This window comes from Atractosteus spatula, chromosome 8 (genome assembly GCF_055471065.1).
Source record: "Atractosteus spatula isolate fAtrSpa1 chromosome 8, fAtrSpa1.hap1, whole genome shotgun sequence".
NCBI lineage: Eukaryota > Metazoa > Chordata > Actinopteri > Semionotiformes > Lepisosteidae > Atractosteus > Atractosteus spatula.
In genome coordinates this window covers 42,473,789-42,682,547 of record NC_142713.1, presented here as the reverse complement: position 1 = coordinate 42,682,547, position 208,759 = coordinate 42,473,789, and the positions used below count along the sequence as shown (strand labels likewise).

The 208,759-nt window shown below is 35.3% G+C and overlaps 1 protein-coding gene across 1 annotated transcript; it reads left to right on the top strand.

The window, feature by feature from the left end:
- Positions 1–9,925: 9,925 nt before the first annotated feature.
- On the top strand, positions 9,926–180,214 carry LOC148829636 (copine-8). Its single transcript, XM_088923442.1, has 20 exons — positions 9,926–10,093; positions 45,657–45,697; positions 59,311–59,357; positions 63,114–63,217; positions 81,954–81,993; positions 91,846–91,922; positions 112,938–113,001; positions 119,122–119,225; positions 121,936–122,040; positions 129,146–129,187; positions 129,519–129,594; positions 135,897–135,950; positions 137,705–137,766; positions 153,199–153,245; positions 155,138–155,319; positions 162,313–162,440; positions 166,990–167,092; positions 170,198–170,255; positions 172,911–172,984; positions 177,632–180,214. The coding sequence occupies exons 1-20, from the start codon at positions 9,996–9,998 to the stop codon at positions 177,818–177,820; spliced, it is 1,695 nt and encodes a 564-aa protein (XP_088779568.1). The 5' UTR covers positions 9,926–9,995; the 3' UTR covers positions 177,821–180,214.
- Positions 180,215–208,759: the final 28,545 nt, after the last annotated feature.

Genomic DNA, 208,759 nt, shown 5'->3' with positions numbered 1-208,759 from the left:
TGTTGTGTGCAAGGGAAGTATATTTGCACAGCACACAGATCTGAACATGCTGCAGCAGCAAGTTTCTTTTGAACAGTTGGGTTTCTGGCAGCACACAGCCATAAAGTAAAAATGATGCTCTTAATTTGCAGTGTGTTAAAACAAACATAAGGAAACCTGTAGACCTTTTATAGAATCCTAGAAAGCTATTTTCTCATTATATTAATGCATTCTTTTAGTTGTATCATGATGCCTTTATATGATACAGAAATGCTACATGTTTCCTATTTAGTTAAGGTATGAGATTACATTTCAAAAGAAGAATAATAGATATACAGTATATCCCATTCCAAATACTGTACATTTGTCTGTAAGCAATGTGTACTTTGCTTTAAGACTGGGTTCTGTCCAAGTCTAATTGATCTTACAGTACATACAGTAGTACTTGTCACAGATGTCGGAAGGACGAACGTGGAATGATAGGAGAGCGAAAAGACCCTATGCGCAGCGGCAAGACGGGGGTTAGCCCAGGCTCAGCTGTTCAGGAAATGCCGTATAGAAACCTATGCCCCCAGGCAGCAGACGTGGGGCGACCTGGTGCTAGGCGGGTTTCAGGACATCCGAACATCATTGCTGAGCAAAGGCAGACTGAAAGACCCGGAAATATATAGCCCCAGAGAGAGAGAAACACCGGAAGGACAGCAGAAAACTGGAAATGAGAGACAGGACAGAGAAGGAGCGCCCTCTGGCTGCAGAGGTCGTGACAGTACTGTAGTATCTTTCATGTCTTATGGCCACAGAATGTCTAACCTTCGGGGGAGGGGGAGGGGGGGAATGTTGGTGGGGTTGTCTGTGTTGGTATCAACCAGAAAAACACACTGTACTAAATGTATGTTTCAATGCATTCCTGTGGTCTACATCTACATGGCTTTTAAAGGCTGAAGGCTAAATGGATGTCATTCTTGAACACATTCCTTTAAGGACATTCTGCTGTATTTTCTTCCCACTGGTAAAGGAAACAAAACCTAAAGCTTCTCCTGGAGTTACTGTAAAAACTAGAAGATAAAGTCAGAGCCTGATACTAGGGTGACAGAGCCCACGATTGATAGATCTCCTGGTATGAGCTCACTCCTTTTAATGGAGCCTGTGGAAGCAGGAAGCATGGTGAATAGAAATTAAAGAGCATGCTTAATGACAAACACAGGCAGGGGGTTGGGGAGGTGTCAGTTGTTTTCAATTATTGTGTACTCATGAGAAAAAAAAGATGTTTTGAAATATGAAAAGGCATTTGCAGGAAACGATTTATTTAGCAAAAGGAAATTATCAAACAAAATTTCCAAGAATGAAAATTGATTGCAGGCAAAGTCTAGATATTTCATTATTTCAGTTCTAAAAGAGAAAGAGCTAGTGGTCAAAAAGGTTATTTAGTGTCTTCCTTATATTGATGAGTACAACATCTTTGTGTGATTTCATGGAAAATATTATCTAGTTATTCAAGGCCTTTTAATGTTGCTGTTATAAGTAGTCTTTCTGAAACCATGAGCTTCAGTAAAATTCAGTACAGGTTTGTTATCAATTTTCAGGTTAAGAAAAAATGACTAACTTACCAATACCCATAAAAAATGGTGGATATTTATGTTGATTGGGCCAGACAATACACAACAAAAACAAAGTGATCAGGTGAAATAAAACCTTCTTGGCAAAGACCAGAAAAGAGACCATAAAATGGAAGCACTGGAGATCACTACTGTTTAAGATGTTCCATCCGCAACCTCCAGCAACCAAGACATGAAAACAATGTTCTTTGATTGGAAGGGTGTTCTGCTGCCAATATGGCAAACATTATTATAGGGGAATCTAATATCAGTTTGATTTGAAACAACTGAGGCGAGCCATCAAACAAAAGAGGAAGGTTTGTTACCAAAGAGTTTTGCTACTTTATAACAGTGTGCCTGTGTATACCTACTATGTTTCTGAGGCTGCAGGTCACAATTATAAAGTAATGTACATGTTTTAATAATTAAAAAAACTGAATGTTCACAATATGTATACATGCTGTTGCAAAAACTATTTGCCTGGAGATAAAATTTGTGAATCAAATAAAGTACTAATAAATATTGTAGATGGTTTATGGCTCCCATTGATTTTACACATTTATTCCTTTACTGTTTTTCATCTTTTATAAACCCTGACATTTCAGAATTATATTTGAGCCACCTACTGGTTCTGTATTGCCACTCAAGAAATAAATGTACTGTAGCTTGTATCAGCGTGAAGATACTGATAGTCTGGATGTTGAGTGCTAAATGCCAGCTCATGAACAGCAAGGCTGACTATTTTTCTTAAGGGTTAATAATAAAATATAAAGTAACTGCTAGGTATCTGAAGAGGAAAAATGTAAAAAAAAAAACAACAGCTGTTTTTGTTATAAAGCCTCTTTGAATCAATTTCATTGAACAATTAAACAATTGATGCAATTCATGAGGAAAGCTTAACAATTCACAATCTTGAAAGTTAAATGGATAACTTTATATTTTATTTTCCAAAAGGTGATTTCTTTGATAGAGGGCACCATAAAGAAATTTGAACACTACATTAACATTGTGGGAAACCTGTCACTTCTTATTATATTTCTAATATGCATGTTTGTGTTTGTTTTTCAAAGCCAGCTGGAAGTGAACATTAAATCATGCACCATAAATGTGTACCATAATTATTTCAGTATTTGTTGCAAAACAGTGCTGGCATATGCCATGGGCTCAGACATACTGATTTACAGAATGGATAGTTAAATCTATTTGGGGTCAATGAAAAACACAAATTAAGTTAAGAACAAAGAATAGATAATTAATAACTATATAGAGTACTATATTTTTACTGGCACAAATTTACTTTAAAAAGGGGGCCAGTAGTACATCTGCTTAAATATACTGTAGCTTAGCTAATGATTATTTTATGCAGTGTAATATTTTTGGTGTGACGGCTTTTTGTAAGTCTTGAGGTGATAAATCCCTGTTCAAGTCAATACTGTATATATATTGTACCTACCTGATTTGGAATAGCTACGTTTTTCACATTTTGACTAATGGCTACAAATCCTGCACCTAGAGATACCAGATTTCTAATTTTGTATAAGTGGACAATTACTACTCAGCTCACTGTCACGGCCCATGTGATATAACACGTTACATTTGATTTACAGGCCTAAATCATTTTGACATCTGTCAAGGGATGTTACAACAACTAACAAGCTGCTGCAGATCATTTCATTCCACTTCAATATTCTTAAAGTTAAGTGGCTATCTTAATATATCAATAAAATTATGACTCACAATCCAGCTCCTTTTAAAACACCACTCCTAAACTCTGCTTGTGTGATACCACCCGCCCACATTGAATGATACTTCAACAGCATTTGCAAAGGAAATGTTAAGGTGAAATTAGTAGAAAAATCTCTAATCACATATGTTTCTTGAGCTTGGTTAGAATGGACTGTATTAGTTTTCTAATAGGAACAGGGGGGTATTGCTTCTGATTACGTTATACACAGCTGACTGAACACTAATAATGTTTTAGTGTTAATATCAAATGCAGCACATTCAATCATTTAAAGGAAACTGTGGTTGATCAGTATACAGTATCTGGCATCAGTCTCTTGCACTATGCTTCAACTATGCACTGAGTACTCAAAAATAGTTTTTTTTCCCTTTATTTTTAGTTTTTATACCTAAATTACTTTTTCTGGTACTAAGTTATTTAAGTTTGTAATATTAAATCCACTATACCCACTATATCCAGATTGCATTTTTTATAATATTATATTCATATTTTCAGATTGTATGATAAGACATTGTATTTTGTTATGCCATATGTACATGTATACCATAGGTATATGAAAATGCCTTTCTGCCAATCCACATGACATTTCTGTAATGCTGCAGGAGGTTGGAAATGGCCCTGCTGCAGGAGATGCTGTTGAAGTCCAGGTGCAGGACTCAGTGCAGTTTCAGATGTTTTTAAGCGGGTAAGATAGTAGTGGGCTGAATGCAAGCAGATATTATGGGGTTGGTCCAAATAAAATGGTGTGCAGGAAAAAGAGAAGAAAAAAAAAGAGGGGCACTCACCTCCCAGCTGAAATAAAGAAAGTAAAGGCTGGCGAATCTGCACTAGAAAATAAAAAATAAAAAAGGAAAAGGATTTTTCTCTCGCACCAAGATGGAGACTGAATGAAAAAGGGAGAGCTTCTTTATGAAAATGATTCATCTGAGTTGATTCACATGCCAGATAGGGACCCAGATTCGCTCTTCTGGACTTCTTCCTTGCCAGTGGACCAGGTATTGTAACTGGACTGGACTCTGCATGAATCCAAGATGCATTCTGGAATAAGTTTACTAAAGTTCTCCACAGGAGGTGTAATAGTGGGTGTGTTAGTAGTGGTCAGTGCAGGTTTCAACAAGGGGCCTATATATCAAGGTGCCAGCTCATGAAAGGGTAGTTCTAACTAGAGGTGTCGGGTTGATAGCCATACCCATTGACCGGGACGATAAACTAGAATATTTTGTCAATGGCTTCTGGCTGCCTTTTTTTTGTCGCTCGATAGCCTTCTGGAGATTGGTTCTTACGACTCCCCACAGTAATTTTCTAGTGGCTTGATTAGCTGCTGTTATGTTAGTGGATTGTGTCTAAAGTCCTATGAGAGGTGGGTGCAACCCATATTAACATTCGAACAGAGCTTTTCCTGTGGAGGTATTTACCAGAAGGTTTTGTGAGAGTTCAGCCCAAGGTTAAAGGGGTGCCCAGTCAGTCATCTTGGAAAGCGGATACATGGTAGCAGAAATATGTTTTCTAGGTCCTGATGAACTTGTTCAGTATGATCGTTGGTCTCTAGATGGTATCCTGAGGAAAGGTCCATTCGTATTCCTAGTTTTTGACAGAAGACTTTCCAAAATCAGGAGACGAACTGAAATCCTCGGTCCTAAAGAATCGTGGATGGAAATCTACAAAGCAGAAATACCTCTTTGGTGAAGATTTCGGCTGACTATCAGATGATAGTTTAGGCAGGGGAATGAAGTGGGCAGCTTTGGAAAAGTGATTGACCATAGTGAGCATTACAGAATTCCCAAGGGTTCAGGGAAGACCAGTTATGAAGTATGCAAAAATATGTTGCCATGATAGGTCTGGAATGGGTAATTGCAGCTGCCTGGAGTCCTTGTTTCATTAGAAACTGGGCAATTCTTAATGAAGTTTGTCACTTCAGATCTCATGGATGGCCTCCAGAAATACCTGCCGATGAGCTCTAATGTACAGGGAAATCCAGGATGTCTGGCCAATCTGGAAGAGTGCCCTCATCGAAGGACCTCCTGTCTGGTTTGTGAAGGAACATATTGTTTGTTGGGAGAAGTGTCAGGGAACCGGAAGTTAGTTTTCTGAGGATCCTGTGCGTAGCCATGAATTCTGTAGGATGGAGAGGCAAACAATCCAAAATTGTAATCCAGAAGTAAGGTTGATAGGAGAAGCTAGAGATCAGTTAACCAGAAGGAGCCAAGACAAACCGAGAAGACAATCCAAAAGGCGAAATCCAAGAGACGAGATCGAAAAGGGAAAAGTTGAGTCCAAAAACCCGGGAAATCCAACAAGACAAAAACGCGCACTAGAAAACTCTAAAGGAGGCTTTTCAATAGTGAGCATGGTTTGGTGTGTGAGGAAACTTGAAATAGTGAAGGGAGAGGGACATGGTTGGATAATTGGTTCAGGAGTGAGAATCTGTGGAATATGGTGCCTGTGAGAATGTGATGGGTTCAGTAGGAATGAGACCGTGAAACAGTGGGTTTGGGAATGTAATGGCGTAATGGACGAGTGTGGGGCGGGACAAGAAGTATTTGACAGGGCTGATACTGTGGCTTAAGCTGTGACTACCTTCTGTTCAGCCTCAAGGGGTGTTAGGCCCACAATTCGGTCAGGCGGAATAATGGAGACTGGTTCAGATGGAGTATCTTCAGAGATGTGAATACAGGAAACAGCATTGGCTTTAACTTTTTGGTTCCCAGTCTTTAACAGTTGGTAAAATAAAACCAGGAAAAGAAAAGGGACCACAGCGCCTGTCGAGGATTTAGATGTTACAATGTCCAGAGATACTCAAGATTTTTGTGGTCAGTGGTCAAATGGGTGTTGGTACTAAAAGACCCACAAGAGCTAAATTTTGACTTCTCACTGAACCACATATAAAAGTGTTGGGAAGATGTGTAAACTACGTGTAGATCAACTATCTAATGGGGTTTTTGACGAGAAATTCAGGTGGAGGTCAAATTCTTGTGTAGCACTTCCACTTCCCCGTGCATTAAACCTGGCTGTCTGAACACCACTCCCTGGTTGAACACCACAGTTCCATGCATCTATTCCAGCACTCTGAGTACTACTTTGCCGTAGATGGACGCACCTCACATTTCGCGTTGTGGTGACCTTGCCATTAGGTTATGTTCATCTAGGACCAGAGCTGCTCTCACCTCTCTACCCTCAAAGCTCCAATTAAAACAAGGGACATTCACCATGCAGTCCACAGTTTTCTTTCAGGTCTTCTAATGTAAGCAACCACCCACAAACTGAGCAATGTGGTACTGTATCTATCTCCACTGAGGTTTAATCCCCCTTTTCCCTCTCCTCCTAATCTCATCTGCTCCATTACTCTACTTCCCTTTTTCTTTTTGTTTCTGTTTGAATGGCCAACCCAGTGCACCTATGGACCCAGTGTATAAAAGCTGTTTTGTATCTCACTATTCCCCAATCCTTTTTTTCGCTGTCTACCGCAGGAGCTCCCAGTTGGTGACTCCCACTCCGCCCAATGGATGAGAGAGCAAGAAGGCAGTCTGCACTGGACCCAGGCTTCCTCATTCACCCCCACAATGTCCCTAGCTGGTCCTAAGCAGCTACAGTACAGTGATGGGTTCCTGTCCCCTTCTTTTGAGCTCGTGCACAAATGGTTGCTAACAGCCTTCAACTTTTCCCTCTTCTAAAGCTTCCCCCCACAATTGTAGCTTATAGTCCTTCTCTTTTTGGGGATTCAGCTCAAAATATGTATTTAGTGCTGAGCTGAGTTCAGATAGCATCAGCTCTCTACCCTGTTCTGCATTAGTCTAGTCTTCTGGTCGCACAAAGTCTTTTGCCACCCACCACAATCTCAGTCTCAAACTAGCTAGTGCAGTTATCTGATACAGTACCAGTTACCACTCTTGCTTCTGCATCAAAATTCTCTTCTGGTCACCCAGCTTTTTCTGCTGCCCACTACAGAATCCAGTCCAAGTTAGCTGGTCCTGCATATGCTGCTAGCTACATGTGTTGCCACATATTTGCTTACTTGTGTCCTGTCACCTGCAGCACACAGACTTCTCAGGCACCTCATCTGAATTCCACTGAAACTGCAGCCGAATTGACTTGCTCTTCACTCAGTGTTAGAAATCTGCATCAGTATTTTGGATTCCTTGGGGGGAAAGTACTGAATACCAAAATACCAAGCGAGCTAACCTTTTGTTCGTCAGCTTGCTTCGTCATTATTAGAACTTGACTGAGCAGCTGAAATGGTGTCATTCAACCGAGGTTTGGGTGGAGGTCAAATTCAAATTCTAATGTTGAATTTCCACTTTCTCATTCATTAACCTTGCTGGCTGAACACAGCTCCCTGTTGCAGTGATTCTCCCTGGCTCATACATCCTCTGTGTGTATGTGTGTGTGTGTGGGGGGCATATGTTGGTTCTTTGTCCAGCACCATCATTCCTCTGTCAGATGAGTTAAACCCAAAGTACTGAGCAAAGTACTCAGCTCATTTAGTCATTATTAGAATTAAAAATGAACAGCTGAACTTGACAGAAGTATCTGTTTCCAAACTCTCAAACAAAGATACTCAACCCAACTTAATATTGTGCACAAGAGACGTTGGACTGTTTATTCTGGCAATGAAATATGCACACAGTGCCAGGATCTAATGGGGTTCACTGAACCTAAACATGGTGTAGCAGAAAGCCTGCATGAGTCGAAAATGTTGTATTTGCCAAGAAACATTTACATGGTCTTTAAAATTAGGAAGTGGCATGGCAAAAAAGTTACATTAATGACTTTTAAAAAAGAGCAATTTGGTAAACAAGCATTTTAAAATTGTATTTTTTTGCAAGTCATTGTTATAGCAGTTCTTGAGGCATTCAGTTAAATACTATGATGAATAATCCAATGAACACAACCGAGGGAGAAAACTTCTCTGTTTCTCCTGTCTGTGAGATGCTGAAAGCAACTGTTTTTTTTGCTCATGTTTTTTTAGGTGACTGAGTTCCACATTTAGCAGCTTTATGTTACAGAATATGAAGCATCACCTCCAGAGCAGATTCATGGTGATGATAAATCAATTCATCACTGTGGCCTAATCTTTCCACCACTCTGCTAAAAAAAGACTTTAAACACAGGATCTTTGACAACAAATATTTGCTCAAATAATAACTGTCTGCTGTTCTTGTAATGTAAGTAATGGAATAATTTGTTAAATTAAAAAAGCATTTTGAGAAGGTCAAAATTATCAACTATATACTATCCACAATTTATACTTGATTTTACAGTATGTTGTATTTGCTTACATACAGTACTAGAAGAATTGAAATTCACACAGACCTGCTAAAAGCTTTTGTCCTTGGTAGCTTTGAAGGAAAGAATTTAAAAAAATAATTGTACCAAGATAATTTTCATTTAAAAATAAGTAAAAATATATAGAGAAAAAAGCATGTTTTAGTATTTCTGAGGTTAATAGTGCAATCTCATAAACAACAATCCTGTACCAGATGCCTGTCTCGTTTCTGAAAAAATAACCTATTTTTGACATTAGTTTTAATTTACCTTGTTTACTCAAAAAGATCCAAATATATTGACTGAAAAATACAGTATTACAGTCAAACAGTATACAGTATTGTTTGGTAAATCTTATATTCATAAACCATTAAGTTCTATTAGATCTGCTGCTCACAGGAGCCATCCAGTGGCTGCAATCGTGCGTCTCTAAAGCCTTGTACCCGAGGCATGCTATTGATGGAAATAGTCCCAAGAGTTGTTTAAAGTGTAATTACCCTTTTTTGTTACAAAATCTACGAACAGTATCAGTATTGTATATTATCCTACAGTTTTAAACCTATTTAGATTCACAGAAGGGTGCAGACATTGTACAAACATTGCCCGTTTGACGTGGTATAAATCCAACACAAGTTCAGTTTAACATTTGAATTTATCTCAGGCTATCTGGCATATGAAATACGCTCCATACCAAAATGCTGAATAATGTTAAGTAACTGCATAGATTATTTTTTCCCGGGAGCCGTCTACTGTATATTCGCTGTGTATTTTATTTTCTGCATACAGCCACTCTGACGACTGAAGCCAGTTGTCTAAGCCACACCACAGAAAGGTATCGCTAAATAATCGGTCACAGACGTGCCTACAAACACATTTTATTGAAGAAAAAAGTACTTATGTTGTTTGTTTTTCTTATATTATTATCAGTACTGCTACCACTATTACAATAATAAACATGATACAAGCAACTGGTAGAGAGTAAAAAGAAACATTTTGTTTCAAATGTTTTTTTTCATTATGAAAAAACTCCTTTAAAGAACGACATGCAGTATTATTAAAATGTTTTTAAATTGTTATTGATTATTCCTAACATTAGCTTTGTGAGTCATGCAGAATGGTGATTTGTCGGCACACGCAGAGTTAAAATTCGCTGTCAGTCTTCTTGACTTTGTTCTCCTTGTCTGAAATCTCCAATGAATTTATTCAGATGAATTTTCCCTTTACCCCCGCTTCATTCCACTGTTCTAGCAGCTGCTGCTGCCAGTAGGCACCGGTGACGTTGTGTTTGTTATGGAGTGACATCACCCTGCTGCTCGCTCCAGCCTTGAGAGCTGATCTTCCTTCTCACATGCAAATAGTACTGTGTTACTTTATGAGATCGCTTCAGTTGTAGGGGTTGGTCAAATATTCTTACGATGAACAACAGCTTCATGAACATGGCGTCCATTGGAGATTTCGACCCGCTTAACGCTAATATTCCAGCCACCAAAGTTGAAATCACAGTGTCCTGCAGGTAAGTGGATCGTTCAAATTAACCTATTTTATGTACTTGCTACTGCTGTCGGATCTGCCACAGTGAGTGAGCATGTGCTACATTCCTGACTCTATGTCCTAGCAAAGGTCTCAAGTACACCAACTTTAAAACTAGTGTCCTAGTTTTAAATGATTGTTTTAATCTTATTTTAAGTGATATCATACTATAAGTGTATGAGGGAAAAAAAAAACATAATACTGAAACTGTTTAGTTGTGCCAGGAATTTTTTTAATTTTTCGAAGAATGTTTCCTCTTACTGCTCTTAAAGTAACAGTGTATACAAATTCAATAGCTACCAAACTTCCAATCCCTTGCGTTTAATGTAATTTACGTTTTTGGTAATACCGTGCTAGTGGCCTTACCTGCCTTACGGAAGTTTTTTTTTTGTTTTTGGATTGCTTTGGTAATAATTATCTAGTTGGTGCAGTGTATTGGGCAACGTTTTGACATTTCAATATTTGTAAACAAAATGCCGGGTATATTAATAGCTATTTCCAACTTTACTTTGATGAATTAAAAATTGAGCGATTAAATGTTTTGTATGGCGAGTATTTTTATTTTGTAATTTAAGAAAAATAACGAGCACAAAACTGATGGAATACCAAAGTACTCTTTTGGTACTTGTTGAACATGTGTTTATACAGCATATGCAGGTGACTGTTTTTTTATTCTACGTCATCTTGCTTTTTAAAACGCAGGATTGCTACAGTATGTGGCAACAGTAAAAGGTTACAGGGTTTTTGTGTTTAAAATATTTTAGTCCTTTAAATTAAATGTGCCATCTACTGTATATCACACAAACATATATTACTGACATGGTTTCAGTGTTTAATATGTGCTCACAAATACAGTGTGTTTATATACAGCATACAGTATACACTTACAGTACTCTGCAAAATTATGAGATATGCTGTTTCAAGTATTAATGGTGAATGTTTTATAATGTCTGATTTTGTTAGATTTTTCTCCTGAGAAAATATAATAATAAATTATCCTTGCTCCGCACATGTAATTGACTGCTTTATGTGTTCTGGCAGTAAGCTTCAGAAATAATGCGAAGGTGAGGGATGATTCACATTATATTCTATCCCATCTTCCCTGAAACATGGCATCCTGTATCCAAGGCTTCTTCTTTGAAGGAGCAGCTCTATTCAGGTTGCATAACACCAGAATGCAACCCTAAGCCCTCTGTCTTCATAGCTTGACATGAATGGAAAGAGGCAATATTGTCAGGTTGGTTGGTGGATTAGAGTGTAAAAAGGAATACTGCCATTTTTACTATAAATGTTGCCCATCATTTAACAACAGTATTACACAAGAACACAATTTATATTTCATTATACTGTATAATGCAACTGGGAATTATTATGCCTAAATACTGTATGTTATTATTTGTATGTAACTTTCTATAACTTCTAATAAAAAAAAATATTGTAGAATAGTATTTACTTATTATTCTCATTATTTCCATTGGTATATGTACCAATAGGACAGTGAGAATGTACATTCCTGATTACCCGAATAATGGAAGTTACTGCTTATTATACCGAAAGGTACTGTATATCTGTACAGTGATTCCTACTGTTATGAGTACCCCTGTTGAGGCAGAGCCATATAGAATTTTTGGTCTTACTTTAACGTGGATACATTCCACAACACTGGCTTGTTCAGTGTTCAGAATCTGACTGGTATGTTATTTTCTGAAAGGGAAAACAAACCTTTTTTTGCTATGCAACTCTTCAGTACTGCCTTCATACATACTGTAAGAGATGTTGTTATAAACATGCTTTTCCTTTGAGCGGAATGCTTGTAGTACGCCCGCCCCAGTGATTAACAGCATCCCACTGCTGATAAGTGCTCTCTGATTTAGGAAATTCCCTAACGTGAGAAGCATGCCACACTGCATGGCGGGCAGAGACGGGAAATCATAGTGGGCCCCTGTGGTTAGAATGCTTAGAGCATCATGGCTTGATGTTATTTTCATGGTGGTTGTCAGTAACTCAGAAACTGAATAATGTTCGCATTCTAACACATTAGGTTTTGTAGACCAAAAACAGAGAAACATGCCAACTTAATATCTCCTGTTCTGCAAGAAACATTTTGGCTTTCTTTATCATTACAGATTGAAGTTGGGAACACAGTAAAACAAACAGCAAAGATATTAATATTTAATAACAAAATAGAGTTGGCATTTTTAATATTTAAAGTATAGAATATAGTACCTAGTAGACTTTAAAAGACCATGTGACATGTTTTGGCCCATTTTGGAACCCAACTGGTAATGATTTAAAGCCATAAAAAGGTCTTGACATCTGGAGAGGACGGAACAGGTTACTCTTTCCACACCAGTTTCAATTCAGAAAAAAAGCACTGTCAAGTAAAAGATTTAATCATAAAAAATAATAGCAATATTAAATAGAATTTTGGATAAAACGTGAAATTAAAATGTGACAAAGGACAATACAGCATCAGTTGTAATTTAATGAAAGTTAAATGAATTTGCTCTCCGGCCTATGGCCAATTGTAACATCATTATGGTAATTATTATTTCACTTCCAGCTATTGCAGCTATTATAGCAAATAAGTGTGTATGTGCAGTAATTACTCTGGAGCATTCTCCTTACTGCACCAAGTAACACATGTGTGATAGCAGCCCTGGAGCACTGCAGGGATGTTGATGGAAGGCAATACCCCCATTGTTTCATTACTGAGTCCACTGTTTTGTCCTGATGTCTCACTGCATAGTTTTGTTGGTAAAAGAGCTGTTAAAAAGAAAACTGAAATAGTGTTGATTCAAGTCTGAAAGAGATTATGGTACAATTAGAACTGCAATAGTTAATAGTACAGGTAAGTTGATGGCAATGAGTTTTGAGGGGAAAATGAGGCTGTAAAGCTAAGTACCTAATTAGCCTGTTGCAAGGGCTCAACAAAAGGCAAGAGAAAAGAGTATGTCTGTAAGTTTGCAAAGAGTGGTTCAAAACACATTTGAAAATGGCACCTGTGTTTAAAAGGACTTGATAAACCATGTTAAACAAACCATTGGGCTGCAAGCTTGAGGTAACCTGTATAAAAATGTATAAAAGTGTGGTATACTTCCCAAGTATACTTGGCGTTAACTGCCCAACAAATTGAGAAGCACTGAATTAGTGGCTATACAAGATGATGATTTAATAATATCAATATATGAGTGTACAGTACCGGGATATAGGTATAAGATTCCTGCTTGGGATTCTTTACCACTATATTGCTTGAACAACTGGATGTGATCTTACATAATATTCCAAAAGTAATTCCACAAAGCTTTGATTGAAGGGTTCAGCAGGTTAGATCCAGGATAGGCATTGTGTCCGTCAGCTCAATCTTGTAATGCAGCACACTGTCATTAATGTTGCATTTGTAGTGGACTGATTTGACTGCCTTCCCTAATTTATTTTTACATTCCCCAAAAAAGACTCTACTGGATTCTGGAATTCTGGATGTCACAGTGGCAAGTACACTCTGAAGAGCATCTGTGACATGCTGTACATTACCTCACATTGGTAATGCAATTTATGAACACAGAGAAGACTAGTTTACTGTTATAAAACGATCAAGGTTTCTGTGGATTTCCATTCCAGCTATTGATTGTGGCGGTATGTGTCACGCCCTCTGCAGCCAGAGGGCGCTCCTTCTCTGTCCTGTCCCTTGTTTCCGGTCTGCTGTCCTTCCTGTCCCTCTCTTTCCCTTGGGCTATATATTTCCGGGTCTTGCACTCTGTCCTCGCTCAGCATTGACGTTCCGCACCAGGGCGCCCCACGTCCGCTCCCTGAGGGCATAGGTTTCTATACGGCATTCCCGAACTCTTTGCACTTTGAGCCCGGGCCTTTTTCCCGTCTCGCCGCTACGCATATGGGTCTTTTTCCGCTCTCCTGCTCCCCACGGTTAGTCCCTTTGGACGTCCGTGACAGAATGTTTATATTGAGAGGCGTCAGTCATCATTGTATAGATAACTGTTCATATACATTTGTATTGGAGATGATATCCCATTACCTTTGTCTAGGTCCTCATATACTTGTTTTTTATGTGCAGTATTTTCACTGGGAAGATACAGCTGTTGAATACATTTTCATTGGGAAAGAGGGCAAACAGAACCTAGCTAAATAGAGCAGTCACTTTATCAACATACTGTAGATGTACAAAAGGCTGTGGTCAAAGCACAGTGTCTGTTCATGTGCTTCTTTGTGTTGTGGTATATTAGTATTTGTCAAATAAGAGTATATATATTTTTATTTTATGACAAACTCTGTACTTTATTTGATTGTTTTTATCCAGTATGTATGTATTGAATAACTTCTGTTATGCTCTATACCTGTCTTCAGACTTGAATGGTTTGGAAGGATTGCATATATCCTCTTCCATTATGTATAGCAAATGCTTTCAAGATGACATTTAACCTAAAAAAAAGTTAACAGCCATTTACCCATTGACAACTGGCATATAAGGGTCTAAATAATGGAAATGTGCCATCTTTCCAAACAGAAATCAGAAATATATTTAAAAGTCATAAATCTAATGAAAAATGAATCATTTTTTAACTTTATTACCCTGTTAGCAGTTATTGTTTATGACTAGTTTTAAAAAAGTGTATTCTTCTGAAACCTGTCCTGTCACATTAAAGTGAGTGAACGCAGACAGCTTAGTGTTTTTACTTGCTTAATTTGAGATGCCTCTTTATGAGCACATAAAGAAAACATTATGTTCGCTAGATAATATTACGCAAATTAAATGGACTTCCATATGAAATGATGTGTAGCATGGTAACATGGACCTAAAAATAATATTTAATGACAACTGTTGTGTAGCAGGATTTGTAGGATATGAACAAATCTATTATGATGGCATAACCATCTGAATTTAGTTCAGTGTTAAAATCCATCAAGACAGGTGCTGCTCTGTTTCATTTGACGCTGTGGGACTGTGTTTCTGAGGAATCAGTGGGGAAGGGAGAGGATGTGGTTTGAACCCAGGTTTCTGGGTTCTGCAGTTTCTGCAGTGCTGGTGGTTAATGGACCCGTTTTTAATAATAATGAACAATGTTTGTTTCATCATTATTAATTTAATCAACATTTTTTGCCATGTCGTTTTGTAAAAGATAAGCATTATATTGGGACTCTACAGATGTCTAAGTCTGTCTAAGTATGTCACTTCCTCATTCACACTCATCTAATGGCTCATCAGCTGCCTGTGATCATTATTCTCAGTAATTTCTCCTTTTCCTGAAACAGCCCCTCTCATGTGATACATAATATTGTATATAAAATGTGGTATACTTCCCAAGTAAAAAAAAATATTACTTTGTCTTCATTTAGAACTTTAATATCCTTACTGTAAGCACCCCTGAAAGGTTAACGCAAGTTAACACATTTTAATAAATTATGAGTTATCTTCATTAAATTTGCTGTGATAGTGGTACATATTGCTTACATTGTATTTCCTAGTGCTAAAAAGAACACAGCTGGCCATTTAGTGAGTTCTTCTGATTGCTGTAACCCATATGGCCTTTCATTAAAAACCTATAGCCAGATCAGAGTATTTCACCATCACAATCATAAATAATGCAGACACTGTTCTGGGAAATATTTAAAGGTTTTTTTGGTTTTGCTTTTTCCAGGCTGGAGTTTAAAAATTCAATAGGCTGTATTTACTTTTCACTTCATTTGTTCCATCACTACCAAAAGTGATATTGAGGTAAACTTTACCACACTTACAGCGGAACAAAAAAGTCTGAAACAAAACAGCAGCAGGTTATAATTGTCCATTATAATTCTACTGGTATGACTCCTGCTTGACTCGTGAACATGGAAGTTAGAAATGCAATGTTTTCGCTTTTGAAGAATTTCCTTCCAAAGAAAAATACAAATAATCACAATGCAATATTAAACCTGTTGCATCTCTTCAATACTACTGAAATAGCTGTCTTTACCTGGTAGAGATCCATATATTCCCCACAAAAGAAGCCCCAAACTAGTGAAAACAAGAGGCAAATGTTTTAAACAAGGACTTCAAGTGAATTAAAATGTCAGGTGTGAACCTGAAAAAGGCACCACAACCAAAAGGTTGTGCCTCTTTTCTTCTCCTTTCAGCATGGAATAAACCTTTACCTGTTCCTTTGCAGACAACACATGCTGACACAGCTACCTATTTGAATTAAGTTGTGTTTAAAGTAAGTAAGTAATCAGTAAAAACAAAAAAGAGACTACTTCAGATTTTAATCAATGCAGTCGAGAACCATAGTTGTAGTGGTTACATTGGTTATGTTTTTTGCTTGAGTCTGGAAAATCTTTTGAAGTCAATATTTGTCTTTCGGCAGTTGTCCAGTTTTTTTTAAAGTACAGTTTCTTCCTCTGCTTATGTGTGGGTTACTGCTAAAATGTGAAGTTACACAAATAATATCATATGTTACTTATAATCCATTATAGTTATTGTGTATACTGTAAGTTGCACTTTTGAAAGAAGAGGGTATTTTTTGGTCGTTCAGAGGTGTTCAAAACACAAATCAGAGATTTTGATTGTTCAGTTAACTGAATGAATTGACTTGAATAAGAATGTGTCAATGTCTGAATTGCACACAATTTAATGCATTATACTGTGCTCAGTATATATTGTAGTCAGAATAAAAAGCACATGTAACAACTTAATTCGTTAAACTTTGAATTCTGAATTCACCATTAACCTCTTTTTAAGCTACAAATTTGCTAGTTTCTCTGGCAGTGTAATATTTTTCAAGAATGTGTAAGGTGTTACACTTACATAGAATAGTTTTAAGAATCCATAAATTGGTGATGTGTGAACTATAGGGCTCATACTGTACTGCAAGCATATACTTTTATTGGTTGAGCCATTGGTAGCCCCTATGTATGGTACTCTGTAATTATAGTTTTGAATCTGCCATTTAATTTACACATTTTAGTGTAATTTTTAGGAACATTTCCAAATATGTACCACTTTTAGTTTGCATCTTAAATATTATTAGTAGTAGCATGTTGCATAAGTCCCATATCTATGTCTGTTATATAGTTTATGAACTATATGTTATGTATGTAAAATACAGAACGTTATGTAAAATACAGAAGAAAATATTACATAATAAGTGGTAGATCGTCTTTTGTATGTGATCAGACCTTAGATGTAAAGCACTAGGAAGTAGTGTACTGGAGTTCACATTGTTTTAGGCCAGACCACACTTGGTTTGTAGTCTCAGTTCTGTGATAAATTCCTCCTTTTGTGGGATAACCAAATCTAACTTGAAGAATGGAAAACAGTATGTGGTAAATTTATAAATTAACTGTGATAAATATAATGACTTCCCAGGGAAATATTTTCCAAACAGACATTTAGCCCTTTAATTTCCATTTGAAACAGGCTGGACTTTTATAGCCTACTGACAGGAAAAGTACTGTGATGCTGTATTAAAAACAGAAATTTGATGAACTTCCTCTAGGCATTACAGGTCCATTAAATTTTGTTAGCCCTCTTTTAAAAACAGTAAGGTGTTCTGTGCTTTTGTAAGTTTCTAGCAGGGCCTCAACCCTTTTACAAGACTTCAGTTTACTTAACAGTTACTTACTGTATTTATTCAAGAATGATTTACCTTAATAATCTTTGCTGTCATCATAGTTACCTTACAGTGGAGTATATGTTACAAGTATTTTATGTAATTCAACTACTTATAGTGGATTGAAGCCAGTGCTTAGTTTACATAATAACTCTACATAATAAGCAACACGGACACCTCACTAATGTTTGCAAATGTTTTGTAATAATTATTAGTTTCATTTCTCTATGTGGTGTGTTATTTTAAACAATGCAAAAAAAGCACTATTTCACAGAGTGACAGTAATTCACAATAAATCATTTGACAGATTCTTGTTGTATTGTGTTCATGTATCTTGAATAGATGCTGCATCTATGGTAAGGTAAGCTTATTTCTGCATTGTTGATTTAATGGAATCGTTGCCTCACTAGGGAGCAAGTCATCGTATTTCTAGTGCTACCTGAAGGACAGTAAGCATTTTGCCCCTTACAATTTTGTTTTTCTGGTGCCTTGAAAAATCCATGAAGAATTAAGAATTATGAGTAGAGAAAGACAGTAGGTATTTACTCAGAAAATGGCTAGGGCTATAGTGTTCAGTGTTTCCTCAAAAAGAACTTCTGTCAAAGGGACAACAGCTTTCCCAGTGTAATACATTTTTCTATGTATTTATTTTGTAATATGAAGTTTAAAAATCCAAATAACATTTCACTCATGCAGCACTATCACTTTATAGCCTACTCTTGTCAAATCTCAGAAACTAAGCAAGGCTCGGCCTGATTAACACTGAGATGGAGATCCTCTATGGAAAACTGGTTGCTGTTGTAAATGTTGTTAATGGACCAAAAGGAGGCACTCAGAACTTCCAAACTAGTGCTCTGGTAATAAGGACACTGTTATGTAGGAAGTGCCATCCTCCTGATGAGGCATTGAACTGAAGTTCTGATTACTAGGTCATTAGAGACCATGGCTCTGTTCGTAAGAGTATGGGTGGTAGTCCCAGTGTCCTGGTTTAAGTACAGTTTTATGCTTTTATGAACTGGGCCTCCCCCAAGTTCCCTCTAAATTCAGATGTTGAATTATTTTCTCACTGACCTGATCTACCATAGCATGAGGCTGCTGGCAAATAAGGGTTGTCTTGTGTTACCCATGTGGGAGCTGTACTTCACTTCATTTTGCAAACTATGTATTGTGCTTGATGTGTGGTGTTTGTACTATGAGAAGCTGTGTAAATTCTGGTTAGTTCTGTAGAAAAAAAGGCTTCACATAGTGCTGAGGGGAGCAGTTGCTTTGTATGTATTCCAGGTGATAAGTGATAAGACAGGTCTGAGTAATTAGCTTGAGAACTGTGTAAAACTAACTAATTAAGAAAAGAAACTGCTGATGCTGGAAAGGCGTGATTTGAAATACTTTAGAAAATTAATTCACGTGCTGCTTTTAAAAAATTTAAATAAATGTGAATGAAAATGTATTATTTCTACAGAAGATGAAGTAAAACCATTTGTGTTGTAATGTTTTTAAACATACTTTTTAATTTTTTAAAATCTGGTCATAATTTTATTGCTTGTCACTGTCTTTGTGTATTTGTGTATTGTTTTATACATTACATTAGCTGTAAGCAGTAAATAACCTGATTCCTAGATACTGTATAAGAATAGATACTAGCAGGGCTGCCAGAAATTACTTAGCCCAAAGTTATCAAAGTACTGGACAATAAATGTAGCCTAATAAAGTGGCTTGTCAAGTGCTTGTCAACAGCCTGTTGTAGTTTAATCATAATAAGATACATGCTAACAAGCTTATTGGCTTCTATTACAAATCTAAAGGGGTGTATGAAATGTCAGTCAGTTCACAAGTGGAAAGCATGGTGATGTACCCACATCATCAGCAGGTGCTGGTCGAAGTATGGTCTTAAGAGTGAATTATTTAAAGGAAAGCATTTAGTTCCATGCATCTAAAATACTTTACATTCCTTCTTACCTCTTTCTCCCCATGCATCAGCAGTATTTATTGATGTTTGTTGCTTTGTAAGTTACAGTTTTGTTTTCTGTGTATTTCTGGCCATCTTGATATTGTCTGTGATCCAGTGCTTGCTTGATGTTCAAAGGCTGTTATTGGCCCTGTATAAGGAGTGCAATATGCACATTGTTATTTGTTCCTGCACATTCAGCACCATGAAAGTGCATTTGGAATGTGAAAAATTTGGAATATTCAGCAGAACACTCACATACTGTACGTCATTTCCTGAGAGAAGTTAAAGAAGACTTACTGTCATACACCAAGGAGTGTGTTCATGTACAGTAGCTTAGTATTTTGAAACACAATATGGCTAAACTTTTAATCCCTTCAAAATATAATTCTTCTTGATGCCTGCATTTAATGTCAAAAATTAGCCCAAAATGTACATGTAGGTGCCTACACAAAGCCATTTTCTTCTACATGCATAAAATAAACCACCTCATCTGACAGCCCTGGGTACAAGGCAAAGATATCTTTTGTCTGCAGACCATAAAGTACGTTCCAGAAAGATCTTAAAAACTGGCAGACTTTCAGTAGTGATACAATCCTGGCCAGTGGGACCTTAGTACAATCAGCAAGAAATCTCCAAAGTACTGCACATTCCAAACTGGTCTGTTATTAGTGTGTGCTTCATAAGTGGCTTGGGTGTCCCAAACCAAAAAAATAGCTGTATTGACACAAGGTATAATGTCAGGGAACTCCTCACAGTGTGCTTTTATCTGACACAACATGTAGATGTGCATAACCCTTGACCCATGAAAAGACAGCGCCCTGCTACCTGCAAGAACATGGTTATATTTTCGGATGTGTGTTCTTTTGACAATCAGTGCTAAAGTACTAATGTCAAGTGTCTGTATATGTATGGTTTTAAAACTTGCCATTTCAAGTCAATAAAATAAATGTCCCTTTCTCAAATTAAGGAAATACTTATTATTCAATAATTGTAAATATCCTCTTCATATACTGCATGCAGTTTAGTATAGAATAGAGTATAGAATACAGTTTAGTTTAGAATATAGTCAGCATCTTAAACAGTATACCCAGAGGAATTAGCATTAGCCTGGGATAATTACCGCCCTTTCCACACCCCTCTCTTATTATGGTGAGTCTATACTGAACTTAAAAAAATAAATAAAAAATGCATTCAAATACATTCTGATTTGAGCAATTCCAGTGCATTGCAGTGCTTCAGGTAACTTCCAGATTAATCTACAGGATAGCATGCATAAAATAATATTTCCAAGACATTTTGCATTTTAATATGTTCACATGCTAGCCAGCAAAGTGTCACTGTATTGCATTAAAAGCTTGGATGGAATGGAATGCTCAGAGAAAGCCATTCTAAAATTGGGGTCACATTTGAAGAGTTTCTCTCTGGTTTCTTTACATTATGTGATTCTTTGTCTAAACAGTCTCAGAGGATAATATTTCTTTCAAGTCTTGGAATGGCATAGGCATTAAAAAGGGCCTTTTTTTTTTTTTTAAGTATCATCATTTTTTCTTGGGTATCTGCAGTATGCAAAATAAATGTATATGTGTTGATGGATAATGAGTGAAAGAAAAGTGGTAATCTTAGCAGTTAATGAAGAATCTGGTCATCTTTAAAATGTATAAAATATCAATGTGGAAACAAAATAAGAAGGTGTTAGATATGCAAATATAAAATAAAGATTTTATCAATGAGCTGTTAATAAAATGATTAGTTTTTACAATACAAGCTTATAAACTTGAGGCCACCTCACAAGAGGCAAGTGTTTTGTTGTGACAGAATCACTCTAATGAAAAATCATCTGTTGCCTGGCAGGGATGACTGGTCATCAGCAAATAGAGCACTTGTCTTCTTGGTGACAAATCATTTATGAAATCAACCGATGAGAACAGCTGTCAATATCATGTAAATGTCATTCATAAGACTGAGAAAGAGAGCATCTGTGCTGATGGTAGAAGCTGATTGATGTCTTTGGAGATATTAATTCATTCCTACATAACACAAAAACTAAAGGCTGCCACTAAATAAAGAGAAGTGTACGATAATATAATAAAATGCATGCCAGTTGACTTTTGCATTTATGTATAAAATAACATACAGTACTTCAGACAGCAAAAAAATCCCAACAATATGCATAATTTCTTATTATTGTATTATGTATTGTATTATTTTGATGTAGTTTGCAGTACTTTATTAGGACCTGTGAAACTGGGAGTTTGCTATATACTGTAATATAAGAATGTGATTTCGAGTCAGTATAGCACTGAACGTATAGAAGCAGATTAATCATTTAAATCAGTGACATTTCATACACAGTTATCTCTGAAAGATTGAAATCTCTCAAGCACCCTTAATTCGCCACATGCTTATATATTGTCAAATTATTACATTTACATGATATATATTTTTATATTCTTCATTTGGGTGGAACAGTAGTGTATCAGTTAGCACTGTTGCATTGCAACTCTTGGGTCCGATCTTGATTCCCAACTGATTCCCAACTAACTCTAGCCCCAGGTTTTCGGGATAGGCTCGTCTTCCTTTCCCAGGAACATGATTTCCAATCTTTCCCAGGCTTCATGATTGGTGGTAAGGTTACCCGTTGTCTTATTGGGGTCGGGGAATTGGAATCACAAATATAGATTTTGGTAATTGGTAATTGGTAGATTTTAGTAAAATTGAAAAAAATATATTTTGCACAGAAATGTTAAGAAATTAAATTAAAAATCCATCTTTTACTGAATTGATAAGGATCCTAAATATTCTTTTTGTCTTTCTGATTACACACAATTTTTGCCACTCTTTTTCTTAAAGACTTACAGGTATAGTTACATTTTAATTTACATGATATAGAGATAGAGCCTTCAAGACTTAAGATTTCTTTGATAAAGTGTTAATTATGAAAAACGCAGACAAACATTCCTGAGACGTTTTAATTCCTTTGCAGACCTGTATTCCTTAAAGTAATATTACTGTTTGCTGACTTTAGTCTTTTAAAGCAATAATCAGCACAATTTGTTACAAAATTGGCCGGTGCAGTATATGTAATCTCAAATACTCACTTAGGAAAAGCAAGAACATAAATCTCATGCCTGAGCTACCAGGCATGGAAACACAATTTATACTAGCTGATTCCTTGAGTCTGTGAGTGCCTCACTATATTGTGTTAATGTAAGGGATTTCCTTGTAGCTTACGCATGAGTCAGCAAAGAAGGACAAATGGCAATACTTCACACTGGCATACAAAAAGCTTTGTACTGTATCATGTTTTTCCCAGCCTTTATCTCCAGAAATGTATAACACCTTATAAAAACTGAAAATCCCTGTAATTTGCTGAAGATATATATTTGTATTTTTTTTTAAAAAAGCAAAAACTTTTTTGTGACTCATGTTTTAGTAAGCCAATGCTGTTACCCAAGGACTGTTTGTGAATTTGCAGTCGTACTGAATGGATGACAGTGAGTTTGCAAAATGAAATGGAAACCAAAGAAATCCAGAATGAAAATTGAAAGCAGTTAATGGTTCTGGTAGACGTGTGCAGATGTCTTGCATATACACTGTTGTAAAATGTTGTAAAAGATAAAAAGGAAAAACTTGTGGAAATATATAAATTGGTTGATTCCATAAAAAAATCAATAGTCATAAAGTACAACTTAACGGATTTATAAAACTATGCCTTAAGCTTTTCAGATATTTCATATTAGGGTTTTGAAATGGCTCTGGAAGAGTTGGTTTGTTATCTATCAGTGCCATGACAGTGCTGTGTGCACTGATAAGGACTCTGTTTTTACTTTCCAGTTACTGTACATCCAAATATAAAAGGAAATCAACAGTAACTTAGAATAAAATGTTGGTGTTACTGATCATTAACATGTTTTTTCCCATGATGTATGCTGTGAGTGTTCAATAATAATGTTCCTGTGATGTTTGAATTTTAGTATTTTGCTATATTTCTTTTTATACTCATACATATGGCAGATAAGACCATGGATTTTCTGTTGTGTTTTGAGAAACATTCAAAAACAATGTTAAAACTAATTCAGGAAATGTTTGCTGTAGTAATAATAATTACTAATTAATAATTGCTTACACTAATATAGTGCTTTTCTGGACACTCCACTCAAAGCACTTTACAGATAATGGGGACTCCCCTCCACCACCACCAATGTGCAGCATTCCTGTAGGAATCAGATTTTACTTTCAGTTTGTTCCAGGCATAACTAAAGCTAAGCTTGCACATCAACATTAATTTGAGTGGCAAGAAGATAAATGTTTAATAATTGTGGCAGTGATGATGACATTCTAAAATCTGTATTTACTCAGCTATTATAATGTAGTTATGCTGTCTTAAACATGTATATTCAATTTTAAACTCAGGAAGTATTATTTTGGCACAGAAGTGAGTTGTCACCAGTGGGCTGGAAGTTTTCTGTAAGCAGTCAACAAATGGCACTTGGTACAATATTTTAACATCTCTCTGAAAGTTTCAATTGTGTTAGAAATTGCTGCATTTTCCAGTTTCCAGTTGGAATACTGTACCTTGCTGTTTGCTTTGCAGTCTGTTCTGCTTAACAAAGGTGATGATACTCTTATGGGACTTCGGATCTGTGGTGTATCTACATTTTTAGTCTTCTCATTTCTAAAATAACTGATTTCCTGAGGTACTCAGTAAATGCTGCTGAGATGCAGACAGCAATTATAAACACAATAGCAAAGTCAACTGCTTGGCATTATGGGATGCTTCCCTAACTCTTGATTAATACTCAAGTCTGCAGCTCTTAATACAGTAGTCTATGTATTTTTTCAGCCTTGGTTCTGGAGGATGCCTTTGTCACATGTATTAGCCTCTGTGCTGGGAAGTTAATGAGGAGCTTGTTTCACTGCACAATCATTCATGGACTGGTTTAACAACTGTTTAGTACAAGAACTGTAGTAAAGCGGTGCTTGAACTTGGCCTTTACACTTCTCTGAATCCCCCAGTTAAAAAGCAAACTCTTGCTGTACTTGCAATTTAATTATCCAAAAGTGAAAACCTTATCTCACTTGCTTATTTGTAACATTCCATTAATGGTTGAATGGTTTGTAGACACCATTCAACCATAAATGTTTAACATCAGAGCAGATGCTATTGTGGTGCTGCTTCATGCATTCCTGCACTTGCAACTATGGGAACAAAAAGCCAGAGAAAACATGCTTAATCGATTATGAACCAAAGTCCCGTGACAGTCACACAAGGTAGGAAAGAAGAAGCACTGTGATGCTGAGGTAGTAGAGAAGAAGCACTGTGATGCTGAGGTCAGGAATTCTTCTCCAGAGTGGTCAGACACTTCGGTATGTACTGGTCAACGATATCACACCTGCTCTCTTAATAAACTCAGATAGATTCAACTGAGAATGGGCAGGGTAGTCTGCTTAAGATTGGTAGATATGATTGAGCCATCACTAAAATCGACATTGTCCTACATCCCACAATACTGCAGAGACACTTGGACATTGCCATGGACAGATCAGCTCCCATACAGTAAGACTGTGGCTCCATGGTGAAGGCATAAGTCTGTTGTACACATGTCAGGTTTCTTCTGAATAGCTGGCACAAAACAACCAAGTCCTCCTTGTACATGATGACATTCCACCCATGTTGTGTTGCACGTGTAGACTATGAAGAGAAAATGTCTGTGACATCAAGAAGAAGCTGTGCTATCTCACCCTTGATTATGGGCAGGAAATGGGTTCTGCTCCTTCTTCTCCTCCCTGGAGAAGAGCTATGAGCTGCCTGATCGGCATATCATCATCATTGGCAATGGTGGTTGAGGTTCAAATGCCCTGTGACCTATATGGGCTACGTCTCCCCCCAAATCAAAACAATCCTAGATACCTGTTCTCTACCTTCAATCGATTGCTAAAGCCTAACTGCCCTACTGCATTACCTGTCTCATCCAAACTTTGCAACACTTTTTTTAGACTTTTTGCAACCAAGTCTGACAATATCCAGCATCACATTCTCTCCACCATGCTTGCCACTTACAGTACGCTTCTTTCCTGCATGCCTGTTTTGCTGATTCTTATATTATATATATTCTTATATATTTATTGTTTCTCTCAACTTGATACTGCATACAGTACCTGAGTAAATTGGTATTACTTATGAAACCCACTACCTGTCTGGTAGATACAATTCCTTCTGTTTCATTTCAATCTTGTTTTCCATCTCTCTGCACTACCATCCTCAACATAATTGATATTTTATCATGCCATATTTTTAATCATTTCTGTACTTTGGTGAATCTTTAAAGTAATTTATATTATCAGATGGATTGATTCATTTATGGTTAGTCTTATTCACATGGAATGTGGATGGTTGGTATATTTCTATATAAAGTGGATTCTTAGTGAACCAAGTTTTTTGTCTTGTTGAAACATTGACAGTTTGTTAAATAATAAATATATTTTGAAGTTTTGGAGAACAGAGTGTGCATCAGGTTGAGTCTGTTTTTAATGTTTTTTCTATGGACAGATCAGCTGCATCTTCTGGTTGTACATTCTCTTTTTCTATGTACTGTAATGCAGTAAGGATGAATATTATAGTAGTATTATATTATTAGTTATTACAGTACTAGTTACTATTGTACCGCTACTACAGTTACTACTTGACTGTGCACTGCTATAGAAACAATGTTATCACCTCAAACCTTACATCTTAGTGTGTTCAAAGTCATACACAGATAAAGATTAAGAGAAGTAAAATCAGATAAAATAGATGATAAAATAGATTGATGTAGAATGGATGGCAAGAGTTTAAAGTGATTTTGCTTGAAGCCGGAAGCACAGAACAGATACTCTATATAGTATATCCCAAATGGTTCAACAAAATAATTAGGACAAGTGAAAGAGAACAAGAAAACACTTTTTGGAATGATTATTAAACAGCAAAAACCAGTTAAAGAAAAGGAGTATAATAAATTGGAAGCACAGGTCAAAAAAATATGAGAAGTCCAGAGGGTGTGGAAAGGAATATAGCAGTTGAGTTTGAAATAAATACTGTATATATTTTTTAATTACTGAAGAAGAAAAAGAACCTGAAATGATAAAGTAAAATGCTTCCAGGACAATAATAGGAAACTTCTCTAGATTAAGAGGGAGAAGGTTGATTATTACACTCAGGTGTTGACAGTATGTCTCAAAATACATTGACGGCTCTTCCAAGTCACTCAAGGCAGGATTAGTACACATGAACTGAGGAATTGCTACTTTAGGACCCATCCATAAGAAGGCTGACGAAAGGTTGTAGACCAATTCGTCTGACTTTGGTTACGTGTAAAGTTCTGGAAACAATTATTTCCACAGTATCACCTTTATGGAAGACGAATCCTAGAGGATAGCCAACATGATTTTAGAAAAAGTAGGTTTTTGCTTAATCATCTTGTCAGAGTTCTTTGAATGAACAGCAACAGCAGTGGACACATACACAAAACATACAGTACAATATGATGTAACTTTCTGAACAGAAGGTAATTGTTCCTCATAAAATATTAATTCTCAAATGGCAGGAAGTAGGCATTATGAGATATGCATTTGTTTGAATAGAAAATTGGTTAATAGAAAACAGAGAATGGCGAATACTGTATGAGTATTATAGGGTAATGTAGTGTGGTACCACAGAGAACTAGGCTAGAACCCAGTGAAGCACAACCCCTAGAACACAAGTAGAATCTGCATGGAGGTCCATTTAAAACCGAGAACAGAAGGCTTTTCTTTATGCACCTGTTGTGGGAGCATGGAACAAGTTAACCAGCCATTTTGCTGAAACTAATACCCAGACTTTTATCAGGAAATGGCAGGATGAGATCCTCACATCAATTAACTATTAACTACCAGAGAGCTACTGTAGATGGGTTGTCTGGCCTCTTCTCATTTAGAACTTTTTTATGTTCTTCATGTTTATACCGTCACATTTGTAGTTCTTTCCAAATGTTCCTAACATGGCTTAGTGCATAGCTCCTCTGTTCACTTGACTTTAACACATTGCAGTGCCTCTAAGATGCACTGGATTAGTGTGAGTCTTTAGGAGTCACAGCCATGCCATGCAAACCTGTTAAATTCCCAGAGAGAAATGAACACTTTTGTGATTCCTGGTACAATCCCTGCTAGCAGTAAATAGAGGTCACATACTGTAAGATATTGGAACTTGTTCATTGAAAAAATTGATTCTCTTGGTGCTTTACCCTTTTTGATTTAATAATGGCTTTAAAATACTGTCATTAGTGCCCCAACATTATGTGAAGTCCATTTTTTCTTCCTGAGCTATAAATCAATCATCAATATTACGTGGTTTTTTCAGTAAAATATGACACTAGACTCAATTGTTGCATATTTAATGCCTCTCTTGTATATATTATTCAAGGAAGAATAGACATTTACCGGAAAGATCAAAATTATCATCATAGTTAAAACTCTTATGAAGACATTCAGCACCAAATGGCTTGAAGAAATGCTGTAAAAATGTCATATAATTCAAAAAAGTAGTATGTTAGAGACTAAGACTAAGGCTTGCATTTGATTGCAAATTGCATTTAAATACTAGAAGATTCAGTTCTGGACCTGGGGAGCTATCTGTGTAATGTTTGTGTTCTTCCTGTGTTCGTGTGGGTTTTCTCCAAGTGCTCCAGTTTCCTCCCACATTCCAAAGACATACTGGTAGGCTAATTCGCTTCTGAGAAAATTGTCCGTGATTGTACATGTCTGTGTCTGTGTTTTTGTCTGTGTGCCCTGCAATGGACAGCCTTCCCATTCAGGGTGTATTATGCTTATGCTCATCGCTTGTTGGGTTAGGCTTTGACTCTCCTGCTACTCTCAGTTGGAAGAAGCAGTTAGAACATAGAAGGATGGAAAGGCATTGTTTGTCTTTAATACTAGATGTCTCATTTACAATATTTTTAGTGCATCTACTACTAATAATAATAATGCTGCACAGTGGAGCTGTGTTTTGCAGTACTGCCTTGCAGTGCAGGGCCCTGGGTTCAATTCCAGACTTTGAGTTCTGTCTGTATGGAGTCTGTATTTTCTTCCCAGGTTCATGTGGGATTTCGCTGGGTGCTCTGGTTTCATCCCCTAGTCCAAAGACATACTAATAGCGTAATTGGCATTTGAGAAAACTGGACCTGGTTGGAATGTGTGTGTCTCTGTGTTTGTGTCTGTCTGTCTGTCCTGCGATGGACTGGTGTTCATCTAGAGTGTACCTTGCCTAGTGTTGCTTGCTGGGCTCTGGCTCCCCCACAACCTTCAAATCATTGTGTCCTACACCTGTGTTTTTAGGTTAGCACCTTACCCCACAAATCAAACTGATGAAAAAAGCAGGCTTAGGCACAGTTTTGCAGTGTTTCTGTTTGGGGCATACCACATTAAGTGTTTCACTACCTGTCAATTTCTGTTTTTGTTTCTTTATCACATTGTTATTAAAAAATAATAATTGAATATGGTAAAAATACAGCTGCTTAATTTAATATAATCATCCCTTCTGTTACTAACATCACTTCTAGACTGTACAAGTAAAGCCATGTCAGGGTGGAGCCTCTACAAATGTCTGTTGTGTAGGATGTAGAATAGGTGACTTGCTGGGAGTCTGTGAGCTTGCTGTGCTACACTGTTAAATTACAAACCAAAGATCCCTGACTAAGCAGAAGCCCATCTATATCCTAGCATTGCCTGACTAAATATGCATTTCCAATTAGGGAGTCACATCACACTCGAGATAGCACACTTGAGGTGTGAACAAGTAAACTCTAAACTGCAGGGCACGATCTGTGGTCTGGAGAGAGCCTTAGACCTGCTGAGGCACCCAAGAGCTCCGTATATGACTTTTTAGTAGTTCAAGAAAAGGTTAATCCTATGCTCAAAAGGGAAAAGAAGAATCATAACTTTTAGACTTTTGAGCTTGGAATTAACCTTATCTTCTTTCTTTGTAGCCATAGCCAGCACATGCTAAGGCACTTCCCCACTCAAACATTTTTAGTAGTTGCATGTGTGATATACTGTACAGTATACTACACTCTTCCATATGGTATGTTTCAAGGCAGCTGAATTAATCAATAAATGTTTGATAATTAATGCAATATCATGGTTGAGTCTATAGTCACAAACAGGTACCGCATGAAAACTGGTAATTGTACTTTTTGCTGCTTGTGGGAAGAAAAAGACGTAATGCTCAACCTGAAGCCTTTATTCAGACTATATAGTAATTGGGAGTGGCTTGTTTGAATATGAGCAGACTAGTGTTCAACTCTATATTTTATCTGTTGTCCTCTTTTTGCTGTATTAAGATATTTATTTCCTTTGGCTCTGTTAAGAACATGTGCCTGCAGGCAACACAGATGATTTGAAGCAGATATTTTAAAACTCAACACAAATACATTTGTATTGTTTTACATACTGCTCAGAATTGTTTCAGCTTAAATGAACATATGTGATTTGTTTACCTCACGTCTTAGTATCCCATCTGACAAACTTGAAGCATAATTTACATTTCCCTAGTTTATTCTAATAATAAGCATGCTGACCTCTTCAGTTAATATTATGGTCTTAAATATATAGATTTACTTGGCATGCTCTGCGGAAGTGTAACAGCTGATTAACTCATAATATCACTGACATGTTATCATTACTGAAAGCTATCCTCTTCCAGTAGAAAATGCAGACCTTTGTATGGTAGATGGTGCTTTTCTGCAATTCTTATTTCTGTTTTCAAGGTCTTTGTTGTTTTCTTGTTACTTCTGTTCTCTTCACAATGCTTCATATGAGAGTAGGCGTACTTTCTGCAGTCTTAACTTGGCAAATTCTTGTTGAGCTTCTCTGATTGCTACAGTAGGTAACTGAGAAAGTCTTTATACTGGAGACAATAAGTTATTATTACAAACACACCTTATTATGATGTATCTTTTAGTTTAATTATAGACTTTATGAGGATATATTTTTTTAAAAAAGTCAATTTGCTTTATGCTGTATGAAAGGGATCTATGCAGCTATGCTGTTGATGCAGATACTCTGGCTTCCTTCAAGAAAAAACTGAGAACCTGAGATCTCAACTATCTTAACTATCTAATTTGCTGAATAAGCTGAATGGTATCTGATCATTTGTAATCATTATGTTCTTATGTATATTAGTCCTTCAGACAAATGTATAAATAGTATATACAGTATGAACAGTATATAGTGTGAATTGTTGAGCAGCAGCAGGGCTATGATGCTTAGTAGCAGACTTGAGAAATGGAAGTAATAGTATTTCTTGCACCCCGTATATGGCTATAACAGTCGAGGTCACCAGAAGACGGTACACACACAGATATACAGTATACAGTAGCACTCCCCGTAGGACAAACAACATTATTAAAGTAGCATGTGGGAAACATGGTGAGGATAGCTGGCTGAGGGGTGACTCAACATTCACAGGCTCAACATAGCAAGAGCACATTTATAGAACAACAGAAAATGCAACTGTGTTATCATTCCACAGCAATTGTCTGAAATAGAACAAGTAAAGGTTTATTCTGTGCTGAAAAGAGAAGAAAAGAAACACAATGTTTTGGCTATGGAGACAGCCTTCTTCGGGTGTCTCATGCCTCTATTTACTTTAGAATGAATATTTATAAGCACTTTATAAGTCTTTCCTTTACTTTTGATGTGAAATTGATAAACATTAACAAATATTTGGTTTAAAAATGGCTTTTAGTACAACTATGCTACAAGCTGTCTGTAAATATTTTTATTAGGAGTTCAACCTTTGGTTGGGAATAGATCCTGAAATGTAACTCTCTCTAATGACATACTGTATACTGCATTCTTATGGGAAATTAGTATTAATTTTTGTGGTTTTGAACTACATGTCATTGTTCAGGAATACATCTGCCACTACCTGTACCCATGTGATCATACTTGGTTTCTGTGAATTGACGGTAATGCCTCTTTAGGAATGTGGACTGTCTTCTAAGCATTACTATGAGGAATATTTTCTCAGTCATTTGTGACGCATTTTCTGGATTGCTAAAAAGTTTGGCTATGGAATGCAAAGAACACAGTCTTGACATAAACAGGAAATAATGTGAAAGGAAGGGGAACAACAGAATGCTATTGTGCTGGAAAGTTTTCTGTACATGCTTTGCTGCTGTGTGTTTTTTGATAAATTAAATGTGGGTTTTATTTATGTGAAATTTGCAAGTGATTTCAGATCTTTGTGTTTAAAAGATATATGAGAGCACTGTAGGCCCTTGTCATGAAAAATTAGGACAGTTATCTTTGAAGAATGTTCTAAATTTCTTTCTAGCCACACAGCGTTAAAGCGTTTACTTAGATTAGAAAGGAAAAACAGTATAATACACAACACATCTAAGTTAGAAATGTATATTTTAGTTTACAAGTGTTTTCAGTATTGAAATTAATGAAAATATTAATATTCAGCCCTTGCATTCATTTGAAGAAAAGGTGTGCCAGCGCCAAACATTTTAGAAAAGAGGTGACCATTTACAGTATTTATCATTATAGAAAACATCTGTTGATATATTTTTCTTTCCCAAACTCAATGTGTAATAGCGGCTTTTACCAAAAGGTAATCAGGTAATTTCAACACAACAAGACTGCCATTTCTCATCATGTGGCACTCAATCACATAACAAAATGAATAATTGAATGCTTGTACATTTGGAGTTCTCAGAAGACATACCCTGTGAGAAAATTTTGTTGTATTATATTGTTCTGTTACAAGAGTACCTCAGTGGTACTAACTGGATACCTGCTTTTATTAGTATTACAGTACATTTAATAGTGACATTTTTGAAAAGCAAACACAGTAGGTTCAATTCTGTGTTATAAGTATTGTAGTATTTTCCTTACAATTTATGGAGATTTACATGTGGCACTGGATATTTAATTACTTTTAGTGCTGAGATGAGTGTCATGGTAGGTGCTTTATTAAACATTGTCTAGTAGTAATTATCTGGTTAAGGTATTCTCAGTTTTTTACAGAATGAATGGACCTTGACTAGTTCTGACTGTTTTAAGTATAATGGTTTGCAAAACAGTCATGAAGGAAAACGGCAGTTAAAAACTATTATTCTTAGTTATAAAGACATTGTGTATTATACTTTTTTATTCTGTGAGAGCAAATGAAGGTTTGGGCATTAAAAAAAAACAGAAATCTAGTTCAGTGAGATTGTGTAGCCACTAAGGAGAAATTAATGAGGTCATGGTACAGGAAATGCCATAACTGGAAAGTACCTTCAGGGATGTCACTTGAGTCTGGTTGCTGAAAAAACAAAGGTGTGATAGAAACAGTGCAACATGTTAGTGCTGTGCGGTTGCTTTGCCCATACTGCATGATAAACTGCTGTCATATAGAGGTTATAGGACAAATAAAGCTTAGGTATTTTTTTATTTCTTGTGCTTAATGCAAAAAGAAAGACAAACTGGCTTGTCCAGAATTTGCTTAAATAATATCTGCATGTTACATAAAATTAAAAGAGCATGACATACATCGTGAATTTGCATAACGCATCACTGGCAATTCTGTCAGAACAAATCAACCCTATTATTTAGGGCTCTGGCTGGATGATGGCTTTAATCTGGGTCTCTCATGGCAGCAGAAATGGATCTGGCTGGCTGATCTTAGTGCAGCTAAAGTTGGGAGCTTCTGCATTCCCACTCCTGCCATCAATTGATCTAGTCTTGATATTACATAAATAAAACTTTTGACTATTAAGTTCTATTGTGCTGGAGGGTGGTGTAAGCTTAGACTGCAGCTCACACAGTCAAATTCTTGTTGCATCAGCCACTTCAAGATCACAGGGGAGCTGGAGCCTATCCCAGCAAGCACTGCACACAAGGCGGAGTATACCCTGGATGGGAAGCCAGCCCATCACAGGGTAGACAGATACAGACATGCACACTCTCACACCAGGGTTAGTTTTCCCAGAGGCCATTTAAGCTACTAATATGTTTTTGGACTGTAGGAGGAAACCGGAGCACCTGGAGGTAACCGGTGCAAACGCTGGGATTACATACAGATAGAATTGAACCCAGTGCTGTGAGGCAGGAATGTTGACCACTGCACCAACGTGCTGCCCCATGGGGATTCCATGCTGTTTGATTGTACTTTGTGGGTCCTTAACCATTAAGGGGGATGGATGAAAGGAATTTGTGTAGGCTAGGAAATGTTAACTTTTATTTTGGAATTTTATATTGATAAACATGGAAAAATAAAATTGCTCCCCTAAAATATTATCTGGACAAATTAAAGATTTCTGATTAAACATAGGAAACTATAATTCCAAGGTTTTTTTTTCCTGTCAACATTTAGCCAGTAGACCATATGGAGCAGGTTTTCTGGAAAGAAATACAGGCATTTTTACTTTTGCAAATGTAGGCTGATACAGGGAGTTGCTGTGAATAACACTACTGAGTTTTGAGGAAATTTAAACTGGCAGGCAGTATGAACAAGATGTTTGTTAATTTGGCATCACTAACACTATCAGTCGCAATTGTGATGATCATAATAGATAAACAGGTTTAAATTAACTTGTATATTTACAATTCTATTTGTTAAGACACTGTCTCATATTTATGTAAGGGACTCTACATCATACAGATGTAGAAAGAAATGTAAGAAACTTCCACACCATTGTATCAACAGTGATTATCTGTAGCATTAACTACCACTGTACTATAAGTGGAGCTTTACACTTAAGAGAGTGGTAAATATTCTACCCTTTTCATTTTTAATGACTTTTATTAACGTTTTTGAAATCATTTAGTTCTGAATTTCACATTTACTCATATACTCATTAGGTTTTTTTTTCTTATGGATAATGGATGGATATCTAAATTTATTTGCTTTTAAAACTGTTTTACTGCATATTGAACTGTTGCTCATTTCAGCATTTATTAATATGATAGGAGTTTTGTCCCTCTCAGACAGGGCCAACTAATGTGAGCTGAGAGGTTTTACAGGTTTTTATGTAGAAATCACCATTTATTTTATCTTTCTCCCACCCAATTTAGAACAGAAAATTCATAATCAGGTCAGCTCACTGCAGCAACCCAAGGGGACATGCACAGGAGACATGAAGAATGTGCTCACACGTCCTCAGAAACAAGTGCTTGTCAGGCCCTCCACCTCTTAATCACGCCATGAGCCCACTTTGCAGAGTAGAGCTAGAGCTTTGCATGAATGACAGATGGCTCTCCATGACACTGTGAACATCAGTCATTGCTGCAACGTGGGACGCCAAGGGTACCTGACTGAATCAAGCCCACCCGACCGTGGATGTGCTCAGTCAGCTGTGCACCAACACTTGTGGAAAGTCAGTCATGATGAAACAGCCCAGATTTGAACCAGTGATGCCTGAACTGTAAGACCCAAAATAAGCTCCCAATTGGAGCCTTTACTGGCTGAATAACTCAGGAACTCCAACGTTAGTCTTCGGAATGCAAGGACAGATAAGTCCGTAGTCATCATGAATCATAAGTGCATTAAAAATTGAACCATCTACTTCTATTAGGTTAGATCTTTTGACAAAACTGGACCCTCCACATGCACACGCACATTTCCAATTACTGAGTACATGAAGCCACACATCTCCTGTAGCTAAGTACAATAAACAACAGAAATCTGGCAGGCTGAATGCTTAGATTCAATACTTGTAATTTATGTAAACTTGTTATTATATATACATAGAAAATATTTGTGTTAAATGATTATGGGTGTAACTTATGATTTAAATATACTTCGCCTTTGTAATGATTGGATTATTGCAAAACGTTTGCCCAAGTCTCCTCTGCTGTGCCAGGCAGTCTCCTGAGGCATTGTTTTGAGACACAAAGTGGCTTTGAGTTCCATGGCCTTACCTTCAGATGATAGAAGCCCTTATACAATGCTAATACACCAAGGATTGTGTTATCTTTTGCTCTAACAGTGAATTTTTATTTTGACACAGTAGTTTTGAAATACACCCTCCAGCATCTGCTGATGTACAATTAACAAAATTTTAGATTTGAATGGCAGAAAAAAGAAATTAAGAAATTAAAAGCAAAGGGTATTCTAATCCCATGTCCTGTTACCTTTGGTTTCCTATAGTTTTACCCTATACCCCCTGTATCACCTAACTGCAAACTTGGATGTTTAATTAGGGAAGCTGATAATAGTTGTGCTAGCTGTACATGGTTTTATATAGCCAATTAGTGGACACCTTGTAGCCTCAGAAAGCCATGCAGCTGGATGTGTAAGAGGATAGAAAAACCTAATTCATTATATCAGTGCAGTGAAAGCTAGCTGGTTCTGCTGATCCCCAGGAGACAGAAACTTCTCTTTGCTGTTGGTGAACGCCTTTAGTGCCACAATTTGTTGCTATAGTTACTCAGCCATAAACAGGGTTGCATGACTGTCATCAACAGCTTGCCTGCCAGTTATAAAACCATTAAGACAAGCTAGCAGAATTAAAACTGTAAGCAGAACATTAAAATAGGAAGAGGTGCTGACCTGTAAAGAAAGAGCCTTTTGGAACCTGAGAGGGAGATCAAGCTGCTTTTACAGTCAGCCTGTTTTCTGAATGAGAATTGCTGTGAAGTTTAGTCATGTTAGGTTTTTAGGTGAAATAATGTTGGGGAGAGTATGTAATAGAGCTATTGTCAATCAGGTCAACAGCAACTCGATTTGATTGTGGTTGTCACAGCAACAGTTGCTTTAACACTCAGGACTCTGCTGTCCTCTGTTGGAGTGCAGAACGGGTGACATTAAGATAACCTACAAGTTTGTTGAATGCCGGGGTGAAATGATTAAATGAAAATTTTAGAATTTTTTATACTAATTAGATACTATAAATATCTTTATTAAGAAAGGGTAAAAGGAACAAAAAACTATCATAGTTTGTTTGCAAAGCTCTTCATCTACAGTAGATATATGAAATATTATTCAGTGGAAAAAGTACTCATGAATAAATCATGAAGTGCACTTTTTAAATTCAAGTGAAATGTACAGTAACACTGAACATTTAAGCAGAAAATAATAGTGATGCAATCACATAAATTGTAAAAACCACAAACCTACCCTAAAAGCTTAACTGAAAGGATTGAAAAGGATCCTAAGACTAATCGTGGTACAAAACAAATTTACATTACAAATAACCTGCAATTACATTACACATATGCTTTTAAAGGCTACCATTTCTTTGCATTAAAATATGAGATTTTCTAACTAGAAATTTACAAGTGTTTGATCACAAATTTGATCTTTTTATGTGTTCCTTTTTTTGTCGTTAGGGGCTAATCTTTAGAAATAGGAATATAATTAAAGCATTCATAAAGTAGATATCACTTCCTCGTTTCCCATGAAATGTTCAATCATCCATTATCAGAGAGCCACCTACTGTACAGTATTCCTGGTATGTGGTGCTGCAACCTGCAAGCTATCCCAGAAGCACAGGGCACAAAGCAGGACTACACCTTAGACAGGGATGCCAGTGTATTGAAGAGTACAGCAATGAAATGGGTATTCACCAAATGTAACAATGCAGTCTGTAAAATAAATTGAAATGAAGATTTAATCATAAAGTATTAAATAAAAAAAAACTCTTGGATTCCATTTGAATGTCCTAACACAGCTCTTAGTATTATTTTGTTTACATGTCAGAGTAACAGACTTTTTTTTTCCCTGTCTGCATCTGTAACCTCTGTGAAAGGCTTAGCACTGGTACACAATCAGCAAAGGATAATTTAGTTTAAATTAAGCGCCCTCATTAATCCTGGTTCCTTTGATAAATAGCTTATGCTGTGTATTTTTTAAGCATAGCACATCAGTTACCATGCATTTAACTGAATAGCTGAACTATTCTGTATTTTCGCTCTTGCCATGCCTAATGCAGTTCAATTGTTTAATTAAAACTGTCATTGTCTTATACAACTACTGTATACCTATATCAAGTAGTTTATTTTAAAAATAAAATTAATTACAGTATTTAGAGGGTTCAGTGGTTAGCATTGCTGCCTCGCAGTCCTGTGGCCCTTGGTTCAGTTCCTGATGTGGGGTTCTATTTGCATGGAGTTTGTATTGTGAGTTCTCTCTGTGTTTACATGCAAAAACAGGTTAATTGGACTCTCGCCCTGGTGTAAGTGTGTGTGTCCATGTGTGCCCTGTGATGGACTGGCATCTTCCAGGGAGAACCCTGCTTTGTGCCCATTGCTTGCTGAGATGGGTTCTGGCTCTCCCACAACCCTGAATCGAAATAAGTGACTAGAAAAAGGATGGGTGTAAATTAATTATTAAGGTAAAATATATTTCAAAAGTGAAACAAAAAACAAATTTTACTTTTTTCCACATGCATTTACTTTCAGTCATTTATTCTTAAACAAAATACACATAGTTTTAAAATCCATGGCGGATGCAAACACATACAGTACATCATTATTTTTAAAAGAGATCATATCAAATAAAAGTTCAAAAGATAAGTAATTCACAACTAAATCACAATCTTCATGAATAAGTAAAACACATTAAGTCAAAAGACAAATCCTTTGTTAAAGTAAACTCTTTGTTGACATTTTGCAGTAAATCCACTTTGGTTAAAACCAAAGTATATTTAATGCAAAATGTTAAATATTCAGTTTAAAAATGCTATAAATAAATTTAAATTTCATACTTCAGAAATTTCAATAATTGCTTAAAATCATTGTCTTTCTATGTTGCCATTGCCTTTAGCAGGATTGTGTAGGCTTTGTACCACATATATAATCCTGATTATAGATGTTTGCCCGTACCTGAAACATTTGTGAGAAGTCTGACATTAACTGAATATTGTAACAATAATATTTTGTGTAATAGCATAAAAAATACCAAAAAATACAGTAGGTACTGTTGCTGTGTGTCAGATATTATGCTATACTGTTTATACTATACTGTATGTGTACTGTATGTACTATATCCCAAATTATATCAATGGGCCAATTTCCATGTGTCACTATAGGCTATTTACTTGTGAATTGATGACGCACATGTTCTGTACATTTAGGAGAAATCTCAAGGTAATCAAATTACTCCTGGAAAAGGTCAAAGTAAAGCTGAATTATAAATGAAAATGAGGTATCACAGTGAGAAAAAGTCTACTTCCACATCGAAATCTGCATTTTAGAGAAAAAAAGTTAATGAGCTCCCTACTATATATGACAGTCTTGGAAGCATACATGTTGTCCAACACAGATTTCTCTAAACCTTTCCCACCGACAATGTTTTAGTCATAGGAATCTATAATACCCCAGGCTGTACAGCTTCATTATATACAGACCAGATTACTACTGTAATAAGTGCTGTCTTTGATTGGTATTCCAGTTTGGTACTTGCTCAGTACTTACGGTATAGACTAAGTTTGTCGTTTATCTTCAGTGGATAGGTTTACAGGTCTGTATCATGAGAACACAGGAAAGTATGCAAATAATAGGAAGTAGTTTGATCCATCTAGCTGCTTTGGGTTTTAGCACCTAATTTATAAGTGACTTTGTTACTGCCTTTGAGGATTTCGACTACTTGAATCAGGTCCCCTTGTAGTCTTCTCTGTTCAGGCCAAAAAAGATTTATTTGTTTTAGCCTGTCAATGTAGGACATTCTTTTGAGCATAGAAATGGCATTCTTTTACCTGGTTGTTCTTCCCTGGACATATTCCAGAGCAAAAATCTCTTTCTGTGGTATGATGACGAAAATTGCCCATAATATTCAAAATAAAGTAATAATAGTGTATAGTACGACTTTAACCAGACATCCCTTCATTTCAAGTGTATGCTTTTAACTGTATACATTAACATTCTCTTTATTTTTTTTTTATTGTTTCCCAACATTGTATAGAAGATGAAGATAATAAACCAATGTAAAAAACAGTCATTTTCATTAGTTGCTTCTTCAAAGTCCGTTTCCCATTTTGTAGTTTATGTTGTTGCTACCTGCATATAATATTTCTTTATAGTATGTTAGATTTCCTTTTCAACGTCTTTCATTGCTATATACTGCTATTCTGCTAGATGTGAATTTGACTTAGTTACCAACTATACCAGAATTAGATAATTGACTTTCTGTTTTCTGTTTTTTTATCAGAAGCATTCTTAAAATCTGGATGTAGCATATCAAAAGCTGTGTTTCTATTACTGCTCTTGCTTATGCAAAGAATGGGTAAAAAAGTCAGAAATTAGAATATCTCATAATCCTATTTCCATGCAAATTATATTCTAATTTAGTTTGAGTAATTGTTTATATAATTTTCACAATTTTTTTGTTTTAGAATAAACTATACATTAGCAATTTTCATCTCAGTGGGTTTTGTTATTGTTTGAGTGACTGTTGGAAGAGCTTAGCTAATGGCCTATGAACATATTCTTTCTTTAAGTACAGTTGTTAGAACAGCATCAAGCCCTGGAGAATTGTTTATCTTCTGGTACATGTATCACCTCTGCTGCTTTTATGTTAATACTGTTTAATATAGAAGGTTGCCTTTACTTAGCCTGAGGCATGTAGTTGATTTCTTTTTATGAACATCAGAGGGAGATATTCATTTAATACATCAACCATTTCCCTTTCATCACCAAAACTTTTTCCATTTTTATTTTTGAGACACTTTTGTAATGCTAAAAAACTTTACTTATTTTAGCCTCCTTTGTGTGCTTTTTGTTGCATTTTTTCTCTCTTAGCATTTCTAGTATCCTACCTGTGCTTATTTTGTAGTTCATGATACTCCTTTCTATGATGAGATCATAATCATTTTATTAAGTTTTCTTCATCCATGTATTGATATTCTTAATTGATTTAATTAAATAATGTGGGGCTTGGATTGCTTACTTTTGGAATGAATCTCTTCTGTGATTTAACCCACTTGATCCATGAACTACTACTGTATGTTTTGCCTGTTCTTTTAGTAGTACCGTTGCATTATATACTGTTTATTGTTATAGCTTTGGGTGACTTGAGAAGTGTCTCTTAGATTTTAGATAAAGTTTGTGACACTGGGAAGAGGAAACACTTCTAACTTGAAAACGATGAGGATGTTTGCTGAGGTCTGGGGGGTCCGTGAGCAGAAACAATAGTAAAGTTTATCTTAGTATGCCTAGGCAAGTTGTGGATTAATGATTGCAAAGGAGCAGGGCAAAAAGACACAATATAAGTTCACTTTAAGAGAAGAGAGGAGAGGAGAGAGAAGTCCAAAGGAGTTGGTACTTGAAGCTTGTGCCAGACGAGAGCTCCTACTTCTTGATCATCCAAACCAAACCTGACTGGAGCTAAGTATTTGAACCTTATTAGAGGGTGCTATTCTGTGTTTTGAGAGAACTTGGGTTTCCTGGGTAAATGACACCTCACTTAGAAATGTCTTTCCTGATTAGGGTGCATTTTATGGATAAGGATATAGGCTCCCATTTATTTTGTGGTATCCAGGGTGCAGAGAGAGAGATTTAACTGTAGGTTGCTTTAGTTAGAAGGCAGCTCTTCTCTTGTGTGGCCTCTGTAAGCATATTAAGAGTTTAGTGCTTAGTAACAGTTTGGGGTTTTCTGGGTGACCAGAATGTCAGGCCTCTGAAACGGCTTGTCTGTAAATAATGTATATAATGTAACTTTATGTGTTTTGTTGTGTGTTGTGTCATAGTTTTAAAATAATTGTAACAATATAATGTAACTTGGTGTATTATACAGTATGTTTTGTGTCTCGTGTAGTTTATTGTAATAAATATTTGTTTTAGCCAAGTGTGCCTGGATTATTTCTCCTCTCAACAAAGCTTTGCCAGAGAATAAAGAATTCATGTGCCTCTAGTTATACCAGCTGCTCGGGTATAGAAATCATTTACAAGTCGGGGTGGTGCAGTGGCTCTGTGGCTAAGGATCTGCGCCTGTGGCTGGAAAGTTGCCGGTTCGTATCCCACAGCCGGCAGAGGAATCCTAAGCAAGGCCCTTAACCCCAACTGCTCCAGGGGTGCTCTATAATAATAATAATAATAATAAAAATAATTAATAATTGCTTACACTTATATAGCGCTTTTCTGGACACTCCACTTAAAGCTCTTTACAGGTAATGGGGACTCCCTTCCACCACCACCAATGTGCAGCATCCACCTGGATGATGCGACGGCAGCCATAGTGCGCCAGAACACTCACCACACATCAGCTATCAGTGGGGGGGAGACAAGAGTAATGAAGCCAATTCATAGATGGGGATTATTAGGAGGCCATGATTGGTAAGGGCCAATAGGAAATTTGGCCAGGATGCCAGGGTTACACCCCTACTCTTTTTGAGAAATGCCCTGGGATTTTTAATGACCACAGAGAGTCAGGAACTCGGTTTTACGTCTCATCCGAAGGATGGCGCCTGTTTACAGTATAGCGTCCTCGTCACTCTTCGTCACCTCTTCCAGCAGCAACCTTAGTTTTTCCCAGGAGGTCTTCCATCCAGGTACTGACCAGGCTCAAACCTGCTTAGCTTCAGTGGTATAAATGGCTGACCCTGTGTTCTGACCCCAAGCTTCTATCCCTGTCTGTTGTCTCATGGAGAGCAAGCTGGGGTATGCGAAAAGACAAATTCCTAATAATATAAATTGTATATGGCCAATAAAGTGATCTTATCTTATGTTATGAATAATTATTTCACTGATTGACTAAACTGCTCGGTCAATTCATGATTTTCTGTAGTTTTGTAACCCCCATTTGTAACAATATTATATATACCATTGTACCTTTGCTTTTGAATCCACCTGAATACCATGGTACTTTAAACAGTTACAATCACACTCAGTGACACCTGTCTACCATAAATTTCCTAGCAAGAGTTTTAAATAAATGTTCTCTGAAAATGATCAGATTGTCGGCCTGTCTTTTCCTTCACTTGTGTGATGTCGGTTGAACAGCATGTCTTGTGGTATAAAATTAATTGAACCTTTCGAAAAGTAAATGGAAATTCTTATTTTCATTACATTATTAAAGTTTGCCCACCTTGTTTCACAGCTTTCTCTAATTTATCTAACAAGTAAAAATAATAATAACAAAAGATCTTTAATTAGCATTTACATTCCAAATAAAAACTTTCTGTAAAACATTAATTATGTACCATTTAATGAGCATACTGTACATTTGAGGAAAAAGGCTATTCCAAACAATAACAATTTTCGCTAAAAATTTATTTTGAAAATCTCATTATTGGTGAAAACATATGAAATCAATATATGCAAAGCTGGTGTTTGTTATTTTGCAGTTTGGTTTCAGACCTTCCGGGTTTAAACACAGGAAGACTAAGAAACCCCTACTGCTCTGATTCTAAAATTCTAAAAATGTCTGAACAGAAACATCAGAAATTATAGTTTGTGCTGTTTTACTATATTGAATGACTTACAGAATGGGTACACATCATAGTTTCAGGATTCAGCACTATGATCAACTTATGCAACTGTTTTAGTGCTGTTCACATTTAAAACATGATAAGATATGTATTGGACCAGTCATTTAGAATTAACTTTCACAAAAAACACAAGTAATTACTTGCAATCAGACTTCCTTTCAAATGCAAAGTAATTTGCAGAGCATCCAAATTAAAGTGCATTTAAAATAGTACTGTTGGTAGGTATCATTTGTGATGTAGTGGGAAGAATAAGCAATTTGGAAGAGCTACAGTATATACGACTTTGCCTATGTAAACCATTTACCATTTTTAAAAAATGATTATTATTATTACTAATTATTAAAATGCTTAACTACCGTATATATAGAAAATGCCGGATGTGCATAATATCTATATAACATATTTTGACTTATGTTGGGGAACGTTCTGATTATATTCAAAAGCAATACAAGATATGTATCTACAGTATTTGCCAAACAATTGTGAAAGATATTAGAGTGCTTGGACTGACGTCTTCTACCCTACGGTCAGTTGTCTGCTTTAACAAGTGTGATGTTGTCTACCAAAATCAACATAACAGAACCCACTGCTGTTTCAGATAATTCTATAAAAGAATGATTAACTATCTTGAACAGAGAAGACTACAAGGGGACCTCATACAAGTATTTGAAATTCCGGAAAGCATTGAAAAAGTCAACCCAGTGGACTTCTTCAAACTAAAAAGTGAAATACGAACCAGAGTGGGAACCTCCACACAAGTAGAAACTAAAGCATGTGGAAGAGCATTTAAAAATGAGAATAGAAGGTGCCTCTTCTTCTACTCCCAGAACGAACAAACAAGCTACTCAGGCATGTACTGTAGTTGAAGCTGTTTGTACTTGAATGTAGTTTTGCTTCATTCAAAAAATGGCTGGACATCCTGAGATCCTGGGATCAATTACATACTACCAGTACTACCAGTACATACTAACCAAATGTGCTAATTGGCCCAAGTGGCCTTCTTTCAATTGAAGCCTTTCTTATACTCCTACAATAACAAATTTAAACTAATCAAGTCAACTTTATTTGTAGAAAAATAAGAAGTAAACAGCTCTGTCACTGTTTGATATTGGGGAATGTTGAAGATCTTTTTGTACTAACAGTACAGTGAATGTATTCAGTTTCTATTGATTCACTGTGGTACAGAGGAAGGATTTTTGTACACTCCAGTGTACAAAAATGTCTCGCAGATTCTAGTGATGCAGCTGGGGGAGCAACCTGTGTCAGCTGGAAAGTTCCTGAAAAAGTGACTTGAAGGTTGCTTTCTTCCAAAACTTTCATTAGGGTCAACACTGATGTCAACACTTTGAGGTCACTGCTAAGTTTTGTTTGCACAGTACATGGTAATGCTTCAATGTCACATGTAGTTATTCCTCTAAAAAACATTTTAAAATGTGTGAATAGATTGTGATCAATAAGGTCAAAAGATATTAGGTGATTCAGTTTCTCAAAACAAGCTGTGGCCAGCATGCTTCCTTTGCTACAGCATTGTTGACAGGTGAACCAAGACAAACATACTGTATTAGGATATATAGTTAAAATCATAGAATTTAAATGAAAGGATGCTATGTGATAATTTTACAATACATTACTTCGACCTTATTCAACTGCAACAGTTCTAATGATTTGAGAACTTCATGGAGCAGAATGGGCTGTGTATTGTCCCCTATTTTATTCATACTTTATACAGACAGCTGTAGAAGCCCCATTGAGTACAGACACATCATTCAGATTCATCAATTCAGATTTGAATTGTGTAACAACTTTAATTTAATGTGTGAAAAACCAAAGAGACGATCATTGATTATAGAAAAAAGACATCAGCTGCAAAACCAACAGTCATTGAGGAGCAAGAAATTGAAATTGTCAACAATTAGAAATATCTTGGGACTATTATTGTTTACAAAATTTCTTTTGAGGAAAACACGAATATAAGAAGAGCCAGCAGCGGTTGTTCTTACCACTTATTAATTGTTCTGTTTATTGTTCTGTTGCATGACATTTGACATCTGTGTCTCAGAGACCAGTGAACAGGTCATTTCTTGTCCAGGCTTTACAAGGGGAATGAGACAAAATTCTGCAACAAAGCCTTTGCGACCTGGAACGAAGCATATGATACAGCTTGTGTGGTTTACAAAAGTGGGACTCGTCTGCGACTTTCACAGTAGATTCTATGTGGATCAGCTTTTTCACAGACAATGTTCTTTAGCACACTGAATTAAGTTATGTCATATTTGTTCAATAAAATGTCAGTGCAAAACTTCAATCAGAATACTTTCCTAATAAGTCTGAAACCTGATTAATAGCTATATGTGAATGTGTCCAATCCTTTGCTTCAAAATTACAATTATAAGTATTATTGTATGGGTAAGAACATTTAATAAATAAATTGGTCTAACTAGATATAACTGATCTTAATCTATGGCTATTAAAAAAACATCATCCATTTCATTCAAACTATTAAATCGGTATTGTCAGATTTTATTCACTTTTTTTATTTAATGCTTCATTTTTCTTTCTCTTCTTTTTCAGAAATCTGTTGGACAGAGACACATTTTCTAAATCAGATCCAAGTAAGTGATGTCTTAGATTTTTTTATTAATATTTAATTTCTAAAATATGGATCCAGAAATGTTATCCAAAAGTTTAGTTCTTAATATGGATACAAATCCTTGCAGCCTTCCTAAAATTGTTTGCTCAGCAATTATTATATATTCCAACTACCATTGCTTTAGTTAAAAAATCTTGCATTTAGAAAACAAGCCTGCCGAGCAGACTCACACAGAGTGTTAATTGTAAATTTAAATGTACACGTTAGTCGATATTTTAAGGATTTTTTAATATATTATTTTAGATATTTATATGAAAGTCAGTTCTGTAGCTGAATACTCTGATGAGTTCAGAATGCAAACTGTTAACTTATGGTTTCAGTCAAAAAGATATGAGCAAAAAAAGAGCAGACAATGTAGTCCATACTACTAGTGTTAAAAAAGACAGGAATAATTTGAAAAGCAGAGAGAGGAAACAAAAACAACAAGGCCATGCTGTTCTTTTGAAGGTCATTGGAGAAGGAAGATTGAGTGCTACAGATATTTATAGGGAGCAACTGGTAGAATGTAGTGTGAAGGTGTTATCACAAATAGTAATAAATTGACCGAAAAAAAATATTCTGGAGTCAAGCAAGGATACTAGACTCTTTGTTGGTGCGGCCAACTAGTATCAAAAAGATTATTTTTCTAAAAAAAGTACCCCTGAACTTTGAATGTCTTCTGCAAAGTCATTTGACCAGATGTGATGTCATTTTGTCTATATGTGATTTGTTCTGCTCCGGAGATGGTTTTTACAAATGGTACTCGTCTGCGACTTTCACAGTAGATTTTATGTTGATCAACTTTTTACAGACAATGTAAATTAGCATTTTGAATTATTTTATGTCATATCTGTTTAACTGGTAGAATGCAGTGTGAAAGTGTTTTCACAAATAGTAATAAATTGACCAAAAAATAAAATATTCTGGAGTCAAGCAAGGATAAACTTTTTGTTGGTGCAAAGAAAATATCTCTGAAATTTGAATGTTTACTACAAAGTCATTTGCTTTTTACAAAATGTTCTTGCCAGTCCTGAAATGTGAAAATAATAATAATAATACCCTGGGATTTTTAATGACCACAGAGAGTCAGGATCTCAGTTTTACATCTCATTTGAAGGATGGCATCTTTTTTACAGTATAGTGTCACCATCACTATACTGGGACATTAGGACCCACACACAGGCTGTGCGGTGAGCCCCCCCTGCTGGCCCCACTAACACCTCTTCCAGCAGCAACCTTAGCTTTCTTAGGAGGTCTCCCATCCAGGTACTGACCACACTCACACCTGCTTTGCTTCAGTGGGTTGTCATTTGTGAGTTACAGGGTGATATGGTTGGGTTTGTATGGTATTGCCAGGTGCTAGTGGACTTTTGCAATAGATTGAGAGAATAACAGAGAAATAGAGAAATACTGAGACCAGCTTAGTGTTTATGCTCCCATTGTGTAGTGCGTCTTCAAATACTTCATAAAAATTATTAGATATGCTGATATTTTCTAAACAGTGTTAATAAAGTTGAATTTATTCTTTACTGGATATATTGTTTTGTTAATTACTTTAGATTACTTGTTTTAGGAAATAACCTTTCCTTAAAACTAAGAATTCTTTAAAATAAAGCCATACTTATGTGCTGTAAAAAGTCTTTTTATAGGATTTTTTCCCTTGTTTTTTTACTGATTATGTAGTTTTCCTTCATTAATAATTAATGTACCGTGTGCCTGTCACATACATACATTAGGTAAATCTTATTTTAATCATAAAAAATATGTGTATTAGCCCATTAGTGCTGTACAGTAATATTTTTCTTTTTTTTTATTACTTATGTGGACAGAATTATTAGTAATTCTGTATAAATAATAATTAGTAAACAGATAATTTTATTTTAGTTTTAGATTAAAGATTAGTTAAAAATATATTATACAAAGTGGCTTTAAGAACATATCATCTTTAAAACAAAATGTAAAAATAAAAAAGAGCCAGTAGTGATTTGAATAACTTTCAAAGAAAGATTACCTTGTAATCATTTCACTATAAAATGAAATTATATTAATAATAAAACACTGAACGAAAACGTACAAAATTACCTAGAAATACTTAAACTTATGTTTGTTCAATAATATAGTGTTCATTGTCTTTAATTTGAACCTTGTTTATAGAAAATGTTGTTAGCATGTGAAATCCTTCCCAAAATAACCACAGCGAGTGACCATGAATTTGAGGCAGAATGTGTTTATGAGGAAAGTGGAATACTGTTCTGTACCTTATGTTTTCAAAGTAGAAAATTATAAGCTACATAAATATATTTATATTCATTAATATTGTTAATGATGTTCAGAATTATATTTTTATTTTTAGCTAAATGTATTTCTCTTTAGTTACATGATTCCTTATTAATATTCCATATTAAATGGCTTTAAAAAGTAGGACAGCAGATTAAATGTAGCTAATGTTTTCACTAACATCACCTACTACTGCACCACAAGTGCCACCTACAATATCAGTCTGATTGGCCAGTAAAGATTCTTGGGACAGTACGATAAGGCAACCTGAATCGCACTGTGGTACAACACAGCCAGCTTACTGTAGCTGCAATGAGTTTTGACACGCATTTTGAATGGCTGCGTCTTTTTGTATTACAATGTGACATAACCCCTACAGTGGTAAAAAATCTATAAAGTATGATCTATTGCATAGTGCAACCGAATATGACAAAATTAATTGTTTTGTACATTATGAGGTTGTTTCTGAGTTTATTGCATATTCAATAATTTAACTCAGTAATTTAACTAATGGGATTTTCCATTTCATCAGCATCAGCAGCATAACTCATTAGCTTCACAGCTTCACAGCTTTAGCAAATTTAGCAAAGCAAAATTTCTCTACAAATTTCTGGAAACTAGATAAAAGAGGTTCACATTTAAGTAATCCCCCAAATTATTGCTTGTTATTAGAGATAAATTATTTATGTTTGGGAATTTGGGAATCACATTTTTAGTTTTCCATATTTTCCATATTTTAGTTGTGTTGACAGTATAATGGAAGATACCATATTTAGAAGTAACATGCCAGAAACAACATTAGAACAGTTACAATTTATGGTATTGCCCAAGAATCTGAAGAATTGGACATAAAAAGTACAGCAATTTTAAGGACAAAATCTGAAGTAGGTTTGGCTACTGTAATACAATTTTCCAAGTTTCAGTTCAGTTGGTGCAGTAGTTCATAATAACAAGATTTTGAAAGCATTATTGAATATGTGCATCCGGCTGCCAACTTGGTTGATGTGGGATCAATCTTTGTCACATATCCATTGTCATGTCTCTGTCACAACACGTTCCACGTTTGAAGGTGAGGGGCTACTGTATGTGGTGTTCAAAAAGTGTGAGTTGGAAAGTCTGAAAGAGAAAAGAAGACAATAATAATCCATATAATCATTTAAGGCTTAAACATTTGTAAACCAAAACTTTTCATGCTCCTTTCCAAAGAAAATGTATGTTTCTTTTTGTAGTTTGTTTGAAAGACAAGTTCTGCATTTAGTGTTTCTGCCTCACAGCTCCTGGGTCCTGAGTGTAAATTTAAATTTGGCCTCTTGTGGAATGTTCATGCTCCTCTGTGTGGGGTTTTTTCTGCCTGCTTCTACTCCTCCCATATTGGACCAGCTTACTGTCAAAAGTGTAGTCCTGCCTTGCACCCTAGGATTCCAGAATAAGCCCCACTTTTCTTACCAGGAAGAAGTAGCTTTATGATAATGGTTGGATGTTTGATAGACCCACTAACCTTAAGGCATAAGCAGATTGGTATTGTTGGCTTGGATTCATAAAGAAGAAATGTTGCCCTAAGAAGCTGAATTTAATCAGCTGAAAAAGGAGAACGACAGTTGTCAGTTTAATAAAAATAAATCCTGAAACAGTTTGTTTCTTTAGGGTAGAAAAGAACATGGATTTCTTTCATTGAGTTTTCTAGCAAGTTTCACACATGGAACACAAACAGAGCCTTGTATTGTTTCACTCATTTATATTCTTCCTGCATATTTTATGCTACATTTACTCTTCCTTGGTGAACATTACCTGATATTTTGCATATGGAATCTTAATATCTTTAGCTTTCTTCTTCTGTGGAGCCCTAATTGCTAGTATTTTCATAGATGTATATTTTTAAATAAAATCTTTAGGAGTATTAATCCCCTGTGTGGAAAAATATTCTTCTATTTTTCTTGGCAACTGTATACAGGTATGTGCTTTTTAATTCAATGTTTGATTAATTCCTAATTCCTTTAAAATCAATTCCTTAATTTTAAAACTTAATTAAAAGGGGTGTCAGAATTAAAGTACTAGTCCAGTTTTGTCTCCCACAGTCCAATGGCAAGGTCAACACACTGAGAAATTATTGCACTAATGCTAGAGGAAATGTTTTTTTCTCTGTAAAGTGATTTTTAATAAAAGTAATACCCAGTGTAAACAAATGTGGTGAAAATTAATTTGAATTAAACCACTAAATAGTGAGATGAATTTATTTGGTCAATTTCAAGCCACTAAGACTGGTTTTATGATTTTTGTTACAGCCAAGTTTATAATCACTGGGTAACTGATTTACACTATCTCTTTGAGGAAGTTTAAAAAAATGTTTTCTGCTCTTATGAGGTTGAATGGGTTTGTTATTGGTTTTAACCCTGTGCCAGTTTTAAAGCTTCAGAACTCCCCTCATTTAGGTATAAGTTACAATGTAACAAATTGGAAAAAAAAAGTTTTATATTGCGGTTCCCATCTGAATCTCTTTGGTATGAATTAGTCACATGCAGCACTACACGCTGATTAGGAATAAGGGAGGTATGATTGGTCCTCCTTAGCCAGTAGTGTGGCTGGAGATTAACCACCCATAAGATAGCTCTTTGCACCATTTATACCCTGAAGTAGAATATAACTGCTCAGGAAATCTCTAGGCTGGAGCTGAGGCTGGCCTGACATCATAAATTTAATCTGTAACCCACTTTGCCCACTGTACCTGGTTTTCCATTTTTTTCATTTGTTCCTTGGAGAATAAGCTCACCAGTGGGAGCTGAATGTATTTGTGGGGAAAACAAACCATGATTTTACTTTTGCATGTCTAGAAAACTAATCAGTTCCACAACAACTGAGAAATGTCTTCACAATATTATAATATTGTATATGGTAAAGTGGAGAGGTGAACAATTAATCTTCGGTGCTCACTTTAACATTGGGTGTTAAACTGTTCTCACCAAAATTAATAATTTAGGAGAGTGGTTTTGAATGAAAGTAGCACCCGGTACAAATGAGAAGTGGAGAAATGAACTCTGTTACGTCCGTGTGTGTGTCTGTATATTTTGGTTTTTTCCACTTCCTGTATTCAGCTACCCCCCCTTCCCATTGGTCCATCGCTACACCATCTTTGCCTTTGTAACATCATCTTCAGTCAGCTTCTCGACCAATCAGAACTCAACTTCTTCAGTATTTAACTTGGAGGTTTTCAGAACGAAGGGGCCTTTTCGCTTGACTTCGGTTCTGCTTGGCTCAGCTTTGGCTTCATTTCACTTTCGTTTTGCTTCGGCTTCAGCTTCGGTTCTCGTTGTGTTTGTAAGTTTCGCTTCGTGTGTGTGTTTTCATATAGCTTCAGCTTTGTTGGTTTGTGTTCGTCTACTTGTACTTTGTTTGTTTGTATTTTGCTTTATTTCACCATTACCTTGCCCAAACGTGTTATATCAACCTACTGTATTTTGTACCCTATTCCTTTTGTCTACTCTCATTTTCCCTTATTTGTATTCGTAGTTCACTTGTGTATTTGTGTGAAGTTTTGTGTAAAGGGTTAGTTAAGGTTGTCAGGTACATTGTGCAAACATAGTTGGTCTTTGTATTAGAAAAACTAGTTAGTACGGGAAAGTGCCTTTTGTCTTGTATGGTTTTGGGTATTTAGTGAAGTTTAGCCAGGGCGTTAGAAGACGCCGAAGACCGAGTGTTTTGGGTTTTGTTTTGGTAGTTAGGTCAGTTTCCCCTCACATTATTAGCCAGCTCTATTTTGTTTGTTATTTTTGTTCCATTGGCATCGCTCAAGTTCCTTTTCCCTGTGTGTTATTGTGTCCTGTGTACGTACAAGTCACTTATTCACTTTTAAAATAAATCCCTTTTGCACCAAACTTGTTGTCATGCTTCCTAAGTCCCTCACCAGAAACCCACCTGCATCCAAATCCATCATAAATGCTACACCCCTTTACCCCTAGACACTTGGGGTCATAACAAACTCAAGTAGAATGGTTGATGATCGATTTTGGCCAATTAAGTGCCACTGGCAGATGCTTGAAGATGCAATGGAACATACAGCAGGTGTGTGCGGGAGAAAAAAATGTTGATATTTGGAACCCTGAAACAATACTGCAGAAACTGTTGCTGTCTGTTCAAAGTGCACATCTTTTAAAGACAGCAAAATGAATGGTCTAACTAACATGAGCCTGCTCTTCGCTGTTGGAAATAGAGAAAAAAAATACTATATGGCAGACAACATTATGGAACAAGTAATAGGTTTATTCCATGCTGAAAAGAGAAGAAAGAAAACACAATGTTTTGGCCGTGGAGCCTTCTTCAGGCCCCTTTGTTTTGAAAACCTCCAAGTTAACTACTGAATATAATCTAGTGTATGAAACTGGAGCTGTGGTAGCTCAGACAACAAGGCGTCTAGGTCCTGACTATAAGGTCCCAGGTTCAATCCCATGTAGGGGCAAGCGATGTAGCTTGCTCTAGTTCCTTCCACACGGCTTCCAGGTCCATTCAGCCTGCTTTCCAAATGAGTACCAGGGGTTAATCCTTCTGGGGGTGATAGGCCGGATGGAGCGTGATGCTGACCACATCACCTCTACCTCTAGTGTTGGATGGTTCAGAAAAATGGTGGCCCTTGCCCCCTGTTCCCCATGGGCCTTTTTGGCCTGAAAAGGGACCTACCTACTCTATGAAAACAGCACAAAGGTATTACTTATTTGCCTTAAAAAGTAGCCACTGAATGTTCTTCATTACTGTTACATCATTACATAGCATTCACCAAAAATAAAATGAACTACAAATTAAAGTTGTCTGTAAAGTGATTGTAACTGACCCTATAGTACCCTCAACAAGGGCTGTCCCAAGGGCCTGCATGGACAAAAGACCAATGGGGTCAATTGCAACAAACTTGTGGATCTAGTACGACGCTACAGTAAGTTACTTACTAGCCAATATCAGGATCATCCCCAGTTGTGTGCTCAGTTACAAATAAAGATCCTGCAGAATAAAGTTGGAGATCAACTATGACACTATTAGAATTAAGAATGGTTGTTCTACCAAGCAAACTAAGAAGGGAGAAGAATATTTGAATTATTAGGACACATAAAATAATCTGTAGTTCAAAATTAATGTATAATTAGTACTTTGTCTTGTGTATATACTGTATATAGAATAATTGTGATAATTTAATATTAGTTTTAACTTTTTTTATTTTTAAGTTTATTGTAAAATACTCCAGATGAGTAGTTCAGGTGGGTAGCTGCGTCAGCATGCGTAGGCTGCAAAGGAACAAGTAATAGGTTTATTCCATGCTGAAAAAAAGAAGAAAGAAAACACAACGTTTTGGAGCCTTCTTCAGGTGTCTAGGTGTCATACTCCAGATGAGGGCATGTAACTATCAATGGGATGCTCTTTCAATTTCCATGAGCCACAATAGAGTACATTTGCTGTGGGTTTGAATTTGATTACAGTATGTGGCATATCATAGTGACTTTAACTTTCACCAATAAAGTATACTGATTCATACGGAGAAATTTTAGACACTTAAGTAAGCACATTGGTAATTAAATTTTTATCATCATCAACATTTATGGGTATACAAAACTGTAAAGATAAGTCTTATGCACCTTTTTGTGCTACATTTATTGCACTTAATCTGATTGCAACAGGGAATAAGCACGTTCTTTTCATTTTCCTTCTCACCTTCTTTCCATCTTCTGCTACTTTCTGATATATGCACTTTAACTCTGTAAACTATTATTATGTATATAGGTTCCATAGATGTACTATACATAGAGTATTTGCACAGACATACGACTACACAATGTTTTAAGTTTCAATACTTTCCTTTTGTTTTATGTCAATTGCTTCTTGTTTAATTTGTGGCTGATTCTAGACTTTTCAATTCTTAATGTTTATCTTCCCTATTTGTAGTCTGAAAAAATTATTCCCTGAAGATTGGCCTTGATATAAAGATTAATCTTTAAAAATACAAATGGCAAGACACTAATGAGATTTTCACAATCATCAAAATCACTTCACAACAAAAAGTAAAGGAAATCCATGCCTGAAAATTGTGCTACCCTTTGTTGCTAGCAGTAGAGGTACAATTATGCACAAAACAATGTCCCAATCTCACATTGCACAAAAGATCATTGAATTTTAGGTAACACTTCATTTGAAATTTGCTGCACAGTCTTCATAATCCTTTCATAACTGCTACACAACACATTATAATCGCATGCATAATGCTTTACAGGGACATGTGCAAATGTGGAATACCAGCAAATTCAAATGTGCAAATTATTTTACCATTGCATCATAGTAAATGCTATACATTATATACTGTATAAATCAAAATCAGCTTCTTAATGACTAAAATGTATAATGTTGTCTGTTTCTAATGTACAGTACTGTAATATAACAGTGTTTTGTTAGTAGTAGCATGGTTTCATGCTTAATATAAGGTGACTTATCTGAATCAGTGCACGTAGAGTATCTGCTGATATGCAAACAATTCAAAGGATGACTCCAGAGAACCGAGACATCTGTTGAAACTCCTGCCTGCTTTGGCTCTTGGAGTTCATATAACAGAGAAAACAAATTCCCCTGCATGTTTCACTAAAGCTCCAGGAACATGATGTACTGCATGCTGACTAGGTAAAACCCACACTGACTTTTATTTCAACACTCCTCTGAAAGGAGCCAGTGGCAATATGATTTTGCTGAAATTACCTTTAGGCAATAGGTAAAATGCTTCTTTAATATCTTTCCAAGCCTCAGAATCTGCCTGCAATAATGGCCATTATTTTTCACACTTTCCTTGTTAAGTCAGAGGCGACCTACAATACTTATATGTTCACTGTCTGTGGTATTTACAGGGGATCGGACACCCTGAAAAGAATATCTCCATCTTTTCTTCTTTCAACATGTGCAATTTCTCTGTAAACTAGCAAAGTACTTGCCCAATTACAAGTACTGTAAATTTGTTTGCAAATACCTTGCTTATACTGTATTAACAAGTTTAGAATTGGATACTCTGCTGCATTGGAAAAATGTAACTTAAAAAGTGTGTCTGCTGTACTTGATTTAATTGGTTCCTGATTGAACAGATGAAAGGACTCTGGTCTGATTTGCATGTTACAGTTAATTAGTTAGCCTGCATTTTGCCTAATATGCAGTCAACAAAAATAAATAGCATAATCATACCGTGTAATGGTTTTATGTAAAAAAATGTCAGTTTTTAAGTGCACATTAAAATACTTCTTTTTTCCTTTAAGACCCATAGAAACAGGGTAAGATAATTACAACAGCAGACAGGCTGTGAATGTGTGTCAAACTGTTGGCAGGTGAAACCCACTAATGAGAGAACTTGCAGACTGCTCAGTTCTCTGGGTATTAATGTAAATGAGAGGTAGTGTTAAGGAATCCTAAAATTCAAATCCGTTGTTTATTTTAATGATTAAAATCTAATCATTTTCAGTTAATGACACCACACTATTCGTCATACAGTATGCCTTATTTGTTAAAACTGTAAACTTATTTTTCAATTTGTTATTTTCTTTTTATTATGCTTTTCAGCCTTCCTTATTGCTTGAAAGTTGAAACTGGAAAGTTTTAAAACATCGATTATTTTTCCAGCATCCTGGAATGTTTGTTTAGTGGTGCTCTACAACCTATTTTGAAAACCACTGCTACTGTATATGTTTAAAGGAACAGTGCATATCCATAATGTAATGCAATGAAGTAGAAAAATACAAAAAAGAAATCTAGTAGTGGTAAAAAAAAATCTTATTTTTAATTCTTAACAAATACTTTTCTATTATCTTTATGCAAAAAATAAATGTGTCCAAATTAGATTATATTATATAAATAATGTATTTGTTCAAAGAGTAGGTGGTGTGTAAGCAGTTATTCATAAAGTTACCAACTGACCACATACTCATAAATAATTTATGTTTCTAATGACTCATGTGAGGCATATGAGAAAAAGGGGTGATTATATGTCTGTGGATTAATACAGTGTGACTGAGCTGAAGTGTAAATACTGGGACAGGTCTGAGACCTGCTCGTTTGCAGTATGTGTAAACTTTTATCCATATAATGCAAAACTATATTCTCACAAAACTAATTTAAAGGGAATACCAGTAAATTCATAAATACGAGGATAGAATGTTTGTGTTTGTTTCTATTTTTTGCAAAGCAAAAAATACTCTTGATTACATTCACAAATACTTTTTATGTGCAGTACAAGGTAGGTATTAAACTTAGGAGCTAATAAATGTTTGTTTGATTGTTTTGTTAATGTCATGTCCTGTTGTTTCAGTTGCACCTGCACTTAAAATGAATAATTTTAAGTCTCTAATCACAATTCAAGCAGATGAATTTATCAGCTTGGACAGTTTAGGAAAAGAAGTAGCTCTTGAGGAATAACAAAAGCCCAACCTTGTCTGCTCTTGCTCAACAGTGAGATGTGAATTGTATAGTACAAAGAAGTACAAAGAGATCTATTTATATATCTTAAAAGGAAAGTACTTGGTCTGTTGTTGAAAACAGGATACATGTTTCTCAGTGTACAGCTTCGTGGACGTCAGCCATACACCTGCAGAAGCTGGGACACCACCAAGAGTCTCTTGAGACCATGATTTCAGTCATATAAAGGCTGACAATATAAATACTTTTTTTTCAGTTAGAGACAGTTACCGTACCCTCCTTTTAAGATACAGTACTTTACAGTATACACCAGCTATGTAAACACATCAAATTGTATACATATTATCACTACTGTACGTACATTTTCATTGTATGTTTTATTTATATATGTTATATGATACAGCTGTATCCAGTAATCTAATTTAAACTGAGAAAAGATTTCATAAAAAGAACATAGATATGTAAGTTTTAAGTATGTAAGTACATATTCCATTTTCTATTGTACATGTCAATCCCATATACCAAGCTTTAGCTGGACAAGGACACTATACTTAAAGAATTGCAATAATTAAAATTAAACTATATTATTTAAATATTATAATGGTAGTTTAGGAATTTACTGTATATACTGATTTTTCTTGAAATATGGTACATTTTTTAAAAACCTCTGCATTGATGGACACCATATTTGAGGGCATGTCAAACTTTTATATGATGAGACATTTATGCTGAGTTCAAGTCTAAGTGTGCCGACACTAGCATCCAAGTCATGCTGGATTAAGTTGGTTCAGTTTGCAATTAAACTGTTTTGCAATCTTGCAAATAAAATGCATAAAACCAGTCACATAAAGCCAAGTCCAAGATATTTTCTTTCAGAGCATTTATTTAATGCACAGCTGAAAAAAGTTCATATTTCAATTAATATTCAAATGGGTCTAAAAAGGGTTAGATTTGATGTATTAAATATTCTGTGTGCTAAATGGCAGGTTCAAACAACACCATCAACTTAAATGTGTTTTAAATCAAAATGTTGTTGCTTATGACTAAAAAAACAAATAAAACCTTAAGATATCGCTGTGTGAAAACGTCCTTTCTTCTGTCGCCCAGGTGCAGCAGCTCTTTTTTCATTCCTGCCCACAGTGTGTTGACTAATCAGTATAACCCTGAAACTGTTTTTCACTTTTCAGTATTAATCACTTCAGTTACTGTCACGCTGAGCCATTCCCAGAAAAAAAAAACTCCATTCAAATAAACAAATAGTGAAGTGTCTCCGAGATAATAATGGGAAGCATTTAGACAGTAAAAAGGAAATGACTTGTGTATTAAATTAATATTTTTCTCAGATGATTGCCATGGATATTCCAACAACATATCAAAGGCTGAGGGAAGACAAAGTTTTGTATTAAATAGTATTAACACAGAAGAAGCAGAAATGTTATGTGCAATAGAAACACTTAAGATAAAAAATACCTACAGCCTGAAGATATTCTATGTGCTGTATTAAAGTAAACTAGATAAGATAAGATCACTTTATTAAACATCTACAATTTCTTGTACTAGGAATTTGTCTTTTCGCATACCCCAGCTTGCTCTCCATGAGACACACAGACACACAGTTATTCATAGACCGTATACAACAACTCCTCCCACAGTCACTTTAATGGGTAATATACGTGAAATGATTTATATAAACACAAATTCTTCTTAAGTAGCTTCTTCAAGCTCAGTTTCACATTTTATATCTATAGTTTATGATTTTGCTACCTGCTTGTAATACTGTGTAGTTCTCTAGTAAGTGTCATCATCTAGTCTTGAATTTTGTCTAAATATTTATTTCCTTTTTAGCTTCCATGGTGTTTGCTAATAGCCTATTGTGGTGTTAATGGCAAATTTCACTAGTTTACTAGCTGTATCAGTTACCCAGAAATGGTTTATACTTGTACATAGTCTGCAGCTATATGCTCTGCTTTTGCTGAGAGTGAGCTTTGTACATTCTAGGCTTACATTGATTAAAGAATTTCCTACACTGCAAAAAAGAGTTCATTCACTTTTTTGTGTGAAAGTCCTGTTGAGCTGCAAAGTTGTTTGAGCAACTGACACTCTTCCTCACTGTGTTTTCTGTTATCACTCCATGGGTCTCTATCAAACTCTGCTGTGTCCTCAGTCCTAGACAGTGGGTTGAGTGAGCTGGAGGATATAAGCTGCTGCCTGTGCTGTAATGACAGTCAGTCTACTTTAACTGAGCAGCAGAACTGAGAACAGCAGGCTTTTTTTTTATAGAAAGGCTTGTGGGAATCTGTAACAAGCTACCCAGCCATGTTGTCAAAACCGATACCCTGGCTTCCTTTAAAAAACAGCTGGGTGAAACCCTTGGATCATTTAGCTAATAGCAACCTTTCTTATGTCATTGCATGCAGCTCTTTGACTTTAAGACTAACTGCAATCCTGTCTACCTGAATGACATTTTCTTGTTTGAGATGGGGGAGTGGAGTATTCTTTCACAGCTGATAGAAATGATGTTTTAGTAGTAAGTGCAATGATAGGTTATGTACAGTATAGAAGAAACTGAACAATATTATTTTGAAGACCTCCTGTTAGAAGCAGTATAATAATCAAGCAGTTGCTACTTCTTTTTACAACTCACAGCTTACACAGAGGTCTTACCTGTCATATCATCAGGTATCTTTGAATTGAGGATGAAAAGGAATTGTTAGAGAACATGCATTTTGTTCAATGCAGTATATTTTTAAACTGCATTACCCACTGCATTAACTTTAGCACTTTTAAAACTTGCATATTGTTTTGTAATATTGTTAATGAGCACATACAATATTTTAAAAAATAATTTCATTTTCAAATAATGTGTCAATGGTGTTAATATTATGTTTTCTATTTTTGCAGTTTGTGTTTTATATACACAAGGAGTTGGCAATAAAGAATGGAGAGAAGTAAGTATAACTGTATTTACATTCCTGTGCAAATTTTTTTAGGCACCGAAACATTGTCATCTATAAGGGAGGGTCTTACAAAGACATCTCTCTCATTATACATTGTTATAGGAGTACAGGAAAGATTAAATAAATTATGTAACTAAATAAATTAAATAACAAAAAATCTTGTTAAGCACTGAAACGTGAGTGTAATGTGCATGTTACAATCATACTAGCATTAGATATGAACAAAACAGTTCCTTGAAATTATATAGCTCCAACAAATTATTTTAAAATAATGATTACAGATATAGTTGGCTCCTACAGATGCAGCCATTCAAAGTTCGCGGTACAAACCCGTACTGCACGCAACTATGCACGAGCCACCAGGCCGTTCCGCGGTACGTGATTGGCTGGCCAAAATGACCGACAGGGGCACTCGTGGTGCATTGGTCAGTAGTGAAAAGATTTAATCATTTAATCTCTTTACTGTGTACATTTTATTCCGCTTAGTATTGAATATTTATATAGAATTTTACAACTAAAGGGAAATTTTAGTAACTTGAGCATAAAAAGAGGAGCATAACGCATCTGAAGGTCATAAACGATATTAATTTAGGAACATAAACATATTATGTAAACTTTATATTGCTGGTATTGGTAATTTAAAGAAAAAATATGCACCAGTATTCTATTTCTCCCTAAACATTTAAAGTCTTACATGTGGTTATTTGGGAAATGTTTTTATGTGCTCCTTCTGACCATATTACTGTACGTTTATGTACTTTGTGAAAATTGATAGTTTTAACCTTTTCTGCGAATACGCTCGTTATCGGAGTAAACAAAAGCATACTTTTAGAATTTGATTAATAGGGAATATAATATGGAATCGCGTATCTAAAGAAATTAATAACAATATAATTATATTCTAAAAGTATGCTTTTGTTTACTCCGATAATGAGCGTATTCGCAGAAAAACTTAAAATGATCAATTTTCACAAAGTATATAAACATACAGTAATATGGTCAAAAGGAGCATGTAAAAATGTTTCTGAAATAATCAAATGTAAGACTTTGATGCTTAAAATGTTTAGGGAGAAATGGAATACTGGTGTGTATTTTTTCTTTAAACTACCAAGACCAGCCATACACAGTACAGTTTGCATACAGTAATATGTTTATGTTCCTAAATTAAGATCTTTTATGAGCATTTGAAAGGCATACTTTGTATGATTGGAAACGAATGCGTGATCGGATCAACAAAATGCTGTGGTGTTACTTTTTGTCAATGAAAAAATAAAGTCTTTTAGTTTATAAAGACGGTTACAAAGAATGTGGACCAGGGTAATACTCTGAGTTTACAGCTTGTCCAAGGTCATTCATTATTAACACTATTAGTAATATATTTGGTAAAGACTTTTATGCATAAAATATTTCTGCATAATTAAAATATTTATGATATATGTGGTAGGTTGTGTACTTTTGTCCAACTGAGCAATTGCTTTCATAAAATATACCAACTTTTTAATGTATAATGATTAACATGCTGTAATACACAGTTTAAATTTAAAAGTCTAAAGAGTATACAACTTAAATTCTTAATTGAATAAAGATCATTCCTCAGCAGTGATCGGGATTCAAAACCGGGTGTTTTCAGGTGACAGCTCAAATGCCGTACAGGAGAGGTTAGGCTTTATTAGCTCCACCTGGCGGTTTTACAAGGTGATTCCGGATACTATTAACATAATCTAATTTGCATGCGGTATATTGCGGTATATTGTGACACGCCCACCGCGTTGTACCGCAGCGTACCCCGCTCGTTTTGAATGCCTGCATCTGTATATAACATTTCTTGATTAACAATGACAGTTAACCATAGCTTATGGCAACTTGAATTTGTCTGCAATTTTTTTTCTCAATCAGACCTTCCATGCAGTTCTGAGAGAACTTTAAGATGAATAATCAGTTAACATGTTTTACAAGGAACAAACCAATTAAGATTAAGTCTGTTTTCTGAGGCTTTATGGAGACCAAAGGTTGTGGTTTCAAACAATATATTAAGATATATAAGCTTATTAAGATATGTTAAGCTTAAAAAATATAGCATGTTTAAAAAAGAAAGGTGGATTTAACAGCATTCCAGAGATTGAGATTTTTGCCTGTTTGACTCTTATTATTGTAGGTCTTTACATTTACCCATAAATATTCCAATACCTTTACATAGTGTTAGCCCTAAACAAATTATACAAAAATGTACTGTATGGGCAGTAAATGGAGAGTAGTGCCACAAATAAAAAAGTAGTAATAGTCCAAGCAAACCACATTAAGAGAGTGTTTTGAGTCTGTAATATCATCATAATTATACTTTTCTCAAGGCATGGAACATTCTATTTGATTTAATAAATATCACAGCTGAAAGGGGTATTTTTCATCTTTTATACTTGTCACTTATTTTTATTCTTTTGTCAGCTTTCCTTTTTGTGGAGATAAAGCATTTTGGTGCTCACTCCTAAATGTACAGTATGGCTTGAGGCCAGTTTCCATCACTTCAGACTCTCAGATCATCCCTTTGTTAAAAGACAGCCGTTTTGACAGAGCCCTGCTTTAAAACTTACATCTGGAAACTGTAACATACTATTAAATCAAATTTCAACACAGTTGATTCTGAAACAAAATGATTTACAAATTAATGGGTAATTCATTTCTGTGATCATTTATTTGTCAGTCAGACATTTTTTAAAATACATATGAAAACAATATTCATACCATTTGAACAGAATATATTTCATGCTGCACTGTCATGGCATGGAGCAGAATAGCTCTATTTAAAAGGGTAGTGTTTAAAATATATCAATAATTACTGTATAATACTTGATAAGGACAATTAAGAACTAAGTAATTATTAGCTGCTGTTACCAAGGGTCTGTAAGCTTGTATTACAGAATTCCTGCACTTTCAATAGATTTACATTTAATTAATTAACTAATGTATCTATTAACTAATGTACCCACTAACTAAAGGTTTTGGACTGCACTTCAGCAATTTCTAAGAAAATGGACTGTATTTAATTTCCTAGTAATCGTAATTAACTTCAGTGGAATTTTAGTTTTAAGTTTTTAGTGGAATAATTAAGACAAGAAATTGTCTTGGAAACCATAATGTAAGACTACTTCAATACAAGACTATTGAAACTTGTTTAGATAGCTCAAGTACAAGTGTGAGAATTTGTCAATGACTTACTGTATTGCTTTTTACAGATTTTTTCAAATACGAAAGTATATATATATATTTTAAATGTATATTACATGTTAAAAAAATTGTAAACATGTTTTCAGTACTTACCAAGCTGACATTGATTCTTTGTAAGAAAATTTAACTTGCATAATAAAGAAAATAGAAGAATAATATCTTGTGGGTAAACCATCTTTTTTTAACTAGACGATTCCATCCAATTTCAGTTTGAACATCCACTTTTTAATGTATTTAATGTAGCATTTCTTGATCGGTACCACTTTGTCAAAACACATTGTTCATATTTCATTGTATATTCTTGGTAAGAATGTAAAAATGTAATTTGATCGATACATATATGTTGTTTTATTTAATATTATATGTAGAAGTGAATTGAAAATGAGTACAGTCTTGATAACCTAATGATTTGAAATTAATTTTATATCTTCATGAATAGCTAATAAGCAGTCTTTGATCGAGGGTGAAACTGGAGATATGGTTCAATTTCAAAATTTTTTCATAAATCATTTTCTTCTTTCACAGTTTGGAAGGACAGAAGTTATTGACAACACATTGAATCCTGATTTTGTACGGAAATTTATTCTAGACTATTTCTTTGAAGAGAGACAAAACCTCCGATTTGATTTGTAAGTACTTAAATTATAAGTTACAGTGCATGTAATTTGCCATTACTAATAGATTTTGCTGCTCAGCAGGCCTACTCTGTTAAGAGTCTGTATTTAAATAACTCTCAAGAGAAACGAGAGGGTCAGAAAGGGAAACTACCAGTGCCTCAGAGATGTGTAAATAATTGAACCTTTGCAGTAGTAAATTTTAAATCTTATCTTCTTGTTGTCATGGGGATGGAGAATGATTAAGGACTGCAAATTAGTAAAGAGATTTTAGCTGAAAATTTTATTTGTTGTCCCACTGAGGAGGCACCAGAGTAAATGTAAACCGGGGTTGTTTTGAAGCATATAGGTAAGGTATTACTATTTCACGTGATATTAAGAGAATTAAACATTAAGTAGGAATACAATAACATAAAAATAAAAAACTAATTAGTTGCTATTTATATAGAGGTATCTTCAGTTTGCCACACGTTTCATTGTCAACACTTCATAAACAGTAACGATTCATCAACATTCATCAACATCTCATCATGAATTGACAACAGTTTGTAACTGACAATTTAATCAGCAGCAACAATACACCACTGGACTTCTCATCACTGAGAATTCCATTTAATTATGATGCCGACACTGTTAAAGGCGTTAAAAATCGATAGCTATATTGTCGCCAGTTATACACAGACACCATGCAAAAAACAAGTTTAGTTTGAATTTAGTCTAGAGGGCACTTCATAAATTAAAAATAGCATATATGCTATTACTTGCAAAGTTCATAAATGAAACACAGCAATGTACTGTAATTTTTAAGACCAATTTCCTCTTAAACTTCAATAAGGATTACAAAAAGTAAAAAAAGATTTCAAATATGAATCCTGTATTTCTTCAGGGCAGTAATACCCCAGGGTATTATTTGTTTATAATTTCTCATAATGCTTAGCTCTTAGCTCCAAGGATGTACATAGGCATGAAGGCACAACGAACGCACAATGGAAGTGAAAATCAGAATGTTAAATAAACAAATGTATTACTACAGATGATTTGCTTTTAAATGTTTTATTTGTGCATTATTATTGCTTGAAGGAACTGCCCAGTCATAAGCAGACTGTTATTTTTCTTGAGAAAATCAAATTGTATATGAAATGTGACGTTTTTGTTGTGGCTTCATAATAAATTGTTGGTGTGGCATTGTCATACTGTAGATATGATATATGATGCATTATTTAATGTGCTCATGGAAACTCCATCCATGCTGTGTGTGAATCCATTCCAGCTGTTAGCTTGTTTAGAGTGCTTGTTAACAAGGTGATTATGCAACACTTATATTTTTAATCCATTTGGACTTTTCCCTAGTATCTTATTTCTCTAATTTAGTTCAAGTTATTGTTTCCATAACCTTTCATGTAATAGAAGTAAGACTTAGTGGTTTATAATTACTTAGTTCACTTATGTAACCCTTCTTATGGGTGGGCACTACATGATCATTTTTTCATTCCATTACTACTACTGCTGTCTTGAGCTACTCTTGGAAGAGTTGTGTTTATGATTTCTGAATGAAAAGATATTTCTTTAAATCCAATTGGTATGATACCATTAGACCATGGGTATTTATTAATCTTCAATGCTTCAAGGTCTTGAAAACTTCTGCCTCTTTTATGCTAATACTATTTATAATAGAATTTTGTCATTTGAAAATAGTCATTTGTGATATCAGCCATTTCCTTTTCATTGTCTTGAGGTTTCCCATTATTGTCTGGGATATACTTATCATTATCATTAATGGTTCTTTTGCTGTTGTAGTAACTAAAGAACTTTTCATTATTTATTTCAGCTCTTTCTCTCTCTTGTACTTTCTATTACCTTTTTAAATCTTTGCTTGCAATTCATTATATGACTTTTCCTCAACTGAATCCTGTTGTTCTTTAATCATTTTGTAAAGTGCTTTCTTATCCCTTACATTTTTCCTTATTGATTAAGTGAATCACTTTATACTGTTTTTTGACTTAGACTTATTCACTCATGAGTTAAGTTTGTTCTGTCCTAGAAACAGAATCTTTATACGTTTGTCATCCATTCTACATCCTACATTCCTTCTGATTTTATAACTAATCCCATTCTCCTTCTCTTAAGCTTGGTCTCAATCCTTCAAAGTCTAATTTCTGTCAATTGTTAACTTCTGTTTGAACCTCAACCCATACAATTTCAAAATATTCTTCAACGCATACCATATTGTGATCACAATGTCATATTTTGTTAACTTACAAACAATAAATATATACATTTTTAATAGCAAATATTTTAAATCAATATGTCAGTGCTTGGACTGAATATGTTTATGGATGAAAAAAGATAAATGTTAGCAAAAACAGGAAAGAAAAAGCCAAACCGAAAATGTGGATTGTATAAATATTGTATCACATCCTTTGTTGGATTAATGTGACTAGACTCCAAGAGTTCTTATTTCTTTGTTGCCTTAAACCTGTTGGATTTTGGCGGTGGATACTGTTTGGCCAGAAGCTGGGATATACCTGTAATCTCTGACAATCTGACACAATAACTATTGACAACTTAAGTTCCCTCAATCTCCTTAGTCAGGTGTAGCTGATTGCGTCAACCACCTCCTGTGTGCTCAGTAAAAATTCTCTGATCTCTGGAGTGATGACATGAGCTGCTTTCTCATTATTCATCCTCCTCCTGAGTCACTTCTGGAAGCACAACTTATCAAGTAATATGTAGAATGAATTACATTGCATGCATGTGCTTAAAATAATATCAATTTATTTAATATTTTGGTTAATGATTATTTAATATGGAGTAGAGGTGTGATTTGAGTTAGTTTGCTTAATCGCCTTAAATCACATAGCTGAGAGTATGACAGCTTTCTGGGATCCCATAACATAGACATTAAATAACGTTTAGAGATAGAGATACAGAGATAAAAATAGAATATGAATAAGGATATGGTTAGGGTCAGAAAATGGGATATGAATGGTCTGATGGAAGTCTTAGTAATATTTGTAAGCTAACCAGTGAGAGTTAAGAGAACCTGATGCTCTGAAGAATATTGTTTTTAGTGAAGGTGACACAAGTGTACTGGAATGAAAACATCTGTACAAGGATAACTTGATGTCAGCACCGCTTCTAGATCGATGTTGGCTCCATGTAAATCCCCCTTGAAATCTGAGAATACTGATCAATGGAGAATCTTAAAGGGGAATTGGAGACATTTTACAAATCCAAGGGGCTGCAAACCCATGTTTTTGCTGCGTGTTTTAGGTAGGATTCTGGGACACTGGCAAGTGAGCCAGGGCTGTGGGTGGAAAAATTGGGGCAGCCCATGTTATGGACCGATACCAAACAACGTAGGTTGCCAATGGGGAGGAGGGGGAGAAGGACATCATGGCAGCTCTGGTGAGCATATTGTTTTCTATGGAGTATGTCCACTGAGGAGAACCTGGATAAAAAATCACACATGGTGGAAAACTGAAGATGGGACTCAGCTGCTGGAAAATTTGAAAGCCGACTGGTGTAGTTGAGATAGGAAAAGTTGGAGTCTGGAATGGTGAGGTCGACCACAGGGAGATTTGTGAAAGGCTGGTGGGATCAGCAAGATGGAGGGCATGAGAATTTGTGTTGGCAGCAGCTGCTATTGGGACCAGAAGATAAAAAGGAGGCAAGAATATGGATGAGACGAGTACTGAAGAGAATTGTTCAAAATACAGTGCACAGACGGATAACATAGACATAGACATTTATACAGAAGTGACCAAGATTAGGATTTTCTCTTTCCAAATTTGTGTTTTATTTTCTTTTTCTTTTCTTTTTCAATAAATTACTCATTAATCACACATTACTAAAAAGTACGATGGAAAACAAACTGTTGGTAGTCGCTTGTTTTCTATAGATGATCCAGAATCTCACCCAATAGTGAATGTCTATTGAGATAGTAAGCACTTTGTAGGTTGGTGGTACAGTAGGCCCAAAAAACTGAATTCTTGAAACAGAGTATGATTTTGAAGTTTGTTCCAAGACTGAAAGCAAAAACTACTAAACCTTTAAGGACAGAAGAACATAAGAATAGTTACAAATTTGAGGAAACCATCTAATCTCTTTGGCTGTTAGTTGCTATGTAATCAGAGAATCATTTCCAGCCTTCTGAAAATCTAAATATATATTTAGACATAGCAGATGATCCTCTGTTTTAGATCTTATTATTGTTTTCACAACCATATGAGTTATAGAATAAAACATATTGGTCTATAATTACTTGAATCAGATTTTGAAACCCTTTTTTGGATGTGCACTACATTAACAATTTTCTTCTTCATGGGTACCACCCCAGGTCTTGAGCAATTTTACTAAATTGTTAATTACTATTTATCCTGTCAATAAAAACAAAAACACTGAAACATTGTCACTACCAGTATGGGTTTGTCTTTATTTTTTCTTTCTTTATTATTTTATTTGACTTATTTTTTTGTTTTTTTACATAATTTATTGCTTTATAATATAGTCTGTAAACAGCTATTTACAGTTCCTGTCACTGATCAGATTGAGAACAGCTGTTCACGTTTAATTTCTAATTGGGTGGGTGTGTGCAAATTTTTGCTGTTGATTACTGTTCAGCAAATACAAGATACCTTTTAAATAAAGGTAACATCAAGTAAATCTTGTAATGTTTTTTTTAATTCTGTAAAATCCGTAATATCATAATGATGATAATAAACAATACAGCAGTGGTTTAGCATTCAGTTTACTCGTTGATCACTCATAACTCGTTTCAGTCTGAGGCGCAACTTCAAAGTCCCATCCTGTCTTAAGGTGTCATTCGGTGTTGTTTTAACACATTTTAATAGAATTTCACTGAAACTGTTAGTACCTCTGAGTGACTGTTGTGGTCAAAAATACTTTTTTTCATCCTGTCAGCATACAAAAGCCTCATACTGTTGTTCAGTTATTGCCACATAGATGAATGTCTTCATATGCCATTATTACCATGAAAATAAATTGGTTGTTTGCAAAATAGTGACACAATTATTTATAGTAAAGCTGTATTTCATATTATTTCCTGCCTCCCAGAACAGCCTTAGGCTGAAGTCATTTTGGAATATTTACCAGATCCTTGCTCTGGTTGTCCTGGCTGAATTTAAGACTTGATTATTATTAATAAACCTGCTTATTTTGTATTGTTTAGGTCAAATTATTTAATATATAGTTATATATAATATATATTTAATAGAAGTGCAACTCTTCAAATTGTAACTTAAAATATATAATAAAATGTGTGTGACATTTAAAATCAGAAGTATTTTTAACAGTTTGTTAGAAATATTGAATAGTAAATTTGCAGAGGATTAAGACATTTCTGTGTTCTTTTGTATTTTAAGGGCACTTAAATGTGTATCAATGATACTAGACATAATGCAATGTAATCTGGTGTAAGATGACCAGGGGAAGGGTCATTCATAACAGGTATTTTCGGAATGACCTACTTAAAATACTAGATATGGACCTTAGCAAAATGGCTGCCAAAAAGAATCAGCTGACCCGTATATGGAAAGGGTCTACCCTGAGAAACAATGATACACAGCTGAGCCGCATCAGGAACCGAAATATAAGTGCCCCGGAGGCAGTGAACAGGGCGGAAGCCGATAAGGTGAATCCGGTTTGGAGGAAGAGAGAGGAAAGAGGTTTATGTTAAAGATCGGACTAAAGAATAACAGACTACTGAAAGGAGAAAAGGTTTATGGTTTTTGGATTGCGGACAGTGGATAAGGATACATCGCGGATTGGCTTTATTACGGACTTTTGGAACTCGGATCGGATCAGGATTAAGGGAACGGATTACGGACTGGATTTGGAAGATAGTTGGAGGAAGAAACGCCACGAAACTCAGGAAAGAAAAGTGTGGTGTGAGTACTTCTCTCATTTACATAAACTTTCCCTCGGAGGCACCACAATTGGTGGAGGATGCGGGCATCTCCCGCTCGGGTTTGAGAATCGAAGAAAGCAAGTTTTTTTTTGTGTGTGGGTGTGGGTTTCGCTTTGCGTGTGTGGAGAAAAACAATGGAACAATTAATACAGCAATTGTCCCAGGCCACCCTCGCCCAATTTTAGGCTTTAAAAGGACAGCAAGAAGCTATCCAAGCGCAGCGGGAGGCGAATCAAATTCAAAGCGAAACTAACGAACGAATTATAGAGGAGCAAAAATTAGTACGGGAAGAATTGCACCGATTGAGGGAAGATATCGGGAAGACCCCAGTAGCGGGGAGAGACACCGTTCAGGCTGAACAAACTGAGCTACAAAAGATGACAGAGCTTGATGATGTGGAAGCGTATTTAACCACCTTTGAAAGAACTGCCTCTCGAAATGCATGGCCCAAAGAGCGATGGGCCGGGAGAGTAGCCCCTTATTTAATTGGAGAAGCCCAAAAGGCCTATTATGACTTAAAAGAAGAAGATGCAGAGAATTATGAGACTCTGAAAAGGGAGATTTTGGCAAGACTGGGGGTAACAATGGCAATACGAGTGGTCCGGTTTCACAATTGGAGATACCAAATGGACAAGCCCACGAGGTCTCAGATGTTTGACCTGGTACATCTGGCAAAGAAATGGCTCCAGCCAGAAGAATTAAACCCAGGACAGGTGGTAGAAAGGGTGGTGTTGGATCACTTTGTGAGGAGTCTTCCTGTTCATCTGAAAAGGAAAGTGAGTGATGGGGATCCCCAGACACTGGACCAGGCAATTGACTTAGTGGACAGACAGCATGCCACTGCGGCCTTGATGGGGGAAGAAAATGGGGAAGTTCAAAAAGAGGAGAGAAGAAGCCCCAAGAGTTCGGAAACTGAAATGAAGTATTGATTACTAAAGTACAGTAATTATCGGGGCCCGCCCCAATTTAAGAAATCCCTTCAAGAAAGGTCAGAACCGAGGCCACCACAAGGGAGAGCAACCTGTCAATGCTATAATTGTCATGAAGAGGGGCATGTAGCCAGCCACTGTCCTAGCCGGTCTGAACCCAGGCAAGAGGACACCAGAGAGGAAGCAAGGTGTGACTACCTCACGGCGAACATTCCGACCTGTGAGGAACCCCACGTTACTAAAATTAAGATAGGGGAAGGACCTGTCGAGGCCTTGCTAGACTTGGGAAGTATGGTGACCCTGGTGATCCCTACAGTGCTACCTGAAGAAACGGAAATCAGGGGCATGGAGGGGATCCCTATTACTTGCATTCACGGGGACACAAAGAGGTATCCCTCGGCAGAAATTAACATCACTACGGAAAGGGGAACATATAAATCAACGGTCAGGGTGGTGGACCAATTACCTTAGCCGGTGGTGTTGGGAAGAGACTGTCCCTACTTCCTCCAAATTTGGAGTAATGTTCAGTCAGCTAGGCAAAGTCCCCTCCCGGGTACTGGACACCATGTCAACAATGCTGTAGACACCCCAGGAGAAGCCGACCCACAGGAAGAAGGCCCCGGACTAGGAGATGAATTCCTGGATATGGATATACCGGACTGGGAGACACCAGAACATCGAGGTAGGTTCGGGACGGCCCAGTTGGAAGATGGAAATTTGAGACATGCATGGGGACATGTGAGGAAAATCGAGGGGAGGCTGTGTAATACCAATGGTTCCCTTAGTTACCCATATTTCATGGTGAAGAACATCCTCCTATATCAGGTGCAGAGGAGAGATCAAGAAGAAGTAGAACAACTTCTGATTCCACGGGCCTACCAGTCGAAACCTCAACTTGGCCCATAGCCACCCCCTGGGAGGACACCTGGGGTTGAAAAAGACAACCGAGAGACTGCTCGCTCGCTTCTTTTGGCCAGGTATATATAAAGCCATCGAGAAATATTGTCGGGAATGCCCGGAATGTCAGAAAACTGCCCCACAACCTTATTATGGGAATCCTTTTATTCCTCTCCCAATTATTGAAACTCCGTTTGAACGGATTGGGATGGATTTGGTGGGACCCCTGATCAGAACCGCCAAAGGACATTAGTATATACTGGTAATAGTGGACTATGCCACAAGGTACCCCGAAGCCATTCCCTTGAGAGCCGCCACCGCCAACAATATAGCTAGGGAGCTAGTACAGGTTTTTTCTAGGGTGGGAATCCCCAAGGAGATCTTAACAGATCAGGGAACTCCTTTTATGTCCAAAGTCATGCGAGACTTAAGTAAACTATTGGGAATTCATCAGATCAGAACTTCAGTATATCACCCACAAACAGATGGACTGGTGGAGCGTTTTAATAAGACCTTCAAAGGCATGCTGAGGAAGGCCATGCAGAAAGATGGTAAAAATTGGAATCAACTACTCCCTTATCTAATGTTTGCGATTCGAGAAGTACCGCAGGCCTCGACTGGGTTTTCTCCCTTTGAGTTACTATACACTCGGAGACCACGAGGCCTATTAGATCTGTTTAAAGAATCTTGGGAGCATCAGCCTTCACCTTTCCAGATTGTCATCGAACATGTCGAACAAATGAGAGAAAGAATCAACATTGTTGTGCCCATTGTGAAAGAAAACCTGGAAAAAGCCCAGGCCCAACAAAAGCAGATTTACAATAGGGGAACTATTGTACGAGAATTTCAGCCTGGGGACAAAGTTTTAGTATTGGTTCCAACCCCGGAATGTAAATTCCTGGCCTCCTGGCAGTGAGCTTATGAGGTGGTTGAAAAGGTGGGTCCGGTCAACTACAAAGTCAAGCGACATGACAAACGGCGTCCGCACCAGATCTACCATGTCAATTTATTAAAAAAATGGCATGGAGCAGAAGTTCTGCTCACCCACTTCTCCCCTGACCCTTTGGAAGAAGAAACAGGTGCTATAGCCGTGGGGGACCTGGCTCCGCCACAGAAGCAGGAATTACAAGAATTCCTATCGCAGAACAAAGATGTTTTTTCCAGGACACCGGGTCGAACTCACCTCATCCAGCATAAGATTATTACAGAACAAGGGAAAAGGGTAAGATTGCCTCCCTATCGAATACCGGAAGCCAAAAGGAAATTAATTAAAGAAGAGGTAGAAAAAATGTTAAGTATGGGAATAATAGAGGAATCCCATAGCAAGTGGGCTAGTCCTATAGTTTTGATACCCAAGCCGGACGGGACTATTAGATTCTGTAATAATTTCAAAAGGTTAAACGAGATCTTGCTGTTTGATGCATACCCTATGCCTCATATCGATGAGTTAATTGAGCGATAAGGTAATGCCCGATATATCAGTACGCTGGATCTTACAAAGGGGTATTGGCAGGTGCCACTGGCTGAAGAAGCTAAAGCCAAGACCGCTTTTGCCACCCCTGAGGGGCTGTACCAGTATCGGGTCCTACCATTTGGTTTACACGGAGCCCCAGCTACTTTTCAACGATTAATGGACCGAATACTTAGACCATATCGTGATTTTGCGGTCGCCTACTTAGATGATGTTGTGATCCATAGTACAACCTGGGAACAACACCTACAACACCTGGAAGCAGTAACGGGAGCTTTACGAGAAGCAGGATTAACGGCCAATCCCAATAAATGTTGCATGGGGGCCCGGGAAGCCAATTATCTCGGCTATACGATTGGGAGGGGAATGATTATGCCTCAAGATCGAAAGGTACAGTTAATCAAAAACTGGCCTAAGCTGTCTACGAAAAAGCAGATACAAAAATTTTGGGACTGGCGAGTTATTATCGCCGCTTCATTCCAGGATTTGCCTCCATTGCCGCCCCTCTGCATGACTTGACAAAAACAAGCTGTCCTGAAAAGGTAAAATGGACAGAAATGGGAGAGAGGGCCTTTCAGGACTTAAAAGCAACGTTATCTTCTCAACCGGTCTTACAGGCGCCGGACTTTAACAAGACATTCATGGTTCAAACGGATGCTTCCGATACTGGGGTTGGAGCCATACTGTCACAAGAAATTGATGGACTAGAGCACTCTATTTTATATATTAGCCGTAAGTTACACCCCACGGAAAAACATTATTCAATGATAGAAAAAGAATGTCTTGCAATAAAATGGGCTCTTGACTATTTAAGATATTATTTGTTGGGAAGACAGTTTGTTCTGTATACCGATCATGCACCATTAACATGGATGTTGAAAAATATGGACAAAAACGATTGAATCACCCAAAGGGGCCTTAGTCTTCAAAGGTTTCAGTTCCGGACAGTGTATAGACCTGGGAAAAAACAAGGTAATGTAGATGCCCTCTCCCGAATGCATTGTTTATTTTTTTTTAGACAGCCCGAGGACGGGGCTGATCTCAGGGGGAGGGTATGTAAAATGACCAGGGGAAGGGTCATTCATAACAGGTATTTTCGCAATGACCTACTTAAAATACTAGATATGGACCTTAGCAAAATGGCTGCCAAAAAGAATCAGCTGACCCGTATATGGAAAGGGTCTACCCTGAGAAACAATGAGACACAGCTGAGCCGCATCAGGAACCGAAATATAAGTGCCCCGGAGGCAGTGAACAGGGCGGAAGCCGATAAGGTGAATGCGGTTTGGAGGAAGAGAGAGGAAAGAGGTTTATGTTAAAGATCGGACTAAAGAATAACGGACTACTGAAAGGAGAAAAGGTTTATGGTTTTTGGATTGCGGACAGTGGATAAGGATACATCGCGGATTGGCTTTATTACGGACTTTTGGAACTCGGATCAGATCAGGATTAAGGGAACGGATTACGGACTGGATTTGGAAGATAGTTGGAGGAAGAAACGCCACGAAACTCAGGAAAGAAAAGTGTGATGTGAGTACTTCTCTCATTTACATAAACTTTCCCCCGGAGGCACCACACTGGTAATTAACCTTAAAGTTTTCTTGTTAGATTTTGCATTTATGAAATGTTAACTGATAAATTTTAGGAAGTTCTAAACATTTTTTTCAAATAAATATAAAGTATTGCTTTATAATATTATTTTGTCTTACATCAACAGCACATTAATATCGTGCTTTTTATTGTTTTGGCTGCAAAGGCGTAGTGTAATTTTATCATAAAATATGAAACATAGCATACAGTTCAGCATTTTGCACACATTAGTTTGCAAACTTTGCTCTTGAAGGATTCATTTAGATGCAAATTGCATCAATGGGAAAACTGCTATTCATGTTGAAGAGGTTACAGAATATCAGATTTTTTTTTACTTCCTGCTAGGTTATACACTGCTGCACTGAACCATTATGATTAGTCCTCAGCATTGCTGTTTATGACAAAACCCTTCCTAATATCTTTTTCATAATCCAAATCAGACATATGTCCCATCCTATCATGAACATATGGGCCTACAGCAAACAAATCAGGAAAAAGTTATGTTGCATTCTGCTTTGTGAAACATGAAACATGTTATTAAGGAATGTGTGTGCATCATAAACACAAGACATATCCCACAAAATGTAGCCCTTATTGTTTTTTTCAAAATAATTATTTATTTTCATGCCATGCTTGGAAGTACTTGGTGTTTGTTATTGGGAAGATTTTAGCTGAATGTTTGAGTTTGAAACATCTATGGAATGGACAGGCAGAAGCCGGCCCCAGCTGAATCCCCTTTAACAAGATGAAATGCCTCTAATGGAACCCCTGTGGTTGGCAAGTTGTTTTCTGGGAATTGAGACATTGCTGTAATCCAGTTTACTTCAAACAGACTTGGATAACAGCTGCCATGTCTTTTTTTCCCTTTCCCACCGCATATTTGCTTCAGGCTGTGCTTGACTAGATGTCCTTTTGCTTTACCTATCATTCTGTGATGTCGGTTTTTAACCAACAGATTGCTTCTAAGCGTGTGGCATGAGCAATTCTACAGTGTCTCCTTAGACTCACTTTCATCGTATAATATTAGTATAAACGAATGTATATCCACTGAAATCTAGCAGAACCTAATACCTCTGCTGCTGCACTTCATAATATTTTTAATCATTTATTATTAGTACTTTGAAAATTATTTTTCCTCACATGTTCTCAGTTATCTTAAATGTTTAAAAAGTACATAAGAATCATAAAACTCAGTGTGGGTTTGTTTTAGAAATTTAACAGGTACAGTACATTACCCTGAGGACCAACAATTATATGTATTAACAAACTAAAACACACATACAGTAGGCATTGGTTTCATGAATGATTGTTATTGATGCCTATTGATGAAAGAAAGCATAGATCAACATATTTACTTTCAGATAACACTCAGAACTGGAATGTAGATTTAAGATTTCTTTATTTGCCATATACAACAAGTGTATTGGAATGCTTACTTGTTCAGCTGTACCCAGTAACATTAGAGAGAAAAATAAAAATAGCCAAGGTAAATAATAACAATAATAGCCTGCTTGTTCATGTTAATCTCGCAGTAATGGCTGGAATTGCAAATAAGTACCACTGGTGTGATAGAAATATTGTAGCTAAATCTCAATACTCTTGTTATTGTAAGTTTTTAAAATAAATTTACATTTAAGTTTTATTTTAAGTTAGTAGTGGTGACTGATATCTAATTCAAAGGCTTCAGCTGCAATGAAGCATTGACTCTTTTCAAGCATGTTATGCTGTTGAGAATAGTTCTGTGAATTCTAATCAGAACTTTATCAAACCCTATAGCTATTAGTTTCATTGTTTCTTGTCTGTTTAAACAGTCACGATATATTTACATTATTGGAATACTCCATGTTCACCGTATCATCTATCTCAGAGTTAATGATTTGATTTTTTTTCAGAATGCATGAGTTAGATGTCCAACAAAATATGACTAATCCCATATACATGTAGACTGACTGTGACCTACTGCATTCAGAGCCAGGCTTGAATGTTGAAAAATGTCAGCTTGCATTAACATCAGTTTTTCCAGCAAATGAACTTGGCCATTAAAGACAGAGGATGTTTAAAGGGGACATGCATAGATGAATAAATACAAGAATCTCATGTATTTAGTACAGTATATCTTAAGTGCTTTTTATACTGAATGCTTTAATGGGTAGGCATATGAATTTGGCTTTATTCCCCATGCTAATATGATTATCATGCATTATTTTCAAGATTTCAACAGCATCATTTAAAATAAAGACAAATATCTAGAGAAGTTTGGCAAATTATTTTTTTGTTCTAGTGTATTCTTTGAAATAGGAGACTTAATAAAATAAATTTTTGCAATAAAACACGTTTTTGATTTTCCTTTTTGGGACCATAATGTTTTCTACAATACAGAAATAACACTAATCCTTCCTCACCCAAAGCCCTCTTCACCCATCCTCCTCAACCCTCCTTCGCATTTCTGTTTAATGAGCAAGTTTAATTATAATTTACAGTATGTCAGTGAACCCAGGGATGCAGATAAGTAAAATATTAATCCTACACAAAGAATTTGTATTACTAAATAATGAAAGTTCCCTTTTGTGGATACAAACTATGCAGTGAGATTGAGCATGCCTTGAAAGAAAACCCTGAAAAGACAGGTAATTAATAAAAGAGCTTGTGTGTTGTATAAAAAAAATTGTAAATGTTTGCATTGAAGAGCAAGTACAGTGTTGCTTGGAAATAATTTGTGGGAGATGAGAAGGATGGATGAATCTTTTTGCTTTTGAGGGTGAGTCATAGATTACTGAGATGGAAAGCCCTCTGGTAGTGTTTTGTGTTCGTAACAGCTCTTACAGCTGTATATATGGCTCTAGCTCGATTTCCAACAAACTGAAGGGTTAGAAATTTGAGACAAAAATCTTAAACAGGCTGCCTAAATCTGTGTATTGGCGATCACTAATTATAATTTATAAATTGTTTTAAAGGTCCGGTGATAGTGGTCAAAGTAGTTACTATTTATTTACTGTGTCTAGTTATCTGTCTAGCTATCTTTTTTTTACAAAGAGCACATGAGGCAAGTTTTCTCCTATGGGCAAACATTAATATAGTTTGCTTACTGTTCAGCAGTCAATTTGCTCTTAGTTTTTTTTTAGGAAAATAAGGATCTTAATATATATTTGTGACACTTAAGTCTGCATTCTCCATGTTTTCTTTACCTCTGGAAAAGTTGGTGAATGTTTTCTTTATTCAGTTTTACTGTCCCACTTCTCCGTGATTCTTCCACTTATGGTGGCTGCGTAAGAGGCAGTTTCCTAATGTTTCTCTGAGACAGGTATTGTAATACATGTTTGTGAGCAGTGAAAAGATGAGTCACAGCAGTAATGCCCTTTACATTAAATCTCTTAGGAAAGCTCTTGACTTTCCATTCAGCTTGGGGGCTTTTCTGGCTTGAATATTCCACAGATTGACCTCTTTTTAAAAAAGTATGGGTTGTGGCTAAGGTATCCTTGGTTTGATGAAATGAAATATTTTAATCTTTGTAGTTCATAGCTCTGGTAAAATGTAGTTACTTTTCTAAATCTTTACATATTGCATTACTTAATATATATACAATTATATTTTAATGTTATAGTACATGTCAAGTAAAAAGAATACTGTATATTTGAATCAAGTAAGGGCATAAAGCATTCAGAGATCCACATTGATGTAATGTTTTCCTTAATTGGGTAATTAATTCAGTAGTCTCTCCCCATACAGAACGCATCCTCTATACTTCCCATGCTATATATTACAAACTTTCAAGTAATCACACAATTTCTTTTAACTAAAACATCTACTATTCTATATTCTATTCTATCTATATTATTTATGTCACAAACAGAGGGATTTCAGTAAATTTGCACACTTATGTATTATGTGATTCATATAAAATAAATGAACCTTTATAATCTTCTGCTGAATTTTAAATCAAATGAAAATAGAAGAAAAGGATTTACATTGAACAAAGATGTATCAATTATATGCAAAGCTAAAGAATATGAAGTCATTCATGTGTGTTTTAACAATATTACTTTCATATTAAGCATGATAAATATTACTGACACCTACTGTATATATATATTATGTGGTTTGATCTTTATGTCCCTGGGTGGACCTGATAATGTCAGTAAATTGGTGACCATAGATTGTGAAGGTAAAGAGAGATCTCCCGATCCCCAAATAATTTAAATCACTATTTCATGCAGTTTTAATTTCATTTGCAGGGTGGCAGAATTTGGATAATGCTAAATGTGAATTGGATAAACAAATCTCACAGTGACAGATCTTCCAAGATTTGACTGTAACAGTACAGAGCGTTTTTCTTGTGATAAATCCTGGTAATACAAGCAAAATATTTAAAAAGTCTTTTGTCTCTTTAATATGTATTGTAAACTGTTTAATATGTATGTCAAATGCAATATTAATCTGAAATAGTAGGGTATAACCTCACAGTTAAAGTCAGCAGTATTCTCAACAGGATGCACATTTCTGTGCATAGCTACACTACAGATTAAGTATGACTATTAACTTACCTTTTCTTATGACTTTTTAATAATTATGTTTAATACATGAAGGGACAGTTATTTGCAACTGAACTGAATTCTGATAGTTAAATTATTATATCTTAATATAATACCAATCAAATGCAGTATATTACATATAATACTAAAACTATATACTGAACATTTTGGAATATGATCAATTATACAGCTCAAATGCATGGTTTCAATGAGCTATTGCAATGTTTAGATGAAAAAGGTTTTGCAAACAAAAATCTGCAGAGTTTATTGTTTTTTTATCTATTACCACTATTTATAAAAACTTCCATTTCAGCTACACTTGTTATAAGCCAAGAACATGGCTTCTCAACCTTTTTAAGTCTTATCTTAAATATGTGTCATAATGGTTGGGATTCACATAAAAAACAAAAACTGCAGAAGAAAGAAGCTGTAGTTACACAGACTATTTTGAATTAAATATAATACGTAGCTGCTGGTTACTAATTACATTAATAATATTACATTTACAGTAAATACAATATATATATATACAATGCTTACCCCCAGTAAGATACTAGGGGCTTGCTTCTGGAAAATAGTCACATCAAGACAGGTGAAACAGGTGAAAGGCTGACGCAGGGAGAAGCATTCAGAGTTGTTTGCATCTATTCCATCTCTACATTTCTATAACGGTTACAGATGAAACCCCTGACTCACACAAGTACAGTATATGGTAGTGAAAAGCAACAGAAATGTGATAGCCTGCTATGAGGGATATAAATGTTCATTGGCTGCCAGACTCCAAAATGAATCAAGGTTAAGTTATATGAACTGAAACTTCAGGCTGCTGTCAGCTGATAGTTCCATCATCTGGGTTTCCAACATAGTGGAAAATGCAAGGTCCATAGCAGCAAGATCCACTGGGAATCCTAAACCCAAAGATTTTCATCCTGGGAGTCTTCTGGGAAATATTCTAAGATTTTATTTTACAGTTGAATTAAAGGCTGAGACTAAGCTTTAGTGTCTTTAAAGTAGGGAAATTCTTCCAAAATCTAACTTTAAGTTAGGTTGTTTGTGTTATAGTGTGAGTTGCTTCATGAATTCCTAAAGTTAGTCAGACATCAGTCATACAGCACAGATTCTTTTTGAACTAAAATATTTAGCGGTTCCAGCAGGTCAAATATGTCTGATAAATAGGTATTGCACAAAATTCAACATCAAGGTAAAATTTTGCCAAATTGGACATTTTATCATCAAAAATGGCACACACTGTTTTTGTTCATAGAGGCAATTCTGCGCCTTCCTTCTTGAAAGTCTTCTTTCTTACTAAAACAAATTTCTTTCAGTTACAAATGCTTTGAGTCCATGCTCTTACACAAAGCAGCGACATACCTGTATCTGGAATTTAGGACATTGTTTATCATGTAATTTTCCTGCTTTATTACAATATCCAAGACTTCATATCATTCTTGTGACATTTTTTTCTGTCAGTCTTTCTTGATGTGAAAAACATTACATACTGTATACTACCCCTGTGGGGGTCTTTTTATTGAATATGTTTCACGTCACCTCTAGTTTCCCAGTCATGGATTCACCACTTTCTGTGCACACCCAGATGTATTTTTTCACTTGTCAGACATCACTCTGGTGGAGAGCTAATCTCTTAAAATAAGCAAAAAACAGAATTAGTGGACATCAGTAGATTCGTCCAGCTTTAGCCCAATATATTTGCCAGATAAATGTAGCTTCATTTTTCTTCTGCTCTCTAAAAATTCAAAGCAATGTTTTTCAGTAGTTTTTTTCAAAATAGTTTTTCAGTAGAATATATTCAGTGGTTTGAGTATAATTAATTCTGCAATTATTGTTATTCTTTGGCAGGCAAGCGTTTAATTTAAATATCCTCTCTTACCATGAATTGCAAATAAGTCTGATGAATGCTGGTGGGATAGTACTCTGACAGCCAAATGTGCTGGCTCTTTAACACGAACGAGGACATCATGAATTGTGAGGAATTCATGGCTTTCAGTCTATGGCTCCAAAAGGGAGGAATGTCTGCACTTGGGCACAAACTGGAGGTCATCTCTCATAAGACTACAGCTGGAGTGATCCACCAATGAAGAACAAGCCATATGGGGAAATGCCACTACACCTGATGACATTAAGTCCAAAAACCACCTGTTATGATGCAACTTCAAAAGTCTCCACACAGCAGGTTTTGATGCGCTGTAAAACCCTGACAACTTGACAGCTATCATGTGACTGTGATGACCACTGTCTGAACTGCAAATGAAGTGTATTTGACAGTAACTGGCAGGCTGAGAGACCTATGTTGTTTCCGTCCAGCACTCTGCAACAAGAGTAGTTTTGTGATGAACGCCGTATTGGAATTTTCTTCGGGTGCAGAAGTTGTGTTTCTTATCTTCCCTTTTCAGCACCGAATAAACCTTTACTTGTTCCTTTGCAGCCTACGCATGCTGACGCAGTTACAGTACCTACAGTACTTGAACTATTGGAATTTTGCCTGTGATCACCAAATATAATTTTGTTGAAACCACTGTATATTACCAAAATATTCAGTGTAGCAACTACAAAATGTGCGACTCCCTCTTATTGTGTGGCTTTTTTCCCCAAGTCCTGAGAATATGTATACTTTCCATTGGATAAGCCTCCTTCAAAGTGAGGCTAAGCAGAACTCTTCTGTTTTCCTGCACCAAACGGACATCCTCTGGGACAAAGCCAGCAGACAAAGATTGGAGTGACTGGATCTAGCATTCTTCTTCACACAGGGCTTTTAAAAATCTCATGTGTCTGTTCAAGCATTCTTAATTTGGATGAGTATACATTTGATGTTCACATTTACAACACTTTATAATTAAGTTATTATTATTCCAAACTCGTTTAAGTTTGATAAAAATTAATTCAGGAAAGTAATTGAATATTTGTCTTTCAAGAGTGTAGGAATGTTGATGTGTTTGAATGAGACTGATTATTTGTGAGGTTGACTAAACTAACGCAAGTATTATAATCAATGTATTTTATTTTTGTTTTCCTGATTATGTTTTGTAGTTCCTGAGTGATTGTTCAGCCATTTGTATCACGGCACTTTTATTCATTAACATATTTACTGTTGTTTTCGTTTATTTTGCACTTTTTCTCCATCTGTCCATCCATTTTCTAACTCAGGGCCCCAGCACTACAAAGAGAGAATACTAGCCACCATGCTACCTGCACATTTTGTTACTGTATTAAAAAAATGAATATTGTATTTTTGGAATCTGTGTGCTTTTTGTTTTGATTGATTGTTTCCTAGTTTACTGTCTCAATTTCTAATAGTTGTTATAAATTCAAACCATAAAATCATTACAGCACATCTGACATTTTGTTTAATAGATATTCTAACATTTTTTGTTTTTGTTTTGTTTTGCAGGTATGATGTTGATTCAAAGAGTTCAAACTTGTCAAAACATGTAAGTTCCCCTCTATGTTTGCTTATTTTTTTGTACCATCAACATTGTAAAATAGAATTTCTGTAATAGTATCCTTTCATGTGCTTGTATAATATTTAACAGATTCATTCTACAGTGTAGTTTGGTTTCATATTACTGAAGTTTATGATTAAATACTGTCATTTTTTTGCAGTCATGGACATAACTGAACACATAATGTAAAGGAATCTTAATGTAATAATCAAGAAAAAACATCAACCATATTTAATTTATTAAAATTTGGGGAATTAATGTGGTATTCCACAAATCTGTAAACATGCTTGCTACAAATAAAGGTGTCTAAGTAATTGTTTTTTTTGCAAAAATGTAAAAAAGCTTGATGGTATTTTTTTAGGTCCAGCACTAACATAATTATTCCTGAAATGTCAAATTTTCTCTGTAATGGTAGGAGCCTTAAATTCTTAGATTTTATTCCTTAATTGTCTAGTTTTGAGAATTTAAAAATTTAAAAATTGATCTATTACAGTATTTGTGTTTTTGCTCAGTGTTGCACAGGACTTTTCTGATCCAAACAGAAACAGAAGTGGCCTGTTGTGAGCTCTGTGCCCCGTTTCCTAGTTTAAATTCCCAACTACGTTAAGCAAATGCCGTCCCAATTTAGTGTAACCATGGTTAAAATGCTACACATTCTGCATGTACAAGTCCTATTTGTTCCAGAAAGTCGCTCCCTCTTTCTGAAACCTGATCGTAATTTCACCAATCTTTCACAACCCTTAGTGTTTCTGTGCTGCACTTTGAATATATATATAGATCAGAATTTTTCATATTACCATTTTTGGCCAAATGACTATGTCATTGAATGAATCTCACATGCCCCAAAATACTTGCTACAAAAGGCAGATTTGAAATACTGTATGTTTTCATCAGTAATGATCTTAAGATGGTCTATTTTAAGTTTGAAGAAAATCATTAACACCTCAGATAGAAAAAGGATGACTATAAAACATGAAAATAAAGATGTGGAAAAGGGATCAAAGCAACAAGTGTTGGGTTTCATTTTAAATATTAAATCGGTCATCTCAGAGTGATATACTGTATTAAAAAACAATACTGAAGTTACCAAAAAAATGATTTTCAAGAGGTACCAAATACATTGACTCGATTTCTGGCACTGGAATATTTGACCTAATGTTAGAAAATCTTTCTGACAAATCTCATTAAATTATGACTTACATTACCCATCACATTACACATTCCATTAGCTTTAGTACAGTGTAGTGTGATCATAGTCAGAAGGCAGACACAAGGTATTGATGACCTTAAAATGATGTCTTGAATCACTACCAATCAATTTGGAGTAGCATGCATTTCTGATGTTAGTCCTTGGCCTCATAAAGCCTAATTAATGTAGTGAATTTCCATTTGCATTCAAATTGACAATCTGTAGACCTTATGGGCTGTAGTCCTTCATTAAATGGTTGAGAGTTCTGGTTCTGGTTTAAAACCTAGTTTGTCTTTGTAGGGGACACACACTTTAGAATTTCTGACAATGTAGTGATTTAATTTAACACAAGGTATTTCTTAGCTAGAGAATAAATATAAAGCAGAGTTACCTAAGTTAATTGGTTGTTTTGGCTGTTTTAACCATTTGAGTTATAAGGATGGTTACGTAATATGAAAATTTACTATACAATTGCTAAAGTTCCTTATGAATCTAAGATGAAAATAGAGGGTTTGGTAATAATTTTCATTGGTCTCTCAGCATCTACCACCTTTGTTTTCTATCATGTAAAAGTTACTTTAGAGAAATTCATTCTAAACAATATCTACATATTGGCTAAAATGTCAGTTAGAAAATGTCTCTAAATTAGTAGATAAAATTAATTTTCAAACTACTTGATATTTCTGAATGCCTATAACCTTCACATTTTCAGTATTTACCATCTGAGTCTCATCAAACAACTGCTGAGTTTATAACCAGAATGATGGAAAAGAATCAAACTCAATGCAGATGTCATACAATATTTGTCTATATATTTACATACATATACTGTATGTACATATGTGTCTGCACACTACTGTACATGTCAACCACAGCAATGGAAAGATACTCAATTGTGTAGCTCCATACTTCAGCTTCAGAGAATACTAAACACTGAAGAACTCTAAGAATTTCAGTCTGAGTAAAACAGCATTTTCACAACAAGTAACCTTGTTCACATCCTTGTGAATTCAATTGCAATTACATAGAATTATAAAGGAATGGAATGAAATGAAACACTCCCATTGGCTCAATATTCCACTTTATTGCTCACTAATCAAAGGGTTAGTTCTCAAAACACACTCTACAATGGGCTGTTTAATCAATGACAAGAAGAGGATGCCATAGTTATAACTATCATAATTGTGATTTGAAAATGCTTTACCTAAGCTACATGGTAGTTATCAAAAAAACATACCCACAAATAACATTGACATAAAAATAGAACCTTTACAATTTAAAGACATCAGTTTGCTAAAAGAAACTGTGGTAGAAATACCAGTATTTGTGGTAGAAAATAAACAAATATCCAAGAGAAAAAGCAAAATATAAGAGACATTTGTCTGGCCATAAGGACCACAAAGCTGGAATCTCCATGATATACCAAAGTGATACTGCACAGGTGATCACCATAGGAATAGCAGATTGTTAATTTGATTAATACTGGTAAATAATACTATTATTAATAGTCTAAAGGTTAATATTTATGCATTAATTACTTGTGATTTGTGGGAATTGGGTATGGTCTTTTAATTAACTAATATACTCTATATTAATTACTTATAAAATCTAACAATTCATGGTTTTACATTTCAGTTTTATACTGTAGAATCAAATCATGAAACACATAATCTACTGTATGTGCTCAATTATTAATACATTGCCCATTGTAATTGAATCTCAGTTGGCTAAAGAGTTGAGAATATTTTAAAGTAGCATGAACATATTCAAAACATTGTGTAAAAAAAGTAATCCTAATTGCATACGAAATCTGGTTTTATATTTACAGGTTTAAAACTAATTTCTTCAAAAAAGTTTTAAAAAGTCTGATTGATGACACAGTGATCATTAGTACATTAATACAGCATGTTTGAATATCTTTTTCTTCAAAGATAATTTTTCACACCATTTTCTTAGTTTTATTTTACTTTAGGAAAACTAACCAAACATTAACTGTACTTATCAAAAAAATCATCTGAAAATCAAATTGGAAAGCTTTTCATTTTGCATTAATATATATGTCAAAATCTAAGATTTCTTATACATTTAGATGTGATAAAATGTGACTATAGGATGATGTATATGGATATATGCTCAAAACTAAGACATATTGTCATTGAAAGAATGTCAGTAATGAGCCTACTGTCACACATATTCAGTATGTATAACATCTCCCTGGAGAATTTAAAGCAATCACTTTATCGTACTGAGATTCTCAAATACTCCATGGTAATGCAATGAACCCACAGTTTCTATGTGTCCTAGGTATTCTGATACAAACTAAATTTGTCAGCATTACTCTTATGCAGTATTCATGTGTCAGCTTAGTCATACTGAAAAGCCATATACTGTATCTCCCAGCTAATGACAAACAATAAACAGAAAGATGTTGACAAACTATTATGGTTAATAAAGTTATGTGTTTAAATACAACGTATAATCATTTTGACCGAGACTGTTGATTTACATTTGCAAAGTATTGGAAATAGCTCCAATTCCAGCTTGTGATACAAATCTAAACACTTCATAAGATGTAAAAGTATTGTTAAAACCTTTCATTTGGCTCTGAGTAACATGATTATTTGCAAGAAAATGTAAAACAGGTGTGAAACTGAAATTTATTGATCATCTTCATCTTTATAAGTTCCAGATGAGCTGATCACCTTTATTTTTCTCATAGATAATGGAGAAAATGAACATGCAGACATTTATACAATGTGTATATATACACATTCACATATGCACATATAAGTATACACTGTATAAATATTACATCACAGTAGCTGCTCTAAATGTAGAACAAAGTAATGGGCAAATCCTTTTATTTTACAGTGCTTCTGCAGCAGAACCAAGGCAGGCATTTTCTGTTTGGTCTGTAATTGTTGGTCTTAACTGTATTAATAAAATATTCATACAAGAGTTAACCCCTTTATCACAAATTTATTCTAAATTTCTAAATCCTATTATTCATCAGAATTTCCACAAATTGGCAAATCTATGAAAAACATTTCAATAAAAATTATACATGAGCTTTATTGGAACAATATTCGCTCCCTCATATTTATTTTCTGTAAATATAATATAATGTATATATATAATAAAATATGTATAATTATAAGTATATGTTTTAGGTCCTAGGATGAGTATGTAATATTAAAACTGATTTATGATGTATGACACATTCATTTATACAGCTGGCAAAAAAAAAAAACTTTTAAGTGAAGATTAAAAATTGAAGCACCCAGGAGTGCTCGACTCTTTCTGTGTGGAATTGCTCGGTGAATAAAATCCCTTAATCCCAAACCACTCTGACTGGAGCAGCAAAACAGCAGCTCAGGCAGTGGGAGGTACTGTACAAATTCAAAGGAAAAAATCAAGCATACTGAAATCACATGGAGCAGTTTCAGATACAATAGTGTAGTTGAAGGCAGAAAAGCCCACTAGCATTGTGCTGCTGTGGACAACTTTGATTGTAGTGAGAGTAGGAAAACTATTTGGGTTCTTAAGTGATATAACATAGAAAACAGCACTGCCTTCTTTGAAGTGTAGAATGACGTTTGTTACTGTAACACTGTAGATGTGAATATTTTGTTTCATTTCTATGCCATGTTTTATATGTCCAGTTATATACTGTACATTTGTCATTATACAATGACTGAATTTCTAAGAATTCGATGTTTTGTTCCATTTTTCATGCATCTTGGTGTGTGCTGCTTTAAGACATTCCAAACCATTTCACATTCAAAAATATAAAACCCCCCGTGATGCCTCTTTACAAAGTGAAGCCAGGATGATATTCCTGATATTCCTTGAGATGTTCATCCCCTGTTCCTGCAGAATATCACTTTCATCTAAAAATACTGTATTTGATCAGTATTATGTCATAGAATAGAGAATTAATATCTTATGTGAGCACTTAGAAGATTGCATATTACATATGCTCTTGCAGATTCTTTTATTATTTTCACAGATGATTTTTCCAAATAATTTTAACCTTGATTATTTTATCTAACTGTATGCAGCTTTCACAAAATGTAATAATTATCACAAGAGCCTTTTGAAAATTTGGAACAAGCTGATTCTTTTAAAAACAGAGTTATAGTTAGGCAGATGAGAGAGGCGATAAAAATTCCCAAGTGTGACCAAAATGTTTACCTCTGGTACAAATTCTATTTCGTTTTTTTGTTTTATTGTAATAACATTCCAAGCCTTTTATCATACAATGATTATTCTATAATGTTCAATGCCTTGAATACATTATTTATGGGCTGTTTGAAGTCAAGAGGATGTAAAATCATTTTAGATTACATTCTGTATAGACAATGTTGGCATTTTTTTCGTTGTATCCTTACATACAGTACACTCCTTATCTAACATTAATCAAAGTATAAGGTACTGTACAAGGTTTTAAACGGTATAATATATGTCTGCTCAGTTAGGTACATGGATAAAAGAGAATGTTTAGAAATGTATAACATTTTTAAATTTCTGCCTTTTGTGGATGCCAACTAGATAAATTATTAACATCAATCTTGGGCTTTTGCTACCTGCACATTATTTTCATAAGCACTACATACTGTACGTTCCTCAGGTTAAAGATGAGATCATAAGATGGGTTACTTACAGGAGGCCATTCAACCCATCTAGCTCATTTGGACAAAAATAAAGTCTGGCATGCTCAGAATCTGTACTCTGATCAAATTTACAGTTTCTTGCCCCAAGAATTCCTTCTTTCAGTCATGTGAATTATTTAGCTAAATGTTTGTTTCCTTTTGATCTTACATTACTTCACTTACTGTACTGTCATCAAAATGTACTTTAGTGCTTTGTATGAAGCATTATAACTAAGTGCTCTATCATAGCCTTCTGGGATTAATCCTGTCAAGCATTTGTAGTGTTACAGTAAGCATTACAAAATTGGATGGTGCACATTGCAGGGAGCTCATTAGTAAGATTATCAGTTGTACATAACATCCATTCATTCTGCAGTGTACTGCAAGCTTAAACTGAGTCACTACAGATCACTGACAGGTTTAAAATGCATCTTAATGATAACTTTGTCGACTTTGTCATGTGCAGGGTCATTAATTTTCTTCTATTCCTTCTAAATACTACCAGATATTTAATACATGATTATGGATTGAGATACATTTGATTTGGAACTGTTTTTTTAAAAAGGATAAGTACTGTACTCAATATCATTCTCAGTTACACCCTAAAGTTGGTGTATAACAATCAACATAACAAAAACAATCAGAAAAATAAATAAGAAAAATTAGATAAGAAAAATAAAATCTTCTTAATGCAATAATTAGTGTGTAATAATTTAATTTCCATTTAAAGCATTGACTGTTTAGTTTTAGCATAATGATATAAAAACAGTATTTTTCCCATAAAGGGAAACTACTGTACTATATTTCGTCTTCATCTTGAACCACACTAGGCATTTTTCACTAGGCATTTTTCATTGTAACATGAAAATACAGGAAAATGTTGTAGTGAGTAAGTTAATAACAGAAAGTTGTAAGTTAGTGTAATTACATTTTAACCCCTATGAAACTATGCAAAGTCTCCTAATCCCACTAATCCTTTTCTGTTCAGTTTATTTATCTGCATGAGTAATTAGTAAATGATTGACCCTATTTTGACACAAAATATAAAATCCATATGCTTTAAATCTTTTAAATGAAACTCTTAGTGAAATAAAAATATGCTTATGCTCTTGGACCTCTCTGATAAAATAAAAAAATACAATGCTAAATTATAAAACAAGAATTAGTCAATTGAAGACTGCAATGAGTAGGTGGAGCTAATGGTGACAGTTCAATAAACAAATGCAAAACATAACCTTCAAAAAAGAAAAACACACCAGAAGTCCTCCAAACAATTCCTAAAAGCCTTATGTATACATTTTGTATGTTGATTGAGATATTTTGACATGTTGTGTGTTTTCTGGTGAATGTGTTCTGCAGCTCTTTGAACATTGATAATGTACAGCAGACTGCATGAGATGCCTTACGCCAACACTGTACTGTCAGTACTTTATGTATTGTTAGCATTCACTCTATAGAGTTTCTAATATACTTGACTTTGCATGCACAATCACCACAGAAAGCATTTTGAAGTTTATGCATCTTTTATTAATGTGAGTTATGAAAAGTCATCACATCTTCTTTTAGTGTTTGGATGGTTGTATGTCAAACAACATTCTTAATCTCCTGTTGGTATTAGTTGTTTTTGCGCATTGTTGTGTTGGACTGTGCCATGAAACATCTTTCCTCCAGGGGATAATAAAGCTTGAATTGAAGTGAAATATTGAAAGTTTATCTGAATGTATGTGAAAAACATAGAGCTGCCTTGCAAGTGGTTTCAGACCCTTCCTACTTTGTCCCATTTGTAGACAAAATGATTCATGTACATTTTTTAAAATTAATATTTTATTCAAAATCCAAATGCTTAAACTCAAGATTTTTAAAGGTAAGATAAGTTGCAGTAAATGTCAGCAAAAACTAAAGGCCCACTTTCTGTGGCCATGGTTCTCTCCAAGATGGATTCCTGACATTGCCATGCGTGCTGCTGTTGATGATGATTTGATCATTTAGTCTCTCAGTGCTGGAAGTCTTAGCTGGACCAACATCTTTGGACTATTCTGTCACTAACTAGCATGTTTTGAGTTCTGATGACAGCATTTGTTGTAGCGTTGGTCAGTTGAAACTAGTTGTGAAGGTGTTACAGCGTGAATTCATCAAATTCATCTAAAACGTGCAAGACATAGTTTTAGTTTCTGAGTGAACATTAAAATTATGTAAACCAACTGCAACATTCCAGCATTCACTATTCACTGCCTGATTTTCTCGGCAGTGAGTCATGGCATCTCTCAGATGAGTGACAGACATCATTGATGTATTGACATTTCCTGACATTTGTGCACTGTAGCATTTCATGTATGCCTGTCTCCAATTAATAAGTTATGCTGACAAAACCTTTTTCACATACAAAAATGTCCCCTAAATGAATTTTTAATTCTGACTGGCAAACAGTGATCTGAGTATGTATTGCATGCTTTCTCCTTAATGGGTTATCCCTATGCCGTTACAGTATGTTGGCATACTTTGTCCACATGTAACATTAGAAATAGAAAATAATTGAATGCAGTGGTCATAATGAAATTAATAAATTCTTTAAAATTGTTCAAAAACATTCAAAAACGTGTGGAGGATTGTTAAGGAGTAGGCTGTGCTGTAAAACATCTACAGTACTTGACCTGGTTGATCTTTCTTCATATTTCAGTCAATTCTGAGTTGTTAAAATTGATTTTGAGACATTTAACAGAGCATCTCTGCCTGTCTCTACCAATACTCATTACTTGTACTGGGAAACAGTTACAGCATACAGTATGCAAGCCTGTCTCAAATACATGTTTCTTTGAATTCTTTGTATTGGTTGTTTTCTTCTATGACAGTGGACTTCAATACTGATTGTATTATTTCTGTGTAGTAATGGAAAACTATATACAGTATGAGTCACAGAATATCAGGCTGAATATCAGAATGTCTCTGAATATCAGGCTACACACATGTGTTAAAAAAGAGACAGAATACAATGTTCTACCTTCCAGAAAACATCATTCATATATTAACACTGTCATTGCAAAAAGAGGCTCATGCATTAAAAGCAAAGGAAAACAATAATTATGTAAATTTAAAGAATTTTTTTTTAATTTTCAGTGTACATGATAATAAAACCCATTGTTGTATATCCTTTTCAGAGCCCAAAGAATAGATAAGATACAAAAACATTTTCAAATGTTACAAACAAAAGGCTTCAGCAAACAATTGCTAAGGTGGACATTGCTAACACTACCACAAGTAAAAATATATCATTCATAATAAAATGGCATCAAAAATAATGTATGTTTGTGGGTTTTTTTAAAATAAAGCATAGGATTTGTAGCTATTGATTAAATGTTGTTGGTTTTATTTTGATTAATTGATCATTCGTGACTGACCTTGATACACTTGAGTGACCTTGACTGTTGCATAAGCACTAAAGTACCTCAGTAGTGAGGGAGTAGATCTGCTCAAGGTGATGATGTGATTTAACTTGTTGAGTGTCAGGCAAACAAGTTGAGTGTCAAGCAAATCTACTAGCTAGAATGTAACGTATTATAGTCAATGTATATTTTAACTTTAAGTTGTTAACTGTGATCTTTTTAATCCCTGAGTGACCATCAGTATTGCATATTACAGCAGACTGTTTCACAGATATATTCTATTATGTTTGTTGTTCTTTTTGCATGTTTTGGTTGTACCAACAAATTGTATATTATATATATATTTAGAACCCGTGTGTGAGACTGTAAATTATTATGCGTGATGGGTTCTAAAAGTCGTCAAGTACTCTCACAATTTACTGTTACAATTTCTGATTGTTACAGCAAATTAAAACCCCCATCTCCTACAGAGTGAAGTGCTAAAGATTCTGTAATCAAGAGAAATATGAGTGACAGAAGGTATTATAACTTTATCTTACTGATGCTAAAAATGTAATTTGAGTGCCTAACATTTCAATGCGGGGAAAAGGGAGTATAACATGCGTCCCTGTCATTGCAGGACTTCCTGGGCCAGGCATTCTGCACCCTTGGGGAAGTAGTAGGGTCCCTAGGGAGTCGCATGGAGAAACCTTTGGTGTAAGTAATGCCTTGTTCTCTGATTTTTAAACGTAAGCATGTGCATGAACCACCCCCCACCTCCATTTCAAACATATTGTCCCAATTTTAGAATTTCTTTTGTTGTGTATCAAGTTAAATAAATAATGCCCACCAACCATAATGCTGATGAAGTCTCATTCGCAATCACTGAAATCTCACTCTACTTAATTTTATTAAAGTTAAAGTTTATTTCATGGATTTAGGTTGTTCTTGCAAAATATGTCCCAGTGGTAAAAATGTTATGGTGTGATTGTCAAATTTATAAATTTTAAAGCACCCAGAGTCTTCCAAGTGGTTTGTTTTTTAAAAGAAAAATGGACAGTTTGGAAAATTACAGGCTAACAGTAAACTTAGGTTTGTACTGTAGTTCAGCTATCATGGAAGATTTGATTTGTTGAAATAGAATGTTTGTGGGGTTCGACCCTGTGTAATTATTACAAACTCATAAAAGCTTAAAAAATAAATGATAAATTAGGAGCTTAGCTACAAGAAAGAATACCTTAAAATTTGAAAATTACCTTACATTTTCCAAACTAAAGGGAAAATTAACTTTGCAGCAATTTTGACTAAATTCTGGAATAAACTTTCTCAGTGTCAGAACAAAGTCATCTGTCATGGGAAATAGTGAGTTGAACCAAGAATGGAAAAAGCCTGACATTAAAAAAAAGTGTTGCTGCTGAGTTTTCTTTTGAAAACTGAATGCAATTATTATTACATTTTAATGAGGCAGTTGTCTCTTGCAGTTCATTATGATCTTGCCAATAACTTATAACTCACTATGTCATGTCTTCTAAAGAGCTGTGCTTTTACCCTTGTTATTTTTATAGAACAATTGTCATTTGGGTTCAAGAAATAATATTCCTTTCTAATAAACATTTTTATATCATTCTACCCTAAAGAATCTATTTCATAATAGAGAAGAACCTAATTTCAGTGTTGCTTTACAAAACAGTATGCCCTGTAAAACAGTATAGATATTTGTTTAATCTTTTCAATTTAAGCTGACTTTGTAAGATTATTTAAACTCGTATAAATGTTTACTCCTAGTTTAAATCTCATAAAGGTAAAAGAAGAAGCTCTGCTATTCTGCTTTAAATTATTAATCCCCACTACATTTGGAGGATGGTATAAGAGGTCTACTGCTGAAGAATAAAAATTTCCACAAATACTAACTTCATTGACTTCAGACACAATCTCTTCTCTAAGAAAGAAATACCTCAGAACATTCTGTCTCTCATATCTGTAGAACACAAAAAATTGTTTTTGGTGGCCCAGACCTTACAGGAACAGAGTAGATGGCTCAAGAAATATAAATCTGAATCTAATGAATAGTAGATATAATGTTTTACTGCTTTGTGCTGCCAACAGCCTGTTTGTTTATTTTCACAATTAACACCAATTTTGATATCAATTCTTTCTGTTGGTCATTCTCTGTGGTACTGAAAATTAAACATGTAATTAAAAGACTGTGAAGTACATTGAGTTTTCTGAGGCTCAGATACAGCCACAGAACTATGAGACTAGGAAAAGGAAAATAGGTTTAATCTATTTTAAGTAAAATAGATTCATTTGATGTAATTACTGCTAGCAAGGCCTTTAAATTATTGGTCTAATAGCTAATAGTAGTTTTTCTGCTGAAAATTAAATAATGATTATGGCTTATTATATAAAATAAAAGCAAACATACAGTAATACAAATACTCACAGCATTCCTTTATGAAGGGACCTCGCTCAGTTTCGAATGTATTGTTGTATAAAAGGTATTACTTAAACTGTATTTGTTTGTTAATGACTCTCTGTACTCTACATAATGTGTGATTATAAGATTGACTGAAGATCCTGCATTATACAGTACATAGGATCTGATGTATAAATGTCCCACATGGGCCATGACATCAGTTCTGTCAGACGAGAAACACTGTTGTCTTATGTGTTGTGAGCTTTCTTTTATCAGTTTATGGATTCATCTCATCCCAGATAGTGTTTCCTGCTAAAGCAAAGAAGCAGAACTCTGAGCTAATAAGATTAATGGAACAGGGTTACGTTAATTGCCTATTGATTTTTTTTTGCTTCAAATTCTGTTGTGTAAGCTACATATTGTTGCTACTTTACCTTAACATAGTTGAAGTCCCTTGGACTGAATATATCTTTACTTAGAAATTGTGCAGATCCTTCAATTAAATTAGGATGCAATTCAACTGAAAATTGTTTTGCCTTTCACAGAAAAGCTTCATTTTCATCAAATAAAAAAGCATCAAATAATCTTGTGATCCAAAAACCAAAAACAAACTCCAGAACACAAAGAATAGCATTTCTATATAAATGCCAAAGCATCTTAGGTAAATTAGAATCCACTTCTTTAAATTTACTGTTTGATTGGCAAATTTGATTTTTTAAATTTATCTCCAACTTTCTAAGATGATATTCTTAAGGTTAAAGATTTTTTAAACTACATTGCTTATACTTTGTAAATTCTGCTAGTCCACCTGCTTTGGGATCTATAAGATTAGTATAGCTTAAATGACGCCATCAGAGAGAAGCTATCCCTTAGGGTCTCCATCACTGGACCTGTTTTCATTATTAAGTCTCAAAGACTTCAAGTAAGAAAATGATTTGTCTTAATTAGTCAAGGTTGTGAAGTTTAACCACTTATAGAAGAGAGTTGTTAAACCTGTGGATTAGGACCAGGTCTTGAGAGCAATGAATCAGTTATTGGACAAAGGCCTTTCTTTGGTTGTCATGATTAACTAAACTATATGCCTATATCACAGTGTTAAAGCACTGACCTTTTTCAGAAGAGATCTTTGTGCCTGATATCTTTATATAGTAAATGTCAGTTTTTGTTCATGTGAAATATTATGGATAATTTACTTCAACACTCTTCCAATAACTTATGCTTTCATGTATCAGGATATAAATCAGTCTTTAATATTATTAAACTCAATGATGTCTTTGCAATAAAATGATGCAAAATATCAACATCTGGATCATACTGACATTTTAGCAATATTTGTCTGTTCATGTGCTATCACTGCATAGTTTGTACCTGAAATCTCAGGGAGATAAACATCTTATGAGTTGAAATTTATTTTCCTCAGTTTTAGGATTACCTGTAATCTACAAATCTTCCTATTTCTTAATTTGTGTGTGTTAAAATACTTAAATTGCTCGTTTAAATCCAGTCCTGAGAACAAATGTCTTTTGTATTTTTTTAACTTTGTATCTTATATGATCTTCAATTTGGCAGCACAGTGACACAACTGTCATTACTGCCTCGCAGTGCTGGGGCCCCAGGCTCAATTCCACACCTGGGATGCTATCTGCGTGGAGTTTATATGTTTCCCCATATTTGTGTGAGTTTTCTGCCACAGTCCAAAGACATAGCGGTAAGATAATTGGCTTCTGGAAAAATCTGTCTAGCCGTGAGTGTGTGTTTGTGTGGGCTATGTGATGGACTGGTGTTCAATTCAGAGTGTTCCCATTCCCACCTTGCATTCATTGCTTGCAAAGGCTACGACTCTCTTGTGTCCCTGAATTGGATGAAGCAGTTAAAAATGTATGATCTCTAATTGTTTCATTACTTACTGCATTTTGAGCCAAGTCTGTGAGGAATGTATAGATGGACTCTGGCATTTATTACCCAGTATAGTAAAATGAAATATAATGGTATTCGAGAATGTTATTCCTGATAGAGCTGTATTCTGAGTTCAGAATAATCATTAGTTATTCAAATGTCACAGAAGTACAATAGATGTATAATATTAGGAATTGTACAAAAATTAGTAGTTACTCAACTAACACAACGAGCAGTTAGAAATTGTTGTATTTTGAAATACATTTCTGTATACATTCTTGCATTTTACTTGTATTGCTTCTATAATGCTAAGATCTTGCATTAACCTAATGAGTTTCACTTTGCCATCACCACACAGTTATTCACCATTCATTTTTCAAAATAAATTGAATTAAAAAAAAACAAATATGAAATTACAAAACCTGACAAATACAAAAATAAATTGGAGCTCGAAAGAAAGAAAATGAGGGGATCAGGGGATCTAATCTAGTAAGTTTTAAAGATGTCAGAATGCATGGTCTCATGCTGTCACTAATTTTGTGTTGGTAAAATGTGAACTACTGTAGCCGTACGTCTTTCTGTATGAACAATTTCTGTAAATTAATGCACCCCAGTGCAATATAAAGGTATCTTAGCATAGACTCATCCTTGTAAAATATAATTTTTGGTTCCAGTTAGATCTGCAAACAACCTGTGGCTGAATTTTGAGAATAACTGAGAATCATTTACTGAGAATCATTACTGAGAAAGGGCAGTTGAGGGCTCAATAGCACATTCACATCTGACAGATCTGAAAGCATAGCTGTCACATGCACCTAAGAGTCTAATACTCCCAGATCTTGTGTAGATATGAGCTAGGTACATCCTGAATACATTGGTGAGTGGGATGGGAGCAACTTCACTGTGGCATACATTCAATGCCTGTGTGCCTGTTCCATATCAAGGTGGCAAGGGAGCATAATCCACCACTTCAGGTAAAGTGTTTTCCCCATAAATTTCCATAAGAAAAAAACTGCTTCGTTTGGTAATGCTTGTTACAGTCCATAACAAGACAACAACATAAGAAGTTGGGATCTTTGGCTATATTTATCAAAATCAATTCCCCTCATGCTTATTAAATAAAAAGTTACACAATTCATTGGATATATATAGTAACTTTGATATAGTGAATGCTTAAAATTAGTCTTTTCTGTCATTTGTCTGGCAAAGCAGAAAACTGTCTGCTGTAACAGCTGTGATTTACGATGTAAAAATCGATGTGGATCCATAGAGTACCTTTACTCTCTGCGTCTGCTGTCAGTGATTGACAAGAAGAAAATGTCAAAGCTTAGGATATCAGGGTGTCATAATGTTATGATATCTTATGGCAAATTCTGCTTGTCAAACCAAAGATTGAGTTCCTCCAAAATCCCACAATGCCATTGGGTCTGATTTGTGAATGCCTAACTTTAAGCTTCCTACAGAAGCTCCACTGGGAAGTACATTGTGTCTAAGTGTGGAGGTGCCAAATGTTGTGAGGGTTCTGTGATGCCTCACATGGAGTATAAAATTATGTATGGAATATACTTCACATCATGGATATTATATGCCATTAGATTCTTTTTGCCTAATTTATTTGATTCAGTTCACTCATTTGTAGTCAATTCAAAAATGTTGGTATCTTAAAAAGACAGTTTGCCCATATAGACTATTTCCAGTTCAACTTTTTGCAGTTCTGTGGTTCAGCGCTAATTAGAGTATGTTTTAACTATGCACAATGAACTGACTTGTTGGACCTGAAGCTAGCCCCGTATTAAGTGCAGTAGTTTGTCTGATATCCTCCATCAAATGAATCAATTCAGGTTTCTTTGAACAGATCCTGTCATTAACTATAATGAGTCATTCAAAAAGAGACCAGCATTACAGAGACTGCTGGGTGGCTAGCTGTTTACATATCTAATTTTATATACCTCCCAATGAAAATTATTCATATGCACCTTATCTGCATAACATAAACTGGTGTTTATCAAAACCATACTTCATCTCTTACTTTATGCAGACATATCTCAATGCACTCAATTTTAGACATATCCTTTTACTTTGCGTTCACACTCCACTCTGATTAGACTTTCTGTCAGGAAAGCCTTCATTATACCACCTAAACTAAATATATGCATATTGAAAAGATTATTCCTCCACTCAAAGTACAAAAATAAAAGGTGTATTATTATATTCTCAGTGGGAATGGTATGCTTGAATGATTATAAAACTTGCTAACAAAGCCAAATTTGGTAGAGAGAGAGGGGCAAAGATCATGTTCAGTTGAAAACATTTTACACTACATTTTGTAAAAACCTGATCCAGAGATTTGGACAGATAGGAAGGAGTGGTCCCCAGTGCTTCATTTTCATCTTCACTTTTAACAGATTTGTGTTGGTAGGCTGAAGTGCGTTTAATCTAAACATCTAATAAAAAGCTTTTAATCCATGCTGCTTTTTGCCTCATAATAGTGATGACAACACCGTCATGGCTGTAGTCCATTTGTATTTTATTGTTGACTGGTATTATTAAGATAATATTGCAAATGTTAGCAGATACTATGTTGGATTGTGCAATATAAAAATGGCAAATGTTCACATAACTACCTGGAGATAAAGATGCTAGCAGAAGTTACTGCCCCTGTGCTTGAAATTATAAAAGCACAGATGTTAGGTTTGCAATGGTAAACTAGACCGGTTGACAAATTCTGATGTATACTTAAAGGTGAAATTCCTAGACAGATGACAAAGCCTTAGACCTTCAGAGTTTGAATGTACCATATCTTCAGGGTAAGTCAATAAATAACCTTCTGAAGTGATGGCAGAAGAACTAAGGGCACTAAGTGGAAAAATAAATAATTCTCACTTACAAAACATATTTAATGGATAATTCACAAAGTCACACTACTTATTGACATCTTTCTGTTGTTACCCAGTTAGCAAACCTAATGGGGATGTTCAATATCTAATACACAATGCAAACACAAGACCTTGTACTGTTTCGTTAGATTTAGCATAATCAGCATTAAAATAACAGTTCTGTGTCAAGCCATTTCACACTGATATTAAAAATAATATTGACTGTGTCTGGAATTTGTCCTTATACAAAGGTGCATTGTCTGAATGGAAACATGAAGGATGCCTCCATTAGGTTCCCTTTACGAACAGCCGAAAGTGATGTTTTGTCAAGTGAGATACCACCTACACCAATACTCTTTCAAGAGTTTTCTCCCTGAATTGTCATTCAGAACATTAAAAACATATCCTCGAGGAAGATGATGAGGCAAAAATAATTGAGTTTTTTTACTGGGCAGATTCTCCGTGTTTAAAATACAGTACTTGATTACCCACAAAGTCACGAATGGCCAATGATTTGATACAGAATAACCCTGGTCCAGTCATTTTGCTGATTTGCAGAAGTCTTGTTCTTTTAATCTCTTATTCTTTTGTGACTTTAAGCATGAAACAGTTCCCATGGTGAAACTAGCAAGTGTAATCATTCTACTTAACACAAACCCATCTTTGTTATTAGGAATACTTTAAAAAACTAATGCAATGAAACTGGAACTCTAACTGCTGCCAAAAAGAAACATTGCCATGTTTAAAATTGCTACAAATTAAGATCTGTCTATAGCTTTAAGCAGGCAAACTAAAAAGAATCAAAAGTTACTAATGAAAGTGGCTGACTTTTCAGAACAAATGGTAACATACTGTGTATTACATTTGTTTATATGTTTTACTAAAATGAAATAAACAAATTAAATGTTTCTCGACAGACAACAAACAGTGTTACAGTTTTGGTGATGATGATTTGGATACTATTTAACCAACTGAATAACGTAACCATGGGCAGTCAATCATACATTAACATTGTTTCATTAGATATGATGTCACCTTGTAAATGTCTGTTCTCACATTTTTTAGTGTCATGTTTGTGTCAGGTGGTGCCACCTGTACTTCTTGTTCTACGTGTTACTAACAGCACTATCCTGCTGCCCTGTGACCATTAAAGTTACCTGGGGACCTAAGCAGATTTAAGTTGTAAGGTGATTTGTTTAATAAATCATTCTTTTATTTGAATCCAACTTGGTTTCACTTTTGTTACACAGATTCACAACAAATCAGGTTGCTAATGTGAAGAGATTCGGGAGGGGGTTCAAATAAGAAAATATTTCTCTCAGATACAGTATGTGCTGGAGAGCTATGAGCCTCATTAAAGCATTATGAGTGAATATCTCTGAGATCACTGTTAACAATGTGTCTTTTTTTCTAATTGCACATTTCTATTAATTGACTTTTGCCAGAAAAGTCTGTTTGCACGAAGTGCATGATAAAAAAACATGTTGACTAGCACAGAAATTATGTTGTGTTCATATTTTAAAAATGCCCTTAAGATGGGATCCTTAATAATTAATTGACAAAAAAAAGACATCAGTTGAAAGTACTATTAATTAACATATGCCATTGCAGGAAAGGTCTTGTTCAAACATTCATCCAGAATTTGCTGTGGATGCAAATCAAATTGAATCATTTTTTTTTTCATGGGAGGTGAAAAACTGACTACTGCAATACCTTTTATACTATTGGATGTTTATAAATGAGTTCTCAGTCTTTCAATAAGACCGATTTGTGCAGGAGCTTGAAATAATTTACTGAGGACTCGAGTCATTTTCTTATGACATTTGAAGCTTAATTAGATCCCTGTGGTACCAACAAACCGTTTGTGACACAAGGCATGATATTCCATCACTGTTTTAGTGGAAGCAAAGACCTTCAACATTTCACTGAACAATTACATTTAATGAGAATGTATTAACAGTAGGTTTCAAACTGCTTGCAATATGCCAGCAATATTGCAGTAGGCTATACAATTTCATTGTATGTGTTATTATAGTACATGACGTATATGCATAATATTTTATTGCAATATACAAAATTAGGACAAAGGTAACAAACACAAGGGCAATGGTTACATTTTTATTATTAAGTATTTTTAGATTGTAGGCTTTATCTTTTTCAGTATTTTTATTTGTACACTTCAACTTTTTCTATAGCTGCTTAAGATAATTGATTAAAATATGAAGGGAAACACTCACAAAGGGCAAGAAACTGTTTTGGCTACGTACACCAACTAAAAATGTGTCACTAGTTAATCACTAATTAGTATTCTCAAAGTATGAGTAATAGCACTTTTATTCATTCACAATAAAAGACTAATCTGTCTATATACAAATCTAAAAATGTATGTATTTTTAATCAAAACTAACAGATTAATTAAGATATGTTTCTAGCAGCCAATCATAGATATTTTAAAATACCCATTTCATTTTGGGATAATAACTAACAGCACAGACAAGAAAGTAGCACAGATTCCATCAAGAACAGACTGAAATGGCCAATAGCCTACCTGTTCTTTCGGAGTTAAAGGGTGTATGAATATGTGATTTGAAGATTGCAATGGTTCACTCATTCCAGTGAATGTGGAATAACAGTCGATCATGATAAGTAAATGTAAAGGTTTATTACTATCTGTTCCTACGTTTCCTGAAGTTATTGGTTTCAGCATGAGAGTTTCTGTTGGGAGTTAGCAGAGAGATGTTACAAATAGCTGGAGTTAGATTTTCTCTCTCATATCATATGATTGACTTGGTTACAAGATTTGTTTTTGCACAATTAGGAAAAATATAATTTGTAGCAAGGTTCTATCACAATTCCTGATGGAATTTTTGTGAATTTGTACCCTTGACTCACTGCCACCTAAAATCAATGTTGTATTACTAGCCTGTCATGGCTCCCTGTAGGTAATGGTATGGGAAGCACTTTTTGTCTTTAACAAAGACATGAAATGTCTGTTTGCTGTTAGAATGTTTACAATAATAAAGGCTGAGCATTCTTCCATCTATTTAAAAACACTGAGTCACAGTATTTGCAGCAATTATCCAAGTACTGCTACCGTGTTTTTTCCTAGTAATGTTTCATATTAACTTCCAGTGCTGCAAAGACAAACAGTTTATTTTAGTTTTTAGTTTAGATTGTTTCAATCCATTAATTATGCTGACAGAAACAATGGATTGTACAAGAGTTAAGTGAAGAATGTTGAGTTAAGGGGTTGGCACAGTAATAAATAAAGGGATTCCATACTCAGTTTACTAGAATGAAGCTCTCATTAGTGTAGTTATCAAGAAAAATGATTAGCTTTTGGCTAAACAAACATCTTTAGAATTCTGCATGTTTTTCAGCAAAGTCATTTAATCAGTGAGTCCACATCTAGTTTAGCTCAGATGGGAGAAAGACATAAAGGAGAAAGCTAGAAGTATTAAGAGTATTACTGGCAGTTACTCATGTCATGGAGGAAGGTGTTGATGTGTAAACTGAAAAAAAATATTTGGAGGTTTTCTGCTAATAGTAAAATATAAATTAGTGTGTTTCAGAGATCTGGAGTTGTCTGTTAGTTGTACTGAAGATCAGGTAAAGAAAAGTTAACTGTTGTATACAAAGTGAGGTAGTCATTATTATAGGAGTAACCCTGCTTGAAGCACTGCGTATTTAGTGACCCTGACATCTACAATAAAGCTAAGCATTATCTAATGCATTGGTATGTAAAATTACAATATATGTGTATACTGTATTATCATTGTTAGATATTAAAAAATGAATTGATAAAGGAAAATCATTAGACACAATCATAGAATGAATGTAATATTTGATCACATATATTTTAATTCTATCCACAATTATCCACAACTATCCACCATTCCTCGATAACATTTCTTCTCGGCTTAGTTAAAATACTTGATTTCATGGAGGCAGGTTGTTTGGAATCTTCCGCTGTTCATTTTTCATCTGGGAATATGTCCTTTGTAATTTAACAAAATGGGACATTATTGGAAGGGGTGAATACTTCTGCAATACACTGTACTGTGTCTTACTAGTAGTAGTACTGTACATTTACATATACACATGAACATATATACCTACATAGTATACAGTGCCTCCAGATTTATTTATAGCCCAATGAAATAGAAGCACAAGACATCATATACAGTAACATAATGAGTTACATAGTTGATAATGTCTCAAATCCTGCCAAAATGATGGCAGGATCAGAATGAAATCTGAGCTCAAATGCAAGGGGTCTGCTTATGCTTGAGTTTTGTGAGCTCAATGGGTCACAGCTTTAAATGTGTTTTTGTTTTAATGTGATCAAATACATGCATTAATTTGCTCAAAATAAAATGTGTATATATTTATTGTTTGTATTAACCATGATCACAAATCTAAATTGATTGACATTGCTGTCTCAGTACTTTTGGAGGACACTGTATTTCACAGAACAGAGAAGAGCTGTGCTATAAAATTAATGCCAATTAGTATCACAAACCTGCACACGTGTAAGAAAATTTGTCATTCTTTTGTGTCCTGCTACAAGGTTTTGTGTTGAGTTGCATGAGGTATGTATGCAGTAATATATTGTAATAGCGTGGTAGACCAAATACATTTCATTTTCCACACAAAAGCTTGAGATCAGCAATAAAAATACTTTAGTACTTAATTCAAGTGCAAAAATGTTGTAAAATTTAAAACACTTTAAATTACTGTTCAATTTGAATGGAGTAACTGATTTAATGTGCTGGGATTTTCATACTCCCTACATGGAAAAAGCTCAGATAATTATGAAAGTTTATTTCATTTTACATAAATATAGATGTACGGTATGTCAGAGCTGATTAAAGGTTTACAATTAATGCAGTGTTTCAACAAAACTCTCCTGTGTTATCTTTGTAGGACAGACCGCAAGTGAAAATGTCACTCCAGGGAACTTAAATGCATGATAACAGCTGGACTAAACCTTGATAAAACCTGATATTCAAGGATGTCTCTAATAGCATTGCACTTAGAAAATAAGATGCTCATTATGTGACAGTTTCTTATATTCACATTCAAGTGGAAAATAATAAGAAATTTTAAATGAAGGAAAAAACAGATTCATTATTGACCAATAAAATATTATTACTACTGTATGTTTCATTATTCCTTCACTTGCTTAAGTCTGAGGACACCCTACCATCTCTACATTAAATAACCAGTGGTGAGATTCATTTTTGCATCCTCAGAAGCTGGCGGGTTGATTTCATACTATGCTTCTATGCAGAGGTAAAGTTAGTACATAGAAATAGACTCACTAGTTTACAAATTGCATTGTACAAATAAAATATTTTGTATCTTAACTTAGAGCCATCCATGAATTCTCAGGAAAATAGAAGATTCTTGCCAATAGCTACAAGCTGACACTATATGTTTTTGTTTCCTTGCATTCAACATAAATAAGGGCTTAAAATAGACATTTAAGTAAAAACAGTAGGTACCCAATTGGAAATCGCTACATTCAGCCCATGTGTAAAAGTATGGGTAATTGCAAATAAATGTGTGTATGTGTGTGACTTTTATTAATTAAGTGCCCTATTTGTAGAAGTGATCTCATGTATGTGCACAATTCCTGTATTCAACACAAATGCACTTAGGTTTTCACAGCAAATTGCATTAGAACAAATAAGACCCAGCACTCATGCTCTGTTCCCAAACTAGATGTTTGAAAAGCTCACACCATACCATGAATACAACTAAAAACTCAATGAGTTCTTTTTGTTATTATGAAAATAAACTAAAACAAGAAATCTAGACCTACATTACTGACGTTTACACAGCTGAATACAAAGTCTTAATTTTCTGACAGTTGGACATTGTTAATCCTAATGTAATGCATATCATACACAGAATAGGATACGTGACTTGTTTTATTGTGAATATTAACAAAATGTGTTTTAGTCTTAGTGATTTTTAAGAGATTTGAGAGTTGGCATTCTTAACAGTTTTAGGATATAAATACATTGTGTTATTAATTTAATTCTATTTATGATTGGACTATCAAGAACCAAGTTATTGAATCCTCACAGAAGTGACAGCGCATTAACAGCAACATTCTTAAACCTTAACCTTATCAGATCCTAGAAAATAAGCAAAGCTGAGACTATTGTTTTTATTTGGATGGGCTATTAACTGTATATCCTAAAATTCATTATGCCTTTTTTATGATTAACTTTACTTTCAGAGATTTAAGAGACTTTAAAATTGTTTACAATATAGCCATTTTAGGGCTAGTCAAAATGGTATCATAAAGCTTTACATTTTAATATTACTAAAAAAGAAATGTAATATTGTATATTTTGTATGTTGCCCAGGCAAAGTATGTCTTCTCAGTTTCCTTTAATTGCTATTACCCTGTGGTGTTTGCTGAAATTGTAATGAAAGTATGCTTCATAAATCATAAAATCTAGAAAGGGACCATAAACCCATGGCGTAACCAATGAGAATCTATAGAAAAGCGACTTATCTGTGTGTTGTAAGTATAACAAAATCATAATCATATTGTATATAAGTTGTACGGTAAAATTTTCATGGGACAAACACTGTTGTTTTGGCCTAAATCCAACACAAGTTATTAAATAAGATTTCACCTGTCCTTGCTGAATTTTCTCTATAAATAACTTTTAAACATACAGTATGAGACAGTCTGTTGTCTACTCTTTCTACAATGCATTTGGAGCATTGTAAAGTATTATGTGTGGTCTAGGATAGCAACAGTGGTCTAGCTCAGAGTCAGCCAATCTATGATGTACAATTGTTACTCAGTAATACAGTACAGACAAGACTGGATTGCCATTTATGAGAAGTGCTTTTCAAATACAGGTAGACCTTGTTGTTTTAATCATAAAATGAGGCAAACGTGGATTCAAATGTTAACTTCTCATTTCAGCATATGACGAAGCTGAACATAATGTGAAATGGTCTGTGGATCATAATCATAATTACTGTTATTTCAGCTAGGTTTTAGGCCTGTTCTGTTAGCTTGACTTAATTATGCATGATACCCATATTGCAAGAACTTAATTGCTTCAGGCACTCAAGAAGCTGATTACAAATCAATGTAGCTTGATTAGGTATTTTCCAACAAAAGTGCTTCTGCTTGCTTTGAATACAGAACAACTAAATTACCCATTTAATGGAACCTTGTCTTTATTGTATAGTTCAGTATAAGTTCTTAGGTGTTTGTAGTGTTTCAGAAAACTTCAAAACACATTAGAACTTGTTTTCACTCACTTCATTGTTAGTGTGTTTAATAAAGGTTTGAAACAAAAAAGAACCAGTTAATCACTGCTATGCAATCTATTGGTGATACCTACAGTAGGATAACTTATCTGCTAGATGTATAATGCATAGATAGTGTTATGTATTGGAGCTGTGATGCAGTCATAACAGTGTGGTATATTAAGGCTAACCCAACTAGAGGGTTCTGTTTAGGATGCTGTTGTTGTACTCTTGAACAAAATGGTGTTTTTTCCAGTGTGGTGTGACGTTGTTCCAGTAAATGCTCTGCTGTTTAAATTTGCTCTTGACCAATTTGTGTGGTTAGATAAAGGATTAAATAAACCCATATTTTAAATAACCCCAGATACTAGGGTTAAAATCTGGTAATACCATGTAAGTGTCTCGAGTCACTATATTGGGACATTAGTTTAGAGATTTTGGTTCAGAGGGAAGACTGTCCAAGCAGCACCACGTACCACTGCAACCTTGTTTTTCTTAGAAAATACGGACCAGACTCAGCCTTTAATATAGCATCACTACTTGAATTTTGTTGGTTCATTACTGGTTTGGTTGCCATAGAGATGCAGGTTCTGACTTTTCAGCTGTTATTATCTGGGTCACTTTCTTGTATTGGAATGTGAATCTGTTCTTGATGACACTATATTTGGCTTTTTATGTTTCCTCTGGGTGCATTCTTCTTTGCTTTGAAGAGGACATTCGTAGTTCATTTTTGCCTGTATTTTCATATGTTGGAATTGTAACTTAAATCTTATATTAGGTCACAGCCTTTTTCCTGCAAACTATAGGTGTGTGAATTATAAACAACATCAAAAAGGTTTGTTGTTGTAGACATTGAACTGTCTCAGAAGTTCTGGATTAACCTATATTTTGCAATACATTACAATATACAGTATAATAACTGCATACATGTACAGTATTCATATGTTGTGAATATTTTATGAAAATGCAGCAGGTATCATGTAAGATTGTTTTTAATTACAAGTTCTACTATTATGGTAGACAGTATGTTGTAAGTCTGACTACACTATGCTAAGCATTAAGCATTTGTGGAAATTGAAATATATTAAATTTAACCTTAGAAAATATTAATAACAACAATAGGTAAGATGATATAAGATCATGGTTTGAAGAGATATCTGAAATATACAGTATATGACATTATATCAATTATATGTTCAAATAGGATTTTCACACTTTAGCACACCATAACAGATGCTAAATGTGTACTATCAGTGCATGTAAATAATATTATCCATGTTATGCTCATTTTAAAATGGGGTATACTATACTGAATATTCATTTTTATTTTGTATGTTTTATGAAGGTGAACTGTTATGTTTATTTTTAAAAAATGTGAATCCATATAAGGATCTTCAAGAAAATAAGGTAGTTTTATTTTTTCTCACATTAACAAAATTGACTGAAGGAAGTGTGGCTTTGGTACCACAGAACAGTAAATGTGAGAAGTAACCAAAGTGTCCTATATAATAATTAGATATATTATATAATTATATATAATATATACAATAATTATATATATATATTATATAGGGCACCTTGGTTACATCTGGCCTTGGCCATTGTGTTCTTTATAACTGATTAGAAGGACTATTAGAACAAAGGATCATATTCATAGATTTTACTGCCATGGTAACACTTTCCTAATGAGAAAACAACTCTAGAAAGATCTCTAGGAAGTGCATCAAGTCTTCCAGGATACAACTTTGGTTTAGTTCAATTTATTTTTTGAGTTTGTAACAGTATGGGTTTACTTTTTTAGTAAACTTTGCATGATTTAAAACTTCCAGGAAAGTCTACAGAAATAATCAACAGACATCTGAAGATCCAAAAACTGATATATCCAGAGGAGCAATTTGAACTTCAAAATGTGATTGGCACAAATTCTAGCATTCATGAATGTATGCTGAAAATATAACAAAAATATAATGAAAATATATGCTTTTATATAAAAATACACATTCATTTGAATTTTTTAATATTATTGAATATTACATACAAAACAAAATACACCCTTACCTGAATCCCCTGCAATAGTTTACTATATACAGTATACACATAATCATCCAGGTGGATGCTGCACATTGGTGGTGGTGGAGGGGAGTCCCTATTACCTGTAAAGCACTTTGAGTGGAGTGTCCAGAAAAGTGCTATATAAGTGTAAGCAATTATTACAATAATTATTATAAGGTTTGTGCATATATATGGAAAGTGAAGTTATTCAAGTCAAATATTAGTAATTAAATGTAGGTACAGTGCTGCCCTATTTCACCTTTTTGGCCCTGGGTTCTATTACAGCTGAACATGTGGGTTTTCTCAGGGTACCCTGGTTTCTCCTAATATTAATTACCTATACATTGTCTTTCAGTGTGTGTATGCTCTGTTATTGACAGAAATTCAGTCCAGTGTGTACTCCTGTCTTTTACTCCTGTCTGCTGAGATAAACTTTAGGTTGCCACAACCCTTACCAAGAATAAGCAACTTTCCAATAAAGCACAGATGAAATAAATGCTTTTTAATAGCTCCTGCATAATGAAATACTGGTTTGCAAGCAAACTTTCATCTAAGCCTGCTAGGTTATCGCTACTTGGCAAATTTGTGTCCTGAATCAAAACTTTTTTTGAAAAAAATTTAAATTAATATTTTGTAATAAATGTTTTGAAAAATACAGCAGACTAAACTTTCTATCAACTAATGAGAGTAAACACTTAGAATACAGAACAATTGTCTGGGATATGAGGTGTATAACGTGTTGTATAACTAAGACTTTCTGTGATTTAATATTCTTTTCTGTATTAGTTTTATTTTTGTTGCTGTTACATTTTTTTCAAGAAATAACGTACTTAATTTGCTTTATTTGCTCTTTATTGTGCTCTGAAGATTATGACAGAAATACAAATAGAAATCTCCTAGGATCCGACGATGCAGTAAAGTATAAATACATCTTCAATCAACTCCAGAAAGTCACATGTGACTTGTACTGGTGTGATTGATAATATTGATAACTTCAAAGGACATTTTCAGTTTCTTAGCGTGTTTGCTGTAATATAAATCAAAATACTCTGATTAATACAATGCTGGTGTTTCTCAGCACCTAATCCATGATGAGAGCTGCTTGATTTATTTGAGTGCTCTTTACCACTAAGCATTTAATTTAAGGACAAAGCTAATTTCTCATTAGGGTAAATTAATTAAGTAGTTGGTAATAATGGTCCTACTTTTTTGACAATATCTAAAAGTAAGTGTAAAAATTGCTTTGAGGTTTTTCAAATTTTGTTGTTATGTGTTGGAGACATAGAATGAATATGACTATACAAATTGAGGACCAACACCGTTTGCAAAAATAATTTATATACAGTATATAAATTAATTAATTGTCATGTTGCCCCAGTGAAGTAAGATAGTGAATACTAGCTTCACCATATTTTGAAAATCTTCAGGAGTACTTTTTTGATTGCTGTATCTAATTAGGGTGAAGTGCTGCAATTCTCTCCCTGTGAATCCCATAGTGAAGTGCTTTTTGGAGCTCACCACTCTGTATTTAAACTTCTGCTAACCAGGTGTTTGCCATTATTTGAAACTAAAGTGCAATCAGGTGTCATAATTAACTGGCAATCAACACAAACTAAAATTGCTCCAATTATACCAAATGTAAGACACTACTCTACCACGTTGGATTGCTAAAAGTAAACTTTAAGATGCAGTCAACTGTGTGTTCTATGTGTTCACACTCTGCCTCAAATCTCCTGCTGGTATATAAACTAACATACCTCACAACTTGACTTAATAATCAGAACTTTCCCTGAATTATCTTTGGTCTGTGTAACACTTTGACTTGTGAACACTGGGGCAGCCCTAGAAAAGGAAATACTTTCCATACTCAGATACAGTATGTGTCATTCTGCACCCCCTGTACTAAATAAAATTACTCACAACAGGATTTTATTTGTTTCTTATCTAAAAGATATTTAAAACACATAGGAATAATTGTTAGCTGGCTTGGCTCCACACTGACAAAATAAACTGTTTCAAGTCTTTCACCTTTGTTTACACTACAGTCTCTATAGTGCTTTACAATGGAATAAGCATTATTTTGTCTTAATGTAATAGGCATTATATATTGCACCTTCATTGTATAAATGCTCACATCTATCTATTCTCATTGGCCATGATACACTATTACGTTCACCCATCCATCTATTCACATTCTAACCACTTATTCCTCACAGTGGTAACAGACTGAGCTGGGTAGACCACTTTGCTTTCTCCAATGACAGGGGGATTCCCAAGCCAGCTAAGAGATATAATTTTTCCAGCATGTCTTAGGTCTGTTCCCTTGCGTCTCTTCCCAGGCGCTTGTGCCTGGTATACCTTTAGTTGTAGCCACCTAGGGAGGGGGAGTATACTCATGAGATGCCCAAAACACCTCAGACCTGCTCCTCTCAGTCCAGAGGAACATTGACTGTACTCCTACAGTAGGTCCTCCCAGATTGCCAAGCTCCTCATCCTGTTATGGAGAGAAAGTCCAGTAGCCCTATTGAGAAACCTCTTTCTGGCACTTGTACTTACAATCTCATTCTTTCTGACACTACCCAAACCTTGTGACCACAGATAGATCAGAAAACCACGAGCCTTGTCTGAAAACTTGCATTACTGGCAACGCAGTACCAAATCCAGTGGTCAGTCTTGCGACCCCGAGGTACTTAAAATCCTCCACCTGGGGCAGCTGTTCCCCCCTCACTGGGAGAGAGCAATCCACTCTTTTTAAAGGTGCTGACTCTCATCCCAACTGCATCACACCAGACTTTGAACATCTCCAATTGGTGCCAGAGATCTCTTGTGGGAATGGTTACGCCTCTTGTGTTATAGATGGTTGCATCTCTTCTGTTTGCAGATGAGTTTGTCCTCTTTGCCTCCTCTGACTTACTACCAGTTCCACTGTGGTAGGGCTGCAGGGAAGGATGAGATCTGGTCCCACTGAAGACGTGAAACGCAGAAGGTGCTGGACATCATTGGGATGTTTTGGATAATGCACCTTGTCAATGTTGCATGGAAGGCAGGAATAGTACCTCTGGACTGGCGGATTGGGGTGTTGGTCCCCATTTTTAAAAAGGGAGACCAGAGGGTGTGATCCAACTTCCTCAGGAAAGCCTATTCCAGGTTGTTGGAAAGGAGACTCTTCCCAAAGTGGGAGCCTCAAACAGGAGAAACAATGTGGATTCCATCCTTGCCGTGGAACAGTAGACCAACTCCTTTCCAGTCTTGTCTACACATGCTTAGTGGAATTGGAGAAGGCTTATGATTGTGTACCCTGGGGTATCTTGTGGGAGGTGCTGCGGGAGTATGGTGTGCCAAGGCCTCTGCTGTGTGCCTTCTGGTCCCTGCATTAGCGGAGCAACAGTTGTATCTGTATTCTCGTCGGGTTTGACGTCAGACTGTGCCAAGGGTGCATCTTATCTCCTCTTCTGTTCATAATCGTAATGGACAGGATGTCAAAACACAGCCAAGTATTGGAGTGTGTCCAATTTGGGGACAGTAGGGTTGCATCTCTGCTGTTTGCGGATGATGTTGTCTGCTTTTCCTCATCTAACTGACTATTCAATTCAAACCCACCAAATTCCAGCTGCCCTTGACTAGTCTGAGGCTATATGGGAAGTAAGGGTCACAGTTAGCTAGAAGAAGTGCTTTTACTGATTGAACCACTCAGAAGCCCCAGTAATTGTATTTTAGTTTGACAATTCATAGATCATTTCTTTTTATTTAAAAAAAAACTTTCTGTGATAATTAACAAAACGAAGTACCTAACAGTCCTAAACCTCAAGCTTTTTCAAATGTTGCTGTCATCTTTTATTCTTAAATATTTTAATACTTAAAATAATAAATTTGGTTTAAGATTTGTATATTTTATCAGTACTTAATAGATTTGACCACCCAAGACCATTTTGTATTCACTAGTGTTAAATTAAAAAAGTGGTAAAGAATTTGGATGAATTGATGATGGTGAATTCTGTCTGTGACACACTGCAGCTGAAGTCTCACGACAAAACCAGTAAACTCATGCTGTCTTTGGAATATATTTTAAAACTAATAATAGCTACATGACAAGTGATTAGATATCTGTCTGAGGTATGAGAAATCTTGGAAACTTTGGTAAATATAAATACATTGACCAAAATGTAAGTGATGTTATCTAGTATGTTAAATTGATTTTCTTTACAATATTAACAAACAGTATTGGCCAACATGTATTGGAATTCACATTGCCCTTTATTGCTAAAATACTGCAATGCCTTAATGTGGATAACACACATAACAGTTGTAAGTATCACTGCAAAGTCTAGATGCTTTGAAAACTCAATGAGAAAAAAATAACCTGTATTGTACTCTTGACTAAACACAATAAAATATAATACAATTTTTGCATTTTTATACTGTGAAACATATGAGCTACATTTAAATATACACTTAATAAAAGTACAGAATAAGACTAGTTTACATTATGTATCAAAATATTAACTTTTACTGCACTGGATCTAGACTGTCAGACAAAACTGGAAGTGAAGCTCATCGTATGGACAGAATGTTTTTTTGACAAGGGTTTGCAGCAGGAGTCAATCAGCAGCATCCTTGCACTCAACTAGTCTGCCTCTGGGTTTGTGCCTTCGGGGTTCCTTTAATCTTCCTAATCTCTCAGACAGAATGTACTTTTTCTTAAAACTCAGTTCTATCTGTGATTGCAGGGAGGCCAGTGAGTGGAATGTCGGGTGTAAAAAGCCTTTTCAGTACTTTGGGTTTTGCGTAGACCTCCTAAAATACATATTGAAAAACAGCACCTCCACACTTTCTCACAAATTATTAGATTTATGTACATTTATGTAAATTATTAGACACGTAAATTTGGTAAGCTGTACTACAACACAATGCATTGCTTCAGTTGAATCAAAACAGGTCTAACTGTATTATTTCTCAGATGTTGTTTAATGCCACAACAAAATTTGTGTTTAAGACATTTCAAGCCTAAAATAAAAACTGTTATTTACTTGATCTTTATTTTATATGTTTTCTAATCGGTTGATCTAAGTTATGTTCATTCGGTAGAAAAAATACTTCTAAATTTTAGAAATGGCCCCTGTTGTCTTCATGTGGGTTAGGTAGAGCCCTTTTTTTAGATCATTTTAAGAGATTGAAAATTTCATGTTAATGTTTTTTTCTCAACAGTGGAATCCCTGGTAAAAAATGTGGAACTATCATCGTCAAAGCAGAGGAGCTGAGCAACTGCAGAGTAAGTGTTCTGTAGGAATTTATAGCTAATACCAAAGTCATTCACTCCTGTAATGTACTATAGCGCTCTTGGGTTCACATGGGTATGTGCCCCCGCCGCTGCTGCCTCAGGTCGGCCCCCCACCTCTGGGGACTCGAACCCGTGCCTCCGGCGTCACTCAACAGGGACCCAGCCAGTAAAGCTAAAGGGAAATCTCCCTTCAGCCTGGCGGCTGAGGTCCCTGCTATTCACAGGGAAGGGCAGGGACATCACCGCGCTGGCTCAAACAACCTGCAATGTCCGCTGTATGCGTTACAGTACTTAGTTAACTTATGTAGTTAACTTAATTATTAACTTATTATAGCAAAACTATTTGGGTACTTTTCAATCACTTTTAATAATTTGCAGTTGCATGGATTTTATAGTGCAGATGTGATTGTTTTCAAACCCTTGTTTAAAATGTCAGATGAATCTTTGGCACATTTTTATTAGTTAGGATATACTGTACCTAACCTGTATTTCTAGCAGATTTCACTTAAGATGCCAGAATAGTTATGACAATCTCGTGGGCACTGGAGACAAGCATTTCTAACCAAACAGGCTGCAACTGCAGACACTGGGTTTACCTGTGATAACTCACCAGGGCACCAACCATGGCTGTAAGAGCCACAGTTCTGCTTGCTGAGGAATTTTATCATGGGTTACCTCATGCACTAAATGCAAACCAATCTCTCTGCTGATTTAAAAGCAGGCTATACCACTTTGGGGATCAACGACTCTCTCCTTCAGCTGCTGGAGAAGAGGTCTGCAACTTCTCCATCATTTTGTGAAAAAGAAAGTAATGTGTTCTCAATGAAAGATCTGAAAATCAATTTAATTCAGTGAATAGAGGATTAAAAACTCAAACAATAAGGATAACAATAAATGTTTCATCTCAGATGGGTTTTTACTTCACTCGTCGGCCAAGTTTACCTTTTAATTCTAAACTGCAAATATTTACATACAACTCTTTTCATAGGGATCAAAAATCAGCTCTAATTGTACCCTTTTAATTTCACCATAGACCTTTTGTACTGACCTAATATAAGATGTTAATAAATGTGTACATTAAATTATTTGTAAAAGCTCTTTAAATGTGTATGGAAATATAATATACTTGAGATTAATACATGAAATACTCTTTGGTCTTTCTAAGTATTATGCTAAAAACAAATTTAGCAAAACAATGCTGACACACTGTGGGTATGTGTCAACAATTTTAAAGCTGTCAACCCTTCCAAGCAGCTCAAAGATCGCTTCTGACAGCTATCCGGTGTCTGCTTTGTAAAATATTGTTTTAATTCTAAAGTGATGCCACTTTTTAATTGTCGCAGTTTTATAGAAGAATGGTTTTCGACATTTGAAAAATATCCCAAGTACAATATGCTTTGCCATCTTTTTTCTTTTTTTAACAAACAAGATGCACATGGGACATAGTTTCAGACTAAATGACAATTAATGACATACTCAAGAAGTGAGAGAAGATGTCTCCAATTAGGGCAAGACAGATTATCTGAATGTGTATTCTCTGTTTCTCTAAAAACAGATAACAGATAAGACAGATGAAAAGGTGCCAGGAAATCTTTGTATAAAATGCATGATACCAAAAGCTTAGTTAAAAGAAAGCTGGGATTGAAAAAATTAAGAAAATGTAAGTATGGTTTCTGTAGCAGTAAAGGTCAGGTTTTCCTCATCTGGACTTCCAGAATATGAATCCTACTATTCTGACATGTTTTACTTAAAATCAAGTCATACCAGGACTCACACATTATATCTTAGTAAAGAATCAGCAGAATTTAGATATCCACTCTAATATCACTTCACCTTAAAATACTATGTAATAACATTTGTGGATATGACTTTTTTATGTTTTAATGTCTTGTTTCTATATTGCTGTTTGACATACTCAGTATCCCCAAATAATTAATTATTCATTAAAATGATTTGCTGGAAAGAAGAATAAAAATATAGCATTACACATTTTCCATTAAGATAGTATTACTAATCTATTATCTTTATGAAGTTTTTTGTAGGATTTTTTATTATCATTTTTGTTAATAATGAAAAAAATAATAACAAAATGCAAAATATAGATTTGAGGTGCATGGCCCAACTTGTGACTGAAAGGTTAGTACCCATTATATATGTAGTTTTTAATTTATTGCAATAATCAGAAATTGTAATGGTAAATTGCAAGAGTACAGTACTTGATGACTTTTAGGAATCAATCAAACATATTAATTTATAGGAACAAGTAATAGGTTTATTCCATGCTGAAAAAAAGAAAAAAGAGAACACAACGTTTCGGCAGTGGAGCCTTCTTCAGGTGTGAGAGAGACAGGGCAGTAGGCAAAGGTAAAGTAGCGGGAGAACAAAGGTTGAGAGGCGGGAGTAGGGGACAGAAAGAGAGGCCAATCAAGAGGTGTGAAGTCAGAATGGGTGCAAAGAGGTGTGAAATGAAACTTCCAATGAATGGAGAAAATTTAAAAGAACATTAGTCTGTCGTTAAGGGAAGGGAGAATGTGTGATCCTAGCTGCAGAATAATTTTAGTTTCGGTGGTCTTTCTGATGTATGAGTTCGGAAAACCGTCTTTGAGAACACAGACGGAGAGATTAGAGTGGTCGTGGCCGTCAGAGGTGAAATGAGAAACAATGGGCTTGGAGAGATCTTTAATCTTCACAGCCCTGACGTGTTCTCTGAAGTGGTCTCCGAGTCTCCTTCCTGTTTCTCCAATGTAGATGGCTGGGCATTTACTGCAAGAGATACAGTAAATAAGGTTGCTGGAGGTACAAGATGCTGTCTGGGTGATCCGGAATTGTCCTGAGGGGCCTTGAATGAGTGTGGTGGTGGCTGTGTACTTGCAGGTGATACAGCGAGTTCTGTTGCAAGGAAAAGTGCCAGGTGTGGATGGTTGTTTAGGGCGGTCAAGGGAGCTGTGAACAAGGAGGTTACGCATGCTGACGCAGCTACCCACTTGAAATATTAATTTATAGTCCCACACAGGGATTCTACAGTAAATATACAAAATACAATTTTTTGATATAAAACTCAAACATGCATAACAAAGAACAGGCATAATAGAAAATATTTGTGAGATGATCTTCTGTGATCAAAAAAGTTGATCGTTCACTCAAGGATTACAAGGAGACCAGTTAATAACTTCAGAATTAAAATTAGTTAGACTATAATGTGTTATGGTCCACCTTGTAAGGTTTATCAGTCTGGGAGTGTTCTGGGAGCAGAGAGAGAGGAAGAGGGTGAGAGCACTGCTTTGCATTGGGCTTTGCAGCTAGCATTGACCCTTAGGCAGCTCTGACAAAATTAGCGTTGGTGAACTTCAGTATTGATATAATAGTTTGTAAAACAATCTGTGCATAATTTGTGTTGCTGGGTCGGGCCACAGAGTAGACAGGTGGGGGGAGCTCAGTTTGTCCCGGTTATAGCTTGGCTGTGAATATGTTTAGATGTTCAAGATGTCAACATAAAGTGTCCAACTGTCTTATTGTGTTGATCAAGTGAAAGTAACATTGAGACTGCATGGAAAAGATTTTTTCTGCTTCAGAAAAATTATCTTGGGCAGAATTCTGCACTTTACTGACTCACTCTCTTGGTCATGGCGTCTTAGAGAAAAGTTTTAAGTACTTAGACTGCTTGTAGACATGTGGATGGAAAAGTCAGATTGCCAGTTCAGCTAGAGAGAGATGAGGAGCCAGTGAGTTAACCTTTGAAAATGAGCTGGTTTCTCACTTTTAAGGTCCGGCATCATACGTTTTTGATTGGTTAGGATTCCGTAAGGTATAGTGCTGGTACCCACCATGAAGATCAGACCCCCCATTACTTTGGGTGATGAACAGTGGCCTTGGACCTTTGTTTTTGGGAAGATAGCAGACTACAGACTTAATGGAGTCTATCTACATGATATGTAATTAAATGTACAGCACCGGATACAGTTAATCAGTCTCTTATCAGAGGGTTATATTAGCCATATTACTATGCCCTTACACAGAGAGGCACCAAACTGCTTGGTCAAGGCAACACAAAGTTTATTTTAAATCATTAATAACACTTAGTTCTGAGTGAAATATGCTTTGCTCCTACATACTGTATATGGTTGACTTTCTAGCATTTTAAGTAATTTTGGAAAGAAGTATATTTGCTTGAGAAAGTCTTTTGCACTGTAACAAAACAAGCACACAGTGATAGTGGAATTAAATGCCAGACAGATGTTACATTGTTGTATTTAATATTAATATTTTCCCTAGTTACCACTGTCTTTCCCTGATTAGTTTAGCCTGAATTCAGCAGCTATTCTGAAGAAAGATTCTAAACCATAAGTATCGGTAAAATGTCTGACTTGAGACAATTTGAATAGCATCATTTTGTGCAAAGACAGTATAATGGAAAAAGTCTGTGACAAGATGTCTAAGCATGTTACAATTAGGACCCTGAGAGGTTGCAAAATGAATCAAAATGACCTGGTAATCTGAAGTTCAGTCAGAAACCTCAAGAGGTGAATTTATCAGTCCTTTGAAACTGATCTTACAAATCCTTAAGTATTACAGTAAATGTATTTCCATAACTGTCAAAATGTAAAATGTTTTCTTATCATGAAAAATATTAAGGGACATTCTACAGATGATGCACTTAAAGGTAAATGTTAACACTAAACTGTTGTGCAGAAAAAAGGAATGCACCTAAAAAGTGAAGATGTGTCTTTGAAAGGCTGCATACAGCAGTTTACCCCTTGTATTCAGTATATGAGTGTCCTTCTATTTTGAGATCTGTCCTAAGGAATTATCTTTCTTCAGAAGACATTACTGTCCATTTTCCTATATTAAATTCTTAGCAGAATCTGTTGAAGTTGTTACAGACAAAATATTTAATTATTTTGGTGGTTATATACTGCTGGTAAATATTAGTGTTTTATTTTGACAAGAGTTCCACAATCTGTTACACATCAGTTCTTTAAAAAACTGAAGAGTGGATGGGGCAAGATCCAGACTGTAGTTTGACTGTGGTAGAGTTTTGGTCAAAGTTTTGGTCACCTGAGTACTGTGTAGTGTAGTGTGGTCTTGCTGCAACTTGTTTCAATCAAAATATTACCAAATTGGATTCCTAAAAGATGGCATCTGAGGCTAAAGATTAGCTTTTGATTATAAGGTCCTATAGGTAGTTCCACCTAGGCTAAGCATTCAAAAAGGTTCCACTAGGATGGACTCAAAAACCCTGTGAGTTGTCTGAAAATGTATTGGAAAAGAGAGGAATTATGCAGATTTGATATCCCGGACGAGCCCCCAAAAATGTTACGACCCCAGGTGTCTAGGGGTAAAGGGGTGTAACTTTAGGATAATTTTGGAAACAGGTGGGTTCTGGTGAGGGACTAGGAAGCGTTATAACAAGGGTGGGTGCAAAAGTGATGATTTTAAGTTGAATAAGTGACTGGTAAGACATGATAACACACAGGGGTAAGGAACTAGAGTGTTGCCACAGAAAAAAAACAAAAACAAAATGGAGCTGGCTAGGAAAGTGAGGGAAAGCTAACCTTCTACAAAAGAAAACCCGAAACACACAGTCTTCGGCGTCTTCAACACCCTAGCTAACCTCCACTGACTACCCAAAACCATACAAGACAAACGGCACTCACCCGTACTAGACTAGTGTTACTAATACAAAATCAACTAAGTGTGTAGGATGTACCCAACAACCTAAACTAACCTTATACCTTATAGTTCACACAAAAACACAAGTGAACTAGGAATACAAATAAGGGAAAACGAGAGTAATCAACAGGAACAGGGTACAAAAGAACACAAAGGTTGAACATATAACACGTTAGGGCAAGGTTGCAATCAGGTGCACTCTGATTGGATGAGAAGCTGATTGATGATGATGTCTTACTGAAACAGTGGTGTAATGGTGGGCCAATCGGGGAGGGAGAACAATCAAAGGTCAGCAGTGTGGAACATAACAAAAACACACATAGACCACACACTGGGACGTAACAGAAGTACAATAAATGATACATGATTACTGGTAGACTTTAAATGTTCTTTGAAAATTCTGGTTCTGTGACTAAGATCTCGTTTTTCTGTCTCTTTTAGGAAGTTGTGATGATGCAGTTCTGTGGAAATAAATTAGACAAGAAAGATTTCTTTGGAAAGTCTGACCCCTTTTTGGTCTTCTATCGCAGCAACGAAGATGGAACGTAAGTGCATTGTAGGTTGTTCATTATTTAATTACTTTGAATATTGATGTGAACTGAGAGCTATTTGTCATTTGCGAGTAAAAAGCCTACAAAATTCACATTAGTCTTAAGTGTTTTTTCTCATCAAGTGAGATTATGGTTGCCAAGATTAGTGATCCACTTCAGCACAGTGGAATATGATCAGGTCTTTCTTGGTGTTAGTGAATAAAATGACCTGCATACATAAAGTAAATTATATTAACTATTCAGTTGAAAGCTGAAGTATTCAGTATCCTATAATATCCAATCACTGCCTTCTGGCTTTTATTGTTCTGCTCAAGATTTTTTTCTGGCACATCAATCCATTGCATTAAATGTAAGGCATTTAAAACAGTCAATCTAGTTTTAATGTTCTTAATGGATTTCAAAAAACACATGTGTGTGATATATTTCAGATGTACAGGAAGAGCAAATATAACAAGAAAACAGTGGAAAAACAGATTCTTTGAACTGTCCTTAGACTATTAAGCATGCTATTCTGAAAAATGCAGTGCCATTTTACCTCATGTGAAACATTTCACATGGCAGTGAATGATTTAATTTTTTAATTTGTATATAAATAAAATATTTTAGCTTAACCAAAATATGTATATTGCACCTTAACAATACTGAAAGGTGTCTGCCTTTGCCTGCTTTTAAATGGAATTTAAGAATGTAAGAATGTCAGTCTTTTTCTTCTTTTGATAAATATTGTATGAATTTCAAATTTGTCAAAAATACTTACATAATATAAACTTTACAACTTTCCAGAAATCTGAGCTGGGCTGTATGATCTGCAGTGATTTGTCTTTAACCTTTGTCTGGCTTGATTTTGTCAATGGTTTGGAGTCTCCAAAAACTGAAAACAGCGAACTAGGTACAGTAGGTAGGTTAGGTCCCCTTTTCAGGCCATAAAGGCCCATGGGGGAATGGGGGGTAAGGGCCACCATTTTTCTCAACCATCCGACACTGGAGGTGAAGGTGATGTGGTCAGCATCACACTCCGGCCGGCCTATTACCCCTGGAAGGATTAACCTCCGGTACTCACTTGGAAAGCAGGCTAAGTGGACCTGGGAGCTGTCTGGAAGGATTTAGAGCAAGATACATCGCTTGCCCCTACCTGGGATTGAACCCGGGACCTTCCAGTCAGGAGCTAGATGCCCCTGCCCTCTGAGCTACCATGGCTCCCAAACAGTGAACAAAGGAGGGGTTAATAGTTTTTTATCAGTAGTGCCTCTTTGAGTGACTTTAGTGACAAAATCCCTAACGATGGTATAAATGAAAAAAACTTTCAAATGGCAAAGTTTAGATGTGAATCTTAAAGAACATGTTCTTCTAAGGAACAACATTCTTTTTTATAAGAAATCCTTAAATCAGAAACCACTACAATAATACAGAAGCCACTTGAAACACTGTGCTGCTTAAAATATAAAAACGTCCTGTTTAAGGAATGTTTGAGCACTTCATACTGGATAATATATTCATTGAAGCAAATTATCAGTAATGCATATCCATAATAGACTCCTAGAAACCTTGTGTTCCTTTCACATTCTTATGTAATTATGTATAAATATGAAATGTAAACCATGTTATGTACATCCATCAATCAATTTGTGAATGTAATTTGTTTCTTGAAAATCATTTATAAGGTGATATTTCATAAAGGTGAAAATCTGTAGACCCAAATAACCACTACTTCACATGTAACCTTCTTATTCATTCCCAAGGTTGACAAAATCACGCAGCATTACTTGTTCTTACCCTACGAGAGCCCTGAATTGTAAAAGTAAAAATGTATTGCTTGTTTATGATAATCTTATTTATCCTAGTACAGTAGACAAACATTCTTAGTAGATTAATTGATGAAGAGATAAGGATTGTATTTTCCATTTTGCTGTGAAGGACACACCTTAATTGAAGTGAAAATCTCTTTATAAATGTAAAGAACAGGTGTAAAAATGCATGCTTTATTCTACAATTCTACAATTGCTGTTGCTTATTTAAAAAGTGCTATCAATTTAGTTAAGTAAAATGTACCCTTTACTAAATTTATAATAACTGTACCGTAGAAAACTTTTACCAGCAGATGACCCTAAAGTTTAATAATAATTATTGGTTCAATAACTGTGACATAAGTTAGACATATTGATCTATAACTACTTAAAAATGTAAAAATGCTTTCTATCCAATGGGTCCTGAGTGACTGGTGGAGAGTCAGGAGGCCTCTGAGTACCATCTCTTTTTAATTTGTCTAAGTACAACTGGCAGAATGCCATTAGACCCTATTTATCTTAATGTTATTCTAGTACATGTAACTCTTCGACCTTTTAAAATACCCTTTTCCTGTGTATTTTTCCTTTGTTTTAGAAGTCACTTCAGAAAAAACTCATTTAAAATAATTTTGCAGAGACTGGTTTATACAGAGGAACATTTACTGAAGCAATTTTAATGAATTGCCTTGGTCACGTTTACACATCTAGACGGCATCTCACCTAGGAGGTACTGCTTCTAAAGTGACTAGAAAAGACTGTAAGAGTATCTTTAGACATTAAAATGGCAGTGCAAAATGTGCTTTGCACCTGTCCTGCTCTTATTCAGGTATCTACAATAGTTTTAAGATAGTGTTGTTCTATCTTTTTCCAGTATACATTTGAAATTATTTGCAGAAATGTGTCTATTTTGTTCATAACAGGTTTACTATCTGCCACAAAACAGAAGTTGTAAAGAACACACTCAATCCAGTATGGCAAGCTTTTCGAATTCCAGTCCGAGCACTCTGCAATGGAGATTTCGACAGGTGAGTAAGTGAAAGTGCAAATATTGTTTTTTGTTGATGGTTACCCAGGACTCTCTTAGTACCTTATTTGAATGGCATGGAACAGTTAAACAGAAAACAATTAATTAAATTGAAAAACAGAGAAGCCAAACTTAAAATTCAACTTTAAGAAAAACATCTTAAAAAGATAATTGAGCTAATTAGGAAAAATGAAATGGCAGTAATGAGTTTTTATTTTAAGAGGGATTTAAGAAGTTTCAATACAGTATGAACAAGGCTAACAGACTAGTTCAGTAGCAAATAGATAGCTAAGGAATATATGGATTGAAAATATCTGATACCAGTCAAATTTAGTTTGATATAATATTATTCCATACCATTAATAATGTTTCAGATGTTAGCCACATTTTTAAAATATTATAAGTCTCATTGTGACCAGGAACCTTGGGTTAAAATGGTTGAAATATGATTATAACACGATTCTGTTAAAATACAACGAGCAAAATTCTGAGCATATTGAAATCTTCTAACAATGTGGTTGGAAGCATCTGAGTAGAAAACATTACAGTAGTCTACTGTAGTGAAGAAAGCATGAATCGGTGTCTTAGAATGACAAAGTGACAAAGAAGGGTATATTCAGGTAATATTACTAAAGTGGAAAAACAAACTTTCACATACTATCCTATCAAGCAGTATGAATGCCACCATAGCCTTTCAAAATGTTTCTACGATATCCACAACACTGCAGATTCATCAAAATTGATCTGTAGAAATTTGTCGTGTGTCTCAACTTTTTTTATTTACTAACACAAAACCACCTGACCAAAAGAATAATGTTAGCATCATTTTAAATGCTGATATACAACAGTACAGTATTGTCATCACATAAATTAAAAATTTCTCCATGCTGCCAGACACAATAATGTAAAAGGGGCATATAGATATGTTGAATAACAGGGATTCTAAAACAGAGCCCTGAAGGACACCTGGATTTAATGAGACAGAAAGCTAATGAAATGTACCAGGGAGAGAGAGAATAACTTCTGTTATTTTATAGCAGTATCTGAGATACAAAATAATCAACTATTAGTAATTAAGGATACAGTGACCAATACTATTAAATAATGAACAGAAGTATGAATGGCGTAGGAAAATAGAATCAATTTATAAGTCATGATTCAATATAACATTGTCTCTGATCTATGGTACTGGTAAAAGAATATACAGCTATCTTTAATGACCAGCAACTCATGTAACTGAATAGGTGCCATGTGCTTTAAACCCCTTCCCAAGTAGGATTTGTCTGAAATAACAACACTTGTCAGGGACTAAAAATTGTTTTCCTTAATTAAAAATGTCTGTCTCAATGATCTAAGCACTGTTCAACTGTGAGGTAGATTTAACATTATTAAGAATAACCTCAGTGGTAGAATACCTGTATGAGTGAAAGGTAGTGACAGTGTCTGTGAAGCAGATGGTTTTCTTCCATTTAAAAATTGGAACAGTAAGTTCTCACAGTTACGCTCTAATGAGCTTTGAGCTGTAATATTGTTTATGATGAAAAATGTTTATAACTGCACTACATAACAAAACTTTCAAAACAGGTGGTTCATAAGTTATTATTTAATGTAAAAAAATATCAGCTTTATTAATGGATATCATGGTTATTGTCAAACTGTTCAAAAAATAGACTGCACAGGAAAAGCCATACGCATAAGATAACAGCTAAGAAAAACATTCTTATTTCAGCCATAAATAGAGCTAAAGTAAGAAATGCAGTGAGCCCAAAACATCATATGTAATATCTGATCTTTAACAGTGAAAATTATTATCTTGTGTTCCTGTTCCAAGAAATCTTAAATACGTCGGATTTTGAATGAGTCATATGAATTTACAGTATGTGTGGTTATTGTGCTATATGGCTTTATAGTGCAAAACTAACTGCTGCCATATATTTTTGTTCCCTGGAATTAGATCTCTTTTTTTCACCACCTATTCTTTTTTAACATCCCACCTCTGCAATGGAGCTATCAGAACTTATCTCTGAATAACTGCAAACTGCAATCACATGTGCTGTTTTCTTGTTAACCACTGATAAGGGAAGCAGTTTTAATTGTTTTGTTTCTGTTCATCACAGGATATTGATTTGTTTCTGACAGTTCTCAGCAACAGTCTAGGGCTTTATCCCATTTTAAGAACCTTAAGTGTAAACCCGGGATTGAACTAGCCCTGCACATTCTTTTTGCCTGTGTTCTAGAAAATACTGTATCAGTGCTTGATTGCAAAAGGGAATTGGATATTAAGATTTTTCAAAGAAAACTGACTTAGTTTTGCATTTCTTCTTAGACTCTGCTTCCTTTTTTGGTCACCGTAACTGGGTCTTTAGTGATGGAATTGGAGCTCTCTGACTATGGATGACAGCACAGTTATTAATTGCTAATAGAAAAGCACAGATCATGAAGACACCTGTATTGAGTGCCAGGCATGTAGTTGCACACATTCGATCTCTCAACATTTTTGTTCTTAGAGCCATTGCTGCTTTGATAATTGTAATCAGTGTTTGAATGGAAAATACCTCCCCATTATTACTTGTTTAACTCAAGGTCATTGAGTTTTGGAATCCTTCCTAGCTGTTTAGAATGTGATCTACATTTTTTTTCTGAATCTTTCTCTTTTTTCTTCAGGCTTGCAGATAGGTTCTGAGAACAGAATGTAGTACGAACTGCAGTGAAATGGAGTGCAGTGAAAAAACTCTGCTTTACCAGCCACCAAACCTCTGTATCTTCAGTTTCCTTCATGTTTCATCAAATACAATAGGGTGTTATGTGTATCGTTACCACCAGGCCAATGACAACTGGTCCGCTCACCGTACATTCACTTCTGTTGTTGTGCGGAGTGGGCATTGTTGGAATCAATAATACTGCCCTTGAACATGGCCTTTAAGTATCAACTCATTTATATACAGTAATTGCAAAAAGTACAAAAAGGAAAATTGGTAAAAGTGGTAAAAAAGTGGTAAAACTGGCTTGCACGTGGTGATATGGCACCTTTGGTAATTAAAAGAAGGTAACAATAAGGACAGTTAACTTATGATAAAGGCTTATACTGCTGGTAACTTGTAGTATCATGTTCTAAAATTACTTAATTTTTGTAGAGTGTATGGTATCTACTGTATAAAGTAATTGTTGTTGCATGAAGAATACAAATACAACTACACATTTACAGAAGTGGAGTAACAAATGGCAGTTCCCCCTAACCCCTATTTTCTGGAAGGCTTTATATTTATCAACTGTTTTATTTCACCCACAGTTTTTAAAAATAAGAACCTAGGTAGTTGGCAAAAGATCCCTGCATGTTTAGAGAAATAAGAGACTGTGGTCAAGGACTTCTATTACTAATATAGCCTTAGAAGCCAAAGACGCAAGACGCACATTAACTGTATTCTCCTATAGCATATTCCTGTTCAATGCACAACATATATTACATATTTTCTATCATATTTCTTATCAACAGCATTAAAATTCCAAAATTGTTGCATGCACTGTTTAAAGTACAAAAATCAACTCACCAGTAAAAGCAATCTACTGTATAATCACAAAAAGAGTATTGTTGCCATTTCCCTTTGCCATAGACCCCATTTGCAGGTGGGTGAAAGCAAGGATGAATGAATTTAAAAGCACAGCATGAACAGTCTGTGTTGGAATATTTTTTATTATATTTTTATAGTGTTTAAGTATTACTTCCAAGGATTGTGGAAAAGAAACTGCCTGTGTTCTCAGGAAAAAGTCAACAAACATATCTTTTTTTACAAAAACAATCTACAGTACATTTTTTCAGTGTGTACTGTAAGTTAAGTTATCTGTCAAGTGGGATACAATAATTATCTTAGTGAGAACTGTGAAAATAAATGCAGAAACTGAATATTTGTTACATTACGAGTCTGAAAATATACTGCTTCAAAAAGGAATCTTCTTGGATTACATTTAGCACCTTTAATGATTGCTTGCCATGGGAATTCTCTTAAAACTAGTCCATTACATTGTGTATAGAACCAGGAGAATATTTCAATGGTTATAATAATAATAATAATAATAATAATAATAATTTATTTTAAGTTAAGTTTACAAGTTACAAGTGTAGCTTAGCCATTGATGCTCTTTCTGTGTTCTCATGAAGGGAAAGGCTATTTATTACCAGAAAAAAATCATTTTCTTTTGTTAGTGAAATACACGTATGATTACTTATTTAATAGTGGCACTCTCTGCAGACCATGTCTATGATGTATTGTCTTTTTATAGCTGAGATAATGGATGTAAATATCTACTGGACCTGAGTACTTAAGTAGTTTTAAAGGTCTAGCAGACAAAAACAAATGAACAAGGATAAGGATCCTTCCTGTGGAAAACACTGCATTTTTGCTGTGATTCTTCTCTGCAGATGCATTTCTGTAGTTGAACTGTCTTTAAGTCTTTAAGAATTAATTTTCTATAACTTAAGAGTGCAACCTTGGCTCCAAGATTCTGAATGTACAGTATCCATGCCCTTTGAACAATGTCACCGAAAGATTGTTTTAGCCACAGTTGAAAATGGGAAAAACAGTCTGGGGACTCACCTTAAAAAGTGGGAAAGTGGGGGTTAATGAACTCCTCCAGAAGAATTAAAGTTTCAACATGCAAAATGTGGTGTTTAGGACATACATACTGTACAGTAGTATGTCAACATAAGCATCCCAATAATGTTCCTTTGAGTTTGAAACATGTTGATTGGTTAGACCCTATGTCTTCTGTTTTTAAGTCTTTATAAAAGTAATCTCTTTTTAGAGTAAAATACACTGTGGATATTATTTTTTTGTTTTTCTTTATAACTGACAGGGTCATTATTTTCACACAAAGAGATATTCCGTGGCCTGTGCAATAAAAGTGCCACATGCAATAAAATTCCAATAAGCCACAATGGAACTTAAATAAAAAATAATTAAGTTTGACTGTTCTGTAATTCTCAATGTTAACTCGTTGGTGTATAGAAAAAAATGATTCACTTGATTTATTTTTAGTGGATCTAGTATATTCTTTTCACAGGAAAGCTTATAATCCGTGCTACTGATCATTTTGTTTCACACTACAGTCAAGATAAAAATTTTGGACAAGGTGGTGGCTGTTAAGAAAGCAAAGTTAAATGTTCACTCATTTCAGGGCTTTTGGAGAGATGCATATAAATTTGTTCAACACAAAGACTGTGCAGTTTGTGCTCTGAGTGCGTGGGTATGAAAAACGTACCACAATTAGCAACTCTTGTGAGATGCTGTGACTCAGATGGAATTTGAAAAGAGCTGTTGTGCCTAAAACCCATGCATGGCACAACTACGAGGGAAGATATAGCTAAGACTTTTATTAATCTTTTTGAGGAAAAGGGAGTTGACATCCAGAAAATATGTTCTGTGACAACTGATAGTGCCCCTGCTTGGGTCAGAAAACAGAAAGGATTTGTAAAGATCGTTGTAGATTACATTGACCACTCCATGGTATATTTTCATTGTATTATTCATCAGGAAAATGTTTGTGCCAAGGTTTTGAATTATGGTCTTAATAATGTGATGAATACTGTGATGAAAAGTTTTATATTTAATTTTTACTAATCAAAATGTAAGTAGGGCAGTTTTTTACCTTAACAATTATTAAAGTAAGCATGTAAAAAAACAAGTGCATGAGCAAACTCTTGGTACACCCCTTCTGGAAGGTTACCGATCCATGGTCTAGAACTTAAGTGCATAAAACAGATTCCAAATGAAAGGAGACCATTCGACCCATCTAGAGCAACAGTAGCAAATTGATAATGAGGATCTCATCCAGCCATTTCTAAGAAGACGTCAGGGTATCAGCTTCATCAACATGGCTGGGCAGCCTTTTCAAATTTCCAATCCCCTCAAACATTTAAGTACACAATTATGTTGCTAATGGAAGACATATTTTCACCTGGAGCTGTGATTTTAACTAATTTATCTAAATTGCTCTGTGTTTCTTTCACACTTTCTCTCCCTTTTACTGTCTTCCCCGCTCTCTTGCTTCCTCTTCCTCTCTCACACTTTTGAAATCTACAGTTTATCTGTAAATAATAAAAATAAATAAAATATGCTGTATGCATAATATTATAATAACAATCACATTAATTATACTTCTAATAATAACAAAACTAATGTTGGGGGTACAGGAATCTGGTGCCTGTGCTGTGGGTGCCCTTTACATTATGTCTACAGTACACTGTACGGTAGGCGCTGGGCTTGGGGATCCAAAAACATATGGCCACAATTGGCTAATATAGCGTGAGGTGGCAATTTCCTCTCTTAGATATGTGGGATTGAATTTAATTCGTTTAAAGAGGGAAGTATTTTGGACTTTCCTTCTTAATATTTTCATATATTTACACCTAAGCCATTTTTTGAAATGGTTATTAAGAATCAATAGGAAGGACCATTTTAATGTATTTAGTGATATTTGCTCATTTATATATCACATAATAAAAGGTTTAGTAACAGTAACAGTTTAGAAATAGTTGCTTTTGATGTAATACTGTAGTCTGTATCCTTTAAGTGTTCTGAATATATTAGGTTACATGTATAGAAATTTAGATTAATCATTCATGTGTATATCTTCATTGGCTTTTTGGTGTATGTCTATATTACAATAGAGTAACTACTTCATCATTTGAAAATGATCTCAATAAAATGTGTATCTATCATGTAGTTTGTTTTTGCTTATTGTTAGGTGATATAAGACCTATTTTGGGGCAAATGTGCGTGTCCCTACAAAGCTTTTGTGTCACAAAAAGTTAATTGTGTTTAATAAATTCTAATGCATTTGAGAATGTGCATTCTGCTTTTTTAACTGTTTAAGCCTGAGCTGGTTGCCATGGAAAGTACATGTGAGCTCTTGCTTTCATACACAAGAGATGAAAGTAGTTAGTCTTTGCATACTGCAACACCAAAATCCTTTTAAATATTCCTGGAAACCCTGAAAACACTAAAATTGTACAAGACTTTAATTTAAGGGGCACAATTTATTGCATTATTTAAAAGACAGAACTATTTTATGGATGTTTTCATTTCACTCACTTGTTTTTGTTTTCCCAGAACTATTAAGGTTGAGGTATATGACTGGGACAGAGATGGAAGGTAAGTGGGCTGAGTGTTTCTGTCAGTTTAATCAGTTTAATTAGTTTTCCTGTTACCACAGAGATCACTGCATTGTTGGAAAGAAACATCATATCACACATCTCTCAAAACATTTTGCTATAGCATATATCTATTTAAATGTATAAATTCACCTGAAATGGAAATTTGACTTTTTTCACCCACCAGAAAAGCTGGACATTAGGTGCTAGATGCTGTAATTTTAGATTATTTAAACTAATTCAATAAACCAGAATTCTGAAACACCTGACAGCTCATTTCATTCTTTTAAATTTCTTGCATTTTCTACTCGTGTTTTTTTTTGTTTTTTAAGTCATGATTTCATTGGAGAATTTACTACAAGCTACAGGGAACTGTCAAGAGGTCAGTCCCAGTTTAATGTGTATGAGGTGAGTAACCAGACTTTCATTCTTCCTCAGAATATTTATGCATAAGCTCTTTCTACAAATGATATTTTCATTACAACAAAATATGTGTCTAATGAAGTTATTAAAAATGCATGCCTTATATATGAGTTTGGAAGTTTTTTGCACTAGTAATTGCAAATTGAATATGCCATTTTATACTAGGAATCGAAAATTGAAAATGACATTTTTAGATGGGGAAAGTAATGGGAATTATGGAATTTAGCAGACTGGCAAGTGTCATTACTGTGCTGTATTGTAGGGGAGAGTGTGCAAATGGAAGCATCAATCATGTTCAGTCTTATGTGAAACCAAGTTTACCCATAACTGCAAATAATTTTAATACATAACTCTGTATATGGCAAAAACCAGATTTAGTACCATGTACCATTAGGGAATACCTTTGCTGTGAAACAGAATTTTATCTCTTTGAAAGATACACCACAAGCGATTTTTTGTCAAGATGATGTACCAGTGCCGAAAGTGTAATGTTAGTTCACACAAACATAATCTGAGTTCATGGCACGCATTTTGCTGTTGTTAGGTCATTTCACTCATGAGGTACACTGTGAAGAGAATTACTTAATCTGTTTAGCAAAAACAGTTTTGCTCAACCAGTATGTTAACAAAGTGAGATACAAACATTATGCGTACAAAAGAAGAAAGCTCAGTGCCATCCTTATTTAGTGATAAAAAGATAAAAGTTTATATAAGTACGTCAGTTGATTTCTAAAACAATGACTTACCTATTGGTTTTCTTATTTCTTCTGTTTGTTACATTTTTTTATAATTCATGCTTCAAGACATAAGCAAACATTAGATTTTGATTAATTAAATCCTATTATATGACATCAACACCTTAATGTTGAATTATTCCTCTCCAGACACTGTGCTATTTGGCATAGTGATCTTGGCACTTTTCTGGGAGTGGTGATGTGTACAGTATACTGTAAGCCAGCAGTGATTGATGGTGTCCTGAGTGCACGGCTCTGAATTAATTATGTCATTTGCTGCCCTTCCTAGAGGCTTGTCTTGATATATATTAATAATGCACATCCTCGTTTGGCTCGTATAAGAATTGCTATCTTGTGAAATAAGAATGTTACACTTATACAGTGCATGACTTACTTTCCAGACTTCCAGATTTCTGGGAAGATATATTGTGATGAGATGTAGCATCTAAGGTTCGGAGATGAGTGAACAGACTGGTCATATCTAGATCTAAGACAGAACTAATTTAGGTCTTCCAAGAGAAATGGGATAGAATCCCAAAAGACAGCATCTGCAACCTGCTGCAAGGATGTCTCAGATGTACTGCTTACAATGCTTCCAGACCTTTTGTTGATCAACACTTTTGATGATTAATGGTAAACAGTGATTGCATCAAAGCAAAGATTAATTTACAGTACCTACTGTATGTCATCTGTTCAATAAAATGTCTTAGTTATTCCAAATTACCCTGTGACTGTGTGCATGACATTTGAAACTCAGTGATAAATAGAGTGCACTTTATATTAAGAGAAACCACTCCCAGTGACAAGAAATGTCTCTGCATATACATAATTTCATAAAGAACATAGACAAAAATACAAATTATGTATTTTAACATGGTTGATTCAGACAAAGAAATGGAGCTCAGTGTCATTATTATCATCTGCTATGGCTTAGCAAAGTTGTGAGGCTATTTTCTGTGTGGCTCTACAGTATGTGCATTACTCACTTCTTAAGTCAGGATGTGAGCTCTAATTATGGTTATAAATCCTATGAGTTTAAGATCAAAGTCGTTTTTCTCATCTAGTTGCACAGAATAGTTGTCTTGTCTTTGAGCTGGTTACGTGACACATGTAATGTGGTGTTCTAGGTGTCAAGTGAATGTAAGCTTAGTATTTAATCTTTTAAGTATCAGAATCAAGGAAGGCTTTAAGGTACAGCAGGAGGGTTAGGTATAGATAAGAGACATAGATAAGAGAATTCCAGATACAGTACTCAGGTCAGAATTTAAAAAATGGCATACAGATTTAAAGTGCCAAATTCAATAATAAATAATAACCACAGGATTTTTTGTCTCTATGCAAAACGTTTTATATAGAAATGTAGATACAGAGATGTATGTGAAGAGAAATTTCAGAAATAACCTTAATAATTTATTTGTACAGCAGTACATTTTGAGTCAAAATTATTATCTGTGTTCCCTAGTAGCTTAACCCGTAAACATGCTTGCTGGACTACAGGATGAGTTCTGTGATTCCGGCTTTGTGGCTTTGAGTCTAGGTCTTGCATCAGCAGGATTTAGCAGGATGTCCCAGGAGATGGGACTAAGCCTGCTGAGGACAGTACAGAATTATATTGCCATGGCAACCCCTGTTTCCTCCCAGGAGCTTGAAACTTGAAATATTGAAGGTGAGGGGCTTCCCTCTTCTCCAGTTTGCACTGAACTTCCAGCACAGGTCTGTGTTGCCTGTAATGTGTTAGAAGAGGAGTGACTAGAAGGTGGGCAAGTTGGAGAAGTCTGCTACATGTCACCATTCTCCCTCAATGTGCCCTTGTAGAGTTCATAGCCATGAACTGAGACATGAAAAACACTTTAACAAAAATAAATTGCATAACATAAAATATCCATGAAAACTGCTTAATTTGTCTGTCAGAAAATGTCAAAGAGAATGTTAACCTTTTACAGAGATTTTAAATATTGACATACCACAACCAGCAGACATAGAAGCATTTCAGAAAACAGAAAAAGGCCGAATCATTAGATCTGTCCAACAAATTAGCTGTCATTATTTAAGTAAATTCGATACACTGTGAAAAAATAGAATAAAAAAACTTTCCTGAGGTTAACTATATTATTTTTACATAACATTCCTCTCTTTTAATATCAGTTAAGAGACTTTACATTAAACCTATGCAATGTGATATATTTTATTTAGAATATTCTGTGTAATGTTTAACACCATGTTCACAAAAAGAAATTTCTGCTGTTATGATAAGTTTTGGTAAATTCAAACCAAAGGACTTAATCAGAATCAATAGTTAAACACAAACCATAGGAACAAATGGAAACTGTGTGGTAGTGCATTTAAATTTGATAGCAAGGGGCACTCTTTTGCACAAAAATATGTGGCTGTTTGAAACGACCCACTCATATTTGCCAAAGCTGAAACCTTGACTTCTTTCAAGAAAGGACTGGTTTAAATTCTTTGCTACTTGTGGCCAAATGGCCTTTTGAAAATTTTAGCCTTTCTTTTCTTTGAGAGCAAATCAGGAAAAGAGTGTTCTGTTTAGGATATCTGTTCAGCAATGTTTTTTGTCGGATTTGTTCTACTTGTACATTAGATATGTCCAGACATTTTACAAGTAAATGGAATGATGTTGTTGTCCATGCTTGCAATTGCTTCAACACAAAGAATTGTATTCATAATAATGATCACGATTACAATTTTTTTTTGTTTTCATTTTTATCAGTTTGGGAATTTGTGAGTGCCAGACTATATATGTATGTACTGTTTATGAACTTTTGAAGAAAAAAATGAAGCAAGAGAAATATCAATTTACAAAAGGTGGTTCAATCAAAAGTTTGTCAGGACAAAGAGTATTGTAATATGATGATTATGTTAATGTGCTGTCTTCATATGAACACTATTTTCATTCTTTCCTGTTTGTTATTAGTCATCTCCTATGTACATGCTTTTCTAGGTTATAATGATTTAAGTAAAATTGTGCTCACATTAAATGAAAGCTTGCACTATTAAATTATTTTTTTCAGTAACTAAACACAACGTTGTATATCATGGTCGTATATGGTAGCAGGTGTGTCTTGAGCCAGTTGTCAAAGGTTTCCATATTTCTGCACATTCATCTAATTTCTTTGCACCTTTATTTCTTATTGCAAAATACTTATGTGATAATAGATCCATAGACTTTAAGCTATTACTTGTAAATACTTATAGTATAAAAGACTGAATAGATGGCTGAAAGTCTGATTAGTATTTTTATGTATGGAAAGGAATTGTAAAAACATTTGAAAAATTACACTCTGTTCATTAAATTATGTTTCTAAGAAATGGCAGATTGAAACTCAAGTCGCATTCAACTGCTACTGAATTTCAATCCTGTTAAGACATGCTCATAAGCTTGTTCGTTATTTTTCCTTAATGTCCTTACTTTTTCTCTTGAACAAGGATTTGCATCTGATGGCTTTATGGTTTAATTGCATGTCCAAAAACAAAGAACCCAAGCCTGAGAACTGAAACTGAGAACCCAAGAAGTAATATTCTTATACAATTATTCAGTTTAATGTAGGTTAAAATGAAATACGGTTGCAACTCATAAGGCACCAAAACTTTGACCTGTACTGTAAGAAAGGTTAGCAAAGGTTAGTTGCAGAGGGGCCTGGGAGGTAAAAAGGGTGCAGTATGTGGGTGAATACTGGAAAAAATCTGGTTTTACAGAATTTGATGCAACACTGGGACATTCCATCTAACAACAAGATTTTTCCTGGAAAACTAGGACAGTTGGTACCATAAAGTAGAGTGCACTGAATGTGCCGCTTTTTAAATGAATGTGAAATGAATGTCATTTTTTAAATGACATTGATTTAGAATGCCAAAATTAAGTGAACTATAAGGTTTGCCTTACTGTCCAAATGTACTTCATTTATGTCATATGTACAATGTATATATAGTAATAGGGTTGGCACGGTGACATGGCAATTGTTGCTACTGTCTCACAACTACAGTACCCTGAGGTTGGACACAGGTTAAGCATGTGTATGTTCTTCCAGTTTTCGCCTGCTACCTTGGTTTTCTATCACCAAGTAAAATCATGCTGCCTATGTCTGATTGGCTCTGACACTTCCAAAACTTTTTCATTTGTTTGCATTCTGCAATTCAAACTAATTTCATTTAGCCTTTTGAAATTAAACTGCAAATTTGTTTTAATCCAAAGTCTTACAGGACTCTTAACCCTATCCCTAGGTCCATCCAGTTTTAACAGTATTCTCATTAATGTTTTGGTAATTATTTTGATTTTGGGACACGAGTGGCAAATCATCAGGTGTCTTCATTCAACCTTTCAACCTTTCAAAGGTAATCTAAATTACACTTAATTATTTGTTTATTCTGTGTTTTTGATCAAACACACTCATTGATAAAGTCTTAACCATAAGCAGTAAGCATATCCTCGCATTCAAATCTGGAGGACCAGGGTAAGGGTTAGAGAACCATTCAAACTAGACCTATATAAACAATGTGGATCTGGTTTAATTTTTAGTAGTAATTCAGATTTATTAGAATAATTTCAAATTTGCTGTCAGTGACCTAGGTCTAGCAAAGCTCAACCAAAAATATGTTTCTCCCTTGTGTGTGCACCAAAGGTTTCTTGACTATATATCACATCCTTTATTCTGAGAATAAGATTTTACTGGGGCTTTTTTTTCTTACCTGTCTTTATCAATCTGAGCTGTGGATGTGCTGCTCAGAGATTATCTAGTAAGAAAATAAATGCAGGCATTCTCACAAGAAAACAAGTATAAGATCTGCTGTGGTGTTTAATCAGGCTTCTCTATAAAATTATTCATGGAGTCTAAGAATCAGGTGTATGGTTTGACCAAGGTTAGAATTTGTCCTTTATGTTACAAGGGAAAAGCAGGTTAGTTTTTCTTTTTTGGTTTTTAGTTTTAAGGAAAATGTTGGTTTGCTTTACTTTTAGTTAAAGCTTAGAAGGAAAAGAGTCAGAGAGAAATTTTGGGATAAAACAACGCCACAGGAAAAAAGCACCAATAATGGGCTGACTTGGAATTTATTTGGAAGTAAAAAATTGGCCATGTCCGAGAAATGCTAAATTGTGCATTATCTGTTCACATGTCCCATCCATAGACAAGAGATGATCTTTGAATTGTTCTTAAGAAGAGAGTATTCCTCAACCAACTACTTCTGATCAATAACATGGGAAAATGATTCCTGAATATTATGATCCTAGAAATTGCTACACAAAAAGCTAACATTCATCAATGCGTTTTTCTCTCTTGCATTTTACAGACGACAATCTCTTGAGATTTTCATGTCATGGCTGACCTCACACCCTTTATTATTTGTTAATGCCTAACAGTGTGCCAGTGTGATCCATCAAATGAATTAATACACTAAAAAATATTGTTTACTTGAAAAAGCAAATGTGGAATATTATGTTAGTAATAGGAAATGTTATATATTGTGTAATGCTTTTACAAAACATTACCCAGGCAATTATTTGTACAGTTTAATGTATTTTGGTTATTGCTATTTTTGCAGGTGCTAAATCCTAAGAAGAAAGGAAAGAAGAAAAAATACCTCAATTCTGGAACGGTAAGAATACACAAACATGCATAAAATAGATTTTCATGGTATTTGTTTTTAATAAATGTCTGTATTATACAAAATACAACATACACCCTGTGTTTATTAACATAAAAAATGCTAAATTTAGACATTTAAATTCAGTGTTCTATAGGACAGAATTATGGCATCTTGTTCAAAACTCAAAATTGATATACAAAGGCATTTAAATGTATCCAGAGATAAAACTAATAAGTCATTTAAGCACTTAATTTGGACAAAAACCCTTCTTTGATACATACACATATAAATATTTGTAGATTAACACACACCTCTTCTACAAGTCACAATATTAGGAGTCCTTTTCTCGGTCAGTTGGAAGAAGACTACAGTAGGATCAGGACATGATATTTGTTCCACCAGGTTCTGACATATTTGCTGTCTAGCCCAGCCCATGAAGTAGCCCATGCTATTATTCAGGAATACCTTGAGTTGAGTTTGAAGCTGTGATAAGTTTGGTGCATTTTGGAATTCCACAAAATAGAACATAATTTTGTTTAATATTTTTATACATTTATATATACTGTACAGTATATAAAATTGTACATACAATATGTAAATCGATTCATGATATCCTGCTGATTATAAAATTCTTAAATTGCTATGGTGTCTTACTGTCTTGTCAAGTAAAATATTGTTTTGGTTATTTTTTTCTGAGCTTGTGTTTTCTTTGAAATAATGTTAATCAGATAATTGCAAAATGGAAATATTTAATCATTTAAAGTGTTTGTATCAGATTTATTGAAAATATTGTAAGATGTTCATTCAAAGCACGAGTTCTGTGAAAATAGATAAGAAAGGTTTACAACAGAAAAGTCCGCAATTAGAAGACAGTTTTGGGAAATCAAACTTTGCAAACATTCACATTCCATTTTCTTTTTCTTCTGATGGCACAGTTTTAGCTGAAAATTGAGGTACTGGGTGATATTCCGTGCTGTTGTTGTTTTGGTTTTTGTTAATTGCATGTTTTTTTTGGTTTGCAGTGCAAAACCATGAGTGAGTGAAGTTGTACTGCGTTCTTCTAAACAGTGCCAAATGGAAAATGCTTGTATTTTTCATTTGACAACATTAGTACTTTTTAGACGGTTCTATACATTTTAAGTTGCACAAATTTATTCTAATGGTAAAGATAAAAATATGTTTTTGATTAATGGCATACTACTTGTTTCTTGTCACCCTTCAGCTTAACTTAGTGGTATGCTGTTTTTGTATTTAAACTGGTTACATAGTGCTAACAAAGAAACACACACTACACCAGTATAAACACTGAACAAACTGCCATTTGAAGTGACAAGTTCAAGGCAGTAGCATGGTGTAGATTTTAGGGTTCCTAAACTGGAGAGATATGGGCTCACATTTCGGGTGAGACTCTGGAGTTGTACCCTTAAACAAGGTACAGTACTTTACTCATGGTGCTCCATGAGAGTTTGTTGTCAGCTGGTTAAATAAATAAATGATCTACAATATTATTAATAATATATATTATTAATTATATAAAAAATGTTAAATACATTTAAAATAAACATTACATATATAACTCTGATTTCTGCAATATAATGTTGACATACTGTAATACAGAAAAATAAGTTTATTATAATAAAGCCAAAATCAATAAATTAATGTAGCCCAAAGTGTAATACAAATTTCATGTGGAATACTGTAGCTGGGATTGTGCATTTTTTGTAGTTGATGAGATTTATAATACATTTTAACATTCTTAACAGGTAACCTTGCTGTCTTTTGCTGTGGATATTGAAGTTACCTTTCTGGACTATATTAAAGGCGGGTAAGTAATACAGTTACACATTTCATCCACATTTTTGATGTCAAACTAATAGAGCCTTCCTGAATAATACTTTTTTTCCATGATAGGTATATCTGGGGCCACCTTACCGCCATAACCGGTCAAGAGATTTTACTGCATCTGATTAGAATTTTAGTTAGGTTGAATTGTATGTGGATCTTTGGTTGAATACTTGCCTGACAATTCAGGATATGAATCTAAGACACTTTAAAAGCATTACCATTTTTATCTTGGTGGACTGTTATTAACTTAACAGAAAAGCCCCTTGCTGTGTCCTGTCATGTGTGGCAGATTACTTGTCAGCATCTTGAATGTCTTTCATTAAAAGGGGGAAAACTGTAGCACCAGGTCTCCTGTAAAGATGCAATTTACTTCTTACATGGTGAAGTAATTTTGGGGAGTGCGGACTTAGAAATGCTTCAGTACTCTAGCAACGAACTTTCTCAAAAATACAAAATGCTGTTGCAGTCTCTGTAATTGCTGATAAGCATTTTATCAAATCAGTTTCTCAGTCAGGAGGTCTTGCCTTCTCTGCCTCTGCCTTTTTTTCCTTGCCAGTCTCATAAAATATATAGTTAAGCCATGTAATCCATTTCTGACTGCATCCAAGCAGTAGGAATGCAGCAATAACCTAAAGGAAGCTGCTTAAAATACAGTGAAATTTTCCCTGGGGAAGGTTTGTTTTATATGAAAAGTAAAATGAACACATAATGGAGAAATCATATGTTTAGACTTAATTTAGCATTCCCATGCTATAATGTGTACTTTGAATATACTTTGTTCTGTGTTGTTTTTTTTTTAAATGAGGTAAAGATTTTCTCACAGATATTCACTGCTTTCAAACCATAAACTATAATAAAATCTTATGTACTTACAGTAAGTGCCAAATACCATTTGCACCAAGGTAACGTTTAGCTGACATGGTGCAAATGGAATCCATCCCCAGTCAATATGTTGCTTTGTATAGTCCTGAGAATTTTACCTCCTAGTCAGGGTGAAAGCTTTTGTAAATAATTTCAGTAGTTTAAGCGAACATCAGGCAACTAGTGAAAACTGTGCCTCTGGCAGTGCTCTTTGGGGGCTATATAAACAAGATTTATTTTGTAGTTATATTAGCCATATTCCTGGCTGTGGATGAGGAATAGTATGACATAGGAAGCATTGTTGAGGGTCTGTACTTATTATAGATAAGTTGCTTATATTTATCCTATATATTGTATTCAGTGTACTTGTAATATTTTCATAATGTAGTAATGATGTGTGCAGCAACATCTGCATTATTTGGCAGTTAATGTTCTATTAAAATAATTTGAAATATATTTTATTTTTAACCTTTAGTAGATTTGCCATAAGTGTTTACAGATTTGCTAATGGATAACCTGTCAGTTTCACCATGGACAAATGTACACAAAATGTTTTGTTACTTTGTTGCATCAGGCTAACTGATTTACTGTTATTGGGTTATCTGAAGAGCAAAATATAATATGTGGCATGAGTCTGATAGAGCATGTGCTCTCTTTTAACATTTTGGTGTCAGAGGTAGAGCAAAGCCCTCTAAGATTATAATCATGGACAGCAAAATTATTGGTCAGAAACACAAACAACAGAAACATCCATATACTTTGAGTCTTTACAGGAAAGAAATGTTTTTTATTATAGATTTGTGAAGAATTCTATAGTGTTAAATTATGGTGTGTAAAATGCATATGTCAGTGAAATTCTGAATGCTTGAAGTGAGAGCTCACACAGTCTTCTTTTATAGGGCTAATAAAATTGAACTATTTGGACCAATCAGGATAGGAACTTACTTTGAGCTGAGAAACTTACCTGACTGCTCTTTACTTTTAGAGCAGTAAAATCTTGTACTATGGTGGCCAAAATTGTGCTTCATATTCTAAAGTCTTATGAGTAGTACATTGTACAATTTTAATTTTAGACTTAATGATTTAAATTCTACACTTTGTAACAGTATATCCTACCATTCAGCTTGCTTTTGTGTTGCTTAACCTACAGTAGGTAAATTATATGTCAAGAATACCTAAATCTTCTTCTTGGGTAGATTCTACAAACTCAACTCAGTGTTGTCCATCTTATATTTGTAGCTTATATTTTGCTACCTGTAACTCTCTGCACTTGTCTAAATGATAAGTTGTCTACCTGGTATTTGTTTAAATATACAGTATTTGTTGTTTTGAGGTTTGATTTTTATGTTTCTGTGAGGTTTCTATGTTCTGCTGTGAATTTGCATGTTGTTTTAATCCTTCACTGAAGCCAATGTTTTAAAGGTTTGCTTCATTTGATTTTTACATAATCAAATAGTGGTTGGTAGGAACATGCAAAAACCTGCACACTTAAGTTAGTAACTAATTGACATTAAACAATGAAATATTATTTGTGAGAAACAGGATAAATATTCCATTGAATCAGTGTTGTTACTATTGTATGTTTGGAATGTATGTTAACCATTGAAATGTAATTTTTACTAAGGTATTATCCAAGCCACCTAGTAAAAACATAAGAACATGTAAAAAGTTACTTACAAATTAGAGGAAGCTATTTCATCCTTGTATGGACCCCAGTGTCCATACAAAATATTCACCTGGCCTTTACCAGTCATGGCCTCCTTATAATCCCTGATGTGTGGTGAGCATACTGAAACACTTTGACCGGGTGGTTGCTACCTGTGGGTCGTGGAAGGGAATCCCCATCACCTGTAAAGTGCTTTGAGTGGACTTATACAGTATATGTATAAGTAATTATTATTTGGCCCATCTAGCCTGATTGGTAGTCAATAGCTAATTTGTCCAAGGATCTCATCCAGGTATTCTTGAAGAAATCCAGCATTTCAGTTTCAACAACATGACTGAGTATCTTGCTCCAAGCTTCCATTTAAAATGTGGGAGTATGTTTGAAATACTAAACAAGAGTTTAGTGTTTTAAACCCACAACATCTAAGGGCACTGAAGCCTTCCTTGGTGCTCACTGTCCTACTCTTTTTGACTGAATGTTGTTGGGGTTTTTTTAAACAAACTGAGCAAAAGTATCTTGGATAGGCAAATGGTATGAAAACATATTGAATATTTCCAACTGTTCAGCAGTACAGTAGAAACATTATGATTAAACCTTGGCTTAGGCAGGCAGTTGAGAGACTTATTTTAATATCCTTATGCTTTTCATAGGTAATGCATTATTTTTACACCTTTGATCATTCCTTAGCTACTTTGTTTTGGGTGTCTACATGTATGACTTGACAAATAAAGGGTTAAAGTTAATCTCCTGTAAGTGTAAATGGAATTTAATGATTTTGTGCACTTTTCAAAGGTAGCCTTCTATCTCTATTGATTTCGGTTTTGTCAGAAACTGCTTTAAAAGCTGCATTAGATTGCTAGTTTTGAAGCATGTTCATAAAAGTAAATTCCTTGTAAAGATTGTATAACTGAATTTAAGTGAATAAGCCTTATCACTCAACTTGATCCACAAGTGAACTTATACAAGGCCTTGAAAATACAGTGTCTCCTTAATTGGTAATCAGTTAATTGTTAACCTTGTGGATATTTTCATGGGCTCTGACTATTTGGCACATCAAAATTATAAGTAAAATATGACTATTTTTCAATTGTTATTGTAGAAATTAAAAGTTATTGAAAAAATATATTTACTGGTGAACATGTTGCTGTACCTCTGTACCATATTCTTTGTCATAAAGAGTTTTTTAATATGATTTAACAAGGTAAATTAATATTATGAAATTAATTTCTGAATATAAAGCTTTAACATTAACATTCTAAATATAAAGAAAATTAACTTATCCATGTGTGAAAAGCCAGTCTTCGAGGGGACTGAAATGACAGACAGCCTGCCACTAGAGGACGCTGTCATTTGAAAATAAACACTGTGAAATTTAATTAGATCATTGGTGACAGGGTTTAAAATGCATGCTCTCACAGGGGTGTTGTTGAATATGTTTGCTATATAAAGGGTCTTTTGGTGTTAATTGGTAGATCTGTCCTTGTCCTTGTGTAAGTGTGGGGTGTGTCACATCTTGTTAATATTGGAAATGCTAACTTCTGTATATACTCTATTTATCTATATAATGTGGCTCTCTGCTTCTTGTCACCTATAAAGTCTAAGCTATGGGACACCTCAAGAATATAGTTGAGGGCTCTCATAACAGTGCTGAGATAAAAGGTATTGCTACAATACAAAGTTTGAAAAGCTTGCAGAACAACTCTGTTGGCACAATATATGAACTGTGTGATGATGCTCAGCCCTTGCACATCTTTGATAAAGCTTTAAAAACCAAACATGATTAATTCACCACCAGTTGATACACACGGAGTAGTGTTATCTCATCATCTTAACACAGTAATGCCCCAGTTTGTAGTAGAATTTGGGCCTTGAGACTTAGCCCACCCCTTATTATCTGCTGTCAAATAAAAAACAGCGCCAAACACAATAAATGACAGCTTATTCAAAATAAATACAAGTAATTATATTTTTTAATACTATCTCTAGGTAAATCAAATTTGATTTTGGATAAATTATATACTCTCGTGTATTCTTGTGCTCATTGCTTGCTGGGATAGGGTCTGATTCCCCCACATTGGATATTGGATATTGGTTTAATTGGATAAAAACAGTTAGAAAATGGATGGATATATGCTTTCACACATTTCCTTTCAGTATTGTCCACCAGGGAACATACATTCCATATCAATTATTTTCTCACCCACATCAAACTGAATGTTAAGGTTATGGAAAAGATATACAATAGGTATTAGCCAGAGTTCACTTAACTGTGGTAAGTAAACAGGCTGGTACATGCAAAGACTGTTCTTGGATCTTTCACCACACAACTGATTTTCTGTAATTGTATAATCACAATAGCTGCTTAAATGAATGTTGTGGTAATATTTACCTAGATGGTCTATAATTCCACAGCAGGTTGTGTTGCTGATCAGACCAGCAGTGCAGCACTTTAAGGAAAGAGCCTTCCCAATTTCATATACAGTATATGGGTCTCTGGCTCTGGACGTGTCTGCACCGTTTGGAAGATTTCTGTAGCTCATTAGTATAACATTCTTGCTGCTTCTATTTAATATCTCTGTTCTGCAGGACATTTCTATTTTGTTTCTCACTAGGTAAGACATCTTCATGGATGTCGGTACACTTGTCTGCATTCCTTTGTGGTCTCTTACTTTGAATATAGTTTGTGGAGATAAAAAATCCATTCCTCCCCCTTTACTGTACATCTTCTGATTAATAGTTATGTGCCAATTCATCTGAATAAAGTTTTCCTACACAATGCCATTGCTGGAAATGTAGGGAAGTGTGTTAGTCAATATTAATTGCAAGTACTGAGCTAAAATGTATGCTTAGATCAATAATAAACCCTGAAATCAATGTAAAGACTCCCTGAAAACAAACTCCCAAAATGCAAACTCAAGACACCAGTAAGATTTGTGCTATTAACAAAAGTACTTCACAAGAAAATATTAGTGTATCCTATCCTGGGAAATTACACCGATCAGTTGCTAGTAATCCTCACGCTGAAACCCTGTGCAAACCATGGTTCCAAAATTACACTGCAGTACAAACAATGTTTTGTCCTGTCATAGACCTTGATAAGGCATGAACACATCTGCTCTAAAGAATACACTTTGCCATGCGATCTCTCTCTCATCCTTGGTTTGAAATAAAATGGGAATTACAAGGATTATTTGCACTGTTAGCATGATAAATATGTATATGAGCTGTGTGAAAAACATATAAGTACCCCTTTTTTGGTAAGTTTGAGAATCTTATTGTGTTGGATATGTTTTAAATAGTGTGAAAAGTTGTACCCTGTAATTTCAGTTTTGAAGTTTCAGAATTTCAGTTTTGAAGTTTCAGAATTTCAGTTTTGAAGTTTGATATAGTTACAAATAGGGGGTTATAAAAATAGTGAAATAACAGAAAAACACTGACCTGGTCGGGCCATAAGTAAGATAGTAATACCTAAATTGTAAGGTTTTGCCAAAAGGGTACCTGAGCAGTTGGAAAAAAATAGAGGCACTTGAATTATTTGTTCTTCAGTACAGCTTTAGGGAAAAGAGTAATAAGTAAGGCACACAGGGTTAAACAAGTATTAATAATGGCAATATACACAGTATAAAACACACAATATAAACACACAACACACAAGTTACACTATGTACAAAGTGTCCCAGAGGTCTACATTTTGACCAACCAGAAAATCCCAGGCTGCTACAAGGTGTTCAGATCTTACATAACACCCACACATGCCAACAAGAGAGATTAGGTAAGTGGTGCCTTCTTTCTATATAAACCTGAACTTTTTGTACCTGGGAGCTCTTTATACAGGAAATCAGTATACTAAAAACAACAGAATGGCGAGCATTCTTACCAAGGTTCAATTACTTACTAACTAGAATCTGGTCTTTACATATAATCTGGACAACGACCTCTTACCTAGCAACTCACCTGCTCTCTTTTCTTTCCTGTCCTTCTTCTCTCCACTTTTCTCTCCTCTTCTACACCTTTTCTTTCTTCCCTGAAACTCTGTCTCTATCCCTGACTGTTTTGTTCCTCTGTTCCTCCACTATGGATGACTCCTAACCATTTACCAGGAACTTAATTATCCAAGTAAATCAGAAGACTCCTTTGATCAATGTGTTTCACACCCAACTAGGCAAATATTTCAGTTCCTTTCTTGCTTTTGATGCTCCCAAGAACTGAAGAAATGATGACACTTGCCAGATGTTATTGTCTCTAGATTCTTATGACACTTTAATAGCCACTTACAGTAACCATACTGCTGTATGAAACAGTGCAATAAAACACTTAAAATAACAGTTGCAACATGCTACGCACTTTCAGGAAAATATCAAGTTGAAAAAGGGCCAGCTTTGTTTACTGTGTATTTTATAAATATCTCAGCAAACTTTTAAAGGTACTGCTTAGGCTTTGACTCCTAGTTGACAATAAATGAAAGTTGTGTTTTTAATCTGAATATCTCTAAGCATCCAAATTGGTTAAGATGAGCAGTGTGGAAAAGAAGCATTCCTTTGTGGCTGTCATGCTCTCCAACTGTGCCATCTGCACACTGAACTGAGAACTGTCTCTGGTGAAATTCAGAGAGAACTAGAGCATATTTATGACATACGCATTATGAATCCCTACCAGATTGCAGTAATTATAAGAGCCATATGGGGGAAACATCTCAAAAGATTTTATTAATGTCTTGTGTGAATAATTTTGGATATCAATATGTAATTATACAATTTATGTTTTAGTTTTGTTGCAAAATATTTTGTTTTTGTAATCAGCATTGAAGATTGTATCAGTTTTCACTTGAAAATTTTGCTCCAAACGCATTATAAGGCTTTAGAAGTTTTAGTGCAAACAGTAAAAGGCAAGAGGTTTAAGAGTTTCCTGTGGTTAGGTTGTTTATCAACTTATTTTCTGTGGTGACAGGTGTATTGGTGCATGGTAATATTCAGATCCAAAATAAAATGAGAATAGTTTTAAATAGTGTAGTGAAGAAAACATTGTTTTAATGGGCTTTTAATAAAATAGGTATTTTGTGTTTTGAGCATCTTCAATTTAATTCATGAATACATTTGAAGACTTTTACCCACTCAATTAATATAGCATATTAATACTGAGACATTAAGTTTCAATGCCTCTTATTGAAAATATACTTACTATATAATAGTCTCATTTCCCATGTCTACTAATGGTAAACTGACATCATGTAGTTGAAGTTCAAAGTACAATTTATAAAAAAACTGTAATTTATAGAATTTATTAAAAAAATATATTTTGTCTCCATTTAAGAAAGACATTCTCAGATAAGACTCAATTGCATCTCTATTTTAAGTAATATTTGTATTGACAATTTTTCAGTGTTAATGCTTGTTACTTTAGAGATGAACAATTATTAAATTCATGCATATTTCATACTTGTCCCCTAATCTGAAATGCACATACTGTACTCTCTGGATTGTCTTAATTACTCTCAAGTGCTCAAAAAGATCTGACATCAAAGTATATAAAGCTAAATTAAAAATGCATCTGTGGTTCACTTTTGCTGTATATTTTTTCCATGTCTGTTTGTAAAATGAAAATACATTTTTAAAAAATACACTGCTAGGAGTGATGTACTGTATCACTAACACTAATTTTAATTATTAGCTATTTTCCTAATGATAAATGATGCCCTGCCACATGGAATTATATCGTATTGTGTAGTCATGGAAATAACACCACAAAGTATCAATTGAATAATATACATTACACTTATTTATAGACAGAAACGTTATTTCACCTGTATTGTTTAAGATAGGATGTTTTATACTACAGACATTTAAAACATAAATATACTAATTTCAGACTGTGTTAAAACACAGGTCTCAGATGAAAATGATTCCTCCCTTCTTCCATTAAGGCTGCATTACATTTAGTAATATTATGCAATTATTCAAAGTGTTATGTGTTCATACTTAATATTTTATTTACTTATTTCTTTCAGGATTACTAATCACATTTTGACTTCAACACCTTCTTTAATTATTAATATGAGAGCATATGGTTCATTGTTATAGCTTTCTGTGGGTGGTCTGCAGTATTCCATGGTTTATAAATTTTACATCTGAATAACTGCTCACACACACACACAATACCCTAATTCCAGTCTTGCCTGTGTGTCACCTTAATTTTTTGCATTTTAATTGGTTGGTTTTTATTCTTTTAGAGCCCCTCTGGGATCTTTCATGACATGTTCCCTCTCAGGGAAGACTGCACCATTTTCTTCCTCCTGATTAGTTTTTTATTTGTCTCTACCCACACAAGTCACTAGATCTTCTCAATAACTTGTCATGTTTTGTGACTTCAGGTCGAGGTCAAATTCTAATCTCACACTTCTGCTTCCTGCCCATTAAAACTCAATGGCGAAACACATCACTGACACGCATTCTTTCTAGCACTCTGAGTCTTGCTTCATATCAGATGGACATGCCTCACTTCATTGCTGAGACTTTACCTTCATTGCATACATTCAGGACCAGAGTCACTCTTCTTCAGCCTCAAGGCTCCACCCAAAACAAGAGGTTCTGTACCCACCACACAGTCTGTGTTTTTTCTTTCAAGACTCCTGATGTCAGCAAGCCTACTAGAAACTTCAAGTAACTGGAGCAGCTGTCCTTGTGGCAGTTTTTTCCCCTTCTTAATCTTGCCTGCTCAGTTGTCCTTTCCTTCCTCCTTCTCTCTCTGTTTCTGGTCTCATCGAATATCCTACCTACAGCACCTATGGCCCCAGCCTATATGTGTTTTGGCTCTCCCCAGTCCTTCTTCCCCTGGTCACAGACTCCCACTCTGTACAGCGGGTGTGAACCCATCTTTTTTCAGTGGCCTCCAACTTGTCGGTGTTGGCCTTCGACTCTTACCCCTCCCAAATATCCCAGTCAGATACATAGCTGATATTCCTTCTCTTTTGGAAGTTCAACTTGAAATACAGTAGGTTCTTATCATTTTGCTCAATTCAGCAAGCAGCAGCTGCTCAAATTTCCACATCAGACTACTCTTCTGGGCCACAGAAGTGTCTTCCACCTCCATCCATAATATTCCAGTCTCAAACTTGCTAGTGCTGCTAGTGCTGCTAACCGGTAACTCTCTTCCTGGTTCCACAACCAAATACTCTGCCGGTTGCCAAGAGTGTTTCACTGTTGGACTTGCTGCTGCTGCTGCTAGCCACTCCCATTTTGTCACCCGGGGCATATGTGCTTCTCATGCACTGCACATCTTCATCTACTAGTTTAAGTGCAAGCCAACATCAAAATGTTTTCTTCATTCATTACATGCGTGTTCCAACTTGCAGTCTAACCAACGTGCTCTTACCTCAGTGTTCAAAGTCTGCGTCTGTGTTTTGGGGACTCTTTTGGCAGGGGTGACGGGGGGGGGAACATGTGACAGAGCTGATCTCGGCCCAGCACTGTCATTTCCTCAGCCAGGTGAGTTGAAGCCAAAGTACTAAGCAAGCTATCTTTATATCCTTCAGCTCATTTCACCATTAGAATCTAACTGAACAAGTGAAGTCTTCATTATTCACTAGTCAATGCACAAGCTCACTAGATCTTTTCATCTAGTCTTCCTTCTACAGTACATTAATCACCTGGCACTAGAATATTCAACCTGTTTAACTCTGTTGCCCAACTGCAATGTTACCAGTTGTGAGTGAAGTGTTCTGATCATTAACTTGTACCAGCTGATTCTGTTTGGCCTGGAAAGCCATACTTCCCAGGGCTTGCAACCCTGACACAGCAGCAACTGATCTGATGTTTTTCCACACACATTCTCAGAGACTGCCTGTCTGTGTGCTGAAGTTAAGCCCCAGGGTACAATTGGGACTCATCCTGTACTATCTAGACCCCCTCTTAACTGTAAGGAGAAGTTATCAAGGTACCTTGCCAAGTAATGCCCCACTTCTCCCTTTACTAACACTTCCAGTCAGCCCTGGTTCATGTGGCCTAGCCTGTTCCTGAGCAGCACACTTCAACCCCAGTGAGCCTGGCACACAAACAACCACACAGTCCAACTGTCCAGAACCAACTAGCAATACTCGTGCCTTGGCTAAACATCATGACTATGATACTGTCACCGCGTAAAGCTGTCAAGAACCAGTGATGTCACTCAATACAGCCTAAGCAATACTCAGACATCCCTAGATCACTAAACCATACAGACATCGTAAGGCAACCCGTACCATGCTAATTGACAACTCAGGCTGGAGTTTAGACACAGCCTGAATCCTTGTTCCTTAGTTATCCTTATAAGCCTCTTAATTATCCCAGAGGAGTGTCTAATTCTACAAAGACACCGGATATCCCCTGATATCTCCTCTCCCTTACAAATATTTCACTCCTTCCAAGTGCTAATTGCTCATTCATACTTGCTGAGCCTCATTCCACAGGTTTTTCTAATTAACAGGTGGGTTTCTCACAAAGCCACCTCACAATCACTTAATCTCTAAATTGATTGTAAAGCTATTTTTACAACAGACATCATGTAACTAATTATAATTGTTTCTCTCATCTGTTATGTAAAACCAATGCTGTAATCTTGTCAATTGTTGTTACCATTCTTTAGTTTCATCCAAAATGAAATTGAAATGAAATGTTTTCATCTAAGAAATGTTGCCAGTCTACTTATAATGCTGTCTCAATAACAGAAAAAATATTGTTTGTTTTTAATCTGACTTGGTTGATTACCGTATTGTAATCACTGCATGTATCCTAGTGAAAGGATCCAATTTTCAATAACAGTCTCTAAAAGTATTCTTAAGTTACAGTATGTTTAGAATTGAGCAGCTAGAAACTGGACTGGGTCATGTTTAGTTGATTGGACTGATCTTGTCTTAGAAGCCTACAAGCATACATTTAAGGCTATACAGAACTTGTCTCCCCAGTATCAAGCCAATTAGTTACCCGTTACTGCCCTTCACTTTCTTGTTAATCACCTCGTTATTCTAATTTTCCATGTGTTCCCACTGTTCAGCTACAATCAGTGGGTGACAGGGCTTGTTGTTGATGTTCACTAGAGGTTTGGAACATCACCCCAAACGAAATCTGTGACATGGCCACATTCTGTGCTTTTAAGTCTAGCCTAAAACAATTTTTGTGACTGTTTTATCTTCTGAATCTGCTTTGGTTTTGTGACTTTATAATGTTAATTTTTCATTGCAGTGTGTGCTTTTTACATATTCAATAGTGCTTTGAGATGAATGCTTTAAGATGCATTATGTATACAGTAGAGTTTATTATGTTATTCTGTTTGCTATACTTTAGAAAGCTTTAAAACCATGAATTGTTGTTGTTTTTTTGTATAAAAGCATATAAGTCTGAAATTCTACCTGCATGGATTAGTAATACTGTAATGTACATTAACACTATCCTGCAGGGATTCACAGTAAAACTCACCTAATGAGAAATGAGAAAAGGAATGTTTTTTTTCACTTGTATTCAAGCAGTTACCAGTACTGTATTTAGCAAGATAATTATGGGTGGCATTCATGTATCAATTCCAGGTATTTTCCAATCTGTACTGCAAATTGCCAAGGGTTGAGAAAGGGGAGTTCTGATTACAGATACATTAATTATCTAAGCAATATCTTCACTGTTGGGTGTAGTAGACAGTATGATCCTTTGTGTATAAGCATGAACCTTCAGTACCGCTCATGCTTGGAGATTGCTGCTCTGCTTTGTCCAATTCAAGATTGCTGGAAAGGCGAAGCCCATACTGCCAAGCAAAAGCCACAAAACAGAAGGCACCCTGGACAGGACACCAGTCCATCGCAGTGCACAAAACAGACAAAAATGCACACACACCAGAGCTAATTTTCCCAGAAGACAATTAACGTACCTGGGTCTTTGTATTGTGGTAGGAAACCAGAGCACCCACAAAAAAATGCAAAAACAAGGAGAATAAACAAACAGCACACAGATACCACCGCAGGAATTTAATCCAGAACCCCAGCAATGTGAGGCAGCCATGCTAACCATGCTACCATTCTCCTTATATCTCAAAACTATTGGGTACTATAAGCCAGTGGTTCTCAAACTTTTTGGACCAAGTACCACCCCTAATCCAACCAAAGCATCCAAGTACCACCTACAAGTCATCTTCTCATAGGAACCCCAGAAATTCTCAATGACCAACATGAGCGCGCATGCACACACTCACACATACATATAATAAATATAATAAAGTTTTTGATATAGCGCCTTTAAAGGTGGCTTCTCAAAGTGTTTTACAGAAAAAAAACATTAACAACAACTAATAAAAAAAGCACCATTTCAGTGAGAGGGGTGAGCCTGTTTAGTTGAGCAAAGCAGATGTGAATTAATTTTTCGAGCCTTGATACAATACACAACAGAGTCTAACAGATATTAAATCGTCAGGCATTTTCTTGACAGCAAAGGTCTCGCGGTGGATGTTGTAATGCGTACATTAATTTCTGGAGCAACCTATCTAATTCGTGCAACTACACCGTTATGTCGGCTTGTCATCGCTCTAGCACCGTCTGTACAAACTCAGACGCATTTTATCCAGTCGAGGCCATTCTCTTCGATAAATTCATTCAGAAGCTGAAATATGTGCTCTCCTGTAGTTCCTGTTGGTGGCGGTTTACAGAACAGAAAGTCTTCATGGGACATGCCCTCAAACTCGTATCTAACGTAAACGAGCAAATTGGCCAAATCGACTACAGACTCATCTAATTGCAGTGAAAAACATCTGCTCATCTTAACGCGCTCTATCAGTGTACTTTTGATATAATCCTTCATATCAATAATTCTATGAATGACTGTGTCTTTCAGGGGAAGGGGGACAGCAGGTCGAGCTGTTTAGCAGCTTTTTCTCTACACATAATATGTGTCAGCTCTTTTGCCAACGGTAAATAAGGTTCTTCAAAAATAGTGTAGCTTACCTGCTTTAGCAATCCGCAAGCTTGCATTTTTCCGCGTTTCAGTTTTTATTTCCGTATTTATTTTAAGTTTTTATTTCATGCGCATGGGAGCGAAACACAGAGACGCTCTGTGTATTTTTCTCAAATTAGAACAGTTCTTAAATATTTTTGTGTTATCACTGTTTCGTGTGCTCACAAGATTACCTGCGTTCGTAGCACGTATTTCTATGCATTCCTGTGTTTACAACATTAGCATTGTTCCAAAATCACGCACATTCTCCTTTCTCCCTATTTGCTGGAGATACAGTAGCTTTTTTTAAATACAATTGATCACTTGCATCCGTAGCACACATTCCTATAGAGTGGTATAGAATTACAGAGTATCTCTTGTGTCCACTGAAGTATTAGCGCGCACTGTATCGTAGTACGTAGGCTGCGTATTCGACACGTATTAAAATACAAAATATGAAAACCCGTCCCGATTTTTCAGCGCACACGACACAGTTCCAGGGTCATTTGGCGTACCACTTGGCGGCACTCCACGTACCACTGCCGGTACGCGTACCACAGTTTGAGAACCACTGCTATAAGCTATATGTGAATTATTAGCTGTAATACTGATAGGACATGAGTATAGTGGTTAAAATGCAATTTTAGTTGAATTTAACAATGAATTTCACAGCAAAAGGCGCATAAAATCTTTATGTATTGTTGATATTATTCCAGTATTAAGCTATTGCAATATTCACAACTTTCCCAATGCAATCCAGTGTTCCACACTAAATGGCTTAGTCTATAGGGAGAGTTGCACTTAGTCCTGTACTATAGTATCTTAGAGGGCTGCAGCTGTTATGCTGAGTTTGTTGCAATTGAGAACATTTTTAGTATGGAACTGGGGACTAATTGTAGCACCTAAGATTGTTGCAATTATTATTTACCTAGCATACTATTTTATTATTGAGCTGCATACTGACATGGGATTATCCCCAGTTAGAGTGCTGCTCTCAGGTCTTTGCAACTGACACAGAATGCTAATGTAAACTGCTTTTGGTGTTCTTATAAAACAGATAAAAGCTTATGTTTTTTATCCTTATAAGGTTTATTTAATATATATTAATACAGTATATATATCTAAATTTCAGCTGAGACATTTAATTTTTTTTACAAACATAGTAAACTCTTTGCAGACAAATTGAAAGAGCCAGATATTCAAACTGACTAGAACCAGTTTTATTAACCAGTTTTCACAATTTTTGTTTTTTTAAAAAGTGATGCATTGTAGAGCACACTCAGTTTATAATAATTTAAAATATGCATTGTAAGCGAATAAATCTTTAACATTGTATTATTAAGATCCTCGACAAGGATGTCAAAAAGTGTTTATTATTTTATTCAGAGTAGGCCTTGTTTGATGACATCTGTGTAGAGATGTTAAATTGGCATTGAATCAGAGCCTTTGGTAAATGTATTGGATAATTTATACTGTTTTATTATTTTTACTTATTTTTAGCACTTAAAATTGTTTTCAAGACCCATTAAAACCATCGGTATCTTCATTCAGAAAGCAGAACTATACAACTACTCATTACTATATAGAAAATAATTAATGTGAGAATAGTACTGAATTAGCAAAATACAAAAGAAAATCATTTTTATGGAAGAAACTGACGAAAGGTTTTATTAGTACAAACTTTTTTACTTATTTCTCTCCTGATATGATATGTAATCAATGAATGAGAAGAAAAATAGGAAACTAAGCAGTGTGTGATAAAAGTGTAATCTGTTATACAGCTGGAGCCCTGTATCTTGCACTCAGGATATGGTTCTACTATGCACTGAGCAAGATCATAAATTATTTTGATTGATTCAGATTACAGCACTTACCACTGGTTATGGTTTTAGTGACATTTATATTGAAGAATAAAACCCCTGAAAATATATTTCCCTTGCAGGACGCAGATCAATTTTACAGTGGCCATTGATTTTACTGCATCAAATGGTGAGTACAGAAATAAAAATTGCTGCTTCACAAGAAATGTATGGGTGGTTTTTATTCCAGAACCTTTGAAAGAGCATGATTCCTTAAAACAGGGAATTTCTAACAGCTTTTTGCATGACTCCAGAATCTAGATTTGAATATCATGGTGTTATTGAATAGGGAGCTGAATCACAAAGTTGCACGGGTCAGTCACCCTTTTTTAAAACAGGCACAGTAAGAATCTATAACACATACATCTCTAACCACATTAGCCCAGCTTTGCATTGGTTATAAAGCTTGTTGGTCAAGACAAACACTACTTTGTGTTGAGAACTCAATCCTTTTTAAAAGTTAATAATCAATATCCTTTGCTTGGAGGAAAGTGAATTACCAGCAGGAGCAGCCTTAGTGAGGGAGTGTTTAAAGATATTCCTCTGCTTCTCTGTATGCTGGATTGTGCTGTTTGTGTCTCTGCACCAGTGGAAGAAATCAATGACTATTTTTCCTTTGGGGGTTTTGAAACTTAAATTAAAGCATTGATGAGAAAAATAATTATCCAAATGTTTTAAAAAGGTATTACTATTGCCTTAGCGCAATAAACAACTATTGCCAGTATATCCTTCCATCCATTTTCTAACCTCTTTATCTAACACAGGGTCTTGGGGAGCCAGAGCCTATTCCAATAAGCAATGGGCACAAGGCAGGATACACTTTGGACAAGATACCAGTCCATCGTAGGGCATACACAGACACAAACACAGACACACACAGTCACACCAGGGCCAATTTTCCTAGAACCCAGTTACCCTACCAGTTTGAATTTGGACTGTGGGAGGAAACTGGAGCACCTGGTGGAAACCCATGCAAACACAGGGAGAACATACAAACTCCATGCAGATAACACCCCAGGAACTGAATCGAAAACAGCAAGGCAGAAATGCTAACCACTGTGCCACCATGCTGACAGTATATATTTTCAGTTATTTTAATCTCCAGTGCTGCTCTGTATTTGCACTTTTGTCTGAGACTTTAGTCTTTTATTGCACTGCACTCTGTAACTTACCATTCACTGAAATAATGTTATGGTTTGTGAAGTATTTGTGCTTGTGCTGTTTTCAGAATTATACACAAAAGGTCTGCTAGTATAAGATTTGTTTTTCTTGAACATACTGTAACACACAAGAAGTTGGTGTGTCAAACTTAAAGATCTTTTATTTAGACGGGCACAGAAAACAAACAAATGCAGCCATAAGGTATTAACCAGTGCTATGTATGACTATGACTATGAGCAGTACTATAGGGAGACTATGGGAAACCAGAAACTAACGTAAAGGAAAACCCTATGCTAATGTTTGAACTTCTGACTGCCTTCTTCAGTCTCTGTAACTATAACTGGGCAACTAAGCTGCTTCTACAATAAGATCATAACGAGACCCTCACAACTTCTTCCAAACAAAGCCTCTCTCCACTACATCTTACTTTTTATAGTCCCATAGTCAGTCACTTTCTTCTCACTGTTGAGAGGTCAGTCACAAAGGTTCAGCCCTCTGTTCTCAGTCCCCCTGTTTCCCTCAGAGAGAAGACTTCGGAACCCTCTGCTTCCCCATTTCTTAATTATCACCTGACCAGTCATCATTTCAGGTGAAGCAAGGGCAGTGTCTCATTCCTCACATTACTATGGAAAATGCAATTCAGAGAAGGATCTCCGTCTTATCTGAACCTGCTGACCTCTTATAATACCACTAAACATCAAGGACAAATTTGAAAAATCTACAAAAATATTCAGTTTTGTTCTTAAACTCTCAAGTGAATTGATGAAATCCCTACTTCTCTTTCATAAATAGCTTCAGAATCTGAGTTTTGTATGTGGGTTGCTAAATGTAATAGTATGTTATTTTGTTATTTCTTTATAGGTAACCCAGCCCAGCCGACATCCCTTCACTACATGAACCCCTATCAATTAAATGCTTATGCTATGGCACTGAAAGCTGTTGGTGAAATCATTCAGGACTATGACAGTGATAAGATGTTTCCAGCACTGGGATTTGGTGCCAAGCTGCCACCCGATGGAAGGGTATCTCATGAGTTTGCCTTGGTGAGCTGCTCCTTTTTGTGTTTTTTTTTTTTACGTTTTCTGAACAGTAAGAGGCAATCTAAAGCTCACAATTATTCAATCGCAGTGGTTGGATTAATTGATCAATTACATATTGTTCATTTAATTGCCAAATCAACCATTTTTACAAACATTAAAAACAAATATAAAGGAAAACATTCAGTACTAGTAGCAATGAAGAAGGGATGACTTTGGAAAGTTGGAAAATTAAACTGGAAAATTTACTATTTAGTGCTAATGAAAATGTATAGAATAATAAGAAAAGTTTTGTGCAAATTAGGCTATATATTTTATTGTATGCAGTTAATGTAATTAAATACAATATCTATAATTTGTATTCCTGAAATAGAATGCTTCTTAAAAGGAAAACAATCATAAAATAATCACAAACAATAGTTAACTAAACAGGATTTACTTTATCATATCAAATGTAAGCATTTTGAGTTATTTGGAAGCACATTTTTGACAACATAACCAAAAATGTGCTTCTAGCCTTTAATGTTAATGTGTTTTAATGTTTCTTTATTAGCCCCATACAATTTCTTGCATTAGGAATTCATCTTTTCGCATACCCCAGCTTGCTCTCCATGAGACACAGACACACAGACAGGGAGAGAAACTTGGGGTCAGAGCGCAGGCTCAGCCATTGTACAGCGCCCCTGGAGCAGCTGGGGTTAAGGGCCTTGCTCAGGGGCCCAATGGAGTAGGATTCCTCTGCTGGCTGCGGGATTTGAACTGGCAACCTTCCAGCCACAGGCGCAGATCCTTAGCCACAGAGCCACCGCTCCGCCCCGTTAAATGTGCTATAATTTAGCACATTTATGACGACATAACCAGAAATGTGCTTCTAGCCATCAAATGTGCTATAATTTACTGTGTATTTCCAAACATTTGCCCTAGATGAGTATTTTTTTATATGAAGGTGCTACTCAGACATTCAATTATATTGTCTCAACCTCACGTTTAACTGTTTCATAGCATTCAAATATAGCAGGCTTGATAGAGAGTTAGAGTCTGGCAAAACTAGAACATTTTTAATCACATCCACATTGTTTATGTCCACGTAGTAATATGGATTCAAAACAATATGTGTTTCTTTGATATATTGAGTATTAGTGACATTAGATAATTCATTACTTCACAGAATCTTTAATCAAAAATGTTCCATTCACATCCATTGTGCAATTGAAACTCCCTTAATTTGGGTCACTAAAACATAAGCTTTTTTAACACAAACATTGATAATATCTCAAACACCCAGGTAAGTAAAGTACTACTCTTGATGAAGTAAAAACATACTGTATCAATACTTCGGCATCAGATACTCCAAGTGCCATAACTAACAACTATTTTGCAGATTAAAAAATGCCTCTGGGACACTCCCAACAAAAAGTTCAAATAGAATCATGTGGTCAAACGCTAGCACTTCTAACCCTTGCTAGGGATTTAATTTGTGATTCAACTATTTGAAAAGTGTTTTTTAAAAGATTTTATTAACTACTTTGGTTAACTTAGTACATAGTGCTCCTAACAAAACATATTTTCATGTTTATGTATTAACATTGGATAAAAATATAAAACACTTGTCTTTTAATGCAGGAAGGTGCTCATTCTAATGGGTTGAAATAGCATATTTATTGAAATGAGATGCAATGAGAAAATCCTTAGAATTTTTATTACACTTAGTGTGAAGTACTTTAAGATGCTACTTTCAAAGGTACTATTTAAAGTTATTATTATTGTTGTTGTTGTTGTTGTTGTTGTTGTTGTTATTACACATCTGCACGTAACATCACAAATATAGCACTAACGAATGAGACGGTTCAGTTGTCCTTCACTGTTGTAGGGAGGCTGAAGGATGTCCCACCCCTGTAAAAAGAAGGCGCTATATCTCGGGACCGAAAGCAACATAATAATTTCAATAGTACAAACCAGCACAATTGGAGCACTAAGAAATGCGGGGAGTTTCATTGTGCTGTTTATAGCAGGGGCAACTTCATGGAGATTCTCAGACCAAACGTACGGCCCCCCCAAAAATATTGAATTAAAAACTACATATCCCAGTTAATATAGCGGTGCTTGTGATCAGTCAGTCTAACCAATGAATACAGCTCTATGACTTTGGAGCTGAGTTTCAAAAGCTTAACATATCAGCAGCAAAGTGAAATTTACAAAATAATCTATTTCAAAATGTTGGCTAGATGACTCCTTCTTTAACTTAAACTATTTGTGTTTGGCCTTTTATTCATGGAGACGGTAAGATGACCTCCCATCTTGAGAGACAAGAAAAAAGGGTTTTAACATATCTGCTTACTTTCTGGAATGACATGGTTGCAAAGTGCTCCAAAACCATAGTGCTTTATTTATTAAAGCCAAAGTTTACAGAGTGGGTTGTTCCCCATGTACTGTAGGCGTATGTTTTAAAAAAAAAACATTTGCGTTTCAATAAAAATCCCTTTCTAAGTTTTCTAAGTCTTTAAATCTTTTAACAGTCCAAGGCATTTCCCCTGTAAGGGAAATATCTTTATCAACAAATTTCTAATTGATGGACATGAATGAATGAGAGGCTCTGGTAGGAAACTATCCTTTTCTTTCTGATAGTCCTTGCTCCTTAGTATGTGTGTGTGAGTCCTGTGCCCCAAAACAGAACATTTGTTTTGGCTTTTATAAACCCAGTATATTCCACTCAGTGCATTCTAGATATTTTATTAATTTTAAGAAAAAATATATTCTTCTCGGTTTAATCTTAGATACATAAATAATAATTCTGTGATCTGAGCAGACACTAATCTATTGCCACATATTCTTATTTGGTTTTTGGTAGCAGCTAGTGATGAGCACATTTGATCATTTCAGAAATTATTATGTAGTGTTTCATACAGTCATGCTAATCTGCCTTTCAATCATGCTGACCTGCAGGATTCACTCAGGCCTTATAATATATTTTTAATATTAGCTCCAACATGAGAAAAAAGGCCATAAAACAAACATTTACAATACTTTTGGATTTTGTGGGTGATGTTTATTAATATTACACCTGTAAAATTATTTTAAATTTGTTTAAATGATCAATTTAAAACAGATCAGGAAACGTGTCCCTCACCAATCACAGCATATAGTTTTTATTTGGTGCATGAGCTAAATACAGTACATTGACATAAAAGCTACATTTCCTGACGTCCCACATACTGTACAGTATCAGTTAGATTGATGAAAGTAATGTCAAAATTAGCAAGAGGAGAGTTACGAAGTTAAAGAATTCTATGAAGTGATATACAGTGCCTATAGAAAGTCTACACCCCCCTTGGACATTTTATTGTGTTACAACATGGAACCATGATATATTTAAATGAGAATTTTTGGCACTCGTCAACACAAAGTACTCTATAATGTCAAAGTGAAAGAAAAACAGAAAATAATTGAATGCATATGTATTCACTCCCCCAGAGTTAATTCTTGGCAAGACCACCTTTGGCAGCAATTATAGCTGTGAGTCTCTTTGCGTAAGTCTCTATCAGCATTGCACATCTTGACACTGGAATTTTTGCCCATTCTTCTTGGCAAAATTGCTCAAGCTCCATCAAGTTGGATGGGGACCGTTTGAGAACAGCAAAATTGTGTAAGTCATTCCACAGATGCTCAGTTGGATTGAGGTCTGGGCTTTGGCTGGGCCACTTCAGGACATTAACCTATTTGATTTTAAGCCACTCTAGTGTGGCTTTTGCTCTATGTTTCAGGTCATTGTCCTGTTGCAGCACGTTTTCCTCCTGTATTTTTCTGTACTTAGCCCCATTAATTTTTCCTTCTATCTTTATTAGTTTTCCAGACACAGGTGCATTTATTCTCAAATCATGTGAAACACCTCAACTGCACTCATGAGGACTCCAGTCAAGTAATTATGTGACTTGGAGAAGAGAGTTGGTTACTTCAGAGGTTATTTACAGTAGGTGTGTCAAAGCAAGGGGGTGAATACTTATGCATTCAATTATTTTCTGTTTTTTATTTTTAATTAATTTAGTAAAATGTCTGGATGACTGCATTTGTACACCTGATTACCGATCTCTGGGAGTGTCTAATTAACCACAGAGCCAGTCAAGTGTGCTCTTTTCCACTTGTGGAACGTGATTCCCACTGGATACCAGTCAATCTATTAAACCTGGTGTGTCCAATTTACACTTTACTAGGAGACTTACATGTTCAAATAGTAGTCAGAAACTTGTTTTTCAATTGATAAAACATTTTAATTAAGCTGTTTTAATTAATGTGCAACACTCGGTAAGCTGAGGTTTATTTTTATACATTCCTACTGATAATAATTTTACAACAATTTCTGAATGCTTTTCATGTCTTTTTCTTCTGTGCCGTCATACTAATTGCCTTAAGACAAAGATAAATCACATCATGAATTGCAAATATCTTGCTGTGTGCCTAATTAACAACAGGCATACATTCCTGTATATCCAAGACACCATAGGAAATGTTGTTATATAATATTAATAATTAGTTATATCTCTAGGAGACCATTTGTATTGGTGGTATTTTTCACAAATGTTGTGCTTCAGTAGTCTTAGGGCTAAAAACGTCTGATTAGGCAAGTACCAGACTTCAGTTCTTGTATTTAAATTCATACATTTTATGTTTTTATAGTTTATTAATCCAATTGAGAACACCCTACACATCATAAATAATTGAATGGATGATTGGGTTTGATCATGTTTTTTGGATCAGTGCCACTAAATGACTGATCAGCTCATAGAATGGACAATAAAAACAAATATGTCTGTTGGTATTTGGAAATTTATTTCATTTGTTGCTCACATTTATTGATGGTTTTTTTTTGCTAAAATGATGTACCTTTAAGACACTGGTAAAATGATTATTTCCTTAAATGAAAGTATAAAATATAATTACATATATACACACAATAAATATCTTACAAATTTACCTAGTGCTCTAGGTGATGGGGCCCAGTGATAACACTATAAACAGGAAAAGAAATCCAACAGTAATTGTTTAAGTTATTGGTTATATTGCTATGAATATTTGACTATGTTATTGACTGTGGTCTCAGCCAAGTTGCTGAAGTTGTATGGTTAGTATGTCTATATGAATGTTATGTGTTCTTCTGTATGCATGTTCATTAAGAGGTAAATTGTTAACCCCATGAGTTAACAACTAAAGCAGTCCACCAGCAAGAACAGTAAGGAGGTTTTTTATTTACTCCTGATTACTAATCACTGAAGTTTCCTAACCTTTGTTTCTACAAACAACCAAGTCCTGAAATTAAATGTTACTGTTTACTGTGACTCACTAATTTAATGTTAACTTTCACATTCAGTTGTTTCTCTGAATAGAAAGTTGCTTGTATTTACTTATTTTTTCAGTCTTTCAGCCTCATTTTTACAAAATAAGCCACACTGCTTTATTATGTAGCTTGGCATGGTCCACCTAACCTGATATATTCCAGCAAGCAGTCTGTACTACTATCATGCCACTGCCCATGTGTATCGAAAGAAATGAGTTTATGGAATATATATTTTTAATTGGAGTTTGTAATGACAGTTTGGAAGAAAGACGCTGTAGTTCCTTGCAGTCATAGCTACTAGGGTATAAATAGTGTCAGGGTAAGTTACTTTTGAGAAGTAATCCATTACAGTTACAAGTAATGTGTAAGGGGTTACTTTTTCTTTCATAAGGCATTGGACAATATTACACTACTGTATGTATAATAAATAAACTATAAATCCTATAACTATAAAACTACATAAGTAGATAATTGTAATTGATGACTTTATAAAATGTTTTTACCGCAACCTCTTGTTCCTTTTCAAATGCTATTTCCTTACACAAGTAACTTGTAGCTGTAATGGACATCTTTTTAAAACTATGTTTGTACACTTGGTATTAATACAAGCTCTCAGTTCCATCTATCTATCATTGTGCATTCTGCATCAGTTTAACATTCAGCTGCTCCCTCCCTAGTTTCTCTTTCATTGTTCCTACCTGCAATTGCCTCCTAACTGCTTGTGGTAGCTTTTTAACTGGATTAAATTTAAACCACTATCATTATTTCTCCAATAAAACAATCTGCTTATATACTGCTTTGTATTTATTCTAGCTTACTTAGTTCACTCCTGTTTCTATATAAATGTATTTTCTGCCTGTGGGTAACTGGGTTTGTTTGTATCTAGTACACATTATTCTCTTTCTTTTAGACATTTTATGAACACCAATGCTGTGACCTGGTGCTTAATCTGTTCCAAACAGCCAAAATGGCCTCCTCTTGTTTGTAACCTTTATTCTTGTTCTTAGGTGGTTACCTGCCAATTAGATTGTCTAGGCTAGAGTCAGTTAGAGTTCCTGCAGCTTCGTACGCAAGAGTAATTCATGTAACCTGCTGATCTCCCACATTCCTGCAGTTTAGTCCCTGAGATATGTCACTCCTCCATTCGGTGTAATTATCCTGCAAGGCTTTGGTCTTGCTCTGTGTTCAGGATGAATGGCTCTAACAAGTGGTTCTGTCACAGACGCATGGCTACGGCTCTTGATTCTCCCAGTATAGTACATGAGTGGTAGCTGTTGATAACAATTGGGGGATCCAAATTAGGTGGGTTTAGAAAATATTGTTGAATTCCAAATTTTAAAAGAGGAAAACTGAAAGGCTATATCGAGCATTGGAAAACCCATTGAAATGTTTTATCTTTGCACAGTTTTAAAGCGAATTCAATTTTTTCCTTAATAAGGAAATAGTTGGTCTGTCTCTAGATGCATCAGATAATTCATAGTATATGGTGCTCCTTGTAAGTGAATGATAGACTAAGCCAAAAGCAAAACAATAACTTAAGACAAAGAACCTCTATATAATGCACTTACACAGAGCATCTTAATATATAGAATACATTGAAGGTGAAATGGCAAGCCTTATAAATATTTAAGTATTTGTTGAAAAATTTATACAGAGGTATTCTATTCCAGAATGGAAATCCTCAGAATCCATACTGCAATGGTATAGATGGAGTAATGGATGCCTATTACCAGAGTTTGAAGTCAGTGCATCTCTATGGGCCCACAAACTTTTCACCTGTGATCAACCATGTAGCCAGGTAAGCAGAAAGCGTTTTTTTTTTGTGTGCATTCCTTTTTAATTCATATAATTCAAGTTGATACTCAATTATAAGAGCTTTAAATTAGAACATAACAAACAATTGTATTGTAAACTTATTGTTGTCTTTTTTAATTACAAATGGAGCAAATGTTCCATTAAACATTTTTTAAACACAGAAATGGAAGGATTAAGGTAAACTTTTACTACCTCATTTAGTAATATTTTAATTTCTGTTGCTAATTATTACTTGAAGACTATAATAATACAACTTTATTTTAATGCTTTTTATTAAACTAAGTACACTAAAATACACAAGTACAGAACAGAAGCATAAGAAAGTTCTCTCATGAGCATGGTCTTCAGCTGATTAAGAAGGCCAAACTCTGAAAATGACAGTTGTCCTCTTATACACCACAGCAGATGGACATGAAGGTTAAGTGTGAAGCTCCCAGTAATACACAGTAGCATTATAGGCAGCTTCAATATTTTAGGCCAGAATATTGCAGTGCCTTTCTACACTTCAGAAGGAAGAACACTGTAATAAAGAGTACATAACAAAGTGTGCACTGTGACTTTGTGAATCCCCAATTGTCCTTGTAGTTCCTATGCACTGGGGAATGAGAGTATTAACTGTTTTATGTCAAATGGTTCTAATCAGGAAAAGACTCTAATGCCAAAAACCATCTTCATGAGAATGTGAAGTACTGATCAGGCTGTATTTACTGAAATTTAATTTAGTCAAGTGTTTAGATGAAAACATTGTTGGTAGATGAAATGCTGCAGGAAATATTGCAAAGACCTTAAACTGTTGGCATGCACTATTTTTTGGCATCTTTGTTGTTTGCATCTTGCATGTGCTGGAATCCAAAGATTATCTGATTTAACTTAACATCATTCATTTCTTGGGATCATTTTGTTTTTTTATTCCATTCTAAATAACACAGTTCAAAACATGTCCATGATATTTAAACTGTGGAATGACACATAGAAACAATCTGACACTTATCAATCTGTAAACTGAATTAAACAGCAGTTAGCTATGATTTCAAAGATACTGATTAAGAAAATAATTGATGAAGAAGATAAAATGCTGATATATTGATTTCTACACTTTTAATTACTGGAACATAATTTTGCAAAGTAATTATTGGGCTTTCCAAAAAACATAAAGGCTATGCAGAATTTTTTTACTGCAAATAAATAATTTGTCTTGACCTTAGTAAATATGTACCTGTTCCAGACCTGTGTTTCTCTGTTATCTATACATTCTTGAAAGTGTAGTGATGAAAATAAAAATGTAGTGTTTTGGAAAAATCAATATTAGCTTGCGTGAATGTACATTGATCTAGCCTGCCCTTTGAAATTTCAATAGTGAGTTATGTAGTTTATTTATTAATGTTGATTTTAGTATTAAGTTTTATCTTTGAGAGCTTATAGGAATTATCATTATTTAGATAGTGAAGTAATGGAGAACTTAAACCTAATGCATGTGAAAAAAAAGGACCTATATAATGAAACTAATTCTAATAATAAAATAATAGTATAATTCTCACTTTGTATTAGTTTCATTTAAAACCCAAATCCATGCAAACTAGCAGAATATAATAGATATTGAATTTTGCATCATGAAATTAACTTTAGTGCTTGTCCATATGTAGTTTTCATTACAGTATCATTATAGGATCTCTTGATTTATTAAAAATATATTAAACATTGAAATTAGTTTTGTAATAGAGCGTTAAGCCACATTTGCTGTGATATACTGTTAAAAAAAACAATGATGGTTCTAGAGCTTTCCATTTGGGTTGAAAGCTTTTGTATTTTATATGTTTTCATATAATTTTTGAAAAAAGAAGACTATATTTTAAGGTTATATCAAAACATTTATCTTTCTACCTTTGCATTTAATATCCAAGGAGAAAAATTACATAAAACAAAAACTTGACACAGCATGCTTCCAAACAAAAGTGGATGCAAAAGATACTTGCAAATGCATAATGTGGCATTTGTTTATGTACTGTACCATTGCACAAGTGTTGAATTCAGCATTTACAGTAGGCTTGAATGTAATAGGACAATTATGAGCTGGACAATTACTGTAGACAGTCTAATGGTGATTCACTAAAAAATGTAACTTTATTTTATATAGTGCCTTTACAGGCATCTTTACAATACATAAAAAGCACATTACACAAAATAAAATTAAAATTACAAAGCCAAGAAAACAAAGTATTTACAAAACAATCACAAAGAAATCTGTCTGAAAAAACAGTATTTTTAGCCATTTCTTTTGGGATAGTGTTCCAGAGCTTTGGGGCATAAATACAAATTCCCTGTTCTTATAATGTCCAGCTCAACAGTGGGAACACATAGTAAAATAGAATCAGCTGAGCAAAAAAAAACAGTATCACCTAGATAGTGGGTAACCACAGCACAGAGTCTCGAACATTGGAAGGTTGTTCTGTATTTGAGCCAGAACAGCCTAACAGGTCAAATCTGTTCCTGCTATCCATGAAGTTAAGGAAATGGGAACACAAGTCTCCCTCCCTGGATGGGCCGTCGGTCCATAACAAAACACCCCCCCAGCAAACAGTGGTACGCACATACAGAGCTGGGTGGACTGGAGCAATTGAAGTAAAGTATGCCGCACTAAGTACAACTGCAGCAGGGACCTGAACAATCAAGCACCAGTCATGAACCCAGAGACTTGCCCACTATAGTATGCTACCCTGCTCTGAACATAAACCATTTAATCAGTTCTCATCCAAATAGGATGCCAGTGCAAGGGTCCCAAGACAGGACTTGCTAGTAAAGATTCCAGCTACCAAATTCAGAACATATTGTAATTTGTTAAGTTAAATGTAAACTTACATGATAGGAAGAAGTATTAGTTTATTAAACTTAAAGAATGTCACTTAATGGGAGGAACCAGATTTTAATAGGGACTTATTTTTCCTAGTGAGGCACTGTTATGAAGACAAATCTTTAAAGTGTAAAAATGAGTTTATAGCAACTGAGGTGTTAACGAGGGCTTATCACACATTTCTTAGACTCTCAGTAATTAGTGTATTTCAAAGACATTCTTGAGTTCATAAAAAAGAAAATTCTCAAGGAAAATGTTGCTGGAGCCACTGTTATCCGATAAACAAGGAAATTAATTTATTTTTTGTCTGTATTTCTTCAAAGGTGCCTGAAAGTTCTTTAGTTTGTTAATTACTAATGTACATCTTCCATTTAGTGGCTCATGACCTTTTTGACAGGTAAAGCAAAACCCATAAAGCAGTACTGTACTTTGCTACATTGCTAAATGTGTTTTTGTTTTTTTTATTGGTAATTAATATATACAGGTAGGGTAAATAGTCATTTTGTAGGCTATAATTATAACACTATAGTAAATAAAATGTTTACCGATTCATTTCTAATACATTTGTATGAATCAATTTTTTGTTTTATTAAGTCTTACTCGTGTTGGCTAAGGAATCATCAAAGAAGTCTTCAAATTTTAAACACTGTAGCTTACGTGTCACAAATAAGAAAAAATAGCTTTCTTACAATCCACCTGGTTTTGTTAGTCTTCAAAATATTACATAACCCTTTGTTTATAGCTGAAGTGTTACAGTTCCTTTGGGGATAATTCTGATTTTAAAATACATAAAGATTAAAATACTCTTTTTAATACAATTACTACTGCTTCAACTGAAAATAAATAAGAAAACTTCCCAAGTCAATTACGCTCATGCCCTCCCTGCTAACTACAATGAAATTTTCTTTGTTGTTGTAATAAATACAGATGCTGCAGGCACTAGATTACCAAAATTAGCTACCCCAATTCTAAATAGGACACAATATTTTATCTGACTATACAAGAGCTTCAGTGTCTAGGCTAGGGAAGAATAGGGCAAGGATCACAAATTCCCAATTCCCCAAGGTGCCATAGACTAATATTTAAGTAATTTAGTCTAGGCATGATTGTCAGGTTGTTATCCAGTATCAACTCCTAAAGGTGAATGGCTATTTACCTTATCAGAGAGAAAACCTGTAAGAAATCCAGCAATAGTGTTATTATCAAAAGCAAACATATGGAAACCACACTGCAGTCCAGTGATAAGATACTGCTTTTGTAGTCTGCTATTCATTGTGGTCAACGGGGGTATGATCCAGAATATTCTCTGTATTTTCTACAGTTTTGAAATTGATATCCTCCTATTTATATCCGCTTCTTTTTACTTTAAAACACCCAGTTCCTGCTTACTGTATATTTATTAGCTACTGACCAAGTCAAATCCCAATGTTCAAGTTCCTAATAATTATACTGAACATTCAAATTAAACAAAAAAGGTTTATCAAATTATTGGTTGATTTGATTTTCTGGATCTGAATCTAAATGAAACTTTGTGTATCAGTTTTGTGTTCTTGTCTGTTATGATAATTTTGTTTTTGGTGGTTTTATTTCCTATATTGTTAAATTGTAATATAGATAAAGATTTATCATTTTGTTTTAGAGGGTATTTCCCTTCCTTTAAGAAACCTTTTTGTTTCTCACACAGATATGCTGCATCTGTGAAAGATGGCTCACAATATTTTGTTTTGCTGATCATAACGGATGGAGTGATCTCAGATATGGCACAGACAAAAGAAGCGATTGTCAATGTAAGAGTTTTTCAATGTTTTCTTTCCTGTAAGGTTTAGGCAAAAATAATTAAATATCCATATCCATATTTTGTTATCAAGTTGTGCAAAACCTTTTCTGTTTTATTGATACAGTACTTGTAAAAGTTTTGTTCATGAGAACAAATAGTTTTACTCATTATATATATATACTGTATCTATTGAGATATTGTCATTCTCTTATAAATGAATAATAATGGATGGCAAAGTGGCCCAGTGGTTATCATTGCTGCCTCACAGCAACAGGGTCCTGGGTTTAATTCCCAGGCTGCTGTGGAGTTTGTATGTTCTCCCCTTGTTCACATGGGTTTCCTCCAGGTGCTCCGGTTTCCTCTCACAGTTCAAAGACATGCTGGTAGGTTAACTGGCTTCTGGGAAAATTGGCCCTGGTGTGATAGTGTGCTTTGAGATGGATTAGCATCCACCCAGGATGCATCCTGCCTTGTGCCTCTTGTTTGCTGGGACAGGCTTTGGCTCCCCCATGACCCTGTTTTGGATGAAGCAGTTAGAAATTGAATGGACGGATATTATTTCTAGACAGAATATAATGAACATATATATATATAAATGTAACACAAGGCACCAACAAAGAACATCAAAGTAGCGTACAGACTCAGGCAACATTAACTATTTATATACCAGAAGCATGAAAATTAGAGGTCCAATTATGGAAACCAACACTTGAGGAAGTGAGTTGTTTTAGAAATTTCTGTTTTGTTTTGGAACCTGTACCAGTTTGAGTGCTAGCACCAGACATTAATAATGGCTTTCAGGAAGTGATTTTAAATGGTGTGCACAGATGAAGCAGAAGTGTGAGTTTGTGCTTGAAAAGCAAGATTGCACACATTGGATGTACGGATGACAGATGCACAAAATTCATCATTATAAATTTGCTCTCTAGCAACCTTTTTGGTTGAATATAAGCTTATTCTGAGTGAATACCTCACTAAAATAAATGCCTCAACACAAATCAGGCTTTTTGAGAGGTATCTCAAGAGAAGAAAAACCCATCACCACTGCTTTCCATTTGCTTTTATCTTAAGGAATGATAGATTCTATTACTGAAAGAACCAAATTTAGAGTTGATTATACATTAGTTCTTTCAAGTTCAAAACTAATATGACTGTAGTGTATTTAAAAAAACTCCTTTCCAATAAAGTAATTAAAACATTTTCAGAGAACTTGAAAGAAATCGTTAATCATTTTTAACACCCTTCATTCTTTTCCTCCAGCCATTTCTGCTGTTTACAACTATATAATGTGCTTGACAACTAGTTTCTGAAAGGTAATAAATCATAGAAGTTTACTGAATTATCACTTTTTCAACAACAATCCATAACAAAAATGTTTGGTTTTCTTTGCCAGGGCTGGGTTATATCAATTCTATGAAATATTCAGTGCCCTAGTAGAATAATAAGTACTCTTGATGTATATACAGTCCAATCCAGATTTTTGAAACAACAGTAAATTAATTACATTCTTTTTAAATAGGAATAAAAAAAAACACAGAATAGCAGGGCAGTGTACGAATTTCATAGTGTTCAGCTTAAAACAATTCTGAAAATGTTTGACTGTAATATTAATAACATTGGATGAGAAAAGTCATATTTGTAATCAGTAATTAATTAAATTCCAGGAAACACATACTGTAGGTCACTTTGATTCTCACCTCTACGTATGCCTTTAATTAAAATCCAACAACAAAATGCCAATAGCTTTCTGCTCCTTGGAAGCTCCATGGAAACCTATGGAACTATGAATATGCTTCCCAAGGGTTCCTGTTTCCTTGTGGTATAAAAGGAAGTAACAAACTGAAGGCATTTAGTAGTATCAGGTATCATCATGGTTGAAGTCAGAGAGCTCTCTGGAAACTGCAAAGGATCAATGACCTCCACAAGTGGAGGCTGGCTGTAAATCAAAGAATAAAAGGCTGAATTTCCCATTCTCCACTGTGAAAGTGGAGTTTTGCTGAAAAAGGATATCTAAATCATAGACCCAAATTGACAAAGAAATTGTTCATTGCCAAGATAAATGTTCTCAGCAGACCTTCCCAATCTCTAGATCTTATGAGCACATGTTTCATAGCCATGGAAAGAAAATGCATACACATTTTTTATTTCTCTTTGTTTTTTACTATTGTTCAAGTGAAATGGCACTTCTTAAAAGTCATTGCATGTATTTCTGCCTGATGATTTTACCAAGCAAGAGAAGTAGATTGCATTGCAATTTTTTGTGCAATGGTATTGGGGAGTAGGACAACAAAGGATGAGAAGGGCATGTGATTTTCTTTAGTTCTCCAAACTAGAAACAATTGTATTTTAAGAATAATAGCTATTGGGATAGGTACTATTTAAAAATGTCAATTAAGAACTATGGTTTACCAGATAGTTTCCTTATTTCCTTTTTTACTTGCATAAGTATGAACAGTGTGCCTAATATTGTTTAGGTATGGGCTCGGTGAATTTTGTAGTTGGTCATCTAATTTTGTATGATTAATTGAACAATCCCACATCCATACAAACAATTTGCAAACATTTTTAATAATGCCAGGCTGTTTGCTTTTCTCAAATACTGGGGTGAACATTCTTACAACACCAAGCACAATAATACCATAATTCTAAGGGTTTATTACCTTTGCCTTTAAAATCTTAAAATAAACCCTTGTCTTGAATGACAGGATGAAAAATTATATTTTGTGCATCATATAAAGTGTAAATGAGAATCAATTCTGTCAACTCCATCTCGATTTTAGCAATAGCAAGGGCCGAATTCATAAAGGTTTGGTATTACTTTAAGTTTATTACCCCTTTTTTTAAAAAAAGAAAAAATCATAAATTTACAGCTTCAAAAGGAATATTTAAACTTGTTCTGAGAGCTCTAAAATTTGCATTCTAAAACATTTATGTGACACTTCTCAATACATCTCTCTAGTCAATAAACTAGTCAATAAACAGTGGTAACTTATTCTGCCTCGAAAATGTATTATGAATATGGCCCTTAATATTTTTATCATCATATAAAATATGGACTGTCTATATTTCTTTAGTACTGAAGTTAAACTGATTTTTATTTTCCCTTTACTTAAAGGCCTCTACTCTTCCGATGTCAATTATAATTGTTGGAGTTGGACCAGCAGAATTTGATGGTAAGTTTAAAAAAATCTGATCTTGAAACAGGGATTCTCATGTGTGGATGATGATTAATCTGAAATATACCTAAAATCATTAGTTGCTTTTAATTATATTGACCACACTTGGATAATAAGCTTGGAAGCTTTGTGATCCTTAGAGGGAGTGATTTAACTTTTAACAATAACAAATTGTAACTGTGCTGTATTATAACTTTGTAAATAAGCTGTAACTAAGCTAATATAATACTTAATAATAGGTTAATAACATTTCTGTTCACAAAGTTTCAAGTTTTCCAGTTCTAAATTCTAAATTAGGTTAGTAGGTGAAAATTAAAAACTTAAGTTTTCCTTAATGTTTAAACTTTAATGTTGTTGGCGGTGTTGTATTATAATTAATTTTAGCATGTTCTGATAAACAAAAGCTGTATTCTGATAGTGTTAATTGGAAATAATCCATAGAATTAAAGCGCTAACAAGATTTGGGAATGACTCATAAATAAAAGCAGGGAGAAACCTTCTGTTTTTCAGTATCAGTTTATTGTTGAATTCAGGCTTGAAAAGTGGTTTGTCACTCAGCACAGTTTTGTTTGGTTCTTAAATTAATCCAAGTTTAAAGCTGCAGAGCGATCAGATAAAATTCAGATCTGAATTTTTTGCTATAGCTTTTCCAAATCTTCTGCGTGAAATAGAGCTTTGACAAAATAAACTGTCCTCAGACTTCTTATCTGTTTAGCCAGGCAACAAAAGATGATAAAAACAACAATAAGACTGGCACAAAATAGTAGATGACAATAGTGAGAGTTCATTTAAGGCTATAATCTTCTGTGTACAGGTTATCCTTGGAACTGACTGCTTGTGAAAGTGTTATGTTCATAGATAGGTTGGTCGAGGGGCTTATAGAAATGAGGCCAAACAAAAGAATTTGAAGTTGTAATCGTATCGCATCTTTCATCTTGAAAACATTTTTTTTTCAAAATATCGAAAAAAATGTATAACTGCTTTACAAATAATCCAGATCTGCATGTGCCACTGCCTTGCAGAGCTGGGTCCCTGGGTTCAATACCGGGGGTGCTAACCATGTGGAGTTTGTATGTTTTCCCTGTGTTCATGTGAGTTTCCTCTGGGTGCTCCAGTTTCCTCACACAATCCAAGTCGTTTGTAGATCAGCTTGTAGGTTAATTGGCTTAAATGTGAGTGTGTGTTTTGTCTGTGTGTTTCCTGCTACGGACTGATGTCCTTTCCAAGGTGTATCCTGCCTTGTGCCTGTTGCTTGCTGAGTTAGGGTTCTGCTCCCTCATGACCCTGTTATATGCTTTTTAGATAAAGTGTTAAAAAATGGATAGATGTGAAACTACCCAATGTGTATAGATATTTAATGGGACTTCATACACAAACATTTTTTCTTAATATTTTCCCAAGCTATCACTCTGAATTTCATATAAAATTGATTTTTGCAAGGCAGGACAGTTACTGAAAAAATTTGTATTTAAAGCCGTCAGTGGACATGACATTTGCACTGAAACACTAATTTAAGTGTTTTTACCGTGCCTCCTCCTTAGTCTGCCATGTTCATTTTAATCAATTTCAGTTCTTGATATTTTTTGACAGAAGCAAAACGTCTTTAACATTTATGAGCATGCTAAAAAGCAAGATTTAAAATGTAAAGCAGCTGGAATAAAATATCTTACACTCCTTCAGAAAAGTGATCCCAGAATTCATACAGTCTTTTAAAAAAAAACTTAAACCTCCTTTGGGTTATAAACAGACAAGTGCTCTACATACTGTATGAGATCGGGTAGTAGGGAGAATGGGACCATTTGAATTATCTAGTGTAGGTTGTTGGGTAGTTAGTAGATAATTCATCCAAGGATCATTAATATGCAAATAATATTCTTCATTCTTTTGGCAAGTTAAATACATTTCATTTATGACAGCACAAGACGCAAGCAGAGGACATAGAATTAGCAAGAAATTGGATGTCTAAGTTGTTCATAATAATCAAAAATGAATAAGGAAAATGATATGCCTGGCAAATATGTCTGCAGATAGAGAGTAGCCTGAAAATAATTTTTCATGTTATGCACTTACTGTATTTTTCAGCATGGTAACACCAGACATGCATACAAATTGAATCAGTGTTATAAGCTAAACAACAAAGTGTGCTTAGGTGTATGCTATATATCTAGTGTACAAGAATATACAAACTCTTCATTTGTTCACCAAATTATTCTACTTAATGTGTAATGCCCTATTTAATTTACCTAATTGTTTTATATATTATCTATGCCCATGTTATTTTATTTATCAGCTATAGGGCCAGCATGGTGGTTAGCACTACTGCCTCACAATTCCTGTCTTAGACTCCTTTCTGGAATGGGGTGACTTTTATGTGGAGATTGTGTATCCCTCCATGTGTGTGTGCATTTCTCTGGTCCTCTGTTTTTCCAACTTCCAAAGACAGATGTCCAGGTTAACCGATGTCTCTTATTTTATGTTTGTGTGTGCCCTGTGATGGACTGGTGCTCTTCCCTGTGCCCAAAGCTTTGGGGACAGGCTCCAGGCTGCTGCAACCCTCACCAGAAAAAGCTTTATCAGCTTTCTGATAAAGGGTGGATGGATGGATAATGGGATTGCATTAGTTCTGTTATTGAAATAAAATTTTGTTTTCAGCCATGATCGAGCTGGATGGAGATGAGATTAGAATCTCATCAAGAGGAAGATATGCAGAAAGAGACATTGTTCAGGTACAGTATATCCTTCTATATAAAAAGACACGGTGCCAAATATATTTAAGAATGCCAAAACATAACACTGTTTCATTTTTTCTGGTATGACCTTTAACTTAAAAAAATGAATACATATTTTCAAGACATCCTGATTGAGGATAATAGAAAGTTCAGGACATAAACACAATAAAACGGTAACATTTTAATAGAATAAAGAAAGAAACACATATGAGGCTTCTTACATGCCTAGTATTTCTTTTATTATATTTCCATGATGTCGACAGTTTTCCTTTCAGAAAAATTACTGTTCAGTACCACTTGCCTCAATACTGTACATTGCATAACTTAAAACACAGCAGGATGCAAGGGGGTGTTGAGCTGGGGGAGGTGGTGTTATTTGAACGAGAATTAAACTGAGGTTTTTCCTAAAGCTGTACAGTAGGTGTTAAAAATTCAATGCAGAAGATTATATTTAGGCCTTTTACTTTTGATATTTTCAAATCAATACTAATTATTAACATTTGTATAGTATTTGTATATTTGTATGAACACTGCAAGCGATTTTGAAGAAGCAACTCATTTACCCCAGTGGAACCAGTGTTGCTACTGAGGGGCACAGGACACTGAACCTTACTGCACTGTAACCTTAGATCTGGCATCCTTCTGTTTTTTCTTGTTTATAAATGCCATTCCTTCTCTATTCCCAATTCTCATCTCCTCCAAGTTTTAAGATACCTGAGATCAGTAGTCTTCACATTGGGGTGTCAAATCTGTAATATCTTTTAGTCCATTGGTTGCTGAAAATTGTCATCCATTCCTTCAAGTTTGCAGCTAGCACACGCTTGCTCCTTGTGCCCTCAGTGCACAGCTTCTATTTTTAGTTGGTCAGCTTTATGTAAATAGCTATGCTCTGCATAGCGCAACCATTGAATCCACTGAATGAAAGTGGCAAGGTGATACACCTGACTTGCAAATAACAATATTGCCTAAAGAAAAGCTTGTCAACTATAATCATAGTGGTACACTGGTGAAACAAATACTATTTTGTAGTTAGTCCATAGGCTTTGGCCGTCATATAGAAAATTGAAACAGGCTTGCAATCACTTGGCTACATTTATTACCTTCAATCCCCTTTTAGATTCCTCCACAGCATTTTGAAAACTATACCATATTAGCATTGCTGCTTTCCTTGGAGTTCCACTCAGAGGCAAAAATGAGTCTTCTTAAGACATCATTCCTGGGATCCATCTACAACTAACAACTACATCTAGTGATCTAGTGATAAAAATTGTCAACTTGCTTGCTCATTTCCAAAGTGTAATGCCTAATGGTTCTTCAGGGAAGATGTTGCAGTTCCTTAATTGTTAACTTTAGTTAAATACATTTTAATTCTCAGTTCTGCATTGATGGTTTAGAGTTTCACTTCATTCTTTTGGGGTTCCGTTTCCTTCTCCTGCAGTCTGGTGGTTGATCCTGAGTTAATTGGGTCCTCAGCTATAAACATTCCTAAATGCATAAGATAAGATAAGATCACTTTATTGCCCATATACAATTTTTTGTATGAGGAATTTGTCTTTTCGCATATCTCAACTTGCTCTCCATGAGACAAACAGACAGGGAGAGATGCTAACAGGCCCCCCTCCTTTCCTCTACTTCCATTCTGGAATCGTCCTTGGAGCGGTATTGGCCCCCAGTTTTCTCACCCAGTCTTTTACCTGCCTATAGAAGAATTGTTTTGCAGCCCCATGGCCTCCCAAAATATCTTAGATTTCCTTTTCAGATTCCTCATAGAAATTTTGTGATCTGAATGGCTGGATCTGAGGTTCTACAGCATGTACTGTATATCAGAACCTTTGTTTTGGAAGAGATGCAGCTCTTTAGAAGTTTTTTTTAGAAGACACTTTGTCACCCTCAATCAGAACAACATTCTTCACACCTTGAGCTCCCCGTGTTCACCTTCTTTTTTCAATCTGCTTAATTGTATTTGTATTCGTTTGCTAATTTAAATTTCAAATTGAAGAGTTCTGCATTGGCATTATGGGGTGCCACTCTGTTCTTCTGAGAGTTCGGAGAGCCTTGACCTTCTGCCAGGTTGTTCAGCCAATATCAGCCTAATTCAAATATGTCTCTTTCTCTTAATTAGGGTTTGACCAAACTACTGGAAGTATTGTTAGTTTTTGATTTTGTAAAATTGCAACTCTTAAAAAGAAAACAAATCCATAATTCCAAGTTCCATATATTGCTCAAAATGTCAACACAATTTGTAATGTAATTGTAATTGTGTGTGCTATTAGATTATGTAATATTTATCCTTTTAAAATCCTAATTAATTTGCAGATGGATAGGTCACAATTTCAGTGTTGATTACCCTAGCAAACCACAGAAACTCATGGAGTATAATTTACCTTCATAATCATGTGATATTAATTTCAGTTTGTAACTGATATTCTTAAAATTAGAAAACAGTGTTTCATATGAAAAGCCTGTCCATACTACACAGTATGAATGAAATTTGGTATAATTGGGATCATAAATACTTTAATTCAGCTTATGAATGAGTCTATTTGATTGTCAAAGACAAAGAAAAGTGTCCCTGTGTTCCTGATTAGCATTCTTTTTATAACACCTCTTATGCTTTTGCCATGCCTCACCAGTCCCCACAAATTCAGTCTAGAATAATTTGGATTTAAAAGGTTAACATATTAAGATTCTTTTTTAGAGCCTGCCTCTCTCTTTGTTTTTGTCTTTTAAAAGATAGGAGTTAGTTTTTACAGGTTTCTTTTCAATTAAGCGATTTCATGTACAAGATGTTTTAGGTAAGTAAAAAGTATTAAAGGCCTGGTTTACAATAATCAGACAGACAAAACATATTATCAGTAATTATTTTAGTCATTAAGATTAATTTGTGAGTTTTTGTGCAACAAGCATATTACTTAAGATTTTGTTTTTAAATCACTTCTAGTAGTTTGAAGAATTCTTGTTATCTCTTAAATTTAATTTTGTTGTAGTGACTGAAATGATATTCTATAATCCTACCTGAGTAGTTAATTAAGTAGTTATGACTAATGATAGCTTTCAGTTCATAACCATGTAATTAATTACTAGTACAGATCTCTGCCTTCCAGAATATTGACACTGAATTAATGTTCTCTTCATGTTTTATAGATTATAAGTGGTTTATACATTAATTCCTATGACCTGTACTGCAGTGCTTACCGTCATATCAGCCCAGATTTAAGAGTTAGTTACTACCACCAATTTTTATCAATACAATTTTATACTTAGCTTTAAAAATGCTAGATATATTTTTTTAGTATCCTTAATTAGGTTATCTGTAAAGTTAATTGTGTAGTGTGTTTCACATAAGGAGGACACTTTAATCTTTGTGGTATTTTGAAGTTAGTGTATACTGTAGGTGTTTGCCATACAACAAAATAAGCAATTTAGGAGAGCCTGAAGACTTGATTGCTAACTAAATTGTTAGACTATGAAATGAAACCTAGGGATTGCAGTTTCTGTGCTATTTGCACATTACTTGGTGACACATTTTATAGTGCAAAATGTAATACAAATTTAAATTTAATTGATGGTATAAACAGAACAAGGAGAATGTTTTCTCTAGAAACAAAATAAAAAACAAGAAAGATAATAGTAATTCAAATGTACACTGCTCACCTTTGTGTATACCTCCTGCTTTCAGTTGGAAGATATGATTTTCTAAGTCTTACATAAAAGTATCAGCTAAATAACTAATTGTGATGAGTTTTTTAAAAATTATTGTATTTTAATCACTATGTTTCATTAGATTTCCAGTTTGTATTATAGAGATCACTAGGTATCATAGAGCTTTAATTGCAGGACCCTTTTGAACAAGTTACTGAACAAAAATATTTCTCGGATGTAGACGGCGTCAATGAAACCATGCACATCCAAAACATGCTGTTCACTTATTCAGTCTGATACTGAAACTGCAAAAAACAATACCAAGATATGTATATTTTGTAGAATACCCAGCCTATTGCAACTGCTTTTCATCTGACTAGGTCCAAATTAATAAGATTGAATAGACTTTGTATGCTTCAGCAGTACAGAACACCAGGGACAACTGCACTTAATTGCTGAACATTTCCTCAGATATTGACAGCAGATGACAGTGGCAGCAGGTGCACAGTGTTGCACACACACTAGGGAGATGTTTCCATCACCAGCACAAATCGACATCTGCTTACGCTTTTATGGCAAAGCCATTCACATGCAGCCAGATTGTGCAACTCGTTTTTACAGATGGCAACACTTTGTAGGGACCTGTCATCTGTTCAGAGCTTGACCTTGGCCAGAGAGGACTGGTTACCTGCTTGTTGCGTCTCATTTGTTCTTGTAAAGCTTGTAAGGTGAATTGCTAGTTTTCCTATTGTATAAAATTCTCTAGAGGTGATATGCAGTACAGTGGTTAACACCTTATTGAAATCATTATTTGAGTCTATTCTACAATTGCCCAGCGGGGCATAATTAGACTCTACTGAGTTTCGTTTGAGTGATGCTACCACTGGGTGTGACTTGGATGTGAAAAACTTGTTTCTTTTGTATGTACTTCAGATAACATAAGAGTAATACTTTTTATTTAAAGGTAGGGAATAACTGGGATACTCTTCTTTTGTTTTCTAGTTTGTCCCATTCCGAGATTATATAGACAGGACAGGAAACCACATTCTGAGCATGGCGCGACTGGCAAAGGATGTACTAGCTGAGATTCCTGACCAGTTCTTGTCTTACATGAAAGCTAGAGGGATCAAACCGTCTCCTGCTCCCCCTCCCTACACACCCCCTGGACATCCCCTGCAGACCCAGATCTGACATCAGCACCTGGAATCACCCTCAACCACTTGCCCTCCAATCCTCAGAATCACTCAGAGTTGCCCAGGCATCTCCTCTATCTGCTTGCACTATGTAGACTGGAAACAAGGGGACACTTGATCTGGGAAGTCTTCGAAGGCATGTTTACTTCCATTCAAGCATTCTTCTTTAAGGACTACAACAAAAGCAACTGTGGATTAATAAGGTCAGTTGGCATAAAGATCTCTGAGGGTCTTCATGAATGCCTTGGAAAAACAACAGTGGGCTTTTGAAGCCGATTCGTAGCTAAAAAAACAAAAGCTATGATGAGTTAAAAGGGAAAGGCTTTTAAGATGTTAAGGAAGAAAAGCATCTGATCATCTAATTTTACCTGGATTCTTAATCCCTTGACTGTTGTAAATAAATATGGGAATGCATTTCCTCTCTTTCTTAATGTTTACATGTTAATGATTTTTACAGTTGAATACTTTTATAATAATTCTTTAAATATATACTTTGGAATAATTATTCTTCTGTGCTACCTTGCAGGTGAACGTGATACAAAATATAAAACCATATCCCTTCTTTAGAGTGTTAACTTTAAAAAGACATTGCAGTGTGTCCTGCATGCATAACCACCTTTATTCAGACTTATGATGTACAGTATAACTTAAAATATGAATGCTAACACTATATTATGAAATTGCCTTGTTAAGAAGGTGTCTACTTTTCATGGGGTATTTATGTAAGTCAGCACTTATTCAACAAGCCTTATATTTCTTTATTGTATTTCAGATAACAAATTTAAACTACTTGCTTCCAGTATCATTTGATGCCATGGACACTATTTATGAAATGTTGTCTCATCTTTTTATGATTCAAATGTATGATTTAATTTCAAGAGTGCAAATTATCATTCAATAATGTTTTTGCTATTTTAAGGTTTTACTAAAACAGCTACTAAAAACAGACTTCAGGCATTCTTTAAATACAACTGTTTTTCAGAATACAATGAATATAACCCTGCTTTGCTGATGTTGGCAAAATAATTTTGCTGACTGATTTTAGTTTTAGTTTATTTAGCATTTGATTTTAAACAATGTGGTATGTTATTAGGAGTGGGAGTGTTGTTTCTTAAAATGATCTAGAAAAGTCAGCTTGAGGCACATTAAATGTAAGGTTTGTTAAAATTTGATGTCTCTTCAGGCGCCTTCAAATTATGATGTAAAGCTTTGGTGTATCACTATGGGGTAAAGTATTGGTAAATTGGGGTTCTCTTAACTAGACCAAAAATATCTCTTCAGAATAGCTTTACCAAAAGGCAGCTACATTTAGATATGTACCATTTTGTGAAACTACAAAAAAAAACTCCAAAAAGGAATTAAAAAATAACCAAATATCTTAGTCATCAAAAATGTCCTTACTGTGGCATGTAGCATTGTACAGCTATACCCTTGTGAATGCTTCTTGTTCCACGTGTATTTTTGTGCCAAAACAGCACAAAATTGGTTAGATGACACAATCAGATGTGCACCAAGACAAATTGTAATGTCAAAAAAGAAACGGACATCCAGTGAAACCTGAGGTTGAAAATCAGAAAAAATATAAATCTTTTTTTTTTTGACTTGTGCAAACAGTGTACTATAGTATTATTGAGTTATAATGACCTTATTTGAGTTCTTATTCTCCATTTGAGTCTTAATTCAAAATACATTCTTTAACATCAGAAAACACACAACTGTAGATGACTATGTTTCTAGGAGAGCACTTTCGTAAAGAAATAAAAGACTAATAGTAAATATCTTGAAGGCTAGCACACTCCTTAGAAAGGGATATTGGTTTTAGAATATTATTACTTTGTTGGTGTCACCTTAGTGTCACATTGCCATGATGTGTGCATGTGTGAACCAATCAGGTGAATGTGCCAGAAAATGTTAATGCACAGTCATGTGACTTTGTGCACATGAACTTTGTTTACTGGGATATCCAAATACTCTATAGAATGCTTGTTCTATCTTATAGCGCGCACTATGTTTGCATGTACAGTTTTACAAGAAATGCACCAGTTTTGTGGATAGTGTGTTGAATTACAAAAAAATAAATTTAGTACAAAATGGCCTTAAATTCTCACTGAATACTTGGAATTGTGTAATGCTTTCAGATGTTTAAATTGTTTTATCTTTTGTGTCAGTGCTCAATGCTTTGTATTGTTCTTTTGCACAACTTCATGTATGAGAAAAACTAATATATTGTGATTTTGAAAAAAGTGGTTTATCAGAGATTTTACTTTTCAAAGCATGACAGGATGTAATTTTAAAAAGCACTGATTGCCTGGTTCAAGTCAAAGGATTCAGTGATAAAAATTATTTCTGTAACAATATCAATTTTTAAATTAAAATTCTTATTAAACACAAATCTAGAGTCCTGGGATGATTTCTGTGAATATGTTTATACTAAGGTAATTGAGTTCCTCATATTTTAATTTTAAGATTGGCATGGTGATACAATGGTTAGCATTGCCTGCCTTGCAGTACAGGGTTCCCTGGTTCAATTCCCGACTTGGGGTGTTATCTGCATAGAGTTTGTATGTTCTCCCTTTGTTCTGTATGGGCTGAATATTAATGGGTGAGCCCAGTTAAGTGTGACAGGTTGTCCGAATGGATAGTTGGTTTTTTTAGATTATGTAGAGAAATTAAGTCTTTAACAAGAATTCATCTGTTCCAGCTATTCTGGTGGTTTTTTGAAGACTGAAAAGTGATCCACAGGAAAGAAGAGGAACTGAAGAGACTTTGCTAACAAATGCCTCTCTGAGATGACCTGATTTTTGGAACTGAGCAACCATCTCTGCAAAGGGACCACCAGTGCCATAGCCCTCCAGTATCATAGGAGCCCAGAGGGCTGCTACATTCCAACATAGTGACAGACCACCCAAATGTGCACATAAAACCAGGTGACATACTGACTTAGGGCCACAATTTGTGACCTAGTGTTTGGCCCTTACCACAACTATAAAAGCAGCTAAGGAAGTTAAAAAGCTTTAGATAAAAATTCAACACTGGGCAAACACCTGGAAAATAACCTAAAAATGTAGACAAGGGCAGAGTGTTTTATATAACTACCAGCTATCACTATAAGTTTAAGTTGGAAATCAGTTAGATTAAAGAAGATTAAAGAAGATTAAAGATTAAAGAAGCTACCTTTGAAGAAGACATTTGTGTCTTTGGTGTTTCTGCTACATTTTAATCTCCAGGACAATGGGACGAAACAAAGGCAAACAGAATTAAATGATATATTAGGAGTAAAATTTAAAGAAAAATAAATTTCTTCAACATACTAGTAAGACCTCATTGAGTGTGTTTCAGTACAACTATATTCAACATATTACAAAATCCTAGTGGGTATTGACCAGGTAAACCCAGAAGACTTCGTCAGAATCTACAGTGAAACACAAACCAGACAATACAAGCATTTATCGGGCTTGTTAAGGTAATTTTGAGCATTTAATTTAGGTTTGTCACATACTTATGCAAACATGACTTGTATATTTTTCTTTCATATTATCTAAGGCACAGTGGTTAGCATTGCATCATTGAAGCACTGGGTTCCTAAATTCAATTCCTCAGGTGCTATCTACTGTATGTGGAGTTTATATGTTCTTCCTGTATCCCTGTGGGTTTTCTCTGAGTTCTCTGGTTTCCTTCCACAGTCTACAGACATGCTAATAAGTTAGTTGGCTTCTGTGAATTTGGACCTGGCTTGAGTATGGGCATATTTGTGTGCTAAAGTACTAATGTCTGTAACTAATGCAGGTTGTGTTTGTTTTAACCCAAGCATTTTTTTTTTAAAGAAAACAGTCTCTGAAAGAATGGTTTATGAATGTTCCTCCGATCTTGTAATAATGATACTCCAGGGCAGAATACTTTTTTCCACAGTGCAACCTTTTTCTTTCACAGCTTCTCTTATCTTTCTACCCTAGATAAAAATCCCATCCGCAAAGCATAACTGCTTTGAGAGCTGTACTGAAAAAAATGTTATAATTAGTCCAGCTGTAAGCACTCACACTAAAGTACCATATTATATTTGTAATTAGGCTTTCTGCATGTAGTAAACATTACTAAAAATGTTCATTTAGCATTCTTTATTTTGACATTAACCACATCACTCCTCAATCCACCATTTCTATGCCTCACAAATACAAACCTTAAACAGAAGTTGCTATTTATTTCTCAGGAGCACCTTCATGCATCTGTTCTGATTATCTGACCTGGTTCATTACACAGTAATTTTTTTTTTCCTGGACACGATATAGTATTTCTGTTTTCAAAAAAAGGAACCAAATTTGTTAAATTTGGGTTAATGTTGAAATAAAGATAAACTAAGAATGAAAGGAAGCATAACCTGTGAGCATGTATATTTATTAGGAAAATAAAGTAGATTGAATTTAGATAAAATAATGTTAAAATTTAAATTGGATTAAATGTTTTTGGTTTTTGATTAGTTGATCATTCATGATTGATGATTATACACTCAAGTACCTTTGCTGCATAAGTACTAAATCACTTCATTAATGATGGAGTTGATTAGGCTCGTGTAATGAGGTGATTTGACCTGTTGAATGTCAAGCCTAGTAAAAATGAGGAAAGCAAAACACAAGGGCCTATGTGCCTCATATTAAAGGGAGTAATACCTTTGTGCCATTGATATTTGGATACTGGATTTGGTCACCTCAGGTGGCCTTGCCAGCAGGGGACTCAAGTGCTTCCAGCCTTGAGTCATACGTTTTGTATAGACCATCTTGATCGATGTCAGCAAGTGTGCCATGGGGATGTAGAACAAGATTGCTGTGTGGAACAGACCAGTCGATGGAGAGATCCATAAATGATGATCAAAGAGTAACGGCAATAATGTCTGGCTGCCAAAGAACATCACATGTACAGTACGCACTTCTGGGACCTCAATTGCTGCTGTTCCTTCAGACTTATCCTTAACATTAACATTAACACTTAACATTACAGCAAGGCAATGGATGCTCTTGTGCTGCTCATGTAACAGTGGATGTCTTGCAAGATGAAGATGCAACAGTTGTGCTGTACATGACCTTCTTACTAGAATTGAGCCCCATTGAACATTTGTAAGACGAACTGGGATGATATATTGTACCTAGGGCTCAGACACCTGTGAAGAGGCATATGCCTGATTGTAACTTTATACTGTTTTCTTTAGAGTGCCCCTAAGCCACCATCCTGTTACTTTAAATACATACAGGTCTAAGAGAAAACAGCTCTTTTACAGTATGTTCTTACATCAATCAGCATAATGAGTTGTCATGTCTGCTCAATAAAATGACAGTGTACCTGCTACAAAAGATTGTCATTTTCATAATCATAGTTTTCTGAATTTCTTACAGTTATAAGTGATAGGATTCTTTGTTGCTCAGTATATTTATGGATTGTACTGCCAATATATCAGATATAGATTTGGACATCTTTTTATATATATATATCATCAGCATCTGTTTTGTTTAGTCAGCATCCTTGGGTTTAGAAAGGTGCTTTATAAAGTTATTTTTTTATATATTTTACTTAATTCAATGTGTTTTGGAGGGAATTGTTGTTTTCTTAATTGCATTTAACAAAATCCACTTAGGCATGTCAGTTCTGAGCTTTCATCATCTCATTAACTTAGAATTTGTACTCCTAATCTGTATTGTTGCCAGAGCACTTTTAATAGATAGGAGAAGCTAAAATGCTGGGAAAAAATGAAAAGCGCCTATCCATGCTGCATATGCACTGAATATATTATTTTAAATTATTTAAATGAAGCAGAATTTACAAAGTACTGTAAAGTAAAATATCACTAACAAAGTGCATTTTCTCTGTTAGCTCTCTTTGCTGAAAATAGTAATTTTATATAATTTTGGATCACTTAGAGCTGTTAAAAACAATTTGAATTTTGAACCAGTTATGAAAAAATAACTTTTAAGAAATACATTTAAAAATATGTCATGTTAACTATTAAAGTGAAGCTAGTGCAAAGCCCTGTGTTTCTAAAGGAGTCTATTTAAAAGATATCTGATGTGCATCTGGAAGAAGTTAAACAAAATATTGATTAATTTCAGTAATAGTGTTATTGCTTTTTTTGTTTACCAAAACATTGTCTTAATTTCTAGCATTATAATGCCACGGTGCACACTGCAAGGCTGATCCAAGCAGTCTTGACAAAAAAAACAACAATAAAATAAGGGATAGGTATGCTCTTCTCCTAGATCCATATCCTGCTGAACATTTGTAATACAAAATTGTGTCTGGCTGTTGAGTCCAGGATACAGGATAGACTCAAGCAATATTGAACAGCTTCAACAGCTCAAATTATGTCTTTATTAAGAGCGTATCTGTCTCCATGAGTTGACAGCATGCAGCCATCGTGGCTAGTAATGGAGGATGCACCTGTTATTAATCCATGGTTTGATCCCGAAACAGTGACAGTAGCTGACAACACACAGCACAGTGATTGACACTAACAGCATAGCATGTTGGCACTTGTTTACATGATCATTTGGCAGCAGAATTTGGTTTTATGATTAGAAATCATTCCCATGATATAGGTATTGTTTTTTAAAAAGTACACATAGTAATTTCTCAAATAAGAGGTGCATTTCTTCTGTAAAATAGAAAAGTTTGTTTTTTTAATACTAAAGTTCATTTGCCTTAGGATAGATAAACCATTGTAATTAAAGCAATAATCCATGCACATTTGTTTTAATTTTTTATAGAATTACAATCATTTAAAAGGGCCAGAACAGCAGACACTTCAAATATGCACCTTGATGACTCTTACCAATACCAAACAACAGAAAGATTAAATTAATTGGTCCTTGTAAAACACTTTTGGGACATCATTATTCAGTGCGTCAGTGAATCTCTCGGTAGAAACAGTAAACTAAAAAGGCACTGATACTGTATGTGTTAAATTTTATAGATGAAATCATGTTACAAAGCTATTCTATTTACTTGCCTTTTATTATTCTAATCATATATTCAACTAGTTGCATCTTTAATTTCACTAACATAAGCATAACTTACTAATACTGATACTACTAAGGTGGCCTAGTCTTGACAACAGACTGATTTAAATAGATGAAAGTTGACTCGTAGAAAAGTTAAAAACAAAAATAATTAAAAATACCAATTCCGAGAAAAAAAGACTATCAACAAAGTAGAAAAGACCTTTAAGATTTTAATCGATCAAGATGCACTTTTTTGTGTCAGTTGTTTTTATCAATGTTTTGTTTTGGAGTATAATTGTGTAGTGTTTCATAGCCGTTCAGGGACGCCAAATATGTAATCATAGTGGCTCTCTGAAGGCACCAGTTCTGTAGGGTTTGGGCATTTACTGAGACAATTATCAATTGTAGCAGTAAATCACAAAGTTGATTCTTTTGATGGCTTTAGAATCCAACCACGCGACATAACTCAAACAACGCGCACACACAGGTACTAATACACGAGGATAAATTTATTAATACATAGAATATGCATATAAACCTAACAGATCTTATCGAGAGGGTTATCAGAATACAAAAGGTATATATTCAATCAGTTACGAAGTGTTACACATCAAGAGGACATACGTTCAGTATATCATTCATTAAGACCGTTTCGTAAATGAACTTGGTTATAACTTCTACATTAGATACTCAAAACAAGTACATAACTCTTAGGAATTAAATTGATATCAACTGGTTGGGATAACAATTGAATTCTCGAGCTGTAATGCATTGAAGTTGAATACTCATCCAATTTCTGGGGATTCAGATCTCCTGCAGGCACAAACAATCAGCTGCAGGCTTGTTGCTGTCCAATCCGCGCTCTCTGGCTCCGTGCCAGGCTGTGCTGTGCGGCTTGCGACGGTGCGCTGCTGATGCTCACTGACCGGCTAGTTAGTGTTGGCTTTAACTAGCAAAGTTTGTGCACAGGAGAAAAGATGACTGTGGATCCCAGCAAGTCAGGAAGAGGACCAGTTCGTTCCTGATGAAGAGCTAGTTCTGAATAGTGATTCAGCTGTCCACAGTTCTGACCTGTCCACGAGGCCTGCTGCTGGTTACTCTCTGGCAACCTCCACTCTAGACTCTTAGAACAAAGGAAAGTTCTGGCACTCGGACACACTGGCCGTTCCGTGGTTGTCCGGGCTGAGTCTCGGGATGGTCAGGAGGCGCGCTGCGAGAATGTCCTGCCCTTGGGAGCCTTCTGCTCCTGGGCCGTCCTGCCCTGGAATTCTCCTTTGAATTCCCTTTAGAACAGTCCACAGAATCCTCTCCAGAATCTTACTGAATCTCCCGAATCTGAATCTTGTTGAATCTGAATCTTGTTGAATCTGAATCTCCAGGCCTGTGTTGCCTGTTTTTACCTGGAGGAACTTCAGCTTGTTGATTGGCTGAAAGTTCCATGGGCATCAGAGTCCCACGTGGGTTACTCAGCCCTACCAGTCCCTGATTGGTTGATCAAGGTGAGATATGAGTCACTTAGTCCTGACACTTAGTAATGCAGTCCAGATGTCCATCCGGCACTCCCTAGACTGATAGGCGCCAGTGGATGACCATTGATCATGATAGCCAGACTTAGCTAAGTGCATCCCCCTTTGGGAGCTGTCCTAGGAAACCTTAAATCATCTTGCATGAATGGTCTCTCTGTGGCTGCTCCACAGAGATGAACAGAGAAATGGGGCCTCATTTGGGAAGCTCAGAAACACTTAATTCTGCCTTATTATTAAGCCTCGCCGCCACAATTGCACAGGAAAGCGTACAGGTAAGACACATTGGTTTTGTGTCAGGGTTTTCTCAAGCTTTAATGTTTTTCATGGTATTTGATCAATTAAATTCAAATGTATTATCACAGTAATTTGGGGTCTTCAGCTTTATTTTATACATGGGTAGAGAGTAAGAGGAATCCGTTGAGGAAAAAGATGTTTAAAGTCAACAGTATCATATGTTAAAGAATACAAACTGGTAGAGTCCATTATTGTTTTAGCTCTCAAGTAGCATGTTCCATGTTCTGGGAAAGTGAAGGTCATTTATAAGTGAAATAACTCTTTGCCAACACTGCTAAGAATACTACTAATGGACAAATATATACATATTTCTAAAATATATAGAGAGCTAATATAAGTGTATATATATTTACCTTTTATTCTGATCATTTTCTTTCTCCAGTAGGATTCCAAACAATAAAGCATTGTTGTTTTGTAATAAACATAATGAAGCACTAAAATGTATTCAAGGTTATACATCCATGGAGTTCAAGTGAATAATAAGAAGAAATTGTATCATATATCAGATTGTAATATTTAGTTGTTTGGCCAAATAATTTTTATAATTTAAAATAAAGAAAATAAAAAATAGAAACTAAAAAAAGTTTAGATGTGGTCACAGGATCTGGTATTGGCGTGAGAAAGATGTGAGAAATGTTGCAAAGGCTCAATTGCACTTGAGAGAACTTCCTGTAATAAACCACCACTTTCTTTTATTTAGCACAAGATTGGTTTAGGAGATCAAGCAATTCCCTTCCTTAGATTATATCAGTTTACAGTTCAACAAGAAGAAATTGCTTGGTTACCTGTAATTGCTTGGTTACAGGTACTTTCTTCTTGGCGACTGCCTTATTGCAGGCGGAGTATTGCTCCAGCAATTTGTACAGCACCTGTAATATAATGCATCCTTCCAAAATAACTGCATTAATTGTGGTAAAAAAGCAAAGGACTGTAACAATTGGTTTTATTTATATGGCTAAGTGTGAAATATTGTTATTTATTGTGCATATGTATTGCATTTCTATATGCGGATTGCAAACCAAATCAAATGCTCTTACTAAAAATAGCCACAGGAGCTCTCATTTTGCTGCAAACGCTGATGTTAATACAGTAGGTATGGAATGTTGTCATGGACACTGTATATTCAACTTTACAGGCTTCTGTAGTGCCCAGTAATACAAAGAGAACCTAAAACACACATTAAGATGCACACAGATAAGCTGCTGTTTTTCTTTGATATTCAACCTTTTCTTCTTTTCACCGTGCAATGTACTCAAAAGATAAAGAAAATTGCATCGATGGTAAAGCTGGAAAATACCGTGGGAATAAAATATTGTCCCTTAAGCACACGGCAGCCCTAGATGGCTACCAATTGAATAAACTTCACTGCTGACATTTTGTCAAGATAAAAGGCTTAATTACATGTCAAAATCTTCTACCAAAGTGTTTTAGGTAATTAAAGGTGACAAGCAGGATCTCTACGGCACCTTTTCACAGAATGATCAAGAGAGAATCTTTTTACCAGCTCCACAAGAGACTACCACAATAACTTGGCAAGGGTGACATATCACTGCCATTTTAATCAATATCCAGCCTACAAATGCCATTGATCATTGCTCCTGTAGTTAAGGAGGTCCTCCACGCATGCTGATGTTTTTCTATTTTTGGAAGGAGTTGACAGAATAAATTACACTGCAAACTATGAAAAGGATAAAAGATGTTAACCTATGAAAAATAAAACTGTGTTAACTGGACTGGAAGGTAATATTAGTCCACAGCTGCAAGGTGTTTCCACATGCTGTCACAACATTGTATGATGTGTTCTGCATAATTTATTCATTAGAACCCTGCAGTACATTTGTCTGTTCTGTTGAAATGGTTTTTAAATACTGGTAGAAATACTGTCTGAAAATTTCCTTAAGTGAGAATCTTCATTGCTTAGGTGTTATTTCTTGACAAGCATGAATCTGTAATTTAATATGCCCTAATAAAGGAACAAAGAGCAAGGATGTTTTAAAACTAGTAAAATACTCAGCTCCACTACCTTTGTGTGCTGTTTAGGTTATTTATTTGTTTACAAGAACCCTTATCCAGGGTGACTTGCACAGGTTAAAAATTACAAAACAGAATTTAAAGAATCTTATTTAAATTGATTAAATTTATAGTAAAGTAAGAGTTTGTCTGCTTCAAACACCAACAATACAGTTTCATCAACAGCTAGGTACCAGGTGAAGTATCATTCCCTTCCATTCCTCTGCCAGCAGTTCATAAATTATTTTGAGAATTTTTTAGATGCTGCCTTTAGGTAGTGAAAGAGCAAGTGAAATAATGTATCAAAAAAATTGAATGGGAAACACACTGACTTTCTGCGATCAAAATAATTTAATTTTCATCCTGTGAAGTGTGGGGATTTTAACTCTAAAACTGTTAGCTGAATAAAAATCAATATGTGTGACACAGAGGCAAGTGTGTTGTAATGAAAAGCCACATCTCCGGGACCTGCAGGACACTGATGTAATAACATAGAAATTGCCGTGTATCCAACTGCTTGTCCTCTCAAAAGCACTCCACGGAGATTCATTTTTATAGCTAATTTTATAGCTATTGTATTTGTAAATTAAAGTCATATGTAATGCTTCCATTATGTTTTTCAGTAGATTCATACTGTACATAAACAAGCAATCAAAGGATATGATTACGCTAGCACCCAGTATACAATAGAATCTTCATCCAACCAGTCACAAGTGTCTTGAGAAATAGGTAATCCGTCGATTTAAATAGAGGGAAAAGTTTATAGAACAAAAGACTTTTGGAATAAATAGTGTGTGATTTTCCAAAATTATAGTTGTGTGAAAATATTAATTTTACTTTTTTAAATCAATATTACATTGTTTCTGCTCAATTTGTAAGTTTTTTACAGAGGGCAAAAGTTGTGTTGTGTACTGTACATTCATTATCACAAATAGCCGCCAGTGCCAAATCAGCTGAGGAAACAGCATATTTACAGTACACAACACAAGTGATGATGGACTCAGGGTCATCTCACACACATTTCGGGGTACATCTCCCATTTGTATCTCGCAGTGTGCATGTTTGTTAAAGACAACATCATTTCACTTTGATTTTACTCACTTAAAGTCTCACGGGCTCAGTACATCTGTCACACGACCCACGCACACTCCCACACATTTTCTGCTGTAATGTCAAATCTGATATCTCTATATTTACCGTTTACTATAAATTGCCACAGCTATGTTATTTTAATTATATATCTTTCCAAGTGACTATAGGTTTAATTTCTAAAAAAAAACTTTTTTCCTCTTTCAAAAAAACAAGAAATTATAAAATACGAAAGTAATCTAAAAGAAAATTAGGATATTCAGTCTTATAATCCACCACAATTGTCTAAATGTGTATTTAAGATCAGGATTAAATCAGATCCAACTTCCAACTCTCATGGTAAGTTTCTATCAGGCAAAAGCAGGATATTTGCTTCAAGTGAAAAGTCACTATCGGTTACTGGATTTTCATTGTAATCTTTGAATTGTAGAAGGTTCAACGAAAGCTGCCACATATCAGAGAAATGTAGTCTCATGTGCTATGCTATAAGACATATTGGACTGATGTTCCAGAAGGATAATCACCCTTAACATTCTGCAATGGAAATGTATTGAAATGTTGTTGATTGACATGAAGGATGCAGAAAGGAAACTGGAGTCAATTATGGAAACTGTCAGCATAATGTGCTGAAGAATGGGCACAACCATCTGCAGAAAGATGTCTGAGGTTGTTTTGGAAATACCAAAACTATAAACTGGAAAGGATGCAAACGTTTGGCATACAAAATACTAAAGAAGGGTGTTCAAATACTTCAAAGTATCAAAGCATGAAATTTATTTATTAAAAGCATGAAATATAAAGTATCATGGTTTTTAATAACAAAGCTGAAATTCAGACTTTAATGTATATCTTTCAATAGTATGATTGGAATTTAAAGAAATGTTTGGGTTTTCTCATTCTTTTACTTTCCCAAATGCTTTCGTCTATGACCGTAGACTGTGAAGATGGAGTTCCCCAAACAGCAATGCATGATTGGCTAAACTCCCACGAAGACTGGAGAGTCATGATCCCTGGGGTGCTTGTCATGTAAAAGTGACTCACAAAAGCTGTTGAGCACTTACTCTGGTCAGTGCCACCTATACTGTAAGGTAGGAGTAGGAAAGACTGAGGAGAAAGCTCACCGTCTTTATGCCCACCATGCTAGTACAGGGGTCAGACTACACAGTGGAGCTGATCATCACATGCCAATTATTATTGGCAGGTGCAGGGCTGCAGGAAATCACAGTGCAGCTCAGTGAAGTTTTGAAATTAGTTTAGTCTTATAGCAGGCCTTTCCAGAGAGCAAGAAAAAATAGGAATATAAATGTATTTTCTCCTATCATGCTCTGAACATAAGCCTTTCCAAGCAGTTTTTTTTCATATTCAATTCTCTTATCCCTCACCCAAGAATAAGGGTATTGAATGTTTTAGTGACAATAAATTTGGCTTAATTTGCTTGGCTGAGGGATAACCTCCTGTCCATAGGATGAGGAGGTAAAAACCCCAGTGTAAAGTAAGGAGTGACAGTAACTGCAAAGATGGAGGTGGGTTGGAGGTGGAATGTAAAAGATATATGGGAGGGAGAGAAGGGGATTATGCATAGTATTTATAATGCTTTACCTGAGGAAATGACATTAAGATTGATTAAGAATTACTGATTGCTGAGGCCGTCTTGAATTTGACAGTTGTCATCCCACCCAAACTTTCATTATAAACATTTATACCTCAGAATATCCATTTAAGATACCAAAAATGTTGTGTTTAGGACAGAGGAGCTCTTGAGTATACAGTATATGTTAAACATAAAGATAACCATACATTGTAGATAATAAAATAGTATTTTTGATACAGCTTACTCTCCATTTTCCAGTTGCTTTGAAAGATCAGTCTCTTTGCAACCATTCCACACCACAGGTGTCCGTTTCCCCCTACTTAACATGTACAGAGTTTAACCAAACTGAGAATGAACCCTTCCACACAGCCACCTCAAACCCTACAGTTCAACGGCAGGACAGCATGACCTCAACTACTGTACAGTATGTTACACAGCTGAACAAAGCCAAATGAAATTTAAAGAATACCTCAGGTGTCCAAAAGCAGTCATTTCAAATGCTAGCTTAATATCTTACAGTTCTTAACATTTACATGGTAAACACAACACTTTTAAATAATGATAATGAAGTTTATGAATTTTCTAATTGCAGCCCAGGTAGGGTAGAATGGGTTCTATCCCCTCAGAGGAGAGGGAAGAAGTAAGGTGTGAATTTATTTAATTAACTGTATATTTATTAGAAAAATGCTTTTAGTTTACCGAAGCTTGTGAAGAAAAAAAGGCCTGATTTTTTTATTTGTGCTTTTCTCTGATCTTCACAGATGTATGACAGTCATGTCAGTATTACTGATGCTGCTAACATTTCCATTCTGTTATTTCATTCTGCTAATACACCTTTATCTTTGAATATAGCTCCGTATCTTCTTTTCTTTCCTGCTTGAAAAGTTTCTCTAGAATATTTCAATTTCTCCAGAATATACCTGAGCAGTTGGTATAATTGGAGGCATGTGAATTATTTGTTCTCTGGCACAGCTTTTGTGAAAAGAGTAATACTCAAGGCACACTTAGTTAAGTAAATATTTTATTAGAATGACAAACATGATGTTTCAAAGGCCTAACATTCTAAACACAGACTTCTACCAAAAAGACAACAACTAAATTAAGTAATGAGGTATGTTTTTATAAATTCCTTACTTTATAAATGAAAAGCAATGTAATGAGCAGTTCTGTAATGAGGAATGGGCAAACATTGCTAAAAGGAGGTTAGTCCTTTAGCACATTGGTACAGACCTGTCCAAACTGTATAATGGCTGTAGTTCAAGCAAATGGTGCTTCCACCACTTACTAACACAAGGTTATGTACACTTATACAACCCATTTTTCTAGGTTTTTATTTCTAATTACTTTTCAGAATGTTTGAGAATTTGTTGTTTACTTACAGTATAGGTTGTTGCTTACAATGTTTAAATAAGGGTGAAATAAATTCTGATCTACTGTGTCTTGATTTAAGGTTTTTGTTCCACAAAATGAGTTACTTTGGAAAGGGTAAGTAGTCTTTCTATAGGCATTGTATCTGAACAGTAGATACACAAAAATTTCAATTTGCAATACACCATTGTAATGTTATTAGAGAAGATAATTTTAGATTAAATTGTCCGAGCATCTGGACAAATGCCTTTTGCTTTACAGTTGTACGAAATTACTATGAAATTTGTTTAGTTTATGAAATATAATAATATCCAAATTGCTATGATATGGCTTGCTGTTGCTGAAAAATGCATCTCACAGGCTTTCATGGAGTCCAATAGCGGGGGCTTGGTATTTTCCGGATGCTGGTCGACTTAGCTGAGGAGAAGCTATAATGGCTGAGCAGGAGATTAACAGATGGGGCAGATGGAAACAGGCTGAGGAAGACTCTACAGGAATAGTGCTGAACAAAGAGGAAGCAGGCAAGATTGGGGTCTCACATCTTGGATCTCTGGTCTCAGGGTCTGGGGTATATTGTGGGTTCATGTTCACTCATCTGCACACCTACCATAACATAGTGGAACAGGGCGCTGTGTTGGCACAGTTATCTCAATAACAGAGCACCTTTCCTGTAGCATTTTAGGAATTAATTAGGAAATCTGTATTAATGAATTATATGATTGTGTGCTGGCTTGGTAGGGGGAAGGTGGCCTATACGTATTTGAATTGGAGGACCAGGAAAAGTTTGATTCCTAATGGGATTGTTGCAGTCTCCTGTGGCAGCTGTGGGCCACAAGCTGCTGTTGGTCTGGGCATGACCTGAATATGGTTAAGTGATTAATTAGACTACCAAGAAGTGAATAACTGTTGAGGTTGTAAAGACCTTTTTTCATATTTGAAACTATTTTCTTGTCTTCAGAGACCAGGGAGCCTAGTAAATTCAAAGTAGACAAGTATGGTGAGACAGAGGCTGTGTCCCAATACCCACACTTAAATTTGTTTCACAAGGGTGATCACGAGCGCCCCTAACGGGCCTTAAAATTTTTACTTTTTTACCGTTTAAAAACTCATAATATTTTATGTAAAAACAAAATTCCATTAGGCTACTTTAGATTCATACTGTACATATTCTAGGTAGAAAGTTTTGACATGGAGCTATTATTTCATCACATAATTTTGATTGATGAATATTTGATTACTTGTGGTGTATTTTGTACATAGAATATTTAATAGTGCACGTATTTAATAGTACAGAGCTTTGAGGTAAGTTTTGCCAAGTTTACCTTATTTAGTTTACTTTGAGTGAACGTGAATGAACGCATTATGTTCCTTGTACTGTTAATTTTTGTACTGGGACAGATGATATGAAATGTATTTAATAGTACAAAGCTTTGAATAAACAGAGAGTGGTATTGTCAAGTTTTCCTTAATTTACTTCACCTGTATTGAGTTGAGCCTGCTCAACATAAATGAACACGACGTATCACTACTTTTGTGCAGGGATAGACGAGATGAAATTCAATTTAATCAAACTGAGAGTGGAGAATTAAAATTATTTTAAAAAATATCTGCTAACATGCAATTAGCCACTGGGAAAGAAGCATCAACAACAGACAGCATTTTTACTGTGAGCCGTATAACCAGCGAGACGTGACATCACAGGAAGGTGTCCCATTACTCTTTTTATAGGGGTGCACCCTGGAATACTCACGCCCTTCAAGTCCACACTTGCAGACTTGGAGGAAGGGCTTAGGGCGCAGTGCAATAATTGGGAACAGACAGATATTGGGATAAATATTGAGTCCCATGTCAACCATGACAGCAGTATGGCCTATATTAAAAATCCCTTCAAAACCCTTCAAAATCTTTCTATGAACCACTGCACAAATTGAATTGAAAACTGGTGATTTTCTTGGACAACAAAAGCTTTTTCAAGCTTGCTCCTGAAAATTGCTTAATTCATTTTCACTCCTACATTAGCTCCTAAATCATTTTCAGCAATTCAGCCCAGAATGAAACACATTAATTTAATTACTATACAGTTTAATTTATTGCTACAGAGTAGAATTTGATTCAAAAGCTTTGTGTATAATATAACGACAAAATATTACTCATCAATTTGTAATTAATTTCTAGAATCAGTGATTCCGTTAAAATAGCTTTAAAACTACAGGGAGCAATCCAAGATCCATGTCTTTGAGATGTAACGTTAACAGCAAGTGCTTTAACTGGTCACATGTAACATTGTGCTTCTGTCTCTAGGTGAGCTAGTAAAGCATTTAGCAGCCTTTAAAAAACAAATGGCTAGAATAGACCCAGGATGATAAAATACATAATCACTGCAGCCTAGTCTTTCTACTTACCAGCTTAAAAATATGTTTGAAACAAGACACTTGAGAGCTCAGCACAAACCATATCATCATATACCCATCTTGTCATGGGTATATGATGATGGCACTTTACAGATTTATAGTTTTTATGTAAAATAAAAGCTACCGCAAACAGTATTATATCAAAATGCTGCAAGGTTATTAGTTATCAGAAAAGCAAGGTATCTTGAATGTGGTATTGATGAAAAGAGAAGAGATACAGTAAGAGAACCCAAACTCCAAAACTGCTATCAAACACTTCAGCAGATATTTTCTAACATGACAGGATCCAGTTGAGATCTTGTCAGTAACCTAGTTGGAAGTACAGAAGTTTACATTTTTCAGAAAAACATAATGCTGCTTCATCCTTTTTGTTTCCTCACCTCAACAAAGGTTTCTGAGCAGCTACACGCCCATTATGATCATCTTGTGGTAATGTGCATCTTGCTATTCATTTTTCATTTAAATAAGTGTAAAACTCATTTAATAAAACATGATTTATGATAATCTCTCACACGTCTGAAAAGTCATTTCATGTCTGATTGTAGAATGTCTAATTCCTGGGGATGCATTATTACAAGGAATAATTGTGAAAATGGGTTATTGCAGGGTTATAAATGCTATACAGATAAGTTTACACTCAAATGAAATGTTGGCGAAGAAATATTGTCCTGTATATTTGCAAATGATGTATGTGTATGACTGCATGTAGCTGTTTGCAGCCACCATCATAAAACCAAGATGTTGTTTTTTATAAGGTTTTCTAGGTTATCCTATTATTAAATAAAATATTCCCCAATCAAATGTGTTTACCTTTAGTTGGAAGTGATTAAAATGAAGCAGTTGTTTTTTTGAAGTAGCATTGACTCACCTCAAAACAGTCTAAATAACATTTGATCTGTGTTTGTATACCATTGGGGATTTCTAGTTGACAAATTATCCATCTGTTCATTAAAGCAATTACATCCTCTTTGCCGAAGTACCCCTTACAACTAAATAAGACCCAAAGCATAGACATCTATGTTTACTTCTGAATTAGAGATGAATTGTTTCATCCATGTGACTGAATGCCAAGGTCAGAAAACTCCTGCTGAAGGACTACTGCTTGTTTCTACTTATCAGTAGAAGCTGGTGATTCTAAAAATACTTTGTGTAGCTATATATACCCCTGAATCACACTGCCAAGACTCAAGCACTGGAGCAAGTATTGTAAGGCAGATTGCAGTGGCAACAGCTATACTGCAAGCATACAATGGTCATGATCCATGGATGAATATTAAATATTAATCTTGTTGTTTAGAAAAGGATACATTTCTAAATATAGCTGCTCACTACTTATTAAGCCTTATTACTGCTGCGTGTAGCAAATAAAAAATATTTTACAGACTGAAAATTATTTACTAATGTGTATCATAATAATCTACAGCAAAAAACATCTCAGGACAATCTACCTTTACTGTTTTTGAGCATTTATGATCTTTTTGATAATCATAAGATAATTATATTTGTATAATCTTCTAATCAACAAACTAATTCAAGGTCTTTATTCCAGAGTCTACATATACACAAATCAAATACTACAGTTACTATGTGGATTTATGCATATCCACCCATATTTAAGAATGTATTGTTCTGGTGGATTAGAAAGAAATATACAGAATATGCTCTTAAATGTTGTGAATACATTGAGTAAATTACAAAGGCTATTTATTTATCCTTGCATAGAACCCTGGCAATAAGTAATGGAAAGCTAGCACTGTCATGGGGAAGCATAGAAAGACTATACCTGAAAAGCTTCTTTCACAGTCCTAACATGGATTCAGACCATCAAGAGGCAAGGCCAACATTTTACAGTAGACAGGTCAGATAAAGGAAAAAGAAAAGGGACTAACTCTTGTACCCAATGTTCTTTGACTTCATAGAAATGTTTGACTGCTGTCTGGAAAGCCCTCCTGTACTGTGAACTTTTGAGGACATCACCACCACACTCCATAACAAAACTATCAACAATGCTAGTTTGAGTGGTCTGTCCTTGAACTTCAGACCCCCTGTTGGATTCTGGATCTACCAGTGGTCCCTTCTCAAGAACGAGTTCTCCTTCTCTCAGTTTCACTTCACTTGGTCCTATTCACAACAGTCACTATAGTTTGTAATTCTCCAATAATCCATCATTCTCAACTTAAAAGGAGAATTACCCACAAAGTACTCCATGTCACCCATTTACAATATTCACAGAACTGTCACTTTTAGTGGAAGAGACCCTGGTGTGTTGAACTCTGCTTAAACTTTTAACAGCCAGTTTTCCCAATCACTATTCACCTTTCACAATGTGACATTGGAACATTAACCAACTTAATCCTTAACACCAGTTCTCCATCTTCACATTTAGCACTACAATTCATTACCTCTTGGCCTTGATTAGCAATCAAGAATTTACCTTATAACCAGCTCTGTTTGGGATCCCATTTAGCCAAGGATAGCACTCTTCAATAAGAACCTGTGACCCTGACACAGCAGCAGCCAGTTTGATATTTACAGTATCTAATCAATCCAAGACCACTCCTTCAATGTGCTGATGTTGTGACACAGAGTAATCAGTTTAACCTCCTTCATCAATAAGGGAAGAGTATGCTACTAACCCAGCTCATCAGGCACTAACGCTTCCCCATCAGCCTTGGATCTGTTAGCCCATCCCAATTCTCTGCTGCACACTGCATCCCTATTGAGCTTGGGTGATTCATGTGCCAACAGCTGCCCATCCAGCACGTGTGAAACTGCAAAGTATTGGAAAAAGCTGCATTTCTCACATATCCTACACTCACTAAGCTTCACATGCTTGTAAACCAGCTTAATTTGAAATCATGAACACTTCCCAGCTCTCATCTATCCTTTTCTGTTTTTAGGAAAGCCTAAACAGAGACTACTTGCTACCTTTATCTCTTGGCTCTTCTTATAAGCCTCACAGATAGCCAAGAGGAGTGACCAATCAGACACAGGCCCTGTCACCCCACCTCCTTTCCCACCATGTGAAATATCACTTAATAATTGATTATACCATGCTAAGAGAGATTAAAGGTTTCTGTAATGTGTTTATACTCTTCTACTGATCTGTGCCTTTATACAGCTTTATCCCCGAGTTGTTTTGAAAGGTACATGGTTAAACATTTTCTTGCAATTCACTACCTAACTGAGGGATCTTACAGAAGTAGGTGTATTTATAGTGAAATCATGAGAACTATTATTATTGCACACAGACAGAGGCCACTCAACTAATTGTGTGGGGCATTAAAGTAATTGTGAACAGCTAAATTCATTTAGGTTTGCCACAGCAAAGGATTTGAATACTTATGCAGTCATGACTTTTCCATTTATTATTTCATCCATCTACTGTGTAAGTGTAAACTAACATGCTCAACAGGTTGTGCATATGACAAATATTAATTATTACTTCAGAGAGTCATGATTACAAGCTTGAAAACAACTGTGTGAGGGTCTAAAAATGTTTACATAATACTGTATGCAGATATATTAGGAATAACGGTCAGTCTTAAAAACCCAATTGCAGAAAATGTTGAATCCCAAAGGGGTACTTCCTGCTGTTTCAGTTGCTAACCTTCACTTTAAATTGTACTGGGTCAACAATACGAGAACATTGTTTTTCATGCACACCTCATATGTATTTATATTGGATTTTTCAAATGATGGTATGCTGTGTATTATTATTATTTTATCATTTTACTAAAACTTTAATCATAAGAGATTTATACAACTAAGTATTTTACTCATATAGTTTAAGCAAAGTACCTTGTTCTGTACCTGTGATTGGATATCACATCTTTCCAGTTATAAATCTGCTGTCCCTAACCACTCCCTCTGCTGCATAGTGACTTTTGTGTAACTAGAACAAAGCAGCTGTTAGCTGAATTTAAAAGGAAATTGTTAATGAAATTTTATCAAATTAAGAAAAATGAATCATAAGCGGCAATGGTTCTTTAAATGACGAATAAAGGCCAAGTGAAAATTAATTTGTGTTTGGTCTTCAGTTAATAATCATGTGTTGTGTGAAGCTTTCTGAAACTGCTCTTGAAATTCAAACCACACAGTGTTGAATACACTTTAACCTTTCATCTTGACAACTTCAAAAATTACACACCATTACAAAATCTAGGGCAATAAATTAATGAATACATTTTCAGAACCTAATTGTGTTTAATACTATGCTAGAAAATAAAAAGGCCTTAGTCATCATGGACATTTTAAGCTTGTTGAATATCGCTGCATGTGTGACTGATTATTTTTTCTTTTAAACAATGATTAGGGAAGGCCTAACCTGCAGCATTTGCTGTCCAATTACAATACAATAATACACAGCTGAGACGTGAATCAAATAAGGAAATTAATTTTGATTTTGAATGAAGACTTTGATTTTGACTCTCTATAATATTACTAGTCAAATTAACATATGTTTATAGTATACCCCATAAATTCTGAGAAGCAAATATGTTTTATGGCCTTGAATACACCAAACACTGCATATATGCAAATACAATATCAGTTTTAATGTAGAGTACACTCATATGAGGAAGTTTCTTCAAATTTTCTGTAATATTCTTTGGGAAGGTTTTAAATTTAATAAAACATAGGGCAAATCAAAATAAAATGACTAACTTAAATTAGGAGTTTAAAAATAGTTTGAAGATAATATAAGGAAATTTCCCCTCATACCACTTCAGATATTTTGGTTTCCTTGTGTATATTGCACTAACATTTCTCAGAACATTTTTGCAGAAATAAATTTCCTGTCAAGTCTTTTTATTTCCATATTTCTTTCCATTACAAAAATAGGGTATAGATGACCTGGAGAACATACTCTTGATTTTTAAGTAATTTACTGCATGTTATCAATATATTAGGGGATGCAATAAGTATTGTGATTGAAGAGCTAAAAAGAGGGATATTAGTTTTAATAAAAGAAAAGAGTGCCATTACTATATTGGTAAAACAGTGGCTTGGACATCCCTTTATTTGAGCAATGTGATTATAACAAGTATCATTCTCTGCAGCCTTGTAGCTTAGCAACAGAAAGTGTGGGAAGAGAAAACTTAAAACCATGAAGAATTAAAAAAAAACTTTTTAAAGTACTAGAAGCTCAAAGTCTTCATTAATTGCTTCAGTAACTCTTGTTCAGAGGAGGTGAGACAACACATCTTTCAATACAAACTCTTGTTAGACCATCTACAGTATCTCTGATTAACAGTGAAGATTCTACTGAAATTGCTGCTGATATTTTATCTCTTATACAGAACTTTAGTTTTCAAGGCTTTCATGCATCTTAAAATGTACCTTATAATCCCACTGTGACAGGCATCAGTCAGTGCTCATTTGGGGCTGCTCAGCTACATGGAATTGATGTGTTAATTGACTGGAGCTGGGAGTTTTCCTTTATCTATGACCTGTCTGGTCTCTTTAGGTCTCCAGTGTCCATTGTTGGACACAGAGTAACAGCAGATGAGTGTCTATCAAAGAAGAAGTGTCCAAGGGAGACAATACCCTGAGTAGTAGTAGTGGTGGTGTTTGTGTTCGCCAGAAAAGTGTCTTAGAAAGAGCTGTGGTGGGTGTGTTTAATGCAGGCTGGTCAAATGTGACAGATCTGCTGGCAGCTGAACATGTGTTTGAAAGTTTGTGTTCACCAGGGAAGTCGAGAGCTGCCAACCACAGGACCAATGAGGTGCAAGGAAAAACAGCATAATGTATGTACTGTGTGAGTGTTGTGTGACTGAGGTGGCTAGAAAATCTGTGAGTCTGTTTTTGTGGGGGTTCGGCAGCGAAGGAGCTGTAACTTGCAGATGTTGTGGAGGTGTGTGTAATGTGAGTGGAATAGAGTCCACACCGTCTGTTGGGCCTCCGAGGTAGAGCCCAGTGAAATACAGCCTCGAAAAGCAGCAGAAGGCCGGCTGTTGGAATTGCCTGAGATGTGACACGACGGTGCAATGATATGGGCTGAGAACTAGCACACATGAGTGGCGAGCTGGGGAAGAGCAGTAGGAGAAAGTCCATGCAGTCTGCCTCGGAAGAGGAGCAATGTGTGAAATCTAAGAGCCCTGTCCAAACAAATTCCATTCAGGTTGTGTATCTGTGAACAGTGGTTACTGAATGATATGGGCTGCCACAGGAGAAAAAGTGCAAGAGAATGCCAGAGACACGGCCTGTATTTCCAAGTTCTGTGAAAGAAGAGTGTGTTTGTCCAGCTCCTGACTCTTTCAGGTCAAGCATGAAGAAAACCAGAGCAGCTGTAAGGAATCCTGGTTCTGTGAAAGAGGAATGAAAGGGGCTGTTTACCCAACTCCTGGATCCCTTGTGCTGTCGTGGTAATTCATTGTAAGGACAGAAAATAACCTTTTGCAGGGGTGAATACATGGCAGACTGTTATGGCTGTATGAGAATGTGATATGAAGGAAATGTGTTCTAGTATGTTAAGTGTGTTTGCAGGCTGTGTGATGTATATGAGAGAGAGAAACAGAAATAAAAAAATACAGAGAAAACGGTAAAAAAACAGTAGTTTAGTGTGACAAAACTGTGTGTGTAACGAGTGGAGTTTTGTAAAGGAGATTTTGACTTAGAGATGTTCGAGGCTTCTCAGCCAAGCATATACACCAAACGTCTGAATGATTTCCTCTCTTACTGAGCAGGATTATTATTGCAACCATACATCATCAGTAAGGTAAAACCACCCTGTCTCACAACAGTTTAAGCCCAGCTCATGTTGCCTAAGTATATCATAAATCCAGTGCTTGGTGTAGTGCTTCACAATTATAGAGCCCACATTAAAGGCTCTCATGAGCCTTAAAGTGTGCATTATATCTTTTATTGTAATTTTGTATAATTATGCTTTTATGTTTTATGACCAAAAATGGCAAGGTGCACTACAGTGGATTGTGGTAATTTTGATACTGCTTCAGTATAAATCACATGTTTTTGTTTTGTCTCACAAATAGTTTTTTTTTTACTGTACTAGAAAAACAATTGAAAAGGCCTGTACTTTAAAGCCTAATGTTTTCAGTTGAACGATATTGACCCCATTACCATCATGCCACATGAAATATCTTCTAATACTGTCGGAAATCAGCTGGAAAAGTCCAGACAGCCATAAGAAATAGAGTCATGCATCTGCATGTGATAGTGTGAGCTGGCACAGTTTTGTTTAAGGCTATTTATGGGAGATCAAGCCTGCATATCCTCTTAAAGCTGCACTGCTACACCACTACCAAATATACTGAGCATCAAAAAAACTTCCCTTAGACCTGCAACAGATTCTCAAATTTACTATAACGGAAATAATAATCTTTTATAGCATTGAACAGACATAACATAGGTCATTAATTATGCTGATTAACATTTATCATAAAGGGTTAATCATTAGTTGACACAAAATATAATTAAAAAACATTTTAAAAAACCTGTCATACCCAGGTTGGGGTACCCTAACAGGATCTTTGAATAAACATGTTTCAGGAAAAACAGATATACAAATACAGAGCTGGAAGGCTGTCTTCAAACTCTAGCTACACAGCGGATACTCCCAAGTTCCCCTCTTATTATAAGCAGAAGGGCAAAAATTGCATCCTTCCTTCAGTCACTCCCTTGTTACCTTCTCCCTCTGATACAGTACATCTCAAAGATTCTGCTTTCCTCTGGTCTAGCAGAGGCTAACAACCCAGGAAGCTTGTGCTTCATTGTTTTTAAATGGCACCCCACAATCTTCCACCAACAAGTTGGGTGAATAAAGATGGCAGGTCGTTCCACTTCTCTGGGGACTGTGGGTCAGACAAAAACCTCCATCTTGTCTTCACCTAACTCCCTCTTTAATGTGTAATGCATCACTGGGGTACAGTTTTCTGTGCAGCAATGATTGCCTAGTGCTCTCTGTCAAAAATACATGCTTGATGATGAAATCCTCTTTTTACATAGAAATTATTTATGAAGTGGTAATCTTGGTCTTCTCTCCATATGCCACATTAATGAGTATGTGGATATTATTTTTTTCAGAATGGTTTTGCTTTTTTTACAATTTTTGGATTTAAGGATTTTAGAATTCTTTCTTACATTTGGGAACATTTGACTCGCACTGGGTTTAGTACTAGATCCAACTTAAAACTAGGAATACACCCAATATAAATTTCATCTACAGTATGTTGCACCTTATTGAACATAAGAGTATCTGTAGCAGCAGTAACAGCAAACAATAAGGAGAACGAATCTGGAGAGACAGAAGAATGATTTGAATGACAGACAATTGTTTGGAAAATTTTGTGTTCATCAAGAATTATTGCTCTTAATTAAAGAATGTTCTAATGATTTAGAGAACAAATCAATCAGAAGGGATAATTCTCTCTCCAGCTATGCAGAATTGTAAGTTCTTTGCCAATGCTGTCAAGGATGTATTGCAGTCTCTTTTTCCTGCACCAAAGGAAAGATGATGAATGTGTATAAATTAAAAACTTGGAAGTCTAATATCTCACCCATACAAAGAAAACAGGTACTTAATGTTACCAATCTATTAAAGTCCATGAAGCTTCCTTGCGTGTGATTCTCCTGTAAGATGGTTTATTAAAAAGGCTTATTTTCCTCTTGCAACATTTCAGTTACAATATTGTAGACTGAAAAGTGACTAATTTTAAAAATGAAAGAAAATCAATGCATAATTGACGCTTACCAATAGCACAAAGTGTTTATATATATCTTTTTTTTATTTTTTTCTAACAAATATTTACAAGGTGTTAATTTTTTAAAACACTGGAACTTAAATGGTTCTGTCTGATAAAAGAGGTGAAATAACAGGAAAAAGCTGTCGTGTTCATTTAGCTTTTAAAGAAAAATGTTAAAAAAACCATGAACACTTGTGACTCTAAAATGTCACTTTATTAAACTTTTAAAAAGAGATACAGAAACTAAAATAATCTATGTATTCATAAACCAAAGCACATGCTTTAGTTTTACAAGTTTTTTTTTAAGACAGCCCACAAAACACCTACAATTGTTATACTTTCTATTCTAAATTATGATTCATCAGACTTAAAAGATCTGAAAAAAAAGCAAAGCTTCTTGGCAGAAATAATAAGTATTGTACAAAATCCTGTTATCAGAGACTGTTTCTGTTTGGGGAATATTCATCCATCCATTTTATAACCACTTCTTCTGATTCAGGGTTGCAGGGGAGACAAAGCCTACCTAGGCAAGCAAAAGGTACAAGGCAGGATATATCCAAGTCCATCTCAGGGCAGGCACACAGACACAGGCACACACACACGCACACTTTGAGCCAATTCTCCCAGACACCAATTAACCGACCACTATTTCTTTTGGACTGTGGGGATCACAGGAAAGTACATCCTGGAGGAAACTCACGTGAACACTGGGAAAACACACAAACTCTTCACAGATAGCACCCCAAATCCCAAATTCTCCCAGGTCCCCAGTGCTATGAGGCAGCAATGCTTATCCCTAGTACACTGTGCCACTTGTTCAGGTGATATTCCATCTTTTCCTCTGAAGAAGGTGACAATGGCATTTTACCACTAATCTTAAAAAGGATTGAAATTAAGTCAGTAAAGAACAATGATGAGGGTAAAAGATGGCTGCATGGATTAAAAATATCAGATTTGGCTAAAAATTCCATTTCAATTTTAGCTCCTACACTATTATTGAACATTCAGTTCATGCAAATATACAGTATAATTTGACATTCTAATTTACATATTTCACTATTATTTTATATTAGTAATTATGGTCAGATTAAATGCATATATTTGGTATATGTCAGTTATTAACTACCATAGGATTTCCCTTTATCTTGGAAACATTCTGTAACACGGGAACAGAATACAAGCCTACCTGATTAAGATGACAGAATCCTTGGGGGTGGAGGTCAGTTTGGACATATAGAACCCCTTATAAAGCATAGAAACACACAAGACCACAGGGGAAAGTGTACTAAGACCTTAATAGAACCATATTCAGAAAGAATGACATAATATGTACAATTACAGACTCGCACACACAGGAAAACATGCAAACACATGTTGTTATCAATACTATTTTGCAAGCTTCTTTTACCAGGAAATATACAAAGTAGGAGAAGCATGTGTAGTTTATAGGTACCTAAAGGAAATATACAACACTGTCACATTCAGTTCCTGCCAGCATGGTATATGAATTAGAAATAACAGTGTATCAGCTAGTAGCTGTTGCATATACAAGCATCAGTAAAATTGTGGGCATTTTACAGCTTTATTTTTACAGTTGTCAACATCTGCTGCAGGGAATAATGCATGGCAGTAGAAAACAGTACATGTTGGCCCAACCTCAAAATTAAACCTTGTAGGATTGCTGCAGTTCCTTAGACTTCAAGCATATGTTAAACCTATTATGAATTGCTGTTTTGTTATTTTGCTTCTCGTTCCACAAAATGTGGTACTCTACTGTATATAGCAATGTGTAGAATACTGTACAGTACATAACAGTCATAAGCCTATGCCTCACCATGATGAAGACATCTTTTAAATAAAAGAAGACATCCCCTGTGAATAATGTGACATGTAACAAATAATTTAAATACAAAATCATTTAAACTGGCTGAATAACATACTGTAATTGTTGGTTGGTCATTATTCAAACACTGTTCTCCCGACCCTCACAGAAATCAGATTCCTGGGTCATTCTGGAAGTCTGTGGGTTTGCAGTGATGTCAGTAAGAGAAGCAACACTCATCTAATCACTATTAACTCACCGTAAGGCATGAAGCTTGCAGTATGCCAAATATATATCTGTCATCAGTGAGCAAATAGAGAAACAGACCTTTTTCTCCACTTGTGTTACTATTAAGGGTATGCTAACAGCTGTTGATTTTACATTGGGTGGATTTTAATACAAAAATATTTGAAGATTTCATTACAAAAGTACCATACAGCATACTGTATGATTATTTGTTTGAAGTCACATGTCCTGGGACTTTAAAACAATGTGCTGATTGGACCGATATTCATTGAAAACAATTGATTAAAATACTCATATTCCTGCTTGAATAATTAGGTCCTCAGGGAGGTTTAGATGATCGGTACTGTGAGCTGAAGTTGTAGAATCAATTAAATTGCCTAATATATTTCTCCTGTCCTTGATATTTGGCATAGAGGCACCTTAAAGCTGGAGTGGCTGCCGCCAGAACTGAGAGTTCCAGATTCTGATAAGAGATGAGAGCAGCTGGTGAAGGAACCAGACGTAACCCTACCTGACCCAAGGCATCGATCCCTCCTTGGGGGGTACTAAGTAATGAACCAAGGAGCAGTCAGCAGGAAATTCTTGAGGATAGGGAATATTTTAGACTTTTTATTAAATTCTCTAATGTCTCTAATGATTCCCCAGATCTTCAAAACCTCCAAATCTAGTGACTTAGTTGGTTGCATTGTTTTTGTTGCAATTTTTCCTCAAGGTACAGATCACAATACATATGAGAATAATATCCTTACATTTATAGTGTTATTCTGGGCACTCTATTTAAAACACCCCACAGGTGATGTGGATTCCCCTCCAAAGCGAGCCAATACACTCACCACACACCTACCATCAGTGGGGAGGAGAACAGAGTGATGAAGCCAATCAATAATTGGGGATTATTAGGAGGCCATGATTGGTAAAAGCCAGGGGGCAAATTTGGCCAGAACACCGAGGTTAACTTCCTGGCATTTCACACCATGGCTTTCGTTACTTCCTCTTTCTGTCTTGGTTACCTTTGTCTGGATTATTGTCTGTCTATGGGTTTTAGTCGGTGTTCCATATTGCAAAATGTTAACAGCATCCTGTGGTTTCTCTCGTAGAAACCTCATAGAGGAGGGCCTTCAGGTGTTCATTTGAATATTAACAAGCTACATCGTTAAATACAATTGCTGACTTAACTGGACCTTTCGTAGTAGCTTTTCTCAGCACCTAAGGTGATGCTGTGTTAAAGAGACCTTGAAAACCTGTAGACACACTGCCCTGTAGGACCAGGATAGGACATCCCTAGTTTAGATGAATCAGCTGCTAATTAAAACACAACTATTAAGCTTACAGGACCCTGGCCCTTAAGGACTGTTGCTCATCCCCGACCAAAAGGCCTAAATATGCAGCTTTTGCAGCCAACACATACTGACACAGCTTCCCACTTAAATCTAAATTTAAATTAAAATGAAAAACAGCAGGTTTTAAAACTGATGCACCAGCCCTACCGCCCTGAAGACCCCACAATTTGGATTACCAGTCTACAAATACTGTATAAGGGATAATATTAACAAATTGCTAATAAAGAAGCTGTACGAATGATTGCATTCATATGCCCCATGTGCTACAAGGGAGGTAAAACTTGAATATGTTCATTATAGTCAGTTAACGAAGCGTAAGTTTACCAGTTGAGCAGCATGGTAGTGCAGTGGTAAGCATTTGCTGCCTCACAGTGCGAGAGCCCTGGGTTCAGTTCCAGACCTTTTATCTTGGTGCTGTGGTTTCCTCTGACTGTCCAAAAGACATTCTGGTAGGTTAATTGGCTTCTGAAAAAATTGGCCTTAAGTGGGAGTACGTGCATGCCTGCATCAGTGTGTCAGCCCTGGGATGGACGAGCATCTCTCCAGGGTGTATCCTGTCTTGTGCCCATTGTTTGGCAGGATTTCAAAATAGCTTCTTCCCCAGAGCCGTCAAACTGGTGACGCCCTCACTCCATACTATAATCTCTCCCCACTTCTTCCTGTACCCACAATGACTGTATACTACACCACTACATACACGACAACTGAATGTAAGCTGAAATTGTACTTAAAACTGTACTAGTTGTACTATTTCTTAATCGCCATATTACTTTTGCACTGTTTTTGTCCTGTTTGTATACTTTTCTCTGTTTGCGTATTTGCACAGCTTTTGACAATTGTGCACTGGCACCATACTGTTGTTTTCACTGTTATTGTTATTGTATTACTACCTATTGTATTGTCTGCTGTTCTATTTGTATATTGCACTTGAGAGACAAATGAGAAACACTTTTCACTATACTATGCACCTGTGTAAGTATAATGACAAATAAACTTTAATTGAGTTGAACTGAAGTGAATTAGCTCCTGCTCCCCTGCAACCCTGAATTGGAAGAAAGGGTAAGAAGATGGATGGATGGAAGATTACCAGTCTGTATTATAATTCTTACTTCTAATGTTTATGAATAAAATATATTAACTAGACTTCAAGATAACATTTCGAAACTATACTGCGAGTTGTGAGTTTGGAACCAGAAGCATTTGTAATTCTTTTTAATTACAAATTCTTTTTAATTCTTCTCCAGAGGAAGAAAAAAACCTTTTTGCCAACAAATTAAAATCTATAGTAAATGTGCAGTTTCTTTTCTATAATTCTATTACCTGAATAACAGTTTGATTTCTATTATTTTTGAGGATTCTTATTTTTGTTCTTATTCGTTTATTTCTCACAATACTCATACAAGGGATATCCTTTGATCTTACTTGAATATGTCTCTCGTTTTATGGAGCATTCAGTACATACCATTAAATTTGGACAGAAGAGATACATTGGACTGTTGACCATTTAACAATTTTCCTGTTAAATGGAGGATAATGTTTTGCAAGCAGCCACTTG

Excerpts from the sequence above, each read along its gene's own strand:
- LOC148829636 (XM_088923442.1), top strand. The coding sequence starts at position 9,996 with ATGAACAACAGCTTCATGAACATGGCGTCCATTGGAGATTTCGACCCG. Across the intron at positions 153,246-155,137 it reads TGATTTTACTGCATCAAATG|GTAACCCAGCCCAGCCGACA; the intron begins GTGAGTACAGAA and ends ATTTCTTTATAG. Across the intron at positions 172,985-177,631 it reads CAGAAAGAGACATTGTTCAG|TTTGTCCCATTCCGAGATTA; the intron begins GTACAGTATATC and ends TTTGTTTTCTAG.